The sequence below is a fragment of the Agelaius phoeniceus genome, chromosome 3 (genome assembly GCF_051311805.1).
Source record: "Agelaius phoeniceus isolate bAgePho1 chromosome 3, bAgePho1.hap1, whole genome shotgun sequence".
Classification (NCBI taxonomy): domain Eukaryota; kingdom Metazoa; phylum Chordata; class Aves; order Passeriformes; family Icteridae; genus Agelaius; species Agelaius phoeniceus.
Genome location: NC_135267.1, coordinates 19,815,060 through 20,018,753, shown reverse-complemented (window position 1 = coordinate 20,018,753; position 203,694 = coordinate 19,815,060). Strand labels below are relative to the sequence as shown.

The following is a 203,694-nucleotide window of genomic DNA, read 5'->3' as shown; positions in this document are numbered from 1 at the left end:
TGAAAACAATTGTTTCATAATCAAAATTATAGTAAGTGATAAGGCTGTGTATTCTCTAGTGTGGAAACTAAGGAGCTGTTTTCATAGAAAGATCCTTGGCTTATTAAGTTAACTGAGAAGGTCACAGTGAAGCAGAATGATGTTCCCAAGAAACAAAACCCCAACAGTTTTCCTCATTATTATATATATATTCCACACAGTGAGTAGTCACCTAGATGTTGTTACGACTACACATTAGATTAGTTACAATGATTTCATTGAAACTCTGTGTTCTGCCTGGCCTTTTCTCTCTCTTCTTTTCAATTCAGACACTAAACTGCCAAAGACAGCTGCAGTATTCTGTTGGTTTTACAGTCTACTACAGGGAGAGAAAAGCACCTAAGCTCTGAGATCCAGGTGGCTCTGTGTCAGCTCTTCAAAGGCAAAGGGAGAAAGGTATTTCTGCAGGACCATATCTACCCACACCTTGTGGAGCATCTTTGCTGATTTACAGTGGGCACCTCAGCTGCAACTCACCACCCACAGACAGAGTTTACAGAGCTACTCAAGTGAAAGAAGGGTCTTCCTAAGCCCCTACATCCCCTCTTACTCTCATCCCATGGATCTGAGCTGTTCAATGCTTCCTCCTATGTTTTGGAAAAGCCCAAATGATGAGTTCAGGACCATTTGGATTTCAAATTTGATTCAGATTTATCTCCTTTTACTGACATCTGTTTTAATCTTTAATGAGGCAAATTGTACTGTGCAATTTGGAAGAGAACCAAGAAAAACAGGGTTTTGATTTTCAGTTCATTTAAACACCAGACGGTCAAGAAACATCATCCTTCCAGCTAATTGAAGTGTGACTGCAGATTGCTGCTAATCTGGGCCTGACTTGTGAGCTGTATTGTGGTCCTGTGGTCACCAATCTGCATGCAGCAGCCACAATGAAATGGAGGGTCACAAATAAAACAGATAATAGGAATACTTCAGTAAAACAAACAGGAAAAGAAAAATCACTGAAGTTGTAGGGCCAGAATACTGCAAATGGAAACTTTCCCTGGCCAAAGCTTTAACCATCTAACAAAGCAGCTGTAGAATAAAAATTCTGATATGAAGAGCATGGACCTCTTGGATTCTGTGTTTTCTGGAAGGGCACATCTCCATGCTGCTGCAGGTGTGGCATTGATTTATTCTAAGATGAGGTGCCTTCACATGAGCTGAGATGGAGACCAGCAATAAATCTTTCACAGCAACAAGAAAATTATTGTGACTTTATTTGCCTGTCCAAAATCTGAAGCAGCTATTGTGCAAATACACCCCAAGTTCAGAAACTTAGGGCGACATATGCTCCTTTTGTTAAGTACCTTCAATTGTGTTGAATGCATTAGGCTCTCATTTTAAAAAAAATCTTGGTTTTATTTCCTGCTCAGAGGTTGCCACAGCACTGTGACAATCAAAAGAAATAAGATGTCTCATATGGTAATTAATGGAATGAGCCTAGTGAATTCATCATGATTGCTGAAAATGTCACTCCTTGGGCTCACAGTTTGTTCTCACCATGTTTTTAATTTAGTTTTAAATATTTTTTTTTCAATACTGATATCTGCACACTTGGTAAGAATAAATAGAAAAGATACCATTGTTTGGAAGCTGATGTGGAGCTGACAAGTCCCTGGGAAACCTTTAACACCAGAATGATAATTTTAAATTGGAATCTGATAAGACTATGGCTTGCTGACAGTCAAATAGGGTAGAACCAATACCACATTATTTCTGGAAAAAGAAAACACCTTAATATAACATTCAGTGTTCATTAATATATATGAGGCAGAAATGTAATAAAACATACAGAACAGAATCTGGATTTGTTGGTCTGGACAGGTGAAGAAATCAGCTGGGCATTCATGAAGAAGCAAACTGAGACAGATGAAACATTAAAAATGTTTTTGTTCTCATCAGAGGTGAATATTGTGGAGAGAACTTGTCAGGGTGCTCTGGGAAGGCTGTGCAGGGGCTGGGGTCCTTGACTGTACCATCCTTCTTTAGCTGTGCTGCTTGGAAGGTGCTGTTTAGCCTACAGGCAAGTTTATAACGCTGTGACGTGTTCATCTCAGTCTGAAAGCACAGAGAACACTGTAACTCTATAAACAGTACTCTTTGCTTCTATTTTTTTTCTTTCTTTCTTTCTGGCCACAGTTAACTGCTGTCTCTATTTCCTCTTTGGGTTATTGCTAGAATTAATCTCTCCAGGGAATTCAACTGCAGAGCTCAAACTTACTGACTGCTGCCTCAATGGCAATGTGACAGACATTTGAATAAATATATAGACATGTAGATGTAAAGTGACAGAATTTTGTAAGTATATTTTAGTCCCTTAAATAATTTTTAGCCCAGCTTGACCTGGCCAGTAATACCAACTTAATCATTTTTTAATTCCCTGGGAAAGAAAGGCCAAGAATTATTTAATGATCTCTTTAAGTACAACATATATTATATTTTACAAGAAACTGTACCCATGGTCTTCCCCAGAAACAAACCCAAACCCATTGTGTTTATATGTTGTATGAGATTATTGCCAGAAAGACAGCTGAAGTTGTTCTGATGTCCTTTGCCCAGCAATGAAGGGCTGTCAAGGAATGTGGTGGTATCTCCAGCTCCTGCCTCTGCTGCTTTCCAGCTTCTGGTCTCCCCCAAGGAAGAGAAGCAGGATGGGAGGAAGAATGCTCCTCATGCCTTGCCTGGGAGCCATGTGGAAAGTTTCTGATGGGAAGCTGGTTGGCAGCAAGGAAAGTTTATGGACTGAGTGTGTGAGCCAGCAGAGAAGATGCTGGGTAAGTCTAAAAATGTCCAGGCAAAATACTCAAGCCAAAGTACATATACACAGGAGAGAGAATGCAGGGCAGCGGGTGGATAAATAGTAGAAGAATGAAGTAGCTGCATAAACATTACTGGAAAACTTCAGACTGGTACAGAAAGGGCTGTGAGGCCACTTGGATAATTGAAGGCTTCTATAGATGTACTGGGGTCTCAACTCCCTCTACTGCCATGAGATCGAGGGAGCAGCTCAACAGTCACTGATGGGCAACTGAAATGTCCTCCTAATATGAGCTGGCTGTTCCAGCTGCTCTTCCAGAAAGGCAAGGGACACATCTGCCAGCCTCTTACCAATATCTGGGCTACCCTAAGGCTCTTCAAATGCTTTGAAATGACAGGTACAGGCAACAAAATAAAGTTCTTAACCAGCAGAGCAGGAGTATGTCTTGGCTCATGGAATACAGCTGGGCTTCAGTTAAGTTATGTTGATTTAAGCACAATGGGATATGCCACACGGTCTCTCCTGCATCCCACATCAGATCTGAAAGCCTTATGAAGCTGCTGGGTGTCTGTGGTACCTTCAGTGACTCCAACTCCCTAGACAACTGGATTTCATCTCCCTTGGCTGGTGAGCTTTAGATTACACTGACTACATTGACCTGCCTTCTCTATTATGCTCAGAGTTTCAAGACCTATAGATTTAAAGACATTCAACTTCAGGTTTGCCATTCTTGAACTGAACAGTGTCCCAAAGTGTTCAACCAGAGGAAAATGCTGAAAGACCCCTTAAAGCTACTCATTCACCCAAAAGAAAACAAGAGTTTTATCAAATGTTATCAACAATTTGAGGAAGACTGTATTGGCTAGATTGGATGAGGTTTTGTCTTGAAATATTTCTTGCCACTTAGCCTGTTAAAAGCAGTAAAACTTGAATTGGATAACGGAACCTATAGTTTTCTCTGCCCTGAGACATTGGATGATTTATTTCAAGAATTTGTAAAAGAAGGCTATCAAAGGAGAATAACTATTTAAAAAAATGTATTTGCTATTGCTTTATTATTTGAAGAGCTGTCTGGAAAAATTCAGCAAATTAAACTGGAAAATAAATAGTATAGTAATTTTCAGTGCACTTTCTCAGTTCTTGGAATGGTTATAATTATTCCATCAGAGACACCTCCTAGGGACCAAAATCTATTGCCTGTGTACAAAATCAGGCAAACAGTCCCAGTCTCTAAAAATTTACAACCTGAATAAAATCCTAATCCAGAAACCCATCTACTCATTCATTTTACAGTAAGTGTTTAAATAGGTAGGGCCTCTTAAAATCATGCTTCAACAGATGAGTTGTGTGAATGTAAAATATGCTTGTCACTTTCTGAGTTTTGCCAGAATTTCCATAACTTATATAGACATAGAGCTTAGGAACATGAGAGCTGAAATTCCAAGCAGTATTTTTATACATACACATATACATATTCTGTGTATATGAGTGTGTATAGTATATGTACAGATCTGTGTATAAATATGCATTCATGTACAGATGAATCTTCCAATTACAAAGCTTGCACTACTGCTGGGAATCTTAGTCACTTTTGTGAACTGGAAAGGTCACTTGAGCTGTATGAATTCAGAGAACTTGCTCTGGGGAGAGAGTCTGGAAGCGACAGCCCATATAGCTGTCCAAGTATGGGAAAATAATTCTGGATTTTTTTTTAATAGGGATGAGCCTGAAGAGCAAAACATAGAGCCAAATCATCCCAAATGTAGCAGAGTTTGAAAGTGAGTTATAAATTGATTTCTCAATAGAGAAACAGTCATTTGTCATTTGGAAGGACAATCAGGAGGGTCCAGTCATAATACTGGGTAGGAGCCATCTCTCAGTCTTTCATCCCCAATAAGGCCATTAATTAAAATACTTGACAGCACTGTACTACATGCCTCTCTTTTGCATTGCTCCTACTGACTCAGAAAGCTACAGGGGTCAGCTGAGTGGACAGAGAACAGCAGAAGTTTGAATTTTTGAATTATTTTCTGGATGACTGTTCATCCTTCTGTCCCAGGTCAATGTGTACGTGAGTTTTCCTCCATGTTTGATGACTCTTTCAGGTCCTTAGTGAAATTTACACCAGTTACATAGGGCTGCAGATTAAATCACAGATCCTCACCTTTTGTGTCAGGGCCTCCTGGCTACTTTTGACCCAAGCCATGACATTTGTAGAATATATTAGTGAGCCATGATTACAGGAGCCTCCCTACTCACCCATCTCTACACAATGCCAGCCGTATGGCCCCAGAGGGAAGGAGATCAAAGGGAAATATATTATCACTTTGGGAAGAGAAGAATCCTTTGCAGATGTCAGGAAATTCCCTCCACTGTCTGATAGAGTACAGGAGAAGGAGCAAAGTGGGCAGTGCTCTGTTGACACTGCCTGCCCCTGAACAGCGTTAGCACAGACTGATGTTGGAGGAGACATTGAGTAGGTAGTTTAACTGCAGCTGACATTTAATGCTCCAGGGCATTTACCTGCTGAGGGATAACCAGGGTAGTTGTAATGTGCTTATTTACAAGGCACTGAATGCAGTACAGTAATCTCCTTTAAGGAATATTTGTTCTATTTTCTTCTTGTATTTTGTTTCCAATTCCTCAGGATGTAGTGGTTGCTCTTGGCAACATTCTCCATATTCTTCCCAAAATTTATGAAGAAAAAATGGCTAATTTGAGGATAAGCCAGTTTGGAAATTAAACAATCGCCTCCCATTCAGTGGCAACATCAGAGCCATAGGTCTTTTGCCTTGGTAGTTTCCTGAGATTACTGTCATCTATTACCAAAGATACTGGGCCTTGCAGAAAAAAACTCAGCATGCCCCACTCCCAGGACAATCCATCTCTTAGCACATCCCAGGATGTGTGTAGTCCTGCTATTCAGAAAACAAGAACTAATTCATCAAAATACTTGATTAAATTATCCTCTTTGAAGTTACCCACCTAACGAAAAAAAAATCCACAAAAATACTGTTATTTAATCTTCATTCCAGACTAATTTGAAATCTGTTACCACATACTTCAAAAAATATTTTAAATGAATATCAGCTTTATAGTGGTATTCCCAGAAATTTTTACCTAACATTCCTGAGTGGATGACCCACAACTGAATGTTTCTGAGGTTTAACAAAAACAGGAAAGCAAAATAGGCACAAAACTTCACAATGGGGAAAAACAACAGTGAGAAAGATGAAGGAAAAAATTCAGTTATTCTAAATAAATCCTTAACTCCATCTGCACAGTATTTTATTATAGGAAAGAAAGAAAATCAAACCCTTTAGACACCAATATTTTCAGGCAATTGACACATCTTGGCACTAATGTGATCGTATTACAGTGAAATAGAGTACTTAAGTCCGAAAAAACTTGGCTGTAAAACCAGATTTTCCTGAAGACAAATGAATGTGGAAGAAAAGAAATATTATTTGCTTGCAGACTGAACTACCAATTAGGCAAAACTATACGCAAAATATGCCACACTGGTCAGAAAACATGTCACTTAAATGTAAGTTGCTGAAAAGAAAAATCACTTGGAGAAAGCAATGTGATAAAGAAGTTATTTGAATCAAGATTCCACCAATTCAAGTTAATAAGGGGTTAACTCCTGGTTTAGTTTTTTTTAAAGAAATTTTACAAACAGTGTTGGCTTGAAAAAAGGCACATACTCACAGTGCCAGTTACAGACATTTGTACTTGTCAAGAAGGAAATGGAAACTTTCTAGTAAAAGATGTACAGTGGTGGGGCTAATGTTCTGATTTTGACCTTGTATGTTAAGATTAAAGAGTTTTGCTGTGGCATGGCCATCATTTAGTCTTTGCCGGCAGTACAGTACATCTTCACTCTCTTGATTTTGAAGTCTATTATCTTTTTAACCCCTTTTATTTTAAGAGGGATCTGAATGCTTTTTGTCGTAGAGCAGACAGGGGTGAATTTATCACAGGTCAGCTTGCCAGAGATTTTACCAACCTGCCTGCTCAGAGCTTGACCAATCAGGCAGGGATTAAGTAAGAATTAATTCATAATTATGTTTTCCCTAATTTCTTAATAATTCAGATGGAGGTTGATAAATAGAATCAGTTGACTAAAAATCAACTGTTATTTAAATAAATGCAGTTAAATGAATACCCTAAATTTTACTCCAAAGAAAGATTATTTTCTCAGGTCCATATCAGAACCACTTAAAATTCCATATTTGCAATTTAAAGTTGACAAAGAAGCAAGAGGGGAAATACTGTTCCAATAAAAACTGGACTCCAAGAGAGTTTAGGGGGAAGTTCCCAAAAGCACTTCCCCATTACCTAATGGGGGTGTTACCACTTCTCTAGGAAGAGTGACACTGAGCATTTCTGAACCCTCAGAGATTGTCCTTCTCACCTCACGTGGGCTGTGTCCTGTGTGCTTTCACAGCAGCACCCACCACAGGGATGGCTATGTCCAAGCTTGCTGCCTTCACTGTTGTAGTAAAGTGAGTCTGTAGTGGTTAAGCCACCTAGCCTGGCTGTGGGTGTAACACATCAGCCCAGTCTGGCTCATGGGCTGCTTTGCTCTTTGCCAGCTGACTTCAGGACAGGAGCATGGCTTCACAGACCCAGCTGCTCTGCCTGTTACCTGTCCAAGGGGAAGTTTGAGCTCTGCTCCCAGCCTGTCCCAGCAGGGTAGGGCAACATGGCCACAGATCCAGCTGGAAGAATTTGCAGCACTTTGCTTCCCTGGGACCCCATGGGAGCATACTGCAGCCTATCACCACAATTCCCTCCTGCAGAACCTCCCCTGCCTCCTCAGAGCATGGAGCATTCTCGCCCAGAATAAAGTATCACGTTCACAACTTTTGAACTTGAGCTGCTGACCCAAGTTTAAATTAAACAACCTGCCATTCACAACTCTTCGAAAACAGGTTAGTGAACCTAGATTAGGAATTTTTCCTGTAATAGCAAAGGCATACTTCCAAAGATGCTCTCTCGGTTGTTTTGTCAGCTTGTTTTGGTGGTGTGGTCTCACCAGATTTTATGTACATAACACCAGTCTGCTCCTTTTCCACCCAATAGCAAATGAGGAAGGCCATTTCTGTTCAAACTGAGTGTACATTTGTGTGAGATATTTTAGTAACAGCAGCCTTGGAAGGTAAGGGCAACATACCCAGCTCTATTTACAGAGGGGGCTGAGGATGTTACATGTATTTACATATCATTATTGTAATAGGGAAGACTTTCCATACCTCTGAGCACTTCTCTTGCATCCAAAATCTAGAGAGACAGATCAAATGAGGAGTCTGTCAGGAAAAAAAAAGGTCTGATATAAAAGACATACATATAAACTGAGGGCAAGATATGACCAAAAACCCAGGGGTGGCAAAAAAAAAAGTTTATTTAAAATTACATCCATAATTGTAACAGGTCCCCTTGTTTGTGTATTTGGCTCCTAGAGGAGATACTGTTATGAAATTAAGGTTAACATACTAGACTGTTCCAAACAATCATCTTTATGTTTTTTTAATACAATGTAGGGTAATTTACTTGCATGTAGGGTAGTTCACTTAAATGTGAACTTTTGAAGTTTCATACCATAAGAGAATCAGATATAAAGAAAAAATTAAACTAGTCCAGGCTTGGCTCTAAGTACCCCAATGCGCCTCCCCCAGTTCAAGGACATGTAAATTAATCACAAAACAATCTCCTCTGAGACTGTTCTTGCTGGAGAAGGGAACAGGCAGTAACAAGAGCCCTGTTCCTCAGCTGGAAGACATTGGAAAGCAAGGGGAGTACAGAAGTCGTCTAAGGAAGGAGGGCTGGCTGGAGGAGCAATTACTGGGCACTGCCAGTGCAGTGGGCAGTGGCAGCTGTTTTAAAAACATGGACAGTAATGTATAGGACATGGATGAGAATCATCAGATTAACAAGAACTGACTTATATCTGTGATTGGTTTTATTCATGCAAACATTGATCATGTTGCAGGAGGAAATGCTCTAAGGTCTGGCCTCAAGTTCTCAGTGTCAAAGTTAATCGTGCCAAGCTCCAAGAAGACTTTAACAGCCAGCCTTTATTACAAATATGTACTTTCACCAGGTGCCAATAGCAATTATAGGGAGGGGATTAAGTTCAGTCTCTCTGAGGGCCCTTTTCCCAGAGTTTTCTGAGCTGAAACCTCCTCAGCTCCACTGTGAGAGGGCTTCTTCTCAACCCCTGGGAACATCTGCAAAAGGAGCAGACAGAAGAGGTTCATGACAGCCCTTACCATATTTATGGTCAAGGAAACATGCAAAACCCAGCTGGCATGTCAGGACGGTGATCAGCAGCTCAGTTAAAAGTATTAGTTATTGAGTTTGGTGAGGTCCAGGAGGCTTAGTCACACAGCAGCTTAGTCAGCTCTGAATCGCTTCAGCCTGTCCCAGACCCAGAGGGATCAGGATCATTGTGTGGAGAAATTCAGAGCCTGCAGGATGGTCTCCTTTCACTGAAAGTCTCAGTCATATTTATTGTCTCACCTGTATGCTCCATCCAGCACCTAGGTGGTAAGCATCACTTGGGCAAGTGACAGAGATCCAGGCCTATTTTCCCACATAGCCTACAAGTATAAACAACTGAAAATTGAAAGTTTTCAATTGAAACAAGATTACACCATGTGCCATGGTGAGCCACTCTTACATTTGACCAAGCATTCTTTCCTGTGATTGAAGTGTACAATTATCACATAGATACGGGTTTCTCAACAAACAGTCTCTGTTCCTTTTGGAATGGATATTGTAACTTTCTAAATACAGCTACAACTACTTTCCCAAAAAGTAGTTCTTTTCAATCTCTCGCCACAAGTTTTTGGCTGTTTCGAAACGGCTGTTGTGGCATAAGCTCACATCTTTCCACAGCCATACAAATTACTGAGCAGCTTATTAAGCTTAAAATAGGATCCAGGGTAATTTAAGAGAGCATGTGAGCTTGCTTCAATACACAGAATGTAGCTGCACTGTTGATTGATTGATGCTTTTCTACAAGCCTTTGTTTTTCAGAAAGAACAAATGTGTTTCTACAAATGCAGTAGAGGGGGATTAGCTCTGAAATCCACCACTGCTGCCTTTTGTCTTTCAGCCCTTCCACAGAGCTGTCACTGTTCTGTTAGTTACATTTCTCTCCCTGCTCTTACGTACATAAATCCCTAATCTCGTATGTAAAAACAGTGGTACACAGTAGGCAAAAATCTTCTTTAGAGACGCCTTATGGAAGGTTTGGATTACAGCCCGGTTAGAACATTTAAAACAGCAGCAGTGTTCCCAAATTCCTTTTTCAGAGTTTGCACAACCAGTAAACGAAGCTTTAAACTCACACTGAAAATTGATACAATTTGTTTGTTGATATAGTTACCGTCATCTGCAGTTGTATAATTTATTATCACCTACCGCTGTTGGGGATAATAAAAGAGTGAGTGGGTTTTGAGATGTGAGTAAAACATGAGCACAAAATCTCCACTGGAAATACTGAGTCACTTAATAAACATGTAGACCACAAATTCATTGTACATTATTCATTACACAGGTTACAGATGGGCCTGAAATAGAGGAGTCTGCTTAGGTTTGTGTGCACATCTGCTCGAGCAGGGAGGAAGGGAGTCTAGTTCTGGATATCACTTCAGCCCATCTTCAAAGACAGAGGCCAGAGGGAAAGCTTGGATGCAACAGAGTGAACTGGAGCCACCTTCAGGCCCATCAGCATGCAGTTTTATAGGTTTTGAGTAATTTCCAATGTAAATACTGTTAAAGATGTCGTTGAAGAAATAGTGATCAGGGATGTCTATATTCTTATAAGCAGCTGATAAGACATGGGAGATACCACAGCTTCTTTTTGACAGCAACAGCAGCAGCTGGGCCCACACAGCCGGGCCTCCTGGAAAGCAATGCAGGCAGGGGCAGAGTCGAGGTATGCCCACAAGGTGCTCTGGCTTAGTCATGTACATGTGGCACTGCAATAGAAGCTGACCAGACATCTGGTGGGACCATCATCTGACCCTCAGCTCCAAGGGACTGATCCTGCCCTGAAGGTACAGCCGGGGCAGCACTCACTCCCAGCCTGAGTCAGACCAGAAGTCAGAACTGGTAAATTCAGCATTCATTTTAGACCCCTGGGAGGAGAGAAGCATCTGCAGAGAGAAATGCAGGGGATGTAAGCACACTGGTGGGTGCACAGCTGCAGGGAATAGGGACAAACTGGCCTTAGAAAGTGGCTCTGAAGCAAGCCCTGCCTCAGAGCTTTAGCCAGAAGAACAAGGGCAATGCTTCTTCTTACCCGGTGCACTTGCCTAACCCAAAACAAGCAGCACAACCTGTCTTTTCCAGGCTGGAAACTTGCTCACCTGCTTGGGGGCGGGGGAAGAAACCAAACCTTTGAAGATTACATGTAGCTCTGCCAACTAATGACACCTGTCATAACATGAATAAACTCCTAGGAGTTTGCATTTGCCATTTGAAGTGCACTTAGTAGGAGAAATACAAGGAAATTGGTGCTCAGTATAAGCCCAAATGTTAATCCTGTGAGTGTTTTGGAATGGGGGAGGGAATAGGAGAAATTGTGGGAGTTCTATTCTAAGTAATCCCCACTGTTTTGCTAATTTTTTTTTCAGCCATGGACAATTCTAAGTTGTGGCTCCTGTGAGATAAGTAGCCACTTGCAGATTTAGCCATCATGGCAGAGCTGACAGACATCAGTAGAATTCCTCCAGACTGAAGCACTTATTTGCTTTTCCATAGTTTTGCTGCTGTATTAAAAAAGGCCAATTATTGATGATTTCCAGGAAAAGCTCTGCAGTCACATTTTTGTTGATTGCATAAGCCTTTAGAAGTATATCAATCATTAAATGTCTTTATTGTACTTTTTATTTCTATTTTTTTTTACAAATGGTTTTGCAGTGCTGCAGTCCAAATTTCTAGAAAGGCTGTAAAATTTCTTTGGATCATTATAACTCTGTTGTAATAAAATGGGCAAAGTGCTTAATAGCAACCTTAGTATGATTTTTTGCAGTCATGGTTTGACATTTAGATTAATGCTAACCCAGCTTACAAACATGGGGCATTCAAGCTCAGGTGCCAAGGCATGGCCATGCACTCCATCTGTGATCCCTTTGTGCGGCTGTCAGGGTGCCTACAAAATGCCAGTCAAAAAGATAGGACCGCCGTCTTACCCAGGAATCACATTACAGGCATTTATATTTTCTCTGCATTTTACACTCTTCCCCATCTCTTGAAAGCCACTGTACTCACTTGCAGTTGACAACACATCCATCCAAATTCAATCCTACAGCAGTTTCCTAGGTAACTGGCACAGAAACGCTCTACACAGCAGAACAAGCCAAAATACCCGTTAGTGTTTCCACTTCTTTTCAATCCTTTTGAAACACAAAAAGATACAAAAAACCCACCACAAAAGCATTTAAAAAGCCCAACCCCAAAACTAAACCAAACCAACCAACAACAAGAAAGCCAATGACAAGGTAAGTTCAGCCACTCTGTTTAACCTTCATCCAGGGACTTCTGCATCCGCCAAAAATTAGCTCAGATCTGGAGACAAGACCAATTTAATGTCTGAAATTATTTCTCAAGGGTTGGAATTCTTTGAGTTATCTTCACAGATCACAAAGATCTTTCTTGGCTCTGACTCACACCAGTAATGTGGACAGATACTTCTGAATCATGCTGGGAGCTAACAATTTGTGTCTCTGCTCTCCTAGCCCCTCTTACCATAGTCAGTTTCCAGTGGGACTTTAGAAGGGCTGCAAGGCAAGGACCATTAACTCCAGCCTATTAAGTGTACTTCCAAGGAGGTGTTTCCTCAGATTGCCTTGCACATCCTTCGGTTCAACACTCGCCTGGGATCATGCCAGCTCTCATCTCTAGTGCTCTGCACGTGGCTGCAGCTCACTTACCAAGGGCTCCTCTGTCCACCTCAAGAGAGACTCTGCAGTCCCCACTCTGGGACTGGTGTCTAGAGACTCTAGAGGACGAACAGCAATAAGGGAAGGGGCAGAGGCCAGCAAGTTCATCTGCTTTGGCAGTGCAGCTGTGATTGCGGCAGCTGGTGAGGCAGAATACATTTCCTTGTTTTGGGTGCAAGAGAAAGCAAATTCTTGCCCTTGCCTAATATCCACGTGTTGCATTTAAGCACTGGGAAAAAAAAGCTGCAGCCTGAAGCCACAGGATCATAGAAGAGATTGGGCTGCAAAGCTAAAGAGATTGGGCTGACAGCCCTTCCTAGCATTAGCATGCACACACACACAGAGCTGATCCCTACAAAAAGGTAATTAAGGTGAGGGGGAAACCTGGGAGTGGCTCCCATAAAATACCCTAAAGGGGAGGAGTGGGCTTAGGAATGTGCATCTGAAGGGCTTGGTCTGGTGTCAACTTTTGTGAACAAGTCCTGCTGAATCTTGCTCGCATACCCAGGTGAAGCCAACTCGGCAGGCTTTCACCAGCCCCATTCACAAGGAAGTAAGAGAGCTTCACAACTGGAGGCTGTAGCTTGCAGGCAAGGCCCTCCCTTCTCTGCCTGCAATTGTGATAGCTTGCTGAAGGGCAACATGTGCACATCAGACTGGAGCATAGTTCAAAAGAAATAAGTGTTGCCTGCAGCAGTCCTCACTTCAGAGCATGTTATAGCAGGTTGAAGGCTGCTGTAAGCGCTGCCAGTCGCTAACTAGAGAAGCTTTTCTAGCAACCAAACATTGCCAGGACATAAGGATACATTGGCCATGTCTCCTGGCATGGCCTCTTTTCCTGGAGCTTGGGGGAAAATTTCCAAGGACACTTTCTGTTGACCTCCTGCATCTTACACAGGAGAGGGGAACTCCAAGAAGATGGAAATGCAGGGTTAAGTGTAAGAAGTTTTGACCTGTGACCTAGTGTGACACTGACACCGAGTCCAGCTACGCTGTCACACCAGCTAATTTGAGAAATGGTGGGGTTTATAATTGAAGACTTTTATGCTTGGAATCTTCCAAAGCATAAAAAGTAAGGACTTATAAAAAGTAAGCACTTCTGTCATTGCCATCTAACAGAACACTGTTGCTGAAGCTAAACGAGCAGACGGGTAGCAAAGTATGTTGTTCCTTGTTCACTCTCAGTGTTATAACAAGTTGAGCATCATTCTTTTAGTTGTGCTCCCTTTTTAGATTCCCAATAGCTGGGTTAGAGTCCTAAGCCAGGGTCCTGTGTTGTTGCCCACTGAGATTTGTGTAGAGAAGCTTTAGCACTGGCCCTAAGTCTTGGCCCCCTCACTGTTGCACTGTCTGATGGCCTTCAGCTGAACTGTAAGGTTCTCTTTGCCAGGTCAGCCTGAGCCCAAATCCCAGAAGAATTTAGTTTTTACTCTTTGAGGATGTTGGTGAGCTGAAGGCATGTGGACTTTAATCCATTCATTTGACAACTTGAAGAGCACACTAAGCTACATGGTGCTATGCAAAACAGTCCCGTGCAGTTCCCTGCTTTAGGTCCTTCGTGGTGCTGTGTGCTTTTTTACGGCTCAGGTCAAACTAGACCTTGCTTCCCCAAATCCAGCCTCCTTTTTTATCCCCTCTGACTGAGCAAAGTCTTTTTTTTATGCCCTTGTTGACTTAGCTTTCTTAGATAGCAGCTAGATAAGCAGTACCTGACTTTTCAAACCATTTTGGTTGTCAGCAGTAATATCTTCTTTTTTCTCCTTAAAGAGGTTATCATTGAAATTTAATAATACTCCAGCACAAGGTTTTGCTGGTCACAAGAAATTCTCCTGATGTATCTGACTTGTAGCTTAATCGGAAATTTACGAAGGTGTAGCGAGGGTACAGCACAGTCTAACAATAAAAGCAGCACTTGGAAAACAAAATGAGCCTTGTCATGGAACAACACGGTAGCCTGACATTAATCTGTCAGAGCAGCCACTGCTAATAATGCAGGAATGGGGAAAAATGTGTTTTTTAAACACTCCTTAGAGGAACTACATTGATTTAAGTGAGTTCATAATCACTACTGAATCAGAGAACAGGGCGGACTGTTAAATATAACCATTATTTCTTTGTATGCTTTATGATTCCTTCTTCAGAACTTTCGACTGTTTTGAGAGCTCTTACACGTAACCAGCAGACAGGCACTGCCAGTGATCACATACCCGGTTTCACTGCACACCCAGAGAACATCCGACACTTGGGAAAAAAACAGCTGCTTTTTTTGTTTTTCTCTCCCATAAAGATCGCCTGACGAAGGCTGACGCCCCTTCCCCGCATTCCCGGCGGGGCCCGCGCAGGGGCGAGGGGCGGCCCGGTCCCTGCCCGGCGCGGCGCTGCCCGCGGTGCTGCGGCGCCCCCCGGCGGCCGCGGGGGGAGCGGCGGGCGCGGCCGCGCCGGCCGTGAGGCACCGGGCTGCCGGCCGTGAGGCACCGGGCTCCCTCCCGGCCGTGAGGCACCGGGCTCCCTCCCGGCCGTGAGGCACCGGGCTGCCGGCCGTGAGGCACCGGGCTCCCGCCCGCCAGCGGCGCGCGTCCTTCACCCCCCCGTACGGCTTTGACGGCTCTTCGGCCTTTTCCGCTGCTCGCAGCCAAGCGCTGCCCCCCGAGTGCGTTTCCCCAAGCAGATTTACGTCTCTGCGTTTCTAACAGTACTTCCAAGGCCTGGGCTGGGCAGCCGGTGCCGGCGGGTTTTCCATCCCGCTGCCCCTCAGCCGCCTCAGGGCCACCTGGGCTGGTACAGCCCAGAGCCCTGCTCTGCGGCGGCGCTTCTGAAGCCGCGGGTTTCCAGAACATGCTAGCTTTTGCTCTTACTTGCCAGGGCGTTTGCATGATGAAAATAAGAAATGAAGGGGCTCATCCGCGAGCCAGGCGATGTCCTCCTCTCACAGACAGAGGCTGCCACCTCTGCCGTTGCGCACGGATCGTTGCCTCCTTGAAAGGCAGATGAAGCCCTATGCTTTGCATAGCTGGCATGGCTGGCTGGCCTCCCTTTTGGTGTTGACACCAGAAGAGCCTTGCCACACTGTGTGCACTGTGTGTGTCAGCCACCTCTTGTCACAAAAGCGCTTTGGGTTCAGCCTCATTGAAATAAGTGGCCAAGTTCCATGTTCTACAGTGCAGAAAAAGCAAATACAGAGTCCATAAAAATGCACAGTGTGCATGAGATACGTGAGGGGGGGAAATAGTGGAATTAAATCAGCCATTAGAGCAGCCATGTACAAACAGAAGAGCAGCCCCATAGAGGTGAGGTATTCAACAGTTCTCCTGTGACTTCATTCATTTTCACTCTCTGAAGAAATGTAAATGTTGTCAAATCCAACACATATTCTTTGGAGATAATAAGATTCAGCTCTGAGCTGGTATCACGCAAAAAAATGATGGGAGAACAGGACTGAGATGAGTGCTGGTGTTGGGAGGTTGGGGGGAGATACCGATGTAAAGAACAAAGAGGAAGTTTAAGCCCTGCCATGGCAACATCTCCCTCTCCCTTTTTACATTTTGGAGTTTGTTTTTATGGAAGCATGATTTAAGAATGGCATAACAGACACCTAACAAAGAAGCCCGCATGTATAGTGGAGCTGAAGCTTTATATGGGTAGCACAGCAGTGATGTCTGGTGCAGCTGGAATTTAATTATGTTTTGAGCTCCCCAACAAAAGAAAATTTGCTGTGTTTCTTCCCTCTGTCTTTTCATGCACATGATGAATAAAAAAGGCCTGAGGGTTGCATTATTTGTTTTAATATGAATGGTTTAAGATTGCTGGTCTGTTCCACCAATAGGCTTGGGGATCAAGTGAGCTGCTGGCAGCACTGGAGCAGAACACCTGAAAGCTGAGTCCAGGCACCAAATTCCACTAAATTTTGCCTCACTGTTTTGCAAGAGCAATGATCAGGAAAAGGTCAAGAGGAGGGAATGAGAAAATTTCTTACATTTTTAGAAGAGCAGATACTGTACTTCAGCTGTCTCACAAATCTCAGAGCCTTTTTCCTACCAGATAAAAAGAAGCAAAAGAGGTCAAGAAGCCAGTCTCAAGGTGCCTGTGAGACGCTTGTTGGTGCTTCCTATTCCCAGCAATTACAGACTTTATGTGCCTTTTGAGACTAAAAAGATTTGTACCATTAACTTACTTCTCCCGTCCTGGTTAACTCCTAGAGAGTCACCTGTCAGAAAGTAAAACAGAATCACAGAATCAACTAGGTTGGAAAAGGCCTTTGAGATCATCAACTCCAACCTATGACCCTACACCACCTTGTCAACTAACAGTGCATGATATCACTTTGACAAGCCCTACTGTTTCCAATACCAATGCAGTAAAGTTGGGCCAAATCCCTTGACCCTTCAGGAAGATGTGCACTGCATCTATAAGGCTTCAAAGAGTGGTCACTTCTTTTTGAAATTTTCAATCAAAAAGACAAGGGCCAAGCTATTATGCCATAAGTTTTTCCCTGGGTCTCCCTTTTTGGTCCTCCCAGGTGAACAGAGGCACCATTTCTGTTCCTTCCTTCCTCACCCTCTATGCTTCCCAGGCTTTGGCCTGCTGTTTCCGACTTATTGGTTTACCCATCACCTGACTTCTTTAACATCATATAAGAAGCTTTATCAGAGCTGATGCAAAAAACTCTTTTACACAACATAGAATTTGAGATTAAATATACCCACCTTTACATCCCCTTTAAGTTAATCTCACAGGCAGTGCATGTGTCAGACCATCTACAGAGGAAAAAGCATGGGCAGGCTGTACAAAACTGCTGTTAGAAAAAGCTGCCTCTGTAGCCCTGGCTGCTAACAGATATCCAGTCCTTCTGACCTGTAGTATGAGGGATGCCTGGGGACTCATTCCAAATCCAAATGTTCTCTTTGGTTCAGGGCTGCATTCTCAGGCCTTCAAAATCCTAAAAAATTTTCTGCATGTTTTTTTAGCATTTATTTTTTATTGTAATTTTTTTTGTTGGTTTTTTTGTTTGTTTGTTTGTTTTTGTTGGTTTTGCTTTGCCATTCATATGCACTCAAGGATTGAAGGGTTGCTAACTTAATCTCAAACCCTGTCTGTCACTTTGGAATAAATGCACCCCTTTCTAAAACTGGAGGATGCTGTTTGTGGGCTCTCTCTTTTGCTGCCGCTTTAAGAGACAGCAACCCAAGTATAATGTGGCTGCTGTTGGCTTTGGCTTCTAACTTTGCTCAGTAGCTAATGTTTAGAAAACATTTCCCTCTAAGCTATCTCTCACTCTCTGAATTAGAGAGTGTTAGATCTTTTTGTTCTTACATGTTAGTGTAATATTGCTACATATTTCCCTCTGTGTGGACACTCTTTCTGCAATATGCAAATGCAGTTATCAAACAGACTTTAAAAGAAATCTTTTTGGTATATACTGTAATATTTAATTGAATTTCTATTTTACAATATTTGCTGAATTTGATCATCTTAATTTTTGATTTAAATTTCATTATGTAAGTTCTTAAAATATCTAGGATTGTCTTACTGACCTCTGTATGAAAATGGAATTTTTATTCTGCCTTCTATAATCACTGGTCTAGCATGGACATGGGCATCTTGTTTCTGTGGAGACCTGCTGCAATGAAGCATCCTAGGCCAGTCAGACCAGACAATGGGAAGATGCTGGAAATGCAGAGGTGATAGTGATGCTGTACTTCCTGAAGAGTGGGAGTCTTGAACATGAGATCTTCTCTATTAAAAATTCTTTGTATAGGTGTTGGCATAAACTAAAGAAAAAAAAATCAGCATTTTGCTTTGGCTCAGGAACTTTTATTTGGCTGCAGCTGAAATAGGGTGACAAAGTTCAATACAGAAGATATTCCTTCCTGATACTTGTCAGTGTAAAAAATGCTTTGGGAGCCAGGAGAAGATGAAATCTTCTTATGTTATTTATATCCCCGAGGACCTCACAAATGCTTTTTGAATATTTGTATTCTGCTCTGTCTGTATTTATGCAATATCTTTGATATGGGGAATTACACCTACCCCCATTTAGTTCATCACAAATTGATGAGTTCAGAAACCCCTAACTAGGTTCTTAAAGTCACACAGTAAATCTCACTGATATAAATGAGAAGGAAATGTGAATTAAAGACTCAGCCTTGACTGAAATGGATGATTTCAGACTTAGTGAAAATCCACACAGAGGGTGATACCACACAGCCTTTCACTACAGACCACTGCTTTACCATGTGGGCCACTACTGACTTGTAACTGCTTTTTGGCAGGGCTCTGAAGCTGTAGACATGTTAAAAGTAATCAGAATAAATAATTCCGAGTTGTCCAAAGAGCATTCTCATGATGCGCTCTTGCTCATCACCTTTGGAAAACAATTTTTCCAGAGGCAATCTAAAAATTTCTGTGAAATTCTTAGGTGTCACTCTTCTAGCAGCAAGTGGCTGAAACCTCCAAAAGGCTTGGCTTTTGAGAATGCCATTCTCAAACATACAGCTGTATATTTGAATTATCTGAATTTCTGTATTGCTAAACTCCAGTCTACAGATTTTGACAACTTTATGCCCTTTCCCACAGTACCTTCTAAGACAGTTTGACTTACCAAGGCAGAATGTATAAGGTTTTATGTCCCAATTCAAAAATATGGCTTCAAAACATACCAATGACTAGAAAATACTTAACTAAGGAGCATTTCATTAGACCAGGGTCTGCAGCTGATTCATTAGCGTCACCTAGAAGGCAGTTTCCCCTCCTGTCTCTACACCCCAGGGGAAGTTTGGATTACAAAACTCAGAAGACCATTTGATCTGTGTGACATGCCTGCCACACACAACCTCTTTCATAAGCATGGTATTTAACCACCAGCATACATGGTCATTCCTACAAACACAGAAAATTCATACATGACCTGTGCATTTTCTTCTTCTCCTAGAGAGTAGGCAATGGACTGGAAGAAGTATTGAGACTCTTCTCTTGATAGTTGTTAGAATAGTTTTTAATCACTTACAAAAACCAGAATGCTCATCAGCTAGCTTGAGAAAGAAATCTTGTCCTTTGACAACAGTAAACTTTCTTGCAGATTGCTTTCTGCTATGCTTGCAGGGTATGATAGAATGAGCATTTGGGGCTTTAAAGGAAGACTGTCAGGTGACTTTCTTCATTTAAGGCAAGAGAAGAGTAAAAATCCCATAACTACTTTTCCTTGATTTAAATGGGCTGCATATAGTGGAGTAAATGACTCCACAGGAGTTGCGAACAGACAACTTAATTGAGGACAAGTTACAGGCTGTAAGTAAAATATTGGGGGACACAGAACAGCCACTGAAAGCCCTTTCTGAACTTGACTTCTGCGTACATCTGGGTTGAACCTGACTGCTGAGAAAACAGGCAGCCAAACTGTACATGTAATTTCTGTATAAATTATGAAAACATGAGGTCGTGAAGCTCTTGTTTTTTCCTATCCACTCACAGCAGTTCTGATGCCTCTCTAACACAAAGGTTAAGGCCAAAAGCTTCTTCCTTTGCCCACAAAGAGGGACATAAATTTGCATTTGAATATAAAATTTAGAACTTACACATCACAAAGAAAAGAATTGTGTGATTATATGACAGGGATTATGAGTTTAATAATCTTTGCTCTTCCCCTGCATGACATATATATATATATAAGGGAGTACTGCCTTCTTAAGGGAAAACCAAGAGGGAACTTCAGCTGATTTATTTATGTATTATAATCCCAACACTCAGCAATGAGTTTTTAAAAGGCAGCAGTCCCTGGGAAAGGAGTCCAGCACAAAACTTGTCTGACCTAGCATGCTCTACTACCTCATTCCTGAAATCTTGGCATTTATGATCCCTGTTCATCCGAAACACCATAAATGAAATAGTTCAGCATTTTCTTTTGCTGCCATATTTTCTGTCCTCTAGGGGGAGATCAGCAATGGTCCAAATACTGGACTTCATTTATTTCTCAGGATCAGAAAGGAAAAGATATCCTAGTATTAGACACAGTGGTCAAAGTAATGAGATTAATAAAGTTGAGGGCTTTTTGCAACAGAATGAAAAATTCTGTATTTAAACAGATCACTCCCACCACACAGAATAACATGCCTTTTGTTCAGAGATTTACCATGTTTAATTAGTCATTTTTTCAGTATCTTAACCATGTAATCAATTAAATAAAGTAATAAACAAAAGTGTTCAAAGTGAGGCAATACTGTCGTTATGTTATTATTAAATTGTGATCAGATATCTGTGGGACATGGAAAACTAAAAATAAAAGTACATAATCTTTGCTTCTCTAGCAAAATTTTAGTGCCAAATTCTGCTCTCAGGTAAATTTCTATAAAGCATTGTTCATAACAGCATCACAATAGAAGGGCATGTTCATGGTTTTAAAAAGTACCAAGGGCCAGTAGTTGTTCTTGTATCTTAAAGGCTCAGCACACACCAAGTGGAGCCCTGGTGCCTGACTCATATCACCCCGCTGCCCTACTACATGCGGCCACAGCATCATTCCTCTCCAAGAAATTGATTTGATTTCAATAGATAATAATTTGGCTAATTTTTTTTTTTAACTTCAATTTGCCTGCTTCAACAAATGAGAGCACAATTTGGCTGCTTTCTCAGGGAAAAGGAAGCCAACCAAACATGACTTTCACCAGGCCTCAGTTTTTGGCCCCAGATTTCAACATACACTATTACAGCAATCAAAAGAACCATAGAAATTACCTATTTTACTGTTCCTTAACACATATCACACAGTCCTGCAGCAAGCAGAATCACAGATGAACCTCAGAACATACAGAGAGCACAACTACTACACTGGACATGAAAAGGAAATTTTATTAAACATGTTTACATAACATGAGTTGGAAGTTCATTTAAAAGCACAGGGGAGTGTTAAGACAAGTGGTCAAAATAGAAAGATACTATCGAATTATAGCTAGTTGGTTTTTGTCCACTAAGACAGAACAGGATCTAGTAGTAGTGCACCAATGCTTGAGTTCTTCCTGCTCAGCAGGTCGAGCAGTAACCAATCTGTGCCCTATGGAAAGATGGGCAGAATAATTCCCATGTGTTGAGTAATAATAAATAGTTCACTTGGTGCAGGCAGTATGTCTATGAATTAAAACCTAGTGTGTACACAGTTTCTACATGTGTTACAGCCCCACAGTAGGAATCTACACCAAAATAGTTATTAGAAGGAATTTGGTCCGTACTACATCACGTTTTCCATAGGGTAAAAAATAAAGTCCATCTATAGACATTTAGCACCAGACCCACAGACCTAGCCTGGCTAAAACCTGCAAAATGTCTATAAGAAAAATGGATGGCTTAGATTTCTTGGTTACTTCAGTATAGTAATTACGAGCAAACTGTACAAGTACATGCAACATACAAGCTGGCCTATGTGGAACTAACATACATTATTAAATAACCTTTTTTCATCTCTTTTTACAAAACGTGCATGCAGCTTTGAACAGTTCCAAGTCATGCTGCTCTATTTGTGTGATCACAAAATTCAATGGCCTGTAAAAGGAGGGGAAACATATCAATGCACCTGCAGGAATCTGCAGTTCTTCGCACATTTACAGAATATCACAAGGGATTTCAAGGCCAAGAAGAACTCAAATGAATAAAAAGCAAATTGAAATTTGATTTTTTTTTCTCCAAAAAGTAAGATATCTTGCGTTAAAAAATCAAGCCTTGTGCTTGCATCAATCTCAAAGAAATGTAAACTGAAATTTGGTAAAAACATTAGTAAGTGCAGAATATTTCAACTGGAATCTCCAGTGAAACATTGAACAACTCATACCATGCTCTATCCAGGGCAGACAGGTGTGTCTGAAGCGACACACATCAGAGAAGCCTGGGTACAGCTGAAAGTGTCATATGCTCAATTCATTCCTGGTCAACATTTTGGGAAGTCAAATATACATTTATACACAGAAACATAAGTATTTCCTCTCCAATTCTAGGAGGAAAATTGCATTACCAGTAACATATTTAATGTCAAAATTAAGACTAAAGCTGCTTTATACCAGTCCCCAGCAGTAGTTGCAGAATTCTTCAAAATTCTTCCATGCAAAACATCATAAACAGAAAAGTTATTTTATATATATATAATGCAAACATATCTGCTTTTTACAAAGAAAAAGTGGCACTGTGATGATTTTTATTTTAAAGAATATAACTTAGATTTGTCATTTGTTCTGGGTTCCCACATGAAAGACTTGTAAGTACCAGAACCGAGGAACTATTTGAACTCGCTGGAATTGTAACTGTGGCTGTTGAACACTTTAACGATGCTTACAGAGATATGCTTCAGCCCTTTTTTGTTTGGTTTAGAAAAAGAAAGGAAGGGTCTCTGTTAGCATTGTGAGGACTTCTACAAAACTAGCAGAATCACGTGGCAAAAAACTAGTGGAAGTGACAAGTACAGAAAAACTGCTGAAACACCAGGAAGGTAACACTGCTTGAGGGCTCTCTCAGAATGTGAAAAAACAACATTGTTAACAGAGTGAGAGCTTCCAGTTTGGGTCATCTTTGACTTAGATCGAATCTAAATGTCCCTCTCATTTTTTCTTTTTCCTTTCTTTCTTTTTTTTTTTTTTTAATCATTATAAGCATCAGTGGTAGCTGCTAATAGATTAGCTGTATGTGATATACCTTTGTTCTGTCAATTTAAGCCATCTCTCAACAGACAGACATACATTTGGATAACTACTACAAGCAAAAACGGAAGTGATTGTCTCTCTCCAACAGTGTTTCTTGTCATGTGAATATCTGGTTCCAATTGTTATCTTGGGTGATGTTTTGAATAGACAGCACCTGCTACTATGATCTAATGCAGGGAGGCCCAGTTGAACTTTCCAGAGATGACTGGGAAGCCCTACGTGTCAGGGGAGTCAATGTTGGATCCACTAGTGATGAAGGTGGAAATAATTTATACCAGCCTATTACCACGCTGGACAGATCCAGTTCCTCCAGAAGGATCTGGGCAACTCCCATGAAGCATTTGTGGTCCATTCGGCCATAGTCTCCCCAGACTATTACCTGGAAGAATATAAAATTAAGGTTCATGATTGTCCTCAAATCCATGCTTATACAGGGTTATATACTTAAACCTGTGCTTATGTATGTTCACTCTTGCTGTTATATGTGTTAACGTAAGGACAATGTTATTCTCAAGAGTGAATGACTGCTTCCCTTTCATGGGAAAACCTCATGGCAGGACAGGAAAAAAAGTCAATAAAAGAGAAAATGTTTAATGCAATAAGACATTTTGCAACTCTGAAACCACAAGCCACAAGGATGTCTGTAATGGTATTTATAAAATTAAATGCTTAATGAGTTGGAATGGATTTACACATACTCGTTAAATTTGAGTAAACATGTAAGTGGTTCCCCAAATGACAGCCTAAAATGGGATTAAGAAGAAACTGACCTGAAGGACTTTACCCTGTGGACTTTCCTCAAAAACCAGTGTCTGTTGGTACAGAGGATCAAGTGTCTTCCTTGCAATTCTTGTCTTCTTCTTAGCTATACATGCTCCATTTTCCAGTAAATACACTTTAACATACGGAGCTGCAAACAGAACATCAAGAATGTTATGTTTGGACTTACAGTACACATCTGAAATGGAGGACAAATGCCTTAAAAGGAAGCAGAGTAGAAAGAAAATGACACACATTATTTTAATTTTATCTTCACTTTTATCATTTTTTCATAGTCTGAATACAATTATATTAATAAAAAAGATGACACAGCCCACAAGAAATCAATTTGATTTTCATAAACTTTGAATGTAATGATCTAAGATCTTACTAACAACAATTACACTTCATGTCAGTCATTTTAAAAACATTTTCTTTTTCCAGAATTTAGCTATCACTGACAGCTATTTTGGATTCTCTGTAAAGGCTTAGGGGTCAGAGATAGTTCAAAGCAGAAGGAACCTTTAAGACTTTGCCACTCCAATGACACAGACACGAATTGCACTTTCATCTCTAGCTCCTAAAGAGCTTGCAAAGTACCATCTTCACTAAATGGTATCTAAAAGAACTGTTCCAGATTTTACAATAAGCAGTGGTTGGGGTATTGATTCTAAATCTCCTCTGTAATTGTTTCTATAGATAACTAGAACTTCAGCAAATGTCCTTATAAAAAATGATACCATATTATTACAATATACATTATGTAAATCATTGACACTGACAGGAACACTAGCACAAGCTGCTCCCTTCTTGAAGCATTGCTGTGTACAGTTTTTTTCCATACCTGGGGTAGATTTGGAGCCAGGTTTTTGGATGAGGCCACGGGCTCTAATGACTTCTACTTCTAACTGGCCTTTTTTATCCACCATTCCAATCTGGATGTCACCTGAGAGGGAGAAGAAAGAAGCCCATGTTTTAGAGAAGCAGTACAGCACAGGAGAGAAGGTATAAGAGTGAGAAAGAGTAGTTTTATATTATTCTTCTGCATTACTGTGCTTGTTGTGTCTCCTGATGATCCCTTTAGCTTCTCCATCCTTAAACAAGAACTAAATAATATATACTTAGGGAGCATGGTTCCCTCTCTAGGTATACAGTTCATACCAGCTAAAAAGAGGTATTTTTTCTTCAAAAGTCTCCACCAAGCACACAGGTGACAATTTTCCAATTTTTATCAATATTTCACACACATTTTTGGTGTTACTAAAATGTCACAACATGTTAAAAAAAGAAACTGTTTTCATTTCTGAACAGTCAAACTTGTTTCCTTGCCTGAGTTTTGACAACTGACATTTCCTGCAGAAAAAGGGAACTGCTTACTCTGAGACTAAGCACTGTTCTGATCTAGATCAATAAAATACAAGGGCAGTAAACTATGTACTGATGCTCAAAACATTGTATCTCTATGCTTTCATATATCATGGAATCAGCTGAGTAGAGATCTAACTTAGATTAAAATAGGCCATTTAGAATAAAAAATGCACAGTATGACATGAGCAGCTACATGACACTTGAGCAAATAAATGAGCTACATCCCTGAAACATGTGAGAATATATGTATTTGATATGTAAGCTCTGATTGTCTAAAAAAAAAATTCTGAAATAGCTGATCCTGAACTATAGAATTTGGAGTATGGATTTAGAGAAACAGCATTTTGAAATTAATTGGGCATGAGATTTTCACACGTTTCTCTAACAGCATATTAAAGCAGTGTTTATACCTTGGTATGTGAGGTATGACAGAACAGCAACAAAGATTTTTTTATCAATTAAACTTTGCTTGAATAAACACAGCCATGTTTTGCACTAAAAATAGTTCAGAGGAAAATTCCAACAAGGCTTCTTAAGAGCACGTCTGTGTCTCATATCCACAATAAAACATGCAACAGGTAACCAGAAGGGGGTGCAATAATCCAAACATCTTCAAATCGTCACTAATGAGGATAGCACAGAGCAGATCTTCTAAAAATTGCTTAAAAACACGATGGAGTGCTTTTTGTGGGCCAAAAGCACTATCTACTTGAGCCTATAGTAGATAAAGTTATAAAAAAAGTCAAAATAAACGTTTTGCTCAAGTTATCTGCAGAAAAATCTTTAGTCACAAAACAAAATTAAAAAAAGAAACAGAAGAAGTGTAGACACTTATATGCATGCCAAAAAAGCCATTTAGATATTTATTGGACAAATAATATCACTAATATATTTTCTTCCAAAATAATAATAAAAATATTAATTTAATAAGTTCAATATTTTATGAATGCTTTAGTAGCAGTCATTTGGATGTATACAGCAAGTTTTGCCTTAGAGGGTGCTGAAAGCATTCTCAATATAATGTTCCTTCTGCTCATCAGTTGGGAACACTTTTTTGCAATTTTTTTTTCCGTTTCTCTCTCCTTTTTCAGATGTGTCTCAGTAGCCCTTCCTAAAGCTGGTTTACCAAGACAGTTGTATTGAAGCATTGGCCATTTATAATTTCCAACAGGAGAAGTATTATTACAGTAGTGGATCAAGGACTCCTCAATTAGCATTTAAAGCATGTCTAAGAACTGCTCATATATAAGCAAAAAAATGCAAAAAAACTCCAACCCCAAATGTGTCCAAAGATACTTATTACACAGTTCTGCACTCTGTTACTCCTTCTACAACTCATACCCTGTTCATAAACAAGCTACAGCTAATGCTGCTAAAGGAAATTATAGACTGGTCTGGAAAATAGAGAAGATCACAGATAGCCCCAGCAGCTGTTGTAGCAAAGGACTTTGTGTCTCTCATGACAAGCACTGGCTTTATCAGTGACTGATTATTGGTCACTGCAAATATTTCCAGAATTTTAACTTTCTGGAGCTAGATGAACTAAACTTGGAAAAGTGCAGTTTGGCCAGAAACCCTCTCTCACATCCAATATAATCTGTTTCAAGTAAATACAAACTCTGAACAGGTGAGATTTTGCAGCGAGCTAGGATTGGAGAAGTCACAATACTTTTGTGTGAGAAGTAAAACTCCCATCTTCAAATTGCAAATAAGACTAGCCAGTACCTCAAATGGAGCAAATAGTTTCCCACCCCACTTTGTGTGCTGCCATGATAGGAACACCAGTGACTGCAGATAGGACCTTCATGGTGACAATGAAGGAAGACATTTGGTAAAAATCCTTTTGGTGCTGTAGTCTGCCAGTGTGTGCATTAGTTAGTTGTCTTGTTATTAATTTAACAGAGGAGAACATATAATTCTTACCCATGGCAGGGGTTGCTAGTGTTTGTCGGCCTACTAACTGTGCAGGTCCCAGTCCGTCGAGGAAATCACTGAACTGACTGTCAGCGCCCAGCCGTACTCCAGGAAATATTAAGCTGAAACAAAATAGAAGCTGGTTAAGCATAAGAACAGGATCAATTTCTGTCATCCTACAGTATTTACCACAAAAGTACTACTGATACAAGGCAAGCAGCTCAGGACGCACAACCACAAATCATTCTTGAGCATCAGGAATTATCTGTTTCCCATGGACCCCAAAGCAGTGTAGAGACTCTGCACATCAACTTGAAATAGTCCATAAATTAATAGGTCTTGCTAAGGAAGTCTCCAGGAGCAGCGAAGAGCTTGATAGGTAAAAAGACTAAGAATGACCTTGTATGAGAGAATATAAAAAGCTTCATGAAATTTCATAGCCTGTTCTTCATTAGTGAGTGTGTGATTTACATTGATCCAAACCCCATCCACATCACTTAGAACAAACAGGAAAACAGATGTCTACACTAAATTATACATTAAACAGCTGCAGCTGTTTAATGAAGCAGTAAACTGGCAGGTAGTAGCAATAGTGGTGATTAGAGCTAAACCTAATGCCACTCTCTAGCCAAAATATTCTGGCAGACAAATCTGGATCTGCAGTTGCTCCCCACCCTCTGTCAGAATACAAACTGAATACATCAGCACAGTGTATATGGAAACATTCAAGGCCAGGTTAGACAGGGCTTTGAGCAACCTCATCTTGAAGATGGCCCTCCCCAGGGCAGGGGGTTAGACTAAATTACCTTTACAGTCCTTTCCAACTCAAGCTATTCTATGATGCTATAATGTGTTCTTTGCCAAGTTGCTTTCTTATATTCCATAGTGTCCACTTTTTTTTTTTTTAATAGATATACAATCTCCAAACAATAACAAAAGAAAAAAACAGAGAAAGAGTGATCCATGGTGGGAAGACTCCGCTTTGACTTCCTTATAAAAATTATGAGAAATAAAAGAACAGACTCTCAACCAAGTGTAGACAATGTATTCTCCAGCAGGCCATCCACCACTTCTTCTTCCTCAAATGAAATTCCCCATTAGACTTCAAAGATAATAACAAACTTCCTAATAAATCCAAAAGCACCTAGTATTAAAAGCCTTAGTTTCTGCACATCACGCTTTTGTGCTTCAGCCATTCAGTTCACAGTTCTTTGCAAACCCAGTAGTTGCATAAAAAAAGTCCATTCCTCTCTTGAAGACTAACTGTGCTTTCTGTGCCTGCATTAAACTTATTAACTGTCAGTGACTAAAGCTTGTCAGAAAGTATCATAGAATCATAGACTAGCCTGAGATGGAAAGGATCATCAAAGTCCAACTCCAGCCCCTGCACAGGACAGCCCCAAAAATCTCACCAAGTGCCTGAGAGCATTGTTCAAACACTTCTTGAACTCTGTCAGGCTTGTTGCCGTGACCACTCTCTGGGCAGAAAAACTTTTTCTAACATCTAACCTAAATCTCCCCTGATTCAGCTTCATGCCATTCCCTTGGCACAATGTTTTCATTCAGAAAACTCTTTATTTTCTAAAAGGTAAGCTTTTTCACAGAAATTTAATTTGGATTTTTTTTTTTAATATGGTTTCTTTAGTTGGAGGAAGAAAAGAATCTCAAGGTTTTCAGTTCAACACCAAGATACTATCTGCTTCTCTCCCCAGTGGCACTATCCTTTCACTCTTGCATCTGCTATGAGATGTTTCTTGCTTGTTTCATTGGCCTTTTTTCCAAAAATGTGTTACATTTTGCCACAGGCTGACTAACAACATTGAAAATATTCACTTGAGACCACACTTCTGGCTACACATATGATAATGAAGGTTGGAAGTACACATTAATCTTAATGTGTATTAAGTCTAATCCATTAAACTCCAGTTAAGGGTCAAGCAAAAGAACATGACAAGGTACCTGGGGTGCAAGCATTCAGTTCTCTTCTCAAGCTTGCTTTCCTCACTGCCTTACTCAGAGGCTGATTCTCCAATCAGCAATTTATGGCTCTACCTTTCTGTCCTGCAGATGCCTGCTGCGACCTCCCTATCCAGACCTTAGCTGCCCCAGCCCTGCTCAATCTACTTACACACAATGAGAGTGGAACAGAGGATTAAGCTGTTCCACTGAAAATGTCCTCAGCCTTAGTGCTGGGCTCCCACCTCTCCTCTCCACTGCTAACCAGGGAAACAGGCTCCCCCAGCTCCTCCCTAAAGGGTCCAGTTTATTTGCCCTTTGTCACCAAGGTGAGTAACTGGTGCCCTACAGATTGACACTCCAGCCTAAGAGAAGGGAAGGAGAATGGCAGGGTGAAGTGTTGAAAGGGTAGAAGTAATGGCCAGTCAAGGAATCATAATGGGGAAAACATTGGGATATTTTACTCTTGTCCCTCATTCTTCATCTAGTCTTTATCTGCTTTGGTTTTGAATTAGTCATGATGGAGCCTATTTTTCTTACATAGCCCTTAAAAATCTTAGCATTATCACAGAACTATAGACTGGTTTGGGTTTGAAGGCACCTTAAAAATCAACAAGTTTTGATCCTGTGCCATGCACAAGGACACTTTTCACTAGATCAGGTAGCTCAAAGCCCCATCTAACCTGGCTGTGAACACTCCCAATGATAAGCCTATCCACAATTTCTCTGGGCAACCTGTTCCAGTGTTGCAAAAAAAATTAGAGTGGTGAGAAGATCTGATGATTGAGGCACCTTTACACAGATCCTTGCCACTGCCACTACAGCAGCCTTGGCTCTTTGTGCCTCATACAATATGCACTAGCAATAGTGGTAACACAGTAAGCATACAAAAAAGTGAAGCCAAGAAGTCCAAATCTCTCATTTTTTTCCAGGTCTATAAAGGTGCATTTGCCCACCCCCATTTTCCCCTTTATTTGGGGAGTCATCTTCTAAGAATTCCCTAGTAACCACTACACCTTGACACATGCAGTAAGAGTCCCACTGAGAACTGTCAGGATGCTGGAACATTCCTGCACATTTTTGTGTCAGAACTGCCTTTGTTCTCCTTTCCTACATTTCAAACTTCAGCAGCGAATGCAAACAGCTGCCCCATTCCCCACAGCTGTCTGACTTCAGCTGATGGGGCAGCTGGGCTCTGGGTTTACAGCTCTTAATAAGAGACTTGGAACAACTCCAAATTAAACTTTCTTTGTATCTAGTACTACTGAACAGAGTTTCATATCACAGGGATTCATATACAACATCTGAAGTTTAACTATGAGGTAATCCCAACATATCTCAAAGAAAAAGCACCCCTGTGTTTTGTTTTAAAAATGCAGTCTTAATTTAGTTGTCTTTTGATGAACAAAATGCCTCACTGGGTGACAGGGAAAATAAGAATTTTTAAGAAGTTCTGTCTCAATTTCAATTTCCATGAAATTTGTGTTATGTACCTAAAATGGTTCAGTTTTTCAAATGTTTCAAGAGGAAGAATCTTTACACAGAGCTATTCTCTTCAGCTAGAGTTTGGGACATCCCAAGTAATGGGAAAGAAGGAAAGTGGGAAAGAAGGAAAAATGGGAAAGTTAAACTTCTACTTCATTAGAAACATCTCCTACATTACTGATATTTTTAATGCCACTTACTTGCCCTCGGAGCTATAACTATTTATGCTGCCATCAGTGGATTCTCGACTTGGCTGTCGAACCATACGACTTCTCATCTCTGCTGCCATTCCTGTTTCTGTGCTTCTCTGTATCGTGCTCTTTAGCTTCTTGCTTCCAGCCTCTGAAAGCAGAGAAAAAGAAGCAATAGTTAGAATAATTTAGAGCAAAGCCTTCTCTTGCAGTTTTCACCCAAGAACAGTGATCTGACTTGGTCATTCTCATTTACTAACATAAAACTATTCTGATTGAAGAAGCAATCTCTCTTCCTCAGTTACAAACTGGAAACGACTTCTCTTTAAAAGGCTGCAACCTGAAGATCTTCCTTAGGGCAAACTGTTAAAAATTAGATGTCTTGTTAATAGCCATTACACAGTTGGAATGTAGACAGGTTATGATACTGTCTACTAACCACAAACTTGGTAATATGCCTCTAGCCACCTTGCTAGGTTGAGTGACTGCAAAAGAAGATACAATTCTCACAGAAAATAAAAAAAGGGAAAAAATCCTCTATGAATTCCACAGAAAAATGTTAAACACTAAGATACTTAGTATCAAAAATATAATAATGTGTTTTGACTTAGCAAAATCTTACTTCTCACCACAAAATGTCTTCAAAGTAAACAGTGGACTTTACAGAACATATGATCTCAGCAGTTCTGAAACAGAAATAACTCTTGGGGAATTTGTCTGGGAAACCACAGAATAGTTAAGCTGGACAGGACCACAGTGGAGCATCTGGTTCAACCTCCCTCCTTCCTACAGCCCATTGCAGAGGATTGTGTCCAAAAAGTTCTTGAATATCTCCAGTGAGGAGACTCCACAGCCTCTCTGGACAGTCAGACTCTAGGCTTGCAACTGTAGGATTAAAAAGTAATGTAAATATTTTGAAATAGTTTAAAGACTTCATCCATTTGGTAAAGCTTCTATCCCACATCCTTTAAAATGCAGTTTGATTTTCACCCATAAGTTTTCATGTTTCCCTTGAGCAAGAAGAGCTTCCAGTCCTTTACAGGTTCTCTATGTGCTATGGCTGATCTAGAGTGAATTCTGCAGTCACATGGCAGAAATTAGTCTTCTAGATGATGACAGTTGTTCTCAATGATCTTTAAATTTCTTCCACCAAAGCTTCCATGTGATGCAATAAAATGTGCTGTCTTCAAACTCATTGTCCTGGGTTTTTTTTTTCAATTTAGTTCAAAATATGTACCAAAACTTCAATAGGTAACATTACTTTCTCCCAGAAAGTAATAGATTTTACAAAGTTTCACCTAAGTACATGCTACAACATTCTTCTGTGTTTACCCCTTCATTTCAGCGCTCCTTTATTCATCCCTGGAAAGTCTGTGTGCATATTTTTCATGGCCTGCTCAGCGAAACAGATGAAAAGCAAATATTTCTTCCATCTCCACCTGCTGTGGAGACTGAATTGCTCTGAAAAAATTTTCACCTTCGTGTTGCACATTGTGGATGTTTGAAACTGATAGATCTTGACAGATCTTATTCATCACAATAAAACTTAAGGCTTTTGTAGCCTCCACGCAGCCTGCCCATTCCCAGAGTGTTTAAACATGCTGTGGAGATAGCTGGCCCTTGATCTTTGAGTCTGCACAGCTGGTGGAGGGCAAGGAGAAATCATAACATAGAGCTATCAGAGTAACCTCTCTGAAGCTCTCAGGGGAGCAGCAAACATGGCCAAAGTGAAAGAATTACTATATTGGGCTCAGAGGAGACATGCCCACAGTGAAAGGGGCTGAGCTTTCCCTCTTAAGCTTTTTGGACCAGAGTTTGTTTACCTACAGCCACTAAGCCGCACCCAAATGCCTCTGTGTGGAAGAGATCAGCAACCTCCAGAGATCCTTTCCTCCCTTCTAAGGCCAACAGCTCTGAGGTTTTCCTGTGGGCCACTACAGCTCATCCACATTGCCAGTCCTTGGTCAGCTGAAAACACATTAACCTGTGAGGTAGAGTAGGGTAAGCAAGGTACACCAGGCACACCAGGCTCCACTCTTGCACAGGGCAGGTGGCTGTGGGAGGGATTTGCTGGAGCTTCAGTGACTCAGTATGTAGAAACTCAGATGCTGCATTTGGTCCTGAACTTTCTCATTAAAAACTGAGGGTGTGTTCAGCATATCAATAATGATAGGCAGGATGAGCCTCAAAAATAACTCAAACAGCACCTAGGAGGTATAAGCCACATACTGAGTTGTACTCCAAAGTGGGATTTTCACATTTTCTGTAGGTATGCACCCATACTGTTTTCTCAATCTCACTCTCTCTCTCTCACCAGGACCTCTCTGAAAATGTGTCTGTTTCCATCTGCTCCTACAAGCATGTGAGATTATGTGTTTTACCCCCTGCCTGCATTTCAGAGCCAGCCAGATCAGGCAGCATGACCTGGAAGATATAATAGAGTAGAGCCTGAAATGTGTTCAGCTGAATAGCGTTGTTTATGAGTATTCAGGGCTCAGGAAAAGTAAATGAAGAGACCCTAGAGGTGGTCCATGGCCCATGAGGGCTACAGGACCACCATGGTCTTGGCACAAATTAGTAAAGATATGTTGTTCTGGACCACCTGGACAACATGGTGGGTGCTGAAATTTAGAAATTTAGCAGTGAGAGCCAGGTTATTGGGACAGATAACGAACACAGTCATAGAAATAAAATGTAAAAATATCCATTCACTAAATTACAAAAAATAATATTTTAGCTTTGAGCCACAGTAGAGATTGAAAATAGCAGATGGATTTTTTTTTTTCAAAGAGTAATGTTACATTGTCATGGATAACATTGGTACTGCTGTTTAAACACACTTCTTTGCTCCACAGATTTGAAAAGCACAGACCCTGAAGTAGGAATCCTTGTGCATGGCCAAAACATTGTCTAGCTGAGCAGCAAGTACCAGACTGTCTTTTTCCAAATACTTTTCAAGTCACTGCTCTCTGTCTTACAGTCCCAGATTTTACTTCTTTCTCTTTTCTCATCAGCATTTTTACTTTTCAGGTTGAAGAATCAAAAGCATCCTTTTGCCTCCCCTTATAACTGCTATTAATACACACAGTTTCCCAGGAAAAATACAGCCCTCCAATTTATTTACTTTTATAACCTCAATCTTAATATTCTGAAGTACAATCATAAATATAACAGTAACACAACAGAATGATGAAACACAACAAGAGCTTTTTGGCATACAGAAAATTGCTTTTGCCCATTGATAAGAATCAAAATACTTGTTGCATAGGTTTTGGAAGTTTTAATCTTGGTCACTTATGCATCTTATTATATCTTACATTATATAATATAATTTTTCCAATTTTAACACAAAAAGTCAAGACATGGCTTATCTTGTTAGTCTGCTCCTCTAAACTTCTCAGCAAAACCATGTCCTGGGAGGGAGGGAGGGAGATGAGTTGGGAACTGCTTCTGTTTCTAAAGGTGCCTTGTTAAAGTGAACTCACTTTAGGGTACAATTCCAGTCCTGCCTTGAGTGCACAATGAAATAAGGGATCCAAACAAATAAAAGTGTTTTCCCTGCTATTGATAAGACTTCTTTTAGAAAACTTCCACTTTTCTCTTGTATTACTTTTAATCTAACAGCTCTGCATATTTCTTTGGAACGCTGTCTTTACATGAATAATACAGGTTCATAAAATATTCAAGTTCAATATCTATGCTATTACATACTGAGATTTTCTGCTCTTGTCAGGGTGTTTACCAGCTGTGTCAATTGTGTAAGGATTTCTTCATGCAGGGATGCAGACTGTTGTGCATAAATGACATGTAAACACCTGGCTTAACAGGTACAAGCTGGAGAAAAGCTACTAAAAAGCAAATGTGACGGATATTTTTTCAGATTTAATAATTGATGCCAAAGCATTATAAAGCAGCCACCTGCAGCTACGAAATATATACAGATTGTAAGCATTTTGCAATTAATCAACAGGCATTTTTCAATTAATCAACAGGTTGTAGCAGTCCTGCTATAACACCCTGATGAGCGTGTGCAATGTGCTATTTCCATCTACTTATTACAAATATAGTCTATAGTGATTCCTGTTTGCTCTGACAAGAAACTGGCCCGATTTTGCTTTTCCCTGACAAAAGTAAGTTAACAAAGACCAGGACCTGAATAACCAATTACAGAAAAAAGCAACTGTGCTCTACCTTATATCTGCACAAAATATCAAAGCATCTGATGTGTTTCAAATTTCTGTATGTCCTAATCACTCTGAAGCCTAGGAGCCAGGAGCTATTAACAACAGAATTATAGTGAGAGGGTCAATGATATTATCTAGAGATTTAAGGTGGCCTACTACAGATACCTTAAAGCTAGCTTTACATTCTAAATGTAAATGCAATTCAGAGAGGACAAAGCCAGACATCCTCCCTCCCAGCCCCGCCACACTTAGCAAAGGCATGGCTGCACATGGCATCACCATTGGCCTGGCTTTTCCTCTGTTCTCTGTGTGGTACCTGGAGGCAGTTACTACATTTTGCTCTTGTTTCAGTTCAGAAGTTTGAAATGGCAAGGGGCTGCTGCAGCAAAGCTTTCATCTAAGGTGCCAAGGTACATATTACATGCCATGGGTCAAGGCTACGGAACATACAAGAAATGTGCAAGGACATGAGCTTGGCATCTTAAGTCAATAGGACAGTATTAGAGACCAGTGCAGGGCAGAAGGCAATCCTGACATGAGCCTCTGTGTGCTGCCTGTGGGGAGAGGTGTCTTAAGTGAGCATTGCCAGAATTGTATCTGAGGGCAGCTAGTTGGTTAGCACCCAAAAAAGAAGCAAGTTCACACACATGTAGCACCCAGGTATGTGAGAATTCATGACTGGTTCAAAAGAACACACCAGAGAACAAAGCATTAGTGGATATAGCACCACTGCTAAATCCACTAATGAAAGGGATCATAAAAAGTGTCATTGCAGGGCTCAAGGGCAATTCATTTGTAGTATCAAGAATGCTCTTGCATCCAAAGAAAGCTTAAAAGGACTGCAGCTTCAAGCCAGCTCTGAGAGAAACCTGGCAGGACCGTGACCATATGGTTGTTTGTACACTGACTGTGTGAGACACCAACGAGATTATATCAACTGGAATAGCAAGGGTCAACTTCAAAGATCTATAAAAAGAAAAGCCAAGGGGCATATTTCCTTCTGGACCTTTCTGATGTGTTAGTGACTTTAAAACTTCAAATTTAGCTGCTCGAAGACCTGCTGAGTTACAATTTCTGCAGCTTCCCCCTCACTTTACATGTAGTGCTTTTAAACAACATTGAAAAAGTGCCTCTTGGCTTATGGTCCTAAAACAGAGACAGAAGAAAAAGAATACATAGTTCAAAGAGCATTTGATTTTTTAAAATGTGTACATCTCTAAGATGAACTCAGCAGTACTTTGATCACTAAGACTGAAAGTGCGTAGCGACTATGGGCAAAGATAAATAGCAAAAAAATTGACATTTAAATACAAATTTCAACAATACAAGTTTCTAGACTTTATATCATGCAATATTTCCCTTTACTTTCAATTCTATGTATTGTGCAATACTCTCCAGAATATAATGCTCTTTGAAAAAAGACGTGAAACGTTGCAGTAATTGTCTTCCAAGTGTTTCTTCCAAATAGCATGCAAAATATTCAAAGAAAGGAGAATGCTGTTGATATTCTGTTAGATCCTGAGTTTTAAAATCTAAATATAAACCATCATATACTTCCCATTTCTATTTATTAAAAAAAATCTACAAAAAATTATATAAATTATATAAAAAATCTTTTCGAAAGGATATTTACCTTTTCAGCTGGGATAATTCCTTGATAAGAAATTTTATCAGAAGTTTGGAATAAAATGTATCTCAAAACTGTATTTATAAAGTCACAAACTCATCTGGCAAACACCTTTCACTCCCAATACTTTCAGATAATACATAAAAGATAATGCAATTAGTTCCTTAATATACACAATATATTTTTCTGACATATGTAGAGCAAAGGAACGATCACCAAAGGAGCAAAGCACCAATCCTAAGAAAAGGAGACTTCACTGAATTGATGTCAATGGTTGTATCAATGCTTTGATGGCATTTTAGACAGTGTACATACAGCAGAATCTCCCCTTTTGACAGTATTTTTCACTGAAAATCAAACTTGCAGAGTCAGACTCTTAACAGAGATTTCAAAGTAACTTATCCAACAGCTCCTAGTGACTTGCATGAAACAGAAGTAGCACTTTGAAAGCAAATGACAGGAATAGTGGAAAGCATCAAAACAAAAGCAAACAAGAAGTGGAAAATCAGGCCATTTTTTACTACCTGACAGTAGTCTCAAAACTTTAAGCAACTGCTTTTAAAAATTTTATCTCCTTTAGATATCTTAGACATATTTACTGAAAAAAAAAATAAAAAAGAAAAGTAGAAAGAAGCATGTGTTTTATATGTTTATTCTGATACTTAATGATTTTTTCATGTCAGGGAAGAAAACCTGTGTTTAATCAGGACATATGTATCTTAAGGCAAAGCAAGGATGTCTGGTCAGAAAAAGATCAGTTATGGCTTCTGAAATTTATGAAGATTAATTTTTTTGTCCACATACTTGCAATGAAGAGAAAAGAGCCACTGTCTGTCAGCCAAAATGAGGCAATCAAAGATGATCTATAGCAATGAGTTTCTACTTCTGGGATTGTGCTTAGCATAATTTATAAACATACAGAAATGAAAGCATCTTAATTACCTTCTTCACACATATGCAAAGAGCTCTATAAAACCAGAATATGCCAGTGAAGCTGATAATAGGTACACGTGCCACGTTCTTCAACTCCTAAAGCCTATTTCAATGAAATTCAGTTATTAAAACAACAAACCCATGTTTCCAACAAATTATTTACTATATAAACAGTTTATAAAATATCAAGCACTCATTTTCTCATATACTCTTGGCTTTTTTGTTAGATGGGAGGAGAATGTGAGACAGAGTGAAATAAGAAGCTCAGGAGAGCTGTTAGTACTTCAACAATAATATTTTCAATTTAAAACACAGCCCTATAGTACAACATTATTTATAACCAGCCAAGCCCTCTCAGAGAACTGACATATGGTATAGAGATAACATTTGTCCAAGGCAAGGGTGCTGGGGCACAGCTTGCAGTTAATACAGCAGGGGAGAATGAAATGCAATGCAAAAAAAAAAGGAGATTTTTCAGATAAACTAAATCAACATTTCATTTAATTAGGAACTTATACATATTTAAATAACTTGATGTCTTTTGTGGTTTTAGGCAGCTGTTACAATTTTAGTATGTTTGAGACCTTTTAAGCAAGTGTTCACAATTACGAAGAGTTCAGTATTTATTATTAAAACATGACATTGTAATTAATAAAAGACAATATTTTACAAGATGATACCACCAATATGACAATTTAAAAGCCATCAATAATAAAGAAATTCACTCCTACTGTGCATCTTCAAAAAAATTGAGAACTATGTGCTGTACATGATGGCAGCCCAAAGTCTAATTATTTCAATAACCTCCAAAAATCAGTAAATTGAAACACTGTCAAAACCACTAGTGCTAAAGTGTCCTCCAGTAAAAATGTTGCACGTCTTTTTGTACAGTTGAAAAGTTTCTGAGTAATAGCTCAACCCTAATACAATTACACAGCATACTAATCAGGAGACATTACAGCTTCAGGAACAGTCCCTTCCTTTTCATATCAATTACCAACCAGTGAAATTATCTTTCAAGGAAGATAATTAATAAGGAAAGATAATAATAAAGGAAAATGCTTTACCTTTTCAGTAGTTTGATTTGCTCCGACTGCAACTTTGAAGCCCTCTAAGTTTTATTTTACCACTACCAGCAACTCCCAGGTGAATATCACATTTCCCTTTAAAAATGTTAATAACCTGCCTTCAAGAGATCATTTCTAATGTATCAGATCAACACTGTACCACACCGACTCTGGCTTTTCTTTAGTGACTGCAGCATTGCAAAGTTGTAACTCCAGACTACCATACATTGCTAAAGCAAGACTCATGAACAGGCTCACCACGGTAAAACACAGAAAATACAAGCTTACCTTTGGTTTAAGCAAAATTAAACATTGGCTATGATATAATCCTTAGGAAGCAGCCAGCACCTAAAGCAGCTTCACCTTTGTTTAAATAACTTGTGTGGTTTCTGGGTAGAATAAATCTTTGGGGTCCTGGCGTTGCCTCTCCCTCGCTATCCTGTAACACTTGGCACTGCAGCACTGCGAGGAATGATCAAGTTGCTTCACTCACAAGTTCCTTTTACAACTCTGATTACATTACAGGGCCTTGCAGAGAAAAAAGTACTGAACTACCTGCCAGCGAGCACTTTGTAATATATTGCTGAAAGGTTAAAAAATTCAGTCAGCAGTGCATTCTCCAGAGCACAAAATATTCTAAGCAACCTTGGTCAATGGTCATGCATTTTTTTAATGCTGCTGGTCAAAATTTGATGAGGAGTCAGAGAAATTCAAAATCACATTTCTCTGTCCTGGTGATTTTGATTCATTTTGCATGAATTTGGTACAAAACCACCTGAAAAACTGCAAACCTGAGAAAACATCAAATTAGCATTAAATATTAAGTTACAGCTATGCAGCAGAAAAGTCTAAATGAGGTAACTGTCTTAGAGGGACTTGAGCACAGCAGAGTTAAAGTTTCACTGCCTCTGAAATGCCCATGTGCATTCTGAAAACAGAACTTCATTTTTTAATTGCTCCTTTCATCTTTAGACTTCCTTTTGAGGAAACAGACTTTGCAATATTTGTTTCTATGTCAAACTTTTCCGTTTCTCTTATACCCTCTTCTGAAAATGTATTATACTTTCATTTTGCAACTGGTTAAGAATCAATTAATTTAACACATCTTTATCAATTGGCATTTGAAATTGTAGGGATCAATGTGCCTTCTCAGGGTGATTAGAGCCAGAATGGAGAAAGGAAATTACTCAGCATTTATCAAGCCAAAATAAGAGAACTACTTCAAACAGAATTATAATGAGGAAAAAAATTAAAATGTGCACAATACAGTTCTGTAGATCTACAAGTTATGGTAAAGTTCTGGTTTTTTCAAGTATCATAAAATAATTAAGGAGAAAAATGACACAAATTAAACTGTTAATTTCAGGTAGTTAACACATAACAGATTTAAGTAACACATGACACATTTAAGATTGCAAATACTGTAGAGGTGACAAAATCCTCCCCGGTAGTAATGCAGTATATCTCATGTCACTCCTATGCAGAAATGTCCATGTATTTTCATTGCTTAGGCACAGATTTCCTATTTAGTGCAATAGTTGAAGTTATCTTCTTGATAATTTTAGAAATTATGCTTAGAAAGTGATATTACCTTTTTGAAAAATACATAGTTGTATGGTATGTAATTTTCTCATGATGTGTGTCAAATAAAAAAACCAAAATAATTAAAAAAACCAAAATATGATTAAATGGAGAGACTTATCTCAATACAATACCATGGTAGGTATGAAATGTTGATGTTGGGAGCTACTAATGTGTGCATGTGAGTCTCCCAAGATCTGCCTTCAGCCTGCACCTGGCAAAGGCTCCAGGCCCTGCCTGCCACCTTGAGCAGTTTTACACAAGGCACTGCACGTGTGTCAAGTGCACAGAAGTTCCCTCTCACACAGGTTCTTGCTTAGGGAAACTCAACAGAGGTTTAGAGTTGAAATAAAAAACACACAGAGGGAAAGCTCCATGGCTCTACAGCCTCTCAGAAAGCTCCTTGGCTCACAGCCTTTCCTCCTTTATGTTTCTTCTCCTAATCCCAGGAAAAATCATTCCAAATATTTCTTATTTGTAGGGCCAAACCCCCTTTCCAGGATTAAAACTGTTTGACTTACTCTTCTGGATGTGTAACACAAAGGCTGACCAAAAACTTGGCTTGTTCTTCCACCACTGAATCCTGAAATATTAAACTCTCTACAAAGTAAATTTTCTTGGTAGCCTCCAAAGTACCACACCTCAAATAAACTTTTATTTAAACTTCCTACAAATTTAGACAAAATTTTGCATGTTGTTTTTGTAACCTTGTTTGCACTGCTGTCCCTTGTACCACTATCAGTGATCCCACTGAAGTTTCAGCCATAGTAAACCATAACCAAGCTCTTTTTCAGCAAAAGTACCTGTGCTCATGCTTACTTTGCTTTTGAATTTCTTTTAAAATGTAACTACCTAAAGTTCCAAGCCAGCTAGGTTGTGATGATGTACAGACAATACCTCTTATCTCTGAGATAGGCCCAGGTAATAACTTCTAGAAAGGAGGCTAAAAACTCAGGAGATGCTCTTTCTTTTGATCAAATAGAGTTCAAATCCAGTTAATAGTGGTCCTGGTGCAAAAATTTTTCTTTTGAAACAGCTTTTTATTCACAGGAATAGTTAAGACAGGTAAGTAGTGAGCAAGACAGTCACTTAATGTTTCCATTTCCAATGCCATTTTGTGGCATTACTCTCAGTCTGGTTTGCATTAGTTACAGCCATCTGTGGGTAAAAACATCTACGCCTTGGGCAGAGGATCTGTGCTAGATAAACACTGCATAACTCTAAGATATAATTGTTCCCTTTGTGTTTATATTATTGAAAGTGGACAACTGCACACAAAGAGCTGCTTCAGAGACACATCGTTCAGCCAAACTTCCCAAATGAATGCTATGGCATAAGTCTGCCATTAAATCCTAAGGTTTGTATGTTCATTATCAAACATGCTCTGAGGAAAACACTACTGACAAGATGTAAAAGTTCAGCTGTGCCACAGACAGACACCAGCACAAAAAACCTGTCATCAGTACTGCTTTGATCTCTGGGCTAGGTAGGGAGCAGTGTGAGACAGCAGGATTTTCTGTAACACCTTGCATTTTGCCATCAAAGACAATTACAGGTTATTTTTGCAGTCCCTATGGCTGCTCATTTCTCATTTTCCCCAGCTGTCCTCTCTTGGTTACAAACCTTGCTTAGCAAGGAAGCACTTGCCTATCTCAAAGGAGAAGCAGATAAGACAACAGTCAACAGACATGAGGTAAAAAGCACACCAATACAGAAAGAGTTGTTCTGTGATTTTCCTGGTAAATTACACTAAATTTTTACTACAAAGCAAGATTTTTTATTGTTTTATAATAGATTTGTCACATCAATAATATGTTACAAACATGATAAAAAAGCTAAGAGAAATATAAGTACAAGGGAGAATTAGCCATATATATAATAAAATAATATTTGAGAGTATCTGAATTACAGCCAATAAATAGAAGCAGAGATGGAGCATTTACAAAATTTTAAAACCCTTTCAAATACAAGGCAGAATGAGATGGGGAAAAAAAAGTGGTGCTAATACAGCCTATCTCTACAGAAAAAAAACTGATTCCCTCCCAAACTTCTAGATATTTCTGAAGTGAAAACACTCCCATACTGCTGTGCCAACTAAAAGAGAACATTATATGAAAGACATATTTTAATGCAACTGTGCATGAATACCAAAAGGCACTTGTCTTGAACAAATACAATATCCAGAAATGTTGTTACATGTATGCTAATAACAAAAACACAATACAATGCTAATTTCACTACTTCTGAACTATTTAACAGGCCATTTTCTTCCCTGTGTATTACTCAAAAGCAGATGCTATGACTGAGCATTAAATTTTCCTGCTGTATTGATATAGAGAGCACTAAGAAACCTATCACAGCTGAAGAAATAACAATCATTTAATGATAAACTGGAAAATAAAACTTGCACATCAGCATTGACACCAAAGAAAATGAGAAAGGACAGCAGAAAATTGCACAGCTCTGTACAAAGGGAAATTTTCAAATCCACATCATAATAACAAACATGAAAATCTGCAATAATCAATCAGCCAGTATGAACCACAGATTTCAAATTCTGAATATACTTTTGGATAGCAGAGAAAAAGATGGCTCCCCTGAGTACACAGCACAAAATCAAAATATAATTAACAAACCTTATTTTCATGGTTCTAGGCTTACTATTGGTTAAAGAGAAACCTGCCTTTTAGAGAAACTTTAGACTCTATTACTCAAGCCAAGTAGTACTACATCTTTCCAGGGATTTCCATATATATTACCTCATGGATGAAGATCATAAAATACAAAAGTAAAACAAACTTGCCTTGCATAGCAGGATTACGCCATGGTGCTTGAATCTTGCAGAGCTAATGGTTTGAAGGTCAGGCTCTTTGGAACAGATGCACTAATCTCTTATTATCTCTATTACACAAATTATTTCAGATAGTGTTTTTTCTTGGAACCGAGAGATGAACCTCTATTTGCTGCCTAGGATTATTGTGGTCATTAATGAGAGTGGTTCTTCTTGGGTGTGTTTTAAGTGTGAGAGGGTAGCTGCTGTTCAGTACAGGTTGGTATAAAAATAGCAATGGCCAATTAAATAGCAGGGAAAAGTAAGACATATAAATTCCACACAGGTAAGATGCTCTCAAAATAAGTATTAAACATAATATATGCACAGAAATAAAAGATTCCTATGTACACAATAAATCAAAATCACATAAGGTAAACTCTAAGATCAGAGCACAGTCTTGCTTTATAATTAGGAAATACTATTTAATGAAACATGATGTTTTGTTGTTATACCCTCTATAATAGGTCAGACTTTAAAACTCCATGGGTACAACAAAATCTAATGTGACAGAAGATTTGAGATAAAACAACGAATAATAAAAAGTGCATAAAGCCTAGCTTTTTTATATAAAGCTGGAATTACTATCCTCCTGATAGTAAGTAAGGTCTGATAGGACATAATACAATTATCTAATTGGTAGCTAACTTCTAATAAAATCACAATGAAAGATGAAATCAAGAGCATGCAAATATCATAAACCAGAAATTTTGGGAAACTCCTTGATAAATTAAAAGAAATAGCTACTGCCAGAAGAAGAACAATGTAAAAGTGAGTTTGAATAAACTTAAATATCATACATAGATATTTTAATAACTATTTTCCAGTCTTTATATCACCATAATTATATGTTATTAAACACACCATCTTAAGGCTCTGAAAAATATCAAAACTAGTATGTCAGCTATTAGAAAAATAATATTTTTGAAAAAGAGTCTGCAATAACAAGATTTACCCTATCTGTTAGTGACATAGCACTGAAGATATGTAATGAACACAATCTCCACTTTCTTTTGAAATGAGTTTTAATCTGCATTTCAGTGGTAACAGGAGCCAATGTAACTGAAAAATGACTCAAATCTAAAATTTTTTTACTTAATAATCCTTTCATACAACGTGCCTGATTGCATACTCTCTTCAAAATATTATTTTTATTCGTGATATCTCCTCTTTTCCTCAGCTTCTAATAAATGTATTCAATTTTTAACAAGAACATATTCTAGTGGAAAATTGAAAGCATTTCTCTCAAGTCAAGATCTTCCAATATATAGTCAGAAAAATTCTTAGAATAATTTATGTTTTCTTTCCATTGAAATCTTTAAGTAAAATCAATTTTTCTAACCCTTGCCCAGGGGCAGTCTTTCTCTGAAGACTGCATTATGTGTAATGCCATGTTGGGAAAGAGAAGATGCCCAATGAAGACCAAAAGTTTTTCAAAGGCCTTAACTTTTCTACACATTTTTTTTTGTCATCCTCAAAGGAGCTTTAGGCTACACAGAATCGCTGACTATATCAAACAAAATATAAAATCATGGGTTATTTAGAGCAAATCTGAAGTGCGTGGTGTTGTTAAGTATTTATTTTCACTTACATCCAGAAGAAGTTTTTTTGTCTTACATATTCACAAAAACATGCAGAATTTTCACCAAGTCCAAGTTCATCATGTGTAGATCTCCATGGGGCTATTCCCCATGAAGCATACACAGGACTGGACCTCACCATCATGAGGATACTTAATACATCATATTTGATGTATGATGTATTAAGTATCCTCATGATGGTGAGGTCCTATACTTTGTAATGTGACATTATTTGGCTTTTGGTTCAACAGTGAGGAAGATAAAACACTTTAGAAACCAAAGTTAACTTGCTTAAAAACTCCTGTTCCAGCACAATGGTGCCCAAAATTTTGAAATATTTGCTACTAGGATATGATTTATATTAAAAAGTCTTATGTTTTTAATACAACTCTCGATCTGTGAGTTTATATTATGTTCTGTTCTATTCATCCCAACAACACAATGATAAATAAAGCACCAACCCAGAATCATGGTGAAATTCTGGTCTGCTTTTCTTCAGAATTACAAAGGGCAGAAGAACATCTTGTATACACTTAAGTGATCTCTTATCATACCACCTTCCTATTCAGGTAACCACAGTATTTTTAGGTATTTTGTAAGGATCATCTTGACAGTGATAATTCTTATTTTGGTAAAAAAACCTAGCAATTGTAATGAAAACATCTTGTAACAGAGAGTTCAGCAGTGTACCATCAAGGATAACAAATGTCACCATGCTATGTTCTGAAGTACAAAACATGAGCTAAAAGAACAGTCAAAAGGATGTGAGTATAAACATGCACACTTGCAAGGCAACCCAGTGATGGATGAATCTGTTTTAATTTAATTAATGAGCTGTTCACATATCCTATGCATTTCTTCATAGTTCAACTGAGTTCCCAGCTTAAAAGACTTTAGGAATCTTCTTACAGTCAGGTCCTGACTCAGCTCGTGGTCAACATAGCTTCTATAATATCACTAAAAAACATCAACTAACCAGGTACCGCTACTTGCTCATTTAGCTAACTTTACACAGCAGGGAGTGATCTGTGGTATTTACCCTTAAAGCAAGTAACCTCTAAAGAGTAATTAATTAAAATCCCCCAAACAGAAACATTCTTACTGGAAGAACACAAGAAATGAAGAAATGAAGCCGGCCCACATTATACCCCAGCAGCACAGAGCTGAGTCCTACTTCAGCATGTTTGGTCATCAAACATTATATTGCTTTCAGCCACAGATCCCTGTTTGAAGAAAGCTAACACTGTTCTGGTTTATACTGTAAACATTATTAAACATGTTTAATATGTAAGTGATATATAGATGTGTTTTAAAGTATGGAAATTTAATGTCCCACAGACTCTTTCCTTAAAGCAATACCCCTGTGTAAAGATTACATACAACTGGTTACACACATACATGCACACTATGTTACTGTCAAACAGTTACAAATATCTTTTAATCTCGCAGTTAAAGCTGTAAGCTTTTTTAGGAAGTCTTGGCTCTTCTGCAGACTGTGTGATTTTCAGTAGATCTTGCAGTCCTGAAGTTTGCTCCTCAATAAAAGGGGACAATGGCACTTACCGTTCCTTTGTAAAAAGCTTTAAGGTCTATGGCTGCCAACAATGCAAAGAACAAAGAACCACCATCACTACTACTAAAGAGGTCTGACATGAACTATGAAATTCAGAACATAAATTAAGAGCACATAAACCAAATTGCACTACAAAGTCCAACAGTACATGTTTAAATAGTAGCCATAGCAATTATTGCTCCAGTCGGGATTGCAAAATGACTGCTATACTCTTACTACAACACTAAGAGAATAGAAAACTTTGAACAACAGGAAAATATCTGCAAAAGATCATCCATTTATTCTACAGAACAGTCTTATTGGGCTGCTAAATTCTTAAGCCTTGAAATCAATGGGATTTTTAAGCATCAAACTCTCAAGACGTTTTCTTAAAAATAAGCATATCCCACCAACAAGGAGACCATTTTTATGCATAAAGAGAAACTACCTGTGCAGCTAACATGTTGACTGGCATGCCTGTGGGAAGCTCTTTAAGTGGAAAAAGAATGTTACAGTGCAAAGCATCAATGTTCACTTCTCAGTTTTGCAACTTCATTTCATACATAGTTCTTCTAACAAAAACTGATGATCCTACTTCTCTATGGCACATGGCTTCTGTCATAAGTACTGTCAACATTGTAGTCATGGGCACCATATGAACATAGATAAAGACTAAAACATGAGAAGAAAGTCAGGAGATGTCACATCTGTCACCCTAAATTGATATCACAGAATCACAGAATGGCCGGGGTTGGAAGGTACCTTTGGAGATCATCCAGACCAAGCCCCCTGCCATGGCAGGGTCACCTAGAGCAGGTTACACAGAAACACCTCCAGGTGGGTTTTGAATGCTTCCAGAGAGGGAGACTCCACAACTTCCCTGGGCAGCCTGTGCCAGTGCTCTGCCACACTCAATGTAAACAAGTCCTTCCTCATGCTAGGGTGGGCCTCCTTAGGTTTTAGTTTATGGCTGTTACTCCTTGCTTGACACCCATCTTTGAGATATTCGTATGCATTGATGAGATTCCCTCTCAGTCTCCTCTGTCATCATTCAGCCTCCCTAATGGGATCAACAACTGATCCAGCTGGACATTTGATTTGCCTTCCTGTTTCTCTTCCTCCCTTTTAACTCAACTAAACTTCATGCTGTCCAAATATTGTTTACTCTTCTAGCAACAGACTATTTGCAACTATAAGCAAAAAACAATACTAAGAAAGCATAGTATTGTCAAAAACATTGGCACACAACCTCCAGGTAAGACTAAGAGAACATATTTACTGCTCAGTGTACCAGCACCAGGCACAGGGCAGCACTGGGAGAGTGGCAGCACATTTCAGCTTGCTGTGCTCCCCAGTTGCCCTTTCAAGACTAAAAGCATTATTATATTCCAGCATGCAAAAACTGGCAGTTCCATATCCTAGAAAAAAGTAATTTATTAATGGTGAACAAAAAAAATTATTTAAGTACTTATACTTCCATCATAAACATTGTATCACAGGTGCTGTTATTACATATTCTACTTGACTGATGACAATGTATGAAAGGCTTGGATCATGACAGTTGTGCTGAGAGCACAACTAATTCAAGTTACAAGAAATTTACAATTCACTGTGTCATTTCCATCTACACATTTCCATCTATTCAGTTTTTGTTTTGACTGGAAAGATTCATAGCAATTACATAGTATTAGTTTTAATGATGACATTTGCTCATCAAAAGAGGTAGGATATTTAAGGAGATCACCAGACATTTGATTACATTTAAAACAATTAACCAATGGGCTTCTAAAAGATTTTTCATGGCACTACTTCTGAGGCTGACAACCTCACCTTCTTTAACATAAAATATTAATGGTTCCTTTTGTGCAAACAATTAATACAAAAATATGACACAGACACACACACACAACTGTGCCTCTTGATTAGCATTCACACAGAGTCTAGCATTCACACAGAATCTTAGAAAGCAGACTTTACATCTTATGGGTGCTGAGCAATCAGCAGAGCAAATGAGAGAAACCATTCATGAGGTAGAGCGTTACAGCATCTCAGCAAAATCTATAAAAATAGAATCAGAAATCTTAAGACAGTTGTACCTATGGAAAATAACTGTGCCAATGGCACTCCTGCATTTGTAATTTGAACTTAGCTATCACTCAGCTATCAACCATCAGGTTCAAGCCTGGTGCTCTGACACAGTTTGCTTACTGCATGTAGAGCAGCAAGAACAAGCATGTGGCTATTTCGTGTGGCCCAGAGGTGGTTATTTTTTAAGTAATACCTCCTCTATTCAAGCAACTCTGCCCTGTGCTCTCCTCCATGCAAGACAGGCAATAGGAAACCGTGCAGGATTCAGCTACAGGACATGGACTGAGCTGAAATCCCTTGTTTCTGAGGGGGACCAAGGAAAGGGCTGGGAGCAGAAATAAAGGGGGCTGGGCGCAGGCCAAGTAAGACTCAGCTCACTAAATTTCAAGTGTTTATAGATGTTGCACTGGAGCTAGTCATGTCAGACTCCTTTCAGAACATATACAGAAAACCAGACATTTTAGGGGGCACTTAGCTTTTACTATTTCAGACATTTACTTGAGGATGGTTAAGCCATGCGTGGAAGTGAACATTTCTTTCTGCTGCCTAGAAAGCAAGCCTGAAGTGATGAACTGACAGCTACATTGTGGACACCTATACTTGTTTGGACTACTCCCACCCTTTCTGATTGCAGTCCTTGGCCCACTTCTTTGAAAAATGGTGCCTTTCTAGTTGTCAAGGTCAGGGTTCATGTTCTATATCCCATAGTCCCTCTCCAGCTCCTGAAGTACAGCAGTACCATGTAGGTCTATTCAGAAAAACACAATCTGAGAGAGATGGACTCATGGGATTCCTTGAAGAGCTAAGCAGTGGGAATTACTGGCTGGAAGATTTGTGCTCAAGTCTTTCTAGATGCAACCTTGGGTTTTTTATTTTTTTAAATTAAATTATTTTTAAAATTAAACAATACATTTTGTCAAATATTCAGTCAGCAGCATTTGCACAGTAAAAATTGTCTCTGGATCACAAAGACTAGGACTGGAGAGGAGCTTTTTGCCCTTTACAGAGTGTCCCCTGGCCCAAATCGCAAAACTTTAAATGGCATTGTGGTAGCCTGCTACAATCTAAAGGTGATTATTGGGAAAAGTCACTCTCCTGGGATTTTGGCCAAGGGCAAACTTTGGACCAGAAACTATTGTGAGGCAGACTGGGAGAGTGTGCACCTTGGCCAAAAGGGGATCCCATCAAATTTCTTGACATTGTTCCCAAGTTGGCTATAAACATAGCTATCTCCATGAAGCAGAGTATAGGGTAAAGGCCTATATGCAGCCATGGGGCATAAAAATACTTGTGCAAGAATAAATCCAACTGTATTTGCAACTATGTAAACGCTGTCAAAGAAAACTGTAAACTGCTACTCAAACTCATCACATTTTCTCCACCATCTTCTCAGTAACTTTTTCTCCTGGATTCCCCAGTCAATGACAAAGGTTCAACTCCTATGAGCTAATTCCTGATCAGTGACTATAATCCCTGCATAAAAATATTAAGTTGCCTGTTCCAACACTTGCTAGAGATGTGCCAACATATGATAGCTCTCTTGCTGTGATATGTACACAGAGCTGTGAGTTTTTCAACATCTGAGGAAAAGTAAGCACAACACAAATGCAACTCAGTTCTTCCAAAACCAGCTCTTGGGGAGCTTGTGCCTCACAAGGACCATTACTGAGACTCTGGAGACAGGGTTTGGTTACTAGATTGGATCCTGTGTGAGACCCTTCTGAAGTGACCCCTTCACAGTGCAGTGGAGTATCTCTATCTAGGCAGAAGAACCTGGTCCCTAACATGGTATGCCTCTTCAGTTAAAGACAACTGATTCCCTCAAAATGTTTTCCTGGTGAATTATTTCTTTTCCAGCAATAAATACTACTTCAATGGACAACTTTAATTATGCAAAAAGCAAATCAACCCTACCAGTATAAAACCTGGAGGTTTTTTCCTATGCCCCTTGAACATCTTTCCCAGTTAATGTTTGGAGTCCAGACTGAAGAAAGCAGATAAGCCTTGTCAAAGAAATCTCCTCACCCTGCCCTGACCATGAACTCTAGAAAAGAGCTGTTCAGACAGAAGATCATTAATAGAATAAATTTTCAAGATAGAGTAATGGGTCAAACTTATCTACTTTTACACATAAATCCTTGGTCACATCTATCCCTAATTAATTCAGTGTTTCAGTGTGGCTATGCTCTGAGAGAGAACACTTTACACCATCATATCTAATCAAATGGTAGAACTATAAATAAAGCCACCAAGAGCCATGTGAAAGCAAAAATAATGAAAACAGCAACCGTGATATTCCTGCCGGGGAGAGCTTTTGGGTATTTTAACATGCTCTGTAAACAGAAAATCCATTTGCACGCACCTGTGTTAAGATAACTTGTCAATCTGACAAGTTCTGTTCTGAATTTGAGATGTCATCACAAATAAATGTATTCCAAAGACACAAAATCCACTATTAAGACACCACCACCACCAGCCCCCCAGACTTTAGTAGTGTTTCACAGTGATACTTTCCAAGCACCACATAAAATCAAAGGTACCCTGTTAACCCAAGCTTCAAAGGCAGGAACTGTTTTGGGCACCCACCCTATCTTATCTAACCATGAAACTCCTGTGCTTCACAGATCACAGAATTAAAGCAGAAAGACAACTGCCTCCTCTGGGCTTAGCACTGACCGGGCCCGACCTGAAGCAGAGCCAAGCTTCCATCACACAGAGAATTTCTTTAGGACGGCCAGACATCTAGAACTTTTGAGAATTAAAACATGTCATTTCTAAGATTCCTGGTAAAGTGTATCTTTTGAAGTGATTAGACACCAGAAACTGAATTTTTGCAATATGAAAAATGGCTGTATGGGCAAAAGAAGTAAACTACATGTGTGTGTCTGTCTGTGAGCACCAAGTATGTCTATAAATATTAAGTAATTTCAAAGCAATTCTCAAGGTAACTTTGAGGATATAAACCACAACAGTTCATTGAACAAATACTGTAGTTTAATCTTTTAGTGTTTTTTTGTCTTAATTCTATGGCACTGCAGTTAAATATTTTTAGACTTCAGTCTGAAAATCTAAACAAATTGTCCAATTTCAGTAAATTCAAGCAAGCTGAGACAGACCTGAGGATACAAAGAGGCCACACATACTGAGGTCTAAGTAACTGTACCTCAAAAGTAAACAGCAATTCAACTTCGGCATTGCACAGTATTTTTATGCTGTGCTCAGAGTAAGTTATACCAAATAACAGACATACTTAGCACCTAGCACCACCAGAGAAATCAATACAGATATAAACAAACATCACTTTGCACTATTGGACCCCTTTTGGAAGTTATATGGAAATCACTTCTAAAAACTGCTTATCAAAATAAAGAAAAGCTGGCAGATCATTCAAAAGCCTAATGAAAATGGTAAAAATATGCCACAGTTGATAAAAAAAAATATTTGTACTTTGATAATATGCCAGTTGTCGAAATCCCATCATTTCTGACTTCCTGGGATTGTTTTTTTCCTTTGTCTTTTCTTGGCAATTTGAAGAAAATTTAACATGCAATAACCTGGCTAAAATGGAGTGGTCAAAAATCACTCAAAATTTAATTTTAGTACTTTAAATACTGGTACATGTACGAAGTAAATGACAGCATAAAAATAAAAGGATATATTCAAATATGAACCTGTAAAATTCTCACTAGATTCTGACTGATTTGCTGAGAAAGCAATCACTTCTGGTATGTTTTGGTGAGAGCCATTCCCAAGCACAGGGAGCAGACATTTCCAGGGGACAAAAGCCACTGCTCATCAGCCACGTTTATGCATGCAGTGCAAGCAGATGCCACTGAAGAGCCAAGCTTTGTACTGAAGAAGAAGAAATTAATTGGGTACCTCAATTCCCCTTTTCCCTTCTCTTTGTGTGTCAGACTGGTTGTTAGGAAGCAAGCTTGGACTAGCAAGTAATATGAGGTGCTTGTTTTCATCTCTTCTATCTTTGTTCTATATTAAGACTTGCCAAAGTGGTTATTACTTATGTTAATTTAATTTATATGCCATCTGAAGTACGAAGAGTACTCTGGGTAATAAAAGTTATACAATCAGAGATTTAATTCCTTTGTCACACAGTTTACATTAAACTGCTGCTCCTTCTCTTCTTGGAAACAAAGTCAGCATTGGACTGGCCAATAGCCCTGGGGGCAGAAACACTGCCTGACTGATACCTGTGGGTCCAAGGCCAGTGCCTGTCCTTGTTTATCTCTGTCCACTCGTGTCCTGCAATGCTGCTCTTACCTGGATCTCAGCCAGCTGAACCCAACCTCCCTTCCTGATATCTGGAAAGTACTGGAAAAATGCTTTTAGGAATGTGCCTCAGGTGTGCTCACACTCTTTCCTATCCATATGCAAAGCTCCTGCTGGAGAGTCTATGTATCAAGAGGGCTCTGCAAATCTGGGAGAAAGTTTTCAGCTGAAAGGTTTTAAAGAAAAGAAAAAGATTCTGCAGCACTGAAATGTTTTGTGAACTGATACTTGCTCTGACACTGCTAGCATTTTATTTAAAACTGTCATTCGTATTTATTGATATTTTAGGTAATACTCAAGCTAAATTTTGTGCTTTCAAGATCAAATAATAAACTTTTAGATTAGAAATAATTTTTCAACTACCTTAATAACTTGCAAAAAATTTATAATTTTTAAAAATTTATATTACTATTTTTCCATAACTTTACTGAGTTCTGCATATTTCATTACTTATGATACAGAATTTGGAGTATCTAAGGGCCATTAGCTGTATTGCAGACTTATATATGTATAGAGCTTTTTTAATAAATACACTAACACAATCAGCTGCAGTAAAAGCAGCAAGCTTTATTATTATTATTATTATTATCATCAGTATCATCATTATTATTTTCCTTGAAAACCTCCCATAAACAACATTTTTTTGTCCTAGGTTAGGTTTATTGCTTTTTATTTGGATTCTGTTGCTAATACTTCTATTCCTAGCCAAAAAAATTTACTGAAAAAACTCTCAAAGCTTATCTGCCCATTCACATGTAAAAGTCCTAATAAGATAAAAATAATGTCTCTAAATCTAATGCTTCTTTGGATTCACTAAATGAACATTTTTTTAAACTCAGCCTACCAATATCTTATGATCAAAAGTATGATCTTTTAAAATAGTCTATAAATGAAACAAAAAGAACTCCCACAAAAAACCACAACTCCCCCCCAAAAAACATACAAACAACAACAAAAAGAAGCCAAAAAACCAACCCCAAACCAAAAAACTTCCAAGATTTTTTACAAAGTCAGTTTTATTTTCTAAAATTTACCAAACTACATAATTTCTTGGCCCTACTGGATTTAGAGCTGTGATGCCTGTATCTGTACTGTGTTGAACAGGCTATCTAAATTAAAAAAAAAAAAGAATCAAGGTTTATGTTAGATAAGAAAAGGACTGCTTCTGAAAGGTAAAAAAAAAAAAGTCTATCAAAATTAAGCTCAGTCATCTGACTCTGAACAGAGGGCTTTATTCTTCCATGAGAAAGGAGTGAATTCCTGTGCCACAGAGGAAGAGCATTTTTCCTCTGAATGACTACAGGTACTCTAAACCTCTGCAAGTTCCAGAACACAATCTGTGGATCTAATCAGGCAAGAAGCATATGAAAAGTACTAAAATACAAGTTTTAGACTGACATTCTCTTAAAGAGAGGCACTTACACAGAAATTTTTAATGTGAAGGTAGTACAATTTTCCTCCCTCTTGGTAGTCCTTTGGCACCACTCTATTTCCTTTTTCTGTCATAATTTTGGTAACATTTCAACTCTGTGTTTATACTTGCACAAAGTAAAGCTTGTGAACACAGTGTGAATCAGATAAGAAAGCAAATAAAAATCTTCTTTAAACAGAGCTTAGTTAAATATAGCCAGAACTCTTAATAGGCCTTTTTCTAAGGCCTTTCATAAGAAAATACAATGTAAACATAGCAGTGAAGCTACACTTATTAAATACATTTGGCATATTTTGAAATTATACAAGACATGCATGACATAGTTTAGGCATAATAAAGATTATACTTTTGGAAAGCTATAAATTTTCCTAAACCCCATGCTACTAACATATTGGAAATAGCCCTAAGAACAGTTATTGTTGCAGTTATATCTGTATTTAAAAATCTAGGGAGAAGTTGCAAATACAAAAGCAGAGCAATACTTTGGAGTACAAGTCAGGCAACCGCATAACAGGAGAAAAAGTAAATTTGCAGTTTAGGAACAAGGAAAGAACCACATGTAGCACTAATTAAACAGAGCAGTGGGACTTTGAAAATACTAGCCCTTATTAGGAAATCTTTTGGAAGATGAGTAACTGGAACTGAACTGTGTTTCTATTAAGGGTAGTGAATTCCTCAGCAAGACTGCAACAGTAAATAAAAGAGAACATGCTTACATTCACTCAAGAGCTTCAAAGAATTGAGTATCATTACTATAAAAAAAGAGTTCCTCTTATGAAAATAATCAGGTATTTTTCTTTTTTTTCAATTATTCTTCATCTGTTTGGTCATTACTCTTCTCTTCTTCCCCATCCCTTGCTCCCTTGCTGCAGAAACATTTGGGTGCAGAAGCAGCTCAGGATTTTTCTGGGACCAGGGCTGCTCTTCCTTCTTGGGTGTCAGGTGCAGAGCCCAGATCCTGTCACCATCCCTAAGGCACCATGACCATCCCTGCTGCTCACTAAAGGCTTTTTTTTTTTTTTTTTTAAGATTGGCTGAAAAGATAAATCCTTCTAAATGTCAATTTACAACTGTCTAAAATCTTCTTTTTCTGCAACAGAGCCATTATCCTCATAGATCATCACAACTATGCAGAGCAAGCTCTAAGGGGCTGCTCTGGCAAGAAAACCAACCCAGACAGGGAAGACTGTCACAGAGATAATACTGAACAGACAAGCAAGGCTAATGAGGGAGCTGCAGGACCGACCACCACACTTCTGCTAGGCTGCTCAAATTTACTTTTCAAGTACACACAGCCTAAAGTTAAGAAAAAGATTTTGAAACCCCACAGACTTAAGATAATGAATCAGAGATAGCTGTAGGTAAGGAAGCTCATGTGTAAATATGAAGCATTCTTGCAGAAATCAATGCCCAAAACAAGCAGATACTTGGAAATGCTCCTCTGAGAAAACAAAGAACAACATGTGAATTACAGTAGAGCAGGTTAACCCTGTGAGGTAACACTAAAGCTGTAAGATGTTAATTCTCATGTTAATTCTGAATTCCAAGCTAATTTTCTGAATCTGCCATTAGAAAATCTGATATCTTGCAGCATTCCCCTTGGATGAACAAGAGATGGCAATACAAAAAGATAATATCAGAAAAGAGATCCTGTGAAAACAGCAAAAGGGTATTATGCTAGATAAGAAACAAACAACAAGAAAAAAAGGCTCTTTCCCTATTGTGCTAAATGCTCTGAGAGGTTTAAGATACTTCTCCCTCTCTTCTGTTAGAAACTTTACTGTAATTTTGATACAAATATAAAAGTTATTTCTAACCAATTTATACCTATTTGTTACTATAGCAGTTTCTGATAGTGCTGTCCTTCTGATTCAAGAACTCTTCTGCATTTTTTTTCATCTCAAAATTTTCATTACTCATTCTGAAAGGAATGAACTTGCAATCTGAATTGTCACAGCTTTTCACTCAGCTCATTCTGTGAACATTCTGTGATTCAGTGATTGCTACTCAGAAAAACTACTCTACCCTCAAGTTCATCTGTCACTGAATCCCAGAATGTTCACAGAATAAGCTGAGTTGGAAGGGATCCACAAGGATCATCGAGTCTAACTCATGGCCCAGCACAGAGCCATCCCCAAGAGTCCTTCCCCTAGATTACCAGGAACTGACATACTTTCTAAATCACTTTCATCATCATATTCTAGCAGCATAAACATTAGTTCTCAATAAAATATCAACAAAATGTGCCTGTGGGTTTTGTCTTTAAATTCAACTAACAGACATTCTCTGGCTTGTTGTAATAAATCCAATTGATGCCTCCCTCCTTGCCAGTTTCTTCCTGACATCCAGTATCCCTTACTGATACCCATTCTTTCTATCCAGTCTAATAATAATAGATTATTTATTGAATTCTACATAAAGTATTTTAAACTTTTATCTAGCACTCTTTTCTTATCAAATAAGCACAATTTCTTTCACTACAGTAATAAAAAAATAGTCATGTTTATGAGATAAAAGAATCATGGTTAGAAATGCATCCTTGTCATTCAATCAATCAAGCAATCAATCAATATGAAATGTCAGGGGGAAAAAAAGCCTGACCACTGCATGAAAAGGTTGCCACAAACCCTTGTAAAAAAGAAACAGAATTATGCAAAGAAGCAATGGTGCTCTCAAGAAAGACAACAAACAAACCATCCTTATGCCAAAGGCCTTTGCTCTCCAGCATATTTTATTTCTTATTTATTATCTGCTTTTTCTGTCCATACCATCTAGATCAGTAGGAAATCTCTCATTGTACCTACTCATTTATCTCTCATTGTATCTCTCATTTATCTCTCATAAAATTACTACAAGGATGGACAGAAAAATAACTCTGGCAGCATTTCCAAACAAAAAAAGACTGAGAAAATTAAGAACAGATTAACAGATTGGGGGGTGGGGGTGGGAATGTGTGGTTTTGGTTTTTGATTGTTTTGTTGGTTTATTTGTTTGGTTTTGGGTTTTGTTTTGTGTTTTTTTTAATGACAGTGTCTACTCTGAAATTAGGTACTCTGAGCCTGGAAGGCTCAATTTAAGCATTGCTTTGCTTAAATTTCCATGTTCCCCAAGCAAGGGCTTTTTGCACAACATAGGGGTGCTTGTTAACAGTCACTAAGTACCTCCAGTGAACCATCATAGTCTCCATCAGCAGAGTAATGGATGAGGTTTTATTTTCTGAATCTTTACTTAACCAACTTAAAACTTAGCAACCATGAGAGAAAGCCACCTTGAGACCAGTCTTGGAAGGTGAAATGTGGGGCAATCAACTGGATGAGGAAGAGCTCTTTGAGCTGCAGAGAGCTCACAAAAAGAGCATAGATATACTGTGGAATGCACAACTATTATACTGTGGAATGCACAACTATCAGAACTTTACTGCTCAGTGACAATTTCCTCACTTAGATGAGACTATCTTATCTGAAATTGAGAATTTGGAGCTTAATTCAAAAGAATACAGAAGCCCATTTCTTTATAGGATAAATTAAAGAAAATGGCAGAAAATATACTTTAGCAGGAAATTCTAGTTTTTATATAGGGAAATATGTTCTAAGATAGTGTTTTTGCTCAGGTAGCAAGTTACTTCCTGAGGGAAGCAGACAAACACTTCGATTCCCTCCAAGTATCCACTTCAGAGACAAGGATAAGTGAAAAGAATTTTTCTTCATTCTGTTTTCACCTTGTGACAACACTTGATTTCAGCTCTGCTCCACGGTATGCAATCTGTTTTTGAAACATTAATGCCTATGGCTTCATTTCAGGTTGTTGATGTTGAACTTCACCAACAGAAGATGGAAAGCTAGTAACTTTGGTTCTTATACAGAAAAATCTCATTGTGGTTCACACCATTAACATGGCAAGGGATGTTCATTTACAAAATTGACCTGGTATCAGTGTAATGTCAAACTAGAAATGCTGCCCATTCTTCTAAGCTCCTTAGCTCTCCTTCTCTGCATCTCTTCCACTCTCATCTGTGTCAAAATAGTTGCAAGGCACTGTTGGCACTCAAAGAGAAGAAAAGTGTGCTTCTACAAAGAAGAAAGATGATCTTTCTGAAAGATGGTCTTTCTGAAGCACTATCTTCTGACCAGGGGGTAGAAAGCAAAAGGGAGGAATTCTTTTGCTTTCTTAAGGCACATGCCTGCATGTACCAGGAGAATTGAGAGGGATCCAGGGATAGGAATACTTCTTTTTGTCTGAGATTAAGGTTTTCCTTCTCTCCAGAACTCATTTTACTGATGATACCCACCCCCCATTGCCTCTATCCACTTCTAAATGCATTATTATGTCTCTATATATGGTACAAATTCTTTGATAAAATTCTTCCCTCCTATTACAGAAGTTTTCATCTCATTCAAAACAAACCTAGAACCCCAAATCACAATGTGGTATGATCAATATTGGCCTCAGTTGATACAGAAACTACAAGGTAAGATTTTCTGTAGAAGGGAATAATGTTGTAACACAAAATCAAGACAACTGATGATGATTTTTTTATTCTAATCTAGTTTCCTATAATTTTCCTGTGATTTAAAGTTTAGTTTGCTGTATTCAGAAAATTGGCAGTTACATATTTATTCTGTTTATATGTCTATATTTATTTACCAAAATAAGGCTGACAAAGAAAGCTAGAAAAGTTGGATTACAGCTAAAATGGTTATGTATGCCTGGAGCTATTTTCAATTTCCTGTGGTCATTTTGGGAGTTTTGCTTCTTTTTTCTTCCCTTTTCCTTTTCTTCCTTGTAACTGTGATAACATAAGAAGAGCTGGATTTTCATTAGGAATATTATCAGAAGATTAAAAGCTTTTTCTAGTGAACTGTCTAATCTACCCAATTTGTGGGCGCAATGAACAAATACATAGTAAGTAGGGATTTCACAGAACAGTCACTACAAGTATTATGAAATCTTAAACATAAAAGGAAGGTGCATCAAAAATACATAATTTCATTGCAGATTTACATAAAAATAGAAACCAACTCTTTCACTGACCATCTATACGGCACATATTCTGAATAAATATTTTCCAACAGCATGGAACAGGGTGTGTAAAATAATGATTACTGGTCCTTCTAATTTCAACATGCAAGAATCTGCTCCATATGTGCAAAGAAATCCACGGGTGCATGTGTAAACACAAACATGTATGCACAGGCTCACACACACACACTTCTTTTTCAGCTGAATAGAAAATAAAATTCTATCAATAATAGCTACCTTGCAGCAGTTCCATACACACCAGTTCTATTTTTATATAACATCAAGCCCATGCAGTATGTTAAAAGGAAGAATTATCTACAATAAGTCAAATGCAGCCCTTTTGGACCATTTCTTCAAGTGAAAAAAGTGAGATGGTAATAAATTTACTGGCTTTGAAGACAGCAGTAAACTAGAATTTCAGATCTACTCAATCCATAAGAATATAGAATTTATATTTCTTTTCAAAAAAAATCTGCCTTTTTTATTTCTGATCTTCTATTTTGAGTTTTCAGAAACAAATAACTATCTTTGTCATGCTTCCCTTGCTTATAATCATGCAAGTCATAGAAATAAAACCTGAACAACCTATGGAGGCTACACATCTACTTCTATATTTTTATACTCCCTTTAAAATACATATACTGCATCAACAGCACACCTCCAGTTCCTGAAAATCTGTCCCAAAAGTTCCTACTTGTTACCACTTTTGGAGGCCCATAAATTTTCACATCAGTTCCAAAACTTCAGACCTTGACTATGAGAAATAGTTTTCACATAATAAATTTTAAAGAAGTACCCAGTATACATTATGTTGTCATAACAGAAATTTTCTGTAATTCTCAATAGTGGAGACATTAGTAAGTTGTACAGCACATTAAAATGAAATAGACATTTTTATGTTTCTCCTCTCATCCTGTATAATATAGGAAGGAGGGAAGTGGGTTCCTGATTTAGAACATGAGCACTTAGCCTCTAACAATGTCATTGGGAAAATCTATCAAGTCCAATGTGCATATTGTTCTAAAAAAATGCATTCATTTAATTCACTGATTTTTGACAAAACTCAAAATTAGCGACTGACAAAAAATGACACATTTTTATTTGCTCTGATTATGCCATAGATAATACTCTTAGCCTGAGTCAAAACATGACAAGGTAAAGATGACTCTGAACTGGTTTACAATCATGAATAATACATAATCATGTTTTTCATATTTGATTTGCTCTTTGAGTTTCAGGAAAACTTTAGAAGTTCCATTCCTTGCAAAATTCCTATTGTTTTGAAATTTACATCAAGCAAAACTTGGAGAGCTGTAGTACCTTTCGACGAAGATTAGGAAAATATGAGCTTTAAATAGAAGATACTGAGAAGTGCTTGGAAGTCACAGCTCAGATTTTAAGTGGATTAAAATATCAGAAATCCTTTCTACATGACAACACCACTTTTTACTACTTACAGAGCACACCATTGATTCTGCTACATCTAAAATAGCATTTTACTGTGTACAACTATCTGTATTCCAATCTCATACACAGTCACCGTGCATTCTTGAACAACACAATATTAATTACAGTTCTGGGCTTCAGTTTCATTTATCATTTGGTTCAACTGCATGATTATATACTGACTTAAAATTCATGAGTAGTGTAGAGATCTTACAGATCTTAGAGTAGTGTATAACAATCTTCTTGTTATAACTGACCAAGCTTTCCTTGTGAAAGGATCAATTCTCCTGCTCATCTGGCAATCAAAGAAAACCAGGGGAAAGGGGGGAAATATTTGATGATATAAATAAACAATATTGTTACTTACCTTATTTTAGATACCCTGATTATGTGAGAGGAATGCTGAAATATGAGTGCATTGCATGCTAGGCTGAAGCTTTTCCTCTTTGTTTTCCTTCTCTTAGTAAGAAAGGACCCTTAGGGTCAGGTCCTGCTCCCAATGAAGACAAAAGCAGAAGTCTTCACTGGGGTTCAGGAGCAGGACAGGGACTTTAAAACATTCTTCTTCCCTTTTTTATCTTTCTGTATGGGCTTTTGTTCCTGGAGGCTATGCTGATATGAAGCTTTTAAGATTTCTGGAGTCACAATAAAGAGTTGGAAGGCTTATGCTCCTAATGAAGCATCATGTTGTCATCTAATTTATCTGAAATCACTGACCCCAACGTGCCAGTATTACTTACAAAAAAATAAAGTATTGGATTAACTCTCAACTTAAAAAACAAAAATAATTTTTAAAAATGTATTTTATGCCACTACAGGTACAACCTCTGATTCAAGTTGCATAACTGCCATTCATTTGCTCAGATTTCAGTTCCCACATTCACACTCAACACTTCTGCTGAAAGAAATTTCCTACAGATAAAAAGCTGGTCTTAGCAAACCATTATCCACTGCTGATACCAACATGTGTCTCTTTGCATTTCCTAGCCTACCTGTAAACAAGGCTTCTAAAAGACAACAGTTTTCATTGATCACAACAGAAAGTAACTACAGCACGTATTCTAAAAGACATTTGTATATTGTTTCTTGCAGATGTTAAATAATCAAAGAAAATTAATATATCAGGAGTTTATTTACAGCTGGAAAATATCTCTTGAGGAGTCTATATGCATATACATGTAACGCAGATGCCACAGATGAAATTATGGTAAACCACGTTTGGTGAGAGTCCTGTTTCCAAGACTGTGTGCCTCACTCACCTGTTTGACTAAGTTGAGATGTGCTTCTGCTCCTTCGAGACACTATGGCAACCACTTTGGCACTAAAGCTGGAGCGCCTTTTCTTCCCACCTGTTCCGACCATGCCGACGGCCGTGTCCGACTGGCTGCCGTCAATGTGCTCCAGCTTGTACATCTCTCCACTCACACTTGTGCTCTTTGTGATTCTCCCTGAAGTCCCCATCCGTCTGCCTTGCATTTTAGGAGTAAATGTACTACAGTTACAAAGTAAAAACAAACACGTTAATTTGTCTGTGTAACAGCATTTCCAAAAGCCTTATTATTTTTTAATCACTAAATTAATTTTAAGTCTTGATATGTTTCCATTTATTTGGTTCACAAGTAAAAGCTTAATCTGATGCTCCTCGGAGTACGTATTTCCAATGCTATTGTTTGTCCTCCACTTTGAGGGGAACAAATAAAATGACCACTTCCCCATGTTTTTCAGAGCAACAGAGAGACACTTAAAAGTTATGTGAAGCTTTCCTGTCTATATCCCCACAATACAGAAACAAATAAAACAGTAATTTTACAACCAAAGAAAATTATCGTGGGACAGTAGTTTAACACATTCATCTTATCAGTGGTGTTCACCAAAGACCTAACAGAAATAAAAATATCATCTAAATTTTCATACTTTTCAAAGAGATCATGTAATATGTAGTATTTTTAGGTCTTCAGTCTCTCACTTCATTAGAGGTAAGTGCAATAATCACAATATGAAAGCAAAATAATTTTGAGGCAAAATCCCTAATAACCCACTAGAATTTTCATTGATTGACAGAAAAATGAATCACTCTGGCAGTTCTGTATGAGTTCCTCTAGCTGAATTGCATTGAATTGCATTTGAATGTTTCTATACAAATCCTTTTTCTGCTCCACTGTATAGAGGCAGGATAATGTATTCACAAACACAGTTTAGAGAACAGTCTCAAATACACACAGGACATGCTAATACCCAGTCCTAGGTCTGCTGTGGCCAAGCAATGTCCTAGCTCTAAAGGCAATATAAAGTTAGTTGTCACTGTGCAGAGACAGAAATTTAAATTGCAGCTGGACTCACTTCAGATGCAGTTGTTAAACTGGCCAAGAATGTAGGAAATTCCTTGACCTTGTATTTCTGAATAGTAGACCTACTGGAAGCATGCTGTTTTAGGATTTTTTTTCAGTTTTCCAGTATTTTGAAGTCAAATTTATTTGTTAACCAATAGCCCTGTAGTTGCTCCCAGCAAGTTCCCTCCCCAGCAGATGGAATGGCCTGGTCCTGTCTCCCATTCCCATCACCCCTCACTACCTCTCCCCCAGTCAAAATTAGAGCGGGGTTAGAGGCTTTTTTGTGTCATGGCAAGTTTCAGACAGATAAGAAATCAGACTGGGAAAAATAAAGGGGTCAATGGGAGAAAATATGATATCCTGTAACTTCCTATGGATCTGGGCCCTGCTGGAGCTTGAATTAGTCCTGTCCCAAGATAGATCCAGGAAAGTATAAAAAATTGTATCCCTAAACTATAATTAAAAAGGTGTAGCCCTGTTTTACTGGCAGCTTCCAAGGGTTACTAATGTGTGACCATAGGTAAAAGAACATAGAAATAGACATTATTCTTTGAAAATGAAGTTGGAAAAGTTAAGTCTTTGACTAGACAACACTTAATAGAAAGATCACTATCAACCTCTGCATAGGCTTTTAACCATCTTCAGGACTTAGAATCTGCTCCTGTCAAGCTCAGATAAAAAACCACCTACGCCATTAAACAGAACAAGCTGCTTGATGCACCAAAGTACTCAAGAACACATTTTAGTGGACTACCTGAGGTACACTGAACTTAAAATAGGTTCTGTCGTGTTCCCTCCTGTCCCAGAGAAACTTTATTGACTGGCTTTTGGGTTTGAAAGGCAAAAATAGAAGACATTTTTATTTTAAAGTTTTCTTGTAGAATTCTTTTGTGTTCTATCACCATTCTCCCCACCACACACTCACATAAATGTGAGCAAAACCACAAACATATTAATCATTCTAGGAAGAAATTTAGATGGGGAAAAAAAAAACCAAACTCATAAAGTACCATCTTCCACACATATATACACAACTATCAAAGAAAAGGCCTGTAGGGGGATAGAAGGCAACACTGTTAATTGGTTTCTTCTCTGGAGCAAGAGACACTTCACTATTTTAAGGTTCAAAGGCCTCACTTTGGGGGACTCTACTTCCTACTTTGATTAGACATGGACAACTCCTTTCCACATGGATAATTTCTTGCCAACAGCACTGGGAATTGTATTTCTGTGACTGTTTCTACATTGCCAACAATGGCATGTGCTTTGCTAACCTGCTAATCTATAAACCTATAATTTCCAGCACTAAAGTTCAATGGACTATAAAATCTGCCATGCAAATAAAGAATTATTTACCATATTATTGAATTTGCTCTACTGAATTTCAGGTGTTTATGAATATAATAAATACCAAAATAATGATGTTTTTATGCCAGCCTTCACTTCTTTTTTTTTTTTACAATTTACCTGAAATGCTCTCTAATCTCCCTTTATTTAATATGTATTTAGGAGCCAGTGATGTCCATCAGCTGAGAAATGAGGAAAAGATAGTATTATAACTTTTGGAAAAAAACATTTTTGATGTATGAATTCACTAATTCAGGGAAAGTTTCTGAATAATAGAAAAAAAATCACTTTTTTCAAAAACTCATATAAGTTTCATTTTTGATTCTTTGCAACAGGTCGATGGAACTAGAATATTTATCTTAATTGGAAAAAAACCCAGAAAAATTTAGAATTCAAATTAATTTTATACTTGTTTTTACCTTGCAAATATGAAGTCCTACTTTCCTAGAAAATATGTTCCAGTGTACTAGTACAAAATAGCTATTAATTTGCTAGAAATGGGCATAATGGGATAGGACCAAGGATCTTACACAGCTGCCCAATACTTCCTCTTGTTAAAGCAAACAGATTAAGTTTTCTTTGTGTTCATCTAAACCCTGTGCTATTTTTTTATTTTTCATTAACTGAAACAGTCTCAAAAGAATGAGCATTTAAAATTCAGCATTCTTATACCATCTAATTGATTACTCTTAGAACTGTGTTTTTACTCTTGTTTTTACTCTTAAAACAATGTTTTGCCATTATTACTGATTATCACTTGAAGAAAAAGCTCCTAACTCACACTCTTGCTTTATTCACTACTGTTAGAGTTTCATATATGAAGCACAAACAAGAAAAGGACCTGCATGAATACATCCCCTTGCACTTAGCTGTTTTGATAACATACCTAAATTTTTATTTTGTTTTCCAGACTTGCTGGGATTATTAGCACATTCATTTAAATGCAGATGCAAGTTTTTGCAGGCTTGTGGCTAAAATTAGTAAATTATTAAATTATATTTAAACCTAGTTATCATAACACAATAAATAAATATTGTTTTCTGTAGCAGTATTATGAAGAGCAACATATTTATTCATATAGTCCATTAAGTCATAAATTAATTAATTCACTAAATTTTTATTTACAATTACTTTATGATCTTTAGCAGTTCTTCTGATTAATAGTTTGGCAAATGTCTTATGTTGTTTCTAAGTACTTCTAATTACAGCCATAACAACATAATTGTTGTGCATATTAAGAATGGTTACAGACAATATAAATGGGCCTGTGTATTACTTAACAGATATTCAGCATAGAAAAAGAGCCAATGGATCCTTAACTTTTTAAAAATTTATTTAATTTAACTTCTAAAGAAAACCTCCCTGTAACCCCAGCAAGAGCAGAGGAGCCTGCCCAACACTGGTGTCAGACACTACCCCCAGGTTCCTGCATCAGCAGGGAAGACACTGCTCCTTCCACCCAGAGAAAAATGCTTTTATTTCCTGCCAAAACTAATGCAGCGGAGACAAATCCCTTCTAAAGTTGTACCTGAACTACACAAGACATCAAGACTGTATTCACATGTCAGCCATCAGAGTTATGAAAGAAAGCAACACATTCAATTATGCAAGCTGCCCCTACCTGAAAGTTGCATCTGTGGGAATGAAGAATGAGCTTTTAAGACAAAAAAACTTAATCAAAGAGTAGTTTGAGTTACAAGATACCATAAAATTAACCCTGAAAGAAATTTTATAAGATGAGCATGCTATAAGAGCATTGTGGATAATACTTGCTTAAATTAAAAAGTACAGCACACTCAACTAGTTAGAACTAAAATCAAGCCAAGTACCTGTATTACATCATTATATATCTTTCTATGTACAGATAACTACTATACACATATTCAAGATCCATTAAAGTATATTGGAAAAATCATTTGATCTGAGAAAATTGGTATATAGACATATACTCAGGATCTCTCAGTAATTACATAAAAAACCTGCACAATCCACCTGAAAAAGAAAGTTAGTAACACAGTGGTAAGAAAGCTAGAAAAATACTTGTCCATAAACTCACCTATGTAATATCTGGAAGTAAATCCTTTCAAAGAAAAAATCTGAACTGATTGGTCATTGTTAAAATAAAAGCATTTCCCTCATTCACTTAGAATTACTGATGATGTACAAAAAAATATTTTAGGTGTTTGTTTTCATGAGCCCTCATTTTTCCTCCACCCATTTTCCCAAGAATGCAAGCCATGAGTAAATAAATGATGCCCTGTATCCCTTGCTGTGCAGATGATGTTGTGAGCTCTTTTCAGGCAGTTGCAGCAACTTGAAGCTTCCAGCAGAAGCCCGGGCCCCCAGCAGCACAAGGCACTGAGCTTCCCCTCTCTGCTGCCGACTGCAGCACCACTCATAGCCCTGTGCACCCTTTTGCAATGAGGCAGCTCATGAATACTAATAATCTCCTAAACACATAATAGCTCTGAACCAAAGGGAAGATATTTTTATCATGAGGAACATTACATTTCTAAAAATAAGCATCTTGTATTAGTATTATATGATATGTAATCAATAAATACAAACTATTAATTATCTACGAATTTCTGTTATTCTAAGAAAATATTTATATTTTATATTATATATGATATATTACATTTGCTGCAAGATAAATTACTGTAAATTTTAAAATAAATATTTAAAAATATTCATTAGCATTTAATAAATTAATTGAAGCATGGTGCTTTACAAACCAAATGACAAACATATATTCTATATTATAATTCTCTCTAGTTAGTCAAAAGAATTTTTTAGACCATAAAAGTTGGTTCAATCAAATAATAATTTCGTACAGTCTGTACCTACTGGAACTACGTATTTATTTCACATGCACATTGATCATATATTAGATTGTCCTAGGGTGAAATATGTCCTATGAAATAGCTATTAAAATCACAAAAAAAACCCCCCTTGCTTCTGCTGTCAAGAGTCCTATTGGTGTATTAAGATATTTGAAGATCAGTAATTTCTAAGTTATATTTGTTGCTGAGAATTCCTATTTTGCATGGAAGTGCCACTCAGTGCCACAGCTGCTCCCTCTGGGATGCCAAATCCCCAGCATCCTCAGTCCCACTCTGTTCAGTGTGCAAACTCTCACTGAGCTAAGGGCTGGGGAAGATTTTGTTACAGCAGCCTCCTCTGGGAGCTTAACTGGTTAAAATCCTACTTTGGAAGATCAGGAAATTTCCACATTGAACACAGTATGTCAGAATCTGGGCTGTGACAATGCTTTTCTCAGGAGCACACTGACCACTGAACTGTGCCAGCTTCACAGCTCTGACAGGTTTCTACTTTTTAAACTTGGAAAACTAGCATTTCTCTATGAAACAAAAGAATAACAATTCAGAAAGCAAGCCTGAACATTATGAAAGATAAGCAGATTTTAACTGTTTTCCAAGCAAAAGATAAGCAGATTTTTTTATTATTTGCCATGAACATTTCAACTTAATTTATATTCTCTGAAACAAGCAGAACAATTGGCTCTGTATGTGGGAGCCCATGTGTCTGCCTGCACATACCCAAGGCACCATCAGCCTGAAGCCAACTAATGACATGAATCATAAAATGAAACCAACACAAAAGCAGCCACTCCAGGGGCACTGCTCAGGGTTAACTATTGCTATTAAAGCTGATGTGGAAAGGCTCATGTGAATCAAAGGACAAACACAGCTCAAACTTGACTGCATATAGCCATGCATATATTCAGTTACCAAACATAGAAAGGATGCAAATCTGTATCGAGAAAATAGATATTGGGGGTGTGTGTGTATGACAAACACAAAGATGTGTATGTCCACACTGAAGGAAGCTTTTTTCAACATCAAGAACGCTCAATTCACCAATTTTTCTTTCTTTGCATGACATTCAGGAGTAATGTTATTTTCCCTGTTGTATTTTTTTCCCTCTAAAGCACAAGGTACTGAAGTACCTGTGGTGTTGCTGCTCTTCATGTAAAAAATGCTACATTCACTGGTATGAAATAGATTGCTCACTGCTCCTTTTCAAAAGTAGCTAACAGCAACAGGCAATAGCAAAAAAAAAGGAAATGCAGGAGGAGAATCTGAAAAGCTGAATGGGATAGTGCAAGGTCAGAAATAACAAAAAAAGTGCAGATAAAATTATAAAAATATAGTAAACTGAGATGAAGATAAAGGAAGTGATAAGTACTCTGAGGTCTGAGCCACGGCTAAAACTATTTTGCTATGTTTCTTTAATCTAAAAATAACAAGTACTGCCTTTTCAAAATATTAGCATAATGTACTTAAACTAAAAGTTTATGGATTACATTTCATCTTTATCAACTGCAGTAATTAAATGAAAAACCAATTAAAATAATTTTTCCATTTTTCTGAAATTGTTAAGAAAGACTGCTGGTGATGTGACAGTTTCTTTGAAAGAGGAAACATAATTAGATAATTAAAAATGCAGAGGCAATTCTCCATAGTACATTTTTCATGTGCAGATGTTCTGAAGGGATTAAAGACTCCATCTCCCTCCCTCTCTGACAGATACATAAAGCAGTTTATAATGATGGATTTTCAAAAATCATTATCTTTAGATAATGAATAATTAGAACATTAATTACTCTGGCTTCACCTTGGTGTTGTATATAAATGACCTCAAAACCAGAAGTTTCCATCTGTAATACACGCTTTGGGGGTAAAGAGGATACATTATATTTTTTAAGCAGCTTATCTAAAATGTTTTCATTTATGTTGCCGTCATGGTAATAATTTGGAGGCTACTGCCCTCTATTTCCCCTGAAAAAAGCAGAAGTTGTGACTCAGGTTACATCAGAGTGCCTGTCCTTGCCCCAGGACAGATCACCTGAGCAGCAATATTAACTATTCACAGGTCATGCTCAATGTGTTTCTTTCTAATGAAACTGGGAAGTGCACAGTTATTGAAACTTTTTTGGGGTTCAGTTTTTAGCTGCAGTGACTTGGATAATCAGAAACAAAGTAAAATTGGCAATTTACTTCAAGTTTTGCAGTGGATGCTTGCACTGTGGAGATTTTAGACAAAAATTGCCTTTCCTATTACCTATATCTATTCTGTTTGTCAAACATGAAAAATTTAGGTAGAAATTTTCCATGCCTTGTTTCTGCCCATGGTCAAATTTCTTCTTCAATCTATTCTAAGTTCCAGCTGATATACCATGGCAGATTGCCTGACCCTTTTGAAGGAAATTACAAGAAAAAAACCCAAAACCAACAACAAACCCCAAATTATCAATTCACTTCACTTTGAGAAGTGGCTAATGCCTGACTGAAAGATTCCAATGAGGTGATCCTTCTATTTGGCACAAATATAGTACCTGACAGTTCTGAGTACCTGTCAATTTGGTAAAACAACGTCTTTAAGTGATACCTCTCATGTTCAAAGATTTCAAAGAATTTAAAGATTTCAAAGATATCAAATACCAGGTTTAGAGACACCAGGAAAGTTTCTTGTTACAAAGTGACATTGCACTCACCCACAGGCCCTATTGCTAAATAGATCATACTTTTCCTGAATATTACTATTTTGTCTCCAGGTCAGAGGCAGAAAGTCAGTGCCTCTCAGGAACTGCACCTCTTGTATCTGCATTTGGGAAAAATTAGCTAGAACTTCCAGGATGCAGGGAGGCTGCAATTGCTGCCCATCAGGCATGACTCAAGACAAAGTCAACTAACTGAAGTACAAAAAGAGTATAATGGACAATAATCCCTGGAAGGAAAGAGTTCATAGCGATAGTGAAGTAGAAAGAGAAGAAGAAAGTGAGGAATAAATTCTTTTTATCACTCTTTCCGAAAACAAAACAGTTCCTAAAAATTCCTGTGGAAATGGAACAAAAGAAGTCTTTTCAATGTCCTATCACAAGTATTTAGTATATTATCATTCCCTCTAAGAATGGCCAGTTTATCATTTGTAGCCACAAAACACTCACTATCTTCTCTGCTTTTGCAGAGAAATCTTCCTCATGTGCCATCATCCCATTTTGCATGGTGAACTCAGCAACCATGCAACCTCTTACTCTGTCATTGGGTTAAACAAACCAGAGCCCTGAAGAATCATAGGTGAGTTTTGCTCCAAACTTCCCTCATGATGGGAATGTTGAATCCACAGCATCAAGACACAATAAAATCCCATGCAACAGGCAGTGTATGACCACCAACAAAGACATGTCTGAAATGATTTGTCACTAATCAAATAAAAACTATGGGGCAAAGAGTCATTTCCCAGAGCAGTAATAAACTAGTCAAGTAAGAAGATAATTACAATTCCTGCCTCATTCTCTAAACAAGTTTATAGAAGGCTTTCTCCCTATGGCTTCACCTCAAAATCTTCATCAGCCTTTTTTCAATGTAAAAACCCTTTGTTTTGTTTTTTTTTTTTTTTGCAAAAAATGAACATTATTACCATCCCAAACTTTTAAAAAAACCCTCCTCATTTATCAGTTTTGATGACAGCTACAACACAATTGTCCACATCTGTGAAGTGAAAATTTCTTAGTCCTTGCTAATCCTGCTAGGGAATTTGCAGTAACTACAAATTTCATTTTGCACTGTAATAAAACTGTATTATCTTACAAGGCCTGCACTGTTTGTTCTTATATCCATGTTTCTCTATTATAATTGTTGCATTTTAAGCAAAGTAGGAGTCATACTATTGCTACTCAACACAGTTACATGATGACAAGTTTTCCATCAGCTCAAGCTTTTGGTGTATATGAAAACTAGACAAGGAGTTTAAAGTTTTGTTAAAAATACCTCTCTCTCTTGACAAAGATCATTCACTCCTCTAGGAGGAAAGTGAATCTAGGTATCAATTTGTTAAGCACACACAGAAGTCTCCCCTCCCTGTTTTTAAATAAGGATATGAACTATTGTTGTTTTTAAATCCAGATTTAGGATGTTAACATTATGCCAATGTGTTCCACAGCATGTTATTAACAACCATTAAAAGTGTAATAATTCTTGCAAAAAACTATCACTATCTTGAGTGTAGACTTGTTAAAGAATTTAATTGGTTTTCACTTTCCTTGAAATTCACATTGTTTTTTGGCTTATAAATTTCCAATCCAGAAAAAAGACTGCTATTTGTACATTTTAATACAAAAGAATTATTGCATTGTAAATATACAAATTACTTTGATTAGCGTAGACTAGTTCTAATATCTCTCTTTCTTAGAAAGGAGGAATTCCGATTTACATAGAAGAAGATTGCACACTAATGAGAAATATATCCTAATCATCTTAAAAAATCTTGCACATTAAAATTGCAGGATCTACAATTTGTCATGAGAATGAAATACCCAGGTCAATAAATACTCTTAAGTCAAGTTAAATTTGCAGAGACAATTTAAAAAATAAATTGGGAACTTAGTATTTTGGCCATTAAAAATGGAAACTTCAGAAAAGAGAACAGCACTATGTCCCCAAAGCCATGTCAGTTCACATTAAGAAAAGAAATGAGTAACTTTTCAATGAGCACCATTGCACTGGAGCTTTGACAGCTGATTAAAACCAAATCATATTGAAGCATTGATTCTGGTGGCCCATAGCCCAGCTGATAGACTGCAACTGCAGCCATCTATAAATTTGCAAGACCTTAGCTATGCAGGCTTTGAAGCAGGTGTAATATGGAAGATAAACAGCAAATGAGAACTTGGTTCAAGACTCTTTAGAAATGTGACAACTGAAAAGGTTGATCTGATTCATAAGTGAATATATATGCAGCAGAATTCATCATTTCTGCTACTGCTGCAGGTGTGTAATCTGACTCAGTGGTGCTTTAGGCCTGAGAAATATGGAACAGACCTTCCACTGTTATGCTTTGAAATACAACACATGGCAGAATTTAAGCAGAAACCCAGGAAACACCCCTTTGAAAATGCCATTTCAGGGCCAGCTTTCAACATGATGCAGACTGATATTGCCACACCACTGTCTGTGCACCTGTGGAGATTTGTAGGATCTAGCTCTTAATACACTGCCAACACCTACTTCTAAGCAAGAGACCCAGCTGCCAGAGCAGTGTGATCATGGTTACCTGAGGGCACACAGCTGGGAATGCATGAGGCATGCAGGGGTTTGGGTTTCTTTATATCTGCTCGGCAGTGCCACAGCACATACAGCACACAAAATCATCTACTATGCCTTCTACTATGACACCCTGAAGGCTCTCAGAACCCAAGAATGAGGAACCACCTTGCTTCCAAGTACATGATGTCTCCTTTCCAGACAAGGATCTGGGTTGATAACACCTTGAATAATTAAAATAACGTTTATTTTTATACAGAATACCAATAATGAGAGCTATAAGCCCTAGGAATACCCAATTTTACCTAGTACACACAAACAGATCCCTCTTAAGCTAGGCTCCAGGACTGCACATTCCACTGCAAATTTACATAGCTCCATCCTTTCTTTACATAATGTGAACTTGCCCTTACACTGGTTCATTAAGAAATATGGGATCAAACTTAGGCAGGGAACAAAATATTCATTATACTCCACACATTTTCAGGCTCTTCTCCCAGGTTTAGATAATGAGTGTGGCATAGTGAATATCCTCCACAAAGCCAGTCTGAAATTACTGGTGAATTTGTTCCTATTTTCCAGGAGATTTACTTTTATTGATGAATAAGCTTTAGTGTTCTGGTTTTGCTTCCACTAGCTCTGTTTGCAATATTTATATCAATAATTAAAAGATTTTACATTTCATTTTTTTCATGAGTAAAGTATCTTGACTACACCCTTAGTCACTGTAGCACAAATTCAATATAAAGATTTTAATTATTTTTGTAATTAACATGAAATGAATGGGTTTCTTTATTACAACACAGACCTCAATGTCATCAATGCCTGAAAAACCTTGGTGTGTTGTTTTCCTTCACTGTTATGACATGAAGTATAACTTTGCTCAGCTGGCTCTGTGGTGCAGTAGAGCTGCATTTTAGTGAATCAGTGTGCTGAGAAGGGGGGCTGCAGCCCTGGTCTAGAGAGGGTGGGGGAAGGAGTGAACAACTGTACTGCACCAGTGACATCACATACATTTATGATGTAACAAGCAGCATTATTGGGAATCCTGAGAAGAGGTTAGAAGACCCTTCAGACTCTCTCTAGACCCTTACCACTATAAATTGTATCAAACTAGCTCTAAAGTACTACATGAGAGGATGGAAAACCAGTGGGAGAAAATCTATCTCCAATCCAGAGAGTTACCTCTGGCTAAATCATCTTGAGAGATCTGCAGCTCAAGGCTGCTGTTTGTCCTCAGTGAGATGGCAAACCTCCAGTCACTTTACCTGGCTCCAAACTAAAGACACTGAGCATTTTGTGCAAGAGAACAGCATGAAATGAAGAAGCAGCATGAAATGAAAATCTGAAAGAGAGTAACAGAACAGGTGAGGCTGGAGGACCCTTTTGGAGATTGCAAGGTCCAACTCATACTGCAGGTGTGATAAGAGCAGGTTGCTCAGGGCCATATCTGCTTGGGGTTTGGATATCCCCAGATACTGGGACTTTGCAAAATCTCAGTACCACCTGTTCCAGTGTTTAATAAATTTTCGCAGAAAAAAATGTTTTTCTCATGTTTTAATGTGATTTGCCTTATTTCAGTTTGTGCTCATCCTCTCACTGAGAAGAGCCTGGCCTTTTTTCTCCAGTCTCTCTCTGCAGGCATTTATGCACATTGATAAGACTTCCCTTGAGCCTTCTCTACTCCAGGGTAGACACTCGGCTCTCTTGGCCTCTGTTTGTATGACAGACACTCTAACCCCTTCACCATCTTCATGGCCCCTTGCTGGATGTGCTCCAGTCCATGTCTCTTGTACCAGGGAGCCCAGCACTGGACTTGGAACTGCAGAGGTGCCTCACTAGAGCCACTCAGCTCTGCCGAGTGGGAAGGATCACTTTCCTCAGCCTGCTGGCAAAACTTTTCCTAATGCACCCCAGAATGGTGTAGGACTTCTTTAATGCAAGGAAGCACTGCTGGCTCAGGTTCATTTCAGCATCCAGAAACATCCTAGGGATTTTGCTGAAAAGCTGCTTTCCAGCTGCAAAGCTGTGTTCTAGCTGCACATTCCCAGTGTGCAATGGCACATGGGGTTACTGCTCCCCAGGCGCAGGATTTTTCATTTCCTTTGTTGAACCTAATGAGGTTCCTAAATTTCTCCATTGTTGAGGTCCCTCTGAATAGTGTCACATCCCCCTACTATATCAACCATTGATAGCAGTTTTCTGTTGTCTGCCAACCTGCTGAGGGTGCGTTCTGCCCCATCATTCCAAACACAAATGAAGATGTTAAACAGTACTGCCTTAATATTGACCCCAAGCATTCAGCACAAATGCTTTGCCTCCAGCTGGACTTTGTGTCACAGGTCACAATGCCCTGAGCCTGGCATTCAGCCAGTTTCCAATCTGCCTCGCTGTTTACTTACCTGGGCTGTACCTCCTCAGCTTGTCTGTGAGGGTGTTTAAGAAGAGGGTGTTGAACTTCTTAGCAGAGACAAGATAGAGAATATCTGATATTCTTCTCTCATCCATCAAGCTAGCCAGCTAATGAAACAAGGCCATCAGGCTGGTCAGTCTTGATTTGCCCTTTGTGATTTCATGCTGCCTATCCACAATCACCCCCTTGTTCTACACACATGTTTGGAAATAGTTTCCAGGACTGTTTGTTCCATCACCTACCCAAAGGTTGAGCTAAGGCTGACAGGCCTATAGCTTACAAGATCCCTTTCCCATCTTGAAGATAGTAGTGATGATTTTTCTTCCAGTCTTGAAGAGAACATCTCCTGAATGCCACGTTCCAAAGATTACTGACTGGCTTTGCAATGCCATCAGTCAACAACAGCTCATTTAGTATTCATGGGTACACCTCATCACATGCCAATAACTTTTATATGTCCAGTTTATTTAAGTGTTCCTTGATCAGATAATTCTCTGCTGAGTCCTTGCTCCAGACTTTCCCTTTGGTCATTGGTGCACTAGAGAAACCTCCTGGATTTCTTGTGCCCTACTGCATTGCTCAACCAGCAGATACCAGGATGGTTTAGGTTCTCCATGAAAACAAGAACCTACAACTGGAAGAAGGCTTCATCTAATTCTTCCTGATCAAGAAGTCCATAGCAGACACCCACAATATCATGACATTGGTTGGGCCTCTAACCCTGACCTATAAACTCAGCTTGTTCATCACCCATCTCTAGGCAGAGCTCCCTGCATATTCTGCTCTCTCACAGAAAGGGCTTGCTATCCTTCCTTGCTATCCTGCCCTGTGCTTCCATGGATTGCAGCACTCCAGTAATAGGAACTATCCCAGCACTTCTGTGTAATCATGATGAGACCACAGTCCTGCAGCTGCACAACAAACCTCCAATTCCTCTGGCTTGTTCCCCATGCTTTAGAGCACAGTCCATCTGAAGAGCCACACACTTGTGCTCATTCCCCAGAAAAGGTATGACAGCTTTCCCTAAATGCTCTTCTCTCAATCACATCCTTATTCACGTGCACAAACTCTGGGTGGCTCCTCCCTGCCCTGTTTTGTTGTTTAGGAGGTCCTGGTTGTCTCCATCTCTCTGCACCCATTGCCTATCAACCCATCAACCACTTCCTCACTTGATCCCAAATCATCATTTCTCTACTCCTTCATTCCTGTTTTAGAGATCAGGTGTACTGGAGTTAAGCTTCAGTGTACTGAAAGAAGAACAGCTGCACAAAATTTGTATATTCTGCTCTGCAAATCAGGGAAGAAAACGTTTGTCAGGTAGAGTCTGACAGTACAAACTTCAATGACATACAGAGAACAAAATTCCCAAAAACCATATATAAGCTTGTGATACAAGCCATTCAGTGGCATGGCATAACATGTGAAATAAATTAGAACTGGTTTAAATCCACTATTACAACTCATTACATTATCCTCTTTGCTTGATAAGCTCATATAAAATATTTTAATTACACTTAAGCATTCAATTTAAAAAAGCGTGTAAAAACAGATTAAAATTTGGCACAGACATAATGATATTATATCACACATTGATCAAGATAAAAACCATAATTCTTAATAAGATGTGGTTTTCAAATTTAAAATGAGAGATAACTGTAATATTCCTAATGCAGGGGCAATTTGTTTGAAATTCAGATACAGGGAGACAAATTCACCTTAAAAAAAATTATTTAGTCTTTCAAAAATTTAGCAGATTTTATTAAATCAGATTTAAGTGAAACACCTTATGGTAGCTTGTTCCTCCAAAACAGAAGCCTCCACCTCACCTTTACCATGCAGGATAGCTCCCTACTTAACAGCACCAAGAAGTCCAGGTATCTTTGCATAAACAGGCTACAAATGAAAAGTGGTCCAATGACAGAATCTGGCATAGTTTTTTATTTAGTCAGCAAATATCCTTCTTTGTCTGATCATGTCCATATGGTGCTGATTAATCATCATGGGTTCCTACTTATCAATCATTTGCATTAAACCACAAAAATAGTTCCTTCTGCTTCATTTAGGATGTGAGAAATGTTTCAGAGCTATACACAGTGACGTCTCCAACACATGCAGGCACAAAGTACTGCGTGACTGTAGCATGAATGCATAAAGACCATGGTCAATAAAAGCAAGTCTCCATAAAGAAGGACTGATAATTTGGCTTCACTCATTAAATACACACCAACTCCAAATTCACAAATCTGATTCTGATTCAAATCAGAAGTCCCAGAACTTTTTGTTTACACACTAAAAATTCCTGGTACTTTTTTCTGCACTTCCAACTGGAGAGCACAGCAGCCAGCCAGACTACCCAGAACAGTAACAAGAAAGATGCTTTGAATAATTTCATATACAGAGCAGCTTATCCATGTAAAGCCATTTGTTATAACACATACCTGAAAATGCTAAACAAATTAGAGAGCAAGAAGCTATTTTATATACTTGTATTTAGAACTTGCATCAATCACTTCAGGTTACTAATCTGAGCCCCAGACTACTCTTCAAAATAAGGATACTTGTTGAATGACTCTATTTAGTGAAATGGCTAGAACTGAGCTACCTCCCCTTTGAGTTTCTATATGCTTACTAGGTTCATATCTAGAACATATATGGAGAACAAAACTGGGTGCATATAAAAGGCAGTTCAACAAACTTGGTCCTTAAATGTAACATTATGCTCACACAGTTGCCATGGCCACTGGCCTGACACACTTCCAAATGAAGATGATGCTGGATAGGTGGTTTCAGAATGACAAAAACAGCTAGACAAAAAATGCTACCCTTCCTGCTCAACCATCCTATCCTTATCCCATCCTGTTAGATACATGTTAACATTGGGTTCTTTGGAGGCAAAAATAAAATTTCAATTTCAAATTACTAATCAAACTTGAACTTAAAACTTCTAATTCCTTGACCTTAAAGAAATTTTAGCAATTGAGAGAAAGAATCCTTTTAATCTTAAATGTCAAAAATTAAAGCAACTAGTCTCAACAAGTCATCTAGGGTTTCTTCAACAATTAATGCTAGAAAAGGATGATTCCCCTGCCTTTGACACCTGTCTGAAGATGAGGTGAACCATCCAAGATAATAAGTGTTTTTTCCCTTTTAATGGTGGCTTAGGTAAGCTAAAAAATAATTTAATAAAGGACTATTTTTAGGTGAATTCACTGAAGATACATAGCTTTTAAGGCTGGAGTTACACAGCATGAATCTCAAGATGAAAAAAATTGTTCCTAAAACAATCAACCCTTTCCCCAGTCTTTCAATTTCTTCCTCATATTTCTACTGAAGGAACTGCATTGTATGTTACTGCTACACATCTTGTTCACTATGGAAGTACTACTTGAATTTAGAGAAGATTAAAGCTAGCCATAAAGTGTCTGATTTCTGAGGTATGGATCCTGTGGACAGTATCAGAAAGGGAGGCATCTAAATTCCATTTACATCTCACTTTTCTGGTCTAGAGTGAAGCTGAACTGGAACTCCCACTGCAGACACTTGGCTTGGTATATTAGGTCATCCAATTCTGTACCCAAAGTGCTCTGCTACTCCTAAGAATGGAAGAGGTTGAGGATTTGACCCCAGGTTTCACCCTTGCCAGGCTCACACAAGGCTACTGGTTCTCCCAGTCCTGATATTAACAATCAGATATCCTGGAATTTTCAAGGAAAATTTCTGATAAAATCTGTCACACATATCTGTGGGAAAAAAATCCTATTTTTGTTGAACCTGACAAGGACACTGTGAGAGGGCCTAGTTGAGAAAAATTCTGTCTGTGAAATAAGGTATTTTGGTATGAAAAGAGCCCCTTGTAAGAGTCAAATACTGAAAAGCTAGGACATGATGAAATGCAGCATTGAAGGACATGAATTGAAATTGCTTTAAATACATTCACAGTCACACTGCAGTCTTCTGCTGGATTGTGGCTTACTGCAGTTGTCAGGTTACATCTCCACCAATGTGAAATATGACTTTAAACACCCTTGTGAACATTCCTTGAAAAGAAAATGAGGTGTATCTAGCTCAAACACAGAGGCCAGTTGCTGAGTTTTCCTAACATCCCTTCCTTCTGCATAAACATACCAAACTCCTGCAGCTGATCTCAGACACTGAGTCTGTCTAGAAGTGTTTTGAGTGGTAAATGATGCCTTCCAGACTTATATTAGGCAGATTTCCTGGTAGGGATAATTTATTTTTTTTTACAGTTTATAATTCTTCTTGTGTTTTAGAAAACCTAAAGTCGAATTTTTGACAGTTCAGGAATTGGCAAATGTAATCAAAGACTACCAAGCTAATCCTAGAGCAGTTGTAGTTGCTGAGAGTTTTATCATCAAGTTAAATGAAAACAAAAACCAATGTGTGTATCTAAAAAAGCCCTAACCCCAGAATAGATCAGTATTAAGGATGAAAGATGTATTTGATTATTGATAATGGAACTGAATTAAACTACATTTGAACAAGAAATATCAAAATTACTACATTAATACTAGTTTCAAATCTAGTAATTTCTCATATACATGAAAACAGCAAAATAAAGGCATGTAGGTAGGGAAAAATACTTTGAGGAAGAAAAACCAAACTCTAATGAAAAAACTGCCTAATTAAAAACATCTAGTAATATTTCTGCTGTAATACCTTACTGACATACTGATTACACTGATTTTTTTTAACCAACAATGAGAGGACAGCCTGTGTTCAGGTTCAAATGGGATGAATACATTAATCTATCATCTTCTCATGGGAAGTTTGCTTTCTGTTTAGGATGCACAACTGCAAAAATATTGTCATCTTAGGCCAGTCATGGAAGACAGTTTATATGTGCATAAGAAGACAGTTTATATGTGCATAACATTTTTCACAAATTCTTATGTTGTGGTTATCCAGTTTCAAGGATTTCTGCTTGTGTTCTGGCACTCAGTGAAAGAGGGAGTGTGATGCAATTGAAGCTGCATGGAGAACTCACCTGATCCTGCCCCGAGGGCGCTCAGATTGCTCTGACATAAAACTTGTGCTGCTGAGGCGAGAGGCACTGCTGGTTCGGGAAATGGCTGACACATCACTGACATCACTATCTGATGATTTGGCAGAGACGTTATCACAACTTCTGTACTGATCTGTTTGTATGTTATACTAGAGATCAAGAAAAGAGAGGGTGAGGAGTCTCATCAAAACAGAACACATTCATCGAGACAACACAGGACCTAAGAATGGCAATTCTCTTTAACTGCTTTTAGATATAACAAAATTGTATGAAATTCAAAGACATGCCTACATTAAATAATGCTTTTACATCTAGTGCAGAAATGAAACATGTTATTTATGGACTAAAGAAGATACTTGGAATAAAATAACACATTGGCAATTAAATAGGCTGTTGGTTCTTCAGCACACTAGAACTTACAATAAAGAAATATTATATAAAATATTTATGCAGCAGACAGACATCTCAAGCACATGCATACCATCCATCTGGATATAGACTCTGTTTTAAGTTTTTAAAATATTAAAAATATATGCTATGAAATACCTACACATAGCACTGCATATGAGCCTGAATGAAACGTAAGGCTACATGAAGGTATTAGGGACTGATATCAGTTCCTAAACTCTATAAAAAAAGAAAAAAATTACATTTTCTATCTCAAAATTTCTCTTTGTATTGTGATACTAGAGGACTAGTTAGGCAGAAGGCTGACTCAGTAAATAGAGAATTTTTCCAGGTAATTCCTTGATCTAGTTGCTTTTACATCTGCACACACCTAAGAACTAGCAGAAGACCCAGCAGGAGGAATATGTGGACAAACATAGAAGTTACTTCACTTTTCAAATCAACTGTGACACCACACCACCTAATGCTCTTATTGCTCATATCATCAGCCAGACAGGTACAAAAGGAAGCTTCAATCCTAGCAATGACTTACTTTACTTACCTAAATCTTCACTCACAGAGACATGAGGACCAAATAGTTTTCAGGCTGACAAAACTAAAACTCACTGTCATTAGAGGAAGGTACTCTTGGCTGGAAAGGAACTAAACCAGTGGCATACTTCCCAGGGTATATTATGGGAAAACTATTAACACATAGGAGCACTAGGCAGTTTTTGACATGACACCCTAGAGAGTTCATTTTCCAGATCTGTGCTCTGCAAAATTACAAGTGATAAAAGTTTATTTATGAATCATACACAAATCTCTGGCTGTCTGTGAACATACAAACTCCAACTAGGCACTGGGCTGCTGGCTGAGTCACTCAGCAAATACCATGACAATTTCAAAAACCTGGCAAACACAAGCTTGGGTTTGTGCAGATGAGTGTATCAGGTCTCCTTTCCTTAAGCCAGGTTTAGCTTCTCTTGCTCCAGTGCCTGTCAGCAGCTATGCTTGTGCACACTTGGAAACCTCTTGGTAAAACATTGAACATAAAATGAGGAAGTCAACAGGAGTAGAGAAGGGGAAGGAATAAAGCAATTCTAAGCAGCAATTGTAAATATTGAAATCTACAGGACAAATGGAGGTTATACAAATTTACTGTCTCTCTGTGTCTCTCAGGTGTGCATTAGAACACTGCACTAGAACAGAGCAGAAACTCTAAGCAATACCCTGTGAGGGCCTTGCAGTGCCTAATTAAAAACATCTGCAGGAGACAAGGCTGTAACTAAGAAAATGGGTAACAGAAAGGACTCAAGTACCATGATGCTCAAAAATAAATTCAACTACAGCAGGAATTTACTGGGAGGTTCTCTTTACAAGTGAATTGTGACTTTACTGAATATAAATGCCCAATGGGGTGAGACTATGCTGATATGTTTATTCAGATCACCTTTTGTTAATGGCTTGTAGATTCTAATAAACAATTTTGCTAATTGCTATCCTTCAGACTGCAAGATAAAATGGTAACTCCAAACTGGAAACACAAAGCATATTAATTCTTATCAGACCTATTTTATAATAAGATATCATGTTTTCCTTCTAAAGTCTAAAAAAATATTCAAAGCAAGAATACAAGTTTGAAAACTTTTTACTTAGGCTAAAAATTCAGAGGCTAGAAAACTGAATGGTTAATTCTCTCCAGCATAGGTTAAATTGCCTCAGTCCTGAATCAGACTTGATGTTTTATGCAAAATTCCTAAAGAATTCCTAATGAATCCCTCAAGCTCTAAATGAGACATGTAAAAATATGAAAACTATCTGGACACATGGAATGATCTGACTTTCCATTAATCTAAACGGATTTTCAATCTGCAAAATCATCCCATTAAATAATAAAATTTCTATTGATTTCAATGAAATAGGGATTTCATGCATCCCATATATTGAGATTATATCTACAAATTAATCCTTTGAAGTTGAGGTTTCAAAAATTCTTTGTTTAAAATATAACCAAGCAATCTCTCTCAAATGCATGGGGTTTCTTAAGTACAGCATCAGACTGTTTCAGAACCACCTCCATGCTTAATTTGTATTTGCTGAAGACAATCTGACTTCTTCCCTCTGCCATTATAATGTCCAATTACTTCTCTTCCTCATCAAAAAGTCCATATTCTCTTTGTGGCCTTTGGTTTGAGAGTGTACACAGTGAACCTGCAGTGGCAGAAGGCTTAGGTGGTCCCTGAGCAACCATGACATGCTGCTGGAGAAGGCAGACTCCCCCACCAGAGAACCACCAAGGCCAGATGCAGTGACTTCTGGAAGCTTTCCTGCTGGAAGCCTTCCTTCTAAATATTGAGGGAGGTTTTGGCTGCTGGCCTTGGTTCCAAGCCACACCTGAATCAGGATGCTAGCACTCAATTTATGATTCAACAGGTGGACTGGGTATGTCATGAAAAAGACCCCCTGTTTCACTTGTACTGAATTTGTTCCACCTTTCATGGGGTATCCAGGTGGGCTGGGAAGGATGGGGAGAGGGGAGAGAGGGAAAGCATCAAGCATGGTTGTGCACCTTACTGGTTAGAATACTGTGAGAGAAGTTACAAGTCCCAGTTTGTGTATCAGTGGCTTTTTAGAGGTTCAGCCTCATCAATTGACTGTTCAGTATCAATATGAAACCATTTACTGGTGCAGGAGTCTTCAGCCCAGGTATCATCCTGTAAGTGGCAGCTATATAGATACCCTCACTCTGTTTTGCTCCTTATAATCCAGCAGTCTGAAAAATGAAATTGTTTTGTAGATATCAGACTGGCTTAAAAGACAGTTTTTCATATGTTGGTAAACAGAATTTTACAGTGACATAAGACATAAATAAAAGACTGAATGCATGTCTTCTACTTGCCTTGTATTGCAATCACACTGCAAAAAACATCCTAAATGAGATTTTCATGGCATGGCTGAGCTTTTCCTATCCCTTTACACTGTATGCCACGGCTGTGATTCCCAAGAAACTGAAAACCTTTCCCTTCACAGAAATAGAGATTAGCACAAAAAGTAATGATGCTGAAAATTAATGCTGAGTGCTACAGAGTTTGCATTTTCCTACCACTACTTCTGGATTTAGCTTTTCCTTCTTATACCTGCTGCTTCTAATTAATTCACTGACTTCTACAGGAGGCATACAAGTTGTTCTAATGATTTCCTACCTGCCTCTGATACAATCTGATAATCAGTCATCTCAGCTAGCAGATGAACAAAATTAAGGCAATTTTGAAGTTAACCTTTTTCCCTTCAAATACAGAGAGAAATAAATCGTATTATTCCATACAGCAGTGCTCATTAAAATGAGAATATTTTACTACTGCAATACACCTGAATGTACAATTCAGAAGAAAAATAACATGGGCTAAGATCCTCTTATATGGTACCTGCAATGAAGTAATGTCTGCAGGTTTCCAACTGGGCTCAAAAATAATATGATAAAGTTCTATGGTAAAGCAAAAAACTGCTGCTCTTTGAAACCGCACATATATTTGCAATAAGTTTCCCTGAGATATTATATTTAAACATTGCATCATTTTGAATCTTCAAAATGAAGTATATTTTCAGTGCAACCACTTCTCTTTCAGCTCTATATCTTAAAGCTTATGTAACATTTCTTTTCCAAGGTGCACTATTCATCACATTAGGAGAGTCACTGAAGTTTGCAGCAACTTCAATAGCAATTACTAAAGAGTAGGTCTGGTTTTTTAAAAATTAATAACAACTAGTTTCAAATGCCAAAATTATCTGTGCTTTCCTTGCCTGCATTACAAAAACAGACATCTATAAACTGCTGGAATGCAGTTCTTCCATTCACTTTATGACCTGTGGAGCTGTTGCTTCTTGCTCACCAGCAAAATGAGAAAAAAGGGCTATGATGAACTGCAGATCTGTTAACATCAATGGGAAGAGCATAGCCACAGACAAAAAGAGTGTACTTCACAAATTATTTTACACCTCCTTCATGACTAACAATGTTAGCAATTTTACTGATTATAAGGCACATCTTAGAAGTCATTTAACAGTTCATTATAATTGGATTATCTTTCATATTAGAAAGTATTTCTAATATGAAAGTATTTCTATTCCTAGATTTAACTCCCAAAACCATGAAGAATACAAGAGTTCAGAGTGTACTGTCCTTTGACTGCAAAAAAAGCCCCAGGTGATTAACCTTGACAAATATATACCTCATTATGTGCTCAAAATGAGGAAATGAAATGAGAAAATAAAATGGGTTTAAAATGAGGTCATTAACATGAGGAAAGGGAAATACAGACCAGATGCACAGATTCATTCAGGGACTACAGAAGTCTTGAGATCACATCTGTCTTTTGAGGCACTCTAATGAGGAATTTTGTCAGAAAACACTGAATCCTGCGCAAAGCACCTTGAGTTTTATGATTGCTCACATGGGGTTCCTCTGAAAGCTGCTTGCATTCACAGCCCAGCAGTTGGCACCTCAGGCTGTTCAGGGCTCACCACTGACTCCCACCAGTTCTGTCTTAGGAGCAGCTCACACCATGGTCCAGGGGCCACTAAGCACCAGTGACTCTAAAAACCCTTCCTACAATTGTATCCAACTCCTATGAACACGGCTCAGCTTCCAAACAGGGAACAGTAAAAATGAGTGAGTCAAACCATGAGGAAACTGCAGTGAAACCCACAGGTAAAATGAATGGAACTCACTAAGTTTTGTAAAATCCAGCCAGCACTGGAGTGACTGCCATCTTAATACAACATATATTAAAGATTTTTTTCTTCAAGGTGGGGGAAGGGGACCAAAAAGTATTTATCTATGTCCAAAAGTATTTTCTATATACAGCCCTAGATGCCTTACCCAGCATAGCTTAACATACCCAGCCTCCTATCAGGTCAAGTATCCTACCCAGCCCCTGCTTTAGACATTAACTGCTAACACATAAGAGTTAAGACAGAAACTATTGAGCTAAATCCACAGTGCCACTGAACAAATGCCATGATTACGCTTTTATGCTAAATGCTTTTCAATCACATACAGTCTTAAGTCAGTACTGCATCTAAATATAGAGTGACATCCTTTTTAAGTACAAACTACAGTGCTCTAATCAGTAACTCTCTTGAATAAACAGAACTTCAAAAAAAAATGTTAAGCCAGAGCAGCTGCAGCTTTGTGTTTGTATTCTACATGTGGCATCTGGAATAAAAAAACGTACTGTATTTTGAATTAAAATTGCATTACACTGTAATTCACCTGACCTCTGTGCAAATCCAGAATTATGCCACCAAATGTTTTGATTCGCTCAAGCACTGAAACAGCACAAATATGTGCACACTAGCTACTACACCTCACCAATATAAAAGAAAGAAGGCAGACATGCTTAAAGCTCTTATTCAAACTCTTTTGACATCCTCAGAGGTCTGGTGGCTTTTTAAATTCCCTTTTTTTAAATTTTTTTTAGCTTATTAGAAGTTAATTGTTTCACATAAATGATGGAGTCTTTCCACTGCACTGGGAGGAAATAAGGATGTGAGCTTTGTGAAAGCCTCAAAACAGAGTGGAACAGCCATGAAGACGTATAGAAATGTTGCAGGGCAGACAGTTGCCTATTCTAAATCCACTAATGGATGTTCAAAATGGAAACCTGCATAGTACACTTTTGGAAAATTATTGCTTGCTTACTGTAACTAGAAAATTAAGAAACTGAGTGGGAAAAATTCCAAAACTGTAATGCATCAGAAATTGACTGGAAATTGCAAAGGACCAGTTACAATATCTCTGTTTAAAAAAGGCTTGTTTCAATATAAGAGAAAACTTATTTAACTTTCATGAATTATTTTGTATATGCATAATTAAGCGTTGCAAATATGATCCAGTCCCATACTGAAGGAAAAATTTTGAATAGTTTAGAGAATTTTGTATGCAATAAAACAAACATATTTGCAAATGCAAAAATATTGGAAGAATCAAACCCATGTGAGTTGATTGCTCTGAAATGCAAAATGGACTATTTTCTTAATGTTCAGTACAGTAAAATTTCTCTTAAAAATGTATTTATTTTCTGGAGCAGTGGGAAAACACTGCTATTTAGGAAAGAAAGAAGCATTTTGGTTAAAGAGGGAAAAACTCTACTTGCATTTGCTTTTTTTTTTAATAGTCAGCTAATATTTCTTTTTCACTATTCCAGAATGCCTATTATACCACTTAATATTTTTAATTTCTTTAAATAAAGTTAGTCTTGTTTCTGCAGCTTTTGAAGACTTTTCACAAATTTTGGCAGCAGAAATTTGGTACAGTCTTCAGTTCTGAGAAGTCTCAGTCATCAGCTTTATCACAACAGCTGATATAACATACTACATTTTCAAATGTCCAAGTCTTCATCTGTCTTGTTTATTTTTTTGACTCTTTCACCATTTTCTCAGGATAGAGAAAGACAGTAGCATAGGGTTTGCTTTGGTAGCATTTTTAAAGTGATGACTATCACCACAGTGAAATTAAGCAAAATTCTGAATAGAATAATTCAGTCCTCTTTTGATTCAGTACTCATCATGATTTCTATTTTGATTTCCACATGCATTTAAAACCAAATGAAGATCCTAAAAACCTCAAGGTTCTAAGAATAAGAGAAATTTGCAACATTGCATGTTGATGTTTTCTAACAACTATTTAACCATACATTGGATCTACACTGATCAAATAAGAAAAACATATTGGAGGGCCAAAACAATGCTTATCATAAATATTGGAGAGTTAAGATCAAAAAATATGTTTCAGAAAGACAAATACAAAAATATCCATCAATCTGTAACATATAATCTAACTGAGACACCTGGCCTTTGACTCTGAACAAAGGTCTCTGGTCATCCTGGCAAAAGTCCTCAGAGTGCATATTACCTCTCTCTAATGAAAATTTTATCAACCCTATTTTGACTATTTTCTCCTACCTTGTTAAATGGTTGGGAAGTACCACAGAGATGCACTGCATCTCACCCTCTTGCCCTGAGTGGACATCTTTTGAAGGTAGCAGCAAACCCAGTAGCAATTGAGCTGCTTTAATTAAACAAATTCTTGCTTCTGATAGAGGATCTCATTGGAAATTTCTACCCCAGCTGTTGAGGTTTTTAATAGCACTGATATCCCACAATCTTGCCATTGAGGACTTAAAGCCTTGTTTCTCTTCCTTTTGAGAACTGCTCATTTAAGTTCTTATTCAAGTTGTCCACATATTTAACTACAACAAAATCTTAAATCAATCTTTCAAATCTGTTAGGTATTAAAATTTAGCTGCCAGATTTCCTATTTAACCATTCCTAAGTAAACTTGTGATGAGTACCTCACTTATACATTATTGTAACCTGTATCTCCAGGAGCATCCAGCTCCTCAGAGCTTGAATTGCAAGCAGCAGCGCAGATGTGTGAGACATGTCCAGAAGTTTGCTTAGAACCCTACACAGTCTAAATTACAAAGTTATGGCCTATCATTTTAGCCTTATCAAGAAAACAAAATCCCTCTATAAAACTTTGTTAACGTAATTTCAACGTATTCCACTATCACAGAAACTCTTTACACTTTTAGTAGAAAAGGAAATCAAAGTAATCAGTAGGCACTTCAAGAAAGGAAATAATTTATCTCTGACATTATTAGGATGCAAAAAAATTATACAAATATGAGAACATCTGCATGAGATTGGACCTAGTTCTGTCTAGATCTCTCCACATCAGACAGCAACAAGGGCCAGCCTACTCTTTCATGGCCTACTTTTCCAAACTCCAGGGACTGGGAATCTAATGACTTCCTGAGATAGATGTGAAAAGTCTCTTTTTAACAACTGTTGAAGGATCTTTCTTTCCTGAACTTTTTCTTTCCGAAAAGCTTTCCTGGAGTTTTTAAGCATATTGGTTTTTCTAGATTCATTTTAGTTCATGTCAAAGACTAACTCTATGGGGGCAAAAATGATGCTAAAAAGCTATTACTTGAAGACATTTCTGTCAGGATTTAAAATACAGTGTTCTTGAAGTTATAAAATATTTTAAATAAACAAGTTTATGCCTTCAATTTTCAAGCCAAAGTATCATTCCAAGACTACTGACTTTACCTTGGTATATTGCTCACGCTCATGTTCTTGGCTAGAACCAGACCCTGATGTCTGATTATAACGGTGCACTTTCATTTTCATCTGTCTCGTTCGCTCCTCCACTACTAAGCTTGCTGCAAAAACACACAATGAAAATCAATTAAAAATAGAGAAAAAGTTTTGGAAAAAGCAAATGATTTAGCAACAATTTTAGCTCATTTCTATTTCAACAAAACAAAGAAATGTACAAACATGTAGAACAAGCAGGGTGTAAGCACAGAACAGAGGAACACTAATGTCAAGAAATCAACCATTTTCATTGTGAGAGTCTTTACCTGAAAATGGGCAGACATCCCAATTTCTACATATAATCAAGCTGGTGCAACAGATATGAAAAGAGTGAAAAAAATTATGTGGCAGGCTGAATTATACACCTGTTAAATATTCTGGATGCAGGGGACGTAAATCCATGATCATCTAAACATGGGGTTGTTTAAATGTAGAAAATATTACAGTAGCATTCTAAGAATTAATGCATGAAACAGGTAATAAAATTTATTTTTTAAGTAATTAACTCCTCCTACTATCTTGAAACATAGCAGTTTAACATAGCTAAGGCTATTTGAGAGGAATAATTTCTCCATTCAACCAGTCATATCAAAAACACAGTTATTTTCTAGAAGTTTGGTTTTTCTTTAACAAGACCTCCTTTAAAATCACTACTTTGTCCTGCAATGATCACCTTTACTTCAAATAATTATTTGTTCTTGTGTTTTCAACTTCCATATGGCAGTGTTTCTTTAAAAACAGATATCTTGGCCTTCAAGGAGCTGTGGTGCTATAAAGAGCATTTTCTTCAACTTGAACAAGTTATGGCAACTCATATTGGCTGTGCCTGCCACAGGCCTTTGACCTTGCACTAACAGAGAGAGTGTTGTAAATGCCCCTGAGCCAAGGCTTCCTTCAAGTAACTTAATCTTTGTGGTAGTAAGTAAATTTCAGAGCGATCTATATATTCTGTTATTCTCAAACTTTGTAGCATTTTAAATTCAAAGCAATACAGGTAACATCAATACCATGAAACCTGTCACTTTTTAGCAGTTCTAGAACTAGACCAAATATTTATCAGCAACTATTCTAAATCACAGGAGTATTTGCTACATTCATTGTGGTTTAACAGGTTATAACATCTCAGAAAAACTTCTTTTAAGTTGGAATTTTTTATGTGTCATGAATTTAGTTTTATTTGAGGCAACCTCCACAAAATCATCTGCTTTTGTGCCAACCATGGATTTATATTACTCTCTACAAAACCACTATTTTTCTAAGTCAAAGAGCCCCTCCCCAGATCAGTGATAGGAGAGAGACACCTATATGAAAGCTGCCTGTAATCAACTTGCAATCAGAAAACACAGATAATTTCAAATTACTGGAAAATAAGTACTCTATGTATGTTCAATTAAGAGATACTAAAGTTCATATGTGTGGCTTTTATGCTGTTAGTTATACACTGTGGCTTTATTTTTTGGTCTGTGCTTTGCCAGCACAAAGATATAAGGCCAAAAAAAAAAAAAAGCACTACACTCAGGATTAGATATTTTAAACTATAAGCTACTGCACAAATCACAATTGTGCCTGCACAATCCATTTGTAGCATGCTTGGGGAAATGTCAGAATTCTCTGTGTGCTGGTTGGGTATGAAAATATATACAAAGGCATCATTGTGAATTCCTTCTGCACTTCTTATTTAAAAATAAGAAAAATAAGTACAACAAACTACATTAAAATTCTGCTACAATTACAAATCTAAGGCATGAAATAAAGTTATCATTATCTTCAGTCTCCCATAATGCAGAGTCCAATCTAGCAAATTCTGCACATGCAGAATGTCACACTGGGCCCAGCAATTATTCCAGATGACTAATTATGCCAGTAAATGTGTACCTTAATTGCAATGAGTCCAGTTCCACCATCAGATATGCAGGCACAGCTCCAATTACTTCAATGGAAGTTGCATGGAGGTATCTGAAGGCAAAATTGAGCACTTTAGGTGAAATTTTTAAAGATGGCCTCTTATGTTAAGGACAGATATGAAAGGATTAAGATAGATCAATTAGGGACTGAAGTAAAAAAAAATTGGTATCTTAATCCTATCATACGTGCATGAAATAGACTGAGGATATGAAATCAGAGGGAAAAATGAGACCCCTTTAAAAATTTAGCCCTACATGTGTATGGTGCACAGATTAGAGTTACTCTAAACATAACCTTTTATTTGTGTGAATTTTAGGTCCTTTAGCCTGTCAACTGTAGGTTATACTAAGTAATATATATGGTTTGTTACCCTGTATTACCTATGATACCTGGGAAAGAATATTCTGTTATGTAATTTCATGATACTTCAGAGGTTATTACTTCAGTCAAGACTGAGTAAATATTCAACCTTAATTGTGTAATTCTTGATTTTTATTATGTTTAAATCCTTAAGCTTAATACATTTATGCTCTGGTTTTTCTTTATATGTATATATATTACTATATCAAAGAATGTGAGAACAATTAATGAGCACTGTGAAGTAAATGTAATTCTCCAATGGAAAAATTTGATTTTGTGCATGAAATATAATGCAATTTAGCACCAATTAGCTGTGATTTTATTTCTAAGCATGCAGTTGCATGAAACTACTCTAGAAAATCCAACTGTGTTCCTTCCAGCTTTATTTACAATGCACATCTGAGCATAGCTCATCTGAGTGTAGCTCAGTTGTGTGATGGAAAATTTTATCTGCCTGACCAGTGGCTTGGGAAAACCTTTACATGTTCATCATGAGAAGCAGAAAAAAGTCTAACACAGGAGCAAAAGCACATTAGCAAAACTGTAACAACCATAGGTAACAACACCATATGATCACATTGCTTTCCTGGAACAGGGCTGGTTACCACAGGTAACAAAAACTTGACATAAAAAGTACTTAGCCTGTCTATTAGAAAAATATGGATCTACTTTGTTTAAGGACATCACTATTTACAGAGTGCTTTTCGTGGAGGTCTTGAGAGGTAGAACTACACAGTAATTTACAGATCAAAGCACTGTAATCCCAAGACCTTTAAACTCTATAGTGGCTCTGGAATTAAAAAATTAAGATTTACCCTAAGTGTCTCAAAATAGTCGTAAAACTACCATCAATATCAGTTGTGTCAATGTGTTATTCTCTGGTGTCAGAAGTCACACTTCAAAGAGCTGTAACTCTCATCTCTTCAAGGGCTGATAATTCAGACATGAGATCAATCAGTGTAAAAGTAATTGAGAGAACTCATTGATCAGACTACTTAAATAAAGGGTGCAACCTTATAGTCAAAGCTTACTACTAATAAACCACACGAAGGTTAGCAACAATGATTTACATAAACAATCAAGCCATGCAGGAGAGAAAAGACACACATATGAATGGAATCAAAATGTAATATTTCAATTCCATTAATCTATTTAAAAACCCGTCTGACTCCTGTAATGCCAGGTGTACTGGGTCTGGCTGGGATGGAGGCAGTTTTCTTCACAGCTGCCTGTTCTTCTAGTTGTGACTTAGTGCTGATAACACATCAGTGTTTTAGCAATTGCTGAGCAGTGCCTGTACAGCACCGAGGCCTTCTCTGTTCCTCATGCTGCAGCCCCCTGCCCTGTCCTGGCTTCCCCCTGCCCCAAGTAGGCTGTGAGAAGAAAAAGGTGGGACAGGTGACCCCAAGTGACCAGAGGGACCATTCCATACTGTATAGCATCATACTCAGCAATAAAACTGGGGGTAGCCTACAATATGCAATTCTGTAGGACACTACTTGAAAGAGGCATGGAATAAACTAAAGAAAATAGCTACAGATCTTATTTTCAGCCTGCAATCTACCCTCAAAGAAAATTAGGACAGACTAAGAGTTGTTTTTTCTTAAAGAAGATAGCCACTTAATTTTTCTAAGACTTTACCTGTTTACTAAGGTTTTATGTGCTAGTGACATTCCTTTAAATATTTGACTATTATGTTAAGATTTACAGAGTTACATCTGGTGCCACTAACTAGCTGACAGCCCTCATCTTTATTACTATCCTCAGAAAACTGCTATGGGCACGTTTCAACCCCTAAATGATGTTCAACTGAAGGAGAAGTTAGAACTGGCTAGAATCCTAAATGCTCAGAATATATGCTATATTTTCAATTATGTACAAAATAACACAATAATCAATGTACTGTACTAATATATCAGATGAAGTAGGGCAGATAAAGTTTTCCTTTTTTCTTTAATAAAACCTTTCTAGACAGATGTGTCATATGGCATATTTCTGTTATCCAGAGATTATGAATCTAACAATTCAAGTAATATGACTTTATAAGGAATTAAACTTGCATTAGCATCAACAATAGACCTATCCTATGAAAATCACTGAGAGCTACAAAAGCAGCACTAATAGCAGTGGCCAGTACAAAGGAAACAGAAGTAATTTTAAGGTCTAAAGTTCTCCTTTTAAGGTTTAATACAGGGTTTAAGCTCCATGCTAGATGCATAATTCCCAAATGACATGATGCCTTAAACACCCATCTATTAGGCTAACAGCATAATGTATGAAACTTTTGTGGGTTCGTTTAAATAAGGATTGTAGAACAGGCAGCAATAATGAACTAGCAAGAAACAGCAAAGATGCTGTAGCTGCCTTTCTAGTTCTAGTTTTTTTTATTCTTGAGCTCTAACTCTTTGCATATCCACCTCTCTCATATTGCAACATTCATCAAAGAGACTCTACATTCTGAAAATTTTGGAAAACAGTGTATTTTGTCAATAAATAACATCTAATAAGAATCCCGTCATACATTTCAAAAAGGGTAGGTAAATCAGATAAGTAATAAGATATATGTTTAAAAGATAAAAGTCAAGTGATTAAGCCCAGGAACAAATTTCCATCCCTTGTACTCATTAAGTGAAAATACCTTTCTATAAGAACATTCTTGCTCAAAGCTAAGCATGGGCTTAATGCCAGAATGACTGGTGACATTACATGGTCTGTGATTCAAACTGGTAGCCATACTGTGCTTTTCTAGCTGGTAGAAAACCTATGGATGTCTTAGCACTGGCCATACCATTTTCTGTAATGATGAAGTCTGCAAAAAAGGCAGCCTTTTCTCTTGAGGCACTTAATATTTCTGTTCAAGATGGTCAAGGCAGAAAGAGGAGGTGCAGGCAAACAGTATGACTTGGAAAAACTCCAAATCTTACATGCACTATTAAATGTCAGAGGAAGCTACATAACAAAGAAATTGGCATCAAGATTTCAGATAGCTGCAACTCTCTCCAGAATGTATCACACATCCATTCTTTATGATGCAAACTTTAGGAGAAAAGGTCTAGAAGTCTAAAATGACACAAAGATTTCTTACATAACAAGGAACTGAAAAGTAAGTTGAAGTTAAAATTTATCTCCTAAACTTATAATCAATGCTTCTGGGGCAAAATCAAAAGGTTCAGGAAGGGGAACAGAGAACTGCACTTATTCCAGAAGACAGGAGAGGTCCGACCTATTCTTCAATTTCAATCTTCCTATTAGGAGGAAAGGTTGAACAGTGACAAACAGCTACAGCTTTAGTGCCATCAAGAAGCATATACACAGCCTTTCTACACAGCAAAAGCTAGGAAATTAATCTGTTTGAGCAAACTAGATGTTCTGTGGATGGGAATCAGGGGGAAAAAACTATCTGGTTTGAGGAATTATATGTGCAATAATAAAAAAAAGAATCTCGTTTGAGAAGTGGCAGCTGAGGAAGAAACTAGGCAGAACTCATGTCCATAACAAAGACAAGGAAATAAAGCAGCAACAAGATTTGGATGGGAGAGTCCTCTAGTGCAGAGGTGGCTGTGTGGGACAGAAAAGTCTCACTGGTGTTGGACCAGGATGATCCATTTCAGAAATAATACAGTGTCTCTATTTCATTTCTGTTGATCCTGCAGGATGAGTTTTGCAGTATGCACACACAAAATATCCTTGCAATAGGTTTCATGGCTTTAAAATTCACAGCAAACTCTACCAGAAAATTTAAAAAGCACACAAAATCACAAGCAGATAAATGTTCTGAAATATAAGGTAAGTAAAACCAAAAAATCAATTTGTTGCCAAGATGAAGAACTTGCTATGACTTCTTTGAATAAACAACTTCAAAAAATAATGGCAACATGCAGATAGTGAGGGAGAGAGTTCTGAACCCTGCTCTACCTGACCAGAACCTACAGTAGCTACTTCAAGGTTGTATGCATGGATTTCCTCTCCATGGGAGCTAACAGTTCTCTGGACCTCCTCCCAGTGATAATTAAGGCACAACCAAGGGACATAATCAGATTTCCAAGCTGGGAGATGAGCTTGGATCTCTCAGTACACACGGAGGCATGGTGGCCATCTTGATATTAACAACTCACTCCAGAAGGAAGATACAGAAACCTGAACTGGATGATGCAACATTCAGTTCTTTCTCAAAGAGCTTCAGGGATGATCCACAGAGAAGCTTCTATGTAAAAGGAAACAACAAGGAAACAAACACAGACCTCTTAAAATTAGGGAAGAAAAAAAAAACCTACAAAACAACAAACCACTGATTTTGGCAGCAAAAAACCCCCAGCATTTTCATAATCTGCTGAAGACTTTATTGCAACCTTTTCCATTGATGGAACAGATGTTTGTTGCAGACTCATATGGTCAGTATTGTTCACTTCTGTAGTATATACTCTCCCTCACATTTATGTCTCCTTTCATAAAAAATCCTGTAACTCCCCCATCCTCATCTCTAACTCACCTACTATCTAATCTTATTACCTCTTGTAAGAAGTTACAGTGAGCTACTAGTGTAAATCAGCTCAAATTAAGATATTTATGGTCCCCCAGATCTGCTGGGACTTCACTCTTCTGGCTGCTCTTCTTTTGCCCAGCCCTTTTTAGCCCCTGGGTTTCATCTGCCATCAGCTCCCTTGAGCCAGAGGAATCTGTGCATGTAAATATCCCACCACCTTCTACACATGCCCAAATATTGAGGCAGATCCATCCAAATCTTGTGGAAACAAGCTCTTTTACAAACCTGTTAGAGACAGTCTAGTTTGTCTGCACAAAGTCCATTGCTTTAAACAAAAAAATATCCACTGCAGCCCAAATCTTGACAGAGGCATAATCAACAAACAGGTAAGATTGATTTGTATTGTCCTGTTTGAGAGAAATATAAATACTGAGACAGAAATAATTTGCAAAATCAACCACTGTTAGAACTTCCTTAAGTCATTTCATAGTATATTCTAAACACTGCAAAAATAACATATAATTGCTAACACCTAAGTTACATATTTCTTTTTCATCTCTTTTTAACATTATCATGAAAACATACTTCTGTATGTTTGACGTGGGTGTTGGAGTTCCTACCTAGTGGAGAGGTTGCTTTGTTTTTACCTAAGCATCCATCCCTTCAGAAAGTAAAGTAGTTGCAGGAAATACTTTGATTCAAGTTCAACTCACAGTTTGGCTGTGACCCACCCAAGCCTGTATTCATACCAGAATTTCCCAAGATGAGCAGGACTCAGGAATAAAGGTTAGAAAAGGTTAATCAGTGCTAGTAATATTTATGTAGCACAGTATTTTGATTTTAACATTAAAAGGGAGGGGTAAGTTTTTAAAAAAATTTTCTCTACAAGCTTCATTTGCATTTTGAAGTAATTTCTACTTTCAGCTAAAAGGGAAAAAATAGGACTTTTCTGCAATGTGGCTTTGACAGAGACGTAACAGACTACAGTTTCCATTTTGTGGGGCAGCTTTAGATAGCTGCTGTTTGAGCTCACTGATTCTCTGGTATTAGCACAGGCATGAATTCATAGAGGTGAGCATTGTATGTCTGCCCCTAAAACCTGCCCCACAATGGGAGTAACTTTGTGACATGAGACTGACATGCAAATAGAACACAGCTCATTCTTCAGAATGTCTCGGCATGAAAAAAATAGTTTCTGACCTTTAACTATAGTTAACTACAGTTAAAGAAACTATAGTTTCACCTTTAACTATTCCTAAGCCCACACCTAGGAAACATCCTGCTGCCAAGGACCATGGCTGCATCTCTAGAAGCATGTGCTGTGCAGAACTCAAGAACACTTTAGGAAAAATCTTAAGTCTTTGTGTGAACATTAACTCAATCAAATACCTTCTGAACCATATTCTGTAAAATATCATGATTACCTCTGTTAAATCCAGTACATTGCATTTCAATAGGCACATGAGAAATCATGAGAGATGAGAGAAACCATTGTCAGATTCTAAAGAGGGCATCAGATAGCACAGAGATATTTGAGAAACAACCTTTTTGTATGTCAACACTGTTAACTAAAACCTATGCACTGACATGGAGTATAATGAAGGAAAAGCCAGTATCAACAGCTGCCAAACATTTGTAAAAAATTACATAAATATTTACCTTTTGTGGGAGAGTTAAAATTCTCTTGCTCTTCAATGAATTAAATGCACGGAATGATGGAAACAGAAAAAGAAATCAGCAAATTTAAAGTTAGATAAAGAAATGTGTTACATGTGACAATGGCATGTACAGTAGTCAGTACTCCAGCAGATGTAAAAGTAATGTAGAAAATTAAAGTGATAAACCATGACAAATAATAAAGCCTATGACTTTTTCTTTAAAATTAACAGGAACAATGATGTTACAGAGAACCAGATTGTGGAATCTTTAAGTATTCTGCTAGAGAAGTATCATCATACCCAAATTTATGAAGGACATAAAACATTGTTTTAAATATCACTCTTACTTCTGAACCACACAGCACTATTTGAAGCCTCTTCTGCAATAATGAGTGTTACAAATTTATTTTCTATTAACTGAAATCTATAATACTCAATAACCAGCAGACTATTAAAAATCCATTTTTAAGGAAAACATAAAAGATTATGAGGCTTGAACTCATTTATGAAAGTTAACAGTGTGAGAAAAATACTCTCCATTATGAGTAAAGATTCCACAAGCTGCCTCAAAATATGCAGTGCCACCTAATAATTTAAAAATAAAACCAGAAATATGGAGACAAAACAAACAACACTGATAGGCTGATATCTAAAACTGAAAGGACTTATTCTTTTTCTTCTGCCACTCAATTATTATACTGATAGATTTGAAAAATTTTTTGACTGAAAAGGTTTAATCTTTTACCATTACCACAACCATACTCTCACTGCAACGACATTTCAATGATCAAGTACACAAACACAGAACTGTTTTCACTAGCACTTCTTTTTCTTTTGGGATCTTAAATTGGTTAAATATAAAAAGATACTTGCAACTCAATGCATTATTTGACAACATACTGATTTTCTGTACTAAATTCCGATTCTTGTTTGTTAAAAGAAAAAATATTGGACATCAAAACACTTTGTTCCTCTGTGATGTCACCATTGTACAAATATCACACACATGAAATTTATACACATAATCCCCATTCAGTTCCAGCAGAATCTTCATGTAGTTTTCCCTGATGTAACAGCAGCACACATACACACACATGCACTTCACCTTCCATACAAGTGCTGCACACAGCTTTTTCCAACATGAGCTAAGGTACAGCAACACCTAATGCTGGATGCACGTTTGCTTTGCTCGGTGTCACCACGTGAGCCCTACTGCTGCAGCCATTTGCCACTGGAGACACACAACCCCACTGCTCCAGTCAGGTTTAGAGATGCTCTTTATGTGGAAACAGACTGCTGTTATCACAAACCTTACTCTCATTATGTGACTTCTGAAATAGGAAATTATGTTGTCAAAGCTATGAAAAAGAAACCCAAAGAAGACCCAAATAGAAGGCAGATAGAAGAAACAAGACCTGTTTTTCACAAATTACCCCTGAAAGATTGTTGCTATACCACAGCCATTGCATATTTATATTGCTGGTCCATGAATTTCAACAGTGTTTTTTTCCTTTGTTATTTACTTGACAGAGTGATAATATAATCCCTACTATCTGATGGTATATTCACTTCCTTGATCAATACAATGATCAACCATTATGCAAAAGTACAGAAACCCACCCTCAGTCATATTCAAGCAAGAATTCCTGTGATGTTTGATAGCTGCAGGGACAGAGGACGACTGAGTAAAGACCACAGATGTACCCTTTATATGAAAGTATAATTTTAAAACCATGCAACTACACCACAAAGTTGTTATAGAAACAGCTAAAAGGCAAAGTCAACGCAGAATCCCCATCCCTCTTAACTATTGCACAGCTCCACTCAAACATGATGCAAATAAAAATACAGTGATGCAAATCTCTTACAGCCCAGCACAGAATGACATATTGAGAATACACCATTGTCCTTACCATGGCTTAGAATTTCACTGCTTTAGTCACTGAGCCAAAACATCTTCATAGGATTAGGTCCTCTTATAAAATCATCCATTAATACAAGAAAAATCAAAACCACTTCTTTAGTAGCATAAGTTAGGGAAATTACTATTAAATTGTGATGCCTTGAAAACACACACAGACACACCTATACAGGACTAATTTTCAATATTCAAACATCTCAAGACCTTTCAATACAACAGCATCCCAGTCTTGTGTTCTAATAAATACTGCTGAGAGGGTTGCAAAGGAAATAAATATAACTACATCGTCCTTGAATATGACTGTAATAAAAATAAAAATCACATTGCCTAAAAATTACAGAAGCCTACAGTCTTAACTGCATCCACTTTTTAAAACCTGCATGCCCTCGAGTTGCTATTACTTAGTTAGTATTTTCTCAAATATAATATAACTATTGCCTCACCTCCACTCTAAAGCTACACAAAGCTGCTCTCCCCTTCAGAACATAATCACCAAGACTGCCATTTTTTCTCTTTTTTTTCCAGTGTGAATTATAACACTGTTTAAAGGTTTTAATCCTTAAACTTGATCTTTTCCTCTACATTTAAGTTTGTTTCTCCATTCCTGATCAGTAGTGTCCTATCAACTCTATTTCTGTAATTGAATAAGGACCACTACTTTGGTCTTCTCTGTAACAACTACTTCCGTGGGTTTGGTTTGTTTTTTAAGAAAGTATGTGAATTGTTCAGGATCTTGGAAAACTACCTTGGTTTCTTGTAAGTTGAATTTTTATTATTCTCAGACCTCCAACCAGAGTAGCAACTGAGACAACATCATTTGTAAAGACAAAGAAACAAGCTTTTGCTTAGTTCTAAACTTGACAACAAAACGGAATGTCTGAAATACGTCAGCCAAGCCTTATTAGCATGGATATGATCGCTTACAATTGGTAGCTAAAGATTAGAGATTAATACTTATAATATCACTCTATTTCTCCACATGAAAACTGCTACTAGTCTGTCACTCCTTCATTAAATCTCATTTGTTCCATAAGGAGGACGTTAAAGAGCAATAAAATTACTTCACTGGATTCTTCTATGTCTTCTGAATGTTCAAGACAGCAAATAAGAAGACCATTCTTGATATACAAATATGTAATTTTTTTGTAGCAATCACTATGCCTTGTGTAACAGACTTAAATGCACATATCTATATATTTAGATGAGTATTTGACCCTCATAAAACAATAGGATTCTTATGGAATGCAAAGAAGTACTTTACTATAAAAATGATACTTTATGGCATATCACACTGGTTTTCCTTGATGCATGACGTCAAGATGACCATCAAAATATAGAAAGAAAATGCATTTTGAAATATTTCCAAGGATATTGCACTAGGTTTTGACATGATCTATATCTACGGTGACTGTGAATTTAAACCAATAAGGACACACACCAGTTCCAAGCACAGTTAATGCAAATCTTTTACAGACCTCCATATGTTTTGGGTTCAATACTACATTAAGGTCAGATCGCTTCTGGTTTGACTCTGGTACTCATTCATCAGGGATTATAGAGGTGAAACTAATATTAAAATCTGGTACTGAAAATCAGAGCAAGTACTGTGGTCTTATGGCCTTAGTGAATTTAATTTTTTACAGTAGCATTAAGTTAGATATACTAGTATATGTACTTCAACAGATACTGACACCATTTTTTAAACACATATTATAAAAACTATTCAACTTAGTACTCCTCTGCAAACACGTTCTGAGCCTGAACAGAGCATTAAACATGGGTAAAATAAGAAAAGCTCCCTTTCAGAAGCAAAGTCAGTCATGCAGACGAAACCCAAGTACTGTGCAGAGAAGGAAATGTCTTTAAGCACTCATTCCATGTGCTGTGAAACAGCCCCAGTAACAGGTAGCACGATTTGTAACAACACCAAAGCACGGCGCATCTCACCTGCCCGTTTCACGTGAAAGGCGCGAGCACAGTAAGCACAAGTGTAAACAGGAGTTCACTGAAACTGCATTACTTTACAAGTGTTCACGGTATCAACAACTTTATAAACCCAGAGTAGTTTTGGCCTTCTGCTCAACTTTCATTTTTTCTTTTCTCTTATGTACACATCCCATTTCTACTCATTTTCATGGAAAGGTCTACATTCATTTGTCTTCAACAAAACATAAACTGGTGTTTTACTCTCACACATCAGTTACCAAGACCAGTAGAAAGATGATATATGAATATGCAAAGGAAAGCCAAATTAAAATTAAATTAAAAGCTAATTCATCATTATACATTGTACCAAGTTCTGAAATTGAAGTAGAAATATTGAAGAAAGTTGAAATTCATTACTTATTACATTTTCCTATAAAGCTCCCAACGTGCTAATATGCAGAAATAGAAACTCTGAATGTAGTTTATAATTCAGACAGTACTAGAGTCACTACAAAATGAGAAGACCTGAATAGGAAGTTTAAAGTTAATAAAAGTCACTTATATCAGTATATTAATCATTCAAAATAAACACGTTTATAAAATAAGAGTACATTTTATATATGCTAATTCAGGGGGTTGTATGCCATCACAGCTCAAAGCCTTAACATTAATGCGAACTAATTGCAGATTAATGCAAGCCATCATACAAGAAAACCTCATTGGTAATCTGCCATGATAAAGTGGTCATGGTCAGCAACTTTATCTGTTCAAGAATATGATCTGCTGACAGTTCTGCAATGCATTAAAATATTTCATCATTTATAAGCATTTCTTTAATTTCCACAAAGAAGAAAATGTTCTAGTATGTGGCAATCTCAGTTGTTGCTTGTAGTCAATGAGAAAACAGGATTTTTTAAACACAGAAGAAAACATGAATGTACACATTTTTTCCATTGTGCCACTTCATTTCATCATAACAGCTCATTCCCTGTGTGTAGTATGTTGCTAGAAAAGGAAACAACAATGTACAACCTTATTTGATCTTAGTAAGAAACTTCTTCCACAATCATCGGGTCTACATTGTCTCTTTCAGAAAAAAGTAGCACTCTTTGCCTGATCAGTTTATTCTTAAGCAAGAAAAGACTGGTGACCTGTGCTCTCACATTTCCCATGGTAATTATTTTCATTCTTTATTCACTGAACTATGAACTCCAGAAGAAAAATAGATCTGTGACATTTATTATTAATCTGTGTTAATAATGCACAACAATAAATATAAATCACAAAATAAGAAATGAGTAAGACTGTCAAAAAACCTTGGCCCAGTTTTCTGATGGTATTTGTTTTTGGTTTTGGGGTTTTTTTTGCTGGTAACATAGTAGACATGTTGGCAACTACCATGACTCAAATAGAAGATTTAAACATGAAAGGGTACTAGAAAAGTAAGGCAATTAAACCACATGCAATAACCCACCAGTCAAACTTCACTGGATTTCCCAAACTGCAAAGGTGCTTTCATTGTCTTCTATTGCTTTACTGGTAGAATTATAGCATTGGACATACAGTTATGCAAGAAGACTTAAAGTAAAGAAAGGTAAGGAATCAAAGAGTTTGAGCTATCACAAGCTCATTATTTGATACCTTGCTCTATACTGCCACTTCTTACTGGAACTTGTGGTAGCTGTCTTCCCCTACGACTGCTGAAGGAGGTGTCTGCAGGAGGAGACTGCGTGGGACTTCCTTGTTGATGTGCTCTGCAAATGAAATTTAAATGAAAGCAAAATAAGGCAAATGAAGACACATTTTATATTCTGATTTTTAAACACAAATTAAGTTGCAGATACTGAAGATGGGTTTGAAAAAGTTTGCATTTGGTCCATGCCATATGCACATACTCAGGTCTAGATACCTAGTCAACTTATAAGGTCTTACATTTAATTTTCTAACTACCTTCAGCTATAGAAAAATTGTTTCCTTTCGGTTGTTTATTTGTTTAATTTATTTATTTATTTGTGGGTTTTCTCTGGTTTATGGTTTTTGTCATTTTGGGGGTTTCTTTTGATAAAGTAATATTGAAGAACCAGTGAATGGAAGGCAGTTTTTTAAGAACCACTTATGATTATTACTCCAAATTTCTATACATTCTCCTGCACTGGTACAAGGGCAATATAAAATGCCACTTTTATGTTTTATTAAATGTAATATTCCCATTATGCTCATGCAATAATTGCATAAGACCACTGGACTGCAAGCATCTATTTCCAAAGGACAGCGTGTGTTTTTTCCCCAGAACACAAAGAAGGAAAAAGACCTTTAACCTTTGTATTGGGGTGGGATAAGGGAGGGTGTGTGTGCATGCAAAACATGCACGAGACCTTTAATATTCATATCTAATAAATATGAATAAATATATCTCCTAAATCACTTTGGCTGAATTCTAGCTAGAACTATTTCAGAACATTTTGGCTACTTATTCACAGATACAGTTTCAGAGTGTAAAGCATCAAATACCTTTGGAACCCTAACATTTAAAGTAAGTATGGACAGCTATAATAACTATAGGGAAAATGTTTAAGAAAGTAAAACAAAAATATGAGAAGCAGCAGATTGCTGAGGAGAGCTTACTGTGAAATGCCCTTGCCAGTTACAGTAATGTCACACTCACTATAGTGCATAAGCACTGTTTATCCACTTGCAAGTAGATCACTTGTAATTTGAAGTAGCACATTTGTGCAAGTTCAAAATACTGTTGGCTTTCACTAGGTAGATCAACTGACTTTCTCTCAGCCTGTAAGATCAGAGTTTGCTGTGTGAACACAGCATAACACAAGCTAACAACACATACAACAAAAGGACTAGCACAGAATAGGCTATGAATACCTGAGTTTACCACAAAAGCATTTGTTTCTGAAACACACCTTATATTAACTGCATTTCAGTTAGTGACCTAAAAATGGACAATATGGAAGCACACCTGTGATTCCCTTACTTTCCTTACAATTTGAAATACAAAATCTATTTAAGTACCTGTAAGTACTAAAACAGAAATATAGTTCTAAAGAAACTCTAATGAAAGTATAAATAATATTATGCAGCAAAGTGATTGATCATGTTAGTATAATAGACCATAATTATTACTAGATCCATAACTACAAGATAACCTGAAGCAGTCAAAGTTTGTAGAGTGGCAAAATATTTTAACTGTGAGTTTTCACTCTTGTTTGGCTTTCCATCAGGGCAGCCTTTTGTGAATGGTACTACTGTATCAGAAATTATACCAGAAATTTCAATTCTTGTGCCATAATTTCCTTATGGGGTGGTGTGTTGGTTTTTGTTTGTTTGTTTATTTTTGTTTGTTTGTTTTTTTAATTTATGCTGACACCTATGAAATTTCCCTTCCAACATCCAGCACAACTTCCCCACAAGACACAGTCAAGGTATCCAAGGAACTTTCTGGTTCATATGACTATCATACACTAAGAAGTAATCCCAAAAAAGCCCCTATATATGAAATAACACAAGGATGCCTACAAAGGACAACAAACAGGTTTGGATTCAAAAGAATTTCAGCAGTAACAGTCCCTGTGGAAGAACAGTCACAATGCAAATAAAACAATATTCTATTGCTTGAGCTTGTATTCCCTCCCTTAAATCCTAACATTTCTTCAGCTAACTCCTTGCTTGCCCTAGTGATAACCAAAATATTCTTGCAGACACTGAATTTCCTGATTCTGAAAGAGGCTTACAATAACAAAGATGACCTGACTTCTGAAAATTTCTGTTTCTCCATGCTGACTACAAAAGCAATCCATGCCAACTATTGCATTTAACCAGGTTTTAAGCATTTATCAGATGGCTAAATATCATAACATCCATAAGGTAAATATGGACCTTACTCTGTGCCAGAAAGTTATTGTTTGCTTTTACTATGGATAAATGCTTCCATCTAACAAAGTCATCATGTTATTAGTTCTGATTTTTTTCCTTTTAAAAGCTAAATATCCAGGAATTTACCTGAGAGCCCAATGAAAAACTAGAAGTCTGTCCCACTACTACAGAACAGGACAGGACTTACCTGCAACTCAGAAACTTATCTCCTTCTCCAGTAACACTCTTTTTATAGACATGCCTTCCATGAAAAAGATAGAGGATCTGCTTAACTCAAATGAAGACAAATCAGGCTTAAGGTTTTCATTAGCTGGGGTATTACAACAAGAATAACATGCCTCTTGGTGTGCTAATAAAAAGAGAGACAAAAGGCAATTGAAGAATAACTAGAATGGCATTAAGGACTTGCTGCCACTGATCTGTTGCTTGCAGGAAGAAGCCTGCAAATGGCTGATCAGAAGAATGAGACAAAGGGGAACACGGAAGAAGTATGGAAGACAAAAGCTAGTGAGAAGATGAGACAGAAGTGATATAAGAAGTAGAAAGAGAAGAGGAATTTGGGGAAAAAAATGCTACCTGGTGAGCAGTGAGACTGCAATGAGCATGTACATGTGTATTGCCTGGCTCCTCACAGAGGAAGGAGACACTACAAGCAGCAAACCTCTTAATTCAGCTGGCAGTGGCCTACAGGGGAATCCCACAGATTCCAGCTCTGCCAGTACACAGGAAAACTCAAATTTCTTTCCCTTCAGACTGATGCCTCAGTATCATGCTCCTACCTAAGAAACTATAAAGAAAAACTAAGAATAAGCGAGGGTCACCAATCTCCAGCTGACCCCTGGAATAGTGGCCTATGCTAAATACAGAAAATACAGACCAAGGCTGTATGTATCCTAAAATATGACAGGTAATGTCACATCTGGTAATTCTAGGGTTAGGGCTGAAAGAAAACATTTTACAATTGGGATTAACAAATTTTTGCTCTTTCATAAAAGAACAGAAAATTATTTTTGTGCAATCACTTTTACTCCTTCAGAACAGTTCACTGAACCCTATCTAGAAGGCTTATCTCATTGAATTAGAAGAACTTCTAGGCTTCATAAACTATCTTCAAAAGGCTGTTTTTCTCTCTTCTATGCACATTTCCCAATCTATCACACTACACAGAAAACTTAATTTTATATAGTATGTTGAAATGCCTTCTAGAGAAGCTGACAGCATGCTGATAGTTATTCCAGTAATGTGCTTAACTAATAGTAGACAGGATTTGCAAATGGCAAAATAAAGCCCAATTGTAAGAGAAAAATGAATATTTGAAGAAAAAATAGTCTCAAGTTATATTTGACAGGAAAATTCATTGCCTGTCATCAAAACCTTCTGTCACTAGTGCAATATTACATCTCTGATGGAATACTGAACTACAGAATTCAGACTTATTGAAACATTTTTGTCTCACATCTAATGCTAGTGAATCATTTTATGGAAAGAGAAGCCTACAACAGGTGCCATGGAGATGTACAAAGAAGCAGTACAATTTGTGTTTGCCTATGCTCTTGTCCCCTGGGTTCATTTCTGAATTACTGAGAGCCAAAACCTTTGGACACCAGTTAGTTTTCAGAAGTCAGAAAAAAGAGTGAAAAAAAAAGTTTTAGTAATCTCCATGGCACAAAAGTCTCTGATTCAATCATAGCAAGGATTTCAGTCATCATTTAGGTAATCTCTCTGACTCAAATTGAAAAGCACCTGGGTTGTTGTGACAACAGCCATCTGACTCAAGAAAAATGTAGCCATTGCTTTTGGATTAGGAACAATAATCTGGGACTAGAAACAGCAAAACTAAAATAAAAGTGGTTAAGTTTTGCTACATAATGTGCATTTTCATTAAAAATAAAGATGTCTGTGTTGTTCATGGGAGTTTTAAAGCTCTCACAATGTAAACAGTTGTACATTCCACCTCTGTGAATCAAAATAACTTTAATCAATTTCTGACAAAGGCAGGATCTCCTCCGTCCTCACTGCTCTTATTTCAGTCACTATACAGGGTTTAAAACTTAACTAGATGTATTCATTATTCAGTATATATCTTTATTTTTTCTACATATATATCTTTATTGTTTCTATTTATTTCTGTTCTATTTTGTTAATATCTTTCTAATAATATATTTCTATTCTATTTTTTCTATATCTATATTTTCTCTATTTTTTCTACTTTTTCTTAAGATTTTGACCATGTAACTCCATACTACTGTAATATCAAAGTTAAGATATAATGACAATACAAATTCAGAAAAAAAAATAATTTAAAAAGTTCCAGTCTTTATATTAATTTTATGAAATTATAGATTTAAATGTGTACCTTAAAATTTTTATATATTAAAGTGAAATTGATTGAATCAGAGGCATTTTGAATTATTTATCTGTTATAGCTGTCTATCTACTTATATAATCAATTGTGGTTTTTCATCCTCAAAGTTAATGTAAAATAAGGAGTTTTTTGAAAAAGAATCAGTGTTCAAGTGCAGAAAAGCACTTCTAATCTTTGCCATTGAGCTTATCTGCAATGATGGAAAATGCCAGAAAAATTCCACATGTATGCAACAAAGTGATAATAATACAGATACAAAATATATAATACTGTAAATTATGGCAACATAGCTTTCTGCCACAGATGTTCCCAAAAAGGTGTATTAGAGGTATATTCCAAAATCTGGAGTCACACTGATAATAAGAGATTCTTACACATCAATCAACACTCCTACCTTTCTGTTTCAGCTGCAGGGCCTTTCCTAGCTTGTTTTTGGCTGCTATATCTTTCCACTTTTCTGGACTGCCTGCGAAATGACATGTCAAGAAAAGAAATAAACAAGAAAAGAAATAAACAAAGAAGAAAAAGAATACAGAAATATGAAGATTATTTATTCATGTATTATAAAGGTAATAAAAGAAACAGTTGACAGATGAGAAAGTGACAACTATCATCATAAACAGGCTGGTGAAGTCGAGGTTTAAGAGACATTGCATTAATTAGGTTTGATTGAGGCTCATGGTGTGCAGCTCACGAGGTACCAAAACAGGGAAGAAAACATCAATCCCGACTGAGCCTGCAACTCGTTTGCACTTCACAGCCAGCATTTTACTAGAAACAATGACTCCTCATAGCCCTGTAAGGCATCTCTAACAGCATGAGAAACAAGTTCAGAGTAGACAGCAGGAAAAAAACCTTGCAGAAAGAAACAGAAAATATTATTTGAAGGTTTAAATCAATCTAAAAATTGCTTTTAAATCTAAATCTCAAAAGTAAAACAACTACTGCATGATATCAGATTTTTAAAAGGCTGTCACTATATTAATAAAAACTTGTTTTTACAAAAACCTCATTCTATTACCTTTTAAAGTTTTTAGAAACAGATTAAAAAAATTCAATTTTCTTCCTAGTCAATATAAATAAGTTAGAAATTATTTCACTCCTTCACTCCTTTCCTACACAAAGCTTTTGCAGAATTCATCTGACATTTGGATAATGAGGCACTAATTACCTCAGACAATCTAAGCACTCCCTTTGATATTAAATTATAACAATGAAGAGTAATTGGAGTCTACACATATAAGAACAAAGATAAAGCCATGTTTCATCATTATTACCCAGGACTATAAACATAATAAGTAAATCTCTGCAAGTCTTGTGTTCCAAAATTTTCTGTACTATCCACAGTAATGTTAGGATTTTCAAATTAGGATTACTACTTTAAACCTCAGAAAATCATCAATATGTATTATTTTTTCAGAGAAAAAAGTGCACAGAGTGTTTCAGGAGTGGTAGAAGCAGGGAGTGATGATTATTCAATCCTAGACCAGAAATGCTGACAAACTAATACATGCAAGATCTTGCAATGATACAATCAATGTCATATATCAGGCTATATAAATTACTGTGGGCAAAACAGACAAAAATAACATTTAAAATAGCATGTTTTCCTTTTAAAGCTTTCTGGTTATAAAGAGTAATCCAGTGCCTGCACTGGAGGAGACCTAAACAGCTGGGACACCAAACTATGCCCAAAGAACATAATCATAGTTGTTTTTCATTATTTTTACCCACTGCAGTATTTGATGAGCATTTTATTGTCATGCAATAGATTCTAGAAAATAGAAAACATTGCATCAAAATAAAATACTTTCTGCATGAGCAGAGGTCTTAACCTGATGCTTTCAGGATTTTAAAAAATGTATTTTCTCACAAAAAATAGTATGTAAGATTAGAAACAGAAATCCCTTTTGTCCTCAATTTATTTTATTTTTGTATATTTTCATTGTTTTTCAATTTTTTCCTTTACCAGGACAAATATAAAGTGGATACAGAGGAAAACACACAAATTAAATGCTGCAGCTTTACTTAAAACTTACAGTTAGCAAAGTTTTTAAAGTTATGGCTATATCCACTGTATGCAGCAGCATTACCATTCAAATTATGTCACCCTCTTCATTTTCTGTTCAGTTGGTTCTGTCTGGGGCTTATTTTTCTCTTGCTCCTTATGTTGTTTGCCTCGATTGTGACATTGCACACAATGGAGAAAGAGAGCTCACAGTGAGTGTTTCAGTGGGATGGAAAAGCCAAGAGCAGGATGTGCTTTGCTGTGACAGGTAACACTGCAATACACAGCACTAATGGGCTGAGAAAACTTATTTCTCTGCTCTCAGGGCTGTCTTGAGAGCAGCACACACTAGAAATTCGTGAAAATCAGTTTCCTTTTCGGTTCCTCCCTCTGGCTAAGATGATGCTGTATACATTTCCAATTAGCTCAACATGCTCTGACTTACTTCCTAAATATACTTCATAGGAGAAAAAAAAATATTATCCACGAATGATACATGCACATATGTACTAGTACATAAAACAGGGAAAAAAATAAAAAGAAATGTGTGAAAGTATGTAGAGCACATGAAGAATATACTATAACCAATACCTCATTTACTTTGATCTATGATTTGAGTAAATAAGGATACCTCTGTGCTGCTCCAGGTTTAGCACTTAGGTGGTCTACACTGTCCTGTTTTGGAATGCAAGACTCCAGGGTCCTTGTTCTTCACAATATTTGGAAACATGGATGTGAATTTGGACGGAATGAGCAGAAACAGAGATGGTCACATGCAGTGAAGGTGGAGACATGCAGGCAAATATATAAACAAAAAGCATTAAGTCACTATCTACTGAAAAAAGCTGTATTTCTCATTTTCCTATTCCAAACACTATAAAATTTTAGATGTGAGATTAACAGTCTAAGATGTAAAGATGTACAGAATGAAAGCCACAACAGTATTTTTAAAAAACATTATGCTCTACATGCTGAATGGCAGTGCTGTTTTTTAATTTAAGGCACAATTATCCTTCTTGAGAATATATAAACATATAAAAAACCTCTTTGCTCAAGAAGATACATATTTTGTCATTAAATTGTGAAATTCTCCCGAACATGCAAGTAAATTTCCTAATTTCATGCATTTTGATGAAACCTTCATGTTCCATTGCCACACAGTCTGCTACAGTAACAATTTTCAGTAATTCAAGAGTGAAGTAGAATAACTGACTCAGATATTTTTAAAAATAAAAATTATATAAGAATATCTCTGAATTTCTATGGAATTTTAATTTCTGCTGAAGCTGCAGAATTTCTTCACAGCTTTCAATCTGGAAAAAATATTATTATCTTGTTGCTTTATTATTAGTTTTTAATGAAATATATGACAAGATCTGTGAATGGAATTTTTTTTTTCAAATATCAAATTTGAATTTTAATGAGAAAACTCAGCAAAATTTGTGGTCCACTAATAACCTAAGTTTTTTAATATATCTGCATCTATACCCAGTAGGGTCAGGAATGGCTAAAATTTCTCCCAAAGATCATAAATCTTCCAACTGTCCCACCAAATCATTGAACAATATACATCATATTTAGGCAAACACTACATATTGTTTTATGTACAGACAAGCTATTTACAGTTCATGTTCCAAAATTCTATGTGCCTCAGTATATTTAACTGTGTCAACAAATCTACACACAGAAATTTGATAATATGCCTACAGAAATTAAAAATTACTACTTCTGAAATGAAAACATAACATTGCTATACAATTCAGTGTCCAGTATTTTTAAATTATTTCTTACTGTCCTGTAAAGGAGCCCTCAGTGGTTTGCAGTGAGTGTTACTTTATGTGGCCACCAGGAATGTCATGTTCAACACTTCCTGACTTTTACTGAAGTTTTCTTAAAGGCTGGATCTGCATGGTACCTGCAAGTACCAGAGGGCACTTGCTCTGCAGCTGGCTTCAGGTGACTCTGGGACAAGCATTCTTACACATGCATGCATGAATGACTGACAGAAGCTACTTCTCTTAAATGAAAATATATGAGAATTCCTTTTTTTAAAGGCTTATTTTATCCAGTCTTGGTTATATGCTGATATTATATGCAGATTTTTCCAAATGAACAATCTGAAAAAAAATTCACCTACCATTAAATACTCAGCTTTCATTCACCTTGTTTTTATCATCACTTAAATTTCACAGATCTCCAGATACCCATCTCTCTACACTGTAGATATTAGACATTTAGACTTCCTAATTTCTAATAAAAAACAAAAAAAACTTTCAAGGAATTATGCTATCAAATCCAACAGAAAAACTATCCTTCAAAATATCTTATAGAAATAAATGATACCAAACATTTCCAAATTTTTAACACTGAAATAATACTTAACTCATGTCTTCTCATCAACGTATCAAGGAGACACTTCCTGATATGGCAAGTGAGCAAATTCCAGAAGAACAATCTTGCCAAAAATTTTATCAAAACTTATGTTAATAACCATTAGAAATAAATACAATGTTGAAAAAAATAATTTGTCAAAATTAGAAATAATGCATAAGTCATGGATTTAAGAAATGTATTCATAAATAGATTTTGATTCCACTCAAAGTGCAAATTGGACCCATTTGCAACATAAATCTGTAAGATACTCAAATGAAGATTAAGATGAAGTATGTCAAAGTCAATTAATCTGTGAAATATAATTCAAAGCTGTGATAAGCAGTTGGTTTTTTATGCCTGCTGATCCATCAGTCATTCCCTAACAGCCACTACAGTGGAGTTGTCAAATTGATACAAGCAGCATATCTTGAAAAAACTTTAATTATCGAACTGAGTAGTATCAGCCCACTGCAATAACTATGTGAATTAATCAGAACAAATGTAAACTTAGAGTAGAGAAAAAAGGTAAAGCACCTTTGATTGCTTCACTGATGTTCTCTCTATAGATATGCAAAAACCTCAATGTTCTCAGAACTTCTCCTAATATTGGAGAAAATCCTAGAACTCATAGACTGCAAACACTCATCAGCATTGAGGTTAGCTTTAATTCCTTCTGTGCTCATCATCATTGGGTTTTGGTGACCAGATTGCATGCAAGACTTACAAACACAGGTAGGCACTGATTTCACATAGAAAATCAGACTCCTGTTTATCCATCTCAAAAACCTTGCCATTACAGATTCCATATCCTACAGATGTTTCATTGTAAAATATTTGCTAGTGGGCATTAGATGATTTCAGCCTTTCTCCACAAAATTTCAGCTGATGTAAAAAGGCTTACTATTTGGCATTGAGAATGGAAGTATTTAGAGGAAAACCTTATTTCACTGATTTTTTCAAGTCTGATACCCTGAAGTCAAAGGCAATCTTTCAATTGACTCAAAAAATGAGAACGAAAATTACTTAAAAATGCCTAAAAGACATAAAGTACATTTCTAAACTCTTAGTAGCTGTCCCATCAAAGGGATGTGTTGCAAAATTTCTGGAAATGCGGTATCTGTAAGGGAGGATTCTGGAAATGCAGTATCTGTAAGGGAGGACAGCTTCAAAATGACGTTTCACTACTTTAATTCTGTAATTTATAATGCCGTTTAACTCCAATTAAAAAAAGAAAATACTACCCACACACAGTTACACTCCTCCCACCTGGTCTGAGTGGAATATTTCCAGTATCAAGTAAACAAGATAAATCACAGTAAAAATGTCAGTACTGTGGGTAGACTTTAGCAGAAGGTTAGGACTGGCACCACTGGTATTTCAGTCTTACAGTTTTAAATGCAACTTCATAAGTTCATGTAAAGATTATTTACATTAATCTGTATTTACATTAATCTGTGTCCTGTCAGTTACTGTAATACAAAATACTGAAAGAAAAATTTTGAAATTGCACTTAAATATAAATTACAATGTCTGCTTAAAATACCTATCTGGAAATAAAATAACAAAGAAAAAATTACTGCTGCCAAAGCAATGGGATACCAAAACTCATGTGATTAGAAAGCTTGTGAGAAGTAAAAAAATAAAGGTGCTTCTATTAATCATAGATGATAATCAGCATAAAAATTTACTTAGAGCCCTGATGTTCTTAATCAAAACCTACCTTATTAGGAAAACCTGCTCCATGGAGGCCATCCTGATTTGGACAAAATTTACAAACAGTGCCAATTTTTACATACATCAACTACAAAGTGTTAACAAGACCTCCAGCATATCAGCCTGTGGGGTTTTTTCCCATTAGGAACAGTTCGTTGAAAAAAGGAAAACCAAAACCAATGAAAAACAAACATATACACAAGAATATGCTCTACAACAAGTATTTATCACATTATAAAGCACCACAGTGAAAGCACCAGCACCATTTACAGAAGCAGGTAAAGACAGACAAAAGAACATTAACACAGATGATGTTCTCTTGTACCAGACATCATATTTCGTGCCTTGTGACTATTCAGACAAACAGAAAACTTGAAAAGATGTTCATTCTTCTGTGCTTTATAACAGCTCAACAAAATGCAGAGATGATACCTAAACTGCTGTTTCATTTTGGGCTGCTGGAGATTGCAAGTCTCCACACAAATGCACACCTCTAAATTTCAGTGTACTCCTCTGAGAGTGCAAGATGCAGTAAGGCATTTTTCAGCTGGGAGGAGCTGACTAGTACCTGTCATCCTCCGGAGATGCATGCTGGATATGAATCCTGGGACTAGTAGGTCGTCTCCTCTCTAGGGAGGGGGACCATCTACCCCTGTTTGCCCGTTCAATAAAACAGGAAAAAAATACGGTATTTAGTTTGTGGTAAAATTAAATAGATGGGATTTCGGACTGGAAAAATACCCCAAAAAAGTAATGAAAGTGAGTAATTTAATTATTTTTTCTAACAGCTTTCTAATACCCAAGTATACTTTAATTAAGGCTGCTTAATGCAAAAACATCACATCTGAAATGAAAAGAAGGTGTGCCCAAAGATGCAGAATTTAGACCAATATAAATCTTCTATATGGTGTACCATTAAGTTTTCAAATATTCTCAAATGCTTGACTACCTAAAAGCCTGTCATTTGTGTAGGAAGCTGGAATTCCAAATTAGAAAAGACTTTTAAGACTGTATGATGATCATTATCTTGGTATTTTGCTAATCCCATCTCTCCTAGCTATTTACACAGAAAAATGTAATCTCAGTAAAAATGTAGGACTTTTAATTATGATAAAAGTTCTAGGGCATAAAGTCACCCTTTTCTGGAATGCAGTGAAAGAATACAGGTAAATTATTTAACTAAAACTAAGCTACACACATTTGTGTGCAATTACTGGAGTAATTTTTTATCATTTGAAAACATATCCTAAAAGTGCATGCAGCCAGCTTCCTCTACTATTCATTTCTCTTTATCTCTGCAGTACATGTAAGGACATTATGTAACACAACTAATGTCAACAAAAAGGACCTGAATTGAGAATGAAAACTGATGTATTATGAGATTTTTTTTCTTGAAAATCTAATTCAATTCAGAATTATAAATACTATAATATAGACTCATGCTTATTTTTTTGGGATGTCAGTTGTTTGTATTGCAACAATTGAATGCATAACGATTTACAATACAAAAACAAACTGATTTATTGACAAATATGTTTGCATAAACTCAGCAAAAGTATCTAATATTTCCCTTTCTGAGGCATTCTTCCAGTCCATGTAATAAGGAAAAGGGTTTGATTTATGGAACATGCAAATAACAAAGGTTTTAGGGACATGAGCATTATTGGAACAGTTAGGTAGGTCTTTCAGATATTTCAAGAGCAAATAAGTTGTTAGTAGTTAGCTTCTTTTTCTCTCCAAAGCAAGAGTTAAAGAAAATGTTAATGCATCAGTGCACTCAGTCAAAGCCCTTAATATGCTGATATCCACTACAGATATTAAAGAGCATTTGAAAGAATTAACTAGGTAATTCAGTAGGAATTTTCAGAACATGGTTCTCTCATTGAATGCCGAATGACTGTGAGCCACAGTACAACACCAACATGTAACTACCTACTTCTGTACATGCTTGGAAAGAGCCAGAGAGACAGTATGGCACAGACCTAATGCAAACAGTTATTTCACTGCACATAATTTTAAATGGAAATGGGGGTATTTGACATAACTGTTAAGGGCATGCAATATAAAAATCAACATGAATTCAGGACAAGCTTTAATTGGATCAACCTCCCTGGTACCTGTTCATGATAAGGTAGCAGGTAACTGCTGATCTTTGTCTCTTGTTTAGCTAGTAGTGGCCAGCTGATGGCAAACATCCTGTTTTGATTCCCACTGCAGTGAAGCACCTCAGAACAAATCTAACACAGCTGTGGGGCTGTATTTTGCAGGTTTGCTGACCCTTGTACATGACCTAATCCCTGGGCTCTGCTCCTCAGTTTTATTTGCTCAGACCTCCACTAAGTGATGTCTCAGGCCAAAAGCCAATACTAGAAGTACAAATCAGTGCAACTGTTCTTGTGCTAACACACATATAAGTGCTTGCAACAGCAGAAATTTAGAGGGTAAATAATAGCCACACTACATATTATTAACTATCACTGACTGCAATCTTAAATCAGTCTGGGGAATACGCTATTATGATAAGAAACCATTCCTAAATCAGTTCAGAGTCTGCCCTTGAACCTCATGTCTAGGTGTTTTCCTGAGCAGAAATTGGGTGTTGAAAAGAAATTTCTCCATTCTAAAGAAATAGCACCCAATTTACAAGGAAAGAAGCAGAAATTTCGAGACACAGTGAAAAGGATAAAAATGAAAAAACCCAGAGCATAATGAAGCAGTAGCAGGAAAAACACTTTCAATGGCAATAGAGAACATTTTATAAACTTAAAGATGCCTTGCAGATCATCAAAGGAACTTCAACCACGGAAACACTTTGGAAAAAAAAAACAAATTAACAAAACTCCTTGGAATAAGTAGAGGGTAGATGGTGGGAAGAGGAAAAAAAAAGGCAGGTATGGTGCAACTGCATAGAGGTATTAGAAGGGGGTCGATATTTTTGAATGTCCTAGAGTGTACTGTGCAAAAGAGAAGTAAATGAAGAATTAAACTTTGTACAAAATCAGTACATATAACAAAAAATTTTAGCATGCCTGTGTCAAGGCAAGGTCAGTTTGTCAATCAAGTTATATGGACTTGGTCAAATGATGGAACTTATAGGAGGAGAAAAGTTCTGTCCTCACTGGTTTTTTTGGTTTTGCTATACTGAAACTAACTAGACTTTCATATCACAAATTCATATATAGAGCTGAAAGTAGTTTTCTGCTGGTATAAGCAAGTCAACAGACTGACTTTTACTGGCAAGGCAGTGTCTTAAAAACCAGTAACTACTCTGACCATTCCAAATGACATAAATGACATTGTATAAAATTCAAGGATCAAAACTGTTTCCATCAAATCAGTGACAGAGACAAATAGAGCTCTACTGTCCATCTGTTATAACACTACCATTTTGTTAAAATGTGGTTTATTTTAGCTCTTGTTCTCAAATATAATCTAATTCATACCCTCTGAGTCAAAAGGTGAGGGGGAGTAAGTAGAATTTTCCATAGGTAAGTATATTCCTAATTTTCCACAGGTAAGTATATTCCTAATTTTGTTAAATTTACAAAGGTGTATTTAGAAGTCTGTATTTAGAGGCATAAATTTCTAGACTTTTAAATAATACCTGCAATGCTGTCATTCCGGGAGGGGAGAAGGGAGAAAAAACAACAGGAAAACAAGTAACATCTTCAACATGAGTCTCTCAAATATACTGAGAAAGGGCTGTAGATTGGACTTCACAAAACCTTAGAGTGCTTCTCTTTGATGGATCAATTCTAGATCTGACAAGTGTCTCATCTCCTCTAAGTCTCCAGTAATGAAACAATTTTTCCATATTGTCTATTGCATTGTAATTTTAATTTTGTTTAGTGTTTCACTACAGTTACTTTCAGAAGATATTTCCTACCGCTTAAGGTGAACTTGTCTTACGGTATTTTAAATCTTTCGTTCTCATCTTGTCCAGCACAGAACCAAAATGCTTTCTACAGACCCCGAACTTAATTCTGTGTTCCTCAGACTAAAGACTCCTCTATCATCACATGCAACTGATGACTAACTTCATGTTCAAGTGTAAGCAGATTCCACATTCAACAGAGGAGAATTAAATCATCTAAAATTTATGTTCCCCAAAACAAAAATATTAATTTGGTGGGGTTTATACATTAAATATAATATGTTCCTCCAAAATTTGGGCTGCATAAGAAAATCTTCTATGTCACAAGAAAGGAAAAAAAATCCTCTGCCAAAGCCACACATACCTTATTATTTTCAATGAAATTATCCAGAAGAAATTGAATATCAATTTCCTTAACAAGAACTTTTCTGCTCTATGAAGGATACCAAGTCAAAACCTCCTATTTATGACTGCTAAAAGCTAAGAAAAACTTTCACAGTGATGGGCAATTTTTTTCTGGATCAGACCCACTGATGATTAGGCAAAACCACATGTTTAGTAGCAACAGAGGCCACTAATACAGACTAAACACTTTCCTTTATATACATCCTTCTGCTCACGCAAAATAATGCAGATTCTGCACAGTGCCCTGTGGACAGAGGTGGACATGAATTCCAAAGGCATAATAGAACTACTTCACATCAGGACAGATGTAGTTTTGAGTATAAAATTTTTACTAGACAGTTTATAATTACCAGTTAATGTTTCATTGAATATTCAACTTGATGGGCGGCATCTTGAAGTAAGTACAGAACACACTGCTCACATTTATATGCAATTACATTAAGTAACTGCTTTTAGATGAAGGCAGCTGTATGCATGTAGACACTTAGTAATTAATGTGATGCTACAATATTTTTAATAATATCTAGAAAAATATCTGTATTTCATTCTGATTGACTCTGTATGTTTTTAATTGTTTTTTTAACAACCACGTTCATATTTTCCGTAATGTCTTGAGCTCAGACTTAAAAAGGAATAAACTACTGTAGATCCATCAGGGACACCTCAGGAGAACATTAGTCCCTTCTCTGCAACATGAGCATAACTTTAGAAAAAGCACAGTTCCAACCAAGGAGCAGCAGGAAGTAGGGAGAAAGGAAATGGGAAATTTTAAACAAAAAACTCAGGTGAAACCCTATCTTAAAGAGGAAAGTGCCTTCTTAGTGCCTTTTTGATGCATCCTGCCCCACAATAAAGAAAATAACATAACTGTTACAAACACCACACTGTGTATTGACTAAAAAAGCACTATTAACTTCCATACTAGTTAAACATGTACTGGACAGACTAAAATATAATTCTGTCCTATTCCCATGCAAAGGGACCCTATTATTGCCCTTAGTGAGCCTAAAATCTCACTCTGAAGTGGTATAATTCTTAACCAAAAACATGGATAGTGATGAAAAGTTCTCTTGTGGAATCACCTTTTTAACACCACTTGTATTTGATTCACCTAAAATTTTGAATCAAGCTATTGTAATTGTGAAAGTACAGAAAGCATCCATAACATGCCTGCACAATGTATATGACAAAATAATATTTAATTTAAATAGTAAACATGTCTTAAGACTCATGTGAACCTTAATATAATATCAGAGCAAAAAAAACCTTAATGCAGTTATCCACCTTGCAAAAGCAGATGCACCAGGTTAAAGAAAGCAATGATGTTATGCTGTTCTGTAAGAAATATATCAGTATTGATACAGTTCTGGTTTGAAATGTGAAAGTTTTGTTGTATTTTCTAATTTAGGCCACCGCTTTATTAGCAGTCCACAGAACAAGCAAAAACAGATGTAATGCTTTTTAGCAAATGATGATGAAGAATCACAACCAAGTGGTAGTTTCAAAATACTTAACACTGCAATGCTATTATCAGCATACTGAGGACTTTTGTAAACAATGAACATCAGCTTGAGCTAAAACAAAGGAAGTAGCCGGAAGCGGTCATAAACTCCAACACACAATTTACATGACATACATGAATACAGGAGCAAAAATGTCTACAAATACCAAAGCAGACAAGAAATGTACAAGAATGTGGAATAGTCATATGAAGAAAAACAAAACTTATAAAGATCACCAGCACAGATGACAAGAAATTCATAAGTTTTTATTTTATACCTTTCTCGTTCTGGTGAATGCAAACTAGTATCTGGTCTCAAGCAGTTGGTACTAGCACTCCTAGCCCTGTCAAGGGAGGGCTGCAGTTCACTAGTGCCAGTGCATTGCATCCAATGGTAGAAGAGAAAGAAAAAGAAAACAAAGAAAGGAATACAATGTTAGATATTAACTCATAAAATAATGCTCTCTTTACAGAAAATGTAGAATCACAATGATTTAATTAAGGAAAACGTAAAAGGGTTGACTGGATGATTGTGTCAAGATTTGTTCAGAAAATAAAAGCAAACAAAAGGCTGCGAGAAATTTTTTGCAAATATCATTGAAATGTTTAAAACTGAATGAGACAGAACAGCATCCACTTGTAAGAAAAGTGGAATGAGAAATATCAAACAATAAAGTTATATCCTTATTAACAGCAATAAGTTTTAAGCCAACACAAAAGAATGTGATCCACTATATGTCATGTGAAATCCCTTTACAGTGAAGCTCATTTATTCTGCCAAATCCATATTAGATACCAAACAAGTGGGGGGATTAATCCTCAGTGTCTTACCTAACCAGTAGATCATCTCCAAATTTCGATATTCGTAAATTAAGGCAATCATGAAGGAGTGAAATATCCTGTCTAATCACGGGTTTGGTCTTAGCACATGCAGGAAGAGTTGAGCTTTGTAAATTAAAATTATTTAAACAAAATGAAAATAAATTTAACATGTAACAGAAATCTCATACATAAACAAAAGAATGTAATAGAGAAAAAACATGCAACATATAATTTTAACAGTGAAGACAAGTCCAACTATTACAAAGTAGTTTGGTTTAGGTTTTTTTTGTAACATAGGTGTTAATTTAAATAACTAAATGAAGTTTTTTTTGGATTTTATCCCTTATCTCTTAATCACAAAAATGCAGGAAACATTTTGTTATTTTTTCTTTAACAAGGGAAGTCTATTTATTTTTTTAAAGAGAAGCTAACTACTTAAAGGGGACTCTAAACACTTCTTACCTGTATAGGTTCCAATGAGTACCATTTTCTAGTAAAGGCATCTTGGGTGGTAATGTTTTATAGTGCCTAACAGGACTTCTGAAATGTGGTGGGTCAGAAAAGAACAAAGGACAACAGAAAAAAATGCCAGAAATAAAAAGACAGGTAAAGGCAAGCCAAGAGTGACCAGAACATGAAATAAATGCATAATATTCTATTATATTGTATAGCTGTAGGAGTAGATATCTCATCTATGTTTTTCTGAAGTACTGTGACAGCTATCTGGGGGGAAAAATTTTGTATTAACCCTTTTCTTAATAAAGTGCAAGAACTTATGTCAATGCTAGTACAGCTCAGATGTTTTCTTGAAATGGAAGTAGTATATATTCCATGTTTAGATACTTTAAATTAAAATATGCAGACTGTATTAAGTTTATATTAAATTACTTTTTTTATTTCTCTTAGTGATGCCTTACTTAGACCTGCAGAAATTTTTACCTCTTCAGTAGTTAAGCATGAAAGTCTCACTAAAATAGGGATATATAGTATCAAAAATTTAATTACAGATTAGCAGCTGAATTTTTTGAATGTGGAAGTCTTTTTAAAGTGGCGTATCAGCTTCAAAATTTACCAGTAATTAAATGTTATTAATTATAAGATAATTCAAAAATTTAGGAGAAGTACTGCATCAGCCAACACAGCAGCACTGTGTCACTTGACAACTGTCTAATATCATCATAGATTTTAGAGAAGGAAATGTTTATCAGCCAGCTCTTCCCATTGAGCAAGAGAGAAATTTAAAGGCAGACAGTGGCTGCTGAATGAGAATTATGGCCATTTAATGGCTAAGGGTTAGTAACAACATTCTAATAATTTTCCATATACCCTACTAGGGCACAACTATCTACTAGGAGAAGAACCAGCAGGCTTGAGGATTTTGCAGCAGTCTGTCCTGACAAGACATTTCATTCCTGTTAAGCCTTGGGCCAAAGCACAGCAGATCAACATTAGAAACCTGGCTGTGTCACAGACAGATGAATCAACTCTCTGCCTGGAAACATCAGTGTTTGTAAAACCCTAAAGGATTTAAGGAGCTTTGACTCTTCTTGTATGGGTTTAGTGGTCACCCCTGGTGAATTCTCTATCAGAGGTCACTGTAACATTGCACAGGAGGAAAAAAGGAATGGCTGCCATCAGGCCAATCCTGGCACATGGGCAGATGTTACCAATAAAAGTAGGGGTGATCTAAAACATGGAATGTGGCAACTCATGATCTATAGCATAGGTACACAGCTTTCCACCATTTCTAGTAGTTAATAATTGCATACAGAGCAACAGGATGGATAGCTAGGACTAGTATTCCAAACTGGTATTCCATTAAACTCACCATATATCTTAACTCTGTAGCTTGGACTACCTAATTTCTTTCATTTAACATGAAGCCATTAACATTTCTTTCCCATTTTAAGCTGAAGCTGTCTCAAGGCTAATTAAACCATTGTTCAGCAAGCTGCCTAGAAAACAAGGATAAAGCCTTATAAAATTTCTAACATGAATAAATGTCAGGTCACTAGAAATAAGAAAGGACAGAAGATGGCATAGAACAAATTTTTGCTGAAACTGTTTTCAAAACTATTCTTTCAAGAATGTGTATTGGCAGTTTAGTTGGAATTGGGGTGTATAAGCCTCAGAGTTAAATTTAGAAGAATTAATCTATTGTCATCTATCACTTTTCTATTCATCTTTGATACATTATTTTAAGCATCATCCTCGTTTACAGTATACCACTACTATTACTTTTAAAGGGTGATTTTTGGTGTTTTTTGATCACAAAAATACTGTAGCAATAAATGGAATAAAGAAAAAAGAAAGGAAGTGCTGTAGGCTCTGAATTCAGTGTAGCTATTACCTAACTCTATTGCTGTCCTTACAAAAAGGACACAACTTAGAAAAAATTGTGCAGAACTTTTTGCTGTGACCAGACTGGTTTGGTAGATTTGTAAAGCTATTGGAAAGCTAATGGCTGGGCAAAGACATAAAATAACAAGAAGTTAAATAAATTAATAAATTCTAAAATTAAAATCTTGATGAAAAAGTCTTTTTAGCCGAAGTACAAGAATGAGAATATTTCTACTGATAATATTTCTACTGATAACAAAAACTTAATTTAACAGCTTCACTGATGCAGTTTTTTTTGAAAGCTTACATATTTATTTACTATTTTTTATACTACTTGGCTTTATAACAAAACCGTATCACAGCATCTTCAATACTGCTTCAAATTTGATAATGAGAATTAAAGCAATCCAAGACATTTAAAAAATAAACAGTACTTTGTAAGAGAAAATCCTAAACCAAATAAAAGAATAATAGCACTAGACAACATAGTTTAACATTTGGTGATTTTAAACATTTAGCACTGGCACAAAACTCTCATCAACACCCAGATCCTGAGGGGACAAAGGATAAATAACCACCTGGTTGACTTAGTTAAATGGTTAACTACTTTAACTTCAACCTACATTTTTATTTATGGTAAATGAAAGATGTTCTACACAATGTCATGGGTTTTTAACACAGTTGACAGACATGGTGGTAAAAAAGGTGGGGGAGCAGACTTTGATTTTTTAGATAAAGATATTTCAGTCCTGTTTAGTTTCACAACTCTGGAAAGTGGTAAGACAGGGAGCTCCTGGCTTTGAAACAAGAGATTAAAGAAGACTGAAGATGGGCCCAAACTACAAAGTTTACATGTGGATCCAATTTATAGAACAATTTTTAGATGCAAAAACAAGTGATACAAAACCCCTTAAATCTAGGACTTCCAGTAAGCCCTTGTACAACGGGATTTATTCCTCTGCAGGTGACTAAATCAGCATGAGATCAGGTGTCACAACAAGCAAAGATTGTTTAATTGTGCATGGCTGTTATATAAACATAAAAATGCAAATAAAAAAAAACAAAACCAACTGAAAAACCAATGTTTGAAATTATTACAATGCTCATACATTGGGAGATCAGGACTTTTGTGACTAGACAGAAAATCTACCAGAAAATACAACTGCAAAACCAAAGTTTCTTCAACTACTTTAGTCCTTACTACTGAGGTTCAAAAACAGATACACACATCTGAATCTAAATTAAAACAAACAAAAAAAGAATGACTGACATCTGGATCACAATGTACTGGGAAGTTCTTTATGTACTGGGACTAAATACACCATGGAGGAAACACTGGGCACACAAAGTGGGCAGAACTAAGCAGGTGTGTTTGTGATTCCCACACTCCTGTATTTACCTGATGGTGTGTAGGCACTCTGCACTTCTTCCTCGCTTTGCTCTGGGCAGCATAAGAAGCTCACTGCACAGACAGGATGGGTGGTGAGTGAAACAGATATAGTTATGAAGCATTAGATGACATGGGTTATGCCAATGATAAGCAAATGAAAACATCAAAAGAAATGAGAAGCATTCACCCAGATAGATAGTCTGATAAGACTGCATGTCTCAAAATATATGAGTCAAAAAATGCATGTAATAACTCATTTTCAACAAGCTCATTTTAGTGTGGCACCTCCTTCTGTGATATTTTTCTTTTAAATTCAGAATTACTTTTTCAGAGCTCTTCATGATGAAACAACATAAAATGGCTACAGTTTTCTAATAACCTCCTGTCTCATGAACTAATTAATGGAGAACTGCTTTAGGAAAAAAAAGAAAGATGTCTGTTGTTTGCTTTGTGTTGGGTTTTGTGGCTTCCTAAGCTACAAAATCATACAGGTAAAAGCAGTGAAGGTTTGATAATGACATAATGCAGGTTGGTTTATGGGAAGAATAACCAGTCACCCTTTAGGGAAAATCAAAAATATATGTTCATTTGAAATATTGTGTTGGGCCAAACAGAAATTCTGATTCATAGCTCTTAAAAGGTTTTTGTAATGATAATCCTAAAGAAACAAATAAAAAAAACTAATCAGCCATCAGACTTTTTTTTCTTATTCTCTCAAATTGAGGAAAATCAGCTATCTATTGTATTTTAATTATATTGTAAGCAAACACATACTATAGCCAGCAAGATGGTAAAATTAATGCATATTTATGCCTATGGTAAATATGACTATGATATGAAATATTCCTTGAATAAGCCTGTAGTTTTATGCACTTCAACACAATCAGAAAGAGCAAGCTCCAAAACTCCTATCATTGTAAATATGAAATTAAAGGTAAGCTTCATGGAAACATGCTAATTTTAAAAGAAGCAGGGAATCCCATGAAGTACTATGGCAAAAAAAAAAAAAGAGAGAAAATATTACAAGACAGATAAAGTAGCAGTTGTTCAACGTGTTTCACACTTCATGTCATTATAAAATGATGCATTTCATTGATACACTACAGGCATTATTTACCTAAAATTCTAAACAGGGCAGACTGAAATAATGGCTTGTGACTCATGTAAGATTTAATTACATCTGGAGCTGCTAGCTTGATGCAACAATATAAACTAGGGTTGAATTGAATTTTTAAATTTTCTTTCTAAGCCAAATTTCTATTCATAAACTCAGACAGAATTTATATGTATCTTTCCAGATTAAAACCTATGGATTTTAGGAAAAAAAGTTACTATTTTATTTAGAGTTGCAAAGTAGATGCACAGTCCACATTAAATCATAGGGTACTTTGTTAATATTTACCTTTCCTAAGCCAAAGAGTATCTATTGTAATTGGCCCAAAGCAAACACTGATAAAAAAGTCATCCTGAAAAGTGATATAAAATAACAAATTCACCATGAAATTTTCTAGTTAAAAAAAAAAAGTAAAAGAATCCATCAAGAAGATTACCAATATTGTGAGAATATGCAGTTCTCTGATAAATTAAGTCTGTTTTGGGAGACATTTAAAATAGAGATTACTATTCTTAAATAAATGTTTTCTACACTCATAATTAAGAGATTTTACTTAGGAATAAAAGAAACACAAAAAAAAAGTGTCATGCTTTTGAAAATTGAATAATGGTTTCCTAATAAAAGGCTTTTCCTAAAAGTTTATATATATTCATATATATATATATGTATGTATATATGTATATAAATATATATAACACTGCTGAAGTGGACAAATAAGTTCCACTGGAAACTTATTGCAACAGATGCTTCTGTAACAGAGTGGTAGTACCTATTTTTACAAAGACCTATATTATGATTTAATATTGATTTTGAACCATTAACAGATAATTGAGAAAATTTTTGAAACGAATCAGCAGCTGTAATCTCTGGCATGCAATTATTGGGTATTTCCTCAGCTTTCAAGCCAAGTTTACATTAGATATATATGTGAATGTACTTGTTTAGGTGAAGGGTTTAGTATGCACAACACATAATATCTACACTACTCTTGATACTGATCCATAATATTTAATGATGTTGGGTTTTTTAATTCTTGGATGTGACAGAGGATCTTTCTTAACAAAACCTGGTTCGAATCTTTCATATGATGCTATTCTTTTGTACTGAAAGCTGGCAAAACCAGCCAGAACTAAACAGACTTCACAACTGATGAAATCTGGAGGAAAAGATGAAAAGGAAAATGGGGAAAAGGAGACCACTGCATACAAGATTATTATTCAAGAACACAAGTACATGGACCCATCTTTAAATCCTGCAAATAAGCCACGTACATCCTTCATGTCTGACTTTTAAACTTCCAAAAAAGTTTTGTGAACACTGAAAAGAATTGAAGACTCTAAACAAATCCAGAAGCCCATTGCTCATCCCCAAGAAAGGCTCAGGGTAAACCCAGCTCCTCTCCAGCCATAATCCATGGATATATCACCAGTTATGTCCAGGTTTGAGGCTTTACTAAAAGAGAAATTTCTAGACAGCTAACTGTCTATATTTATACTGACAAAAGCTACTTTTTAAAGCCTTTTTCTCTTCCAATCTGATTAATAACAAATCAATGCAATATCTTCAGAAATCTTTTGAATATATCACTGCCCCCCAAAAAAAAAAAAACAGAAAAAAACTGCAACAAGTGGACATTACTTGAATTAGCCTAACTATAAATCTGACTACTATACTTAAAAACAATTTTAATTCACCTCTGAAAGAAAATTCAGTGCAAAAATCCAACTTAGTCAATTCTGTACACACTTCTTGCCTATTTGAATTTTTAAATGTACCATATTACTCAATAGTTCCCACACCTATGTTACCATACTACAAAGGTAAAACAGGCAAGATCATATACAAAACTGAACTAGCTGAACTGCAAGAGTCATCTGTTATTCAGTCTTTGTATTGCTTCAAATCTGGCCAAAGATTTCCAGAGATTTTTATGGTTTAATGTTTATGTCTTTTCAGGTCACTATGAAATGTATGTTCCATATGGAAATTCCTGGATTATAGGGAAAGATTCTGTTACACTTAGTTCTAAAAGTAGTTACTTACTGCCAAGAAAAGAAAAATCAAAGACATTACTATGACATTTCATCCTATCTGAATGGTAAGTTTGCTACTAAAGTCTAGCTATACGATATTTTAAAGTAAACAACATCCCATAAAGATTGATAATCTGACTGTCATCATTATTTTTCACAACTGCTGAGCTGAAGTAGCTTTCTAAGCTTTTTTTGCAGGTCTAAACTAAAAAGAAATTCTAATTTCTTCCATTTTATCAGAATACCTGAAAACAGTGCTTATGAGGGGAGGCCAAGCCTTCTTTGAGTGTAGACACTCCATGACAGGGAGAGATGTGTTTGTGTCACACATCTAAGACTGGAAATTTTTGCACCCTACAACTAGTACTGCAGCTATCCTTACTATGCCTGGGTAATGTACAAAGTTCACCAGAATGTTACATAAGATGCTGGGAGACTGTACCCATAGGTGTCCAAAATTTATAAGCATATGAATTCAAATTAGCATGCCTCCAACTCCCAGCTAGGAGGAGTTAATGTCTGGCATTTACCAGCACAACTGGTAAATTCTGGTATTACAGGAAGGCCTAGAGCATACATGAAGATGCATGGCTTTCTAGCAAAAATCTCTGGGCTTCATTTGGGAAAAAGTAGTAGAATATCTAGGAAAGAGAGACAAGAATCATTTGTCTAGATACCTGCAATTACTGTCAACCCAGTACACAGTTTTACCAGAAGAAAGGCTATAGACAATTTAACAGCAGCACTAGATCCATCAGTTAGGATGAATTCTCTCCCTTCCCCATTGCTATTAGTCACATTTCTAATGAAAACTTGAAAATTAGGCAAACTGACAACATTTCTAAACTTTTATCCATGTTCAGGCTGACAATGTACCTTTCTTGATCAGACAAATACTGACTATCCATCTCTCTGGATCTGTAATCAACTGGAGTTCTGGAGGCATCATGGTGTCTAGTTGGAGAACGTGATCTTCTCATCTGATGAATTTCATCTAAACTCCTGAAAAGCAGAAGTATGTATGATAATCTTGTTTTCTCATTAATAACAATGGATCACAGTACAAGCTGGTTGAAGGAATTCTTTAATCATAAATTATTAATCCATGATTTCTGAAAGAATGCCATTAAAAATTATGCAATTTATACATGCCACTATTATCCTACAAATATTCTTAAGTAGCTTCAAAAAAGATTCTGCCACTGACTGAAAAAATTTCCAAACCTATGTATTAGTTATGGTACACAGATGATGAATCACAGAGAAGATATGAGTAAAAAGAGGTAAGTCTTACGAAGTTATGATTCATCCCATGACTGCTCTTGAGTGAATAATGAAAGCATATATCAAGTTCAAATACTGCACTAATAAATTAAGATAGAAAAACCAAGCTTTAAAATTGTGAAAAATTCCTGAACAAGAGAAAAGTTAACAATGACATAAACAATTATACAAACATGAAAGCACGTTGAGTTTCACTGGAGGTGCCTACCTCTGTAATGGCACATTTGGTAAACGTGAACGGGGCCTGCCCTGATCGTCACCACGGTGAGGAGACACGGAACGTGAACGATGATGCGTTGTTGTTCTCTGCTGCTCTGGCACAGTTAGCGTTGTGGATTTACTTTCTCTAGTACTAGACCTATAACCTACTGGCAAGAGGGTAACAAAAGGCAATTAGAAACTAATGGTCTGGCTTTAGAAAGAATTCAGATGACTAGACTTCCAGGAGCACGTATCCAAACGCTTACACAACTTTCAGGTCGTCACTCAGCTGTTGTACATCCCGATGTATCATGCAGAATAAATCACTAGCATTACCTTTAAATGTCTACACGTACAGAGACTGAAAAAATGAGACTTCTTGATGTACTGGAAGATGTGGAGCAGTTTTCTTACTTGGGGAAGAATATTTTGGGTATTTTGTGTATATAAAAAAATATTTGAAAGGAACCTAAACAGATCAGGTTTGCCTCAACTAAAAAATGGTTAAAAGTAGTTACTTACTGCCAAGAAAAAAAAAATCAAAGACATTACTATGACAATTGATCTTATCTGAATGGCAAGTTTGCTATTAAAGTAAACAGCATTCCATAAAGATTGATAATCTATATGACTGTCAGTGCCTACAACAGCATTGACTCACACAGGGCTGCTTATATATAAAGCATCTTTCTGCCTCTTATTTCCATTGGAGATATTCTCCTAATGAACTTGGCCAAAGACACCTACTTAAAAAAACTATTAGGATCTAGAGTATATTGTGCTGAATATTGGGTGTTGCATACTGTGCAGAATATTTTTTCCAAATATTGTGATTAAGCAAAAAAAATTCACATAGTATTTTTAAATAGGATTTAAAAAAACCCAGTGGAATGATAGCACATTTTCAATATTTCAACATTGTTGCAACTTTTTCTATGTAGCACACTCTTAGCTTTGTTATACATTTGACTCCCTTCCTAAAACAGACAATAAAGCTTAATAAGATAACAGCTTTCAAAAGGTACCTGTTAAGTTTACAAAAGAACCTAAGGAGATCTGCTCAGACTTCACTTGCTCATTTCTAGACATTTGAATGAGATTACAAGAATCCCTTGACAGAAAATCCCTTAATGATACAGAAAGTCATCCCTTAAATCATCCTTTAATCACTTTACAAATTCTTGCTTAGTTATCCAAATAATAGTTTTTCTTCTCTGAATTTGTCTAGAATTAAAGTTACTGTAATGTGTGCTAAAAAAAAACCAGCTTCTATCAGAAATCCTCTTTTCATGAAGGAAAAGGCTAGGATTTTGTCACCCAATTGTCAACTGGAGAAATTCAATAAATTAAATAAATTACACTTCTTATGGATCTCACTACAGGGTTTTAACTTTGGGGTTTTTTTCATATTTTATATAATTTGTATAATTCTTCTAGCTCTTCTCTGGTCTTCTACAAAATTACAAACAGTCCCTCTTTTAAAAGTGTGCCCTGTATGCAGAGTCTGCATGAGGCTTGATCATGCATTCAATGACATTTCATAACCTCTTTAGCTGCAGGTTTCAACCCTGGCCACAAACATCAAAGCAGCATTCACACTTTTTTCCCCAAATGTGTAAGAGTTTACCAATGCACCCTAACGGCCTCTAAAAATTGACAACATGCATGAAACTATCTACTGGGGTTTGTCAACCTTTTAACAAAGTAGGACTCCAGTGTTCTGCAGGTTTTGGTATGTTGTGTTGCTGGAGTACCTTACCTGCCAAAAAAGTGTTTCAGAGTTCTGTAATAAAATTACAAAGAAACATGAGGATCTCCCTGATCTCAGGACAAGGATTGGGTGCAGATTGTGAAGCAAAAGGGGGACTCCCCCAGGACTTCAATGGAGATTCATGACCCAGGATTGCTGCAGAAATTGTCTAGGTCTTTTGTGAGAGGAAGAAAATATATAACAAAAGGTGGATATGTTCCCTTTTCCTGGATAACTAAATCTAAGCTGTATTTGCAAAAAGATAATTAACTTTCCAAATAAGCTTGTGTTAGAAAAAATCCTGTCATCTCTATCAGTAGGAAGAGCAGTTTACATGTATTAAACACTAAAACCAAAGAAATCCTAAACATCTTTTCAATCTTTCAGCAATTCTACTAAAACACATACAACATAAGTTTAGAAAATGAAATATAGATTTAAATTTAAAATATATTTCTGGTCTCCCTAAAAAACTGCACATAGGATTCTCCTGTAGAAGTCTAGTATAGAAAGATGATTTTATGTTATATACTTTGCATAGCCAAGCTATCTCAGGAACAATACCTGAAATTTATGCAGTGTGTGCACACAAAGCTGACAGAACAGAGACAGTAATTCATACTTATCCCAAGTATTAATTCAAGAATTGTCAAACTGGTCACATCACACCCATACCTTCAGTGACCATGACAGTGACAGCAACAGTAACATTTCCTCATATCTTCAAATACAAACGCTCTGTGCTCTTCAGGGCGAGCAGAGAAAAATTTTGCATGGACCAGCAGGATAGCAGCAACCAAGCTGATGGTAATTTATGCAGAAGTTTCTCAGTTGCTCATGGGAAACTGTCAGGTGTGACAGGAAATGAATGCAGGATGGATGATGAAAATGGATCTAGCAAATGTTTGATACCTGAATTATATTATTTTTTCTTAAAGACAATACAGACAAGGAAAAGATAGTGTATTGATGTCACCCTGCTGCTACAGGAGGAAGGCAAATACATTTATACAGGTTACAGGTGACAGAAAAATCAACTGCTCTGAAGAGTTACCCACAGAATAAACAATGCAGCTTGTTAAAAATACAACTGGGGATATTGCCAACTGTATATCAGCGCTTTTTTGTTTTGTTTTTAATTAAGGAAGTTACTAAGGCTTGGTTAAATAGATTGGTCTGAAAACATGTTCAGATTTTATTAAAACTTTCACTGACCCTTATGAAGTACTGGGTTGGCCAGTACAATACAGACACAGAGTGACTGGTGTAAGAACAGCTCAGGATCACAAACTTACTTAAGAGACTTGAGCATCTCTCATATATGTAGAGGTTGAGAGACTTAAAAGAATATTTTCTTCGTGTAGACGGATGTCAGCATACCAGAAAAACCCTGTCGAAATCATTTTTGTTAAACCTGACCTTCAAATTGCTTTCAGCTTTTGATATAAACTTTTATGAACATATCTAAGAGCTGATTAAAAAAGGAGATGTATATCACTGCAAGGTACTACTAATAAATGAGGATGGTCTAATTACATGAAAGATAAGATTCACTAATTAGTGATATAACAAGGGAAAAATACTTTTCTTAAAACATTTTGGAATTTATTAATGTAGTACTATTTTTAATGTAACAATCTTCCACTGACAACAAGTTATTATTTGCAGCTGCTGAAACTTCTAGGAAAATAGTTTTCTTTGTTATTACTAAATTCTAATACTACATTTACCTTAGCAATTGATAAAACATTTGAAATTATAGTTTTATGAATTTTCAAGGTTAGTTAAATTAGCAAAACTATTTTCCTTCATGTTTTTAGCTTGCATGGAGATGAAGTGAAATTTTGTGGTTTTACATTTTGTAGTCATGTGTTTATTTATTAGAAAATGAGCAATAACCTTTTTGAAAATCTTGAGATATTAAGGGGGCTAAGTAACTTCCTTTTTTTCTCTCAATACTTCAGGAAATAAAAAGAAAATTAATAACTTTCAGGAAGATTCTGCCTGACTAACCTGATCTTCTATGACAAGGTCACTCTCTTATTGGATGGGAGAATGGCTGTGGACGCTGTTTACTCTAAATTATTAAAATCTTGTACACTGTTTCCCCAGGATTCTCCTGGAGAAGCTGGCAGCCTACAGCTTGGACAAGTCTTCAAAGGAAAATATTTTCTTATGTGTCAAGTGTTGTTAACTCAATTTTAATGTTCTTACTTCCCTTGAGAAGGATATCTTAAAACTAGACTAATCTGGTTGAAGCCAATAAAGGCTATTCCAAAATGGGGCACCACCACATTACATTAAAGGGAAATATGGATATTTTCTCTTCCTTCCCACATGCATGCTGTGCAAGAGAATGTGTGAGAAATCTGAACCAGACAAGAGCTGAGCTGCACTCTGTTGAGAACCATGGTACTGAAGGGGAGGGGGAGGGCAGGGGTAGAGACCCTGCAGAAAAACAAGGAACTTGCATGGAGCTTAGTTTTAACAAAGGAGTTTATTTTAGGGAGAAGACACTGCAGTACTCATTCTGTGCAAACAAAGGGAGCAGTCCAAAGGCTTAACAATTTAGCAATGAGGCAAGTTAAGAAGGTTGGACAGGAGGGCAGAAGTGAATATATATGAACTTGATCTCCAGTCACATTTGTGAATCTGTGCCTAAGGTTCTCAAATAATTTGATAGACATTGGGACTGGAAAACTTTTTCAGGTCTTTTTGCAAAACACATTTTCATACATTGTCTAGGCTTTCATAGCTTTGTGGCAGATGACTCAAATTTTCTTTGTCCCTGTGCCTAAAGTCTAACTCCCTTTAAAGAACTCAGGTTGTATATCCAACAAATCCCACACACTTACATGCATATCCACTTCCCATAGGAATCACGAACAGCTGAACTCCACTTAGAACTGCCAATTAAACTCAAAATGGACAAACGTGTGTTTGGTCAAGTGAGCTAGCAGAATGTTTCTGATTGGGTGGACTTCAGAAGGAGCTTCCTCACTATGCCCTTCAATTTTTAACTTGGAGACTCTCAGATAATTGAAAATCCAGTTTTAAAAATTAAATCCTGCTATTTTCTACAGCGATTGCTGAGAAAGTTTAGATCTGTGCATTCCTCAAAGGCACACCTGAGCCTGAAGTCCAAAGAAATGTCAATAAGACTCAGTTTCTCAAATGCTGGCCCAGTGAACAAAGTCCAATACATGCAGCTGGACAACTTTGAATGCTTCCTGACAGGTGGAAAATTATTTATTTCAACTAGATGCATGAAAGGACTGGCAGTGGAAAAAAAGCCCCAGTTCTTAATAGAATATACTTAAACTTTAAACACAAGTAAGTCTACAAAGAAATACCAGTATCTCCATTTTCAACTACAAAAAAAAAAAACCCTCAAAAAAAAAAAAAAAAAGCCATGAGAAATATTTAAGAGCCTTTTATTTATATTTAATTTTGAATGCTCACTCTCTCTGCTGATGTAAAAATATCAAATATCATAATTAGGCATACATAAATGAATTTCTTTCTTAGGGACTGAGGTGCAAAGTATATAAAATAAGAAAAGAACCCTATCAACATCAAAGGAAGGATAATTTGTCTCAGCTAATATCAAGATGATAGAGCATTTATAAGATATGTGGTTTATTTGCACAGTTATATCGTGGATAAATAAACTGTGAGATTATTTTAAACACACCACGATTTAATTCAGTTGTTTTCATCAGGAAGATCCACAGAAAAACTGATTTAGTGCTGGCAATGACATAGCGACTCTCCAGCTAGCTTGGAACGATTGGGAAACATATTTATCTGACTTGTGGCAACAGTGAATGAGAACTAGAAGCATGTGGTATCCAAGATAATCCTCAAGATTTTCAGTGAGTAGAAATGCTGAACTAAAAGTCAAACCATGACAGTCTCTACAAGTAAATATTTATGAACATTTAGGGTAATGATAGTTCATGAAAGCTTATGAAAACTATAAAAAATATAGCCATGCTGCATGCATCTTAATCTATAGCCATGCATTATCAACAAAGTCCATGGAAGACTGCATTAAATCTAAGTTTAAAGCAAAAAGCAAAATAATTTAAAAAATGCTTTCAATAAAAACTGAAATCTTAATTATTTTAAAATGTGGGAGTCTTTTACATTTAATTTGCATTTTAAATAATGCTTGGAGCATTACACAGTAAGAAATTAATCAATTTGAACAAACCAGTGGGCCCCATATGAAGAGTGATATGCAAAATAAATATAAATGAATGAATAGTAGAAACTTTTCATTTACCAGGTATGGGACAGGTACTATGGAATAATCAGGAAAACTGTTTTTTCCCACAATGCACTCTCTAAAACCAGTATCCTCAATATTCCAAAATATTATAAAGAAATAAAAATCCAGACAAGCAAAAAAGAAGAAGAAAGCAGGACCATGCTGTTCATCCACGCACCTGGAGGAACAACTCCAATACCATCATCAACATCAAAATCTGAGATGTCACTATCACTGATTGGCCGAGATCCTGCACAACAGTAAGGTAAACAAATACCTGAACATCTGGTCATGTTATAATATGTAAAAATATGTTCATTCAACAAAATAATGAAACCAAAAGATGATTTTAAGTCAAAACAATAGAGAAGGAGAACTCAACTGCAGTGACTAACTGATGCTTCAGAAGACAGCTGAGCCAATTTAACATCTTACAGCTGCTGCAGCCTCCTTTCCCTTTCTCTTCCTCTCAAGTCCTCAGTAATCCTCCACTAGGATAGATTATCTTTGTAAGCCTCCAAAAGCAAAACTCAAGTAAAGGAAAAAAAACCACTTTTGTGCTACTTCAGTGAATATGCTGAATCAGCTTCCTAAACAGGAAGGGAGATGAGGCAACATATGGTGAGAGAGAGGAAGAGGAAACAGCACTGCCAGCCTTTAGAAGAGCTCAAATATCTCACAAAAACTAACCTTTCATTTTCTCTCTCTATACATACCCTGAATTTGGGCATCTATGCAGCAATTACAGCAGTAACACATACTTATAGTTCATTCCTGAATGTACAACTATTTTCTATGCATAGTCTGGAGTGAATGACTTCCATGTTTTAGAAAAATCAGAAAAATAGCTTGGAAATGCATTTTAAAATAATGCCCTACATCTTTCATATTTCTAAGTAAATCTTAGTTTAAATGAACAGAGAAACTACAATATCTCCTTTGAAATATCTCCTTTTAACGTGCCTGATACAAACCTGAAATCAGACTCATGAAAATAACTGTACCTCCAAAATACATTAATAAAATTTCTCTTTTCTGCAAAAGTACACTTTAATGAGCATAAAAATTTTTTTTGCTAATGAAAGCCAAATCAATTCCAGCAGGTTTCACACACTTGAACGTTATACGTCACAGTTGTAAGGCTGACATGTAAAAATGTCATAATTTAAATTGTGTTCCTGCCACAAATTTTCATTACTTTTAAGGACTAGGAAATAGTATCTTTTTTATTTTACTTGGAATTTAAGTACCATTACACCATATCCATCACTTCTAATTTAAAATTTAAGAGACCTTAATGGAATTTGGACCTACTTTGTAATTTTTTGCTAGTGCTCTCTCCACCATGAACATGTCTTCTTGGCATGAATGGTGATGGCTGAGGCAGAGGTAGTGAAGATTCATCATGTGTCTGTAGCTTATACCAATGTGGTTCATCATCTAAAAGTGCTGTCTCCAGCTCTATAAGAATCTAGCAGAAAAATCATCAGGTTTCAATTTTACTTCGAAGGCACACAGAGAAACACACACACAAAATACATATGCAAATCTACTCAAAACCAAACAATGAACTCAGAAGAAATGTGATTGCATGCATCACCTCTCCAAGAAATTCACTCTCTTCTTCTTGTACTCTTGGCTGATCCCATACTGTGATTTCAAGCATTCGTTCTCTAAAATCTCTACGATGTACATGTGAGTAGAGAAAAGATTGATTCCATTTTGGCTCTAGACTTTTCTTTACTGTTTTGGTCCTTCTTTTACTTTTATCACTGAAACATAAGTATTTTTTGTAAATTATTCATAGAGATAAATCAGAAAATATCATATACTCATCAGCATGTAACTGTTTTCATTTTCTCTTAGGCAATATTGCCTAAATGAAGAAAGCATTTTCTGCACAGTGGATCACATTCTTAAAAAAGACTAAAAAGTTAAATTGATACTGACTTGTATGATTCAAGTGTAATTTTTTGTTATAAATAATCTAGCTATAAAAAATTGTAAAAGGGAGTTCTTCATAAGCATTCATTAAAAGCTGATTCAATACATGGTAAATTAAAACATAATTTTATGAACTGGAATACTGTTACCTTCTGTCTGGAAGAAAATACATTTTTACATAGGGATTTCTGGGGCGCCCATCTACTCTTGTTGGCAAATCTGTTGCCTGTAGAACATTTACTATTAACTGATGTCCCACTTTGTCATACCAGAGTTTTACCTACAGGAATCAAGTTACCAGAAAACATTACTGAAAATGGAGAAGAAACAGAATTTTCAGATTGCATCAAAAATAACCACACTGTAAAAGTAACTGTTGTTTTTTTCCCCAGAGACAATGAGATATATTTCATTTAAGATCCCTTAATATTTTATTAGTTTAGATGGAAAAGATGATGGTATATACCAAGACTTTTATACTTATCACAGCAGAATAAAATTATGGTGCCTGATTATACTCCCATTGTTTATTGTACTCATTGCATAATCTTAGAACTGTAAGTGCACCTAAACCAGCAGGTCTTAGCTCTGCACCTTAAAAGCTACATTAAAGAGAAAACTCTGCCTGCATCTAATCTCAAGGTATAGCTGAAATCTATCTACTCAGATTTGTGACATTTTCAAAAGTGTTTATGGAAACAATAATATAGAGCTACATAATTTCTTAAGAGAATCGTAATGTTAGGAAATTTTTAAGCCTGCTGAATACTCCTGAAGTAATACGATCAATATAAAAACATTAGAAATGTGGAAAACAAAGTTTAAGTACTGACAGTATATTTGATAAGCAGGACTTCAATTAGTATTACAAGAAAGTTCCAAGATGTATCAAAATTAAAATGCATTACTGAATAGTGTAATGCTTAACAAATATACAGGCCTTTAAATGCTCCCATAAAGAAAACAGTGATACTATGCTTGAATCTGCAGAGTACTGGATACTGGACATGTACAGCAAAGTCACTATTTTCAGTGCAGAAGCTACAAAATGACAAGTTTCAAGGCACTTTTATGGGCTCTTCTCAATGTAAATTCCTGCACTCTTTGGTGTATTAAGACAACAATTTCTTATGTCTGCTATGATTACAGTCAGGTCTTGTTAGTGCATCCAGAGGCTATCAAAAAACTTTTGAAAAATGTTAATCTTTACCAACACTGAACATTTCTCTTGGCCTCCCAACAGGCCCTGGGAATGTGCAGGGCTGAAGGACCAGCACTTCATAGATTTCCATTAAACACCCAAGAAAAACAAAACATGCTCACAGAAAGCTGCCCTGGTAGGACCTGAGGTGCATCCCGTAGGGCTCCAGGGCTAGTCGGAGATATAACAGAAATAGAAGGCCTTTCCATCTTCTGAGATTCAAAAGAACTTGAACCTAAAACCACATGAGAAAAACATGAAATTACCATCCAAAATTTGGATAACTTATGAACTGCTTTTTCTTTGAATTGTATAAAATTGATTTAGAAAATAGAGTGAAAAGACTGTTTTTTTACCCCTACATCCCAGATTAAACCTGTCATTTTTTGGTTTATTAAAAAAAACCCATATAATAAGAGTGTTCCTCATACATCTTTGATAAACTATAAGCAACTGTTTTAAATAAAATACTGTTCTCTGACTGTATTACACATCTCCCTCCCCAGACAAAGTACTCTGATTCTACGATCCTAAGTCTTTGATGAATACACCACGTCTGTTGTATGGACTATATTCCCAGTAGCCTCTGAAATTTTAATAGGAAGACATGCAGGACATGAATCTGGCATGGAGGATATTTCAGCAATGGCTGGACATCCTCAGTTCTCCCCAATGAAACAGAGCCCTCACTAATGATATGAGCTTGTGACAAGTGATCACACCTTCCCTGCTCCAGGGAAGGTTTCTAGTTGCATCTCAGGAAAGGCTCAGATGGGAGAAGACTGGGAGCCATGGCCCTCAAATACTCTGGCTGAAAACATTCAAATGGAATACTTAAAAAGAATACCAGTCTTTTGAAGTATGAACAAAAAATTCACATAACCAAGGTTTTCTTGTTAAAAAAAAAAAAAGAGAAACAAGAACTCTGGACTTACTCTGATTGGTGCAGGAAGTGAAATCCTGACACCATTTGTACCTTATACCTGTTTTCTTTCTTATGTTAGGAGACGTAAATTATTATTTTGGTAGTAACAACACAAGATACATAATGAAAAAATATAATTCTGCTAGCATTTGAAATCTGTGTATGCTTAATAAAATGCATATTGCTTCAAATTTAACACACAAGGCCAAAACCCATTGAATTTGTCACGCAAAAACCTCAGAGCCAATGCAATTTCCACAGATCATTTTTCAGAAATTTCATAGCTGAAATAGTTTTGCTGGGTACAAGATCATGCTTAAAGAAAAGAACAAGGCGTGTACTCACTAGACTCTAATGGGGGGTGGGAAGTCTCGGGAATCCGTGGAATATCACTAAAATGTGAACACAGCAATTAGAAACAACAGAGACAACCTTTGGCTGTGACAAATACATTGCTGGGACAGTGTTCTAATAACATGGATTTGTTTCTGTTCTAACAGTTTACAAGGAAAGAAAGAGGAAATATTTGAAGACATACTTTCTACTATCATTCATGAAAATCACACTAACACAAACCATGTTCAGGTTAAGGAACTAGCAGATATAACAATAAGGAACTAGCAGATATAACAATGTTAACATTGTGGATGGATTACAAGATACTTTACAACTGGAACAATAAAGAAAGAGAAATTTTAGGAAGAGAAAAATATGCAGTACATAGATATACTTCCTTTGCCAGAAGGAAGTACAGCTATGGTTGTTCAACTATTTTTTGGAGGAACAAAAATCAAAAAGATAAGACAAAGATTAACTCACTAGTAATTTTTATATAAACGTCTCAAGGCGTTCAGAGAATGAAACTGATGAAAATGTCTTACAATAATAAAAAAGGAAAACAAAGATTATAAGCAATGTTAAACAAACAAGTGAATAATGCATTTCTCCAAAGGATAAAAGAAAATGAAACTGTATTAAAACTGGGTATGGACATTTTTCAACACATACATATCCAACACATATACAGATATAAGTAAGATAAACTGATTAAATCCACACACATCTATCAGTGTTTTCTCATCAATAAATTTATTCTTCCACCAAAATCTGGATGATGCTAGTTCCTGGCTCTTTCTATTCTCAGCTGTCATTGAAAATACATTACAAGAGCAAAAATCATCTAGTATTGCACATATCTTAACAAAGCAGCAGAGCAGGGAAATGGAAACAAAACTCTTCAGTGAATTATTTGAATGCATTTTCATCCACACAGACTAATCCAAAACTGGAACTGCAATAACATTTCTGAAGAACAGTTACAAGATTTTAAGTCTATAGTTGAGAATTTTAAAGGTATTCAGTCAGTCTGCTCAGTGAAACACAGAAATCTTTCTGACCTGGAACTCAATAAAACTAAGACTCCTATGTTTATATAAAGTCACTTATGAAAAAGAAACAGACACTGGAATCAGAAAAAGAATGCAACAGTGCCCAATCACTGAGCCTTAAAGTCCCTTTTCATGTCCTGCAATTTAAACTTGTGGTGCCTGTGGTTAAAATAGACTACTTCAGCTCTGCATTAATGTCTCAAATCAACTTAAACCTCAGATCACTAAACAAGAATGTGCTTGTCTTGACTTCATGAGTCAGGAATAACGTGGTTTCCTCAAACTCATGGAATTATAGCTGAACTAGTAATTCTTGACATGGCACAGTACTACACTACAAACATATGAACAGATTAACAACCTGATGCACAGCAGGGCTGCTATGTACTCTTCTTCCTCTTAACATTTTCTCTTTTTCAGGTCAGACTTTCCAGAGCATTTCTCATCAGTCTGAAGTATTTACTTACCATAATCAAACAGATTTTCTGTTTAGTACAATGTTAAGTTTGCAATATTTTCTCGTGCTAGAATATGAACACTCCCATCTGCAGTACAGCACTGTTTGCAATAACATCACTTTTAGGATGTCTAAAGAAAGGTTCACATGTGCAAGGACTTTCAAAATGGAAAGTGCCAGCCACAGTGTCAAGTTCTATAGTCCTGGTGTGATTAAAGACACTAAAACTAATTCTGTTTGGATTTTTTTCTTGTATTGTCAACAATACAGTAGGAAAAAAAGGCTAAAAATAAACTTCAAATATTAATTACACATTAATAACAACTTAATAACTGATTCATATTTCTGCTAAGGCACTGTCACACTATTACAACCAATACAGAAAAAATTAATAATAAATCAACACGAGAAAAAAATCCACACAGTTTAAAAGAGGATTAAATGTTGGCATTTTAATTAGAGAATGAATATTCTAAAAGGAAACTATAATCTAAAACTTCTCATGTGAGAAAACTAGTCTTATCTTGCCTGCTTTTAATTTTGTACTGCAGAAAATATTCTGATATATGATTTACAAAAAAGCTCTTTAGAAAAAATAGTAGCTCATTACTTAAAATATTCAAAACTAGACCAGTCAAAGAAAAATGAAGTTAAAAGTTTCACAACTGCTTATCTAATACAGTAACAAAATTTTACTCCCCTTTTGGAGCAATACGAACTTGAGAAAAGTAGTAGGCAGCTCTTTACCTCCAGTAAAGACCTGCCAACTTCAAACTTTGTCTTTCTATCCCTACCTTGTGTGGTCTTACATGATATTACATATTATTATCTTAAGTCTGATTCTTTCATGCCTCGATGACTATGTAGATTAAACAAAACTGTGCCTTAGGCTGAAACTACTCTGTGCAGATATATGGTTTGTGAGAATCACTATTTTGCACAGGAACAGTTATAATTTCTTCAAGGCATATAGGCAAAGGTTGCTCACTGAAGAAGAACAAAGTTCAAACATGGTTGTAACCCACACTTTTTAGGTTGTTCTAGAAATGTAGATGTTCTAGAAATGCTCAGATGTATCATATTCTACGCCCCAGAGAGCTTCTAAAGAGCTTCTGAGTACCTCTCGCCAGTGCTGATCCTGCTATTCCCAAAACCATTCCCTGCCATCAGAACCTGTAGATCAATCTGCAGTTTGCACTAATTGAGCAGCTCTCTGCAGCTCAGCACTGCCTGGTTCATGATGGAGGTTCAACCTCCTTGCCAGGACCTAGACCACAGTAACCAACCCTGCACAGAGGAACTGAATCATATCACAGAAACAACAGTTTTGGCAGCATTATCTGTGGAAATCTAAGCAAAGATAGCTAGCATCTGACAAAGAAAACAGAGACAAATGAAAAAACGTTTGTTTTACCTGCACTATCCCATAGAGCACACAAGAGACAGTGAGTTGTTACCGTGCCACGCTTCTTCTCCGAGAAGTATACTGCCAGAGGATTTTCTGTACTGTCCTATGTTAACCACCTCTCACATTGTATGCATATTCATAGGTAATTCTTCCCCTCATATTGAGATAGCCAACCCATTAATTCTACTTTTTATAGGTTTCTTATCTACCTTGTGTTGCAGCCATTAGAATTAGTGTCAATTAGTTTCTATGGAGTTTCCACGGTACAATTGCGGTTATACTGTTTATAGTTGTTATGCCTTTAGCTGCTAATAGTGTTATGTGCTTCACATTTTTCTCTAATAAACATCCTACAATTATCCATTACTTAAAATTACATTTGCTGGCAGACAGAGAAATCCAAATTTACAAGACTGAACAAATTGTTTAGACCGCAGTTTTGTAACTTGCAATCTAATTTGTGGGCAGTCTAATTTGTGGACTTACAGTCCTTCCATTATTCACTTAAGGCAAACTGTGTCATATTTGGGCTTTTTAGACCTAATATGCTAGGCATTTTTAAATCAAGACCATTAAAAGTGCTGGTACATTATTTGCATTATTAATACTGAGAGATGAAAACACTTAAATTATGTAGATGAAATACCATTTTCAGGCCTTTCGGGAACTTATTGCCTCACAAGAATTTTTTGCTGTAATGGATTATCACTTAATGCTGTATCAAGCAACTTCAATTTTGCTTAGTCAGCACGTAAAAGTACCCACCAAACTTTGGCATACTAGATGTGTTGGATGGGATGAAATAAAAATCCCTGTCATGGATTTGAAACCATCACACAGTTTGGAAAACAAGACAAAGTGGAGCTAGGGACAAAATCAAAGCAATCTATTAATCAAGCAAATAATTTTCCATTATGCAAGACAATTTACATAGATCCTAATTATTAAGAAAAAAGAAAAAAAGGGAAAAAAGAAAAGTCTGTGCAGCATTCTCTTTCTTTTAATAACTACTATTAGGATTTTTTCTGTTCTACAATGTCCGAAATTTTTGGTTATTTTCAGATGATAGACAGGTAAACCCCCATCTGACATAAAACAACTGGACTTTGACTCATTACTAGAGGATTGAAAGGATCTGTCTTTAAATTTTAAAATTCTGTGCTCTAGGGATATTTATTTGTTCTCATAAAGACCCCAAAAAACAACCCGACCCTCAAGCAAAAGAAAAAAAATTAAAAATCTATAGAGACATAACTCTACAAGAAAAATGTTGTTCTATTATGCAAAAAAAACTCCATGCCAAGACTCCATTTATCTCAAAACAAAAGCAAAATCTAATGTGATCTATTTCTGACTACATATTGAAAAAACATGTATGGGTCATCCAAAGGAAAACTTTACATTTTATTGGTACTATTTCTGGATGCACTATTCTAACACAAAATCCACTGTTCAGATTCATGAACATTCTTTGACTTTGAACAAACTTCAAAAAAGTGTATTTTTTCAGTTTTTCTTTAGGAATGTGGCACTGGAATGCAGTCACCTTGTACTTAATTTCTCTAAACTGATAGATTTATCAAATTTGTAAACTAAAAGAATATATTTGGTTTATTACCGAAGTTATCTTAGAAGTTTAAGAGCACACATGTGCAATATTGACAGAAATAAATATGTTTAAAGTCCATTGTTTAAAATGCTAATCTAGCTCTCTCCTTTTACATCAGTTCTACAGTTGTACAAATCCATTTCCATGTTTTCTGCAATTGAGATGTGGAATTCAAGTCATGTCCAGTATCAACATATTCCTTTTTTAGCTGATTTAAATATAAAAACTAGACTTCCTAAAATCTCCTTAAGGCATGTTATTTTTAATAACAAAGCTGTACAAATGAATTTGCAGCTTTCTTTCAAGAATATCACCAATTTATTTCAAAAAAAAGTAAAATAAAGCTTCTACTTCCCCAGAGTCTTCAGCTGGATGATAATTATAGCATTTAACAGCCACTATTATTGCATCAGACTTTCATTTTCCATTAGAAGGTCAAACTGATAGGTGGAATTACCTATTAATATCAATTTTTTAAGTACTTTTAATAGAGATTGCCATTAAAAAGACAGAATTTATTAGCAAAATATAGCTACACTCACATGGCACAGACAGAATTAATAATCAAAACATAAAAGGATATTTTAGTCAGAAAGAAAATAAATAGTTCTTTGTTTCTAAAACTGAAAAAGTATCGTATTTGAGACAAGCAAAAATTATAATTAAGATGAAAATAGCAAATCCAAAACAATCACTTCTTATTGTAAATCACATGACTCTATTTTGCAAGGTAAATGTGAATTTACAATAAATTATTCATATTCCATTTTGTAAGACCTAGCTCAAAACATTCCTGATATCACTAAAACTACTATCACTAATGCAGGGCCAATCCCCCCAGTTTTATCAATTTGAACAGATATTATTTTCCTTCTAAGGTGTATTCAGGAAACTGAGAATAGAAGGATTGTTGTCACAAAACTCCGAACCTGGGTTCATAATAAAAAAAATAGAAATTATAAACATAACACATTTATGCTAATTTTTGATTGAATCTTTTGCTTCCATGTTTGACTTTGACAACAAAAATTCAAGGGTAAATACAGTCTTTTCAATTAGGAGTTTTCTGTTTCCTTTTTTTAGCTTTTAAAAGAAGATCTGTTTAAAATCCTACTAGCACTGGCTTAGTAGAATCCTGCAACGCTTCCCTCCACTCATGAAGACCTTTATAAGTTATTCTGATCCCGTAGGCTGAAAGCCTGAAAACAAAAAGTTTGTCATGCACAGGTGTACCTAATCCACCAATTTTCCTTTGCCACTTGGCAAAAGTCTTTAATAGTACGTTGACCACACAGAAGACAATATTTATGGTTATATGTCACTGCAAAGGCACAAGACTGTAAATGGTAGTGAAGAAAACAGACTATACAGAATGTCAGTAACAGAAGGAGATTTGTATCCCATTACTAATAAAAATAACTCACAAATAATCCCTTTTAAGATTCCTATTAACAGAACTAATAACTATGCTAAAGAAGTAAGTCTTTAGCCTTACCCAATAGGCCTGGAAACAATGATTTCAACTTGAGGTTCTGATTTTGATTCTAAAATAATGTTGTAAACTTCTTCATTTGTAGCTCCAGGCAAGGGTTTACCATTCCATTCTAGAACTTCATCCCCTTGAATTTAAAAAGAAGTTTATCTCACTTTCATATTCTTTTACAAAGAATGAAATCTATATTTTCAAGTAACACAAAAATAATTTAAAATCATGACAGAGCTGTACTGAAACCTTCAGACATTTTCCTGCCAAGGTGCTTTTTAGCTGGTTGGCTCCCAGTGCTTACACTTGGACAAGGATGTTCTGTTCCTCATGCAAGACTTCATATTTCCAATTATTAAAATTTATGTACAATTACTCAAATTTTTATCAACTACCCAAATTTTGGATGCTTTTTATAAGGAAAAAAAGTGTTTTTTCTAATTGCAAGGACTCATCCATGCCTTTTTTGTGTGCTCTGGTCCTATGCAATTGGATGAACAGACTTTCACTCACTGGAAATGTGCAAAACAATATATTTTTTCTGGGAAATAATTTTGCCTCTAAAACTAGTTTCAGAAATTAACAATAGCTTCCATTAAAAAAAAAAACAAAAAACAAAAAAAAAAACTAGACCAGAAATAAAAAATTAGGATTTCAGCCCAAATGGTTTAAGATTAGTGGAGACAAATTTATTTCCTATAATTATAATCTGCATTTAAAATCTATAAACAACTGCTGATTTGGTAAGAAAGAAAAAACTAAAAATGCCAAAAAAGTAGAATATTGTTAGAGATTCATCATCCTTTCTAGTTCTTTATTACTCTCTGCTTCACACAATTATCCTGAAGCCATCCACATTGGCATTGGAGCTTCTGGGTTCTTAAGACACTACATAGGTACTTTGGTTTGCTATGACAACATTTGGAAAGTAGTTGCTTAGAGCTATAGTAAAAATACAAACCATTAAGAAGTGACTATGAAAGCCAAATGCTGTGCATAATTCTCACTTCATTTAGAAGCTGGAAAAGTACCATTAGCACAGCCATTTATTTGTAAGTGCAATAGATACATCTAATAGAAATGAAATATTTTAGGACCATTTTTTGGCTACTTTTCCATTTTCATTTGTAACAGTTAACACTGCAAATAACACTAATAAAATCCACTGTGTATGCTGTGTGTCATCCTTCAGTGATCTGAATTTTGTTTGCCACAATCAGTTAAACAAAAAATGTTTGCATTGCTTCTGTGGAGTGTAATAAGCAGCTCCTGAGCTAGCAAACAAAAATTTACCTGTGTCACTCAGTCCTCTTACCAGCATTGCTCAGGAGTGTCTTTTTTTTTGCTCATACATCCAAGCAATTGTTATTCATAACAAAATAGAAATGTAGGCAACCATGGCATTTCATAATAATGTTACAGTATTGTTCTGTATTTTAAAAAAATTACCAAAACACATGACAAATGTTTGTATAAATTAAAGGTTGCATGCAATAGGCCATTACTAAAAGACAGTATATTTTAAATGCAACTGATTGATTTACCTGCTCTGAGATGCCCCACCACATCAGCCAAGCTACCTTTCTTCACTTTGGTAATGAAGGCACCGAGTCGTCCTAATTCTGTCATTTTTCCTCCAACAACCTAGTTAATCACAAATTTGTGAGTCCCCCAGCCACCAACCAGATGTCACATAAAGCACAAATATTTAGACGAATCAGTTTTCACAATATTTTTTAAATTTCACCTGAAATGTTCATAGGCAAACCTATTGTCAATTTGGGTTTTAGAGAGGCTTAAAGACAAAAAGATGTAAAGCTGACACAGGATGAATAAGATTTCTATTCCTTTTACTGTATTTGACTAATCAATCTCATGCAGTTTGCTAAATGCCTGCATTTGTTGCAGAAAGAACACTTCTTAATAAATAACCAGGCAAATGCATTTTTACAAATAATTGTCCATCATGTACTCAAATTTAAATTGCAAGTGCACATCATTTCAAGTGTATGAAATCCCAAAATTGGCACATCAATTGAAAACTTAGCAAATACACTACTATTAAATATGGGCAAGGAGTTCACAAGAATATTGATGATGCTAAAACATAGGCGCTCTCATCCAAGAACATGACAGGACAAACCAGCAGCTTTTGGCTTTTCTAGAATAGAAGAGAAACTGAAACTGAAGAGATCTGTTTATAAAGAAAATGTAGTCTTTCTGATTTGCAAGACAAGTTATCCCTTTAACTATCTTTCTCCAGTCAGTTGAGGGGTTTGGTTGTATTTTTTTTCATCAGGAATATCCCAGAGGAGTTTTATAATAAAAAGAAACAGTAGAATGTTGGTTTATTAGGTATTAGTTCCCCATGTTGCAATCACAATAACTAGCAAGAGCTTTAATACCAAAAAAGTATCCAGAAGCCCATCTGCCAACAATATTGTCACATGATAGTGTGTGAAATTTATAGCGAGGGCCTTAGTTCATATTATGTACAGCTGAAACTCAGAGTTTCAAAGAGAAACTCACCAATTTACAACTGTACAATCTGCATTTCCTACTTGGCCCAACCTTTTTTTCTCACATAGTCAAACAGAATCATTTGCTGACAGCAAATATGAGCTTTGTGCTATAGACTAATAAACATTTAGTAGAGTAAAGCTGTTTTCATCTTTTGTATTACCATGCCAGACTATCACACTTCAAGGTGGGAATATTTCAGATCTTGCATTCTTTCTGTTGTTCTCAGTGAAGACGGAAGGACACCCAAATTAAATGCTATCAGTCCTCATTGTTACTTCATAGATTTAAAAATATACAGAGAGAGAAAAATGCTTGAACTGCTACTAGCTTCAGAAAAAAACCTTTTTTAAGTGTTCTGGCAATTTAGGCACATGAACCTAAAAGTCTGCTAAAAATGTAAATTAGGGATTTAAATCAATTGGACAGTGTTGCCAATATCTCAATTTTGGGGTACTAGACTAACTAGAATTAAATTTAATATAACATCTTCTATGATTTAAGAAGATTTTTGTGTAAATATTTGGATTCTTTCTACAAAATTTCTGTTTTCAAATGGTTGTGTGACTTTCAAACATTGACCTTGTACACATTTGCATCCAGATTACATTTATGTATGTTGATTATAAAATTAATTTCTTGACTAAATTGCAAACAACAGAGCTAGAAAATGCAGGACTCCATTAATGCATGGTCATGTGTAGTTATTTATCTTGCAGACAGGAAGCTGAATAAACATACCCTTTTTAATCAAAATGGTTCTGCCCCTTTGTCATGGACAATTGAAGACTGTATAGAAGAAGTAAATGTATTTATATTCATAATTTATCTGTATAACTTTCAAAATTTAGGAAAAGAGAGGAATACATTTTTGGTCAAAAGACCGTATGATTTGAGAGTCCTCTGATTTAATACGTTACACGTGTATGTCTAAGGTCAGTGGAAGTTATTTTCATTTAGCACATAAATAATGTAATACTTACTTTTAGCCCCAGTAATGCACCTGATTCTTTAGGCATGGTTGTTCTCTTGTTAAGAATAACACGCCCAATTAAGCGATCTCCCTCTTTGGAAGGCTGCCACGTTACGGGATGCTGTTAAAAAACAAGCAATTACATTGAACTGGAATTTAAAAAGTGTGAACATCCTCCAGTATTTAGCTGCACATGTATAAACCAATAAAATGACTGTATCATGATGTTACAGTTGACACAAACATCCTTCAGATGTGTTACATAGTGCACCTGAGTTTTCTATGAGTATATCTGTTGGACTCTGGCTACATTAAACATTTATGCCTCTTGTAAGAAAATGTCTGCATTAAGTCTACAGATAGAACTATAATTCAGTTCAAATTTCAATACAATTAAACATTTTAAACACATCTTAGATAATAAAATTAAATATTTCTTTTTAAATTACACGGCTCTGAAAAGCCCATGCCAAAATTCTGTTCTTTAGAATAACACACATCATGCAGGTCTACCAAATGAGGGTTCATTAAACAATAAATTCAAAATTATGCTTTCCAACTCCAAGTCTTAAAAAAAATCACTAATCTTTGCCAGAGCAGCATCACATTCACAACTGATTTTTTTTTTGGTGTTCATGGTGAAATTAAGTGCCATGTCTATTAAAGAGATTAAAGTCAGGTTAAAATTCAGGCAATTTTATAAATATGCATTTCAATAAAACTTTCTTTCTGATTTCGATTTCCTTCGTAGTCTTAAACAAATTTTCATATGATTTGTGTATAATATTTTTTTACAGTCAAATATCTATGCTGAACTGAAATAATAAAGCAAACATTTTAACTTATACTTATGAATCCCTATTTTTCTATTTCTTACCGAACTAATAGGGGACGTCTCCCTGCTGTGCCACGTGGCAGGATCCAGCCAGTAGTAATCCAAGTCACCTGGAAGAATATGAATAGAAAGAAATGTGTAATCTCTCAAACAGAGAAAGATGTATGAATTATTACTATTGCATGCATGAATTTTAAAATGCAATTGTTTGATGAAGCAAATACAAAACTCTTTTTATTATTCAAATCAATATGTCAATTTGAAAACAATATAGTGTATTAATATTAAATAATGCGTTTATTTGGATCTCTGCTTTTTCAAGAATTGCACCTTAGAATTGGTTGTGCACACTGTCTATTTTTACCTTTGCTCAGTCCAAGAAAGGACCCCAAAGCATCACATTCACAGCCCTCCTCCTCCCCACCATCTCCATAATAAACACACAGGACTACAGCTAATGATGACACGAGAGGGAATACTCCACAAAATGGGCTCTTAGCTATAGTTAAGGACAGAACAGCCAGCCAGACTCTAGAATCTGCAGAGGTCAATGTTGTGACAACAGGTACTGTACAGAGGGAGAGGCACAGGAGCAGGAAATAGAGTGCCAGAGGGAACAGCCACACAAATACAGCAAATAGTACCAACAGCAGGTACGAGGCTGCAATCTTCTCTTTCACTTGGGACAAACTTATATGCTGTGTAACTCAAGAAAAACACCATGAATTACAGTGGTCTGGAAGCCATCAGCCTATCAGGACAAAGAGGGCACTTTTGGACACGTATCTTCAATATCTTACTTTCATAAAACAGATCTCTGTAACACTACAGTTAGATGCCTGTGTTCTAGTAAGAGTAGTGATCTAATAGAAGCCCAAACAAAGCATGCAAGGGAGAAGAATATACCTTTACATGCAGAGATTTTTTTATTCTTTCTCTACAAATACTTAGATGCCAATTATGAAATACAAGTTGCAACATTCTCTATAACTCATACTACCTTTAATAGCTTATCATCTGCATGATCATATGCCCAAGTTTATTTTTAAACAGCATATTACTATCATATGCATAACTGCATGAGGCAGTTTGTGGTTTCATTGGCTCTGTAGTTCTGCAGGTTTGGAAAACACATTAAATCACATTAAAGATCTTTCAGTTTTATTTTTAGGATTCTTCCTTGTGCCTTTATAAACTTCAAAATTACAAGAACAACAAACCTACAAACTACACTGACACCTGCAGTGCTGGCAGTAAGCTCAAAAGTATGGTACAGAGCTCCCCAAGTTTCAGTAATACACTCAATGGTAATACCAAAAATCAACAGTCTCCTGTGTGGGCTGACCTGCCACATGCCAAACACAACACACTTTGTCTTCTTCTTGTTTTAGAGTTATTTGCTTAGCAATAGAGAAATGTTCAGGAGGGAATAAATGTCAGCTCCAAGATGCAGATGAATGTATCCAAGTCCTCAAACACATTTCTTCTCACCCTCATTGTTCCCTGCTTTATTTTCCCCTCTTCCTTCCTAGATTCAGCTTCTTGCTCTTAGTTTCCTTGCTGGTCTTCCTCCTGGTTACTGCAGATCCATGACCACTTAATTAATGCACCTAGCATCCTTCTCCACCAAGTCCCTTTTCTAGCAAGATCCTCTCATACATCTTCTGCCTTGTCTAACCTGCTGATTTTCCTATTCTCACCATCTACCTACCCTTTGCTGCCTTTTCTTCCCTGCACATTATTTTCTGCTATCTGTCTGCTTCTGGCTTTAGTGTCCTTTTTTAAGGTTCTGTATTTTAATCCCTCTTTAAACTCAAATCCTTTGATGCTAAGTTACATTCCTGCACCCTCCTTCCCACATCTAAACCTTTAGGTGTCTGTCCCTTTCCCCACTTCTGTCTGCAGAAGCTGGCCACAATGCTAATTCTCTCACCCTCTGCTCTCAAAAGCTGAGAGCAGGATCTGCACTGCAAATGCAGCTCTGCTGAGCTGGAACATGAAAGATATGCTCAGAAGCTATAAAGGTAGCTATCAAATCAAACATTTTGACTGAATGTCACTGAAAGTAGTAAGTCTACCATTTGGTGAATACTTTAAAAGCTGCAAGAACCACTCAATTTTAAGATTTCCATTAAAATTCAGTATGATACAGACCACTGGCACACAAATGTCTGGGGCAATTTACAACTATAAAAAAGATTATACAATGGAAAATGTCAGTTAATGTATTCGTAAACACTCATCAAATAGAACATAAAAGTTAGGACACAAATGAAAAAAGTCCCCAAATGGGCATTAAAAATATTTTATGCCAACAACACTGATCTGCAGTTCAGTACTCTATCATATCTTAGAAATAATTTCTCCTTGGTCATCCGATGCCATTGCTGCTTCTTTGCCTAATGCCTATTTATGCCATGCTTGCACTGCCATACTCCAGAACTCACTTTTTGTTTAATTGCAAAAAATACCTTCACTACAGCAGCATTATAGATATCCAGGAATAGGTAAATAACATGCAAAAACTAACTAAGAGCATAGCTTCAAAATTTCAGGTTTTCTCCAAAAAAACCCCACCAAAACCGAAAACAAAAATCCCTACACACAGAGAACACTCTCCATTAGTAAAAGTAATTAAAAATAACTAGTAAAATAAGAAAAATTTAAGACATTAAAGAGAGGAAAAAACTACTTTTATAAGGAGCAAATAATTGCTTTATAGGCTTAAACTGCTTTTAAATACTTTTTAAACCATTCTTTAAAAACATTAACAACTTAAAAATAATAAGCCCCCATGAAAATACACGTATACTATATCATTATTTTTTGTACATTACTGATGTATTTCTAAAATATATTATTAAAAATGCATTTGTAGTTTTAATGTTTGATTTCCTTAAGACCAACTGAGTAAAGCAGGGTATTTGTAAATACTTGTAAAACCTTATTTCCTAAGGGAATAATTCAAAAGTTGTATCCTAAGAGCAAGGAAATGCTTTTCCTATTAACACGCTGCCGCTCAATTACTTTACTCTTGGACGCACACGGATGCAATAATAATTTACAAGACACAAATGTGTTGAGATTTTTCCACAAGTCTTTAGCAGCCTTCCATCAAAATTCAAGATGGGGAGTAAAACTCTTAATAAATTCTCATTGTTTTTACATCTGCAATATGTGTGCTTTCAAAATAAAGGGAAAGCTAACTCATACCACCAAAAATCCATTTTCTCGAAAATACTTTGTCTTCAGCAGCACTCTCCATACCAAGAGCTAATGCTGTGATTTCAAGTGAGATCCTGAAAAGCTGAGAAGTTCTGGAAAAAGCAGCCTTGTCCCTGTCACAAAGCCAAAACAAGCACAAAATATGAGAGGGTCTGTACTTGTGTATGAACAGCCATGCTAATTTCCGAAGAGTCTTGAATACTAGGGATAAAATACCCCAAGATGTTTTCCCAAATCCATTCAGACTATACTCAGAGACTACTGATAATCAGCAAAGAATGTGCTTCAGTGATTTACTCAAATCCCTGTGTGCTGGATTTGCAGGAGCTACTTAAGACAAGAAGCAGAATCTAATGATAAGAGTCAGTCGCCCATGTTTGGCACTTAATTAACCATTATCTAACCATATTAGCATGTATCTTAATACAGCAGTTCCATCAGATAACTAAGAAACTTAGACAAATATTTTTCAGAGGCTAAATCCAAAATTAGTCTGCAAACTGAATAGACAGACTACATCTCTCTAATCCATAGAATCACAGAATGGCTTGGGTTGGAAAAGATCTTAAAGATCATTTAGATCATTCCAACCACACCTTCCACTAGACCAGGTTGCTCCTAGCCCCATCCAACCTGGCTTTGAACACTGCCAGGGAAGGGGCATCCACAACCTCTCTGGGCAACCTGTTCCAGCACCTCACCACATTCACAGTCAAGATCTTATCTAAATATGTTCTTTTTCAGTTTGAAGCCATTCTCCTGTGTCCCATCACTACAATTGCTTGTAAAAAGTCCTTCTGCAGTTTGTTGTAGTCCTCCTTTAGGTAGCAAAGAGCTACTAGAAGGTCTCGCCAGAGCCTCCTCTTCTTCAGGATGAACAACCCCAACTCTATCAGCCTGCCTTCATAGGACACATACTTCCATCCTCTGACCATCTTCACAGCCTTCTCTGGACTCACTCCAGCAGGTCCATGTCCTGCATATGCCAGGAGCCAATACCTGGCTGCAGCACTCCATGTGATATCTCACCACAGTGGAGCAGGGGGACAGAATCACCTCCCTCAACCTGCTGGCCATGATGCTTTTGAGGCAGTCCAGAATGTATCTGGCTTTCCATGGTACAAGCTGCCAGCTCACATTGAGCTTTCCATTCACCAGCACCTCCCAAGTCTTCTCTGCAGGGCTGCTCTCAATCCATTCTCCACCCAGTCTGTACTTGGGGTCCATTGATCTAATCCACCTCTCTGCAGTTTAGAGGCAAGGATGCCATATATGAGACAGTGTCAAATTCCTTGCACAAGTCCAGGTAGTTGATGTCACTCTTCCTTTTTGCTGTAACCTCATTGTAGAAGGCAACTAAATTGGTCACACACTATTTACCTTTAGTGAAGCCCTGTCAGCTGCCACCAATCACCTCCTTATTTTCCAGTTTCCTTAGTACAGTTTCCAGGATGATCTGCTCTGTGATCTTGCTGGGCACAAAGGTCAGGCTGGCCTCTAGTTCCCAATGTCTCCCTTTTTTTTTCTCTTTTTAAAAATGAGGGTTATGTTTCCACTTTTGCAGGCAGTGGGAACCTCACCATACTGCCACAACTTCACAAATATGGATAGTGGCTTAACCATTTCATCTACCAGTTTCTTCAAGAGTGGCAGATGCATCTCACCAGGCCCCATGGACTTTTCCACCTGCATGTCCGTCAGACAGTCTCAAACCTGATCTGCTGCAGTGGGCACTTTCTCCATCTCCCAGTTCCTGCCTTTGCCTGTGGCAGCCTGGGCAGTGTGGCTGGAGCACTTCTCAGTGAAGACTGAGGGAAAAAGTAATTCAGTACCTCAGCCTTCTCCACATGCCAATCAGGCGTTCCTTTTCCTTCTGGAGAGAGCCCACATATTCTCTAGTCTTTCTTTTATTGCTAATACACTACAGATACTTTCCTTGTTGCCCTTGATGTCCCCAGACAGATTTAATTCTATCAGGGCTTTATCTTTCCTAACCTGATCCCAGGCTGCTTGGACAATCCCTCTGGTGAGCTGCTGTTACAGATGTGGTACATCCTATTGTTAAGCAGGAAAATACCTCTATACCCAGGAAAAAAAACACGGTATTGTTTTATCAGAAAAATAATTCAGTGTGTAACAACATATGCTAAAATCATTCTAGTTCAAGCTGCTAACTAACCCCATAAAGAGAATATGTGAGTACCCTGCCTTGGCAAACAGCCCCCACACTAATGTACTGCCTATTTATATAGAAATACAGAAAGCTTCACAAAAATGCTCATTATCTCTTAGTCTCAAACCAACCCAATTCAGATATCTACAGTTAAGAACTTAAATCCTTGCAGGACAAGATCTGTGTTTTACCATCTACACAGTTCAAGGACAGGCTGGCTCATGCACTTTGTGGGAAGAATGTACCACAAGGCTGTGAAATTTAGGATTTTCTTTTCTTTTTTATCTTTTTATTTCTTTTGCAATATATAATTGCACTGGACTTTAGTTCCCTACTGGCAAATGTCCTAAGCACTGAATATTAACATGCTGTAAGATTCCAAAGTTAAAATAAAGACTAGTACACTTTAGAAACAACAATTTTTATATACAATACTCCTATTTCAGATACAAATGTGGCACATAGCTCTCAAAACTAGAACTAGCCTCTTAAATTTAGTATTTATTCAGGTATTTTCATTTAATGATGAGATATAAAATTACTTTTCTGTATCTTAATTAAATTTCAGAGTAATAAAGAAAAACATTGCAAAAGGGTCTACACAGCTTTATCAAGCTCTAGGCTTTCAGATTTAGATAACTGACAACCTGGGCTTATTCAATACAAACTGAAAATAATGGTTATTCCTTACTTTTGCATTTAGAAGGAAATTTCATACTCTCTCATACAAAATAAACACTTTTTTATTTTGAAAGAAACCTCTTAGTTTAGAAATCTTTTTTAAAGTGGTAGCACATTGTGAAAAAAGTGATGCTGGTTGATATTTTCAAACAAGAAATACAGAAATAAGTAGGCAAGGAAGTAGTGAACTTGTGAAATATTATATAGATAGTTAAGGGCACTTAAATTGAGCTAAAATCTAGTGAAAAGGAAAATCCATTTGACTTCTCCCCTAGTTACCATGGGAAAGTTGATCCTTTACAAGAGTTTGCAAATTCATAATTATTTTTTATTTTGTAAAGGAATGATTTGCCCATTGCTGATTATGAAAAAGTTTTTCAATGTATTCTTTTTTTGCCTGTGCACTAAGGAAAATTTTATGTGATCTGTTTAAAATGAGTTCCTTATCCAGATATTTTTTTAACAAAGAATTTTTATGTCATAGATTGTGACTTGCTTTTAACTAGGTGTACAGGTTAGACATGTACTTTTTTATAATGAAGTACTGCACTTGTTCATTGATGAATGAAGGTTGCCCAAAAGACAGATTTGCAAAAGACCTTCCAACACAAACACAACTGGGCCCATTTCTGTGTTTCACAAAATGGACTTCCTACCTGAATTACTTCAGTGTAGTTTTAAGGCTTTATAAATTACTGAAAGTAAGGGTTACTAATCTTGCCAATGGAAGCTGAAAACCAAAAAATCACAACCTATGTAGTAGTAAACAAACTAGTAGAGGAGTTTTGAATGTTTCCAAAATTTTTAACATGGACACAAGGGACATAAGGAAGCTGCTCTGTTTCCTGAATGTCTAGGGAATCTTCTCATGAACTCCCTGAGCCAACATTTAGTAACTTCACTCAAACACCCAAAGTCTTCAAAAGTTCATCAACCCCTTCCCAGCTAGATTCTTATTTTTATCTCAGAGACCATCTAAACTGCTATTCTGAGGATGGGTGAGTCTTATTGAAAGCATGTGAGTCCAAGAATGTGTATGATTCACAGAGGGATGGTCCTTAAAAGCATATTCTGTAGGGGCATGACAAAGTGTGACAGACTTAGAGATGTAAAACATGAAGAAAGATGCATGAACTTCTATTAATATGAAAATTATTTTACAAGGTTCATTAAAAATATTTTCTTGAAGAGACAAGAAAAATGTTCAGCAACAGGAACACAATCAACAGGCAAACATTTTGATTTTGATAGTGTGGCATTTAAAGATTTAAGGAAAATTTTGCTGTCTAATTGTTGTCTCTGATTTTGCTGACTGGGATTGCTCTCTTCAGTGAAATCTAATTATGCAGATAGATGAAAGGAGATGTTCTTCTGGAAATTTAGAGCTTCTCTGAATAAATTTATTATTTCTATTTCATTCCAATTCAATGTTGACACTAACTTGTGTCAACATTTCACTGATTTCCTGTTTCATATAATTAACACTTTCAGTTTCAATATGATTTCTTGATAATATTTTTTTTCTTGATAATATGCTTTGTTTAATTATTTTTGTATAATGAAATCTAAAAAATGTATAGCAAGTCATCTCAGAAAGTCAATTATGGTCTCATAATTTTGGATACATATGTACACATAGCTACGTAGTACACTGAAGGCCTGACAAATTCTTAATATTTTTTCTGCTGTTCTTCAAATGCATTTCAAATATACACGATGTTCTTCAGCATTACATAATTGGGTTTTTTCCCCTGTGGGCTGGTTTAGGTTTTTTCCCTATCTCCTGTGCACATTAAACCAATTAAGTAGGGTTGATTGCAAAAAAACGGAATATTTCCATTTGGGTCTCCTTTGGTATTTTTCTTCTGAGAGTTTTAAAAATCTTAAGCTTTTTATTTCAGTATTTGTTAAAAACTGATTTATTAACAAATTATCATTTAAAATCAAAGATGCAAATAAACTCTTCTCAAACCCCAGGCTGTAGAAACAATACTCCCAATAGCAAGAAATTTTAACAAAGATGAAGAAAACAGAAAAGAAAATGGCTGTAAGGCTGTAAAGCAGCAATCCACACATTAGAAGCACTGTGGGGTTTTTTTTGGTTTAGTTTTTTGATTATTTGGGTTTTTTTGTTGGTTTGTTGGGCTTTTTTTTTCTTTTTTTTGGTGTTGTTGTTATTGTTTCTGTTTGTTTTGGGTTTTTTAACTATCATTCATGCGTATCCTCAGTTATGCTGCATTAGAAGATAATGAGAGGTTTTGTTTCTCCAGTTCAGAGGGGAATACTGCAGGGAGAATCTTTGGAGTGCACTCTGAGAGATCACTGACACTTGCAAAACAATGAGCAAAGGATCTTTGGAGCTTTGCTTCCCACCAGTAGAGAGGAAATAGTTATAAATGTGACCATGAATAAATTCATGATCTTCAAAAGGAGACCAAAGCTGAGCAGAAAAAAAGCCAAAAACCTTCCTATAAAAAAACAAAAACAAAACTAATGAAACCAATGAAATCCTATTGCCAAATAACCAAAGCAAAACACTCCACACTTAGAGAAAATTAGGAAGCAACCCCAACAGCAAAAGGAGTCCAGCAATCATGGAAGCATCTAAAAAATATCAATATTTAAAGTAGAACCAGGCCAATTCAATGCAGTGAATGACTGATCAACTAAATCATAAATGTTTCATTTTCTGGAAGAATCAATGGAAAGTTCCCTGTGAGTGTGTACCTTAGAGTGATTGAGTACCAGGAAGCACACAAGACATAATCAGAAACACAAAATACAATGCAAACAGCGATGTATGCAAAAACAACTGAGATAATTCTGCAACTATTTAGTCCCTACTACTTAGTATTTAGTACCAAGTAGTTGCCAATCTAGAATACTATGTAAAGAACCTAATACTATTTGGCTCTATCAGCAGATGTCAAATACATTCATTTGAGCAGGAGTTTTGTTTATGAGCATGCCATGTTAAGAGCCACACCAGAAAAAGTGTCCAGCATAGGCTGAAAACTTACTTAGAAAATAATAGTCTAACCATATTTGGCTAAAACTGATAACAAATATCCCCTGAAATATTCATAAAGCAGGTCTGTAGTGTTTGTCTGGAACATAGTAATAGTCAACACTCACACTACTGTTCCATGTAATAAAACAGAAACATATTAGATTTGTAAGTGACTTGACCCCAAGGACAAAGGTGTGGCTTTTTATAGTAGGCCAGAACCAAACTTCAAAGCTATCTTGACAAACAAGAAAAAAACAATCTGGAAATAGAGGATCAGGCTCAGTGCAGCCAAGGAGATGGCTCCACACTCAGAGCAGGATAAACAAGTGTAGAAACAGGGAGAAACCCACCAGCTGAGAACTAGCAGTGCAGAAGAGGATGAGGTGGGTATAATTTATCTCAATGGTAACAGTAGAGGATGGCACACAAGCCTGGCTGCTGTTGGAAAAGCATTATCCTTGCCTTTTGGGAGTTACAGGGTTGGCCAGAGACCAAGACTCCACACCATTCCTACTTTTGCTACAAAAATACCTCCAAAGGTCAGACTGGTGAGGAACTGAAGGCTTTGTTGTTCATTTCAGGGACTTTGTTTTGTGTTATTGTCCTGCATGGTTTGTCTTTTGGGCAGCCTTGTACTTAACCAATACCCTGACATAAGAGCTGACCTTGATGACAGCTCATTCTCTCAGGTTCTGTCCTTGCAGCACACAGATCAGTTTTCAGAGAGGAATATTTAGGAATATTTAGGATAATGATACTGAAGTATCATTATGGGGGAGAGATGATACAAATTTAATGGACAGAGAGCTATAGATAGCCTGGTTTAATAGTCCATTATGACTCTATAGTCAGGGGGTGTGGGGCTCAGGGTGATTTTGAAGCATCTTTTAGATCTCTCAGGTCCATGCTATTCCAAAGGCTGGAGACATGCTGCTGATTGTCCACTGCCCACAGCACAGCCTTGAATCACTGCAACACAGGGTGTCACTGCTCTGTATTTCTCAAACCCAATCCTATTTCACCCTCTTCATCTACTTATGCCAGGATGTGCAAGAGACCTCTGGAATGCAGTTTACAGCCATCTACACAGTGAACAGCTTGAAGAAGAAAGAGGGATTTAGCTTTTTTATGTACCTATAAACAGCTTAGTAAGTATGAGAGAGTGCAAGGCTTTGACCTTAGCCAAAGGTGTCCTCAGTGTTATCCTTTAAGCTCCATGGAGAGCGAAGGCTGACCGTTGTCTCCCTCAACCTCAGCATTCTGTCTTCCTGATACTCCTGCTGCTGCTTCTGTTCCATCTCTGTTTTGACTGCTATTAAATCACATTCTCTCCAATGCCTCCCTCAATATTCTGCCCTCAGTAAACTAATTCTCCTCTAAACTCTGTTGAAATTACATAGATTTCTAACATATATATCTAAAAATAGAGTATCTAAAGCATTATTTTGAAAAGCATAAAACCTCTTTCATAACTTATTCTATCACACATCTTTAGGATTAATTCTTCAAGTGAAAAAACTGCTTTCCAAAATCAATTTTTATAGACAGTGTTATCAACTAGTTAGATATAGGATTTTAAAGGTATTTGTTATTCTCAACACACTGCATAATCCCCAAGGAACTTGCAGTGGTGAGTGAATCCTTCCTCTCACTTTCCCCTGTGACCCTTCAGTGATTTATCTGAGGACCTTGTTTCAAATACAAAAGGGAAAAGCTGATGTCCTTCCCTGAGCAGAAAGTGCAATGCATCAATATGATCATGCAGAAATAATGTACAAAATAACCAGAACTGTGCATTTATTATAACGCATATATTATTATAACCCTAACTGCATCTTATGGTAAACAAAAACATTTTTATTCTATGTACATGAGTTTAATGATTTTCCCCCTAAATAATATGCAAGAAAAAGTAACAGAATCTCATTCCATTCTGAACTTTTTAAAGCTCCTAAGAAAAGAATAATTCAGGAGATTGAGGACTTCTCAATTGTCTTCTGCCATAAAGAAATAAAGCACAGGAATTTTCATTTGTTTCCTGAAGTAAATTTCTAAATTCTTTATCCTTGACTTCTACAAAATGCAGAACTCATAATACAATAGGAATATTATGATTACTTTTCAGAAACTCATTTCTATTTTGATGTGCACTTTCCAAACACAGATTTTTGTTTATAAGCTCATTCCATATAGCATCACTACTGTCAAATTATATTTATCACATGAGCTTTCCAAAACAAACATAACTGAAACACAGACTTAAAAGCAAAATGGTTCTTTATTCCCTCTTTAAGCTGAATCTATGCTACAATTAAGACAAACATTCCGAGGATACAACAACTCCACTAAAACTGCACAGTTAAATAAATCTCTTCATAAAAGGATGTAACTTTGTTTAAAAATATGAAATATAAAAATATAATTAAAACCTCAGCTCCTTATTTACCTGTCCCTGAGTGCAACGTATGGAGCAGAAACTGAAGAAACCCAGCAAACATAGCAGCTTCAGCAAGAGAATGCTTAAAGCACAGCTGGCATCTAGTAGGTTGCTGAATCCAGCCTGCGACTGTAGCAAAAGCGTAATGCCAGCAAAAATCCACTTCAGCGTGAAGGAGACGATCTAAAAGAAGTCATGAGGTCCTTGCGTCCTGATTCTAAGCCAAATTATTCTGCAGTGTCAAACACTGAACACCAGTGACAGCAGACAGGGCTAACGAGAGCTCTTGTCAGCAAAACAAATCTCTGCAGTGTGGAGCAAGCATCGATTACTGCATCAGCTCCCTGCAATGACAGCGACTTGCAGCCTTTGGGAAGAGTTCATGGCTTTAGGAATCCAGAATCAACGAGCCTCAGGAAACAAGATGTGGGGGGAAAAAGCTCCTTCCTCTCTGGATAGAACAGGAAAGAAGTTTCTTAGTGCTTTTAAGCCAACAGTAAGCTCAGGCACCTAAGTAATCAATACCACTGCTGCAGTTATTATTTATATTCAGCAGTGGTGCACTGAACAAGTTTAATCAACTGCATAGACGAAGCAATTGTGTTTAGGAAATGTGTTTTTTTTAATTTATGTAAAACATCCCAAGCTGCAGATTTACTTCTAGCACACTGAAAACACAAACGGCCCTTGAGAAAAACTTACCACTTTTTACAAATTAATAGGGTAATTTAATTCTTTTCATATGTAACAGATGTGTGCATGGAAACATAATTTTATATAAGAAACTTATACTCCAAATAAAAACCCCCAGGAAATAACATCTTGTATTCCAAATTACATGTTCAAGATAAAACAGAAAAGCAGAACTTGAATTTGCAAAAGCCAGATGATTAGAGAATTATAGCTAATAGAATTTACTAAAGTATTAAATCTACTGTAATCATATCCAAATGATACAACAATAAAACTATTTCTATGGCAGAGATAGCCTTCCTCTGTACAAACAGATGGTTTTCTGCAGCCTATCTACATACTGCAGGACTTCCAAAACACAATGCAGGACATCCAAAATACAAAAAACTTGCTGTTTAGAAACTAAAATGTGAGAAAGAAAAGCAAACAAAGAGAAGCTTAGAAGGCATAAAATATAAATAGTAAAGCTAATGTGAGCTTACAGCTTTTTCATGCTTAACAATATATGGATCTATTAGTAATAATGAAAATAAACTTTTAACCAAGTTGTTTTCCTGTAATTCTGGATCAAACCCAAGGTACTGAACACTCTCTTTCACAATCCTACATGTCAGCCAACAGCAAAAGCCACAGAATAGCCCTGGCCACTGCTGACTTTAAGTGTCCCCTGTAGCACTGTATCAGCAGGAGGAACATTCACCTGTCTAACTCTGCTTTATTCACAGACATGCCCTTATTAGGAGATGGTTTATTTGGAGGAGAACAGTGTCCACTCTTTATATATTTCAAGAGACAGTGATCATCTGCTACTGACCAAGGAACATTTACCCAGCTTTCTCCTAAAGCCAGAAACATTTCTTGCAAAAGAAACAAAAGACCGAGTATGCCAAATGCCTGATGCTTCCCCAGCCCATCCAGTGACCCTTCTGCATTACTCCCAGAAGGATGACCTCCTCTTCTGCCAGGGCAGGCAGTGAGGGCCTGCCTCACTTTCAGAACACAGCACACCTGAACACTCACCTCTCCCCACCTGCATGTACTAAACAAGGCGGGGGATTTTCTCAAAACACAAATCAACAGATGAAAAATTCTTGCTTGCTACAGCCTCAGAATTGGTAAATGAGACTTTACTGTATGGGCCTTCTTTTCTGACTTACTCAAGTGTTCCTGTCATTCCCACGGCATACATGTGTCTGTGAAAAGAATAATGAACTGCTTTCCCAAACAAGTTTGGAAAGGTTGTCTGTGCCTCATGGTGCTGTTAAAGCTCTCACTGTCTCCCCCTCCCCTGTGTGATAACTCCTCCCTGCTCCTCCAGCAGGCAGTTCTCTTTGCCCATTTTCCCCCCTGCTGTCCCTAGCCATGAGCTCTGCCCAAGCCCTGCCTAAACAGCCCAGCCTAACACCTTCAGATGGCAGAGGTGTCTGCAAGTATTTGCTGAAAATAAGGGAAGAGAGGAGCAACAGAAGAATGTTCTGAGGTCAGAAAGGGTATTTTGCAGAATAGAAAAGTACCACCAACTCCAACATGCAGTGCTCATCCCTAAGGATGGATTTCATTCCTCCAGCCCCACACATATTGAGCCTCTCTGGCTGCCCCAAAGCCTCACCTGACACCCTAAGAATAAAGTGCTAATAGTTGGTCTATTTACTTTTACATCCATTAATAGCATCAGAGCATAGGAAACCATAAAAATGGACATCATTCCATTTTCCTAATAAAAATACGTAATTAAGTTATAACACACTTTCAAACTTTGCACAGGATAGCACTGCCTTTGTAATCTCTGCAGGTTTTTACCCTTGCAAATGATTTTATTGTCACTGTCTTTTGAGGCACATTACTCTACACATCTGATAGTTAAATATTGACCACCATATTTTAGCCCTTTATAATCTTCCTGCTAATAGCTGGTATAGATCTTAATCTGTGTATGATACTCCTGCAATTATAGAAATTTCTGAGACCACTAGAAAAGCATGAGGTTGTTCAATCTCACACAACTCTTACCATTATTCATGTTTTAAGAGAACAAATTCTGAGAATTAAACATACTGCTCAGCTTTATGCCTAGGTGAAAATGCAGCTATCCTCTAAACCAAAACTTTTACAACAATTTTTTGGAAAGAGGAAAGTCAGAGAATGGTCCCAAGCTTAATTCTGTAGCACAAAAAGACCAATTCAAGTAAAGAAATCCCTATGCTTAAACTTGGAATTTAAATTAGAAAATTAGAGAAGCAACAAAAAATACCTGTGTTGCAGACTCCAGACCTCAAAGCCAAGTCACACTGGGGAAGATATTCTAATACAACTGCAGGAGACTTAGATACAATATTATGTATTGTGTGTGACATTTGGCACTGTAGCCCTGTCTGATCTGCTTCAAAAGGTCCTGGCTAATGTGGGAGATGAACAGGGACTAGACAAGCCACATGCCACACCTCTACAAGCAGGGAAAGAAAAGGACCTGGGAAACTACATACTGAGATGGTTATTGAACAAATCCTTCTGGAAGGCAGTCCCAAGCCCATGAAGGCCAAGAAGGTGGCTGGGAACCGTCTGCACAGCTTTACCAAGGGCAAATCTTGCCTGACCATTAAGCCTTCTGGATCTGCAGGCAAGGGGACAGCAGCAGATATTGTTTAACTGTAGCACAGCTTCCAACCAAGTCTCTCACAACATCCTTCCAGGCAAATCAGAGAGCTATGGATTGACTGATGAACTGTAAAGTGGAAAACTGACCTCACCACTTGACTCAAGTGATGGACTAAAGACTAGAGTTTGACTGGTGGTAAATTGCTAGACACACAAAAAAGGCCCAGAAAAAAGATGCATGGGGAAGAAACAAGGCTTTCCTTTGCTCTGCTAGCAGCACTCCAGACCACCAAAGCTCTACTGAGATCACAGAATACTTGAAGTGGTATTTGGCTTTGCATCCAGAATTAAACTCATTAGAAAAAAACATACTTGCTTCTGATAGGCTTAAGTGCAGTGCTTAGCTAAGACTAAGCTTATTAAAACACTTGCAGCATAAGTACATCTTCTCTTCAGTAAAGTATTGACCAGTGAAGAGACTGAATGTTTTTCAATCTCTTTTTCAGATTCTTTGGCAAAATAGTTACAACTTGGCAAAGAAAATGCTGGACCATTTACCAGAGAAAGACTTCTATACGTAAATATACAAATACATAAATTCACACACTTCTGAAGAAGGGGTTATGGATTGACATAGGACCAATTGTGAAATTTTTCATAACTACTGAAAAAAACAAGGTTAAGAACCTCTGGTGAAAAAGACACATAGCTCCTTAAAGGAATGTCTGCCTTTAAACACACATCAAACTTGTTAGAGCTCATCCAAGTTCCTCTTCTTTCAGGGATGAGCATATTCTGTTTATATTCTTAGCCAGGTAACAAAAAAATTTCAAAAGCACCAAAGGAGAAATTAGGTTGTTAAATCAACAAAGTAATACGCTAAGGCAATACGTTTGGTCTTTTATTTAGCTTGAGCTAAATCAATGTCATGCCATTGTTGCTCCACAGCTTTCAATTCAAACCTTGATCCAAGCTAATCAATTCAAAGTAAGTTGGCATCCATCTGAATAATACTATGTGAAAGCACGCATTGGGAGCAGGCTGTGGTGTGCCTTCACTGGCATCCCAGAATAAGGGATTGATCACATTGTTTCTGGAGGTCCTCTGGGGGAGTCTTACAGAACATCACCCAGGATTTTGCAGCAGACTGGAAGACAGAAGAGCATTTCTGCACAACCAAGTGATAGGAACTCCTTCAAGCACACAGGTCTGAAAGAGTCAGTAAGGAAAGACCCGCTCTTTATGGCTTTTGCAACCAGCATTCCAAGGTCCCTGTCAACGGTTTAGTACTGTGCTGCCAGTGATGTTCCACCTCCCCCTCCTCCACCCAGGACTGACTCAATTGCTCTTGACTCCTCTGAGGAAGATGATCATGACAGTGAAACTGGAAAGAAACAAAATGAACACTCGCCCTAGAAAACCTGGGCTGGGCCTTCAATCCCACAGGTACAGTGGCTGAGATCTTTGCTATCCAACCTTAGCGATTCAGTAATTTTGCAATGCATTTATCTTAGTTTCCTTAACTACTCACAAAAGTCAACAACTCCTAGGATAAATCGTTCTGATAACTGGCCTTGACTGAGGAGAATCTACTGACAGTCAAGAGAGAACAACAGTGCAAATCAGTGCAGCCACTGTCAGATTTACAGATTTCTGGACTTCTTCTGACATCCGAGGATGATGAATTGACCTCTGCGTGTACGGAGATTTTGTGGAGTATTTTTGTTCATGACAAGGGCAGCAAGTAACGTATTACTTAAAATATCCATAAAAGATCTCCTGGGTAGCATTTTTTAGAGCCAAAGGTCATTTTAAACAAACCCTAATTCAAGCAATTTGCTCAGCTATCCAATTGCTAACAAAAGCCAGATGTTTTCAGTTAAATGGTGACAAATCCACAGGCACTGACTTTACAATTTACTGATCAATGGCATCAAAATATTATTTTTGTTCCCAGATAAACTACTGTTTCTGGTTGCTGTGTTACTGTCTCCACCCACACCCCACAGCACAGTGGATGTGGAAGACCCATATGCCAAATCCCTTCCCTGCCTGATGCAGGGTAAGCTGGTCTGAAGGGCTGCTATGCCAGCACCACTTTTGACAGCCATGCTCAAGCACAGGCATGAACTGACAGAACCAAATTGCTGCAATCCATTCAGCCTGGAGGAAGAGGCTGCAGGCATCCACCTGCACTTGAGTTTTCCTGCCAAAGGAGAAGTCGAGCAAAACGCATTCCATTCAAACCTGGACTACTGCAAAAATAGGAGAACCTACCTAAGGTGACAATGTCATTACAGTTTAATTAATTTAGCTACATAACCTTACAAAAATTCCTTAGAACAACTTTTTTTTTTTTCCCCTTCAAAAACTCTCCATCCCCATTACAAAGCAAAAAACCAAATGATTACACATATCCTGAACCAATTCCTGTACAGGCTGTGACTGAATTTATACAGCCAGGGGTGATAGACATTTGTGTGTTACTATTTTATTCTTTTTCTGTACTTCAGGATAATTTTAACAACTTAACTCACATTCTTTCCTTTTCTTTTTCCTACTACCTAAATGGATGTAGACATGGCTTAATTTCTGAATCCTTCTACAATTCAGATTCCTCCCAGATCTTTTAATTCTAGAAAATGTCAGGTTTAAACCTAGAAATTAAAGCAGCAGTACCATACATACTGACCATTCCAAAAGGAACCTCTATTAAGCAGCATTTTCTATTACTTTAAAATGTTATATACCATCCAGATAAAAAAAGTAATTGCTAAAACCACACATCTAAATGCAGGGTTTAACAGTGACCACGTTGTTTAAGCATTGTCAGAAAATTCAATCCTAATCGTTATAAAAATTTTCTAGGGCAAAGTAAGATTAGACCCACAATAGCACAGGTAACAGTTGTTATGATGGCAACATGCCTAAAATTCATATCAATATTTGTTGTTGCAGCTTTTTTTTTTAAGAGAAACTATGCTGATATATTAGAATTTTTAAGGATATATTTGAAGAGAAGTCAAAATGTAAATGGTATATTTGTTTAAGAAAAAAAACAATTGCTCACTGAAAAAATTAAATGTCTTCCTAAGTGTTTCAGTGACTTGTAGGAATAGTCATTCCCTAAGACTCTCTTAGCAGTGATCTTTAAAACTTGGTAACAATAACAGATTAACCAACTTGTTGTATAACTGATTTCAGGGCAACCTTTCTGTGGAAAAGAGCCAGCAGCAGCAAAACTGGATTTATTCCCAAACATTCAATTCCAGTTCCATTCATAGGGGACTGGTTTGCCCTTCCCCAGACATTGTCTGCTTAAAGACAGTGACAACTTCCCTGCTGGCACATCAGTAATGCCTCTCCCATGGGAGATATCTGAACCTACACCTGGGTACACTGATAAGGTTCAGTGTGTTACACAAAAATTGCCAGAAACAGCAAACACCAGAAAGTTTTGAGAACCTACATTTATTTAAGATTGTATTTCTGAGTTCCTTTGTAAGGTCCTATTTTATCTGTAAATGCAAGTCACTTTTATACTATATTTTAAGTAAAATCTGAACCTGCAGATAATACTAAATTCCTAGGCACACCATGTATTTTGATATAAACTGACACAAATTCACTGTGGTGGTGCTCCAGAGCACGACAGGCAGGAGCTGGCATGACACTGCTGAATGACCCAGGACTGGCAGAGTTGAACGAAACGTGGCTATCACTGGCCCTGAGCTCATCACTCTGCTTAGGATTCACTGCCAGAGCGGAAGATTTTGCTCACCTCGTAATTCAGCTGAGAACAGGATGAAGTGCACGTGGGTTAAAGAGTCACCTGGGGAGCACTGCTTTGCCCAGCATGAGCCTCCTGCTCTGCAAAGCTGTGTGTCACTCCTACCCAAAGCTGACAGGGCACCAGTGCCTGGCGAAATTCCCGCCTCAGAGGAGGGAGCAGGGCTGAGGCACTCCAAGAACTGCATCCAGCTGCTTCAGAATGACATTTCCTCTCTTGTGACACCTGCTGATGATCTTTAATGCAGAACATTCTGACTTTCAAAGACATGACAGAGGCAAAAAATAAAACAAAAAATCTGCAGGATTTCATATTCACACATAGCTCTATTCCTCACCTCTGGGATAATGTCCTCTTAATTACATATCATGATCCTTGAAGTATTTAACTGAAAAGACTCACTGGAGTGCCTTCTAATAGCACACATACATTCTATTTTATATAAATATATATATTCACAAACTTGTACACCTCCCAGAAAAATCTTGTCTTAGTAATGCTATGAAACTACAGTAAAATAAAGAATGTGAAAACATTCCTTCTTATACATTATTGTATATTTTCTTTTTGTTCCTGAACCCACTTGACTGCAGCATATCCTTACCCTAAGGATACTTAAGGTAAGTAAGAAGAGAATATGCAGCTCCACCAAGATTTCTTAAGCACAGAGAGTCATGTGTAAATATGAAACTCTAAACCTCCCAAATTTTGAAAATCTGGCTTGTGATCCTCAAACAGGAGTACCTTTTCCTTGTCATGTTTTGTGTTTTTTCCCTGAGGATAGGACTCAATTCAAGAAATGAGTAACTGCTTCCATAGAGCTATTTGTGTCAGTGTCATTTCCATATGTGGAATACATCCCATACATCATTTGTAACACTAAAGCCACAGGACAACATAAATCTGCCTATGGAAAAAAATGCACATGCAGATAAGATCTGAAAAAGGTTTTCAGATTACTGGTTCAAGTAGTAAAGTGTGCCTGCATTTCCAGATTCTCTCTCTGCTGAGAGAGAAACTGTCTTGCACAGAGGCTGACAAAAAGAGTGAGATTTGACTGCTCCATCTGGTGGCTCATCAAGCACAATTTTAATGGTTGAAGAACATGTGGCCTTACAGTTTAAAAAGGGCCACCTTTGGAGTTTTTGTTTTCTCTGAGCAATAAGGCAAAATAAATTCTTAGAACCTAATTATTTTAATAGCATAGCATAAAAATGTAGAAATATTTACCTACTTTTAGAAAATAACTATAATAAACTTTGATATACTTTTATTTTATATTTTTAGATTATTTCTATTTATTAGCTGATTTATGCTATTTAGTTAATAAATATTATTAAAACCAGCAAAGTTTTATAAATTGTTCTTTTGAATTTGTAGCAAGTTACATTTATATTTGAGTTTACATTTCCAGTGAAAAGGTACCTATGTTCTCTTTAAAACAACAAAATTATTAACAAGCCAACCATTAAAACATATACACTACTGACTTGTTACTACAAGAAGTAAATTACAAAGCTCACATCTTATTCAGTAAGTAACTTCTATTTGCAAATGACAACTTCTAAGCTGATCTAGAGCAACCACAGAATTTTAGAGGCAAAAAGAAGTGTGTGCCCTTAAGTCTACACAATAAGAACAGCTAACTAGAATTGAAGCTCGTATTGCAGAGGAAAGAATTACAAAATTGATGACTAAGTTACAAACACTGGAGCTTTAAATTCTAGAAATTATTGTGTATATGTTGCTGTATGTCTGAAAGCATTTTGTCTTGAATTACACATGCCTGAGAGGTAGTCAAGGAATATAAAATAGAGGGAGAGTGGCTTTTTACACAGGCAGATAATGGTAGGACAAGGAGGAATAGTTTCCAACTAGAAGAGATTTAGATTAGATGATAAACAGAAATTCTTTACTCAGTGGGTGGTGAGGCACTGGAGCAGGTTGCCCAGAGAAGCTGTGGATGCCCCATCCCTTGAGGTTCAAGGGCAGGTTGGATGGGATACTGAGCAACCTGGTCTAGTGGGTGGATCCCTGCCCATGATGATCTTTAGGTCCTGCCCAGATGATCTTTAAGGTCCCTTCCAACCCAAGCTATTCTATGAATAGAACCATTTTACTTATTCCTTTCCCACACATAGTTCCCCCAACTAATATCATATATATTAAGCTAGGACTTGATATGGAATCAAAACCTCTGTGTAATGGAATCTAAATACATCCTTAAAATCTCTGCAGATCTGCATTGAAAATTGCAAAATAATCCCATGCTAATTATAGCCCTAATGAACCATACAATACACATTTCTCAACTTGCTCAATGGAGCAAGTTAGACTTGGTCCAGTTTGCACATAATGTACAGCAAAGACACAGGTGACAAAGTAAAGAATGATGATATTTTCTTTTTTAAAACAGAAAATGTCATGTTTACAGAGAGGAAGAAAATGTGGAAAGAAGTTATTCTAAATATAATGTTTTATTAGAAGTTCCCTCATGGCTTAGAGGGAATGTGTAATAAAGAATGTGTAATAAAATATTTAATATTGAGGGTCTAAAACAATTCTGATGTGAGCATGCATTTACTGCATAGCATCACAGTATTTCCAAGACATCCACTCTGTTACAAAAAAAAGGTTGAAGTTGCTTAACAATTAGAAATCTCTCCATATACAATTTTAGCAGTCAGTCAAGGGTATGTGCTGAAGAACTCCTGCATAAGAGAGAGGTATTTTCAAGACATTAGACATGTACAAATGCAGAGACTTAAAGTGCTGGAATACCTAAAAAAGTAACAAATCTCAACATCTACAGCAGCTGGGTATCTACAGAAGGAGCGGTGAACTGACTAACAGCATGTTGGACCAGCAGCATGTAGGTCCTGGCTGACTACTACGTGCCTTAGCCAACTAATAGTCATGTTTCATATTACACTTTGCACATGTTGTGCTTGCAGACTTTCTATTCTCACAGCAAACTTACTCAGGAAAGACAAAAACACCTATCAAACTGAAAATTGAACTGCAAAACTCTGCCCCCTCCTTGGGTATCTTCAAGCTGAGTGGTGAAAGAACTCCCTTTGAACTAAAACCTTAGAAGAGTCTTTTTTTTTGGACCAGAAAACAAACATAAGTTGACAGAATCATTATTTAAAGATCTTAAAAACTGTGGGGTGAGGGTGTAGAAAATGAAAAGAGCAGAAAGGTCCAGTGCGCACAAATATCACTCTGTTGTATCTTTCAGAGGTGGCTCCATCGGTAAAACAAACAAATTAACAAAGTCAAAACAAAACCCCACAACCACATTCTTAAATGGCCCACAAAACCAAAATAACCAAAAACAAACTGAAAAGACACCAACCCAAAGGATGAAAAAGGCTATATGGCATGAAAAAAATGAAAGAAATAGTTTCACAATATTTATAAGCACAGAAATATACGTAGTATGCATACACGTATACATACTTTAGTACCTGACAAGAAAACCAAACAGGCAAATAAAAGGGTAATTTATCTGATTAGCAGCAAATAAGTATGTAGTGAAAACAGGCATCTAGGCTCATGGAGGCAACCTGCAGCTATCTATGAGAGATTGCAAGCATGTCAGAGGACACTAGAAAGTAACCTGAATTCTGCTGGTTGCTGATAAATGGACTAAAAAGGTACTTAGCGATATTACGTGCAAAATACATCCTTGCACTAAATAAGCATTCTAATTTATTATCATCAAGGCAAGTTAGAGTCTCAGTCATGTACTGAAATCTTGTATAATTAGTCAATGTATAATCATAAAAGAAAATCTGGACTCCACTGAACTTACAATTTAAATGCAAGGCAATAAACCAGCAGACAATTAAATAAGGAACAAGTGACTACAACTTATACCATTGTGTTAGCCAGTGCCAAATGGGTTGTCATTCATAGTGTGCCTTTAGAGTAATCCCTGGAACAGCTGTGCCCTGGCCCAGCTAGCACTCTCTGTTTACTACTAGGCAGGACACAGGCCAAGAACAAACCCTAACAGGCAGCTTCCATACACTCCTCTCTTGAGGAGCTTGAGAATGCACCACAATTCACTACTGGGCCAAAAAAGTCAAAGAATGGCCCTTTCATTTGCTAGTCAGAAAATATCACCAGTGGGATGGGAATATTTGAAACCATAGCACATGTTGTGCTTGGCATCACGGGAGAAATGGAGATAAGAATCAGCATAAGAGATTACAAAAATAGATCGGGAGTCTCTGATTATGAAGCTCACATGTTGTACAGGAGAAAGAAGGAACAAAGAAATCATCAGAAGAATACAAAAACACACGAGCAAATACGGGAAAACAGTTTTCAGAGGGACATTCAAAATGGACAAGAACAGGATGAAACCATGCATATTTATTCAAAGGAAACACAGGCATCTCATAATTATTAACCTTCTTTCTGTTTTTCCTAGAGCTGTTTATCAGTATACTGATTTTAGAAAACGCATATAGACCAGTCTATCTATTCAAAGAAATGCTTAAAGAAACTGGAATGGTTCCTGTGTATTACAGTAATGAAGTGTGTTATTGTACACTAAAAAATATATAGAAAGGCATCAGAAAAATATTACCACAAAGTACTAACCAATAATACTCAGTACCTCACAGTATAACCCTATGTTTGAATTCAATAGGATGATGAAAATGAATACACTAAGAAAAGGACACAGAATGAACATCTTCAGAAAATAACAGAATCAGATGCTTGTTTGTTCCTAGTTTACTCTATAATTAACCAAAATTAAAACCAATAACAGTGCACATGTTATTCTAGAAGCCAGTAATTAATTAACCTTTTTCTTTCATAGGCTTTCATTTTGCACCCAAAGTGGGACAGATTTCCCATTCAAGTGGAAAAATGCAAAGGTTTGGATTTCAGTTCCAAGACCACAACTCATCCTTCAATACATTGCACAGACCACTCAGTTCTACAGTTTGGTTCATCTTTCACATTTCATCTTTTTCTCTAAGTTCTCAGATCAAAAGAGTAACAGTAAACACTGAGTTTACATAACTTTTATGGTATACAAAAATAAAGGCATATAAAAAATACTGAATGGCAGAAGTGTAGGAAAGAATCTACCTCTGGCTATAACACCATGCCATGTATCAAGTTACTGAGTTTTAAGTCCAGTTAACTTCATAGCAGTACTTTGAAAAGTACTGCTCAGCAGCTAAAATTAGGGCAAGCTTGGCAAAGGCTTTTTCATCTCCCTCTTCGACCCTTAAAAAGTGCTCCATGACCCAGAGCTCATGCTCCTATTCTCATGCTTGCTACCTGCAATGGCCTCTGTATGGAAAAAACTGACTGCTGAATGTTCTTGAGAACTAATCTTTCATGGAGAAGCCCATAGAGCCCCTGGGTTTCTCTACAAGTTCAAACACTCTCACAGCTCCTGAAAGTAAAGGCACCCTGATGTCAAACATAAAGTGATTTTGAATATAAGACTCCAATCCAACCATGCTCTAGTATCTGCCCTCCTGTAATGAAAATAATCATCTTACTACTGGAAAAATTCCTATCAGGACAAATTTGTAGTTTTTTCATGAATTAGATGTGCAGAAGAAAAGTAAGCAACAAAGAACAAACAACTAATAAAATCATGAACTTGTGAAAAATCAAGCAGCCCAGAAGACAGGCCATATTAATGGTAATAAAATACAAGGTCTTGCCAACTGAGATAGATACAAAAGAAATCTAGACTTCATGGTTTGTGACATCATCTTGATAAATCAAAAGGTGCATTTCTTTTTTCCTTTTCCAAAATCAGATTATTATGGAATTTTTTACTGGAAACAGGTCACAGGCTGACAAAAAAAGAACAAGGTACAGATAAGGGGTACTGTAAATTTAGCCCCAGATGTTCCCAGCTTAGCTCAGATCCTGCCACAGGAACAGCAGCACTATTGCTAACATAGAGCAATCTCAGTGCAGGCTCTGAAGAAAATATTTTTCTTTTCAGGAATCCTCCATTTCAACTGAGTAAGAAATTTTGATTACAGTTTTTTCTTAACTTGGCTTATCTGCCCTCAGGGTTAACATGGTTTCTGGCAGCAAGCTTCAACCTTCCTAGCAGTAATGTGGCCTTCTGGGGGAAGAGAGGAGCACTGACTCAACCTCTCTCACCCTCTAGCTACTTCTTTCTGCTTTCTTTTTTCACCCCCACTTCTTTCCTAAACTATTCAACCACAATCCATCCCACCTTTCCTGATTTGTCATGTTTTATAGACCTTGGTGATACTTTCCTCTGAACTTCCTCCAGCATGCTCACAACCTTCTTAAGGTAAACTAGAAAAAGTGCTGTATTAGGATTTTAGAGGAAGATTCAGCCACATATCTTCCATTACATCCTCATGTATATAGTTACATATTTCTCTGAAATGCAGGATATCTTGGAAACAATTTAACTTTTTTCCCCACTCATGTTCAGCTCGTCTCACTTGTATATGCATGTACTTTAAGTAATTTCATATAGCACTTATTTACAGCTCCACAAGCACTGTAAATAATTTCCACAGCTCAAAAGCACTGAATACTGATAGCATTAAATAATGTTAGCAATGAACAAAACTCTGAAACAAGAGTCATTTTAAATTATATTTCCATTAAAATCTGAATCAGATGTAGGTATAAATTACTGCACAAGGACTAAAAGATAAATTTGAACTAATGTTTAAAAACCAGCAATCTTCCTAGGACATTTTATTTTACACTAAGTTAAATCTCAGCCACACTTTTAAACAAATTCTGCTCCAGTTTTAAAACTCCATGCTGAACTCTCCAAACAGATGTTTAAACATGCTAGCAGATGTTACAGTACAATTTGACTTGCCTACACTCCAGACTGAAACTACCTCAGTCAAAAAGTTTAACTAAGAACATTTCCAATCAGCCTTTTCTTCTCTACAGCCCTTTCCTGATGTTTCCTTTTGGTTCCTTTATAGGCCCTACTGCACGTGTGTGGTTCCTCCTAACTCCTAAGCCACCTTCCATGTCAACAATGCTTACAGAGCTTGCAACAAATCCATGGGGCAAGGATATAATTCATTCCCTCCTTCTCCTGGGAGCACCCCGAAGCACAGGTACCCAAAGGGACCCTCCAAACACCAGAAAAGGATGGAGGAAGGGGCCAGATCCTTTTCTCCTGGAGCTGAGCCAGCACTGACTTATTTGTCAGCAAACCACAGCATCCCTTTCTGCTCCTGACCTCCACATCCTCTCCTCCTGCTCACAACCCTCTGCCTCACACCTGGGAATAAACCAAGAAAATAGCAAGATCCCTGCCCATTACATTTTCTAACCAGAAATCAATGTCATCAGAATGAAATTAAATTAAATTGGGTCACCCTGTTTCTCACAGTACCGTGAGAAAGGCATTATGAATGAAACCATCATGTCTTCTCTGAAAGAAAGCAGAAAGCCATTTCAGGAGTTTGTTTTTCAAGGAAGGCACCAATTCTATCATGCTCTCCTCACTCCCAAATAAATCCAGTAGCAAGTATACAGAGTGATTTTTACTTAGGTTTTCAACATTTTACTACCAATTTGTGAGTATTAGTTGTAATTTCAAGCCTAAAGTGGGTGAACAAAATACACATGTAGGCAAATATGAACAATAAGTATTCAAAATGTAAAATCATTAGCTCATTTATTTACATAAAAGTACTGGAGCAGTACCTCCTCCACATTGCTCCAACTTCCAACAATACCTTATCTTCCATTTTCAAAGGTTGCATGACAAGTTCTGAACTATCTCTTGTATCCATCAATGGATATAATAACTTTTATACAACTTCATCTGGACACAAATCTACTATTTTTACACAAATTCTTATTTTTCAACTTCAAAGAAAATACGTTTGCTCGAACTTATGCCAAATAAAATTTGCATTCTTTGCTGGATAGCAGTAGACAGAAACTGTTACTTTTAAAGTGAGGTCTGGATTTAAGTTTTAATAGTCTGGTTTATGTCATTCTAGCTTGTCTTTGAAGAAGTATGAATGCAATTTATGCCTTCTAAAGGATTCCTTTCACCTTGCCAGGACTTAACTTGAAATGCAGTCCACCTATTGTTCAACTATTAGAGATTTCAGAAAAAGGAGTTCTACAGCCTCTATTAAAAATAGAATGAAAATTATTATCAGCATTCTGTAGTTTCCTGTAAAGGGTGTAGATAATTTAATAAGAATTTGAGATGACACTCATTTTTTTTTTTTGACACTATAAAGAGCTCTTTCTCTAGATTTACTCCAACATGGAAACAATTTGACACAATTCTTTGGATCCTCCACCAAAGAAGTAAAATCCCAGTGGATTTCAAAATACATTTACTCTTTGGAAAGAAATCTCCTAGTGCTTGTTCATGATTTTTGAATAATTTTGAAGAAATACATATTAAATTATAAAAGCAAATAGCAAGGGATGCACTAGCTAGATTAGGTTGCTTTTCTGAAGGCATTTTGGGCTCAGAAGATAGGGTAATGCAATACTAACCTGTTTCTAGGAAATGCAAATGTTAAAAAATATCTTGCACAGTATCTGCTTTATATGACATTTTTGGCTATCGATTTTCAATACAGTCTTATCCATCCTACCTGCATTGTGTCTTTCTCTGGGGCATCATTTGCCTCTAAACATCTCTGTAAGCTGTTTCTCACAGAAACTTCTATTTTATTTGTTCAACATAGAACTGAAAATAGTACATCTTTATTACTTATGTGCAGATCATTTCATATTGGCACTCACCAAATGCAAACATTACTTTTAAGATCTTGGGGGTTTTTTATAGGGCCATTCAAAGTTTCTAGCTTCATCTATATTACTTTGGCACCAGGTTTCTGACTGAGCTGACATTTAGATAAGACAGGATGGATTCCAGACCCTCCTGGGCTTATAAAGTAAAGCACTATAACTTTGAACCTGTGCAGTATTTCTCCCAAGTTACAAGCAAAGAACTGAAGAAATTCTGGTGAAATTTGGTTTGTAACAATGCTGTTAAATTGCAAAGAATGGGATTATGATCAGGGTTATAATAGCAGCATTTTAAAATTATTTACATATATATATATGTCTTTAAAACTAAATCCTTTTACTGCAGCATATTTTTTTTTAGAGTACTGGGGAATTTCTAAAATATTTTCTTAGGTAATAAAATCTCGTGCCTTTCCATCTATTTTTATGAAATACTCCGGAGTATTTCAAGTACTGGTGAAAAGGTAACTGGAAAAATAATTGGATACTTTATGATCAAAAAATGTTTCTGCTTTCTCATTTCTATTCACATATCCTATCTCTTCTTTTATGGGCTATACACCCCTATCTTCAAAGGCTTTCCATTTACAATCCTTGTTAAGGAAAAGTCATATAAAAAATCAGGCAAAAAAATAATGTCAAAATCATAAGTATTAAATTAATAAATATACCTCTGTAATTAATGCATTGAATACCCCTCCACACATACACACACATATTTCTGTTGGCAATTAGATACAAAGTCCCAAGGAATGCTCAACAATGTAAATCATGTATGTGGAGGTCAGTGGTCGGGCAGGTCCCTAACATACTCCTATCAATAACTTTTATCCAAATACACTGAGGTAGCACTCTGATATCATACTAACCAAGGTCTCCACTCTGTAAAGGGGGACCCTGAACATGTGTCTAGGAGATAACCAAGAGCTTGATTCAGTCACTGAGAACATAAACCTTTAGCAACATTTGAAATTCTCTGGAATTCATACCACTTAAGGGAAAAAAAAAATTTAAGCCTTTGTTTTAACAGTACACAGGGAAATTGGTCAAAAGCTGAGATCAGTGTCATGAGCCTGAAAGCAGTTACTGAAAGATTTTACTTATGAAAGACTATTGTAACACCAACTATATCAATATTATATCAGTATAGTAACTTTCAGCCTGGACTTGACTTGCAGAACAACAACCTTTCAGTTTATATGAACCTACACTGATTATGGGAAATTCCGTCCACTTCATAAGCAACCTCAAACTGATAAACATAATGAAAGATGGAAAAGAAATGCTGTATTACTGACTTCTACTTCCAACAGATGGAGTCAGGGAAAATTACACAAATCCAAATGTCAGCTTAAAACATGGCCACAAAATAAGGAAAAGAGATGTGTTGTCTTAGAAAGACAGAATAGTTGAGACTGGAAGGGACCTCTAGTTCAAATACCCTTCCTCAAAAGTTGTGTCAGCAGAGCAGATTGCTCAGGGCCTTCTCCATTTGGGTTTTGAGCATGTCCAAGGATGGAGACTGTACAAATCTCTGTGCGATACATTCCAGTATTTGACAAAAGTCAGTCAAATAAGTGAGAATTTTCTTATGTTTGAGTGGAATCTGGAATTAAGTTTCAGAGTATGATCACCATTCCGTCTTAAAAATGAGCAGAAAAGCAAGTTTCCATATTCTGAATGGAAAAGCTCATGCTTAGAAAGTTAAAACAAACAGTTATCCAGATGGGATAGGAGAGAAATCTGCTATCTTTGCTATGTATTCCTAGAGCTTTAGGTGATGCTAGGAGACCACAACATCAGATAAAGACAGACAGACGGATTAGCGTATATGAATCACAGACATGTCAGGAAACAGTGCCAGGAACTAAAAGGCAATGCAGACAAGTCTTTGGAATTTTCAGTATGAAAACCAGCAAGAAACTTTCAAGGTACAAACACAGATAGTTAAACTAAGGAGCTAAAAACCAAAGACATAGAAAGCTTTCAGCTCACTGTACTGTCAGCCAAAGACAAAGCAGGATTATAACACTGTTGCTAAATTCTGCTACAGTCTTTTCTGACAATGCTTATTTTATCTGTTCAGGATTTCTAAATTTGATTAACTTCTTCAGCCAGAAGAAAGGCTTTGTTTAAAAGCACATAGTGTACTACAAGTTACTCCTTGCTGCTGAGTGTTACCATCAACAGATGAAGACAAACTGAAATAACAGACTTTAAACATACTTCTTAGCTCAAGAGAAAATTCATCTAGACAACAACTTTGTCAATTCTCTTTTTTTTTCTACATAACACTCCCTTTGCCCCATATCTACTTGTCCTTAGTAACAATGAACTCTGGCAGATTTTTGATATTTTATTAAATGTAGTAAAATTTTGCATATCTTATGATGCTTTATAATGGTCTCCTCTGATTGTTACAGAACTCACTTTTAATTTCAATCCATCCATTTTGTCTGTTCTATGTACAGACAAAAGAAAGAAGTAATGACCAAAAGAATACAGATATCATCAAGAGAGTAGACTAGAACCCTTGAATTCTGTCACTTCCAGGTGAAAGAGGGAAGAGAATGAAAAGGAAACTCATCAGCTGACGCTACCTGTAATCACCTCATCTAAGAATGCAAAAGGAAACATTGTAAAGCACATGTAATCAGGTATAAGACACTTCTCAGTTGGCAAAAAAAAGAAAGGCAAGGGGAAAAAGTGTATGATTAAAAAGAGGAAAAGAGAGAGAAAAATACAGATTTTTTTTTTACCCCAAATCATGGCCATGTGCATAATATACAGAAAAGTCCTTACCTTTTTCACTGACACTTTCACTTTCTATCTCCACATCTTCACAGCTAGTATATTCTGGTGTTGATGCCCCTTCTTCCTCTGAGCTACTAACTGACATCTGCCTTTTCTTTCCGCCTCTTTTTGCTCTATGAGGCTTTGGAGGGGATGGCCGCACTGATTCCGACTGGTCAGAGCTAAGGGAATCATTCCTTAGCATGGTCTCCATTTTCTCCCGCTTTGCTTTTCGCATGAGAATAGCAGAGCTAGGATCAAGGCGGCTCTGTTTTATAAAGGAATCGTGGTTCTTGTATTCTACGTGTTCTATAGGAACTGGACTATGCCTGGGAGTTGGTGGGCTATGATTAGTTAATTGTTTAGAAACAGAAATTCTTACATCACCTGTTCTGTCTATAGAGTACGACCTCTGAGTTTCCACAAGAGATTTTCTGTCCTGAGTTCCCTGTAATTGTGAGCGTTTTCCTAATTTATTCTCAGGTACCTCCGCTTCCTCCATTTCTGTGTGTGGCAAAGCTACATCACTGTGTCTTCTCTCGTGTCGTGCTTTAGAAACTTTGGCGTGCATGCGCATCTGCTGCTCCTCGGGGTGTGGTTTTACAGGGTATCTCGCCAGATTGGGGTCACTCTTGTAACGGGTATGATATTCATCTTCCTTCCTTTGTTTTTCATCGTCAGGCACTTTGCCTTCCTCAAGTTTCTCTGGCAAGTCTGGGTAATCCTGTGACTTGCCTTTCTCCAGCCTTCTACCTTCATGCCGCTCTTTACGCTCCCTGTCATCTGCTGGTCCTTCTTTTTGAAGTGAGGATTTTGGCACACGCTTACGCTCACTCTTTACACCTTTGCCATTCTGGTCAGAAACCAATACTGCCTTCTTCCTACAATGAAAAGGAGTAATATGAAGAACTGAATGGAAAATAGAAATACTTGCATATCGTTATGGAAAACAAATTCAAAACCAAGATAAGCTATGGCAAAATAGAAAATACTGAATCCATTAACACAAATTAAATCTATTAATCCTTCCATCTTAATTTTATTTTCCAATAGCAAACAACTTCCAGAGTCCACAAAAACATAAATTATGAATGGTCCAATTAATGAGTAAAATCAAAAACTAATATCGACATGGATAGTTTACCCATGTAAGGAAGAAGATCTAGAGTTGTCTTTGTATTAACTGCAGCATTACTACAGGGTACTGGAGTATGTTCTCCATTTTTCTGGAAGCAGTCATGGAAGTTACAGACTAACCACACAATTCACTTCAAGTGCCCTGACAGCATAGATGTAAATACCACCAAATGGAGTATCTACCACAATAACATTAGAGAAAGAAGTAATATAGTTATAGAAAAATGCAAAAGATAATATATCCAGAAATATTTAAACTAGTTTGATTTATCTTTGAAACTCTAAAAAGAAGTGCCTGTTTCATAAGCATGTAAAGGAAAGCAGATTGATTCCTTGAATGGTATTCCTTTCTCCAGTAATAAAAGAGGATGAGAAGTTTATTTCTCTATGCAGACATAAGTACAAAACAATAAATAATGAAGCTGCACGATGTTTTTTTTCTCTTTCATATTCTGCAAGCCAATAAGCAAGCCAAATAATCACAAAATTCCCTTATGGTGGATATTTTTACTTCTCTCATCAATCCAACTGCCCTTTCATAGAGCAGTTCACATATGAATCCATTGATTTTGAAGAAGGAGGAACACACCTATAGTCTATTTGAGAAGAATGCACACTGGTACAAAGTTACTAGGACTTCGTTTTGTGGCACTTAATCTTTCCTTCCACAACTGACACATCTTTGGATTACATATCAAAGACCCTCACAAAGAACAAAGTTGGACATCATCCCCATTAAGCTCCCTTCTCTTTTTTTTTTCCCTCATCTCTTGTTTCTCCAGAGTTTTTGGCAATTAATGGGACCTGATCTTACTACAGATAATCTTTAATCAGCGTGCTTGGAATTCATTTGAAACTCTCAGTGACAAGTAAAGAACACTAACTTTTTTGTAACTGATATAACACTAACTTTTTTATAACTGATATGAACTGATATCTCAGGTTTGGGCAGCAAAGCAGAAATCTAAAATGTTTTCCTGCCCTAAAAGTTACAGCTGCTCTGGGGGTCTTCCCTGTGTTGAGGGACAAAAGTCAACAGAATTATGGAAGGGCATCACTTACACAATACATATATGTAACACTAACCTGAATTTGATACAGTTAAACCCAGATAGATCTCACCCACACAGTAAATTACTAGCCACTGCTCATCATCTGTTTTCAGCTCCAATAGCTAGAGGGAAAAAAATCATCAACCATTTTGGCCAGAATCTGAAGAATCTTCTATGGCAGACTCCTGTTCTGGTGTCACAGGCTCCCTCCTCAACTGCTCTGCCATCTGCCAGGCAGCCAAAGGAACAGCAACTACTTCATTGCATCAGCCTCTCCTGACTTGCTACTCCTCATCACCCAGAATGCAGCTCAGGAATTCCCTCTTTAACTCATTTAAAATACTTTGCTTCTGGTTGCTTTATCCTTGCAAAAAAACTTGCTCTGCATTCAAGATGGTACTATTGCTGTTGTACATGAATGTTAACTTCACACATGTAAATGAGGTCTTTTATCTGTATTATTTCTAACAATAAAATTGGAAATAATATCAATGATATCTCATACCACTGATGAAGAGATAAAATATACGTTTATCTGAAAGAATTCCACAGGGTGTTTTCTGATTGCTTAGGTGTGGATTTTTCAGGAGAATGTTGCTTTAAAAATTCAAGTTCTTTTCTTAATAAGTTTAAAATACCAGTCAAATTTAAAATTTAAAAGTAACCTACAATTCTGTATTCAAAGTATACATCAAAAGGCATTGAAGTATATGGGAATATCCATAAAATATTTTTTTTTCCTCATTTTATGTTTCATAGACCAAAATAGACAATGTATTTGCTAGCAAAAATTTATCCTTCCCTGGTGAGTAAATAAATTTAATCTTTGTTTTTACACAGCAGCAAACATACAGAAGGCCCAACTGAACTAGCATGTAGCATTGTAGGCTCTATCTAGACAGAAAGCATTACCTCTCTTTTGGAGGTTCACTCCTAGACCTTGAAGCTTGCTTTTGGTCCGGGCCCATAGCCGGCTGCGACACTTCTGCTCCTTTCCTACGGTCAGGCTGCACACTGGAAGAGGAGATTTCCTGTGATGAGGCAGCTGCTGTGCTCAGGGGAGTCTGTGACCTCGATCGCTCCTGAAGCCTCGCTTTCTTTTCTCTCGGTGCGTCCGAGCTTGCACCCGTGGCCGTGTCACTCAGCGTTCCGTCCTGGCTGGGCGACGGCTGCGGCCCGCTTCCAAAAAACCACGCTCCGGACTTCGTTAGGATTTCTTGTTGCTTTCGACATAAATTGCATACCCACATAACCTAGTTGAAGACAACAAGAAGAGTCAGTGCAGCTGCCTCCCAGAGCCCGGAATGCATGCTCACTACCGCCGAGCAGGTCCGGCCTCTGGCTCTCTGAGCCACTGAGGCCGGTGCTCATGACAGGACCCAGAACATGCTTCTCACTGGCTAGAGCCAAGCATCCTACAGGCACATGCTATGCGAGCTTCTCCAAAATGTCTTGTCAATATACATCAGTCCTACCTGTGGCAATCCTCCCTCAGCCCAGCCCTAGTTCTCCTCTGAACACACACCGACCACATGAGCTGTGCTTGTTGGGGGAGTTGATGCAGCAGGGAGTGGCTTGGGTTTTTTCCACTGGTGTGGATCACTGTCAGGACAGACAAGCCCACCAGACTGCAAACAGGACTTGTACCTCAGGGGGCAGTGCCCTGCCCAGCTAAGTCCCAACTTCTGTGGTCACAGAAAATTGACATGGCATTTTCTTGTGAATTAATGTTCTCACATTGAATAATTCCACATTATCCTGCAAATAAATTCATTATGTACCATGAATGATTTTAGCTACACCTACTGTAACTACTTAGAGGTGTAAAGTAAAACCTTAAGAAATCTACTAACAGAAAACTAAATACATCAATGAAAATAATGCAGAAGTACCATATTCTGTACTACTTGCAAACCATTATCATTATCTCTTTGAGGGATAGCTGCAAATAATACCTCAAACATGTGTCCCTGTAAATCACAATTAAGTTGCGTGCCTAGACTGTGGTGCCTAGGATTTTTTTTTTTAAATTGAGGGGTTGAATTCCTTACACACAGATATACAGGAGCACACATATTAAAGCAAGACTTTATGTTTCCAGCCTGTATACTGCAGAGACAGTCTAATGTACAGGAGGAACTCACCAGAGAAAAAGAAATGGTTAATCAAAACTAAAGTATGTGAAAATTTAAGAAAAAAATAAGACAAAAAAAAAAACAGTTTTCAGAAAGAAGAAAAAATAGGCATAATGTATGAAGGATATAGAAGAGAGAGATTTTTGTCAGAAATAAAAAAGAGATGAGAGGAAACAAAGCTTATTATTATTAAGGAAAATGGTAAAGAAAATAATTTAATATAGAAAGTATATAGGAATGGGTAAAATTGCAATGAGGCTAAGAAGAATGACAAAAGTTGGAAGGAAAAATATGCTTGAATTATTTTGTGTAAACACAGGAAAGATGCAAGAGTCACAAAATTGTACAGTGCTCAAAATAAAAAAGAAGAGGAAAAAAACACTTAATGGAAGAAACTTAAACGGGACAAAGTTCTGTTTCTGAGCTCTTCCACTCTCTGGCCTGTGGAGGTAGTGCCTGGCTTACAAGGCACGTTGAAAACTTTAAGCATTTCACATATTTAAAATAATTAACATTTATTTAAATAGACTATCTTTGTAGTCTGAAAACTACATCAGAACTTCCAAGTACATTCCTGCACTGTTTGACCAAACCACACAGAGAAGACATCCAACTCTTTACCCTCTGTCAGGATTGTACCTTTATCAAAAGGTAACTGTTATATTTCTTCTGTTTAAGAAGGATAATAAAGTATCAACTAATCCTTTAATTAAAAAAGACCCAACCTTAATCAAAAGCTACACTTATTCCAGAAGGGGCATAAACATATATCACGATGAAAACAAATAACACTAAGTAGGATAAGAGAAACAGCAACTTTGACAAAGATAAATTCTAGATCTCAAAAAAACACCCCTCAATTCCAAAATGTTTAATTTATTCCATCTAGTACACCTCAAAAACCAGCAGTTCAGTTTAAGCATTTCACATATTTAAAATAATTAACATTTATTTAAATAGACTATCTTTGTAGTCTGAAAACTACATCAGAACTTCCAAGTACATTCCTGCACTGTTTGACCAAACCACACAGAGAAGACATCCAACTCTTTACCCTCTGTCAGGATTGTACCTTTATCAAAAGGTAACTGTTATATTTCTTCTGTTTAAGAAGGATAATAAAGTATCAACTAATCCTTTAATTAAAAAAGACCCAACCTTAATCAAAAGCTACACTTATTCCAGAAGGGGCATAAACATATATCACGATGAAAACAAATAACACTAAGTAGGATAAGAGAAACAGCAACTTTGACAAAGATAAATTCTAGATCTCAAAAAAACACCCCTCAATTCCAAAATGTTTAATTTATTCCATCTAGTACACCTCAAAAACCAGCAGTTCAGTTTATTAGACTATGTGTCTAAACAGAATAGACTTTTAGTCTATCAGATTTTTATTATAGGTATTCAAAAAAAAACAAAACAGAAAGGCTAAAAGGAAAAAAAGCCACATTTTTAAATGCTTTTATATGATCTGCCACAGCTGTTAGTTCATTAGACAGCAAAAGTGTGCATGCAAATGTGTCTGTGTATGAAATCCATGTCAATGCTATAAACCAAAATCAGTAACAAAAAATGTCATTACTTGCATTTTATCAGTTTCCAAGAAAGGTTCAAAAAAGTGTTAATAAAAAAATTAATCAACTAGAGTTTGTTTAAAGGATAAAGAATACTTAAGTAAATTATCCTAATTAAATTGCATACGTGTGTATATATGCAAGCCCAGTCACATACTTCCTTTACAACTTAATGTATAAAATAATTTTAAATATGTATAAATTATGTAATAAACTTCAAGAAAAGACTGTTAATTTGCATAATCACCCTTGATACTGTAATTCATTTTATGCAAAAAGTATTATGAGATACAATCAAATAAGAATAGCTAATGCACAAAGAGACTCAGAAAAATACAGACTACTAAAAGAAGAAATACTAGACAAGTAAATACAAACCCATTTTCTCACAGCTATTTTTAAACTCTGCCTCTTGGACACAATACATACCAATCAACACAGATTACATACATAGGAAATCTGCATTATACTCACATAGAAGCTATACTACCACCCCTGTTTAGGAATCTCTTCAGGAATTAAAAAATGCTACAGTCGCCTTGAGATCTATTCGGTCCAAAAGGAAAAATAATAAAAGTTCTTCTTTAAGAGACAAAAAAAATCAAAAATTGAGGTGACAGAGGAGTTTCAGTGACAAAACTGTATATTGAAAAACATTTTTAGAGAAGTATGTGGAGCAAGCAATTCAGCAGCATGCAGGAATTATATCCTGATTGAATACACTGGGATGTGGTCCAAACTAATCTAAACTAAAGCAGGTCTGTGTAATAACTTATCTTAACAATCCACAGATGTTAGGCAACCAAACAAATGCTCTGATGAAGGATTACAGTTCTCTAATGTGGCTTCTGGACCTCCACGCGATGCATCAGTAAAATGAAGAGTGTAAGACAATTTTACTCTGGCCTGTCACTTCAAAAATAGTTTCTGTTTACTCTCCTCTGGACAGTGAGCTCTGATGAAGTGGTACACTAAGCCATTCAAGACATCCAGAGTCTGGTTTTTGTTTCTGGGTTTGTTTCTGGTTTATTGCATCCTTGCACATGTCAATGCAATTTCACACGTGAAGCTGTTAAAGAGAACCAGTACAAGGGGGTTCTTCATTCAGAGGGTTCATATGCATGGCTCTGGAAAAAGGTGCATTTTCACAGCATAGCAAAGGGTTCTGGGCTTTACTGCTACATAACAAAAAAGACCAGTGGCACACAGGACTCAGCACATGTGGGTCAGCAGTTCCCACACAGATTCATGTAGAAACTTGACAGGCTGCGTGAAAACATGCTAGAAGGATCCCATGCTTGCCTTCATGTGGAATACAGAGTATTTCATTCACAGAAAAAATATTCCTCAAACTTACTCTTACAGGTACTGCTGAATGTGATCCACAATGAGGAGGAACAGAATGCCTGTACTAACACAACATGAAATTCCAACTTGAAAGAGCCCATAGTAAGTAATATATATATATATCACTATACACACAGAAAGAGCATTTTCAGTTACAAAAATAAGAACAATTCTACATTATTAAATATTTCAAACCTGCATTTCAGAATGCAGAAAAAAGGCTTTTTTTCAAAATCAAATTTGGAAGCTTCCAAACATGCACTGGGAGGCTAAAGTCACATTGTGGGGGGCACAAAAGTTATACTGAATTATATGACACATGCCAGGCAAAACTCAGACTGAGGTCAGAGCAAGTTCCCCAAATCCTTCACCCAAGCCCAGATTATGAGGAGGGTGCATAAGGAGCACACTCATTTATGCTTCCTGAGATTAGAAATTGAAATCCCATAGTTAGGATGACTCCCATGCATCCTGCTTCATCCCTATGCAGCAAATTAGGTAACAAGTGTGCTAACAGAGCAGGCCACAAGCTATTCCTTACTGAACCTTCACACTGCCTTAATTATTTCCCTTCTGAAGGGTGTACACACAACATTTTTTCAGGTTGTTGATTTAATGTACATTCCTCCTACGCACTTTTGGAAGACACTAGTTATTTCAGACAGGTCTAATTAGGCAGACCCTCTTCACTGCCTAAGGCACCATTAACTTCAGCACAGCTCTGTCACCACCCTACAAGTCATCTCTTGAAAGCCAAAGAGAAGGAACGATAACAATTACCTCCTACAAAATTTTCATTCACAAAATTAAGTTAGATTATGCATCACTTAATGTTTCTGAGATAACATAAAAACATGCAGCAAACCATGAAATTATTATACAGAATTGCTTTTATCTCTTCTGCAATATCAAAATGATTTCTGTAATAAAATCCTAGCTAAAATGTTGTGATCACTTCACTCCATTAAAATATAAATAAAGTTGAAAATCTACCTGAATACTTATATTAGTCCAAAATCTTAATAAATAAACAACTTTGCCTTTCTAATGAATGTGCGCTCATGAGTCCAAGTTTATATTAAATATATTTTTCGAAGTGTACAGCTGGGTGCATCCAATAGCTTCTGCTCAACAAAAGGGAAGGTCTTCTCCCCAGCTCTCTCCTATCTTCCTATCTGGGTTTGTTCTCTCCCTTTCTTTCTCACAGGAAGGTTCCCTGTGCCACATACTCACTTGTATACTGTCCCTTGACAGTCAGGTTCTCCCAGGAGCCACTTGTATTTAAAAACATTTCAGAAACTTATCTGTATTTTCTTAAACTGGTTTCATGCTCTGTCACATCTATTTTTTTCATAGAGGGAATGATGAGTAGTAAAAACATGTGACCAGAAACAAAAGCAAATGGGGATAAGGGTATGTTTTACCTACCTACCTATGTTTTACCACTGTCTCAGCATCTTCCATCAAATTACATCTTGAAATTACACCAACAGTGGCACACTAGACTTGCACAGAAACATTTTTGAGCACTGAAGCCAAATGACACAAAATAATCAGTATCTGTGCTACAATCTCTGCTCTACTTCAAAGCAAGGTGACTCCAAACAAGGTGCTTCCTGGAGGTATACCACAGAACACTCCAACTCCCCACCTCCCAGGAAAAGTTGATAAGAAAATGCTAAAGGCAGAAGACCAAGAGTGTGCCAAGTAGCCTTGTGTCAGTTTACTCACACTGATACTGTAAAACTTAGGAACAGTCCCAGATTACGTTTAATGTATCAGTAAAGAAGCAACTGAGGAGTCTAGGTTCTGATTTTCCTAAAGCCTCTCCTCTGGACTGAAGGGTTTGACAGGACTATGCAATTCTCTGCTGCCCACCTCTCCAATCAGGGAGAGGCTCACTTTGCCCATGCTGACGGTCACCAGACATACAGGGCTCAGCCATTTCAGGACAGTGACAATAAACCATTTTGATTTAGTACTCTGTTCTTCTATTCCTATGGAAGCAGATTTTCTTCAGAACTTGGGCTTTCAGCTAGATATTTGTATTCCAGTTTGGCAAGAAAAGGAAGATTTTGCAGACAGCTGATTGGGCTTCTTCCTATTTTCTGCCTGCATCCTACAATAACATGCTACCCCACTGGACAAATGCAATAAAAAATTGCACAGGCATGGAAATTTACAGGTCATTATATTCTTAAAAGTTACATAAAATGTGCAGCTCTATAAAATTTCTATAAATATTTCATTACTGCAATCTCTTTTGGCGTCACAGAACTGACATGGCAATTCAACCACAAGACACATTCATAGGAAATGAGGCTGCTCACAGAACTACCTTAAAGCCTATGGTGCCATTCACAAGCTTGACTGAGAACTTCCAGGAGGGATGTTTAGAAGTCTGCCTTACCAGAATTTTCCACTTGCACAAGAGACTGCACCTCTTACTCTTTTTCTGCTTGCCTTTCTGTTAATTTAGATGTTACATTTTCAAATGACATTCTATGTATACAATTAAGGATTTGAGTAAGATGCCTAAATTGTTTCTGTCTACACTGAAATTACTGTAGGCATTTCAGGTATTTAGGTCTCCAGCCAAAGAGAGTCCACTCACTTTCATGTAGAAACAGTGAAATAAAATAAAATCCTGTGTCTAATGAGAGCCCAGTGCCTGTAGCAGTAAGTCAGCATATCCCAGCTCGCTGCCGCAGGAGTTGGGTCCCACGTGCCAGCCACATGTATGTGCCTTATGTACCTAGGGCAAAAAAAATGGCATCAGATGCCTACTTTTAGGCAACTGAGCACACAGTTCATGTACTGATTCTAATCATGTTCCTGGCCTCAGTTCCTAAATCCACAGCTAAAAACTGCCTATAGGAGGGGGAAAAGATGCAGCAGAGCAGTGATTCAAGGAGCTAACATCAAATGGGCATTTCATGCTAGTTTTGTTGCCACTGCTGTTAGCAACAATGTGACTAGTCATTTTAATTTTAAGATTAAAAAAAGAAAAAAAACACACCTTTCTTCATATGCCCTTCTGCTAAAATCTCTCAGCTACTGCTGCCAATCTTTCAGAAAGCTGCCGACAACTTTCCTGAAAATTAAACATTATCTAGAATAATCCTGCAGCAAACTGAGTGTTGGAACTCAGACACTTAGGCAACTATAAAGTAACAACATGAAACATCATTCTAAAACAGCACACTGCCATGTTCCAGACACTATCCAGAAGTACTATAATGTACTTCTCTGAGAATATGTTTGGAGCTCAAGGAAGAAAGCAAAATCACTAGTAGTGAAAGCAGTAGTTGTGTCTAAAAATTCACACCAGCACATTTACATACAGTAATTTAAATATTCTTCCCCTGCAAGTTCTTTTCTAAATCTGCTACACAAAGACGTTAGTACTAAAAAAATACCACAAAAACTGCATTGTCATAGTTACTAGCTGTGATCTTCTAAATCTAGGTCTCTTTCCTCATAGCTTAGATTCTTTTTCAACTTTATTTCTCTTGCCTGAATTTCCTTCTGTTTCTTCTGATAACATAGTAGCCATGAACTGCTAGTCACATTTTCTGTAACATCAATCTCCATTTTTCACAGACCATTAAGTTACCCTAGAAATTATTATTGCACAGATAATTTCTGTGTATTCTTCTAACCTGCTTTAAAAAAACCTAAAAAGTTTTGTATATCTATTTGGACATTTGGCTGCCTTGATGAGATACAGAAGCTATACTCCTCTTAATCACTTCATGGTTCCCGTAGTTAGAGATACACATAGAACACTTTTTTTTTTTTACATTACAGAAATTTGACAAAATAAGGTAAATGGCATGAAACAGCTTTACAGTCAGGACTGACAAAAAGTTTTAGTTCCTATTCATAAAACAGAGACAACTCTGTTTATCCACTTCTACAATTACAAACCGCAGTAAAAATAGAGAAATGCTCAGAACCAGACTGTCTTTAATCATGGATGGGTATGTTCATAACTTCTGTGGTAGCTTTCATTACAGCACCATTACTTATCTTTTTACACTCTTTTTTTATATAATACATCTTTTATATATATATACATATAATTATTTATAGAAAGCTCATGGAAAGGAAAGTAAGTGGGTCAATTGGTGCAGGTCATAGGGGAATTGATAGGCATGAAAGAAATTTTGATTTTTTATTCCTAGACATACACCAAAAGATATTAAAAATAGCATTCTGGATCCTACATCTTTGGAAATATTTAAACCCAGAAGAATACAGTCCTGGCAACCTGATCTACTTGGACCTGCTCTAGGCAAGTATTTGGACTTGATGAGCTCCAGAGGCATCTTCAAACATCAAAAACTCTGTGAAACTCTAAAGAATAAAGCACTGATAACAGCCTTACTGTTCTCCAGCTAGCTATGTTACATGCTTTACTGCCAGAAGGCCTGCCTCTTTCTTGCCTCACTATCTTACACAGGTTTCTGCCCTAAAGCAAACCATACATATAACTTGAAGATCTGAGTGCAGAGGCTCTGAGCTCACATGAGGGACTTTGGAAAGCCCACAGCATGCTGACCCATTTTCTCCACAGAGTATACACCATGGTGTATGAACACAATATGAACAGAGTTACTTCCTCAGCTATCCAAGAGCTCAAGGTTACTTCTACCAAAAGCTGGTAGAGTGACTGAGTGTGGAAAGCTTCCAATATGATATAGTGAGAACAAAGTTGTCTTATATTTATAGCATATATGTGTCTGTCTGTATATATGTATATATATATATATACACACACATATCTCCAGAGATTTCAGAGATTAGGTCTCTCTATCCTGTGTTGAAGAACTGTGTGAAGAGCTGATGGCATCCCCTCTAGGTTTGAGAGGTCTTCTACCTAAAACATGTATTTGAGGTTCCCAACCTGTACAGTGCCTATCACTGTTGAGTTAATGAGCAGAACATAGTGGCCTTTACTGCCACCAGGAGCATGGGGTCACCAGGAGATCTGTTCTGGGCACCTCTGTCTGCAGAGGCAATTCAGGGGAAAGAAAAATGAACACAGGGAACGAGCAACGCTTACAGACACTGCTTGGATCCATAGGAAGAGACAGTGGAGCTGAGACTAACAGAGCACTAGGAAGACATGATGCAAAAACTCAGGGGCTGTGAGGAAGAGGAGGATTATAACTGGCTGTAAATAGGGATAGAAGGCAACAGAGGATGGCTGGCAGTTAAGGAATACTCCTCATGGGAATGAGCTGAAAAGACAGCAGTGGCAATCATGTTAAGACAAAGATTTTTATGGATGATGTAACAAGCTGCCAAAGGAACATAAGGGAGCATGTGCAAGCACATGTGGATCTGTCAGTTATAACAAATGCCCAAAATCCTCTTTGGAAGAACAAAATGTTTGGGAGAAGAAAAAAGCATGCTTTTGACATATTGCAGGATCATCTCATTGCAGAGATCTCTGCCATGCAGCTTGACAGAAATCTTCTCTAACCACTTGGATTGATCATCTTTCCACTCACACAGAATCACGATTTATGAATGTGAACTCTGCTTAGGCAGAATTTTCCTCTGTGTCCCACCAACTCCTATGCTGAGAAGTTCTGGCTGCTGAGTTTTCTTAGAGCTCCCACACTCCCAAGTCCACACAAAGCCAAGAATAAGTCTGTCAGAGCCTTGCAACCAGATTGTGAAATTAGGCATCTAATTTGTGAGTGATACAGTGGGAGGAGAGTGGCACTAAGCATATGCTTCCTCCTGTGCCTGGGCAGCTCCACACACAGCCCTGGCTCACCACCGCTGCCTGCCTGGGACAGTCCTCCTGAGGCTGAGCACAAAGATGTGAACTAGTTTCTGATCTGTTACAAATACTTTTTTTACATCACATACAGATAACAGTACTAAACAGAATCCAGATAAACCTGGAAATGTAAGCTTAAACAAAATCATTATAAACCTCCACTGGATTGATCCTGCATGCTTTAACTTAAGAAAACAAAAGAAAGCTCTCAGTGAAAGAAAATAAATTCTCAGTGAAAGAGCAAAACTCACAAATTAATATTTGTGAAATATTTAGTTTCAGGGGAAAAAAAAAAGGCAGCATGGTGTAAATTAATTTAGCTGGACAGAACTTTTTCTACCAGGGGAATGTTGAGCATTATATGGTACCTTTAGTATTTGGCACAATTACTACTACCCAGCAGGGCTTTAACAAAGCACCAAATAAGATTATGCCCTATACATGTTATATCTATTCAGGTTTCACCATCTATCCTTAAGTTTATAGTTTTTTTCACATAATTAGAAATACTTAAGCCTGACTTTTTGTTATGAATGTAAATGCTTATATCCTTATAATTATGAAAAGCCTAATTATATGCTTATAATCCTTATAATTACAGAAAGCAGATTCTTCCCATCACAGCAACTTCTTATATGTTTAAAACTAACACACACTTTATTTGTACAATATTCTACCTTACATGGACCAACCTGATCTCCTCAGACAAAAAAGCTACCAGAGTATCCTGAGGAAACACAACATATTGTGAGTTTGCTCAACATCTGATTTGCAGTTTCTCCCTTACCAAAAGGATGACACGGGATTTTTTGCCTTTTTGTTGTTTTGGTTTTTCACAATTCCATCTTTGTTGATCCTACCTTCTGAGATGTCCATGGTCCTTTCTTTTAATTCTCCCACCTCTCGCTCCAGGTGCAGAGTCTGAGGCTAAGTTGATTATGTCTGTGCTATCTGTGCTACCAAGCTCGAGCACAAAGGAACCTCAGTAAATCTGGGATGGAAGATTTGAGGAAGGGGAAGAGAGAATGTCAGTGTTCTACAAAAAATTTGAGTGGATATTTCAGATTTATTTAAAAAAAAAAACAACGGGGGAAAACAATGTTTTTGGTAAGGAAAAGTGTAGATTTTTAGGAAAGCAAAGACCATGGGAGACTGAGAAAGGGTTAAACAACTGTGGGTCTGAATATGGAAGATTCAAAAGATAAGGAAAAGGAAAATGGGGCAGGAAAATGCACCAGGAATTTTGTGCCAGTGTAAGAACATTGCAATTTTTTAACTGATCTAAACAGCACATTGTTGACAGCAAATTTGCAGACTATACCCAATATTAATATCAGAGGTTTACTGTTCTGAATTTGCAATACTACTGGCAGGCCACACAGGGAAAGAGGGAAGTTTCAATAGGGTAAGATGATGTAAAGCAGTGCAGAACAATACACTTAGAAAAATCAAACAGTAATGACATCTCATTATCTGATGAAGCTACTGTTACAAAAACAGGTTAAAATTTGAGATCAGAACTTTGCTAGATGAGGAGAACCATTCTGATCTTCTGCACTTACCTGTATACTCTCAGATATCTAATCAGGCTTTGTAATTCCTAAACAAATAAAAGGCATATAGTGCAGTGACAACTTAAGGCTATTTGGGGAAGAGGCAACAGTCAAGGATATTTTGCCTCTTTATTATCTGAAATTGAGGGATGCCCATTCCATGGGGGTACAAATACAGGGACCATGAACTGAACTTGTGCTCACATGCCTGTTCAACAGAAGCAAGCAATCTTTTTCATCAGGCAAGGGGTTTGTGTGTTGCAGGTTTCTCTGTGTGTCAGGAGTTAAATTTAATGGCTAGTTAGATCCCTTATATAAAAGGAAGAGAATCATGTCAGCAACTAAAAGAACTTTCCTATTCCCTGCTTGGTAGAAGGTAGCTTTGCCATAGAAACAGCTTCCAGAGCTGGTGAGGTCCATCTACTGTTGCCAGGACTTGGATCATCTCTCCTGCACACTGATATTTGCTCAATATACAGTCATATTTGATGTAGCTGAACACTAAACACAAACATGGAGTTTGCAGGAAGCAGGAGTACCTCTGATCACATTGCATATCAAAAATAACTTTCAGATACATCAGCCTTCTGCTGGGTTCAAAGACTCTGCCCATTTTGTGAACTGCAAAGATCATTTTCACCAAGATGTGTGATAAACATTCTATGCTCAGTTACTGTTCCTCTCAGTCTTGATTTGATCCTTGCATGTTCTTGTGACTCCATCTTTGAGCTTTTTTAAATCAGATTATGTAACACTGCCAGCAGAATGATCTCAGCCAAACAAATCAACTTTAGTTATTTAAATCCAAAACAGACATAATAGAAAAAATCAGACAATTCCACCCTCATCTGCACTCACAGGGAGAGGTTTTCAAGAATATAATATGTCAGTAGTATCTTTTCTTTCTAGAATCTGAGTTTAATAATTCCTTTGTATTTCTCTCTAGTTTGTAATTAATTTTAACTTTACACTGGAATCAGGTCAGTAGACTACATATTTATAAGGTTAGTTTTATTCTGGTTGTCTCTGTAAGTTTTAGGTGATTATACTAAAACCAGCTGTTTATCCCAGCTTAAATACCACTGGTTTACTGGAGGTCAGGCTCTTCTGGCCCTGTTGTCTTTTAATAACTTTCCCTTAACCACTTCAGTTCTTTAGACAAAAGAATACAGGGAAGAAGGGAAGACTTGTGAGATGAGGTGGCCAAGAAGAACAAATGTCCAAGAGGACATGGATGAAGAGATAAAAAGGTTCAAAGTAGGGTGACGAGAAAAGAGAGAGGCAACAAGTTGAGGAAAAAAAATGAGAGATGGACATTAGGGAGAAAGTAGGACAAATATCAGAGATTATGAGGAAACTAGTGGGCTGGAAAAGCAAGAAAATTGGATTGTTTTGTTGTCACAGAGCAAAAGTGCATTTGGAACAGAGATGTCACATGGACAAATAAAACTTCAGAGGAAACTCTACTTCCTTTTCTTGGTTTAAGGTTTTTTCCTTTGGGTTTAGTTTTTTTTCCTTCAGAAAAGAAAGAAGGCATTTAGGGATTCAGGGTTGTCTTTCTTTTAAGAGAAATGCTTTTAGGTGAGCTTTACATCTCTTCAGGCCTAACTAGCATAAGACATTACCAAGCTCACACACACGTGCACTATGACAAACACCTTACAAAAGAGCTGACCAGGACTCAGTGCACTGCAGAAAACAGCTCCAGATTGGTTGTGAAACACTAAAGCTCTAAATGCAAACAAAGCACATCCAGCAGCTTTTGTAACAATCATGTGGCACTGCAGTCTTTTATTTGCAAATCCTTCACTTTTTTCCTCCCTGCTTATTTTAAAGAAACAAGCTATTCTGAAGTGTAACATTCAACAGCTAGAAGAGGCCTCTATTTTCCTATGCTGAGCACAAGTCATGAGAGTGTTGCTTCCCTTGGAAGAATTTGCTGCTTGCAGACTATGACATAACTGAAAGGTTTAAGATCTGCACTGAATGTCATGCTCTGCCTAAGTCATACTATAATACCAAGTCCTCTGTATGATTTTAATGGCTGTCCTTCAAATTAAAGCAGAAGTGACTCTTCAATTTCTAAATCTACATATTTTTATTTCTCTCCCTCTCTACTATGTAATTACATCCAAGCATTTTGTTTGAAAGGGTTGTTGAGACTATGCCATGTCACTTGCTGTGCAAGCACAAGCAGCTTTTCTTTGTGAAATGTTTATGGTATTTGCTAAACTTAGACTTCCCAAAATGTTTATTGCACAGAAGCCTAAGAATCACTGTATACTACATTAATCTTGAGCAATGTTCCCTTTCCTTGCTGTTTAAAGTGCAGGAATCTAAGTTCTTTGCACTCATTTAATACAATAATATGTGACATTTAAATTGAAAAAGGAAATTACTGGGCAGCTAAAGTCAGCCATCCAAAAACTATCAGAAATAAGAAGGAAAAAAGACAGAGATAGACTTAAATAAATTCAAAAGATTGAGTTTATCAGTAAGATAAACTGCTAGGAAATAGTAATTACTGTTAAAATATATGCTGGAGAGGCTATATACTTAAAAAGGACAGAAAAATAAAACCAAAATAGAAGCAAGGAGGAAAAGGTGATTTTCTTAGCCAAGAAACACTGTGGTAGCTACATTTATACCATAGATATGGCAAAAAATAGAGATTTTATTTGGCAATGATCATCTAAGAAAACACTAAAAATGCAGATTCCTACCAAACAAACCCTGCCTGAAGGGGCACAGAGCACCCTGTGTCAGATGAGTTTTGAGAACAGAGCCAACTTACAAGTAATGTAAGGTGTTGTACATCAGAAAGCTCTTCTAGCCATAATTTAGCACTCCTGAAAGAGTGGCTTTTAAAAGCAAATGTTAGAATAGTTAAACCCCAAATGTGATCTTTCTGGGGCTAAAATAGACAGCATTTTATGTTGATATGAGTTTACAGTTAGATCTGTGATCATCATTTAACTCGTTTTCATCCACATGGTGTACACAAAGTTGCTTTTGTATGATTCTAATTTATTACACAATGTATAATGTAACAGTGGAATGCTAAGTGCAGCATTATTATCTACTAAATATTTAATTATAAATTAGCTTATAATGGAAATAAAGCCTGTAACACGGCCTCAAAAATTGCCAGATTGATATGGTTTCAAAATTTAATTGTAATTAGAAAAATTAACAGAAGTTGAGAAAAAAAATAAGAAATGAAAGCAGGTGAATAAGGATAATTGCAACCCATGTGCCACTGACTGCATAAAGGATAGAAAATTAAGATAAAAGGGAAGTCTTCCAAAGTAGTGTTTTAAAAATCTGCATCATTTGCCCTGAAAACAAGCTATTGTTTCATGCATCAAATCCAAGGATTAAACTCAGTCAGCTCACAGAGGACAGCAGTAACTGCAGGTACTTATGCCTAAAGAAGAGGAAGTGATTAAGTAGAACATGGCAAGCTGATCCCATGATATGCAGAGCTACAAAAAGAAATGGGCCTTGCCAGCCCCAAGGTGAGGGAAGGAAGAGGGGAGGAGGGTGTTTAGGGGAGGAAGTACTGCAGTCCCCTGAGCAGGAATTCCCACACATCCTGCAGACAAGACCATGCTGGGGAAGGTTTTCCTGACAGAAGCTGCAGCCCCTGGAGAAACCACATGGGAGCAGGTATCTTTCCTGAAAGACTGTGGCCCACAGAGGATGCTGTGGGCCACAGCTGGAGGAGGAGGGAGCAACAGAGGAGAACTATTATGGACTGGTCCCAGCCCATGCCTGATGCCCTGTGCCATATGGCTAAACAAGGCAGAGGAGTGGGGAGTGGAGGAGTAAAGAGACTGGAGAAAGGAGGAGCAGATGGGTATTTTAGGTTTTGTCTTTGCTTCTTACAATCACACTCTATTTTAGCTGGCAGTAAATTAAATTAACCATCCCCAAGCTGAGTCTGTTTTACCCCTGGTGGTAGTTGGTGAACCAGCTCCCTGTTTCTGTATCAGCCCATGAACTTTTCCATCTTATTTTCTCCCCTTGTCCTGTTGGAGCCTCTAGCAGCCAGACAAGGTCAATCCACCACAGAAGCCTCTCTAAAAAGACTTACAAATGAAGAAATGTGTAAATCTTTTTTTGTGAAACAAACTGCATAACAATTTTTTACAAATGACTGAAAACCCATCTACAGTCCTTGGAATCTTAAGTTTATCCTCATATTTTTCAATGGGAGTAAAAAATCACCTGGATGCATTTCAGCAGCAGCTCAGATAGATTTAAAAGTCTTCTTAAACAATTTTAATTTAGTCATGAACTCCCATATCAAGAGACTTAAAACTCAAGTTATTTTCTATGCAATTACAGTCACTGAAGCATTGATTTCTATTTATCAGTGGGCCTTACTAATAGAGGGCCAGATTCCTGAAGCTTTCAGCTCTCTTTTCAATGGATAACTTGGAAATTTGGGCACATAGTCTGGAGAGAACTGTACCTAGCAGTATGCTGTTGTTGTTAGATTTCTAAAGTCCATACCTCTTCTGTGTATTCTCATGGCCACCGATCTTCACTGACTCCTTCTGCTGCATGCTGTTCTCTCTCAGTTCAGGGCTCCTCCAAGGCTCTCCCTGACTGGCTAACCCACCCCCTTTTATCTCAGTCATCTTCATTGGTCACAGCTGCAGCCCAGTTAAGGACATCACAGCTGCAGCCCATCAAGGGCAACCGGGACCTCTGGGGCAAAGCCTCTATACACATATTCTAATACATTTCCTCTACTGTAGTATGCAACAGATGATGAGACTCCATAAAGCTTTTGCTGCAGTAACTCTTGAAGGTGTACATACCTCTCTAGCATTACAACAGGAGCACAGTTTCTGAGAAACACACACTAGGTTAGCATGACTGCCTGCCAAACCTGCCTGAAACTTGTATGGCTTGAAGCACTGGGCTTGCTCCTTGACTTGGCTGCATGGCTAACTGCACCTGCCTTTTGTATCCAATTAGCTGCCTGTCATCTTCTTTTTATAAAAAGAAGCACTTTCTCCTAAGACAACTAGACCAACTTGGTTTTTCTCCAATCACCATCTTACCCTCAAGAAGGCTAAAACATTCTATCCTTGATTAAGGCTTTTTATTCTCTTAGCTGACTTGATCTTTCTGAAGCTGAGTACTGAGCTGAACTCCACCATTCTCATTATCTGAAAGCTGTGCATAGCAAATTTTCTACAAGAGTTTATGACTTCTCATTGCATGGTCAGAAAGTAAAAAAAAAAGATTTTGACTTTCTCAGGCCTATGAACTATACTCAAAAAATGGAAAATAATTTACCAACATGAATAAGTATATCCTAAATAAAATACTGAAAATCTAAGTGTGGTTTAGGACAATTTTCAGTAATATACAACATTTGCTTTTCAGTGACTGTCTGTAATGTAGGGGGAAAAAAGCCAAATTGAACTCTCTCCAGTGGAATATATTCACAACTTTCCACATATCACAGACTGCATAAGACCATATACCCTCTTTTAAGGAGGTCAATTCATGTAGGAGACAAAAGGGTTAAAAAAGAACCAGCTGGTGCATGAATTGTCAGGTTGCCTGTAGAGAAGAGAACACATAGGTTTGCACAGAAGATTCAGAGTGAGTCTGTAGAGTTTCATTAGAGACAAGACTAAAAATAGGTTTCTGAATGTGTCTACAGACCATTGCTGCTGTACAATTTCCTACCATAACTGATGAAAAACTGTTGTAGGATTTAACTGCCTCAACACTGGCCTTCATTCCTACCTTCAAAACCCTAACATTTCCAAAATATGAGCGTGGAGCTGTAAGGTACAAGGTGGGTATTACCTGAGAGCCAGCCTGACTGGGGCAGCTGCTGGGAGCTACAATAAAACTCTGCAGTACCTTACAGGGCACTTGGTGACCTGGGGCTCTCTCTGGCTAAACAGGAGCCACAGCTGAGAAAGATGCAGAGCTGATTTAGTCTAGTTCAGAGCAAGCTGAAGCACTCTGGGGCACACTGATCTCCCCCCATAAGTATTATGAAAGCATAAACCCAGCTCACATATAATGAGCTGGGTTCTCATAATATGAGGGGTACTCATCTGGAACTGGTTCCTACTCAGTCTGGCAGGAAAATGCATTGACTTAATCTCCTTTGGACACTTCACCAGCCTCCTCTTTAACAGTCTACACAAAAGACCAAGAGGTAAGCTCCTCTAACATCAGCAATAGGCTCTACTAAACACTCACTGGTTGATTAGGAAAACATCAGGGGTATGGAGTGAAGGGATATAACCTGCAACACAGGACATCCACAAGAGTATGTTTATATCTATGCTGAAAGCTTAGAGGGCAAAAAAACCCCAAACAAAAACATAAAGTAGATAAAATCTTCCTTATTTTAATTCCTTTGTTGCTTTTTCTGCTGCATTAAACTTTCATGGGCAAAAAGCTGTCTCTGTGGTCTCCTGACCTATCCACAAAGGCAGTAAAATGAGTCCCTGAAATAGTCTAGAAAAGCAGGCTTCTTTACAGCTAAAAGGACTGATCCAAATAATCCTGAGGGGTAAAGCTGCCAGGCTGACAAAGGTCTTAAGAGCAGCTCACTGATGAACTTTCAACTGCCCTCTCTCTGTTTGTAGAAGATATTTGGTCAGGGAAGAAAAAAGTAACTTTGCTGATGCATACACAGCAAAGGTATGAGCTTTGATCACTTACCATATGTTGCAGAGAAAAAGTTACACTACCAGTATTAAAATCTCAGCAACATACAAAATTTTCTTCCAGTCATGACAATACAACCATCATTCCCATGCTCATCTATTTCCAGAGAGCCCTAGCAACATCTGCTCATCTCTATGATTAATCTGCATTTCTCAGTTATACTCAACTTTTCAGAATGCAATATCTCAAACAACTGTCCCAAAATTCACCACTACAAAGTGTTTTTCTATGGGAGCCTGGTTTTTATGAACAAGTTAATAACAAATATAATAGATTATTGAGAAATTAACATTTAACTCCAAAGATTCCACAAACTTGTTGCATGTAAGTTACTTGTTTTAGCTGGAATACTGAAACTGCACAGTACATGATTAAACTTCAGTCTAAATAATGCACAGCTTTTTGGAAACCTCAATCTGGATTAAAAAAATTATTGGGTTTTATCTGGTCTTTACAGAAATTCAGATTACATTTTGTCCAGATTTTCATTTAATCTCTGACCAGTCATTAAACAACTGGTAAGAGATACTTTATATCATTTTATAATCACAGTTTGGGGGAGAGATTTAATTTATCTCTGTAGGAAGGCTGATTTGCAGATGGGTCCTTATATTAAAGGAATTTGAATAAACTCACAAAATATTACAGAAACTTTGTCTATAGATTTCCTTGCTTGAAATATACACTTCTATCTTCATTCATGCTTAATAAAACCATGTACCTAGGTATATGTATGACAAACTATCCTACATCCTCTCTAACTGCAGCACTGAAGATGTATAGACAGAAAGTATCCATCCCTTAAGTAAAATTAAAAAATGCTCCAGAAGGCAAAATATATAAAAACATAGAAGTATCTTTTATCTAGGACATTACATGGCTAAAAATACACTGAATTTTAATCCTGGATGAGGATTAAGGCTATTTATGATAAAAAGAGAAACAGCAAGAGAGCACAGCTTACATTTAGCCCTCATAATTTCTTTGTTCTCTTGAATTTTTTTCAGCTACTTGTTGATTTCTCATAAGGCATAATAGTCAAAAATCTTACCAAATCTCTCTTTGCAGTAAGATCTCTTTCTGGCTAAAATACCCCTAGTTTTGTGGTGCCAGAATAGCCCAGGAATTCAGTTTACTAAATTTAGTTCTAGTTAGCATTCCTATGTTATTTTATAACTACTAAAACCAAACAATTTTGCCTCAGCAGTGTACAGAGCTATGAACATTTTAAATATTAGGAGTCATACTTAGTCCTAGCCCCCACAGATCACATTAAAAATCCCATCACATAGAAGAATCTTACATGAATGAGGACTACAATGATTGAAACTGAAAGACACAAATTCCAAGAAATAAAATGATCAAGTAAAGAATTCATTGGGCTTAAGGGGCACACACTGGGCTGTCAAATCAGCCTGAGCTCTAATGAGTGCACTCTCACATGCCTGTAAGCTGGCAGCTGGATTTGTGTGACCACATGGAACAAGTGTATTCAGAGGCTGAACAAGGGGATTCAGTTAGTTTTGCCAAAAGCTCAAGTCTTTTAGGAAAGAATGATGCATGATTAGAAGACATCTTCCTTTTTATGGCGTCCTTTTACAAGACTTTTCACAGTTACCACAGCTGGGCACAGTTTGAAATAAGGGACATGATGCTGGATTGACTGTCTTCTAGCAATAAAATATACCCAAGTACATCTAGGAAGCAGATCACTGCTGGAAAAACTGAAGGTGCATTGCTCAGATAAAACCAAGTCCCACCAGGTGCTGCCACAGGCCTGCTAGCTCTGACTGAGCTCTGCTTGGACATCAGCAGTCAGCTCTGCTGGTGCACCATATCTCCTCAGGCATCCCACAGAAGAACACACTTCTTCAAGTCTCCTGAGCCTAAACACATCCCTGGACATCTGCATGTTTGCTACTCTGTTCTCCCTCAATGTTTTTGAGGGAGGGACAAAAAGAAAAGAAAAAAAAAGAAAAGGAAAAGGAAAAGAAAAGGAAAATAAAAAGTATCTGCAGTCTCTAAAACTGAGCTTTCATTGGAGTATCAACCAGAAGAGATATCAAGGCTTCTTTTTTCTGGGTGAATTACATTAAAGTTTAGATGGTGTGAAATATTTGCCTGCCTGGTTTGTCTCTGTAAAGTGATCCCTTCTATTTAGCCCTCCACAGCAAGGAGGGCTTCCAGATAATATTTTTCTACACTTCCAGATTATTTTTTTTGCACCACAACTTCAACTGCAAATGACAAAACACAAACCCACCTCTCTTGGTTTGCCAATAGATGGCACATTGTTATGGGGCTCTCCATCCAGAAATAGATGTGTTCATTTTGGATGCATTTACCTGAAGCATTCAAAAAATAGCTCAAAATTATGGCATTCAGGGTTCTGTCTAACAGATGCCTCCTTCACCGATAGGCCACCTCTCACATAAACAAATGCTGGCTGAGTATATTAACTGTCTGATTCTACACAAGTACACACATTTTATCACAGTCAACAGTAATAATGGCATTTTTACTTCATTTCTATCTTCTCAGCACTGCACACTACAAATTTATTTCCAGTGATCAGACCTGCCATACAGAAGCACATTGGAAAAGTGGGTTATATCCAGACTTACCCCACTCTCATGCAGATGGACTCCCCAGGATTCCCCACTGCCCTCCACTAACATTACAGACCACCAGTTTCAAAGAGCTGTAAATCTACCCAATGAAATGACCTTATTCCATAAAATGTTGATATAATAAATACATGCAGAGAAACTAGGCATGTACAAATCAAATTCACCTATACCAGTCACAGTCTCTGGATTAGTCACTAATTTCATCACCAAGATGATTGATTTCTTTATAAGCTGAAAAAAGATAGTTTGTAGTACAACTAAGGCAGCTAAATATTATAGGAAATCACATTCTTAAAATTTAAGTTTTTAAGAAAATTGAGATACTTTTTTTAGATCTTCTTTATTAAGATAGTGTATTTGCTTCTTAGTTCTGTATTCCATAGCAAAAAAAAAAAAAAAAACAAAAACAAAAACAAATAGAGATCTCTAATCTCTTCTATGATTTCTGCAGTGCCAACAAGTAACAAATTATTCCATTACAGAAATGAAGATAACAGAAATATAGTAAATACACATTACCTTGCAAATAAAATTTTTTGTTTAATTTGAAATGCAATAGGGCAAACTGAATTCAGAATGAACAATTGCAAATTTGATGTGGCAATGAAAATGCCAGTGGAGTTTTGGATTTTAAGACACCATAAAGGCAATAGTCCAATAGTAATAGTAGTGAGATTGGATTTGACTTGTTAGCAAGAGGTAACAATAAATTCAAAGCAATCCATATAATGAATTAAAGGACTTGAAAAAATAGGACATTGTGGAAAATTAACACAATTAA

At 36.9% G+C, this 203,694-nt stretch overlaps 1 protein-coding gene across 22 annotated transcripts; it reads right to left on the bottom strand.

Moving 5' to 3' along the window:
- Positions 1-21,576: 21,576 nt before the first annotated feature.
- On the bottom strand, positions 21,577-186,278 carry RIMS1 (regulating synaptic membrane exocytosis 1). 22 transcript variants are annotated; one of them, XM_077174811.1, is made up of 28 exons: positions 186,230-186,278; positions 182,070-182,410; positions 178,978-179,849; positions 148,833-148,900; positions 147,966-148,076; positions 146,007-146,106; positions 144,475-144,598; positions 138,463-138,509; positions 137,315-137,427; positions 136,141-136,271; positions 135,648-135,819; positions 135,362-135,518; positions 134,226-134,297; positions 128,032-128,191; positions 127,416-127,541; positions 123,402-123,464; positions 119,119-119,208; positions 113,629-113,712; positions 107,361-107,432; positions 102,355-102,467; positions 88,413-88,525; positions 79,890-80,056; positions 61,988-62,220; positions 31,112-31,253; positions 27,480-27,592; positions 25,033-25,134; positions 24,200-24,339; positions 21,577-23,808 (listed from the first exon to the last, which is right to left on the bottom strand). In XM_077174811.1, exons 2-28 carry the CDS (start codon positions 182,405-182,407, stop codon positions 23,590-23,592), a joined length of 4,242 nt encoding a protein of 1,413 aa, XP_077030926.1. In that variant the 5' UTR covers positions 182,408-182,410; positions 186,230-186,278; the 3' UTR covers positions 21,577-23,589. The 22 variants fall into 22 exon arrangements, 21 of the variants coding, with proteins under 21 accessions (XP_077030926.1, XP_077030927.1, XP_054484802.2 ...); XM_077174812.1 differs by lacking the exons at positions 182,070-182,410; positions 186,230-186,278 and having other exon boundaries at positions 179,356-179,682; XM_054628827.2 differs by lacking the exons at positions 182,070-182,410; positions 186,230-186,278 and having other exon boundaries at positions 128,032-128,188; positions 178,978-179,349.
- Positions 186,279-203,694: the final 17,416 nt, after the last annotated feature.

Coding starts and splice junctions, on each gene's coding strand:
- RIMS1 (XM_077174811.1), bottom strand. CDS start 182,407: ATGTGGGTATGCAATTTATGTCGAAAGCAACAAGAAATCCTAACGAAG. Junction 27,593..31,111: donor AGTTATAGCTCCGAGGGCAA/GTAAGTGGCATT, acceptor ATTTTGTTTCAG/CTTAATATTTCCTGGAGTAC. Junction 24,340..25,032: donor TGGCTCCAAATCTACCCCAG/GTATGGAAAAAA, acceptor TTCTGTTTGCAG/CTCCGTATGTTAAAGTGTAT.